The sequence below is a fragment of the Protopterus annectens genome, chromosome 4.part0 (genome assembly GCF_019279795.1).
Source record: "Protopterus annectens isolate FY-2018-M chromosome 4.part0, PAN1.0, whole genome shotgun sequence".
In the NCBI taxonomy this organism is placed as follows: domain Eukaryota; kingdom Metazoa; phylum Chordata; order Ceratodontiformes; family Protopteridae; genus Protopterus; species Protopterus annectens.
The window spans coordinates 1,094,398,419-1,094,686,776 of record NC_056733.1 but is presented as its reverse complement, the minus strand read 5'-3'; the positions used below and the strand labels follow the sequence as shown (position 1 = coordinate 1,094,686,776).

General features: G+C 37.6%; 2 protein-coding genes across 3 annotated transcripts; both read right to left on the bottom strand.

Annotated features, from left to right (window-relative positions):
• Window positions 1-100,115: 100,115 nt before the first annotated feature.
• Window positions 100,116-242,406, bottom strand: LOC122799768 (protocadherin beta-15-like). 2 transcript variants are annotated; one of them, XM_044069062.1, is made up of 2 exons: window positions 239,926-242,406; window positions 100,116-101,595 (listed from the first exon to the last, which is right to left on the bottom strand). In XM_044069062.1, exons 1-2 carry the CDS (start codon window positions 242,296-242,298, stop codon window positions 101,563-101,565), a joined length of 2,406 nt encoding a protein of 801 aa, XP_043924997.1. In that variant the 5' UTR covers window positions 242,299-242,406; the 3' UTR covers window positions 100,116-101,562. The 2 variants fall into 2 exon arrangements, with proteins under 2 accessions (XP_043924997.1, XP_043924996.1); XM_044069061.1 differs by lacking the exon at window positions 239,926-242,406 and adding an exon at window positions 157,037-159,555.
• LOC122800102 (protocadherin beta-15-like) lies at window positions 178,691-213,952 on the bottom strand. The gene is made up of 3 exons (XM_044069625.1): window positions 213,628-213,952; window positions 181,751-184,053; window positions 178,691-178,801 (listed from the first exon to the last, which is right to left on the bottom strand). Exons 1-3 carry the CDS (start codon window positions 213,950-213,952, stop codon window positions 178,691-178,693), a joined length of 2,739 nt encoding a protein of 912 aa, XP_043925560.1.
• Window positions 242,407-288,358: the final 45,952 nt, after the last annotated feature.

Sequence of the window (288,358 nt, the reverse complement as noted above, 5' to 3'; positions counted from 1 at the left end):
GGGGGGTGTGGGGGGCACAGCCTTCCCATATTGGGGTGCAGGGGGGCTTGCCCCCCTGTAAAACATGTTTTAGTGTTTTGTTTTGTTTTTTGGGTAGCCCGGGGAACTAGACTTCAGCGAAAGTGCACGTTTGTTTAAGTGGACTTTCGCTGAAGTATAGGGTCTACTGCTCTATTTCAAAGAAGTGTATTTTCAATGTAGAGCAGTAGACCCATATATACATACATATATATATGCCACTATAGAATCACTGAAAACACACCAAGCTACTCCACTAGTGGACTTCATCAGAATAACTAAAAATCTCTAATGAGCCTATATATGTAATATCCATCATATGTAATGAAATACACACATAGTTTTCTGTTAATTGTTTTTAAACCCATCAATAAATTATAAAAAATGATAATTATAAAAGCATAAACAATATGAAAGTCACAGTCTAGTAGCAGATAACTTTAAAATAGATATAATTGTAAGACTTTCATTCAGACCAGGTGGAACATTGGTGTTCAACTCCAGCTGCCACATCAGTTCTATTTTCTACAATGTTTCCTCCCAAAGGCCACCTTTAGGATTTATCCTGACTGCCTCCAATACACTAAACTTAGATTTTCTAAAATTCAAGCATACATCAGAATGTTTGCTCAAAGTATTATTTCCTAGTACTTTTCTATATATCCAAGACATGTTCATAATTCCTCTTCCTTAAACAGAGTTCTGTCTTACCAATGTAACAAGCTGAACAATTTTCAGAAATAATTGATTTGTGTAATATATATATATATATATATATATATATATATATATATATATATATATATCAATATATATTTTTTACACTCATTACACCTTGTCTATCAACCATGTCTGAAATTACTCAGTGTAATAATCTGAAGGCAGAGATTAAGAAAAGAGAAAGAATCTAACATCAGAACAAAGAGATTTTTATCCTTTTTTGTATGATATCTATTATACTGAAAGGTAGCATTAATGAAGAAATATAATTTCTAAGCCAAATGTTAATTTACCAATGATGTCATTTTAAGTCTTTAATTCACTATTAGGCATGCCCACCACATGTAAATGCCAGTCCCCTATATAACAAATATACCAATAAATCCAATTAAAGAAAGTGATTCCATACCCATTGGGACCTTAAATATCCAATGGAAAATTATTCATTGTGTTGTTCAGTTACATAAAATAATTTGATAATCTTTTTAATATGAATTCGTTATTCTAATAATTTGTCAGTATCTAAAATTAAATATATTTTCATATACTACATCTGTGCCATTTTGTAAAGATGACTACCATTAATAGCCCTCAAAGGATATCTAACCCTTTCTAATGTTTTTCCAGTGTTTTGTTTTGTGAATATTCTTAGGTTGCAAAAAACACAGAAGACAGAAAATGTGTAGCTATAGTTACAATATTTAGATGTTAAGAACATGAGTATTTATTTATTTTGTTCGTTTATTTAGATTAACTCTGCCTGACTGAAGAGATTATTATTTTTATGGCTTTATGCCTAATCTTCCATTCATCTGTGATTGTTAGCAGTGTGACTAAGAGGTACTTTTACCATTGAGACACTGAAGAGTTCATAGAAATGAGTATTTGCATAAACTTTTTTAATTCTGAAGAATCCCCTGATTTAAATTTTGTATTTAATGATGACCATGTGGTAAAGCTAGATGTAAATTATCAGTATAATCAGACAATGCTGACAACACCTGGCCTAACTGCATATTCCACTCTGCATAATTTATCCATGTCTGTGCAAAACTTGACATTTCTTGGTAAAAAAATATATATATATATATATATATATATATATATATATATATATATATACATACATACATATATATATATATATATATATATATATATATATATATATATATATATATATATATATATATATATATATATATATATATATATATATATATATATATACATATATATATATATATATATATATATATATATATATATATATATATATACATATATAGATTCACTTTAGAAGCTTGAAATACTGAAATCTCAATTTCAGTATCTCGAGCCCAAGAAGTGGAATCCACAAAACAACGAAAACTAAAAACCACAAAATTCAAAACCTCGAATACTAGTTTTGAATTTTGCAGTTTTACTATATATACACACACACACACACACACACATACACACACACACACACACACACACACACACACACACACACACACACACACACACACACCATCCACCACACAAACACACACAATCACTCTGCTACATGAAAGCAGGGGGCAAGCCCCCCTGCAACCCCCATGTGCGAGACTGCACCCCCCCACACCCCCTACTTAAATATTCTCACTCCAAAGTTGCACTACATACAAACACACACAAAACACCACCACACAAGCTACTTTCTCTTTGCATGCACACATCACAGCAACAAAACACACTGACACACACCACAGCCCCTACTCAAACCCCTTAACACACACTTACCTGAATACATAACCATAGCAGAACTTTAGAAGCATGAAATTCAAAACTTTGGTATTTGAGGATTTGAATTTGGCGCTTCTAAACTTTCGCTATTATGTGGATTCGGCTTCCTGGGCTTAAAATTCGAGATTTCAGTATTTTGAGCTTCTGAACAGAACCTATATACATATATATATATATATATATATATATATATGTATAGATATATATATAGATATATATATAGATATATATATATATATATATATATATATATATATATATATATATAAAAGAACACTTCACAATGCCAAAATCAAATTCCATATGACCGTGACCATATGATCGAACTTTCAGAATCCCGACATTGTGAACGGAGATCTGCATACAGCATGGATTGGGAGATTTCTGTTTTCCTTGTGGTGGTGCGATCTTGAAGTTGGAATATTTAATTAGCAGGGGGGTGTGGGAGCTTGCCCCCTGCAGAAACATTTACATTTTTTTTTGGATTTGTTTCAAATTTTGATATTCTGAAACATCGGTCATATGGTCTTGATTATTTGAAATTTAATCTTTTGGAATTTTGAGATTTTGAAATGAATATATATATATATATATATATATATATATATATATATATATATATATATATGTTCATAGGTTCATACTAGGCTATCTGCCCTAGGGCATTTATAAGCCTAGCCAGAGTGTGTTTGTCTTTCGCCACCCATTTTAAATTAATTTTGCTATGCCCTTTTTCGAGGTTAATATACTGTGCCTCTGTCTAACAGTGACACAGAAGTGATACCCGGGGTAAACCTACGATCTCCCATCCACTCATCAAGATTCCTCTTGAAGAGAGTCAATGAGGGACTCTGCCTAACCTGGACTGGGATTTTATTCCAGAGTGAAGGGAGCCTCTGGGTTATGAATCTGTCCCTCCAGCATGTCCTATTTATTTCAGTGCTGAGGTTCAAGTCTCCCGAGCACGTAGCTCAATGGGATTTGGATTTTCTGAGGTGCAGCATGTCCATTAATTCCGGGTTGGACATGGCTTTATACGTCAGGCACAGATCTCCTCTGAGCAGGCGGTATGCCACTGAGTAGAGCTGGAGTTTTTTTAACCGGGCAGCATATGGCATCTGTTTGAGCCCTATGATCCTCTTGGTGAGGTACTTTTGGGGTCTTTCCAGTTGCTGCAGGTGTCTGGTAAGGTACATCCCGAAAGAGGCATTGTACTCAATTATGGGCCATGTTTTATATATATATATATATATATATATATATATATATATATATATATATATAGAGATGTATATGGAAATCCGCATTCCTTATTGATACTAGAACATGTACTGTGGCACCCTTGGATTCCCTGGTCTCCACAATTTTCATAAAACAATATACTACAAATAAGAAGAGGGAATAATGCACTTTAATAAAGAAAATCCAATAAGGGTATAACTTAAATGGGAAAAAAATCTTCCCAGCAAATAGGAGTCTTACCATAAACTATTTATCTACCATAAATTATTTATCTGTTTGTTTCATTGTTTTGAATGAGGTTTGAATTTGTTCTTGAAAAGTGTCTTGCAATATGCACAGGAAATTCCAAACCAGAGATTTTAATACCTGAACTAATTACACTTACTGATCTAAGAATTGATTTTCAGGGAAAGAGGCTATGCCTTGCATTTTTGGAGGTGTTATCCTGACACCCTCTCAGTTTTTAATTTAACTAAAAAAAAAAGCTGGATTAAAGAGAGTTGCTGAATCCACCTTTAACATTACCCATATATACAACAAGATTTATGGAGATGTCTTTCATGCTTGAGGAAATAATCTTCTTTTTCTGTTCTACAACATATAGTATACAATTTAAAGCTAATCAAAAAGTTTGGCAGCAAGTGGGCAGCCCTGTTACACCCTTTTGTTTGAATATAATTTGTGAAACAATCCCCTTTGTAGATTGAAAATATTGGGTATGAGAAATAAATAAATAAATTTAGCAGTGTATCTGGCAATTCCAAATTCTCTAGTATGCTCTACAAGTAATTTTAGTTTACAACTGCAAATGCTTTATTAGTGTCTGTTGAGCAAAAAGCAGGTTCTTTAAAAGTTTATATGTGAATCAAAATGAAGACGCCAGCACCAAGGATGAGCTGAAAAGAGTTTATTGGAACTGAAAACTAGACCGGTTTCAGCACATAGCTTTCATCAGTAGTACAACTGATGAAAGCTATGTGCTGAAACCGGTCTAGTTTTCAGTTCCAATAAACTCTTCTCAGCTCATCCTTGGTGCTGGCGTCTTCATTTTGATTCACACTAATTTGGTTGCCTTACATCAGCCGTACTTGCTAGCTCCTTTCTGTTTACCCTCTTTAAAAGTTTATGTCTTAATGTGTAAAATAAGAGTTTGTAATCTGTGATTTTGATGTACATTTTCCTGCTAGAAATAAATCAAAGTGGATTAGGATATATTGTTTTATTAAATGGAGTTTTATTATCGCATTGATCATAAGTTCTGTAATCAGTATTTAGTATAGTAATCAGAGAGTAGTTATCATACTTGTGAAATCCATTCCTGTTCTGGGTATCACAACCACTTTTGCAAATGAAAACTCTAGCTGTTGAGGATCTGTCATTATGAAGCAATTAAGAGCAAGAAATATGAAGGTAGTTGTTAGCAAAATATTTTATGGAATTCTGTTACATGTGCATCAGAGCCAGAGGCCTTCCCTCTAGGTAAAAAAAAAATAATATCCTAAATATCTTCAGTAGAAACACTAAATGGGATAAAATTAAAGCCATATCTAGTAATCTTGCTAATGAATTAAACATGTTCATATACATTCCCAAGGATTTGTGCAAAATATTCAGAGAAAGCTGCAACTATCTCAAATAAAAATTATATGGCTTAGCAGAATTCTGACTTTTTCCTAGTAATAATGCCTTCTGTAAATATTTTTCAACAAGAATATGTTCAACCAAATTCATGGTGATTATTTTTTCTGCTACTGCTAATTGGATCAGCAAAGTTGTAAGGTGTAGAGATCTCTGTTTTGCCCATCTATGAGTTAATGGTATAGCCTAGAACAGTGCACAGGTCTTGAAAGTTTTTTTTTTCTTGAAAAAACTACTGGAACACAATTCTTTCCAAAACATCCATATTTTTTCACTTATTGCTTTTTAAAGCTCCTAGTACATTTTATTGGAATTCTGTGGTAAAAGGGGCGTCAGTACTAATTCAGTCTAAATCAAAATCTATGATCATCTGACAGTGTTCTGGGAGGTATTTTAAAAGAGAAACAAAAACTAATGTCATTTGGATATTTTTTTATACAGCTGTTTACATTTCAGCTTTGCTGATAGAGTCTTACATCCTGCTTATCATTTTCCTATTTAAAGTTGCATTCCATTATCTTTCTGTTTATTACATTTGCTTCTGTGGATACATTTGATACCGTTTTCCCCTTGTTCTTGTGTCTGCTACATTGTTACATTCCTCCTAGCCCCAATTGATGCATTAAGTACTGCTTGCCCTCCTCCTCCCTACTGTTTGTACATTATTTACAAATTTTCCCTGCACCATTCTAAAAGCTGAAGTTTCTAAAATTCTAAGCTTCCTGGGGCCATTGACTTGTAGCTCAGAGTCATAGGACTAAGTGAACTGTGATTTGCTACAGCTTCTGAAATTGCAGAGTTCCACTATTACCTTCATTTGATTAGACCACTGTCCAGTGCGTCTGCTATAACCTGCACAGAGCTGCACCTACAGCAATCTGAGAATCATGGAAAGCCCTGAACATTGAGAAATGAAGTCTTCATGAAAGGGTGAAAAATAACTTGAACCTGCACTCAGTGCACTGTTGATATTGGATTCGCTCTACACTACATGAACAGAGCCAAACTGTCACTATACTCTGTATCCTGTAGACTGCTAAAAGATGACTTGTGTCTGGCATACCAAACTTCCTCTTACCCAATAATAATGGCTCTACTGCATGGCAACAAATCAAATGGCATCAGAATTACTCAGTCCAGGGATCGAAACCTCTTCTGCAACATCAACAGAATGGTTCGGAGGAAGAGGTATACTCCCAATCCATGTAAACTAAAACTTAACCTGTCCATATTCAAGTACATATTGGATCTATGGAAGGTTAATGGAAACCTTACCACAGGACTGCTTTCTGTACTTCTAAAGGAGAGAAGCAGCTTGTAATTGTATTATCCCACATATGGGTCCCCTCAAATTGTATTTGGAATGATCTCAGTTATTCTTACTAGAAATAATGTATAATTATTACCCATGGGAGGGGAAAAGTCAACCTAAAACTAAATGGGATAGATTAATTCAAGCACCAGTAAAGAAATTGGCTAGGTTTAAAATGGCCTGCATGAGCAGCAAAGCTAGTACTTACCTATGAACCTAATAGTATCAGTGTTAACTAGACCTTGCAATAATTTGTGACCTGTACTCCTCAATAGTATTTCAATACTCATGATTTAAATTAAGTCAAAATGCAGTCATGCATACATCATACTGGTAAAAATTGAATCAGAAATGATTGGAGCAGATTACAAGAAATGTGTATCTGTGAATTGTTTTAAGTAAAGGAAAGGTCTATATTTTGTTTTGTACTAACCATTATACAAATTAAATTGTTTATAAGAACAACTACTACTATTATAGATTACTCAGTGGATAAAAAATTACCAGTCCAATGGGAAATTAAAAACTCAAAAGTTGAGTTATTATACTGAATACTTTTGAAAGCCTGAATAAATTGCTGAATGAGGAAAAAGGAATGTATTAGTAGCTAGAATAAAGTTGCTGGACTCACCAGAAGTCTTGGTTACACAATTTCGGCTAGGAAAAAGTTAGGGGATGTTTTCAGTTCCATGTTGTCTTTAAAAAAACTTTTTTGTAATCCTTAGTTATCTACAGGATAGCTTGCTTCTGTGTTATCTTCTTTATTGTTTTATTTTCCAGGTGAGTGAATAGAAGAATGTGGCTAGTAACTAAGTTTGGCCTCATAAGCCTTTAGTGTTGTTCATATGTGTTTACTAGGCTAACAACCACTGAGGGCCTTTTGAAGCCTAGCCATGCATCCCAAATCTCTAACATGTTGTTGTACCCTTAGTAAATGTAAGCAGACACATGGGAGATGAAACATATGCAAGCAGGGGACCTGGGAGATGAACCATTTACAAGCAGCCTCTGTCAGTAAGAGACACAGGTGCTGAACCAGGGATGATTTTTTCTGTTCTCCATCCAATTGTCTAAGTTCTATTTGAATTGAGTTAGCGAGGAACTATGCTAAACATAGATGGTGAGCCTGTTTCAGAGAAGTAGTCACCTCTGGGCTACGTATGTCTCTTCAGCAGGTACTATTTATATCACAAACAAGATTTAAGTCTTTAGAATGGGTAATTTTGGTGCTGTTTGCTTTGTGGATATGCAGGAAATCCATCAGGATAGGGTCTGACAATGTCTTGTACGCCAGGCATGGATCCCCCTCTACAGCCTGTAGGAGACAAAATACAGGGATAGGGATTTGAGGTGGTCTCCATAGGATATGTTATTTATACCCTGTATTCTTTTAGTGAGGAACCTCTGTGGATGTTCCAATTGTTAGATGTGCCTGGTTAGGTACATACCAAAGGAGGAACTGTACTCAGTGTTAGGTCTGATGAATGCCAAATACAGTGGAACAATAACCTCCTTGGACCTAGATGCCATGATTTTGTTTATAAGCCACATGATATAGAATGATTTCCTCAGTACTGTAGACTCATGATGGTCAAATGCTAGATTATTGTTGACATGGCCCCCCAAGTCCCTGACTTCTGGGTTGACTCATAGTGGTATGTTGTCAATATGATAGTTACCAGGGATATCTGACTTCCTGAAGGATACTATTATGCATTGACATTTAGTTTTTGCCCGTGGCTCTGACACAAGATATGTATGTGTCAGTCCTTTGTTGCTGTGGGATTCTATAACTGCTCCTAATTTGCAATTGTCTGCAAATGTGATCAGCTAGGGGCCCTTCAAATTAGCCTTGACATCAGAGAAGTGGATGGCAAAAAGGACTGGTCTCAGCACCAATCCCTGAGGGACTCCACTGGCGACCAGCCTCCTTGTACAGGTGAAATCCCCAATTCTAACTTCATGGGTGCTGTCTGTTGGACAGGTGCCTATCCACTGAGTGACTTAAGAGTTTATACCTAACCATTTTTGAGTTTATCAACAATGCCAGTTGGGGTATTTTGTCAAATGACAAAACCTGGAATCCACCAAAACCATGACAAAAACACTCCAATTTTCGCAGGAGGCAAGAAGGACTACAGGAAACTAAAAAAGATGTATAATCCAAAGCTGTTTATTCCAATACTAAGTGCTTTCATCTGAATTGTAAGCAGACTTCTTCAGAGCAGAGACAGAATAAACAGCTTTAGTTTATACATCTTTTTGGTTCCCTGTGGTCCTTTTTGCCTCCTGTGAAAATTGGAGTGTACTTTGTCAAATGCCTTGGCCAGGTAAAGGTAGGAAGTGTGACCCATTTTCTCTTGCCCATTGCTTTGGTGACCTTTTCCAAGAAGTCCACCAGGTTGAATAGACAGGACCTGCCCTTGACCAAACCAGACTGGGTTGGCTCCAGTGTCTGGAGGTTTCTGATGTCATTATTTATCATTTCCAAGATAATTCTTTCCATGGATTTTCATACAAGAGTAGTTAGATGTATGGGTCTATAGTTTCCAGAGTTTGTATATGCCCACATTTTTGCAGAGGTATGATGGTTGTTGTACACCATTTGTAAGACACAAAGCCACTTTGGAGACTACTGTTAAATAAAGATCCTAGAAGGCCTGATAAATCCTGTTTCTTGCTATTTAGAAGGCAGCCTGGGATATTGTTGGAGCCCATTGGTACAGTTTTCTTGGTCTTAGAGAGAGCATTGAGGACCTGTTCCCTAGTGATAGTAGGGGGGGACTTGTATTTTTCATAGTATTTCCTGAGGGGAGGATGGAGGGATAAAGTTAGAGCTTAATTTGTCTTCCAATAGGTTTTCTATATCTTCTGACTCAGTATACATGGCTACATCAACAATGAGATTTGCACATAATTGTGTATTGCCTTTGAGGTTGCAGACATAGCCAAACGATGCCTTGCCTTTGTTCTTGGCATGATTTACCTCAAATGTGGCTTTGACTTTGGTAGACTTTATTTGTCCTGTGAGTTGTTTGTTTAGTTTGGTGACATAGCTTTTATCCTGCTGGGTGCAAAACCTCCTAATTTGTGTCATGATTTTATTCCTTTTCTTAAACATCCTATTGATTTTGTGATTCCAACAAGGTGGTTGTTTACTGAGATAGTTCTGCATAGATTCCTAATGAGCACAGCTGCCTCTGTGCAGCAATTAACATGTTCATATAGGGTTTCTGTGGGGTGACCACAGTGGTGCAGTGGTTAGCATTTCCACCTCACAGCAAGAGGTTCTCTGGTTTGATCCTTGGCTGGGGTGCCTTCTGTGCGGAGTTTGCATGTCCTCCCTGTGGTCATGTGGGTTTCTTCCGGGTGCTCTGGTTTCCTCCCATGACCCAAAGACATGCTGTAGGTGGATTGGACACTCTAAAATGGTCCTAGGCATGACTGCATGCATGTGGGTGCCTTCTGTGGAAGGTTGGGTGCCAGGCTGGCAACTTGACACCATAAAACTCCACTACCAATCATGAGTGGACAGATGATCCACTTTGGCAACCCCTTAGTGGGAAAAGCCAAAATAAGAAGAAGAATATAGGGTTTCTGGGAACAGTTCTATGTAGGCAGCAGTTCTCTCAGGTTTTGGGGGGGGGGGCTTGAAATTTTCCCACATCATCTCTTAGTAGTAGGAAGTTAGCCTTAGCATAGTTCCTGAACATTCCTGAGTTAGCTAGGGGTCCCTGTTTTTATTTTTACTTCAAAGGAAACCATTCTGTAGTCTGACCTTACCAGAGAGGATATTACACTAGTAGATGTGCAGCACTCTTCCATATTAGGGAAGCCCAGATCCCGTATGTTTCAACCCTGGTCAGTGTACTGACAATCTGGTCCAGAGAGTATGTTGACTACAAAATCTAGGACTCTCTTTGCCTTCATTGGTGTTGTATATGATTCCCAGTTAATACTGGGGCAATTAAAGTCACCCATGGTATTTGGTTAGATGGTGAGTTTTTCCAATAAGCTTACATACTTGTTATTGTCTTTCTGGGTCATAGAGGGAGACCTATAGCTCACAAGGAAGGGTATGAAATTTTGCATATGGTGATTTGAATGTGAAGAAGCCCAAGTACATTATCCTGTTTGACCAGCCTTAAAGTATATTTACTTTTTATGTAAATTGAGAAACCTCCACCTTTAGTCTCTATCTGCATAGTAGCTGATCTAAATGTATGGAAGGCATTATAGCCTTGCACTACCAGGGTGCTCTCCTCAGTTTAAACCCCATGTCAGGGACTGCATAGCTGTCAGCATTCTCTGTGGTGTGGAGAGCTTGTAAGGAGTGGTATATTAGGTTTAAATTCCATGTTACAAAATACTCTTGCGCTCTTCTTTATTACCTTCAATAGCTGATTAGTACACTTATAGAATAACAGTTGTACCAGACTTTATATGAATTAAACAAGAGTTGCTAGCTTGATTTAAGGTTTGCAATACTCCTAATGAGAGAATTGTTGACCTGTACAGCCTGTTTAGAGAATGAACATTTTCAACAGGGTGTTCTTGTTCAGGTAATGTCACTAAAACAGAAGTCCACTACTTTACAACTGTATATTAAGCTGCTGTGAAGCTCTGACAGTAAAAGTTCAAATTGGCCACCAGTTTTTTTTTACATTCACTAAACACCATTTTACTGTTTAGTATGTGCATAATTAGAAAGTAAAGTAAACAAGTAAAAAAGAAAAATTTTGTGTGTGTGTGTGTGTGTGTGTGTGTGTGTGTGTGTGTGTGTGTGTGTGTGTGTGTGTGTATACGAGTGCACTTGCAAATATGACAGTGAAAGAGAGAAAGACACTGCTGACTGCAACAGGCAGTCTATCAGCATGTTAAACAATAACATGTAGGAAACTCTTAATTTCAGGCATTATTGACTGACTTTAACTTTCAGTGGAAATCAACATGCAGAGAAACATTATGGGGCAAAATCAAGGAGAGTTAAGGGAGGATCTGCAATGCCTTGCCTCTTATGATTTTCTTAATTCATTTGCACATAAGGATAAATCTGATGATGCAGTCACTCAACAAATTGGCTGTAATTGGTGTCTGTGTGTTTCTGTATATCTATGAGTATCTGCCTGTATGTGTTTCTGAATGTGAGTTTTTTCATGTGTATGTCTGTGAGTCTGTCAGTATGTCAGTGGTTCAGTATGGGTATGTGTGAGTTTATGTGTGTGAGGGGTGTAGACATTAAATTCTTGCATAACTTATATTTTGGATGAAAAATGCTTGCTCCAACAACAATTACGTATACTACAGCGAATTTGAAACATTAAGTGCAGGAACTGTTTTGCATCCAAATAAAAAAAAAATACAGTGATTAAAAAATGCAAAACATTTTAACATACAGACCATTATCTAAGTACAGTAATGCCATCCAGTGTGTCTGTTATTGTGTAAAGAATGCTCATCCTGGAGTATAGATGCCCTCCTCATGCAGCAACTTGCCTAGGAGAACCCTTGGGTTTGTGTTATTTACAGAGAAACACACACAATGTTGGGCATTATTTCTTGCCTAACTGTTATAGCTATAACTTAGATTTTGTAAAACGGTAGTCACTTGGTGATGTCAACCTTTAAACTGGTATTTTAAGTGTTTTGCCTTGTTACAGTTTTTGCACTTCTCCCATATTCATGACAATCACCCACACTATACAGTCACCATCTTGTAGTCCTTTATGAGACATAATGTTGTAATTAAATTAAAATGAGTAAAATCAGGGGCTTCACAAATTAATAAAAATCATGATGGCAAGAATTATTAAAATGTGTTTTGTCACTTCCATGCTCTATTAAATGGGGTTTGCACTCTGGTCTATATTTTGTATAGTATTAGAATATTATAAAACAAATTTGCATTACACATTCAAATGTACTGCAAGGAAATAGACAATAATTCATTTCTTTAAAACAGTAGTTTATACAATATATATAAACATGTTAGGGTTTTTTATCTTTAATCTGTTGTTTAATTTGAAATAAAATAAACAGATAGATTATTGAAAATGGTGACTGTGATGTTACTTTTATAATAAATATTAATTATGCAATTAAAAGCTTTTGTGGAACAAGCATATGGAGCCATGACAAAACTAAAAAGTAAATCTTTACACATAGCATAGTTTTAAAATTCCATTGTGAAAAAACATATTACAAAATAATTGAGAAACAGTGATATGCTACAACTTAAAGAAAAGAGGTGAAAACTGGCTAATATTTCTTTAAAGGAAAGAAATTTCAACTTGTCTACTTAACAGTAAAATGATTATTTAAGGTGACCCTATGTTGTAAGCATTTTTTGTTTGTAAAATAGTATCCTTAGCGTTAATAAAGTTAGACCATACAGGTAATTTACTGGCAGTTCAGTTTTTTAGAGCTTGCTTTTCTGCCTCAAATGGCCTAGAGTGGTGTTGAACTTCATGATACCTAACCAGCAAGATTAATGTTCTTTTGAAGATTAATCTGTGCCAAACCCTTAACAACAAAATTATTTTTAGAAAATGCAACTGATTAATCATAAAGGAAAGAATATAGTGATAACTAAAGTTACAGTGTATGGGCCATATGCATATTATTAGTCAGTAAATTATATCTACATATACTTCACTACTGAAAATAAAAAATGCAAAAATAAACTATCTAATGGTAAACTAGAAAGTGATTGTTGTGGTCTAGAACTTCAGCAGCACTCATATAAAACTAAAAAATAAGGCTGTATATAAAATTCTAAATATACTACGCATCAATACAAACAGTTGACCAATCAACATTCAAAATAAAGTTATTGTTCAGATATCTAGTATTAAATTGTCTGATTTGTTCATCGACCACCCTGAGGAAAATTGTTTCAACTGTTTCTTTACTTCTTCCCTCCAAATTTACTTGTAAGAAAGTATAAGCTTCTATTTCACTAGCATTTATTTGATATTTGTCTACTACATGTTTAGATACTGATTGTTTGTATTTTTTCTATTTAATGTCATTGATATAGTTTTGTAATTTAGCCTTAAATTGTCTGTTTGTTTGTCCTCAATAACATAGTCATCTTAAACCTTTAATCACATAAACAGTACTTCTGGATTACATGTACATTCTCTACATATTCATACATCCTCCTAGTGTTATATGGCATTTTCATCATCACAATTGTACAAAACATTACATGAACTACAAGGCATTAATGTTCTTACCAACAGAAACTTATTTTGTTTGACATAACTATGCACTACCATACCCATTAAATTATTAATCCTTTTATATGAAATAGTCAGTTTTAATCCATTATATTAAATTGTCGGTCATCAAATAAATGATTTTTTTAAATTAAAGTAACTCCTACATCAGAAAATACACTGCATTCTGAGACAAATCAGCAATTTAGCCCTTCCTCTTCAAACAACAAACCCTGATGCCTATTACATGCTATCCTTAACCTTAAAATTCTCCAAATGGTAATGTAGCCAAAATACTACTTGGATGGCAATTTGTTCTAAACAGAAACATTTTTGTAGGTACCTCAATTTTGTAAAGATTACTACCTTACTGTTCTTGCTAAAAAAAAAGTTCAAGATGTGAAAAGTGCATTTTATCTCTAATTATATCACTTAAAAGTAATACAATGCTAAACTGATTTATTTTCAAAAGAGATAGCACATTTATTAAATTCTTAGTGGTGGCTTTGTAAGTAAACAGTAAACAATCAGTATGTTGGTTATATTGTGCTATTCTTTTCTCTTATAAAATAAATAAATAAACATGCAAATCCATATTTCTGCCTTCAAATAATCCCATATACAAATTTGCATATTCTGTCATTAAATTGTTTCTGTGATGCAGTGTGTAATGTTCTTGATACAAGTATGTCATAGTAAAAACACTAATCTTTTTTTTCAGAAAAGGTAATATAAATGCATTGACTAGATGTGATTTAGAGCTACTGAATATCATGGAAATGTAGTTTTTTTTTTTATTCTTTGGCATGCAGTAGAAAATTTAATAATTCTGTAAATTGCCTATGGACACTATTCATACAAATTGTGGTACAGTGAAATAGGACTGTTATCTAGCAAATCTGTATACCAAGGCCATACCAATTCAGAATAAGCATTTCACAATGCAGTCCTGTCCCATTATATAAACATAGTAGTCCATACATGGAGTATGTTTATAAATCACCCTCATTCTGATTGCATGCCATTCAAGGAGCTTGTGCCATTAAAGTATCAGTTGGTTCTAGTAGACTAACATATGGGGTGGCATCTATGCACCTACCAATGTTATATTCTGGAGTGTGGTGATGTCCTTCTTTCATAATATATAGCATTTTGTGTTGTACAAGATAATAACATGGTTAAACATACTCTTCCACATGGCCATGCTGGCAATGCAGTTATGTATGGTGCAGGTGAATCTGCTTCTACACACTACCTTGTCCTCCCTCTACACATAGATGCTGGCAAGCTCCTACCAAGAAGAGATCACACAGTAACAGATCTCCTCATTGCCATAATATGGCATCCCTGGTCCATCTTCATGCCTGATGACAGTGATTTCTTTTTGAGTCACACGTAGGTATGACAGCAAACCATAGCATGGTGGTTTATGGTTTACCTGTGGTACAATATACCTTATGAAGGAGCTACACAGAGCTAATTGTAAAAGAGACTGTATTGTAAAAAGATATGTTAGATTTTGTGCTCGGTAGTGCTGCAATACTACACAATGCTGCATGACTGCCCAAGTAAAGGAGTACAAAATACATATTTTGTTACTAGGTACCCCTGTGTGCCATTCAGTAAATCAGAAAGGCTATTGTATGCCACCAAGGACTACAGTGATTCATGGTTAGGAATCAAGGTAGTCCCTAGTACTGTAGAAAATACAGTCTTTCTGTTTAGTGACATACTATTTTTATAAAGCCTAATGTGTGACACGCATCCATCTTGTGATAGAATGGGTTTCTGTCATAAATTAGTTTGCCTTGTGCCCCCACTGAGTGCTAAATACTTATCACTTGTCTGATGACCCTGACGTTGTTAAAGTAGATAGCACAAAATAATTTTCGGAATGAATGAATGACTGAATGAAGACTTCATTTAGTTTATGGTGGTGAATGTGTGAGACATGAAAAGAGAGGGTAGTGGATTAGGTCAACAACAAGAAAGCCACTTAAGAATGTAGATAGGCACTGTGGGAAACGAGCATGGACCAGATGTGCCAGTAAGTGCCAGTCAATTAGCTAGGCACTTGAGTATAGTTCAGCAGTGAAGACTGGAGAAAAAATTCTACAGAAACTTAGCCAAGTGTTTTCCATGTTATGAGTCAGTAGATAATCTAGTAACATTATGTAATTATATGATAACACTGCAGAGTAAATGGTATATGTTGCAAAACTTGACTGACAATGAAAAAGCATTTTGTAGGACAGCAGGCCCATTCTAGAGTCCACAAATGAGAATTAAAATGCTTTCCACTAGGTTTGAAATCTAAAAAAAGAACCAGGAAAGTTTATAGTCATAGCATCTATCTGCTATGTAAAGGACATCAGTTAATAGCAATGTACTGGAAAACCATGAATCAGTGGAATATGCATCAAATAACTCTGCACTGGGCGTGATTAAGAAAGCAATACATTTATTTTGGGGGAATGGATACTGAGTCTGTCTTCATGATTTCACCAGTTATGACAGAGAATTGGCCAGTCCTCCATTTTATCAAACTACAAGGGTACTACATTAATAATGTAATGTCTGTTAGGTAGGTCTATGCTTATTTAATGAAGCTTAACACTGCTGCTGAAAAGATTTGGACATCAGATATAGATGGGGTAGGAGTCTGTATTACTTAGATGCTTTCCTGTTCTTAGTTGAAATCTGTTAAGTGCACAAAGGAATGGCAGCATTTCATGACCTGTGCGGTAAACTGGAATCCTATTACTCAGGGATAAAATAGCTCATCCAGTTTAAGTCCTGTATTTCCCAGGATTCACCTTAAATATCAGAAGTGAATGCTTTCATTTCCAGTATCAAAATGCAACAAGTTAGCTGAATTAATAAGCAAGGTGTAGGAGGGGAGTCAGGGTAAGAGAGGTTCAGAAACTGCCACCACATTTAGCCTTTATATGCAGAATAATTTATCCTTTTAGATATTTAATGAGGTCTGTGGTAGTGCTTTGGTGTGACAGCAAGGGAAGAAGTATCACTGGGCATGGAAGATTGAATTAGTAAAATAAGATTTAAAGGCTTAGCAGATGTGTTTTACAGCAGTGTGATGGAGTATGTTTATAAGTATGTCTATGTATGTCAATAGTAATTCATCCAGTTGTGTACACATGCAACTCAACAGCTCTGGTTCTATAGGGAAGAGAGCTAAGTAAATCACAAGTGAATATCTTGTCTAGCAACAAAAGAGTAGTGGTCATTTTTACAAGAGGCAAATTAACAGGAACTAGGGCAATTCAGATGATTATGCAGTTGACCTTGCTAGATGTAAAGTAAAGGGTGCATGCACCTCATATTTCAGTTGAGATTGCTGAGTTGCATTCCTGTTTCTACACTACAATTGTTGCTATTTTTTCATCGGAGTTCAGTTCCAAGAAAGACGGATAGTATTCAGGACTGGTGACAAAAAGCTGATCAAATGATTTAACAGTCTCAGTCTTCTATCTCATGGAGGATATATACATCAGCAGGTATGCAACTTCAGCAATTTCTCTGGAAAGCAAGGATTGTTAAGACACATCACAGTAAGGATGCAACTTTACTTGTTCAATTTAACAGTATGAAGCAGGCATCAAGATATGTACGATTGCAAAACAGCTGCTTGAGATTGTATAGAATTCCCAGTGTTACAGAGGAATAGGACATGAGAGGAGTATTGCTGGGTCACAGAACTCAGAATTACAAACAATATGAGTAATTAGATGTGGTCAACATGGATAATTAAATAAGACATACTAAAAGTCATTTTATCTGGCCTTAAAAATATTGCTTGGCATGGAGCAGACTGTAGCACTGATTCTAATTTGTCAAGTTACCTTCAGTGCCAGCATTTGAAGTAAGAAGCATACAATTGCTAGACACTATGCTAGTCTTATGACCAGCAAGAAGGAAAACTGAGTAGCTGGTGCTGGGTAGATATATATTAATATTACCCCCACGGAAATCGTATATTGTATCCAATAATAACTCTGGAAAGGTGGAGGCAAAGGTTGTTATGTTGACAAAACCAGTTTTTAGTTATCTTGATAGAAAAGTAGTTAAAAGTAATTCACTTGACAGGTTAAATAAAGCTTTGTAGGTAAGATTTCCCTGGATGCAAGTCTAAAATTTGAGATGCTATTGATCATCAATAACATGCCTGGAAACTAAAGTGCATTTTTCAAGTAAAACAGCAGAAATCAAAACTCACTGTAACAGTTAATTTTTTTTTTTTTTTTTTTTTTTTTTGTTTTTGCAGAGGGTCATAGCCTATCTGTATTTCACCAACATACATGCACCACACCCTACCTCAAAGCAGGATGGATTTCTCAGAGGTGTTGCAGTCTCGGTCTTACTGTATAAGCCTAAGTAGTCTCACTTCAATGTTTGTGCTTCTGAGCATAAAACTCAAGTGAATCAATATGTTGCCTTCATCCCCATTTCTCTTATAGTAACTTTGGAGAGTTACAGATTTGTGGGTTATAGGAAGCTTGCTAGCATGTATATCTCTCTCTCTATCTGTATATATGTGTGTGTGTGTATGTATATATATATATATATATATATATATATATATATATATATATATATATATATATGGGTCCCCTTTGGTAGATTGAACTTTTATAAGTTCAAACTTCATATGGTCTAGACCATATGTTCGAACTTGTAAAAGTTTGATCGGACTGAATGGAGATTTCCGTACAGTGCAGAATGGGAATATTTCCCTTTTTTTGCAATGTAGTGCAATCTTGAAGTTGGTATATTTAAGTAGGGGGTGCAGGTGGTGCAGGTGGGCATAGCCCCCCTGCTACAGACATTTAGTTTTGTTTTTTTTTTTCTTTTTACTTCAGTGTTCGAACTTTTACAAGTTCGAACATATGGTCTCGGCCATATGTGGTTTGAATTTGTAAATTTGATCTACTGAAGTAGATCAATATATATATATATATATATATATATATATATATATATATATATATATATATAGGGAAGGGAGATAATTAACTCCACAAGTGAATATATATATATATATATATATATATATATATATATATATATATATATATATATATATAAGAGAGAGAGAGCGATGTGTGTGTGTATATATGATTTTGTTTCTATCAACACAATTTTTTCTTTTTTCCACTTTATTTGAAATGATGTTGAATAACAATACTAGCTAATTATACTATAATATTTTTGTAGATAGATTTTTAAGGTTCTCGTACATAGACCTGAAGATGTCTAGAGTGACAAAAGCGGTCTTTGTTAATAATGGTTATGAAAATAGAATATGGTTTGCACAATGGATTTTTTGCATGCAAAATTTATATGTATATATTTATATATATTTTTAGATTGCCAAATGGTCTAAGGTTTATATATTTCTAACCATGCAGTATACTGTCTTGGATAAAGTCAAGACTTAATAATCTGGTTAACAAGAGGTACCACAGCATTATTAATTTTATTTAAAGTATATAAGGATTATATTATTATGACAGCTACTAAGTAGGGCAGGACCAGCTCAAATATTACACTGAAGGGGGGAAGGGATGTGGATTTGTTAAAATGTATACCAATACACTGTGTTTGACAGCACAATAAGCCACTCCAGTATCTGATAAAAAGTATATATATATATATATATATATATATATATATATAGTTGCAAAGTTTGTGATAAAATTATTATTCTATTTTTGTTTTACTTCGATCACTTGTCTGTGTGCTTAATAAAGGATTTTTGACTTGAAACACACTGTCTATCCTGCTTGGATTACTTTTGAATACTTAGTAATTCTGTATAATATTTCAAATTATATATTTTATTATTTTTTTACTTAGGATGAGTTTAAGTTCACTACTTCTAATACCATTGTCTGATCTTATTAATATAGAGTGATTAACTAGATATGTATGAAATGAAAATCTTCCACATAGAGAAGTTTCTTATACTGTTTTCTTTTGGACTCACTATACCTGTTTGGTGGGTTGTTTGAGACTTTGGGGATACCATGGAGATTACTTGTTTTTTGGTTGGCACTTTCGTTTCTGAGACCAATGTTTTTCTTCCATCAAAGGATTCCAGATTTTGTGTGGAATTCCAGCATTTTAAAACATGGATAATGACACACTAAGAGATTTACTAACTGTGCCTATCTGGAATGATACAGAAGCAGATCAGATACAAACGGATACAGAAAATGGACAGGGAAGACACAGACAAAAAGTATGAATTCAGAGACTTCTAAACTAGAAACACAACTGAAACACATGCAGGGTCACTACAGGGAACACATTTATTTACAACAAAGAATAGATAAGAAGAGACCATCCAGGGGACATAGATTGAACAAAAGACCAATGTGAAAAAGTATGGATGATTCACTTTCTAAGGAATGGGAAGGTATTTTAGAGGATGCCAGCTACAAACTTATTTGTTTGCTGTTAAGGAACAATATTAGTGTGCAGAAAGTTATAAAGACTGATATCACATTTTTAAACACAACATTGGAATATGAGAATCACAATGACCTAGATGCTAAATTTGAGCTACTTAAAGAAATAGTGAAAGGATATGAGCAATCCATTAAAGAAAGAAAGATTAATCAAATGAAATGAGATCAACAGGACAACGATGATCCTGGTAGACTTACTAGGAGGTACCATAATAATAATAATAATAATAATAATAATAATAATAATAATAATAATAATAATAATAATAAAGCAAGAGAACCAGAGAGCCAACAACAGGCAAGGTTTTAAATATAACATGGGATACAGGGGAAAAAATAACTGTGTCAGTAGACCTCAACGGGATTTTCACAGAGGAGATCCTCACACAAAACCAGACAGGGGCACAATGCAGGACCACCAGAAGGCTGCCCCTCCCAACATCTCATTCCCTACCATCCCAATCTCCTCTGGCTATCAGCACTCTGCAGATGCCTTTGATGATCAAGAAGAAGGGGAGGAAAGTGAGGGCAGTGCCAAGGATCAAATAGTGGAAGTTGAAAAAGGATAACTGCAAAGTGGAGCTCAGGGAAGAGTTAAGACAGGCACTGGGTAGCAGTGAAGAGCTACCAGATAGCTGGCCAGTTACAGCAGAGGTGGCAAGGGTGACAGCTAAAAAGGTGCTTGGTGTGGCATCTGGAAAAAGGAAGGAGGACAAGGAGACCTGGTGGTGGAATGTGGAAGCACAAGAGAGTATACAGAGGAAGAGGTTGGAGAAGACGTGGTGTTATCAGTGAGATGAAAGTAGACAGGACTAGAAGGAGATGAGGCTTATGGTGATGAGAGAGGTGGTGAAGGCTAAGGATAAAGTGTATGATGAGTTGTATGAAAGGTTGGATACTAAGGAAGGAGAGAAAGACCTGTACTGATTGGCTAGACAAAGGGACTGACTTAGGAAAGATGTGCAGCAGGTTAGGGTGATAAAGGATAAGGAGGGAAATGTACTCACAAGTGAGGAGAGTGTGTTGAGCAGATAGAACGAGTACTTTGAGAGGCTGATGAATGAAGAAAATGAGAGACAGAGAAGGTTGGATGATATGGGGATAGTGAATCAGGAAGTGCAACAGATTAGTAAGGAGGAAGTAAGGACAGCTATGAAGAGGATGAAGAATGGAAAGGCTGTTGGTCCAGATGTCATACCTGGGGAATCATGGAGGTGCTTAGGAGAGATGGCAGTGGTGTTTTTAACCAGATTGTTTAACAGAATCTTGGAAAATGAGAAGATGTCTGAGGAGTGGAGAAGTGTATTGGTACTGATTTTTAAGAATAATGGTGATGTGCAGAGCTGTAGTAACTACAGAGGGATAAAATTGATCAACTACAGCATGAAGTTATGGGACAGAGTAGTGGAAGCTAGGTTAAGAAGGGAGGTGAAAATTAATGAGCAGCAGTATGGTTTCATGCCAGGAAAGAGCACTACAGATGCAATGTTTGCTCTGAGGGTGTTGATGGAGAAGTATAGAGAGGGTCAGAAGGAGTTACATTGTGTCTTTGTTTACATAGAGAAAGCATATGACAGGGTGCCTAAGGAGAAGCTGTGGTATTGTATGAGGAAGTCAGAGGTGGTAGAGAAGTATGTAAGAGTGGTACAGTATATTCACAAGGGCAATGTAACAGTGATGAGGTCTGCAGTAGGAGTGATGGATGCCTTCAAGGTGGAGGTGGGATTACATCAAGGATCAGTTCTGAGCCCTTCTTATTTGCAATGGTGATGAACAGGTTGACAGACGAGATCAGGCAGGAGTCCCAGTGGACTATGATGTTTGCAGATGGCATTGTGATTTGTAGTGAGAGTAAGGAACAGTTAGAGGAGACCCTGGAAAGGTGGAGATATGCTCTAAAGAGGAGAGGAATGAAGATCAGTAGGACTAAGACAGAATATATGTGTCTGAATGAGAGGAAGGACAGAGGAATGGTGAGGATGAAGGGAGTAGAGTTGGGGAAGGTGGATGAGTTTAAATATTTGGAATCAACAGTTCAGAGTAATGGTGAGTGTGGAAGAAAGGTGTAGAAGAGAGTGCAGGTAGGGTTGAGTAGGTGGAGAAGAGTGTCTTGAGTGATTTGTGACAGACAGGTACCAGTAAGAGTGAAAGGGAATGTCTACAAGATGGTAGTGAGACCAGCTATGTTATATGGGTTTGAGATGTGGCACTGATGAAAAGACAGGAGTAAGAGATGGAGGTGGCAGAGTTAAAAATGTTAAGATTTGCATTGGATTTGATGAGGATGGACAGAATTAGAAATAAGTATATTAGAGGGTTAGCTCAGGTTGTATGGTTTGAAGACAAAGCCAGAGGCATCTGATGTGAGGAGGGATGCTGGGTGTATTGGGTAAAGATTCTAAGGATGGAGCTGCCAGGTAGAGGAAAAGAGGAAGGCCTAAGATAATGTTTATGGATTTGGTGAATGAGAAGCCATGCAGATGGTTTGTGTGACAGAGTAAGATGCAGAGGATAGGAAGAAATGGAAACAGATGATCCATTGTGATGACCCCTAATGGGAGCTTCCAAAAGAAAGAAATCAGGCTAACACTTCATGTAAAGATGTTAATACTTTTAGCCAGAAGTTAAGTACTACATCTGGACCTGGATTTTTCCAGCTAGGAGCTTTTTTTAATTTTATTTCAATGTGCTTGGCTCTTACTTCATCCCATTTCATATAATGTACATTTAAACTTCTTAATGTTTCTGTTACTACCTCTATACATTCAGTATCTTAAAAATGTGCTATTTCATCTTTTTTGTGGTGTTTCTCTTTCTTTTGCTTTGTTTTCCAATTATCTATAAAACTTTTTGGGGGGTCATCAGTGAATTGCTTATTTTGTAGCCTGACAAGTCTGATATGTAAGGTTGTGGAGTGCATCATCGTGGACCTAACTAACAACGATACAAGGAATCTCCAAATTTTGAGCCCATGCAATTTGGTTTTGTGAAAGTTAGAACATGCCGGCTCAACCTGGTTGACTTCTTTGAGTCAGTCACCAGAGCTGTGGGTGAGGGCAAGGCAGTTCATACAGCCTACCACAATCTATCCAAGGCCTTTGATACCATTCCCCACCCAGGTATTATTGATAAACTCACCAAACCAGGCATCAACCCCTATATCACTAGGTGGATTACAAATTGGCTCACAGATAGAAGCCACAGTGTGAAAGTAGCATACTCCAAGTCAGACTGCCAACCAGTCATGAGTGGCATCCCACAGGGATTGGTTCTGGATCCTGTCCTGTTTGGCATCTACTCCTCAGAAGTCCAGAACAACATGGAGGGACTCTGGCTGAAAAAGTTTGCAGACAACTGCAAGTAGGGAGCCATTATTAACTCCCCAAGTGATGTGGACATCCTACAGAAAGGCCTCACTGAGACCAATGACTGATATCAAAACCATGGCCTTAAGGTTAATGCCAAAAAATGCATCACCACCCCCTTTGGGAAAAACTCAGTTCCCACTAATTACCACACTGAAGGCATTATAAGAGATCTGGGGACACAGGCTGACAGCAGCCTTTCCTTTGACCACCACATTGCTACTCTGGTCAGAAAGTCCTTCTATGTGGCACATCTCATTACCAAGGGTTTTGCATCCAGGAAGAAAGAGGTCCTCATCTCTCTCTCTCTACTCTTCCCTCATTAGACCAGTCATAGTGTATAATGCCCCATTTGGCATGTACCTCACTAGACACATGCAATAGCTGGAAAGGCCACAAAAGTACCTCATGAAGAGGATACTAGGCCTTAAACACATGTCGTACAGAGACAGAATCAAAAAAATCCAGCTATTCTGTCTCATGTCATCTACTAAGAGGCGATCTCTGCTTGACTTACAAAGCCATGTCTGACCCAGCTCTGTTAGAAACGCTACATCTAAAGAAATCCCAATCCATCCACACCACACACTCCAGAGACCTCAACCTCATTATCACAATCAACAGAACATGCTGGAGGGACAGGTTCATAACCCAGAGATTGCCCATGCTCTGGAATAGACCTGCCATAAATGTCAATAAGACCACCTCACTGGCCCTCTTCAAGAGAAATCTTGATGAGTGGATGGGAAATAGAAAGTTCATCCCAGGGATCACTCCGGTGGCTCTACTTGATAGAGGCACTGGCAACGAACATCGGGCAGGACAATGCCAAGGCACTTTTATGGGCTAGGCTTGTAAAGGCTCCAGGGCCATTAGCCTAGTACACACCTATGAACCTATGTACTTTTCTTTTATATTTATCTGCATATCTTCTAAGTTTTTCTGCCTGTGCTGATATCTTTAGTTTATTATTTGCAACAGTGTATGATAGATCCTGGTCTGTTCTGATACTTGGTGTTGTCTATCTTTCTAAGTTTTCTTTCTGTGTTTCTCTAACAATGACACTTTTTGTCTTAAATGCTTTATAGTTTTTCTATTTGATAGTTTCATTGGATTTCTTCCCTTATTGCTCTGTGTTTTTGTGTTAAGACTTTATCTGTTATTAATTGAGCTGCACAGTAATATATCCTACAGTAGAGTGTTGATTATCTGATCTAATTGGGACCTAGGGTACTTTGGATAATCAAACTGTTCAAATAACCAAACAAACATTGAACAGGATAAAAAAATTCAAAAATCTTGCTTTTTCTGCATGCAAGGAGTACATCCAGTGGACAATAAAGAATATTTTTCACACACAAGCAGACTACAAGCTCAAAAAACACACAAGTGAATACATGTAATGTTTACATATTTAGACTTTATGATTTTTCCTATCTGAAAACTTTTGGAAGGCTGCGTTCGGATAAATGACGTTTCAGATAATTGATGTTCGGATAGTTAACTCTCTACCTAATTTACTTCTGTTATATCACATGAATTTCTGTTGACAGTCTTGATGGCTGTGTTCATTATTTTACCAGACTTCTAACATTTTGGGTTTTATTGACTTTCTGTAATCTGTTTCTTTCATTGATCTATCCATCTCTATTAAATTGAGCAACTCTTCCCTTAGATAATTTTATTCTAAACTAAGGGCAAATTCCTTGCTCTCCATTTCCTACAGGAATTCTACAGAAAGTTCCAGGACATTTTCCTGTGACATATTCTCTTCAGTTGCATCCTGCATCATCCATCACTCTTTCATATGGGAATTCACTGGCCTATTGCTCCACAACACAGCATCAGAGTTGCCACTCTTTCCTGCTGCTTCCCTTGCTGTGCAACTTTAAACTTTTGTACTAGTTTTCTACTGATGGTTCCAGAGTATCTTGATTTGAGAAGCAATCAGATGTGTTTTACCTATTTCTCCTTAATCTGGGAACTTGTTGTTTCATCATGCCATGACATTACCAGAGTTGGATTTTCTACACTAAATTCTTTACTTTGCAGGTAATCCATAACTTCAGTTTCTACTTCTTCAACTTTTTCTTTACTATTCCTCTTTTCTACTTTCCATCTTTAATTTTTTTTTTTATGTTTTGTATTGTGGAAGTTTCTACATGTGCATGCCTTTGCCTGTATTTCTCTTCAAATATCTTTGGTGCTGCTTTTTTGTATCAATTAATTTTGCTTTCTCCTTTGCATGAATATTGTACTATATTACATCTCTTTTTCTTTCCCATGTCCATATTTCTTCTTTGAATGTTCCCTGCTCTGCCTGTTTCTCTTTACGTTTGGGACTCATTGTTTGGTGAAGTACAACTCCTGTTTTTCAATAGTTCAGAAGATTTCTGATATTATTTTGAGTGCAGCTGCAATCAATTATAACATTCTTAGGATGGAATTCATAAAAAACAGCATTGCACAGATAAGCCTAATTGTACATCTGTTATAATGTAATTCATGGTCATGCATGCTCCACATGCCACTGGATATAATAATAACTAATATAAATGTCTGTGAATCACTCGACTATGCACTTTAAACAACAACTTGACTGAGCATAGTACTATCCAACACAAGTAGAATTCAAAATGTATGCAAAAATTTTGGCTAGACATTTACAGACAATTCTACCACATTACAGCCACACAAATCACCAGAGTTTTTTATTAATCAAAGAATAGGAATTCCAGTTACCATTGGCAGCCTTAGATGAGTACCTTCAATCTGTACACTCTGCACATGCTATTGCATTTTCATCCTCATCTACTATTTTGACCTCATGGTTTGCAGATGACTTTGTGGTCTGACTCTCTTCTCATCCCATTCAAGCTTACTGGTTATATTTAATTCTTTTTTAGGATTTTCAAATATATTAGGCTTAAAGCTGAATGTCTCCAAAACTAGACTTTTCCCATTAACATAGCAGGCTTGGGCAGAGTTCAGGGGATGGAAAGAGATGCCTTGTACAATTGCCACTAGAGTAGAGTATCTAGGTATCTGGCTGGATATAAACATTTCAAGGATAATTTTAGTTGGAATGTTTTAATGGAATTCTCACCTGATATGTTGGTGAATGCAATAGTTGACAGACCTGCTTCTCTATATATGTAGGTCTGTATCTTTGTATATTTGCAATTCAACACTAATCTCAGATTTTTAAAATATGCTTGAAGTGAAAGGGAGAAAATGTTTCTTTGCCATTTATGTTGCATCAATGTTCATTGTTTGTATTTCCTGAACTATAACTTGTCAGCCCCTTTGAAAGTTATTTTCAACTGCAAGGTTTGATTTTTTTGATATTTTTCACTCCCTGCAGCTTGCCGTCAACTTGACTCAAGACTTCTGATCCTCTGCTTCATCTATATTTAGAAAACCAAGAGCCCATAATACACAGTTTAATTCCCCATTACATACAATTATCTCTGCCTATGACTGTAAGACAGAGCCTTTGGCTAGCTGTATAAATTTTTAAACTGAATGTTTTAAAAACAATAAATAAATATTAAATTATTACTCACACTTTTAGAGTAAATGACCAATATTGAATGTAATAAAGAGATGATAACTTTTACTGGGGGCATCCCATATTTATTGCAGTGATACCCGCAGTTATTGCCATGAACTGGTTTATGGACTCTGTTGAGGAAGATATGAATTTATGTAGTATTGATTTAAGATTAAAAGAACCGTTTATGAAGTGTATAGTGGACTTTATTTTTACTTTGAAGGTAAATATCAACAAATCAAATGTGTAGCTATGGGAGCTGCTGTCATTGAAGTTTATGCCAATATTTTTTATGGTAATTGGAGAAGCAAAAATTATTTGATTCTATCTACAAAAGCACATTAGAGTATATTACAGACTTGTGGAGGATGTCTTTATATTTTGGATAGGTAGCAGTGAATTATTGTTGGAATTTTTTGAATAGAATTTACAGTTTACTACAACATTTCTGAGGTTTACTTATAAAAGGATATAACTACTAGTAGATTGTGTTCTAATATTTTAAGGAAGCAGACTTTTTCAAATGCATATTTGTGCTTTACAAGTAATCATTCTGGCTGGCTTATTTAAATATGTATTTCTAGAAATGCAGTGAATAATTCTGTGTAAAATCTATGCCCCTTTCCTGCATTAGTGAAATCTGAAAAAATGCATGGCACATATGACTGCATCTTCAGAATGTATGAAAATAATTGTGGCTTGAAATTCAAAGTACATTGATAATTGTAGACCATGATGCTGCTAAGTGTTGAACATCATATAAATTAGCATTGTTTTTGTGATATTTCTTGATAATTAGAAGACATGAACAGTTCCTTAATTGTAGCATATGTATGTTCAATATGTTTATCTTATTGCTTGCTTACTTCCTACAGAGCAATCGTTTATGATAATATAGAACATATGTAACTATTTCAGGTTTATTAAAAAATAAAACAAAGTAACACAAAAATACAATAAACAAATAAACAACAAGGAGCATCAAACATGCAGTATACAAAAGAGAAAAATCTGTGAAAATTGCAAAAAGAAATAGAAGCATAACCAGCTACTATTAAAAAAATAAGGCAACTAAGTATATAAAGCATTATAATGAATGCCCCATCCCTTTAGCCCAAACCACTTTTTAATATTTATATGGAGATCAGCTAAAACAAACTGACGGTGAAACAAATAGAATGAACAGGATGATGATATATAGAAAGTCAGTTCTGAATGTCCATTAACCCATTAACATTGCAGAATATACTTCAACAAATATACTAAAATTTATTTTATGTTATTTTCACATGTTTATATCGGTATCACTCATGAAGAAGTAGCCAGAAAGGATAAAACTCTAACTATGGCCAATAAGACCTGGGTTCAGTCAGCTGCACTGACAGAGCAGCAGAGGGATTTGGGTGTTGTTTTCCATAGTGGGAGCACAGTGTGGGTGTCTCCTGTAACAGTCCCTGGTGACGGCTGCAGACATCAAAACTGGGAGGCATAGTTCAAAGGGAGAAAGGTGTGAACATGGTTGATCTGATTTGTAGGCAAGGTGAAATGCCATATATTACCATTGCATACATATCCTTGGATGTGAAAACTGGAGCAGTGAGGGAGGGAGAATCTGGGTAGGTCAAAAGTATAACCCCCCAGCAGATGTTGATGGCCATACCCCCTGGACACCTTTAAGCTCCACATTGCCCATTGCCCTATCAGGGTAAGTCATGGGTTCAGAATTGGCTGTTAGACACAGCAATTGATGTAGGGCACTGAGTAGGAAGCCATAGGATGAAACATAGTTAAGAAAAAGCTCCCAAAAATAGTAGGTTTCTATGAGTATTTTAGTGTGTCTGTATAAGCCAGTTTCTCCACTTCTGCAGTTTACATTAATTTTACTATGGCTTTTGACACCATCAAACGTAAATATTAGTGAAATGTGTCAGCATTATTGTGTGTTGGGACAAGGTTATGTGTGCATGGTAGTAGGATTGCCTGCAATTTGAGGGACTCAACTGACTATAGGAATTTTCCTACCATACAATGTAAGATTTTTTTTTGAGTGGGGTAGTCTATTATTTGGCTGCTCATTACTGTCAGCTGAGCAGCACATTAGCAGGGGAGGAGATCACTGTACTGTGAAGTACAGCACAGTTGCATTGTATGTGGCTTTTTTCCATTAAGGTTACCCCATTGTGATTTACCAGTACTCTTTACAGTTGTCCCTAAATGAATATTGTGCAATTGGAAGGAGGTGTTTACATGTGTACTACACGCATGGAGTACAATACTAACAAAATAGAGCTACAGCACACTCCCATTGTATTTACACATTTGTGAATCACTCAGGGTATGAGTATGCAGATATGCCACATACCAGCCCAGCTCTACTGAGCATCAATAATTATGAATAGGGTCCATTTAAAACAATGTGGTGCAGAAAAAAGTTGAACAAATACTAACAAATTAAAAGGGGTGTTTTGGAGACTAAGGGAACTACAAGTACAGCAATCTTATCATCCATATGGTATACAGAACATTTAACATAATGAATAATAACAGCTTACACAAGTGTAGGTTATGTTGTGATGTTACGTTATGTTATTTATTTAATTTATTTCACTTCTCCCTTATGTCTTTTCTTTGCAGTTTTCTTCATTTACTCTATTTCAAAAAGAAAATAATAGAAACATATATAGCTTCATACACTAACAAGATGCTTGTATTTTCCTGCCAAACTTATTGCTGCCTTTATCCAAACACAAAATGTTTGACTTATATATATATATATATATATATATATATATATATATATATATATATATACCAGTGTAGAATATATCTGATCTTCTGTTATACAAGTATGATGAATAGAATAAGTCAAAATTAAGAAACTTTATTTATGATCACATTGAGTTTGAAGAGGACCTTGTTCACATATGGAATTTGAACTTCACCTATAACATTATCCATAATAAACAATGACTTTGATTCTTTAAAATCAATTTTGTACGTTGTAAGCTCTTTAATATTAGTAAAGAAGTAGAAATGTTATTTTATAGAAGTACCAGCAGGATAGATTCTTAGTATAGGTCAACTGCATATGCAATAATTTCTAAATACTGATCATTGACCAAAATAAGAACAATCTGAGAATCTATACCAATTAGTCTAAGAAGACAATTGATAGCAAGAAGAAAAAGGAATAGGAAATAAGGAGCATCCTGATGACACCAACATATTTGTATCAATATGTCTGAAGATAAGCCATTTGTTGAAATAAAACATTTGGTTTAAAAAAAAAAAAAAACAATTTACAACACTCATTAAATGAAGTAAAAAGGTGGAAGCCTTACTGTTGTCAATACTTGAAATAAAAATATACTTATTTATAGAATCAAAGGCAATCTCTGCATGCAATGAAACAAAAACTGAGAAGGAATTGTCTAAATGTTTATTATTCCTGAAAACATCTGATTGGCAAGAGACATTTTCTTCCACAGTATAAAACCAAATTGATTAATACCTGTATAACTATGAACCCATAGCAATAATGTTTTATTTGATAATTTGGGCATGATTTTATAATCAGCATTTAATAGTGTAATAGGCTGGCAATTTAAAGGTTGGGGCAGACTTTTTTCTGTTGTTTTTTTCTTTTTTTGCACTGAAAATACAGTTACCAGATAATAACAATGTAGCTAGTGTCTACAATTGTAATTTGCATTAATTACAACATTCAAGACAAATTTCATCTGGAAATTGAATTGTCTGTGAGATGATTATAGCTGTGTATTGTCCACATGAGGATCATAGGATAGTTAAGTGGAGCGAAGGATGTTAGAAGTTGCAATGAGAATTTATATTAAGCAAAAGAGGGTTCCTATCAGCAGATTGAAGACGCATGTTTTCAAATGCATATTGGTCAAACTGACAAAACCGAAACTGCAAAATATCGAAGCGGCATGTAAGCGAATTCTTTCCCTGGGAAAGAATTCACTTGGCCGCTTCAGTACTTTGCCATTTTTGGCACTGTAGTGTGGTCTCAGAGTTGGTATATTTAAGTAGGGGGGTGTGGGGGGCACAGCCCCCCATGTTGGGGGGTGTGGGGGTGAAGCCCCCCATTTAATCTCATGTTTTCATGTGCTTACTTTAATTTTTTGTTGGAACAAATCGCTGTTCTGACAGTTCTGTTTTGTAAGCTTTCGCTTATATGGGGTCGATTAATCACCGTTCGCTTACCTAAGCATTCGGTGATCTAATATAGACCCGAAAAAGATTATATGCATGAGAAATGAAAGTTAGCACAATAGAATCTGCTATACGAGAGGCTTTAAGTGTTTCACAATTAAAGAAAGAGAGAGTTATGGCGTAGGTTAGTTGATATAGCTGGATGAGAGGCAATGACATTTGGCTAATGACAGGAGGTGGACCTTTAGTCTAGTGTTATATTTTAGGTAATATGAGGTGCTGTTTATTTGTGGGGGAATACTTTCATGGAATTTTGGACCTGTTATGGAGAAGCAGCAATCTGTAAAAAGGAGTTTCATTTTGGGGGGGGGGGTTAGTGTAAGAGAGAGTATGGTGGTGATTTCTTTGCCTGTAAGAGAAAGGCTGTTTTATTAGTTTAGCTGCTACAGGGGAGAAGGTCTGGTTGACTATGAGTTTAAATAGTTGAGATCCTAGGAGAAGGTCACCCTATTATTGGACATAAGATCATTTTGCTTTCTTTAGTGTTTTACAGTGGTGTTCAATTTTTAGGGAACTGTGTAATAAATCTATAAATTGTATTGGTTATTATTTATATATGTGTTTGGCATTTGTTTTTAATGCTGATGCTATGGGGAGGCCATATTTAGAACAGAATGCATTTTCCTATGACTGTTCTAGAGGTTTTAGTAATACGGGGAGATGTAATTAGCTCCAAACAGGAGAGAGTTAATATTTTCCTTTTGTAATCAAGGTGGAAGTAGAAGTTAAAAGAGGGGGAAAGACAAATGTCAAGATATTTAAAACAGAAAATTGTCTATGGGAATGGTGTTGTGGTCACAGAGATACAAAGTGTCTTTTTAGTTTCTATATGATGCCAAAATTCATATTTCATAATCAGAAATTTAAATATAAATAACTGTAGTACTGACAGGAGGTATTACAAATAGTCTGTGTATCAGATCAGAAAGCCAAAGATGCTTTAAAATCTTGAGTATAATAATTATTAAGACTAGTTCTGGTTATGTCTTTAAAGAAGTAGCCATGAGATGCAGCTCACAGATGCCTTTATCAATTTGGCTTAAATAGTTCATCCTTACCAATGTCTTTACAAGTTTCTTCCCAGAAATGTAATTATCTAGAAAGTAATGGTATATAATCATTACAATTAATCACCACTAATTAGTACAGAATACTTGACCTGGAATAATGTCTGTTTTTAATATGTTTTCCTTTCAATTTTAATTGAAAAGGTACTCCTGTAACATAGGCCTTAAAGTTGCTCAAATGTATGTAAATATTTTTTCTGTAGTGTAATTCAACTTACTCTAAATAAAACAAAATATCAAGCCATAGCATGCTACAGGCCTCTATAATGACCCCCTTAAAACATATAAATTTCTTACATATATAAAAAGAACTTTAAATGCACAAAAGCTTCATGAGCCTGGGAGAATTTAACTATGTGTCAATAAACTGGGAGAGCTATACTTCAAATGTTGACTACAACTAATTGCACACTTAACTTGACAACTGTATAATTCTCTTAGGCTCTACCAAAACTAAGCAAAATGAGAAAGTTTACTTTTAAGAAGTATGTTTATGGAAAGATGTTATAACACTAAATGGTTGGAATAATAGAGGATATAAAAATTAAGAGAAAGATAAAATATAGACCTATATTATCAAATAATTATGGTGAAAAAATGAAGCTAGCATTAACAGGTCATATAGAAGTAATTCTGTGGTTGTTGAGTATAGTTTAGATAGTTTCAACATAAAAGTATAACACAAATAATTGGAATAAAATAAAAAATAACCAAGAATTAGTAAGAATTTAGGTACAGAATCAAAGTTCACCTACAAAAGTAGTGATGATATAAAACATTTGTTACAAAGAGGAAATGAGAATGATTTATATCAGTTGAAGGAAAAAATGCACATATAAATATGATAGTGTTGTTTGCAGGTATATATATGAAGGTACTTGTACTACTGTGGCATTGTATTATAAGACTATAGGTTCCTCTGCTATTTCAACTGCTGCTCATATGGTTTAGCATTTATAGCATTATACAGCACTTGTGATATATATTATATAGATAAAATTATAAAACCATTTAATAAAACAATTAATAAACATTCATATGATATTAAAAAAGACAATGTCAACACACTTTACGGGCATAGTTCAGTATATATGAATAAAAAAAATGTTTGATGTAGTAGATAACATCAGAATGGGCATCAGAGGAGGGGACTATGAAACATTAGCAGATGAAAAAAATGAAATGATAATTAAAAACAAATACAACTGTTTTTCTTGGTATCGACAACAATATTTCTTTAAGAGGGAAATTGAAGTTAATGCATGAAAATGTTAAAAGAATTTGGTTAATAATGAGAATATTGAAACGATACAAGGTTTAGTATTTGTTGTTTATGACTCTGTTTTAATACATACAGTTATTAAATTGTATGATTTTTAATGAACATGTTTTACCTTGAAAGGAATTGCTTTGATCAAAAGACTTTTAAGGTTATATAAACATCAAGAAACAGAAATATTGTTGCATTCTGAAGAAGTCCATGAGGATGAAAGTGCTAAATACAAGATTTGTATGAAGTTCTTTTGAGTATTAAGTGGTTTAAGTTGTCTTGCTAGACATTATTTTCCAAAGTTATTTTTGGTGTTGCAAAGGTAGCAGCAAATTTGGTGGTCAAAATACATAAATAAACATTACAATAAAAGAAAAATCTAATTGGGCCATATGGGAAAACTAATGACCCACAAGTCATGGTTAACATCAAAAGGTAATCCAAGGTACTGAAAAACACCTTTATGAAAATAAAGGAGTTCTGTGAACTTAGACTGGCAGTGGAAGCTAAGGATAATTAGAAATCCTTATTCCCTTACATCAGGAAGTTACAAAATAATGCTCAACATTGCTTTGAATGTATTGATAAAGGCACTACAATGCAGTGAATATCACAAATATATTAGCAAACAAATTTGGTGTAAAATTTACACTAGAGGCACCTTTACAAAGCCACATACCCTAAATGATATCAAACCCCATGTCATCACAAAAGAAGACTTGTTAAAAGTCCTCCCCAGAACAAAACTGCTCCGCTATGGGACACAATAGCATATTAGGCGTCTTGCTAAACAGTACTAAATATGTGGTGGTTAACTTGCTCCTACAGCTATTTAACTTGAGCATATCCACTGTCTTTGTCTCTGAGGTTTGAAGCACAGTAATTTTGATGCCACTCTACAAGGGCAGCACCTCTATGCACCCTGAAAATTGCAGCCCCATCAGCCTGGCAAGCCTCATCTGTAAGCCCATGAAAGAGTTCATAACAGACTTAATAAACTATGTTATAAATGTTTTTATATGATTTCACCTGCAACACTTTGGCTTTGATAAAGATAGATCCTATCCAATGAATACAGTATTTTTTATGAGTGGGTAACACAAATACTGCACAGTAGTCATGCCATTCATATAGCATACTTAAAACCGCACTAAGGCATGTAATACCATACCATATGCCAACATTATAAATAGCTAAATGCGCTCTAAATTGATCACTATATCATTTTGTGGATTGCTAAATGGCTGATGGATAGAAAATACACAGTAAGGGTGGCAGGCATGTCTTCAGAGAACACAAAAAAAACTTCTGGGGTACCACTGGGATCTGTGTTGGGACCCTGCTATTCTGAATATACTTCTCTGACATCCAAATCAAATTTGGGGAATTCTGGTTATCCAAGTTTACAGATGATTGTAAACAGGCTGTTATACTTAAATCCCCTTCTGATATGCAGAAGCAATAAAGTGAACTTATACATGTAACTATCTGGTGCTCTGAAAATAGGCTAAAAGTAAATGTTAAAATGTAGTATTAGTGCATTTGACAAACAAACACTCCATCTAGTGTACAGTACAGAAAAAACATCACTCCAAAATGAATTTGTTGAGGGAGACCTTGGAACATGGGTAGAGAACTCAGTCTCTCTTCTTTAATCATTTTTACAACAGTGGTCAGGAAATCCTTCTATCTGGCCCAGTTGATAAAGGGTATATCCACTAGATCCAAAGAAGTACTTACCCCTCTATATTCTATACTGATCAGTCCCATAATTGAATAAAATTCTCCCTTTGGGATATATCTTGCTAAGTATATAAAGCAACTGGAGAGACCTGAAGGGTTCTTGACAAAAAAGATCATATGCCTAAAGGACATCAGCTATTAAAGGAGAGGATGGTGACCTTATCCCTGTATTCAGTGTCCTATTTACTCATTGGGGGGGGGGGGTTGATCTGTGCCTTGTCTTCTGGGTCAGTATGTATCCAGCAGTTGGAGACATCAAATTTCTCCAGAATTCATCGGAGACCTCTAATTTCTCCAGAAATCAAACAGTCTAGTGATCATTTGAGACACAGATTTGAACCTGCTTCAGCAAATAAATCATAATGGAAAGAGAGATTTGTAACATGATGACTACCCTTTCTCTGGAACAAATGTCCTCTCCAGTTCAAGCAAATGTAACACATAATCGTCCTTTAAGATATTTCATAAATTCATTTAAGACAGCTCATAAATTCACCCCCAGTACAACTGGCCTATCATAACTTGAAAATTGAGGTAAAATCTAAGGTTGGGTATTGGAAAGGCATACATGGTGACAATGCCCAGTTGCATTGTACATTTTTTATGATTGTATGACTTTATAATTCTTAATGCAAAATACACCTCTTTCAGTTTTAATTCCCTTGAATATTTTAAGGATATTTTTTGTCAGAAGAGTAAATTCCCCAGGTAGGATATTGGCAAACAAAAAAGAACTTCACCAAAAGGGCTATATGATCAGAAAGTGATATAGGCAAAATAATAATGTCTTTGAGATTCCTGGAAAAATAAACAAGAAGAAAATTAAAACCCGGTCTGGCAAGTTTCTTAAATCTCAAATCCATATAAGTGTGCCCTTGTAGTATGGGATACATATGCCAAAAGGCAATAAAAGCATAATTAGTCCAAAATATCTTCAAAGCTTTACAATTATATCATTTGACAATTAATCATTATAAGTGACACAGAGTAAGGACCATTTAACTTACTGCTTATTCATGATATTGGTTTCTTATCCACTTGTACATATTATTTATTACTTTCATTCACTTTTCACAATTTAGTTTTATAACTGTATGCCTTTTACAAGGAAAAAGATGGGGCAGAGGGAGGAAAATAAGGGAGAAAAAGAAACTGAAAGAAAGGGGAAGATGGGTGAATGGATAGAAGAAAGGAGTGGAGTGATTCTTTGCTTTTCACTATATAATAGTTCATCATAGATTTTATATTTTAATATTCAGTTTACCTTTCATAGGTTCATAGGTTCATAGGTAGGTACTAGGCTATAGGCCTTGGGGCCTATACAAGCCCAGTCAAAAAGGTACCCTGGCTTTTGCCACCCAAGAAAATTATTTTTCTGTGCCCCTGTCAAGCAGAGCCACAGAGGTGATCCATGGGGTGAATTTCCTATTTCCCATCCAGTCAAGATTTTGCTTGAAGAGTGATAATGAGGAGCTTTGTTAGATGTATATAGGTGGTTTATTCCAGAGTATGGGAAGTCCCTGGGACAGGAATCTATCCCTCCGGCATGTTCTGTTTATTGTGGTGACAAGGTTTAGGTCCCTAGAGCGTGTAGCTTGGAGGGATTGGGATTTCTTTAAGGGAGCATGTCCAACACCTCTGGGTTTGACATAGCTTTGTATGTTAGGCAGAGATCACCTCTGAGTAGACGATATGCGACAGAGTAAAGCTGGAGTTTTTTGAGACGGTCGGTGTAGGGCATCTGTTTGAGGCCAGTAATCCTCTTTGTGAGATATTTCTGTGGCCTTTCCAGTTGTTGTAGATGTCTTGTGAGGTACATACCAAAAGGGGCGTTGTACTCTACAATGGGTCTAATGAGTGATGAGTAGAGGGAAACAATGACCTCTTTTTTTCTGGATGAGAAACTTTTTGTGATGAGGTGTGCCACATAGAAGGATTTCCTGAGTACTGTGGCAATGTGATTATCAAAGGAGAGACTACTGTCCACCTGTGTCCCAAGGTCTCTTATCACAATTTTGATGTTAAGTATACTACCACCTATGTTGTAGTTCATGGGTACAGAGTTTTTACCAAAGGGGATGACAATGCACTTTTTGGCATTGAGCTTGAGGCCATGGCTTTGACACCAGGCATCTGTCTCAGTGAGGCCCTTTTGTAGGATGTCCACATCGTTAGTTTCAATTATGGCTCCTAGTTTGCAGTCATCTGTGAACTTTGTTAGCCAAAGACCTTCTGTGTTAGCCTGTACTTCAGAGAAGTAGATACCAAACAGGAGAGGACCCAGGAATGAATCCTTTGGTACACCACTTGTCACTGGTCTTAAGTCAGATTTGGAGTCTGCTGCTTTCACAGTGTGGGTTCTGTCAGTGAGCCAGTTGGCAACCCATCTTGTGACATAGGGATTTATACCTAGTTTAGTGAGTTTATCTATTATTCCAGAGTAGGGGATGGTATCAAAAGCCTTGGCAAGATCTAGATAGGCTGTGTGAACCACCTTACCCTTGTCTATGGCTTTGGTGACTGCTTCAAAGAAGTCTATCAGGTTTAGGAGACATGATCTACCTTTTACAAACCTGAACTGGGTGGTGTCCAGAGTTTGGAGATTACCAGTGTCTTTGTTTATAAGTTCCATGATGATACATTCCATGGCCTTGCAGACCAGGCTCGTCAGGCTAATGGGGCGATATTTCCTGGGGTCCGTGGTGGCTCCCCCCTTGTGGAGTGGGATAACCATTGCTGTATGCCATTCAGCAGGCAAAAAGCCTGAGGTGAGGCTATGATTGAACATGGTACTTAGGTGGGGTGCCAGTTCATTCTGTAGTTCATGTATAATGCAGAATGGGATGTTGTCTAGTCCCATGGATGCTGTGTTCTTGGCTTTGGAGAGTGTGGTTTTTAGCTGTGCAGCCGTAATTACAGGAACTTTGCATTCTTCCGGTATAGAGATGGGCTCTTTAATGGGTGAGAGGGAGATAATGTTAGCACTGAACCTATCTGCCAGGATGTTGGCAATATTAGTTGGGTCTGTATATTTAATTCCATTATGCTGTAACTCAGAGCAGATCTGAGTGTTACCATTGAGATTCTTGGCATAGCTATAGAATGCTTTACGGTTGTCTTGAGAATCAGTGGCAATTTTGTTTTTGTAACTAGCTTTGGAGGATTTTATCAGGATCGCAGCTTCTTACTGCGGCTGACCAGGGAGCTCCTCCACTCATGGGATTTTACTCTCTTTTGCAACAGTTTCTTCCTTCTGTTGTACAGTTTGTTTATGGCAGGGGACCACCAGATTGGCTTCCTTTCTTTGGAGGATAGCATCTTGGTTCTGTTTGGGATAGCACAATCCATGCACTCATGTAAGTGCTTATAAAGTGCAATTGTGTAGGATTCAATAATCGTAACTGTATTGTCCATCTACATGGGTGTCATGAAGTTCACCACTTCTGTCTTAAGAAGCATGAAGCTGGCTTTGGAGAAATTTTTTACCATGGTTTCCTTAATGGGGGGGGGGGACCGGATGTAGATATCTAGGGTAATTAGCTTATGGTTGGGTCGGACCAATGAGGCATTGACTTCAGGTGTAGAGCACCAGTCACTCATGTTGGTAATGACTAGATCTAGGATATTGTTGCCCCTGGTTGGGATGTGAATAAGTTGATCCAGGGCATTGGAGTTTATGAATTCTAGAAAGCGTTGAGTGAAGGAGTTGGTACATGAGTAGTTTTCCCAGTTAATGGTAGGGTAGTTGAAATCGCCCATTATTAGGGTGTTTGGTTGAACCCTAATATTTTCCAGTACATAAAGAAAAGAGGAGTGGGAATCTTGAGGCATGGTGGGTGATCTGTAGCGAGCTACAATTTGGATTGCAGTCTTACCCAGAGTTAGTTGCACTTGGATAACCTCGGCTGCATTATGCTGAGCAACTAGCCTGGAGGTGTGGATAGCCTTAATGAATATGGACACACCTCCACCGTTGGTGTTCCTGTCCAGGTTACATGGCCGAAAAGTGTGGTATGAGTTATAGCCTGGTAGTGCAGGGGTGCTCTCTGCAGCCTCGAACCAGGTCTCAGTCACTGCACAGATATCGATGTTCTCCACTTTAAGGAGTGCCTTGAGTGAGTGCATTTTGAGATTTAGACTTCTAGCATTGAGTAGCATCACCCTCAGTTTTTGCTTGCCTGTTCCTGTTATGGTGGTGAATTTGTCATTTGAACCTTGCCTAAAAAAAGGCAGTATAGGGCGGCAAGACCCGTAGCCAGTATCTGGAATCCCAGGGGTGACAGGTGCAGGCCATCTCTGGCAAAGCATCGTGGTCTGTCGACCATGTCATCCCAGGCAGACAGATACTGGATCCCTTTAGAATGGCACCAGAAGCTTAGCCAATTGTTGAAGTCAATCATTTTGTCCTTGTACTGCGGCATCATTCTAACTGCGGTGGTGGTGCTGCAGTAGCGTTATCGCCTCATAGCAAGACATTGTCCCATTCGATTCTCAGCTAGAGCATCTTCTGTGTGGAGGCATACGTGAATGGGGCGTGCCTTCATTGAAGGTTGTGCATCAGGGCTGGTAACCCGGTACATAAAAATCCACTACCAATCATTAGCGGAGTGCCGCTGTGGCGACCCCTAACCGGGAAAAAGCTGAAAGACACAAACAAACTGCGGCATCATTCTGGGTGATGGCAGAATGCTACTCAGCATATAATTGCTGGAGCCTTCCTGTGTCCTGACAGAGTGCTCTTCAAACTATCTGGAGATATACAGAGCTGAGTATATTTTTCTGGCACTTCAGAGTTGTGTACTGGTAATTGTTGTTTGACTAATTTTATATCATTGCTGGCTGACTTCAGAGTTGTGCTCTGTTATTTTTGCTTCACTGTATAGTTTTTCAGATCTCTGCTGAAGGCGTTGGTTTTCCCCATAGCCACCTTCCCTATTCCTGTGTTGTTGTTTAAATTTGGAGGCTTTTGCAGTTGCCCGCCACCACTGTAGATATGATCTGGGTCAATCCCCCCCAGTCCCATCTCTTTACCTCATTCTACCTAATAGACTCCTTCTGCACTTGTGTTTAGTCATTTTGAATTGAATTGCATTTTTTAAACAGTTTGGTCTAACATTGCTACATACTCAAGTGTGCTAGCTTGCACTGCATTTGAATTGTTTTTACTGCTGTTTTAGCTACTTTTCTGTATGTGTATATATATATATATATATATATATATATATATATACATAAAAATACCTTTCCTGTAACTAGTGTAGTCCAGATTCAGATTTACTGTATCCAGGACTGTATGTAAGTTTCTGAGCCCCCCCAAGCTTTCTGTGTTGGAGGGAAGCCTTCTAGCTTATCAGTGGGAGTGGTAAGCACTAGGTAACCTATCTACTACATAAGGAGTGGTTCTGGCCCAGAAATTGTAGTTATTGGCCATTTGGGCAGTTTTTCCATCTCTCTTTCTCTCAACTTTCTGATTTAAAAGCCTGCATTTGCACTTGTTTCCCCCCTTTTCTGTTACTAGTTTAGTCCAGATACAGATTCTTAGTTTTAGCACTTGAATTTGCTTATTCGTGATCAGCACTTGTTCAGAACTTGTAAGCACTAAATAACCTACTAATTACTACAGCACTCAAACTTCCTCATTACCTAGAGGAAAACAGTTTTGGTACTTACTTTCCTCATACTTGTTGTGGAGTGACCCGAGTGCATGGTTATGTGGCGGATCCTGGAAACCAACAGGCAGCTGACAGTAACCTTCTCCTTGTTTAGCCTGGTGAGTGGGTCATCAGTGTGCCTGACTATAGAGTCACCTATGACTAGTGTGTTGGGTACGTTGTTTTGCTTTGAATTGTCATCTGCCGTGTGTCTGACATGCATAACGTCAAAAGTACGGCTGCAAAAAACGACAATGCCGATTCACCATGTGTTTGAATGGCAAATAACTGAATGCTTTTTTGCCATTCAAACACATGGATCAAATGTCAGAAATGGCTTTCCAAGCAAACTATTTTCAACATTTGATCCTTCAAAGTTCTCCATATTTCGGTAATACGGGTCGCACAACAGGACAATCGCACATACTATGTGCGACAAAATGAAGATAAACCTAATATTCATATTCTTGGATATTATCAGTTCATATATATATATATATATATATATATATATAGTCTTATCAGAAATTAATGTCTCCTTTAAATACATTATGTACTGCAGAGCTCAAATAGATAGTTTTTTCTTGCTATTTTTTAGCTTATAGATTGTCAGGTAGTGTTTGATAGTCTGATAGTTTTTTTGTTTATCAATTTTGATAATTCCATGTTTGTCACAAGTATTTACTATTTATAACATTTTTATTTTTTGTATTTCTTTTCTTTTTTTATTTGGCCTGAACTATTAATCTTTATGTTCCACAATTATAAGAGGCATTCTGTTACTTACCATGTTATATTTCTTTCATTCTTTAAGTGTAGAAAAGTAACAAACATATCTAATTTAACATATAGATGGATTTATCATTGTTATTGTTAAATGTTAATGGCTTAAATAATCCAAGAAAAAGATCAAACTTGATACAAAATCTGAACACAAATAAGACTCAAGTGTTTTTTATTTAAGAAACACATAACAAACAAATGGAAAATGGTCTCTGGTATCCATGTAATTATATTGTTCTAGCATAATCTTCTTTATAAAACCAAGAGAACAAGAGTCATGATACCTTGGAAGAAAAATACAGATTTCCCACAAATTATCCATAAATATGAAGATCAGAATGGTCTTCTCACCTTTATAGTTTTAAAGTTTAATAAGATACTATAGACCTTAGTAAATCACTACCAATTCCCAGGTAAGGGAAACGTCTTGCCAAGAAACATCTAGACTTTATTATTAATAATGTTAAAGGCACTGTAATTATAAGTAGGGATTTTAATTGCATACTACAGGATTCTGATACAAGCAATAAGAGAAAAACATGTGCATAATTTATCAAAAAGAGTTAAAATACAATCAAAAACAAATAACATTTTAGAAGTTAGACATGGAGGGAAAAAGAGCATACACAGATATTGGGGACATTCTTGAGGCTTGTAGATTTCACTATACATCACAAAATCAAAATTCTAGGTCTGATGTTAAAACTCCAATATTAAACCTTAATACTCTTATTATTAAGAAAACCCCATCAAAATTAAAAGCTGACTTACACAAAAAAAATTCCTATAAAGAAATAGATAAAATTAAAAATATATATAACAAAGCCCCAGGTATAGATGGAATAATAAAAGACATTTATAAATTTTTCTTCCCTCTATCATATCATTTTTCATAAAACTCTTATTGAGGTTCAATCTCAAGTGAACATTCCACTCTTTTGGAAATATTCATTAATTTCTCCCAATTTAAAAGAAAATAAAACCCCACAATGTTGTTCTTCTTGTAGACCTATCTCACTTTTAAATAACAATGATATGATTTTCATGTCTGTCATTACTGATAAAATAAAAGAACCTGTAGCTCAAATATCTAATTCTGATCAAGCAGGTTTTATATATCAAAACACATGATAATATTATATGTAAACTAGCTCTAGTTGATTTTTTTTAAATAGAAGAAATGAAGACATTTTAGTAATTAGTCTAGATATTGAAAAATCTGTCGATTCTTTGAATTGGAATTATTTATTTAAAATTCTAGTACTATTTGATTTTCCTAAAAGTGTCATTTCTCTTTTTAAAAAATATTTATAAAGTAATATTGCTTATGTTAAAATTGACCCCTTTACTTCAGAATATTTATCTGATTAAAGGCACTAAGCAAGGTTGTCCATTCTCTCCATTTCTATTTGCCTTATCAATTGAAGTTTTTGCTACTTAAATTCTAGCAAATCCAAATATTATTGACATAGATATTTTAATCATTATTCCTCTAAAATTTTGTTGTTTGCAGATTACGTTTTATTAACACTTTCAAATTCAAGATCAACTCTTTCTGAACAGAAAATGCAATAAATTATTTAAATCTATTTCTGGACTTTACTTAAATCAATCTAAATCTAAATGTATAGTTTTAAATAAAATGAAAACAGCTCTGATACAAAAAAGTAATATTATTGGCAATCAAGTCTCCTCACTTGAATATTTAGGTATTATTTTACTAATGGTTATAGATGAAATAATAACCGACTATTATGATAACATCATAAATACAGTAAATAAACTTACTTCTAAATGGAACAAAATTATTTCATTTCAAAACAGACTTCAGTTAATAAAGATTATTTTACCTAAAATATTATATATAATACAAGCAAGATCTGTCCTTCCAGATTAACATCACATTAGTGAAATAGACAAATAACTATTAAAAATGTTTCGGTTCCCTAACAGAATCTAGAATAGCATTACTTCATCACATTAGACCATGGGATCATGGAGGAGTCAGTTTTCTAGATATAGATACTTAAAATAAAGCAAGCATCATTTAAAAAATATATATATATATATATATATATACGGTGGTGGTGCTGCGGTAGCATTGTCGCCTTACAGTAAAACGTGTCCTGTTTGATTCTCAGCTAGGGCGTCTTCTGTGTGGAGACATGTGTGAATGGGCGTGCCTTCATTAAACATTGTGCATCAGGGCTGGCAACTCAGCACGTAAAAAAAAATCTACTGCCATTCATTAGCGGACTGGAGTTCCAATATGGCGACCCCTAACCGGGAAAAGATGAAAGACACAACAACATGTATATATATATATATATATATATATATATATATATATATATATATTAAATTTGGTTGATTCCAATTATAATTCTAACTGGAAAATTTTACATTTAACTCTACATAAAAATAATAATTATATATTAGGTAATAATTCAACTAATCTACATAATTTCTTTTGGCATTATATTTGTAATTTCATACAGCAAAATACCTCTCCTCCTTCAAATTCAAGATATTTAAGTTTTATACTAAAGATGTTTACAAGCCCAATAGGTGTTAAAATTTGGTTCAAATCTATCATTTCGTTAAGCATCACTAGAAGCTTTTTTAATGTCACATAGCCCTATATTTACTACTTGGGAAACTAAGAATTTTGTTTGTTGGCAACATTGTTTTAAAGAACTGAAAATCAAAGATACTCAACAAGTTATTACAGAATTTGATTTGAAACCCCATGATTTGTTATTCTTACAAAGTGTGAAAAAACATACACCGGAATTATGTCTATTTCTCACTCACTCATACTTTAAAGAAAATCACAGATTAATACTTTTTAATGAAATTATATATAACAAATCAAAAACTGATAATTTATGGAATTCAAAATAAATTTAAATCTTGAAGTTTGAAACCATATTACATTGAGTCATGCCTCCTACTTTAGTTCTCAGAATAAATTACAGATATTATCCTATTTTAAACATACCTCTTGGTCTCACTATTGTCACATATTTACATGGAAATTTTTACATACACCCTTCTTTAACTACAAATAAAATGGCCATATTTAATGAAAATAATAAAATATACTGTTGGAGATGTTTGCAAGAAATGTAATCCTGATTGGCTACATTTTTTTCTTTGACTATCCCTCCTTGAGCTTGTTTTGGTGTAACATAGATGATTTTTTGAAAGTTTTATTTTTGACACATTTTTATTATCCAAGTTAATCTTATTTAATAAAAATTATGATGTGATTTGAAAAACAATAATCTTTTTTTTTTCTCCTGTGGACAATTCTTGCAGTAGTAAGAAAGTGTATTACTAACAAATGGAGAACAACCACATTACCATTTTTGAAGACTTTCTGTCCTTCTTAAAAGAAACAGCCCTCAGTGAGACTAAAGTAAAAGAAAAAGGATTCATCCAAAGCAGTTTACTAATAATCCTGGAATAAAAGTGATATCTCTTATTCACTTATATCAACAGAAACTTGCCTTTGCTGTTTAAAGAAGTAAAGTAAAGGAAGAAAATAAAAAAAGACTGAAAAGAAGAATTTTTTGGAGCTTTAATATTTTCATTTGCTGAACTCAGGTCTTTGTATATATTGTGAGTAGTTTGAATTTGTTTTTCATTTGTAATTTTATTATTTTTTCATTATCATTATACTGCTGTTATAATTTAATACTTATTTTGTTCTTGGGGGAAAAAAAACAATTACGTTTTTTTACTTAAAAAAATCTTGACAATTATAAGATCTGGTTTGTAAAAAAGTATTCAAATTTCAAGCCAAAATAATATTACTACTTTTAGATATGACAAACCTTTAGATAAGTCATCTAAATTAGTATTATAATCTACAAATGAGACATAGAGTCTATTGCTATGATAATATTTTGGAACTGGAGATTTATCAAAAATATTATTTACTGTAATCAAAATATGTATCTAACATGTTATATTTAAAAGAGGTTTTATGTATCAGTACTATTTTGGCTTTATTATTTGAAAAATTTGGCATTACTTTTTTGACAAACTTCACAGAAGACAAAGCAGTGTATTTGAAGAAAAGATAAGTGTACCGCCTGAAGGTATGTTATTGTTCTGTCAACTGACAAATATTTAATCACTTCAACCAAAACTTATGTATACACACATACATACACACACACACACACACACACACACACACACACACACACACACACACACACACACACACACACACACACACACACACACACACACACACACACACACACACACACACACACACACACACACATACATATATATATATATATATAGAGAGAGAGAGAGAGGTATGAATATATAGATAAATATTGACCAAAATATTCTTAGGCAGCAGAAAGAGTCCACCCCTCAAATAAATAAATAAATAAATAAATAAATAAAATAACTGTCATCAAAGTCTTTGTAATGTCACATGTCTGGAGCTTTCCTGCCCCATCGGAGATTCATGATAAAAAATTAATAGTGGAAAATTCTATTTGTTCTCTAGCAGACCAAAAGTAAGAGCTGGATCCTCACAGTGAACTGGAGACTTCTTTCCTGTTTGCATTTTAAAACAATAAAGTAGCCAAAAAATGCAGAATTAATAGCCTGCAAGAATACTTTTCCCCCAATTAGAGGAGTTTTAATGATTTGTCTGTTTGCAAATCCTAAAACTAAATTTTATCAGCAAACCACAGTAAATTCATAAAATAATGCATAAGGACATAGCTCTACTGATGCTGTTTATACACCCCATACCTCTTTCTCATCAGCAGGAATGTTCTCTAATCCTTCATGTTTCCCACATTAATATAGTTCTTCAGGGTACTGTTTGTACTTGGCTTTGTAATTCACAAATTCTGAATGCTCTACATTATTAGATGTTTGTTCAGTGTGCTATATGATGCAATTGCTTTGTAAATCTTGATGTTATTACATCTGAGTTGTGGTTGAAAAGGGTCCCAGGACTAGTCAACCTACCTGGCTAACAAAGTCTTAAATCAAAATGAAGAAAATGCCCAGCATAGAGCATTTTAAGCCAGGAGTCTGCAATTAGTATTATAATACTCCATGAAGATCAGATTTTTAGCTAAGTGGCAAAGATGTTTGTCTGAAAGAATAAATGTAATGAACTACAAAGTTAAGCAACAAGAAACAGAAAGTTAGTGAAAATGTATTGCATTAATGTAATGAAGCCATGGAAACAAATAGAAAATTCTGTGATTAACTTGTAAGCTGCAATTTACATAAGAAAGACCAGGGAATCTATTTGAAGTACAATTAGATAAATCCTTAATAGAAGCACAAATGCAGGAAATATGAGAATTTTCATTAAGAAATAAAGGAATGTTGCTAGCTATGTCTAGAACTCAACAGATTTAATATAACATAGAGACAACTCCTGGAGATGAATATAACAGAGACAACTCTTGGAGTGATAATTAGACTGAAACTTTACAGAGTACAAAAGTCACAGAAGCAATTAGTAAGCACAATTCAAAAGATGATCAAACTATGAGTGATATAGTTATTGAAGAGTGAATGAAACAGCCCAAACTCTCGAGTTTCTAAGATGATGGGTACATCAGTTACTGTAATAACTTTGGGAAACTGAATAACATTTCAAAGTTTGATATCTTTCTCATGTATAGAACTGTAGAGCTGAAAAATTATCTAGGAAAAAGGCTAGAGTTTACAAATGGGGTATTTGCAACACTACTCGTCTTCTCTACTAAACAAAAACACATTTTTTGTAAACTCTGAAGGTTTGTTTCATTACAAGGTGTTCCCAAAAGGTCTCCAAGGAGCTCCCACTACCTATTAACAATGTATAGATAAAAAAAATTAGAGAAATAGGAATCTCACTTATCAAAATGCAGATGGTGTTAAACTTTGTACAACAAACAGGCTTGACTGAATGCTAAGAAGGTAAAGTTAGCCATGGTGGTAGCCAAACATCTGGAATAACTTGTAAGAAAGTAGTAATAAAAACTGCAATGAGAAAATACAGACCATAAAATATGCCCTATGCTCAACACTAAAGGACAGATGAAGGCTTTTACTGGACTTGCTGGATATTACAGAAAATTTGTATTTGGGTTTTACAACTATTACCTGCCCTTTGACAGATTATATAGAAGGGAAAGCTTGTACTAAGATTCAGTGATCACATTAAGCAGTTAAAGCATTTAAGGAACTGAAAATAATAATATGTTTTGAACCAGTGTCAATTACCCTGATTTTACTAAGGAATTTGCCCTGTATATAGATGTATCAGAGATAGGTTTATGAGCAGAACTGTCACAAAATAATCAAGGTGTAGAGCACTTTATGTGCTACATCAGTTGAAAGGTAAGCAATGCTGAAATTAAGTATTCAGCCATAGAGAGGGAGTCTTTGACTGTGAAGATGGCCTTTCATTCATTAAATTGTCACCTATTAGGCAAACTCTTCAACCTGGTGTCTGATTATACCCCATTACAATGGCTTAACAAACAACATGGCAACATAAAAATTATTTTATTGGGTACTACCCCGCTATCTCCTCCAGTGCACTTTTGTTTGTAGACCCAGGCTGGCCACTAGGAATGTTGACGGTTGTCTATGTCTTATATCCATTAGTACAAGTTCAAAACTGTTAGTTTTGTGCTGGCAAGGAAGATGTACATTTTTGTGGAGAATGAGACTAAAATATCTTTTGGCTTTTCCCGCTTAGGGATCACCACAGCGGATCACTGGTCTGCTAATGATTGGCAGTGATTTTTATGGTGCCGAGTTGCCAGTTCAATGCCCAACCTTCATGGAAGGCACACACACAAGCACCTACCTGCATGTATTTAAAGTTTACACAGCTGCAGGGAGGACATGCAGACTCCACATAAAAGGAACCTTAGCCGAGAATCAAACCAAAGAACCTCTTGCTGTGAGGTGACAATGCTAACCACTGTATCACCATGGCTGCTTTGTGGAGAATTAGACTAATAGTATAAAAGTGTGCCTTATATTTGTAAAGTTGTCCCAGAAATCTGTTTAGGAAACTATTTGCAATAGTGAGGCTAAAGATTGCCAGTTAAGCTTGTACAAAAAGACAGAGCCTAGAAGGCTAAAGACATGAAATTTTCTACTTTTGTTGGATGTTCATCCTGGGGTAGTGCAGGGGATCTGCCCAAGGATTCATGGTTCCTGAGATTGGGCAGCTTATGATGGATGTAGGCTGATGCAAATTCAAATGAATATTTTGTCTGTGGAGCTGATATGAAGAACTGTTAATGCCTGCAACTGTGACTTTTGATTTGCACGGAATCTGTTGCTAGAAGGTCTAAGTTGAAATGAGTTTATGTCATGAAGTTACCAGTGTGGACTGTGAGCCTTACTTCCAAGGTATAGTAAGTAATGCAAGTAGTTTGTGAGCAGACAGAGAAAAGCCAAGTTGATCACATTTTTTTCAAATAAACTTCTGTTTTTAGTAGTGCCTCAAGTGTTTTTTTTAAGACTAACACATTATTTAAATAACAGTTATATCTATGGATATTTTATGTTGTAAATCAAAGCAATGCATGTTGAAGTAATGAATAAAACTGGACTTAACTGAAATGGACAAAATAGTTATTTCTACAAGTAGAATATTTGGGAAGGCCAAACCCCTTAGTCCCTTAACCTTGAATTATCTTCTGTTCCTCCTCTCTCTCCCTTTCCACTTTAAAAAACACTTTATTCAGCTGCTTATATATTTCTGTATTTTTGTTTCCTCCTACTACTTTATTACTTCATCTTGCTTTTTCCTGCTACTTGCGGCTTGTTCTCTGAAGTATTCAATTGCATCTTTTCTTTTGCATTTATTACTGCTTGTTTATAGCCTGTCTAACTTGTAAGTGCTATTCTAAGCCTCTTAGTATTGGTTTAAGCACTTGGGCTTTAGGCCTACCCCTTAGCTCTCCCTGGCCTTTCTCCCTCAGATTCTGAAAAATATGGATGGACAATTTCCTACAGTTTCTACTGCCAGTCTGGTTGATATGGGCATCCTGAGACAGTGTAGCAACTGCCTCATGTACATGGACAACCATCTACTACTACCACCTAGGAAGACAATTTGTGAGAGATGCAATTACATTAGGAACCTAGAGTCCATGCTCTCTCCCTCTCAAGCCAGAATATCTGGTGCTGAGAAGGTTGTCAACACAATCACAACACCTCAAACACCACCCACACCTACACAACATACACCCACATGTGTGGAGGTCCTCAACATAAACATACACAAACAAAGGAGACCTTCAAGGAAAAAAACACATGCCATCTCCACTGCCCTCCACACCACATACCATGCATAGTCCACACACCTGTGTCACTAAGGCTTAACCATAAACCCAACATATTAATCATAGGAGAATCCATTGTGAGACACACAGATGTGCCTCTCACCAGGCTGGATAAGGAGAAAGTCATGGTTAGTTGTCTGTTAGGGGGCCAGAATCTGCCATATCACCTATACACTCAAGTCTCTCAATAACAGGTACTGTTATGACTCTGTCATAGTCCATGTTGGTGTGAGTGACTTGAGACATACCTCCCTGGACTATATGAAGAGTGACATGATTGAGCTTGCTGATTATGTGTCCCAGGCAGGTATGTCCCCAGCCTTAAGCAGCATTCTGTCACCCAGACTGATGCCTCAATACAAACAAAAAATGTTTGATTTTAACAATTGGCTTAGTTTCTGGTGTCATTCCAGGGAGATCCAGTACCTGACAGCCTGGGAAGATATGATCGACAGACCACAATGTTTTGCCAGAGGTGGCCTGCATCGGTCTCACCTGGGCTTCAGGCTTCTGGCAAAGGCTTTTGCCTCCCCCAGAGTGCCTTTTTTAGGAAAAGTGATGAGGTTAAAACTACAAACATAAAAATTTCAACAAAACACAAATTAAAGGTCATGCTGCTAAATGCTAGGAGTCTAAACATGAAACTGCATTCATTGTAAGCATTCTTAACCCCTGGAAAGTGCTCACATTTGTGCAGTCACAGAAACCTGGCTCCCCAGCCTCACCTGGTTATTTATCCTATCGTACATTCAGACCCCAAACTGTGGGCAGCAAGCCAAAAGAGGTGAAGTTTCAATGACCAAAGGAGACACTCCAGGTGCAGTTAACAATTGATAAGACCCCTACTGAAATCATAGCTAGCTACCGGCACCCAAATCTGACTCAAGAAGCCCAGTCAACCTATCTGGACCTGTTTGATGCTATCAAGATTCAATCCTTTACCCTGATCCTGGGTTACTTTATCTACCCAAGCATAGATTGGAAGAACTACTCATGTCAGAACACAAATGCCCGGAGATTCCTCGATTTTGTCAATGCAAATGCCTTGGAACAGCTAGTTGATACCCCTACAAGAGGTGATAATATCTTGGACTTGGTATTAACCAACATGAGTAACCACTGCAGCATACTTACAGTAACATCCTTCCTGGTAAGAGCCAACCATGAAGAGGTCACTTTCAAAGTCTCCATATCCCCAACCCCCATCTAACTAGGGTCAGAGATAAAAACTTTTCCAAAGCTAATTACAGCCTCCTGAGGGATGGTAAAAATAGCTTCACAGCCCTCCCCATAGGAACTGGCACCAATATCCAAAACTACACCAAAGCACTATATGAGTATATATATATATATATATATATATATATATATATATATATATAGAGAGAGAGAGAGAAAGAGAGAGAGAGAGAGAGAGAGAGAGAGAGAGAAAGATACATATAGATACATGGAATCAGGAATACTCAACAGGACTAAAACATCCTCTACAAGGAAGAGTAAACATGTCTGGAGGACATCTGCAATAAATAAACTCTATAACAAAAGGAAAAAATTGCAGTCCAAGAAGGAGCAGCTGCTAATTGGAAGCAATGTCTCCTTAGCCTGAACAAGCAAATAAGAGCATTAGTGAAATCCTCCAAAGCAAACTTCGAGTTCACATTGGCCACATCTACTAGAGACAATGATAAGGCCTACTTCACATATGTTCTCAATCTCAAAGGAAGCTCTCAGATCTGTTCAGAACTGGTGGTCAAGAACACCACATATGCAAACGCCATAGATATAGCAAACTTGCTGGCTGACAAATTCAGTGAAAACTTCACCCCTCTGTCCCCCCATCAGTAAATCAAGTCATCTCTAGTACCTGCCCTCTCAAATTTGCTGGCTGACAGATTCAGTGAAAACTTCACCCCTCTGTCCCCCCCCATCAGTAAATCAAGTCATCTCTAGTACCTGCCCTCTTCCCCTTATATCTAGGGAACAGGTCATCACTGCTCTTTCAAAAACAAAAAACAGTCTCCATGGGACCCGATAACATCCCAGGCTGCATCCTACATGAACTCAGGCAGGAACTTGCAGCACCCTATATTACTATAATAGGCACCCTATTCAACAAAAGCCTGAGTACCAACTTCATCCCAGCTGAGTGGAGGACAGCCACTGTCATCCCATTGCACAAAGGTGGAAAAGCATGCACTGATCTGGGAAATTATAGCCCCATCAGCCTAACTAGTCTGATCTGATTAGCAAGGCCATGGAACAGATTATCATGAACCTCATTAACAAGGACATTGGCAACCTCCAAACACTCGATCCCACACAGTTTAGCTTCGTCAAGGGGAGGTCATGTCTTTTAAATCTGGTTGACTTTGAGACAGTCACCAAAGCCATGGACGAGGAGAAGATGGCGCATACTGCCTACCTTGACCTGGGCAAAGCCTTCAACACTATTCCTGACTTGGGCATAATAGATAAACCTTCTCAAGTAGGCATCAATCCATATGTTACCAGATGGGTAGCAAACTGGCTCACTGATAGAACCCACCTAGTTAAAATAGGGGAAGCCACCTCAAACAGTAGACCTGTAATAAGTGGCGTACCCCAGGGTCTGGTCTTGGGGCCTCTGTTATTTGAGATATAATTTTCTGAGGTGCAGGCCAAACCCTGGGGGCTATGGCTGACCAAGTTTGCAGATGACTGCAAGTTGGGTGCTGTCATCAATTCCCCTAGTGATGTGGACATCCACCAAGAGGGTCTCACCCAGACAAATGACTGGTGCCAGAAACATGATCTCAAGATGAATACCAAAAAATGCATCATCATCCTCTATGAGGATAGAATGACATCCCCACAAATTATCATATAAATAACAATGTCCTAAGCACACAATCAGTCATGAGGGATTTGCTCACCCAGGTTGATAGCAACCTGAGTTTTGACCACCATGTTGCTTCCATTGTATGGAAACCCTTCTACATGGCCCACTTCATAAGTAAAGGTATCTCATCCAGGGACAAGGAGGTCATAACATCCCTCTATTCTTCCCTTATAAGGCCTATTATTGAGTACAATGCCCCTTTTGGCATGTATCTTGCAAAGCACATGCAGCAGCTGGAGAGACCACAGAGGTTCCTCACCAGGAAAATCCAGGGCCTCAAACATGTACCATACACAGATAGGCTAAAAGCCCTATCCCTGTACTCAGTTTCATACAGATTCCTCAGAGGTAATCTATGTCTGGCACACAAGGCAAACTTGGACTCCACCTTGATGGGACTGCTGCATATCTGCAAGTTAAGCTGCACTCAAGTAAACCGCATGCTTGGCCTCAACTGGGTCTGTGACATCAACAGGACTTGCTGGCGGGACAGATTTGTGTCCCAGATACTCCCCCATCTTTGGAATAGACTCCCTCTCCATGTCAAGCAGAGTACCTCTTTACTCCTTTTTAAGCGCAACCTGGATAACTGGATGGGAAACAGAAAATACAACCCTGGGATTCCACCCGTGTCCCTGCTGGACAGAGGAATTGGAAGCTGACTTGTCAGAACATGGGCTAAGCTCTTGGCTAGGCTTATAAGGGCCATTGCCAATAGCCTAGTAACTTCTTATGATCCTATGAGTTGCTCAAGAAGGTTAATACTGACTGTGCTGGCTAATGAGTGACTCTTTAAACATTTAACTACCATAATAATGTCTCCTCAAATTATTCTATACAATTGTGTACAATTTTAATTTATTTACTCTTTCAGCATATGCCATAATACAGCAACCAGCAATTCATTTAGTATAAAATTTGTATGGGCAACAGGCTGCTGTTAACTGTTAAAGTGTTCACCTTCCTGTTCATTTCATTTATTTTATTGGTATATCACTGTTTGGAATATCGTATTAAAGTTTCTGCACCCTCAGTATTGGAGTTTGCTCTGGATTTTTTGTATATATTCTGTAACTGATTGTGCTGGATGATGCACATGCCACCTTCTCAACCAACTGTGAGTATGGCCCCAAGGGTTCTGGGAGGGATCACTGAATTGGCTATTGCTCACTTCATTAGTAGTAGTAGAATTCTCAATTAATTATCCACCCAAAGTCTGTTTAGATGATATAATATCGAAACATGCTGCAATCTCCCTGAGCAAGGAGAAAACATTTCCCTTATTGAAGTCTGCAATATCCCACTGTAGTTTCTTACATTTCATTGTCTGCAATCTTGATTCATAATTCGCCACATTATCGTAAAGTTCATCCAGATTAAGCTTGTAGGTTTCAGCTGTAAATCACCAACGCAGCAACAACGTAATAAATCACTGAATGACTGGTGTGGAATGGCAAACACAGTAACTCCTCGGCTTGGACAGTGCACAAAGTTTATTGCAAACAACACAATGTGACTAAACACTCCAGGTTAAGTGCTTTCATCTGGCAAAAGCAGACTTCTTCAGAACAATAGTAGTTGATACTGCACTCATTAAATAAACTTTTAGGCGCCAAAAGGACATTTCTCATAAGATGATTTAAAGGTATATTCATACAAGACTTACATATAAAACGTACATAAGCAGTCCTGTCCCTATTATTACAATAAAATTCTCATATCAATAAAACAGTAATACAATAATAAAATTTATGAATATAAATATAAATATAAATATATAAATATATAAGTTAATGATACATTCAATAGTCATGTAATTAAATTGTACACATATAATTGCTATTGTCAAAGCCAATAATCTAACAATAATAATTAATAAAAAATGTGATCATAACAATTCCACAAATAACTTAAAACCATAAAAATATGCAATAGTACTGTACCATAAAAGCTATGCTAAATGTAAGAAAGGTTTTATACTGATAGAATCGTTAATGCCAGGAAGTCTCATGGCATCAGAAATTATCTGCCACTTACTCTCCTTCATGGCCAAAAAGGCTTTAACACTCCCCCCATATGCTGTAATACTAACCTGATCAATAATCGCAAATTTAAAATGATGCGTGTCTCCCCTTTTAAATATATGCCTATATAGGGCATTCTTTTTATCTTTATTTTTAATGCTGTAAAGATGTTCATAAATGCGTTGTCTCAGCTGTCTCTCGGTCTTACCGATATAAAACGCTGAACATACTTGGCAAATTGCCAGATAGACGATGAATTTAGTGTTACAATTCCCTGCCCTACATCGTATATATGTTTTGTTGAAATTATCCAATTTCACACCCACTGTTTCATTAATGGTGTAACATTGATTGCATGCTCCACATTTACTTGTACCACATGTCCCCCCATTCTTACCACATATATTGGATTCTAAAATCCTTTTAAGATTATATCCTGTTTTGTAAACAAATTTGGGATGAGAACCCAGAACCTGAGCCAAATCATCGTCCATGGTGATCAAGTTCCAATGTTGTCTTACTATATTTTCTATATACTGGACTACTGGGGAGTACATTAGCACACAAACCCTATGGCCAAAACCCTCTATTGATTTATTTCCCGATGGTAGAGCTTCATGTGTTGAATGGCCTAATAAAGGTAAATACTTTTTACCCCACTCCTTGCTGACATATCTAACAACATCATTTAATAAGGGAACCGGATATCCTCTTACATTAAACATTGACTTAATTAAATCTAGTTCTTTAACCAAGATTTCTTTAGTCGAGGACATTCGGGCAGCTCGGATACACTGCCCCTTGAATACATTTTTAAATACATGTTTAGGATGGTTACTACTAAATTCTAAGTAGTCGTTGGAAAATTTCTTCTTTCTATGTATACTAGAAATAAACCCTCCATCACCATGACTGACATATGTATCCAAGTAAGCTGTACCACTTTTGTTGATGTTATATGTAAACTTTAAAAAATCTGTTGTATTGTTTATATAGTCAAAAAAGGACTGAATCAATTCTTCAGGACCTTTCCATAACACAAAAAGATCATCCAAGAACCTCGAGTAAAATACAATATATTGAAAAAATTCACTATTGAATAGGAATTGGGTTTCCCATTCGAGCATGACAAGATTGGCGAATATGGGAGCACAAGAAGCTCCCATAGCAACGCCTCTGGTCTGTCTAAAATATTCATTTTCAAAGTGAATGTAATTATAATCTAACACTAAACCCATCATATCAACAATAAGACTAATTTTGTCCCAATCCAAGTTTGAGTATTTCATTAGGCTGTTGCAAAAATAATCAAGTCCAATTTCCTTGGGTATACAAGAAAAAAGATCAATAACATCAATAGTAATGTAAATAAGGTTCTTGTTCCATAATTGTGGTGTCAAATGTCTAAGAAACATCCAAGAATCCTTAATAAGATGAGGGATGTTATTATAAATAGGCTTCACCCACTTATCAATAGCTACACCCAAGGGAAAAGTTTTTGACCTACTTCCCGATATAATGGGTCTAAAAGGAGGACATTCCAAATTTTTATGAACCTTAGGTATTCCTATGATAGTGGCTAAAATAGGATATTTAACCTTCAAAAACTGATAAACCTCATCAGTAATTCTATGATCAATTAGGTATTCTTCCACAGCTAAATCTATTTGTCTGTGTCCAATGTTTACTTCATTAAGGGAGATGGCCTTGTAATTCCCTGATTGATATAAGATGTTATATATTTCCTTAATATAATCCATTTTATTATATAATACAATTCCTCCCCCTTTATCGGGTTTCATAATCCTCACTTCATTATTATTTACTAATGTTTGTAGACATATACGTTCTCCTTCGGTTAAATTATCCTTCATACTAGACATAACATTCTTGTCACTCTTATATACTTTGTAAAAGCTGTAGATATCCTGACATACCATTTTCTCATAACTTGTTACAACTGCATGACTGCAGGGTATATATGTACTTTTCTTTTTTAGAACAGCTTGTTCGCTGCCATTACATACAACTTCATTGTTTTTGAACTGTAAAGCTAAATTCAGTCTCCGACAATATAATTTAAATTCAGTAATGACATCCACTAGATTAAATCTCACCGTTGGGATAAATTTCATTCCTTTAGCAAATAAACTATAAAATTCATCAGATATATCAAGATTAGTATAGTTAAACACCTTGAACCCTTTGTATGTAGTCATTATATTTGTATTTGTATTATTGTCCTGGTCAACTCCATTGTGTGTTATGGCATCTAAATTCACATCAGTTACTTGCTTAAGTACAAAATGTTCTTGTTCAAGACATAATTCCATCATATCTATCCCATGATGTTCATCGTGCATACAGCTGCAGTAATCACAGATGGGTTTTCTGCCGTCAGGCGGGCCCTCGGTCGGCCGAATTCCAAAGTCTAGGTCCGGCGTCGGTTGTTGTCGCTTTCTTTCCTGACGTCAGTGCGACAGGGGTATATAAGACACAGCCGACGCCATTTTCTTCAGTCTTTTTTGCTGCGCGGTGCCCGAAGCAGAAGCAGTTCGCAAGTGCCGGTCGGCCAGCTCCTGAAATTACGAAAATTTGGAAACCGAAGTCTTCTTTAAAGCTAAGTACCCGTTGAAACTTTTCTTGCCTCAGACCGATGTCAGACAAAGTTAACAATTGTATTTCTTGTGGGAAGCAAATACCGCATAAGGATTTCCATTCCCTCTGCATACCTTGTTTAGGCCCAGACCACGGCGTCTCGGCTGTCGCTGGCGCTACTTTCAATAAACGCACTATTAAGCGTCGGGCGGAGTTCGCCCAGCACTTTTTTGGTAAAGCTTTTAATTATAAAATGTCATCGGAGACTCCGACTACCGTTTTGTCCAAAAAACGCAAGGACAAAGACCGACACGCGAGGTCCGCGGTCTCCACTGACACCACGCCAAAACCGGCTACACGTGGTCTGGTTCTCAGCGAGGTGCCTACGCAGCCCCTGACTACCGACAACACTTCTTTGGCGGTGTCTTCTGTAACCGAGACCGCAGGTGCCTTGGCCCATACCCAGACTACAACCACCGAAGCCACTGTGAGTGTTAAGCCTCCTAATGTGGACAGATCCACTTCCACACATGGTGTCTTTAGACCCTCATCTTCCTTTTCCATAAAGGCCTTTACTAAGTCCAAATCAGCCATGCATCCCAAGAGGCCTGGTGCACAGGGCCCATCTCCAGGCCCCATGCCTAAACAGCAGATGCTAAAAATGACTGAGGATTTAATTACTCTTATCTGGGGTTTCCAACCCCCTCCAGACAAGAGACCCAGAGTGGAGGAAGATTCTCCCTCTTCTGACCAGGGCTCCATTATTTCAGAACATTCTGATGAAGAGGAACACTCGTACTCCCCTTTTGAAGATTCTGATGCAGAGCAGTCCATTCCTTCTGTATCTCCCCCAGAGGATTTTTCTTTTGGGGAAACCTTGCATACCTTGAGGGAACACTTCCATTGGGAAGGCCAAGATTTTTCTGATTCCAAGAAAAGACTTAGGGAATTTCTTTTGCTACCTCAGCACAGACCTCTGGCGATACCTCCTGTCTTGGACATACTTGATGATGTTTACTCGAGGCTTGCCTTAATCCGGATTGCCTGCCTCCTGCCCCAGTCAAGCCTGATAGGTACTACAGAGTTCCTAACTCTCACCAATTTCTTTACAAAAGCCATAATGCTGACCCTGAAACCATTTCTCAAGGCCCCAAGGGAATGAAGGCCTCTACTGCTAAGAATCCACTACCTTCCGAAAGAGAGTCTAGATCCTTAGAAAGGTGGGAAAAAAAGGTTTATACCTCGCCACCCTAGCCATGAGGGCCTTAAATTGTCAGTTCCATATGCTTAAATATCAGCAGTTTCTGTTATCACAATTAAGAAATAAAATGTCACAACCTGAACAACCAGATTTGAAGGAGTTGCAGGATATGATGCATAGTGCAGAACAAGTGGGTAAGCACACCTTACAATGTGGCTATGATGCCCTAGAGGCCTCAAGTAGAGCTGCTGTTACAGGATCAGTCATTCGTAGACATGCCTGGCTTAGGGAACAAATCTTGCCTGATCATGTTAAAGCTAAACTACTAGATGCTCCTTTACAAAAGGATGTACTATTTGGTACTAATGCTGAGGACATACTACGGAAAATGGAAGAAAAAGCAAAATCTATGCAAACTGTCAAAGCTTTTCTACAGGTTCAACCACCACATTTTAGCAGAAATTGGCCTTCAAAAAACTGGTCCTTTCCAGCCACGGACAAGCCCCAAAGAGGCAGATACAGGTGCACAAGGGGCAGAGGACAATCTCAAGGATCATATAGAGGCAGACAATGGCAAACTCCTGCACCAAGAGGTGGCGAAGACAGTGCACAACAATACAGGAAACAAACCCAATGACTTCCCCTTTTCATGCCAAGCAAGTCTCAGCTGGCAGCACCCTTGGGAGGAAAGCTGGCATTATTTACAAGAAATTGGCATATTATCACAACAGACAAATGGATCCTGGACATTATAAACAGAGGCTACAGATTTCATTTTCACACTCTTCCAAAATGAGAGGCATACCGAACCTGCCACACAATCAAAGGGCAGAGGCTCAAATACAAATTTCAAAGCTCATGGACATGAAAGCTATTCAAGAGGTACCTACTCACGAACAAGGTCAAGGTTTTTATTCCAGACTATTTCTGGTACCAAGGAAAGGAACCGACTGGAGACCCATTTTGGACTTATCCATCCTAAACACATTTCTACTCGTACCAAAATTCAAGATGCTCACATTACAGCAGCTTCTTCCCATGCTGGGCAAGGAGTTTTGGCTGGTAACACTGGACCTCAAGGAGGCATACCTGCATGTCCCAATCAGACAAAGCTGCAGAAGATACCTCAGATTTCTTGCAGGTTCAATCCACTATCAATTCTCTGCATTGCCCTTTGGCTTATCTACTGCCCAGAGTATTCACGAAATTCCTGGCATCAGTAATTGCCTACTGCAGACTTCAAGGAATACAAATTTACCCTTATTTGGACGACTGCCTGATCCAAGCGGACAGCAAACACATACTTCTGGAACATCTGGCTTATGTAACACGGTTATTGAATTCTCTGGGATACACAGTCAACAAAGAGAAATCCAGGCTAACACCATCTCAGAAAATAACTTTCCTGGGTGCCAACTTGGACACAAACACCCAGATGGCCTATCTTACGCCAGAAAAACAGGGGCAACTAACTCAGTACTTCAAAATACTAGCAAATTGTACCAGGCTCACTGCAAGGAAAATCCTGCAGGCTCTGGGCTTCATGGCATCTTGCATTCTTTTAATCCCATGTGCAAAGTTGCATATGAGGAAACTCCAATGGTACCTAAAAAACCTATGGTCTCAACACAGCCGCAGTTTGGAAACAATAATACCAATAATCCCATGTTTGCAAAAGGAATTTCTATGGTGGGCCTAAGCATGCCAAACAAACACAGGTCTACCATTCTGCAAGCCTCAAGCAAATCAAGTCATCACAACAGACGCCTCAGACTACGCCTGGGGGGCACACATGACAGACAGGTGCATTCAGGGCAAATGGTCCCAAAAGGAAAAGCACCTTCACATCAATCAAAAAGAAATGCTAGCAGTGATAAATGCAATTACAGCTTTCAAGGACCTCCTGCATCCAGGGCAATTATTGATAAGAACAGACAACACCACAGTAATGTGGTACATAAACAAACAAGGAGGAACACATTCATACCCCCTGTGCAGGCTAGCCATGTCACTTTGGAACTTGGCTCTGGAATGGCAAATCGAACTTCAAGCACAGTACCTGCCAGGATTGGAAAACACGCTGGCAGACAATCTAAGCAGAAATATGACAGACCCACACGAATGGAAGTTGCATCCTCAAGTGTTTACAAAGATAATCCAAGCGTGGGGAAGGCCAGACATAGATCTCTTCGCCTCCCACAGGAATCATCAATTGACAAAGTTCTGCTCAAGGACCTTCCATCCAAAGGCCTGAGAGTGGACGCCCTTTCTTTCAGTTGGGCAGCATGGACAGTTTACGCCTTCCCACCTTTGCCTCTTCTGACCAAGGTGCTCTTGAAAGCAAAAGCAGACAGACCGAAGATGATACTGATTGCTCCAGACTGGCCAAGACAACACTGGTACCCACTCCTGAGGAGCCTAACACATACCCCTCCCTGGACCCTACCTCTAATGCCTCTTCTACTGACTCAGCACAGCTATAAAAAAACTCTTCACAGTCAGCTGAAAACACTCAATCTGGCTGCATGGAAAATTCCTTAACACCACAACAGACCCTACTCTCCAAAGAGGTGCAGGATGTCATTTTGGAGGCCAGAAGGCCATCTACTAGAAAGGCTTACTCCGCAAAATGGAAACGGTTTTGCACTTGGAATGAGAAAAAAGGCCAGGATCCTAGAAAACTGAATTTGCCTCAGATATTACAGTATCTAGCTGAGCTGTTGAACAGTGGGCTTTCATTTTCCTCCATCAAAATTCATGCCTCAGCCATTTCTGCAGAATACAACACTGATCCACCCTTATTCTCTCACCCACTCTTAAGACAGTTCCTCAGAGGGGCTAAGAATATAAGACCTCCAAGGAAACAACCAATACCAGCCTGGGATCTTAATTACATTCTAGAAAAATTAACATTACCTCCCTTTGAACCAGCTGCCTCAACAGATTTGCAATATTTGTCCTGGAAAACAGCTTTCCTTCTGGCCATTACCTCAGCTCGTAGGGTTTCGGAACTGCAAGCCCTCATGGCTGTGCAGCCCTTTCTCATCTTCCATCAGGACAGGGTTTCCCTACGAACCAACCCGTCATTTATGCCTAAGGTAGTATCCAGGGTAGCTTTAAATCAGGCCATACACTTACCTACCTTTTACCCCAATCCTCAAAACAAAGGGGAAAGGCTGCTACATTCCTTAGACATCCATAGGCAGCTACGTTACTATTTGGACAGAACAAAGCCTTTCAGGAAATCAGAACAACTTTTTGTGTCCTATGCTGTAGGAACTCAAGGGAAGCCAATTTCCAAACAGACAATTTAAAAATGGCCCCATGCCTAAAAAGCAGATGCTAAAAATGACTGAGGATTTAATTACTCTTATCAGGGGTTTCCAACCCCCTCCAGACAAGAGACCCAGAGTGGAGGAAGATTCTCCCTCTTCTGACCAGGGCTCCATTATTTCAGAACATTCTGATGAAGAGGAACACTCGTACTCCCCTTTTGAAGATTCTGATGCAGAGCAGTCCATTCCTTCTGTATCTCCCCCAGAGGATTTTTCTTTTGGGGAAACCTTGCATACCTTGAGGGAACACTTCCATTGGGAAGGCCAAGATTTTTCTGATTCCAAGAAAAGACTTAGGGAATTTCTTTTGCTACCTCAGCACAGACCTCTGGCGATACCTCCTGTCTTGGACATACTTGATGATGTTTACTCGGAGGCTTGCCTTAATCCGGATTCCCTGCCTCCTGCCCCAGTCAAGCCTGATAGGTACTACAGAGTTCCTAACTCTCACCAATTTCTTTACAAAAGCCATAATGCTGACCCTGAAACCATTTCTCAAGGCCCCAAGGGAATGAAGGCCTCTACTGCTAAGAATCCACTACCTTCCGAAAGAGAGTCTAGATCCTTAGAAAGGTGGGAAAAAAAGGTTTATACCTCGGCCACCCTAGCCATGAGGGCCTTAAATTGTCAGTTCCATATGCTTAAATATCAGCAGTTTCTGTTATCACAATTAAGAAATAAAATGTCACAACCTGAACAACCAGATTTGAAGGAGTTGCAGGATATGATGCATAGTGCAGAACAAGTGGGTAAGCACACCTTACAATGTGGCTATGATGCCCTAGAGGCCTCAAGTAGAGCTGCTGTTACAGGATCAGTCATTCGTAGACATGCCTGGCTTAGGGAACAAATCTTGCCTGATCATGTTAAAGCTAAACTACTAGATGCTCCTTTACAAAAGGATGTACTATTTGGTACTAATGCTGAGGACATACTACGGAAAATGGAAGAAAAAGCAAAATCTATGCAAACTGTCAAAGCTTTTCTACAGGTTCAACCACCACATTTTAGCAGAAATTGGCCTTCAAAAAACTGGTCCTTTCCAGCCACGGACAAGCCCCAAAGAGGCAGATACAGGTGCACAAGGGGCAGAGGACAATCTCAAGGATCATATAGAGGCAGACAATGGCAAACTCCTGCACCAAGAGGTGGCGAAGACAGTGCACAACAATACAGGAAACAAACACAATGACTTCCCCCTTTTCATGCCAAGCAAGTCTCAGCTGGCAGCACCCTTGGGAGGAAAGCTGGCATTATTTACAAGAAATTGGCATATTATCACAACAGACAAATGGATCCTGGACATTATAAACAGAGGCTACAGATTTCATTTTCACACTCTTCCAAAAATGAGAGGCATACCGAACCTGCCACACAATCAAAGGGCAGAGGCTCAAATACAAATTTCAAAGCTCATGGACATGAAAGCTATTCAAGAGGTACCTACTCACGAACAAGGTCAAGGTTTTTATTCCAGACTATTTCTGGTACCAAGGAAAGGAACCGACTGGAGACCCATTTTGGACTTATCCATCCTAAACACATTTCTACTCGTACCAAAATTCAAGATGCTCACATTACAGCAGCTTCTTCCCATGCTGGGCAAGGAGTTTTGGCTGGTAACACTGGACCTCAAGGAGGCATACCTGCATGTCCCAATCAGACAAAGCTGCAGAAGATACCTCAGATTTCTTGCAGGTTCAATCCACTATCAATTCTCTGCATTGCCCTTTGGCTTATCTACTGCGCCCAGAGTATTCACGAAATTCCTGGCATCAGTAATTGCCTACTGCAGACTTCAAGGAATACAAATTTACCCTTATTTGGACGACTGCCTGATCCAAGCGGACAGCAAACACATACTTCTGGAACATCTGGCTTATGTAACACGGTTATTGAATTCTCTGGGATACACAGTCAACAAAGAGAAATCCAGGCTAACACCATCTCAGAAAATAACTTTCCTGGGTGCCAACTTGGACACAAACACCCAGATGGCCTATCTTACGCCAGAAAAACAGGGGCAACTAACTCAGTACTTCAAAATACTAGCAAATTGTACCAGGCTCACTGCAAGGAAAATCCTGCAGGCTCTGGGCATCATGGCATCTTGCATTCTTTTAATCCCATGTGCAAAGTTGCATATGAGGAAACTCCAATGGTACCTAAAAAACCTATGGTCTCAACACAGCCGCAGTTTGGAAACAATAATACCAATAATCCCATGTTTGCAAAAGGAATTTCTATGGTGGGCCTAAGCATGCCAAACAAACACAGGTCTACTATTCTGCAAGCCTCAAGCAAATCAAGTCATCACAACAGACGCCTCAGACTACGCCTGGGGGGCACACATGACAGACAGGTGCATTCAGGGCAAATGGTCCCAAAAGGAAAAGCACCTTCACATTAATCAAAAGAAATGCTAGCAGTGATAAATGCAATTACAGCTTTCAAGGACCTCCTGCATCCAGGGCAATTATTGATAAGAACAGACAACACCACAGTAATGTGGTACATAAACAAACAAGGAGGAACACATTCATACCCCCTGTGCAGGCTAGCCATGTCACTTTGGAACTTGGCTCTGGAATGGCAAATCGAACTTCAAGCACAGTACCTGCCAGGATTGGAAAACACGCTGGCAGACAATCTAAGCAGAAATATGACAGACCCACACGAATGGAAGTTGCATCCTCAAGTGTTTACAAAGATAATCCAAGCGTGGGGAAGGCCAGACATAGATCTCTTCGCCTCCCACAGGAATCATCAATTGACAAAGTTCTGCTCAAGGACCTTCCATCCAAAGGCCTGGAGAGTGGACGCCCTTTCTTTCAGTTGGGCAGCATGGACAGTTTACGCCTTCCCACCTTTGCCTCTTCTGACCAAGGTGCTCTTGAAAGCAAAAGCAGACAGACCGAAGATGATACTGATTGCTCCAGACTGGCCAAGACAACACTGGTACCCACTCCTGAGGAGCCTAACACATACCCCTCCCTGGACCCTACCTCTAATGCCTCTTCTACTGACTCAGCACAGCTATAAAAAAACTCTTCACAGTCAGCTGAAAACACTCAATCTGGCTGCATGGAAAATTCCTTAACACCACAACAGACCCTACTCTCCAAAGAGGTGCAGGATGTCATTTTGGAGGCCAGAAGGCCATCTACTAGAAAGGCTTACTCCGCAAAATGGAAACGGTTTTGCACTTGGAATGAGAAAAAAGGCCAGGATCCTAGAAAACTGAATTTGCCTCAGATATTACAGTATCTAGCTGAGCTGTTGAACAGTGGGCTTTCATTTTCCTCCATCAAAATTCATGCCTCAGCCATTTCTGCAGAATACAACACTGATCCACCCTTATTCTCTCACCCACTCTTAAGACAGTTCCTCAGAGGGGCTAAGAATATAAGACCTCCAAGGAAACAACCAATACCAGCCTGGGATCTTAATTACATTCTAGAAAAATTAACATTACCTCCCTTTGAACCAGCTGCCTCAACAGATTTGCAATATTTGTCCTGGAAAACAGCTTTCCTTCTGGCCATTACCTCAGCTCGTAGGGTTTCGGAACTGCAAGCCCTCATGGCTGTGCAGCCCTTTCTCATCTTCCATCAGGACAGGGTTTCCCTACGAACCAACCCGTCATTTATGCCTAAGGTAGTATCCAGGGTAGCTTTAAATCAGGCCATACACTTACCTACCTTTTACCCCAATCCTCAAAACAAAGGGGAAAGGCTGCTACATTCCTTAGACATCCATAGGCAGCTACGTTACTATTTGGACAGAACAAAGCCTTTCAGGAAATCAGAACAACTTTTTGTGTCCTATGCTGTAGGAACTCAAGGGAAGCCAATTTCCAAACAGACAATTTAAAAATGGATAGGCCACTGCATACGGTTTTGTTACTCCTTTCATAGCAAATCTGTTCCTACAGGCATCAGATCCCACTCCACAAGGGCCACAGCTACCTCTACAGCCTTCCTCAGAGGAGTCCCTACCAAAGATATTTTGGAGGCAGCCACTTGGAGTTCTGTGCATACCTTCACAAAACATTACCACCTGCCTTTATACTCCAAAACTAGAGCAGGCTTTGCCACTGCTGTGTTGCAGGGCATTCTGGCTCCTCCCACTTCCACCTAGTGCCTACCACCCTGTGCGTAGCTTTGGAATTCTACCCATCTGTGATTACTGCAGCTGTATGCACGATGAACATAGTACAGTTTTGTACCTACCATAAATGTAGATGTTCGAGTGCTAATACAGCTGCAGTACAGGTTTCCCTCCCTCCTTCCCCTCTTGGTAAAGGCCTAGTGGCTAACATCTCCTCATACAACCTGATTGGGTTATCCTTCTATGGTGTATTTGCTTGCAACTACTGATTTTTGATTATATTGCATTGCATGCTTATATATATATATATATATATATATATATATATATATATATATATATATATAATTTATGTATTGCCTTCCTTCTGGGGGCACCTGACATCTGGGGCAAGAAAGACTGAAGAAAATGGCATTGGCTGTGTCTTATATACCCCTGTTGCACTGACATCAGGAAAGAAAGCGACAACAACCGACGCCGGACCTAGACTTTGGAATTCGGCCGACCGAGGACCCGCCTGATGGCAGAAAACCCATCTGTGATTACTGCAGCTGTATTAGCACTCGAACATCTACATTTATGGTAGGTACAAAACTGTACTTTCTTCTCTGTAGGACCTAGATTTACTTATCTCTTTTTCATGTTGCTGGGTGTGAATGCTTTTTTTTGAGGGGGGAAATACCTGCCACCTCGAAAATTTGATTTCCTATCTGTCTGTCTATCTTCGTACCTGTGATGTCCATCACTTTGACCTTCCCTATAACTTTTTGGCCAAATGTACGCTCTATTATTGGTATATTGATCCAAGTCATGAGCTATTTTCCTACTTTTTCTTTGATAGATATTAGTGGCTTTCTGCTGAGCTACAACAAACTGTTTATCATACAATTCATTCCATTCAGGGAACAATTCATTGGTAAGTATTTCATGATTCAGTTCATCAACTTCCTGTACCAATCGTGAAAGTTTTTCATCATTTTTCTTAATTAACACTTTCATATAACAGTAGCCAAAACTATCAAACATTTGATTGAACTCGCTCATCGTATCAAAATCCAAATCAATCCCCATGGGTATCTTAAAAAATCTTATACCCTTGGGTACAATTTTCATAGACAAGCATTTGGAAAAATATGCATTTTCAATTTTTATATTTTTAATGGACAATAACTTTTTGCCAAGCAAATATATCATATCCTTAATAGAGGATTCAACAGCTTTAAAATGTTGTCCATTTGTATAAGCTACACCAACATCATGTTTAATAAAATCGTAGTCATCTTTCAAAAAACGTTCTAAAAAATCATTTACTTCACCACATTTAGATTTGTCCAACACATGAAATCTACTTTGATTAATAACATTCTGTTTGTTACCCATATTAGTTTTGTTGCCTTTAAAAATATCAGGACTCGAAATATTAATAATATGATCAGTACCTCTTGCATTGTCCATATGTACCCTAGCAATGCCAGAGTAGGTTTTTAGAGTCATTGGATTGAATTGTCCATTAAAAATATAAAAATTGAAAATGCATATTTTTCCAAATGCTTGTCTATGAAAATTGTACCCAAGGGTATAAGATTTTTTAAGATACCCATGGGGGTTGATTTGGATTTTGATACAAATAGCGAGTTCAATCAAATGTTTGATAGTTTTGGCTACTGTTATATGAAAGTGTTAATTAAGAAAAATGATGAAAAACTTTCATGATTGGTACAGGAAGTTGATGAACTGAATCATGAAATACTTACCAATGAATTGTTCCCTAAATGGAATGAATTGTATGATAAACAGTTTGTTGTAGCTCAGCAGAAAGCCACTAATATCTATCAAAGAAAAAGTAGGAAAATAGCTTGTGACTTGGATCAATATACCAATAATGGAGCGTACATTTTGCAAAAAACTTTTAGGGAAGGTCAAAGTGATGGACATCACAGGTACGAAGATAGACAGACAGATAGGAAATCAAATTTTCGAGGTGGCAGGTATTTCCCCCCTCAGAAAAATGCATTCACACCCAGCAACATGAAAAAGAGATAAGTAAATCTAGGTCCTACACAGAAGAACATGGGATAGATATGATGGAATTTTGTCTTGAACAAGAAAATGTTGTACTTAAGCAAGTAACCGATGTGAATTTAGATGCCATAACACACAATGGAGTTGACCAGGACAATAATACAAATATAAATATAATGACTACATACAAAGGGTTCAAGGTGTTTAACTATATTAATCTTGATATATCTGATGAATTTTATAGTTTATTTGCTAAAGGAATGAAATTTATCCCGACGGTGAGATTTAATCTAGTGGATGTCATTACTGAATTTAAATTATATTGTCGGAGACTGAATTTAGCTTTACAGTTCAAAAACAATGAAGTTGTATGTAATGGCAGCGAACAAGCTGTTCTAAAAAAGAAAAGTACATATATACCCTGCAGTCATGCAGTTGTAGCAAGTTATGAGAAAATGGTATGTCAGGATATCTACAGCTTTTACAAAGTATATAAGAGTGACAAGAATGTTATGTCTAGTATGAAGGATAATTTAACCGAAGGAGAACGTATATGTCTACAAACATTAGTAAATAATAATGAAGTGAGGGTTATGAAACCCGATAAAGGGGGAGGAATTGTATTATATAATAAAATGGATTATATTAAGGAAATATATAACATCTTATATCAATCAGGGAATTACGAGGCCATCTCCCTTAATGAAGTAAACATTGGACACAGACGAATAGATTTAGCTGTGGAAGAATACTTAATTGATCATAGAATTACTGATGAGGTTTATCAGTTTTTGAAGGTTGAATATCCTATTTTAGCCACTATCATAGGAATACCTAAGGTTCATAAAAATTTGGAATGTCCTCCTTTTAGACCCATTATATCGGGAAGTAGGTCAAAAACTTTTCCCTTGGGTGTAGCTATTGATAAGTGGGTGAAGCCTATTTATAATAACATCCCTCATCTTATTAAGGATTCTTGGATGTTTCTTAGACATTTGACACCACAATTATGGAACAAGAACCTTATTTACATTACTATTGATGTTATTGATCTTTTTCTTATATACCCAAGGAAATTGGACTTGATTATTTTTGCAACAGCCTAAGGAAATACTCAAACTTGGTTTGGGACAAAATTAGTCTTATTGTTGATATGATGGGTTTAGTGTTAGATTATAATTACATTCACTTGAAAATGAATATTTTAGACAGACCAGAGGCATTGCTATGGGAGCTTCTTGTGCTCCCATATTCACCAATCTTGTCATGCTCGAATGGGAAACCCAATTCCTATTTAATAGTGAATTTTTTCAATATATTGTATTTTACTCGAGGTTCTTGGATGATCCTTTTGTGTTATGGAAAGGCCCTGAAGAATTGATTCAGTCCTTTTTTGACTATATAAACAATACAACAGATTTTTTAAAGTTTACATATAACATCAACAAAAGTGGTACAGCTTACTTGGATACATATGTCAGTCATGGTGATGGAGGGTTTATTTCTAGTATACATAGAAAGGAGACATTTTCCAATGACTACTTAGATTTTAGTAGTAACCATCCTAAACATGTATTTAAAAATGTATTCAAGGGGCAGTGTATCCGAGCTGCCCGAATATCCTCGACTAAAGAAATCTTGGTTAAAGAACTAGATTTAATTAAGTCAATGTTTAATGTAAGAGGATATCCGGTTCCCTTATTAAATGATGTTGTTAGATATGTCAGCAAGGAGTGGGGTAAAAAGTATTTACCTTTATTAGGCCATTCAACACATGAAGCTCTACCATCGGGAAATAAATCAATAGAGGGTTTTGGCCATAGGGTTTGTGTGCTAATGTACTCCCCAGTAGTCCAGTATATAGAAAATATAGTAAGACAACATTGGAACTTGATCACCATGGACGATGATTTGGCTCAGGTTCTGGGTTCTCATCCCAAATTTGTTTACAAAACAGGATATAATCTTAAAAGGATTTTAGAATCCAATATATGTGGTAAGAATGGGAGGACATGTGGTACAAGTAAATGTGGAGCATGCAATCAATGTTACACCATTAATGAAACAGTGGGTGTGAAATTGGATAATTTCAACAAAACATATATACGATGTAGGGCAGGGAATTGTAACACTAAATTCGTCGTCTATCTGGCAATTTGCCAAGTATGTTCAGCATTTTATATCGGTAAGACCGAGAGACAGCTGAGACGACGCATTTATGAACATCTTTACAGCATTAAAAATAAAGATAAAAAGAATGCCCTATATAGGCATATATTTAAAAGGGGAGACACGCATCATTTTAAATTTGCGATTATTTATCAGATTAGTATTACAGCATATGGGGGGAATGTTAAAGCCTTTTTGGCCATGAAGGAGAGTAAGTGGCAGATAATTTCTGATGCCACGAGACTTCCTGGCATTAACGATTCTATCAGTATAAAACCTTTCTTACATTTAGCATAGTTTTTATGGTACAGTACTATTGCATATTTTTATGGTTTTAAGTTATTTGTGGAATTGTTATGATCACATTTTTTATTAATTATTATTGTTAGATTATTGGCTTTGACAATAGCAATTATATGTGTACAATTTAATTACATGACTATTGAATGTATCATTAACTTATATATTTATATATTTATATTTATATTCATAAATTTTATTATTGTATTACTGTTTTATTGATATGAGAATTTTATTGTAATAATAGGGACAGGACTGCTTATGTACGTTTTATATGTAAGTCTTGTATGAATATACCTTTAAATCATCTTATGAGAAATGTCCTTTTGGCGCCTAAAAGTTTATTTAATGAGTGCAGTATCAACTACTATTGTTCTGAAGAAGTCTGCTTTTGCCAGATGAAAGCACTTAACCTGGAGTGTTTAGTCGCATTGTGTTGTTTGCAATAAACTTTGTGCACTGTCCAAGCCGAGGAGTTATTGTGTTTGCCATTCCACACCAGTCATTCAGTGATTTATTTCAGCTGTAAATCTCTTGGCAACACAATTTTGTAGACTCTTGATTTCATTTAATAATGCTGATTCAGTAGGTGTAAAGAAATCAATTAAGAGTTTCATATAGTCAAAGCCTAGCTGTATATTCAAGGATTGCCAGCGGTTAAGCAAGTCCAATAGTATATCTCCATATGCTGGCATTTTCAAAACATAGAGCCCATAATGTAAAGCTGCCTAAAAATGTAACCTTTGCCATTGCAGTCACTTATATTTATAAAGTTTATTCTCTAAATCTTTGAGATACATCTGAAATGTTTTCATTGCAGCAGGGTCTAGTCCATGTTCAACAGGCATCACATTCCCAGGGGAGAAATGTAATAGCATCATAATTCAATATTTCCATATATATTTGCATAGCATGTAATTCATGCTTTCATTATTTTTAACATAATAACATACTTTCTTAAATTTTAGCATCTAACAAAATAAACATTGTTTTTGTTCTGTTTCATTCACCTTCCCATCATTCTCCACAAACAAAACCTTATTCTTCTTATTGCTTCATGAAAAGCAGATGTTTTTCTCTTGGTATCTCTGTTATACTTATGCTCCCACATAATAACACATCCATGTTTATTTCCTGAAAACAGTCATTATGTATATTCACCTTAAAATTGTTGAATGAGAACAAGACACACCAAGAAGAAAATCATAGACTAGAAACTGCAAAAAAATAGCTGCAACAGACTGTCCAGATAGTATCCTTCACTTCAAAAGTTCTTTTATGGTTCAATATATGAATCACAAATTGTCACGTTGTAAAAGTGTTTCAATAGTTTAATAAAAAATTCAGCCAGATAAAAAATGTTCCAAATTAAGCGCTTTTTGTCTTCCAAGTTACAAAGACTTCTTCAGATAGTTTGAACATTTTTACTACCCCATTTAAATATCCTCCTACTGAATCACATGGTACAATCTACCCAATGTGCTTACTGTTAAAATGTCATTAATTGTCAAATAATTAAGCAACAATATTAAACAAAGTAAATAAAATGAGTCAACATATCTACGTGAAAGGTAATGTGTACGTAAAATGAAAAACATTTTTTCATACATTTTAATTCAATGCTTGAAAACCTTGTTGCTATATGTTAATTTTAGTTGCCCTTGTTTCACGTAGTTCAGGCTATACTTGTGTTACATATACCTGTTTAAGTTCTTTAGTCTTAAAATACATAAAATGGAATAAATTTTGTTTATTCCTGGATAATGGCAGGCATTTGTACAAAGTTGCCACAACAGTTCTAACCTCTCTAGTAAGAGGCTGTCAGGTCCACCTCTTCCATCTGATCTTATCTGGTCTATAGCTCAGAACTTAAATATGTGCTCTGGATGTTCTACTATGTGCCTTGCAAGTGCATTCTCTGACTTCTTATGGTGTATACTGTACAAATGTTCGTATACTCTTTCTTTCAAAGTCCTGATAGTTTTCCCTATATAAAATACATGGCATTGTTGGCATTTTGCCAGGTATACGATCATCTTGGACTGACAATTAAATTTCCCTTTAGTATAATATTTTCTATTTCTAATGTGAAAAATTTGTCCGGTTTCCATATGTTTGCAGAAGTTGCACATTTTGCACCTGGTCATCCCTGGATTTCTAATTATACTACAGGGCTGATTTTCCAAAATGCTTTTAACATTTCTTCCCTTCCTGAATATAATCGGGGGGGTGGGGGGGGGGTTGGAAGCTTCTTACTAACAAATGGGTCATTTTCTAAAATCTCCCAATTCTTATATAAAATATCTCTCAAATCTCATGCACGACACTGTATGATGTCACAAAGCTATAGCTTGTAAAATTATATCCTCCAATGGTGTTTCCACTCTCTGTGGTTCCATTGACAGTGCAATTAGTTCCTTGTTCGAACCATAAAATGGGTTTTTATATCTCCCTATTTCTCTTGTTACTAATTTCATCAATTAGTTGTCCTATTAAATCATGGAGGTAAACATTTCTTCAAGCTTTTCACATTCAATCTGAAAGTCAGATTCAAGGCTAATCATTCTAGCAACTCTTACTAGCTGCCCCTTCACCACAGATCTTTTTTGGTGATACGGGTGGCAGCTAGTGAAATGTAAGAAACTGTTAGAATATGTTTCCTTTCTGAATATAGTGCTAACATAACTATTATTAATGCTGTCTTTTCTTAGCTCAATGTCCAAGTAAGAAATCTTATTCTCCCCATAACATGATGTAAAACTCAAAAATTCTGTAGTGTTGTTAAAGTAGTTTAATAAGTCAATTTTTCAACTTACTGGAAACCCACTCAATCTCTTCTTGATGTGGGATAAAAGTATATAACTCTTTTACATCAATTGTCATAAAATTAAAGTCGCCTCTAAATTCCAATTGGCTTATTTCCTTCAAAAATGACCATGAGTCCTTACAAATTTGGTTCTCATGTTTTATGTATTTCTTCAAAATAGAGTCCACTACATTAGTGCAACCATATGTAATACTATTACGTGCATCTACCAGTGGCCTCATGGGGGGGTCCTCTATATTTTTGTGGACCTTTGGTATACCAAATAGTAAAGGAATTTGTGGTGCTGCCATGGTCATATAGTTATACATGTCTAAGTCAATTTTCTCTTCTATAAACAAGCCGTTTATGTAAGCTTTTATTCTGGTGTAAGCTATGTTGAGTTCATTTCTTGATACATTTACCTATGTCCCACTATCCAACAAAGACTTTATTCTTTGTTTATAGTTATCTTTGTGCATAATGACTAACCCCCCCCTCCCTTATCTGGTTTCATGAATCTAAGTGGTAACTTTTGTATATCACAAATTGCCTGCCATTCCTGTTTAGTAACATTCCTTTCACTTCTTACCATCTTTTTACTTTCTATGCTATGCCTGAAATCAGTCTCACACATCTTTTTGAACAGGGCAACGCCATTATGCAATGGCAGATTGTAAGTGCTAGTTACATAAAATTTGTTCTCGTTATGTTTGTTTAGGCCCATAATCACTGCTAGGTTCACTTTACGTATGAACAACTTAAGATCTATAAGCATTTGTGCTAAATGCACTTGATCAGCAATAACAAATGTTTGGCCTTTAGCAAGTAATTCAATCACGTCAAGTCCCATTTCAGTCTCTGTGTAATTGAAAACTTTAAAGTCTTTCTGTGTATTTGTCAAAATTTTACAATACCTTTTATTAGTGATGTGTACTATTTCTATCGCCTCCGTTTCTTGTTGCTGGAGAGTTGTTGTCCCCCCCCCCCCCCGAGGGTTGTGGTTCTGAGTCTGGTGGTGAAAATTTTCACTGTTGTCATAGTTTTGGTTTTGATAATTATTGTGAGTACATTGACCTCCAGTGCTAGGATTATTTTTCTGTGTAATCCTATCACTCCTTCGAACCTCATTGTTATTATTAATACTCATATCATCTATTCCATTTGTAGATTGTGCTCTAGCTCCTACTTCCTGGAACTCAAAATCTTCTCCTTCTCCTGATGTCATGCCCATTGGTTTCCACACTTGTGATTGGGTGGGTTTTGGATACGCTGTCCTATTCCTGTATGCTGTTTTATCTTGTTGCATTTTCTTTATTTTAGTAGTCCGTAATTTCTCTATTAATTGGTTGATACTGTTGAATGTTCTATTATAATCAAATTTGTAAAGGTCAAAATCTGTGTCATTTTTAATGTCTTGATCTATTTTTTGTACGTCTATAGATAAAATCTCTAAATTAGCTTGATAATGTTTAGCCATTAATTCTAGGAGCTCTATACCATGTTTTTCAAAAAGGATTAATAAGTCCTTATGAAATGCCGACCCTTCTTCGAGTCCCGTCGGGTATTGCCACACTCTTAGACCTTTCGGTACAACTTTTTCCTTGATACACTCTTGGAAATAGGACACTTCTAATTGTAGCTTTTTATATTTGACTAGTGTATGGTCAAGAATTTTTAAGTTAGTTGCAATAGATGCTTTACCTCCAGCCAAGTTCTCCTGTTGTATTAGCTGTCCGACGTTACTTAATGTCATTGGCTCATGCAGCCAAGCTGAAATGTTAGGAGTCCCAATGAGCCCCAAGGTATTATGTATTCCAAAAGTGTTCTCAGTTTGAGTCCTGATACAATTAATGTTTCTATTAGGGTCCGGTAACAAACGCTCCGAATTGAAGTTTGTAGGGGTAGCGTCAATCCTGTTGTAATTGCTTAAATTAACTCTCAGTTGATTTATAGAATTGACGCTAGTTCTGTTAGGCTGGCTGTTAGTTGTTGGTCCTCCCATTGTGTCCAGTCTGTTGGACAGGTCTTCTATTCATTGGGAAAGCAGGTTGATTAAGACCGTCAAGTTGCCAGGATCGTTGCCTTCAGTCTCTGGCAACTGGGTACTATCAATATTGTCTGCAGCCATTAACACATTGAATGAGAACAAGACACACCAAGAAGTAAATCACAGACTAGAAACTGCAAGAAAATAGCTGCAACAGACTGTCCAGATAGTATCCTTTACTTCAAAAGTTCTGTTACGGTTCAATATATGAATCACAAATCATCATGTTGTAAAAATTTTTCAATAGTTTAATAAAAAATTCAGCCAGATAAAAAAATGTTCCAAATTAAACGCTTTTCGTCTTCCAAGTTACTAAGACTTTTTCAGACAGTTTGAACATTTTTACTACCCCATTTAAATATCCTCCTACTGAATCACATAGTACATTTTACCTAATGTGCTTACTGTTAAAATTTCATTAATTGTCAAATAATTAAGCAACAATATTATACAAAGTAAACAAAATAAAATGAGTCAACATATCTACATGAAAGGTAAAAATTAAAAACAGAGAGTGGAAACACCATTGGAGGATATAATTTTACAAGCTATAGCTTTGTGACATCATATAGTGTCAGTGCACGAGATTTGAGAGACATTTTATATAAGAATTGGGAGATTTTAGAAAATGACCCATTTGTTAGTAAGAAGCTTCCAACCCCCCACCCCCCCCCCCCGCAGATTATATTCAGGAAGGGAAGATATGTTAAAAGCATTTTGGAAAATCAGCCCTCTAGTGTAATTAGAAATCCAGGGATGACCAAGTGCAAAATGTGCAACTTCTGCAAACAACAAACAAATGGAAAATGGAAAAAATGTTCACATTAGAAATAGAAAATATTATACTAAAGGGAAATTTAATTGTCAGTCCAAGATGATCATGTATATGGCAAAATGCCAACAATGCCATGTATTTTATATAGGGAAAACTATCAGGACTTTGAAAGAAAGAGTATACAAACATTTGTATAGTATTAGCCATAGGAAGTCAAAATGCGCTTACAAGGCACATAGTAGAACATCCAGAGCACATATTTAATTTCCGAGCTATAGACCAGATAAGATCAGATGGAAGAGGTGGACCTGGCAGCCTCTTACTAGAGAGGTTAGAACTGTTGTGGCAACTTTGTACAAATGCCTGCTATTATCCAGGAATAAACAAAATTTATTCCATTTTATGTATTTTAAGACTAAAGAACTTAAACAGGTGTACTTAACACAAGTATAGCCTGAAGTAAGTGAAACAAGGGCAACTAAAATTAATGTATAGCAACAAGGTTTTCAAGCAAGAAATGTATAAAAAAATATTTTTCATTTTACGTACACATTACCTTTCATATAGATATGTTGACTCATTTTATTTAGTTTACTTTGTATAATATCATTGCTTAATTATTTGACAATTAATGACATTTTAACAGTAAGCACATTGGGTAGAATGTACCATGTGATTCAGTAGGAGGATATGTAAATGGGGTAGTAAAAATGTTCAAACTATCTGAAGAAGTCTTTGTAACTTGGAAGACGAAAAGCGCTTAATTTGGAACATTTTTTATCTGGCTGAATTTTTTATTAAACTATTGAAACACTTTTACAATGTGACAATTTGTGATTTATATATTGAATCGTAACAGAACTTTTGAAGTGAAGGATACTATCTGGACAGTCTGTTGCAGCTATTTTCTTGCAGTTTCTCACCTTAAAATGTTTCCCAAAAACATTTTCATCCTCATAAACTATAGTAAAACATGCCCCATTGTTTCCTCTTTATTTCAAAGTCTTTCATTTGCTGCTTATATCTCATTGGTCCCTTTACAAGCAATTTGCCCAACATTAACCTCCACAGAAAATCACTTATTTCTTTCACGTCTTGAAACTTTTTCTGTCTGTATTCTATAAACATTTTTCTTTACCTAATATTCCCATGGTTGAACATAATAAGATGTCTCCAATACTTTTCATCCATTGAACCCCTATATTTAGTCTTCATAGCATCATTTTACTTAAGTATGTATCCATTTCATTACTTACAGGATTTTGCCCTATTTGAATACTTAACTGATGTGTATCTTACTTATTCCACAAATTTTCTCCTAATATATCTCTTTTCCCTTGATTCAGCTTCATCAGCATGCAAAACAGATTTAAAGATGCCAAAATAAAATACTGGCTTGATTTACCCCAACCCAGCATCCAACTTTCCCCTTATAATTCACTGGGTCCAGATTTGATCCCCATATAATCCCAAATATTGTCTTGAGTAACTCTATTTCTGTTCAGGCTGAAAAAGATTTACTCTTCCACATAACTCAACTCCCCAATTATGTGTGTATTAACCATGTATACCTTTTATAAAGGACATGTTAAAGGCTTTACTCATCACAGTATTACTCCTAACTTCCTTTAACCCCTCTTCTCACTGCTTCATTATCACTTTCAGATCCCCAAACATTATACCTAATACATTTATCTCCTATCTAGTGAAACATATCCCCCATATGTTGTCATGCTCAATTGACAAAGCCCAATGGATCTGAATAAGTTTTGTCATTTAGTATGAGTTGTTAGAATTACTTATTTTAAACACATTTTCTTTTTCTTAGCTTTTTTCTAGGCTACAATATGTGAAATAATTAAGCTGTTACAATATCTATTTATTTCTTCTGGAAAATCTTCTATCATGGGCATTGTGTTTTTGTAAAGTAATTTCAGTGTTTAGAAGGGAAAAACAGATTCACAAACAAGAACTGCACTACAGCCAAGAGGCAATTTGATGGCTGACTATGACACAGAAGAGTCAGGAATGTGATTCATGGTCCACTTTGCTAATCTGATCTCTATATTATATTATACCACTCCACTAAGAGAATTTTCAAAGCAAAAGTGGTAGACTTTTTTTCATGGATGAACCAGCACAAATGGGAAGTGGAAGTTTCATTAAATGTGTAGCAATGTCAACTCATGGCATTTACCAAATATTATAATAATGAAATAAAAGGTGGTGTGAGATATGGGAACATACATAATCCTGCTATTTATGTGGGGAATTTGCACACTTGATTAATGACTATCCAAAAAGTATTCCTGTCAATGTGGAGAGAAATAACATTCAATTAAGCAATGCAAAGTTTTTTTTTTTTTGGTCATAAACGTAAATCTGGGGTGTAGACCAGTTGTGACTGGCCCTTGTCTGAGGATTTTGGAAGAAAAAACAAAAAGGTAAAAAAGTTTAAAAATGGCCTATTGCTAAAATAAAAGGTGAGTGAAAGTAATAACAATATAAACCAATACTATAAGTAATTTCTTTAATGATAAACTATAGTTCTATGATTGGAGGAAATTGTTTTCAGCCAGCTGAATCTGAAGTATTCAGTGTAAAGTTTGGAATAAAGAAAAGTGGTACTAGATCAATGGAGTAAAATTTAGGATAGTATCAGGGATAGCAATAATTTTTTGGAAGACCTTATGGTTAAGTTATGAAAAGAAAGCTCACCTAGTTACCTTGGTGGCTGTTGAGAAGATAAATTATATACCAAGTGTGTACATGTCTCTAGTAAAGAAAAAGACTTAATTTACTGAGTTTGTTTTCTTCATAATATGGAGTACATGACTGAATCCAGTTAAAATAGGGACTCTATACAACTGAAAATATGAAGGGGGTTGAGAATAAATCTTACTGTGTTTTGGCTTTATTGCATTTACTTTGTTTTACTATGGAAGGACACATATGAACTCTATAACAGGTTGATATTAAAGTATTAACTGTTTTTGGAACATAGTGAAAGTTATACAAAGAAGAACATGCTTATGGAAGGGATAAAAATACTGGAATTATATAAGGTTCCTATCAAAAAACCGAACTTGAAGAATGCCGAATTATGGAAGGACGAACTTGGTAGTGCGAAAGTTGAAAATGTCGAAGCCATGGAAACCCGAATTCTTTCCCAGGGAAAGAATTTGGTTGGCCGTTTTTGTGGCTTTGACATTTTCAGACCGGGTCAAAGTAAGTGTATGAACGGATAGTGATGGACTTTAGGGTTAGGGCGCATGTCAGGTAAGTGTGCGATAGTGACGGACGTTAGGTTTAGGGTGTGGGTCAGGTAAGTGTGCAATAGTGACAGACTTTAGGGTTAGGGCCACGGGTCAGGTAAGTGTGCGGTAGTGATGGACTTTAGGGTTATGGCTTGGTTAAGGATAGTGCATAGATAGTGGTGTATGTTAGGTTTAGTGTAGGTTTTGAAGGTGTTTGGTGTGATTGTTGTGTGTGTTTTTTGGAACAGCAAATTTTTTCCTGGGGACAAAATTTGCTGTTTTGAAGTTTCGATGTTATCTGAATTCGATCTTCCAAGTTCGAACTTATGGTGTCCGACATTTTGGAAGTTCGATTTTGTGATATAGACACATAAAATACATATATGGAAATTAAATATAGGTAAAACACCTAAAAAAAGAAGGGTATGGTATAAGACAGTATTACAAGAATATCTCGTGGTTGATCCTTGATAGGGTGTATCTGTAAGTAGAAGAAAGCTGTTAAACATTGTTTACGTTTAAATAGATTTAGACCCATTATAGTGGAGAAAGATATTTCTGTTGTATCTGACATTGAATAAATTGTCAGTTAATACATTATTAAGTTTAAATAGATTTAGACCCATTATAGTGTAGAAAGATGTTTCTGTTGTATCTGACATTGAATAAATTGTCAGTTAATACATTAATGAAGCATAAATATGCAAATAAAAGGGAATGAAACATATGCTTTATAGGGGAGACAGTTGTCGATCAATAAAAACATAAAGTAGTCTTCCATTGGGGACAATTACTGATAGCATAAGTCAAGCCAAGACATCAAGTTTGTATGCCCTAACACATGATGAATTTTTGTCCCCATATGTGCGCAGTGGGTCTACTTCTGTAGACTGAATTTACAGTTCACCAAAACTCAAAAGAATGAGTCCACACTGCCAAAACAACATTTCCACGAAACTACAAACTGCCGAACCTGGGAACACCGAACAAGGCAGTATGCTACCAGTTCTGGATCTTACCTTTCCACAATGTAATATGATCTCAGAGTTGCTATATTAAATCTGAAGGGGGTGCGGAGCCCTGCAAAAACATCAAGAATGGTAAATATTTAAGTGTATATGTTACAATCACATTCTCTTACTGTTTTTTCAGTGTTTTGAGTTTTGGTAAAGTGGTTTTTCAGATAAGTGACTTTTCGGCAGTTTGATCTCAGCTAAATCAGGTTTGGTGAACTGTAAATTCAGTCTACAGAAGTAGACCCATGTGCAGCACACTCCATTCCATATGTATCTTACACAGTTCAACAGCAGAAGCATAACACACAGCCTTTACATCTGTGCTCCTGTAAAAAAGACGCCCCCTTCTATAGATATCATCTGCACCATCTTAATCTTTGGGTTCATAGCTATAAAGCTATTCCCCATATACAGTAATAGCTCCTGGTCCTAGAGACAACTTGTGTTTCTACATTTATAGATACAGCACATGGCAATAGTTTTACCTCATGTGAATGTACCCCTTTCTGAATTCTAAATGAGACATATATGTCAGTAGGTTCCCTACTTATCTGTACCTGTTGAAGTACAGCCATGAAAACTACCTGATTTAAAATCACAGTCTGCTATCTTGACAGAAAATGGGCACTCCGTATATGTTGTTGCAACTATACAGTTGATGGACCAAGCAAATCTTCAGTCTTCCTTCCTGAATACCTTTCATGTTGTTTGCATATCAGAGACCGCATATTACTGTACAGTTCACTCCTAAGATAAAAAGCCCTTCCCCAAAACCTTATACCAGGCCTGTGCAATACAGCCCATGGATGTGATGCATTTTCATTTGGATTCCCCTCTCTGACTGCATAATTAATGACTTAGTGTTAACATGGCTTTGTTTAATAAAATACCACCTCTGGTGGCTCATACACCACTTATCATTTTCCACAAAAGATCTGGAGTCACTATTTATCTGAAAAATAGATTAGAAACTTACCTAGCAACCTACTTTTGTGATGGGAATTTTCCTTAAAAAACATTCAGCAGTACTTACAGCTGAAAAACAAGAAAAGACTTGTTATAGATCTGAGAGTCAATTTCTTTTCCTTTGAAAAATTATTGGTGTTTCATGACTGGTCCTGAGTATGACCCTGAGCTGGTAATGGACAGGAAAAAGAAGTTATGTACTTAGAATAACATTCCATCTGTGTTGTCCATTTTCATTTATCCTTGACATATGGGGTTCAGTTCTGATATTGGAACTGACTGGGCTATTACTGCAGCTCACTTGGGCAAAAAACTCGTGAGCTTCACCTCTACCCACAGTCCTTCTCCCCCATTTACCTCAGATTGAGTTTGCAGATTAGATATAAAAGTCATAGATAAGAAAGCCTCAGTGGAAGCCATATCTGCTATGCCTTAATGATCACAATAAATTATATGTATACTATGCATTCCACCAAAGAGTCTTCAAAGGCCAGGGGATGGAGGGAGGGGAATCAAGGATAAATGAAAATGGACAACACAGATGGAATGTTATGGTAAGTATGTAACTTATCTGATGTTAATTTTCATTTTATTCTTGACATATGGGGGGTAGAGTCCCCAGCTGCCTTAGACCTATGGAGGACTTATGGAAGGGCATTCCTGAGCACCACTGAACCAAAGGATGCTCTTCCCCAGAGACCAAATCTAACTTATAATGAGTAATAAAGATATGGGGAGAAGCTCAAGTTGCTGCTGCACATATCTCATCCACTGAAGTTCTGTACTGGAAAACTGCTGAAGTGGCTACAGCTCTTGTAGAATGTGCCTTAACAGTCCTAGGGAAATCAATTTTCTTCCTGCCATAGATAAAGGAAATGCAATCCTTGAGCCATCTGGCTAAGGTCAGCTTGCTGACTGGTTTACCAAACCTTGCACTTGAAAAGGAGACAAATACTTGGTCAGATTTTCTTGTGTCTTTTGTCCTATGAAGATAAAAGCATAATTGCCTGTGAACATCTAACAAATGTAAACAGTAGTCACCTTTGTTTGAAAAGCTGGGAAAGAATACTGGTAAATTAATAGTCTGATTGGTATTAGACTCTGACACCACTTTAAGTAGGAAGGTGGGATTTGTCCATAAAGAAACTCTATCTTTGTGAAAAATCAGATAAGATGGTCTACATGATAAGGCTTAAATTTCTGGAATCCATCTAGCAGAGGTTATTCCCACCAAAAATAATGTTTTCCATGACAGATACTTTGGATTACAGTCAGCAGATGGTTTGAAGGGAGAATGTGCAATGGTTTGCAACACTAGGTTTAGATCCCAAGATGGAGTAGGATCTTTGAAAGAAATGGAAATTCAAAATTGCTGCTAGTTGCATTCTGATGGTTGATGGGGATGCTCCTGCATTGAAAAGAGAGGTTAAGAAATCTAAAATATTATCAAGAGATGCAGAAAAGGAGTCAATATACTTTTTATGAGGCCAAATGGTAAATCTCTTCCATTTAGTAGTATATAGTTTATGGGTGGAAGGCTTATGAGAAGCTAGGAAAATTTGATGTACCGGGGAAGAAAGGCTGACTCTCCTGACATTTAATGGAACTGGAGGAACCATGCTGTCAGCTTGAGGTTCAGAATGCTTGGATGAACTAATGCCTCTGGATGGGACAGAAAGTCTGGAGCTGGGTCCAGACTCCAAAGTTATTGAATCCGATAAGGCCAAAAAAAGGGGAACCATATCTGGCGAGGCCAATAGGATGCAATGAGGATTACTTTGCTCTTCAGCCTGAGTGCTTTCTGTATGAATTTTCAAATTAGAGGTATTGGGAAAAGACAAATAGGAGTCCAGGGGGCCAAGTGTGGAGAAAAGTGTCTCTTGGTGACTTCCCCAGAGGGAGAATCAGGGCAAAGTAGTTGCTGGACTTGTTGCTTAGGGGAGAGGCAAACAGGTGGCAGCACGGCTGGCCCCATTGGCAGAAAATCCTTTCTGTCACTATTGGATTTTGAGACCAATTGTGAGGCTGGAGAATACATCTGCTCAGTTTGTCTGCTGTCATTTTTGGAACTCCCTGTAATGTGCATTCCTATCAGAAAGCAGTTGGAAGAGATTGCCCATTGCCACACTGAGTGTTTCTTGACAAAGGGAGTAAGATTTGGTTCTTCCCTGTTTGTTGGTGTACCAAACTACTGACATATTGCCTTTTTGAATAGCAATTGTTCCCACTGGAAGAGCAGTTTGAAAGGCTTGCAGTCCTAAAAGCATCACTCTTGGTTCCAGAACACTGATATGCAAGTTGGCCTCTAAGGGGGACCAAGTGCCTTGGACAGTCTTGTCCAGAAAATGCTCCCACCCCATCTGGGAGGTGTCCATCATTACTATGACCTTGGGTTCTGGAAGGACGAAGGAGCAGCCCAGGAGAATTTCTTTGGAATGAATCCACCAAGCTATGTCCTTTCTGCAATGATTGGTGATCAGAATCTGGTCCAACATGGGTTGGTATAGCATAGATCATTGAGATACCAGCAGCCATTGTAGAATTCTCATGTGATATTTTGCTAGGGGAACTAGAGTTATTGTCACTGCAATAGAACCTAGATCCTGTAAAATTAGATGAGTGGGTACCTTGTTGCTGTGGATTATTTTCTGAACCTGTGTTATGTTTTTCTGAAGTCTCATGGGAGGAAGGGATGCTACGGTTGTTGTATTTATTACTGCCCCTCTAAACTCTGAGTTGGACTCAAGTTGAGATTTTTCATGATTTACAGTTATTCCTAAGTATGCACAGGTCTTGAGAACATAACCCCTTGCTTCTATTAATTGATGCCTGGTCAAAGTGGTAATGAGCCATTCATCCAAATACAGAAACACCCAGAATCCCTGCAGTCTCAAGTGAGCTACTACTACTGCCACACATTTGGTGAACACCATGGGGGCTGTGGTGAGACCAAAGGGTAGTGCCCTGAATTGATAATGACTGGCTCACAGCCAGAAGTGGAGGAACTTTCTGGAGCTCTTTTCCATTTCTATGTGGTAATACACATCTTGAAGTTCTATTCAACACATCCAGTCATCTTTTTCCAAAAATGGAAGAATGGACTGTACCATGACCAGAATTTTGTCTGTTGAACTGTTTTGTTCAACACACTGAGATCCAAAAACTGGTCTCCAGTAACCTGTCTATTTTGACACTAAAATGAGTCGGGTAAATTCTGGATCCTCTTTTCTCTAGCAGTTTTTGTATTTCTAGAACTGCTGTTTCCTTCTGATTGGATGGAACATAGGGGCTTTTTTCACATACTGGGGGATGAAGGGAAAAGGGTATTGTAAAACCTCTGAAAGTAATCTCTGGCAGCCAAGAATCTGTTGTTATATTTAGCCAGGTGTTTTAGTACAAGGATAAGCATTCCCTGACTGCCTCCACCAGGAAGACAAGTGGGCCTCCTTTCAGGAATGCTGAAAGGTCTTACCTCTGAAGGAATTCCTGAAGCCCTGGTTCTGCAGACCACCTCTGCCACTTGGGTGGCATCTTCCACTGTAGTTCCCCCTCAGCCTCTGGGAGAACTAACTCCATGTGTGTCATGAAAAGGCCCTTGGTACTTTTTGAACCACATATTTCCATTGCTCCTCTGATTTCTGGAAAAGGATCTTTGGGGGGGGGGTGTACACCCAAACTGTCCTTCTCACACCCAGATAATGTCTCTCTAACTTTTGGGCCGAACAGAGATGATCCATCAAAGGGTGCATTGATGAATGAAGACTTAAATGGCTCTGCAAAGTCACAGATGCCTCTAAGCATGAGTACTTATGGCTGGACCTGTTCTGGTGGTCCCTTCAGCTGCATGCACGATGAGACTCATGGGCAAGTTTGACACAGATGTCAGGGTAGCCAACTGGGAGGCAACTGTTTCTTGGACCCCCTCAGTAACAGCTCTTGCCAGGATATCTGACAACTCCTTGATCAGATCCCTTTGATCTCTGGTACAATGTGTCAGGAAATTCAAAGACCTTAAGGGAAAGGTCAATGAAACATAACCCACTTTCCAACACCCGAGACTCTCTGTTGGGTAAATAGATGAACTCTCCTCAGTGAGTTCCTTTTTCATGGCAGTGACTATGACCATGCATCTACTGCTAAGCCTTTAGCCTAGAATTATTTATCCTCAGAGGCAGATAAAATTTTGTCTGGTCTCTTGGGGATGGGTTCAATGGTGTCTGGTGCCTTCCATGCCCTTTGAGAGATCAACTGAATGATCTCATCAGCAGGTGGATTCACCCAAGAGGTAGATGGGCAAGTACCGAAAGCCTGCAGGTAAATTGATTTTTCCAAGGAAGGATTTTGGGACTTCAAGTCACCCCCCTGTTTCAAAATTTCTAAGATGTCTCCAAAGGAGACAACATTAGGGGGTGACCTTGGAGACCCCTCCCCTTCATCAAAAACAGTGTCTTCCATGACCAGTTTCTGTGAGGAATCTAAGTGCTTCCTCTTGCACTTTTTCTGAGGAAGATAACAGCTGTGTCTGAGATTCCTGAGGTTTTGGCCAGTGGCCAGTGGAGACACAGGTTGAATAATGGAGTGTGAGGAAAATATCTGCTCTGAGGAGGAAGGGGACAACTGACTGACTGCAATATAGAAGGCCCTCTCAATTGCCTTAAAGGTTGCCCCCCCAAAGGGGGAAGGGAACCTGGAACCAAGATAGATGCCTTGGAACTGTGGTCAATCCCCAACAGCCAGTGAGACAGAAGCCGGAACTGAACTGAACCATGCCACTGCTCCAAGGTGCAGGTATGGCTCCAAAAAATTAGAGTGAGCTCCTGCCCCTCAGAGCTGACAGGGCAGATATGGCCCTGGGAGGTCTCCAGATCTGAAAAAAAAATGAAGAACTCAAGGCAATAACTAGTTCCAAAGCAAGAGAGATCTCCAGAACTGATACAATCAGTGCTGGATGACTCGGAATTGAAAACTCTGATACTTCAGAGGAGTAGTTAAAGGGGTGAAAGAAGATTCAGCTCCTGAGCCCATAGGAGTCTTAGCCAAAGGAAGTCCTGTTAATCCTCTCACCCAAAAAACTTTATTCACCAGTGTCTCCACATCGACTTCTGTAAGATTTTTGGTGGAACAGAGAGACATCAGAGAGGATGATTTCAGCCTTTGCAGGAAAACTTCAGGTAATTCACTCACAAAAGGGTCAATAGATGGGGAGTAAGTTCTTCTATGTAAAACATCTTTCTGCACTGTATCGATACTCTGCTCTGATGTAATTAGAATTGAGAGAGAGCCAGGAAGCAATATTTCTTGTACCGAAGACAGCATTTGCTGGTGCTCTGAAGACGTCTGCATCAAGGCTTTTGAATCAGAAGTAGTGGTCAGTGCTGGCGATTTTCCCAATACCAAAGGCTTAGATCCAGAATCCATTGGATCCAAAGAACTTTTATTAACAAGGATCTAGGTTTTTTATGTGTTAGTGCTGAAGAAGAAGGTGGCACAGATGAACTTCCCTTTTTGCTCTTCTCCACAGAGGACGAGGAAGAAGGTGAAGAAACATCAGTTTTACTCTTGTTATGAGCAGATATGGCCTCTCCAAAGGTGAAAGGAATCAAACCCTTCAGGATTCATTTATTTTTTCTTTCAACCAGGGCACTATGCCTAAAGCCATGGCAAATACAATCTTCCTGTAAGTGTACAGGATCCAAACAATAAATGCACAACAGGTACAAATCTGAGATATGGATATTATGGATGCACTTCTGGCATTTCTTAAAGCCAGAAGGACCTTTAGTTTACTCAGCCATAACAAAAAAGGCTGGGAAAGGCATGCACCACACTCACACCAAAAGGGAGAAGAGAGAACACACACTCAAACAAGAAAAACTGGACAAGAGAACTGTTTTTTTTTTTTTTTGAGGAAAGAAGAGAAAATGAAAGAGTGAAAGAAACTATCAATGATGATAGTAAAAGGGTACACAGAAGTGTATGGAAAGGGGAGAACAATTAAAACTTGGAGGGTAGAGGATTAGCAAAAAGGAAGATAGAGTTATTACAAGATAATAACAGAAAAAAATGAAGAAATTTGAGAAAAAAATTATCAAAAAATGTACTTGGCTTGAAAGCTATGGTGAATACGTCTGTTTGGAAAAACAGCAAATGAGATCTTGGGTAATTGAGAGAGAAGAATTGTGGGTAGAGGTGAAGCTCATGAGTTTTTGGCCTGTGCGATCTGTAGTAATGGCTGAGTCAGCTCAGATATTGGAACCAAACCCCATATGTCAAGGATAAAATGATAATTGACATCAGATATAATCTTAGAGAAAATCCAGGAAGGGAAGGTTCATGAATTACACATGGACTAAATTATATGTTTTCACTGTTTGGCCTGTAAGTGTTTTGTTCTCCTCACTAAAGAAACTCAAAATTCTGCTTGAATATAAAGTATCTACAAAGATGAGTAGGGAGCTGCTTCCAGATTGACTTTGTAAACAGATACAGTTATATGTTAGAAAGCTGGATACCCACTAAAGAAGATCCTGTTTTCTGTTTAATTTTCCACTGCAGCTGTTTTTTTTTTATTTATATGCATTCAAAAAGCCATGCCTATCTGTGATATTCTTATGTATGTTTATCACAGGGTGGCCTAATGGTTAAGGTGTTTGCCTTATAAACACAAGGTGCAGGGTTTGAGTCTCACAAGGGATAATTGGCTAAGCTTAAAATGGCTCACAAGGGCAGCTAGCTTAGTACTAACCTATGAAATGGCTCACATACTCCTGTTATATTTGCTCATGTTTCTGATATATGCCATTAACCCAAATATAGTAAACTGCAATGAATTGTCTCACATTCACACGTCTAACAAGTGTCTCTCTATGCTGCACACTATCATTGTCACAGTTTAGTTTGATGAGTGGAGTCAAAGTGTGTTATAAAGCTCACTGCATAAATATTATGAAAATCCATTTCTCATTAGAGTACACTAAGCACTTCTTAACAGGTGTATGATTCTATTTACCAACAGCATACTTCATTTTGCTTTAAGTATGTCAGTGGTGACCATATTTTAATCCTGCTATTATACCCTTAACTCTGAGGACTCTACATAGACTCAGGTGATTAACATTGCTTTTATCTAAAAATGTCATTTGGCAATCAGACTGGGCACTATGATATAGAGTGACTCAATTTGTAGTCCTATTATTTTGAAGTGAATATTTAATGCTTCATTTTGATAAGTGACTGGCCACATAATCCAACCTTAATAGGTATTGTCTAAAATTAAAATAGTTTTCTTTCATTGCTCTTACCACAGCTTCTGGAAATGTTTTGGATTATCAATAGTCAACTGTTTGTCATAACTGCAGTAATTAGTATTTCAGGTAGAGTGCAGATGATTTACATATTACATTACTGCATACGTTTCCAAATATTACTTAATATATTGTCATAATAGGGTGCATGAAAACTAATTGAGGGTCAGTATGAAATGTATTGTGAGCTGTGGTGGGAGAAATAGATCTATCTCACTGTGAGAGACAGAGAGAGTTGAAATAATGTAGCAAACTGTGTGTGTGTGTGTGTGTGTGTGTGTGTGTGTGTGTGTGTGTGTGTGTGTGTGTGTGTCTGTGTGGGTCAGATACAAAGAATCTGCATTATTCTCATGCTACTGGGTTTCTATTAATATTACAATACTAGACTTAGTTAAAAATCATATTATATTTTGCTAGTTATGCATTGTGAAAATCTAGTATGTTAGTACATCATAGTTCATTAGCTAAGCGACAAAGATGCATTGTGTCACAAATTAGTGAGACATGCTCAACAGCACTCCCAGTTTACACAACTTAAATGCTAGGAGCTGGACAAATTTAGCACTTGTTTGTCTAGTTTTATGAAAATGTACCATAGTTCATATTTTATATAATATTGTAGTAGAATAACAAATCAGAAGTAGTGGTTGAGTGTTATGTAATAAGCAATGGTTGAAGACATCACATGATAAAAAGCGTCTGCATACTCTTAGCTATGAATTATGAAATAGTGTTAATACAGCCTATATTTCCATTTAATAGTAAGTTTAGTTTTACTGACGGAGTGTGATTAAACTATAAGGGAGTCACAAATCCACAAAAGTGGACATATATGTTGCTTATGTAACTCAGCATGATAACAAGTAACATTTGCATATTTCAATTAAAATATGAGAAGGCATTCAAAGGTAAGACCAAAAAGTTCATATGTCTGTCAGTGACACTTGTCCTTTAACACCTCTGTAGATACTACAAATTAATCACATGCTATAAGATGAACAATATTATTATTTTTATATTTCTGTAAATATTTAAAAAGGCAGTTCAATTGGAAGCACATAGTATATTATTAAGGCTCACATTCTGATGAACAAAGTACTGTGGATAGTACAAATCTACCTTACATGGTCACTGAAATACTGTAAGCTATGTTCCAATGTTTAAAAAAAACATGCCTTGGATTTTCTTATAGTATGAATTATAAAATTCATTTTTAAAAGACTCATGCATAGGACCAATCTTTAAAAGCATTGTGATAAATAATTATGCTGTTGATGTTTTTCTGAGTAGAGCCTATGATTGCAGAGGTACTATAATATGTTTAAAATGTAAAACATGATTTTGTTAGAAAAATCTCCAAATTCACCAAAAAAAAAAAAAAAAATAGAGGGATGACACAACAATACAAATACATCAATAGTGGCTGTGAAACCAAATAATTAAACAACCGTGCAGTATTTGTACGTATACAGATATTTAATTTAACATAATGTTGCTCAGTTTGCTGGTCCAAACACAATGCTGGGTGAAAATGGGAAGAAAACAACAAGGGCCGTTTGGTTTTACATAATCAATCTCAATCATTGGTTATAAGGAATATGAAGAAGATGAATTTGTAGTATGACTTTAAAATTAGATTTTGTCTGGAAAGACATTTTAGATTCACTAGTAAATGTTTGACTGACACAGGGTTATAACTTTAACAAATGCAACTGTTGAGATAGGCAATTAAACAGAAATGTAAGGTTAGTCTGCATTTATTGTGATGTATTGCTTACTATAATTTTGCTTCATCTGTTGCTTCAAGCTTTGCTGTATGAGGAGGGTAAGGGTAATACAACATTGGGTAAACTGTACAACAAAAGGTAATACAACATGGCCTAATTAACTTTACAACATTCTCCATCAGTGTCTGTAAAGAAAGAGAAGGTCCCACAAAAAAACAATCAGTAAAAACTAAAGGAAAACTCCAGCCAAGCTAGAACTTCCACTGTGACCTCTCAAACCTCCTGTATTAGAGGCACATGGGATACATGCAAATGACCCTTATCACATGTTTTAAATATATGGTGATTCTAAATGCTCATGATTTATTACTTTTAAGTTGTTTCCATGGATAATTTCAGGCCAATAAAGCCAAATCCTACTAGCCATGGATATTCCTAGTTCAGTCTTGTTATGACCTTAGTACAGCACAAACAGAGGTTTTGACTAACCATAAGAAACACAGGGCTGTTATACCCAGCTGATGTCCATTACCATTAGGATGACTGCAAAATATCCCACCTAACAAACTAAAACAGAGTGAGAAGGTCACACAGAAAAATCAGTCAGTAAAAACTAAATGAAAACTCCAGCCAAGCTAGAACTTCCACTGTGTGACCTTTCAAACCTCCTGTATCAGAGGCACATGGGATATATGCAAATGACTCTTATAAACATCAGGTGTTTCAGCTATATGGCAATTCTGAATGCCCATGACTTAGTACTTTTAAGTCGTTTCAATGGACAATTTCAAGCCAATAAAGCCAAACCCCACTAGCTGTGGATATGCATATTTTGGCCTTGTTATGACCTCATCAGCACAGCACAAGCAGAGTGTTTGACTATGCATAAGAAACACAGGGCTGTTATACTCGGCTGATGTCCATTACCATGAGTCATAAGGCCGAAATATGCATATCCACAGCTAGTGGGTTTTGGCTTTATTACTACGGTAAGCACTTTCTGAATAGTGCAGATATCCGAGGGGATTTTGACAATTACACCCAGTATACAGTCTGCAAATCTGAGCTCCTGGTTATCATTTCTTAAACTGGATAAGGGGATGCCAAATAGGAAGGACCCTGTACTTGTGGAGGGTCACAGCATTGTGCCACGATTCAGGAACATAGCTTGTAACTAGGTTAAATAGTTTAAGGAAAGTTTATAAAGGATAATTGCTCTATTGTAGAAAAAGAAAACCAGAAGCTCAATATCATGTGGGATCTCCTGCAGATAACTAGACAAATAAGAAGCATATGCAGCTAGTCTCATACAGCTCAGTGTTGACATCTGCAACAAATGGGAATGTAACTAGAATAATTAAGGCTAATAAAAGGAGTTATATAAATCCTCTGTAGGTCATTTTTAGTAACAGCATAATATAGCTAAGCAGCATTGGATGAAGCAGTATAACTGATGAATCTCTGTTTCTTCTTACTGAAAAGTCAATCAGTAGTAGCATCATGTATCTAAGTAACATTAAAATCAACAGTATGATTGAAGAATATGTTCCTTTTTGCTGAAATGAAAAAACATGGTTATAAAAAGTGAATTATTCACACATACATTGATTAAATTTTTATTTTAATTGTTAATGCAAAATACATTTCAAATGCAAACACTGTCTCAAAAAATCACCAGTGCATATTAAGACTGCTAAATAACATTGATTACACCTAGAAATTTACTAAATATGATGATTACTTGTATAAAATGCTAAAGGCATTCTTAGAATTCTTAATCATGTACATTAAACAGTACATTTGAAACCAAATATATATATAGATATTGAGCACAGTTTGTCAGCTAATCTCAAGACATTTAATATGTATGCATCAATTCAGTGGAAAGTAGTATATACATCTCTAAAAATAAATCTTACTGTTGAAGTAGCAGACATGTGAAATCATTCAGCACATTTGCTCACCAACAGTTGCACATGATATAAATAAAATATGTTAACATGAGTTTGAGAAACAATACTACCAATATAAGCAAACAATGATTCTAATTCTTATATAAAGAACATAATATAGAAGCCTTAATCAAAAAAGTGTGTGATTCTGGGAACTAGCATCTATGGTTTCATTTTTTTTTTAAATTACAGCATTGTAAGAGATGAAAAATGACTCATGACAAATACACAGTTTTGAAACTGTGATAATATTAGGAGAAAATGTACAGTGCATCACATAATTTCATTGTAAGCACTGAGTAAATATCTTGTAGCAAAAGCATTATTTTCTAATGGCCCTTACACGTGAAATATATGTGAAGAAAATTTTAAGAGTAATTGTCAAGAAAGAAAAAATGATGCAAATATTTTCAGGCTGAAGATTTGGATGCCTAGAACATATCAAACTGGTCATTAGTATGCCATGACTGTTTACAGTAAAACAAAATTATAATAACATTTTTATAAATTGATGCATTTTCAGTCGTTCTTAGTAGGAAAAGTATATACAGGCAAAACAACTATGCATTTTAGCTGCAGATCTGATGAACTCTTGAAAAGGCACACATTGTTTAAATATTCACATCCCATTGCATATTTTTGATTTTGCTACATCCCTAAACAACAGAAAACACAGAATTAATACAATAACATACTAAATTTTTAAATCCTAGTAAGTAACGAAGAGACAGAGAATACACTGCATTAGCTGTGTTTTGTCTTGAATCAGGAAAAAAATGTTGCAGCCTCACAGATATTTACTACAAAATATATACTATTGTCATTAAGGAAATACAAACTCATAAGCACTGCCTGTCTCACTTTCACATAAAGTCAAAGTTAATTTACGCACAACTGTATTGTATGCAAATTTAGACATTATTCACATCTACTTAAGCTGTATTTCTTGTGTGTTATCTTAGGACTACTCATTCAGTAAAAGTCCTTTATAGTATTAAAATGTAAGTTTCATTTTGCAAGAAGCTTGTCATAACAAATTTATAAAAAGGCCAAAAATGATCTTGAAACTCTGAAAACAATATGCTACAGTAGTTAAATATTCAAAACACAATAAAAATTATCAAAATAAATGTATGATATTAATTGCAATTTATTACTGAAGGCTGACATTGGATGTAAACACAGCTTTCATCATGCTCACTTGGTTCATTTGCCTTCATTAATATTTGTATCTGATCATGTCTGTTGCAGCAAATGCCTTGAGTTCTTGATATATATATATATATATATATATATATATATATATATATTCCCAGAATATGGTGAACATCTATACAGTTTACTAATAATAACAGGAAAATTTTCAGTGATAGGAAGCAAACTGGTTTACTGGATTATTTGACTGAACATGTAACCTACAGTCCAAATTCACTTTTATGCAATAGATCAGTGTGTTTTTATAGAAATTACTTTCAAGCAACCTACAGGCCATCAAGTCATTACACTAAGTGTTTTTCAGTACGCCACAATAGATCTCACTGTTCTGCTTCTTTTCTACTTTCTCCAGGGACAATTCATATGTAATAATTAATGAATAGTATTGATGCTTACTGTGTAGTTATATAAACTAGTGTCATTACTAGGAGTGGCATAATGGTTAAGATCTGTACCTCACATATACAAGGTACAGGGTTTAAATTTGATCTTAGGTTTGTAACAGTCTGCAGACTGATTGCCCAGTATTTACCTATAAGCCTATGGAATACAACAAAAACAGCTATAATTATACACCCCCTTAGAGAATAAAATCTAGATGACAAAATGACTAGGCTGCACTGGGGAACACAGTGAAAAAAAAACTGTTTAAGTATTGAATCCATTCACTTCTCAGAATCTTATATAGGAGTCTCATAAGTTGATGAATGCATCCATTTGCAAATTAATTAGTCTTAAGAAAAGCAAAATATACAGTCCATAATGAGACACAAGTGCAAACTTCATCATATTATCAATAGTACAACTATTCATTCATTCATCTATTACATTCTGATGCTTAAGTACTGACCCAGCTTCCTTCAGAGCAAAAGTTCCTCACTGCAAAATATTACTGACATTTTGATAAGTGTTTTGGCAAACTGAGTTCTGAAAAAGAATCTCTCTTTCTCCGTTTTCTTCCCTCTTTCTCTCTCCAGCTGTCATATCTATTCAAAGCTATGAATCTATAACACTGTGATGGGCAGCAAGTTGAATACAAACAGTCCTTAAATTACATTGTTTTTGAAAAACTAAGAAATTGTTAGATACAGGGACTCTGTTGCCATTCCTATCATAGTCAGCTGGCTTTATCAACTTGCCTGTCACTCCAATGATACTCTGAACTGCTGTTTGAAATATCATGAGAAACATAGCTTCCTAGATAAGGAGTCCCCCCTCTATAAGCAGCAGTCTATATGCTGTTCCAATTAAAGATGCATTTTATGGATTTAGTGTGAGGACTTTTCCTTGGCAAAGCTCAAAATATAATGGGGAATAAGAAATTGCTTAATGTAATTTGAGATTCCATGCACATGTTCACTTCGGCTGAATAGCACTGATTTTTTTTAAAGAAACTGTAAAGTTCAAGACCACTTTGTCAGTATTGCCCTTTTTCAGTCATATGGTAATGATTAATACAAGTAGTGGAATAATAGGCGTGCAGCCCACACACACATTGGAGGAACAAGAGGTCTTGCTGCCTGCAAAAACTTTGAAGTAGAACAGTGATTGTTAACATTTGTGGTCCTCATTATGTTTTGCTGTTTTATTTTCATAATCCTAGGCCTTGCAATTATGGATATTGAAATTAAAATAGCAGCCTTGTTATTTAAATACTGACAGCAGATAAATACAAGTGCCACTTGTCATTTTTGACCAAGAACTGCTAGCCTGGTAAAATGAATTAAAATAGGTAAACTGCTTTGAAACTGTATTTTTCTTACCATGATATAAACACTTTAGCAGATATTTTTGTACTGCAAGAAATTCACCTGTCCAGTAAGGATTATAGACTGTCATCAACATCCACAGACAGACACTCAGCATGCATACTTGTGTGTATAAAGTATCTGCCTCCATTTACTGCATAATAAGAAAAAACTCCTTTCATTCTCTCATAATTGTCATAGAAGTCAATACCGGAATTCTCTAACTATGCTTCTAACAGTTGCATGAGGGCAAATAGTTCTGTCAAAGGCTTGTCTTTTTTACGTTCCTGGTTGTGGTTTTCATAAATGGAATGTCAATTAGAAGTCTGGAGGGTATCTAGTAATGGAATGCCTTAGTTGCAACTTTGTTATTCACATATGACAATGTTCTAAAGAGGCCAATGTGCAGCGCTGCTGAACATGAAGGGGATAGAATTTAAATCATCACCTCTGATCAGAGGTCAGGTTTTGTAACAGAAAGCACTGATTGTTGTCTGTGGGTGATGTGCTATCAGTGACTACAAGGGATGATTTAACTTCACAAAATAAAGTACAGGGGATTAGGAGACTGACTAATGGAGGAAGGACAGTACTGGTAGTAATCCAGGCATTCCCTTGGACTTTGGTGGCAGAGGCAAAGTTGAGGTGGCAATGATCTTAATTTAGAAATCACCATTATACCCAATCCTTACTTGTCAGGATGTTGGGTAAGGAACTGAAGGAACAAAATCAAATGCACCTGCAAGTAAAACAATGTTTCTCTGCAGGACCACTGTTTCCACTCTCTCTGATAAAGAGAGAAGCTAGGTAATCCTGGAAGGATCTCAGTTATGTTGCTAATCCTTTGGGTTAAGAGTTAGCTTGTTCTGACAAATGATGGTGATGGGCATCTCTAATTGAAGGTCTGCCAGACATAGCCCGCTCAGAATGAGCACCACTGTAGACCCATGAAATGTTGAAGCACACCTGTGAATGCCTTGGATACATGCAAGATGAGATGTGAATTGTTCACTGTGGAACAGAAATCTGGTGTCTTATTGATCTTGAAGGTCCCCATCAGGATAAATGGGTTAGAAGACTGGCAGACTCCACCTTCAGTACTTAGAAAATATAAGATGTCACTTAATCATCATATTAAAAGTAGCATATATTTAAAGAAACTATTTTGGCATGCATTCATATAGGTTTGTAAATACAGAGGATAACACCTTTATGTTTTCTTAATGCTTCTTTTATAATTTCTTAAAACTGCATGCACAGAAACCACTATAAACAAAATCATCAAACAAAAATCAACAAAGTGCATGTGCTAAGGTAACATGTGGTCTGTGTTTTTAATTTGTTTGCAAACATTAACTGAATGTATCTTAAAAACTAATTATTTGCTATGTTACATAATATATATCAGCAGTTCTCTTTGCTTGTATTGATGCTGCTTTGACATTTTATATAGGGAGAGAGAGTGAGAGAAACAGAAGCTGGGAGAGAGGTCCAACTGGAAATATGCAGGCTGAGGCTGAAAAGAAATGAAGAGAAACACAGTGAGAGAAGCTGGAGTTTGAGTTTTAACAGAGCAGAGAAAGACCTGAATGCAACCTCTGAAAAGTGAGGTCATGGACTATAGTGTTTTAATTAAGAATAATTAGTGAGTTTGTGAAGTACTGTCTTAGTATGCCATGCTGAAGCACTTTGCTAAAGATTTATCTGCAGTGAGGTTATGAAACAATATGTTAAAGGTCTTGCTTTATGGGCTGTTATGCTGCTTTGTTTATATGGAAGTGATTAACATGTTTTATGTGCATCCCCCACTTCTATGTCCCACTGTAGATAAATCCATTAAACCTGAACTTAAATCCAGGTTTGTCTTATTTGGAACACTGAAAAATTGGAGAGACCTGGACATCTTCCTAAAATGGGAATCCAGAGTTTTCTGAGGAGAAGAGAATGTGTCTGAGAGTACCTGTATGTTGTGTAAATTATTCTGTCTCATGCTGAAACAGAAGGGAATCAGTGGACTTTTTCCTGAGAGTGTGACTGTGACTGTTAGTCCTTAGTTGATGGGGCTTCTTAGACTTTGAAATAAAGTGTACTATGAATTAAACAAACAACAGGACTATGTTTTATTTCACTAAGTTTGTTTGTGCTGTGTGAAAGCTGCTGTTAAAATTACAGTTAACTTTCTTAGAAAAATTTTTGAGTATTGCTTTTGTATTTTGCTTCCTTAAATAAAAGTGTATGTTTGATGGAACTGTGGGCAATGTATTTTACATAAACACACACACCAGCCATTTTCAGTACTGATCCATGTCAGGGTCATAGTGGCTGCAGCCTATCCAGGCAAAATGGACAAGAACCAGCTCCAGATGACATGTCAATTCATTCTACTACAGTACATGCCAACTCTTGTAACCATGCTTGTATGTGTTGTAATGTAGCACGGCCCATCAACTAGCGTGTCTTTGCAATGTAGCACAAAAAATGCAGACCCAACAGTCAGCTGTAGCGGCATAGAGGAATAAAGTCTGAACTATGACCCGTATGATGTGAGAAACTAGCAGCTTAATTGTCCAATAGCCTGAGAGGGGTGGACTGAGTGGCCACAGCCCATTCTAGAGAGTGGAAAGTGTCTCTGTTTCACCATTTGAATGATAACTAGTAGAGGCAGTTGGTCTTGCATCTGTGCAACATGAGCCTATAACCATGCAATTATATCACAGCTGAGTTATTCTGTGACAGCATACTCCCTGTGGTAAGCATCATGTAGCAAGATCTCCAATAACTATTGTGAGTGAGGGGTTCTCATCTAGGAAAGAGTAGGCCACTCCACAGACTCAGAAAGCTGGCCCACACCCTATCACCTGCTGCTCATCAGTGGGGCATGAATGGTTCAATTGATCTATCTGGGCAGAAACAAATGGGCTGATGGGCTCTCTCCTAACCTGGGAATGCCTGTCCCACAGAATGTACAAGTTATTGCCAAACCCCACTCTGATGGATCTCCTGCATATCCGCAAAACCAACAGCAGAAGAATTACCCATTCTAAAGACTTAGACCTTGCCTGTGATATAAATAGGACCTGCTGAACAGACTGGTAGAGATCCCAGAGACTACCCCTTCTCTGAAACAGGCTCCCAACCCATGTGAAGCAGAGTTCCTTCCTAACCCAATTCAAGTGCAACTTGGATGACTGGATGGGGAAAAGGAAATTCATCCCTCGATTGTCATTTATGTTTCTAATGGACACAGGCAGCCTGAAAATGGTTTAACTCCCAGTCCCCTCATTGTAAAATATTCATCTCTCAAGTCCCTGCTTACACTTATTAAGGGTGCCAGAACTTGTAAGAAATTTGGGATGCATGGCTAGGCATAAAAAGGCCCTTGTGGTCAATAGCCTAAACAAAGGTGGAAACAAACAGATGACTGAAATAAACTGTAAAACCAACACCTGTTGTAGTCATCATAGAAACAACTAAAGTCAGCAATTCCAAACCAAAAATATATTTGTTAAGTTGAGCGCTTTTGTTCCTACTATTTTTGGAACTTCATCACAGCTAAAATCATTCTGTAAATTGAATTGCTGTTTTTGGTTGTTTCTACAAGCACTACAACAGGTGTTGGGTTTACATCCTAATAAACACCTATGAACAGACTGATTAATTGCACATTGAGGAGTAATCAAGCCAGTTCTGTGGAGGGTGAAAAAAATGGAGAGACAGCAAAAAGCATACAAATAGATGGAGAATAAGTGAAGCTTGCAAATAATGTACTCTAGACCATAATTAAGCACAGTGCAGCAGCAGAACTACTTACTATCTATGTTACTGCACCAAATGCATGTGTACACATGCGCACACACACACACACACACATTTATATATATATATATATATATATATATATATATATATATATATATACACATATACACACACACACACACACACACACAGATATATACATACACATGCACAGCATATATTTTTTGGTGGGAAAAATGGATACATATATGGAATGCCTCCAAAATGTTGACTATCACATTATTGACTGCAAACAGTTTATAAAATGTGGGTAAACACTCCTTTCCTTGTCAATCCATGTTAAATGGTGAGAACATGTATTAGTGGGGTAGGAAGTGTCCCTTTTTTTAAATACTCTTACACCATCTCAGAGTTTGATGTGGCCTTTGATGCTTACTGATCTTAGAATGGATTTCATTGAACGTTCTATTGATCGGTTAACATATAATCATTCACTGCATTTATTATACATCTTTTGAAGACTACACATTGGCAGATATTTTGACTAAGGTACATGGCTCTTCAAGCATAGTTACAATTGGTTTTGTTTCCCTATTAAATATATACAGAAATATGAATTCCCAAGTCAGTGGACAACTTGGTTTTATAATGAGTAAGTACTGGTGATTTTCTTGCAGTTGTGCATGTCCAAAAATTAGAAATGTTTTGCAGTTTTATGATGTGTAGTGTATTCTTTTGCTAAGAATACATTCATACATATTCTAAAAAATAATGTATCATCTAGGACTACTCATAACATACAAATGCTTGTAATATGCATATTATATCTTTTATAGGAATATATGATTATTAATGGGACTATACTACTGCATTACACATTTTGTATGAAAATTTTAGACTTTAACAACATTAGGAATCCACAGAAGTATTTCACATTTTTGAACAATCTTTGTTTTAGTAGCTGTGCATGATTTGTGGCAGCTCTGTCCACTTCCAGTGTCAATATAACCATTTGGAAATCTCTTGAAGGAAGACAAGCAGTAGCCATCTTAACACAGTTTTAAAGCTTTCTGAGTGAGGTACATTTTTGCTCCAGTTTGTAATAAATGTATACAGTAAATTGCCACAAGATAGGTGCTTTCAGTATGGTATGTCATTTTGTACTCAGTGATGTCTGGTTGATAGCCATTTCAAACTGTACAAATCAATTAACCATTACAATACCAGTCAATTCTTGGGAGGTTTCATCTACAAAGTACAGAGAACTGCATATGAAAACACACAAATATAAAAACAATGTTCCATCTTTGAGTAATAAACACAAAAAATCCCCACAAAAATTTACCAAAACAAAATACCTAATTGGCAGGCATAATTGCTTACATTCAAACAACAAGATTAAGCATTCAAGGAAATTAAAAAAAAAAAAAGAATCACACCCATTGTGTCTTACCTATACAAAAGTTTAGAATGCAAGCCATCTATGAATGGAAAGTATTTAATATAAACACATTTTTAGTTGGTGAATAGCTGTTATCATACTTGATGTAAGGAAGTGGTCAAATGTCACATTACTTTTGATTTATATGATGGCATACACAAGAGTTCATTACTGTCATTCAGAACATAATTAGACAGAAGGCAGTTTGAAGCTATGAATAAGTAGTTTTTTGCAGATGTACTGAGGTGGTTTGGCAAACTTTCAAGATGACGATGTACGTCACAGTCAGAAACAAACCGATACTAAATAACAGCAGAGGAATCACATCATCAGCTCAATACCAGCAAACACAGACTGATGTGTCTTGTAGTCTCTTTCTCTTCTGATATTCTTTTGTCACACTACAGGAAAGTCATTCATTGCTTTCATTCATATGTAGCCATCTTCCTTGTACATTCCCAGTTTTACAGAGTTGATTTATTTCACAGATGTTCTGCATTCATCCAGGACCAAGGCTGAAAGAGAAGCACTGCAGTTTTAGCATAGGTAAAACACAAGCAGAAAACAAACTCACAACAGGCAAAACATAGTCAAACTGAAAACAATTTTTATTCTGTTCAGTTAATTGTAAATTCTACTTGTATAATTATATTAGTATAAACTCCAATAAGCATATGGAATCTTCAAGCAAGCATAAAATGTGACACTTCACATAATGGCATTACAAAAGTTGTTAGGCAATGCTTTACAGATTTTTCCCTGTGCTGCATCATCTGCATTTTATAACCCTTTAAAGTCTCATTTGTACCTGGAAAAATTGTTTTACAGCTTTGCATTAAGTGTAAATATGTTATCTGACCTTCAGAGATAGTTACTTGAGTTTAATCATGACATTTAGTTCATGTTACCCAGTCAAGTGTATGACCCCCTTTTCAGATTGCATACGGCATAACTTATAAATTTAACAACATCTAGTCTTGCAATTACTTACTGGTCCTGTCCCAAAAGATGCAAATATAACATATGAAATTCAGACATCTGGGATAATCAGGAAGCTCTAATACTTAAATAGCACAAGCAGAGAATATTACCATTAAAGATTTAAATGAACAATGTCACCAACTTTACTATATTATGTAATAATTTCTGAAGTAGTTATCTAAAGAATTACTGATAATACTTTCAACATGATTTAGTAAAACATTTGAATGTTATACAGCATGTCTACATGAGATGAAACTATATATTTCAATGCACTGCTTGAGAAAATGTTATAAAATGAAACCAAAATATTTTTACCACACTGTCTTAACACCAATGCATTTGTTCTCATGATTTAATGGTGAATGTGACCACAGACAATGACAGGAATACTCCAGGGATAGACCTGACTACCAACAGACACAATTTGAACAAATAGTGCAAACAAATGTCAACAACACAATAGCTGATTGCAAATGGAATAGTTTTATGAATTTTTTTACTGAAGGAGTCTTTATATGGTAATATGTTTAAGCAATAACCCACAGCTGGGTTGTGGGGAATGCTGTATTTACCCACGGTTGGTGTGGTTTGTTCATGAGGGCAAAGCCCGAGTGACCAAACAAAGCCAACCATGGGTAAATCCATCATTGCCCACACCCAGCCATGGGTTATTACTATCATTTCACCTATGTCACCTAAACATCAGGAGTATTAACAAGGTCCATAATCTTCATGCCTTCTAGACACCTACTCACCTGATGTGCTATGTCTTACAGAAACCTGGCTAAAACCAGGAACTAAAAATGAGGAGGCTATCCCACCAGGGTACAACATACTTAGACTAGACTGAAACACCAGGAAAGGTGGAGTAGCAGTTCTGTTTAAAAACACAATAGATGTCACACTAGCCCCACAACAACCCCCCTTGTTCAATAATGCAGAAGCCCTAGTTAGCAAACGACAGCTTAACAAAAGTAAATCTATATTCATTGCCTGCATTTATATACCCCCAGGCAACAATGCAAATACCCTAGAAGACTTCCTCCAATGGCTTTTCAACTCATACCCCCAAGAAACTATGGTGTTAGGAGACATTAATATTAACTGGAACAATTGTTCCTCTGAATGTCCCACCACTCATATAAACCTTCATGGCTATACCCAACTTGTATCCTCACCCACCAGAATAAACAAATCCAACTACAAAGGCAGTATCCTGGACTGGATTCTTATCAACAATCACCCAGACCTGTATAACATGGGTACCCTCCAAGATGATATAAGTGACCACCTACTCACGTACATTGTAAGCATAAAGTAGATAACCACCACCAAGGTCTATATAAATCTATCAGAAACAAAAAGAACTTTAACTCCACTGACTTTCAGAATGAACTCAGAGCATGCAATTGGGCCATACTTAAAGAACTTCCACTAGATGATGCTGTAGACTATTTTAATTCTAAATTCCTCTCCATTCTAGATTCCCATGCTCCTATCCATACCCTCAGAGCCAAAACTAAGACCGCCCCCTGGGTCTCTAAAGTAACTAAAACCAAAATCATAGCAAGAAATAAACCATAGGACAATTGATGCACCTCCAAAGACCCACTTGACCATATTAAATTCCGACAACTAGGGAATGATACCAAGAAAGCCACATAGTTAGACAAAAAAAACTTCTATCAACACCTTCAGCAAAAACACTAGAACAAACCTCAAAAATTTTGGGCGGGCATAAACAAACTGTTCCATCCTGGCCAAACCTCCACCCCCACCGACTCAACTTGTGACCTTAAAACTCTGGAGGAAACTGCTAACATCATTAACAATTTTTTTACCAAAACCATCCAATCACTAGCTAGCCCAACTACCTCCCACCAGCTCCTTTCAAAAATCCTCCACAACCACTACCCCACTCCCTTTTGCCTTCCAACCTGTATCTACATCAACCATCCGATCTCTAATTAACAAATGGAAGCCCACTACCCTGGCAGCTGATCTCCTCCCACCAGAATATTTACAAAAAGGGGCAGATGCCATTGCATACCCTGTCTTGATCATAATACACTGCACCTTGACTGAAGCCACTATCCCCTCTCTCTGGAAGGTTTCCCATGTCATTCTCCTTCATAAAGGAGGGAATTCTTTAGACCTCTCAAACTTCCGACCAATAGCCATACTATCACCACTAGCCAAAATTATGGAAAAGTGCATCCACAACCAATTAATGCACTATCTTACCCAAAATAAAGTACTGGCCAACTCTCAGCATGGTTTTAGGCCACACCACAGCACCACATCTGCCCTCCTATCCTTCTCTAACTCTATCAACATCAACCGAAACAATAACAAACTTACCTCAGCTCTCTTCCTAGATCTCTCTAAGGCTTTTGATATGGTCAATCACCAACTGCTTCTCCATACCCTGAAGGAACTGTCACTGAATAGTAGCTTTATTAAACGGTTCCAATCTTACCTGTCTGTTAGACAACAAGCAGTTTTATGGCAGAATACCGTATCCACGCATCTACCCATTACTCTAGGAGTCCCCCAAGGCTCCATACCCACTACTCTTCTCAGTCTTTGTCAATGACCTGCCCACCATCACTCCCAAGGCCACCTGCATCCAATACGTGGACGACTCTACTTTAATATGTACCACCTCCTCAACTGAGCTTATGGCCCTAACCCAGAATACTTTCAATGTTGTAGAAAAATGGTTTGCAAGCCATCAGATCCTATTAAACCCCAACAAAACTAAGTTGCTCATCTTTTCCCCCACCTGCAAATCCTCCTCACCATTCTTTACTATAAGTTCCAACAATGGCACTATTATATCCCCAGATACTCACACAAAACTCCTGGGCATCACAGTTGATAACACCCTAAAATATGATATCCATGTCAATCAAACCATCAAATCTGTCAACAAAAAACTGAGCTCCCTATACAGGATCAAACCCTTCCTCACTCCTTTTGCAAGAACCACTATCGCTCGGTCCCACCTACTGTCTACCCTCCTCTATGCCTCCTGCCTCTTCACTAACCTGAACCAAGCCACCCTTACCAAACTTGCTAGTTGTTACAACCATATTGCTAGATTTGCTACAGGTGCTACCTCTAGGACCCAACATTATATCAACCTAACTCAGTTAGGATGACTGGAGTGGCCCAGTCTTCTCAGATACAACCAACTTATAATAATCCACAAAATACTATATCAACCCGAAAAAACACCAGCACTAAATAAGATCATCAAACCATGCAACATCCTTAGGTCACTACACTCTGCTGACAAACTGCTGGTACAAACAAGAGCATAAAGTAGGCAAAACCTGGAATATGCTACCTGCTGAACTTACCAATCCTCCTTAACTCAGTTCAAAAAAAGCCTCAAACTACACTTCCAACAGCATTGGCAGTGTCCCTGCTTAAACCCCCGACTAATCACCACCCGCTGTTCCTGCAAAATCTCCATAAGCATTTCAATCATATACTCTAATAAGTGTATGAATTCTTGAAGGGACTTAGCCCATAACTGTGTGTATTACTGTCTGAAATTGAAGCCGCATGATTTTGATGTTGTCTATGTTTTATCTATGTTTGTAACCCTAGTAAAATCTGCATATCATACTTATCTCTAAATGTTTCTATTGTTCCCAATGTTATTTGTACTCTGCTTTCTGGAGCTTTTCTCCCCGGGCCTCTGCTGAAAATGGACATATATCCAGTCTGACTTTCACGGTAGACAAATGTAAAATAAATAAATATTATACAATGACATTATTTAAGAAAATTTCTTTGTATAATGCCTCTGTGCTGTCCTACTGCATTTTTCCAGTATCCTGGAGCTTTTTTTGATGCACTGTGCATGCATATAGGACTTGTGTTACCATGCTTATAATTATCTCTGCTGTGCAAAGGTAGCAACGGAGAAAGGAAGATCTCCATTGCTTTTTTTTTTCTTTCTTTAATTTATTGAGAATAAAAGAAAGAAACCAGGGGACATTTTATGTTTGGGACAGCCAGGACAATCATGTAAGTTTCTTTAGTTTTGCAGAACATACCTGATTATCCTCTTATTTTTGTCTGCACCATCTCCCTCATTTGTTTCAGGTCTTCCGTTTTCTTTTTTGGTTTAAGAAAAAGAAAAGTAAAAAAATTATGAGATATACTAATGGACAGAATTGTGGGTGACCAGACCTTTTCCTGTTGGTATATTCTCAGATTTACAACAGGCATGCTGGTTGAGCTGGCCAATCAGCATGCCTGTTTTTGAATATTAATGGGCAGTCATTGTATAATTAATATTTTTGTTCCTCCACTACCACTTTTTCTCCTTGGTACTCTCTTCCATATTTTATCACTTCTTGGCCTTTCAGCTAAGATCAACTATTATAATGTATCATGCTCACCTCATACACAAAAAAAAGGAGTGAATGTTTTATCATATTCATCCTTTGCTCTGTACTGCTTTTCTTCCCTGAATAACACAATATGGTTCTATGTTCAGAATCTACCATTATCATACACTCGGGTTGAGAAGGCTGTTATTTCCCTTTTTTCCTAACATTATTTTTCTCCCTCATATACTTGCTATCCTTTTCCTCCTCCTATCACTGTTTTTTACTTTCCCCTCACAACCTTAGCATATGCCAACTAGTATGAATGGTAAATGAGTAGATCTTTAAATGGCATGTTCTTTCACATGTAAATTACTCCTTAGGCATCTTTATTCTCTTAGCTGGGAAAGTCTTCCACATATTGATGGCAAGACCTCTTCCCTCCCTTGGCCAGGATAAGTTGCAATAAAACACAATACTGAGCTTCATTTCCTGAGTTATCATTCTGACATGCATTATTAGCTATCATAGATGTTGTTACATATGGCAAGGTAAATGTGTGGTTGACTATTTATCACTTTTGTATTATTTTCCTTTGTAATGCACTTTAACTGCATATAATCTTATTATAGCATATCAAGTCAGCCTTGGATGGGGTGTAACTGGTTTGTGTTTCCAATTTGGTGAGCACAGAGTTTAGTAATGCTTTTAAGAGTTTCTTTAATGTGTATTTTTCTGATTGAATACATTCAAGAATACAAATGTGTTTAATTGGTCCTTTAAAGCAAATTAATCTCTTACATACACAGACCACTGCCACCTTGATTTTGCTTCCAGAATCCTTGTTTAGACTTAGCAGAACACATGAAATGCATTAAAATGGGCTTAAAAAGACTGCTTTCCTCTTTCTGTATTAATTAGAAGAAAGGAAGTAAAATTAATCTTCCAAGAAATACTTTATATAAAAAAGCCATTTTTAAGTATTCAGTAGATAACATTTTGGTCATGAAGGAAACCTCTGAGACATTTCAGCTAACAATAGTCAATCTATACATTTATACAGCCTCAAACATTCCTGAATATTACCTTTTAAATGCCAAAAATGAATATGTACAAGAACCCCTCGCCAGCTACTTTAAGGCCCTTAACAAAGCGTGTCCGATTTTACTGAGTAATATTAATATTAATATAAATGGTAATTTGACCATGAGCAAGGCTAATAGGAGTGGCCCACACAGTGTCACCAAATAAATGTGCAAATACTATCAAACCTTAAATATCTCTACAAAGATCAGCCACAATGAAAGGTTTTAAATATATTTAATAATAAATAATAGAAAAACAAACAAGACAACCCTACATATATATTCACGGTGACAGAGTTCAAATTACAGGAAATATTTAAAACAACATGAAAGACAGTCTAAAACAAATAAAGAAAATAATATATAAGCTAAACTTCATTATATTCCTGACTTGGTAAGCTAAGCTTCACTATATTCCTGACTTGGTATTTGTCAGTGAATAAAAAAATGTACATCTCTCCCGTCTGACAGCTAGAGAATAAATTTCCCCTCCTTAAGACTATCACCAGGAAATAAGGTTTGATGTAAACAATTTGCATTGTCAGATTTTTACACAGGCTGCAATCCACTTAAATGGTAAGGCATTATCTGCCATCCCCAGCTTGTAAGCTATACATAAGGATAGATTCCTCAGGACTGTGCCCTATCTTGTATACAACCTTCAGAACTTGGGTCCATATCACATTGTAGAATGCACTAAATGCTGAACACCTCTTTGTTGAACCTTATTTGTCAAATCTTCATCAGTCGAATGACTGTTTCAGCAAAACTTTTTCCCTACTGTAAGTAACAAGTTGGCCAACATATTGACCACAACAAAAACAGCATTATTTAAAACCCACCCTATGGGGGGCTGTGCCCCCACAATACCCTAACTAAATATACCAACTCTGAGATTGCCCTACAGTGGGGAAAATGGTAAAGTCCTAGCACAACAGGTAGCATACTCACCTTTGGTGCAGAAGGCTATGGGTTCTACTCCCGCACTGTGAAAATAGATTCCTGACACTGCAGTGCAGTATAAGGAGGGGGTGTTGCTGCACTGTTTGTGATCTTTGGGTTGAGAGAGTGGCCTAATGGTTAAGGTGTTTGCCTTACAAACACAAGGTGCATGGTTTGAGTCTCACAAGGGATAATTGGCTAGGCTTTCAATGGCTCGCAAGGGCAGTTAGCCAAGTACTAAACTATGAACCTGATAATGGCCCACTCGTTACTTACCATGGGGAAAAGTTCACTAAAATGACTGTTCAACAGATAGAAGACTTTGACAAAAATTGTTTGAGGTGTTCGACATTTAGTGCATTTGACAATATGACATAGACCCACAGAACTCTACTATGTAAGCCTTTAGTGCACATTACTGCAGTATTGCAGATTTTCATGTCTGTCTTAGAGATGATACCTACATTTCTAAAGCATATTCTGGTCCTTGAAGAGAACTACTATCTACAAAGGGAGATCCTCAATATGATCCTTTAGGACATCCTAAAAGACTACACAGTAAGCTTAATTGTTATGTACCCACTGGTATCAGGGGAAACACAACCCATGCGATGTTACATTTTGCTTTCAGCTTTGAATGAACAAAAATTGCAACTTGTTTCATTAAACGTTTCTTCAGGGTGTGTGCATACAACTAAACAGCCAAGTCTGAAAGTCTCCCTACAAGTGACATCATAAGCTCATAAGAAATCCAGCTGTTTAAATGAGTTCACACTCAGATTTATACTATATAAGTTAGAATACAAATGTAAAATTAGTCAGTTGCATCTGCAAATATCCTCATACTGAATGCTGTAAATAAAGAACACAAATGTAAAATTAGTCAGTTGCATTTGCAAATATCCTCATACTGAATGCTGTAGAGTGAAGGGCAACTAGACCATGGACTGACAACTGCATAATCATGAGAAACAATCATAAGCCTGCAGTGACACATGGTGTACCAAGGATGCCTACTGCAAACCAGCTAGGTATCACTGACAATGCAAATGTTGTGTAAAACTGCATCAAAACAAGGGATTCAGTGAGTTTTGTTGCTTTGTGACTATACAGTGCAGTACCTTGAAAAGATAAATCACAAATGGGGTGGGATTGATGAGCAGTTGTTCTTGCACTAGATACTTGAGCATCTAATGAAGTGCATGCACACACTTGCATAAACACACTTGCACACATACAAGCATGGGTCCCAACATGGTGCACTGTTGTAGCCCATATGTAGTAATATGTCTTTCTGGAACAAATATGGTAAATTAAATTCATTTTCGTTTGTGCAAACCCTGTTTACTCAAGCATCTTTCACTAAAAAGGTTTTACACAATTTTGATATTTTTTACAAGAAACCCAACTGGACAAGCTTGTTTTCATTGAAAGGGCACTAACCTAGAACCATGAATGAAATAGAGGGCAAGCCCCCTAAATTCTTCATATAATGAATGTGCTTTGTCCTCTATGCCCCTTTAAATTGGGTAACAAACACCCATAGTCAAACCAGCTTAATAAACCACAATGCCTGATCAGGATTCACTTAAATCTGAACTGAATGCAAATGATAAATGGGGAGCACAACATAGACTCTAAAGTGCTGGCATGCAGAGTTTAGAAGCACCAGCTTAAAACCTATGTTCCATTGTTAGCCTTGTTGCCCATTCTTGCACACCATCATTGGTTTGCATCTTATTATCAAAACCGATAAGGGACCAAAAACACTGTCTTGCCAACTTTCCATCCTATGACTGGACTGGTGACCTAAAAGCACACAATGCACACAAATAGCAATTAGTAAAATGCATTTTGAAATATCAGTAGATCATATTTAAAAGGTAAGAACTATGCATAGTATATTATTGCTCTTTGTCATTACATGATATACTGTAGAGGAATGAGGGAAGAGAGGGTGTTGACTGGGTTTGAAAATGTCACATGACACAAAATATGTAATACAGTACCCTTTCCTAACCTCAATAATAGAACGATAACTATTATGTCTTTCTGAATTGCTTGGCTGAGTGCTATGGCATCAGCAGAGGCAGATGCGAGTTACAGTACATCTGCAGCATGAATAGTTCTGGCTATGCTGCTGCACATCATCCCATGTTCGTAGCATCACTGATCCACCCTGCAACATTGTGTACAGGTGTATGCTGCAGGATAGCTCCCCTGCTCATGGTCATATTGACAGGGGGTGCCCAGTCTCCTTACATTACAGTGGTTTTGCAGGATATGTGAATGTTTATCATCACATCTAGTATAGCAAGGCTTTCAGTTGTGCTGTCTGGATTCCATCTAATACACTCACTAGAAATATGGTACTATACTTACAATTGTATATCTTAAACCAGATACTCAAGTGCCTTGTAGCTCAGGTAGGCAGATGTTCATGCTCGAATTTGAATATGAGTTTAGGTAATCAGCTGTGAAGAGGATTTCAAGCTTAGGGATTGGGAAAGGGGAAGTTTAGGGAGTGGGAGTGGAGTTTCAGATTTAAGGAGCCGGAAGGAATGTTTTAAGTAGTGATCAAAGAATTTATGTTTGGGGAGTAATCAGAGTTTTAGATTTACTGAGCTATCAGAGACTTTAGGGTTAGAGAGGAGGAGTGGAAGTTTAGGGTAAAGAAGTGAGACAAACTTTGAACTAGGTGGGAGTTTTAGTGTTAGAGTTTAGGTTAGAGTAGGATGACACAATTGTATTGTCATGTTTGGGGAGGGCTACGTACAAGTGGAAGATCGGACAGGTGAGAGTAGAGCGAGAGATGTGACATACTAGCACACAAGCACCTGTATTAGACCCTCTCTATGTTATACAAAACCATATGTCATCTGCTAATCTATTCTAGTTATTAAGTACAATGTATTGGCCTCTCATCTGTAGTTTTTCCTGCAGACTACTGACACACACACACACACACACTGCATAACATATCTGTTAATCCAACCTTGTTTTTTAAGCCCAGAAATATCCCTATAAAACTAATGCAAGATTTCAATATAATTTTATTCTTCATACCATTGCCCAACACATAATACATCTTCATCTTCAAATACAGAAAACAGTCACATAGTTACAGATAACTAATTAGAACTAAATATACATACTGATTAGAACTAAATATACATACTAAACTGAAAAGTTTGCATTCTGACAACTAATTAATATTTATCTTTACATTTTAAAATGACACAATAAATACATTCAGACTAATATTAAGTTCAACTAAATAACTGTTCTAAACAGATACATTTGGCATTCGTATACATTTCAAATGTACCAGTATGTAATTTCTCCAAAATCAAGATGCGTCAGTGTTTACATAAGAATATACATACTTATGCATTCTCTAGCCATTATTCATAAATTATATTTATTTTTAGATAGGTTATCATTTTCTCCAAAATCAAGATGTGTCAGTGTTTACATAAGAATATACATACGTATGCATTCTCCAGCCATTATTCAATAATTATATTTATTTTTAGATAGGCTATAATTTAATTCTGACAGGGAGAGATTTTATTATTGTTGATGGTGGTGTTTTTGTAACTATCCTATAATGTTCTGAAATACTTAAATCATTCCCTAATTTATAAGTATTTCAGTTTTTATAAATAAATGTTGCAACCTGATTTTGTTTTTATTTTTCCTTTATTTCTTCTTTGTTAATCAGGTTAGTCCCACTAGGCTAGTGGCCTCTTTTCAGGGGAGAACGAAGGTGGTATTTCTACTACCAGTGGAAATTTGGCCATGGAATCAGGGAACTTCCCCTACTATTTTTGATATGTAAGTGGGATCTTTTAAATCCACTTGAGATGCCAACAGCTAAGGTAGATGGCACCTCAGTTTAATGTTTCATCCAAAGGATGACATACTCAGGAGTGCTGCGACCCACCTAGTGGTCCCCCCTAGACCTTACAGGTCAAGTTGGAAGCCCGTTACAATAAAATCTCCAAAATTTGCCAGAAACTCATCACATCACATCACTGTCTCTCTCTCTCTCCCCTCCCTGAAATGGCTTGAACTTCCTAACTACCTCAAACTTCTTAGACTTAGTACTGCTCACAAGCTCATATTCAAACCTTCTAGTTGTCCTTCTCTGTCCACCTCTTTAACCCTCTACATTCCCAACCACTCTCTAAGATCAGAAAATCACAATCTTCTAAACATATATAAGCCCTGTTGACCCCCTGGCCACATACCAATATCCTGCTCCCTTGCTAAACTCTGGAATTCTCTCCCTACCACCCTTTGAAATACTCAGAGCCACTCAAACTTGTCCAATCTCACCTCTTTTTAAAGTGGGAATGTTCCTGCACCCCTACCACATAAACTCTTTAACACCATCTCCCATGCACTATATACCTCAACCTTCTATCAATGTGCTCTCTTACCCTTTGCCTTTACTTTCTATTCTACCCTATATCTCAAACTTCCCCACAACCCACTCCCTTTCTTCACTTTATACCACCTTTTTACCTTTCCTACCTGACCTTCTTCTCTCTGTCCTTTCCTCATATTTCTAACTTCCAAAATAAACTTGTTTTTTTTATCTGTACATAAATGTTTTACTTGCATGTTTTTTTATCTGAAATGCCTGTACTTTTAATATGTTTAGACTACATGAATCTCACTTTTGTAACTCATTACCTAGGATTAGAAATGTTATGTCTTTTTTAACAAATTGTATATATCTCAGTATTTTTCACTGTTCTACTACTTTATTTACTTTTGTATAACTATTGTAAAATTATGTACATCCTGTGGAGCTTTTCTCCCCGGGTATCTACTGAAAACAGACTCTTCCAAGCCCAGTGGATTACCCCAGTCATCAAACTGTAATAAATAAATAACAGTGCTACACTACAGTGTCAGCAATCCAATCTCTTGGAGATGGAATGCAAACCACAGCCTTCTGGTGTTCCAGCACCAAAGGAAGTGTGCTGCCTGTTATGCCACAGAAATGAAGTTGTGTTAACAGGTCATCACTGTGGCTCTTATATTTATTTCAGATAAATTCTCTATAATATTAGGCTTCAGAGCCCTAGTTTTGTGCATACATTTTAGTCAGCAGAAACATAGGTGGTCAAATAAACCAGATGTAGCCAGATAATGTAGATCTTTTCAAACAACTTTTGATAAGATACTGCCTGAAAATATAATCCTTCATTTACAAGTATGCATAAATGACAATGTCAACATGAAAACTGGAAAGCATCCTGCAATAAACTATTTTATTTTAATGTCTCCTAAAAGACTTGGATTATATACTAAGCTCTGTCGTTTGCCTTGTCCCTTAAAAAATAAAATTGACTGGACCTCATTCCTCCTGTGTCACTGTTTCTTACAGAGATGTTTTCCTGAAATGCCAGTGTTTCATTAACATCCTGACTTCTTTACTTGCTCTAGAAAGTCTGTTTTCATATAGCATAATACAAAACCAAGCAAAGCTGTTTTGAAAGTGCATTTGTATCTTGTTCTGATTTAAGAAAAAGTAGAAGGGAACCACAAATTTTCTTCCAAGGAAACATAATGCTTGAGGGAAAATTCATGCTATTAGATTCAGAATATAAAATATTGGGCATCAGTGAGAACACTGAGGCATCAGTTTTGTGCTTGTCTGCAGGCTGATCTGTTTCAGACACCGACTGCCTTTTGAAAGACATTATTGAAATTTTCCAACTATCTGTGATATTTACAGGAGAACTGAGCATGACTTATCTCCAACTGACTCTTCTAGTAAAATATCCCCATGGAAATTATTGCCAGTTAAAAAGACAATTTGTGTGTAAAGAAACAGACTTGGGTAGACTAATATATAATCCACAGTAACACTACACATATCGTATACATTGCTGTGCCTGTACACTATAAAATACAAACAATCTGAAAGCATACCTACCTTATTTAAGATCTTTACATCATTCCTACCTGCTTTTTGAATCATGTCAATCCATTTTTCTCTGTGGAGGTGTTTAGTAACTCTCAGGCTACGTGATGTGGCTTTAATACAAATTTCTACGCAGAATGTGATCTCAAGGATTGATTTAGAAGCAAGATACCTAAAATATTAATATACAGTCTGGTCCTTCATGAGGAATGCAAACCACAAAAGGACACCCTGCATATGGTCCTTAGAGACAGCCTGAAGTATAACACAAGTTGATGGGTATCTAAGTATGACTGCAAATTCTTTTTAATAAGAACTTTTGCTCTTACCACTATTGGAACAGTCTGGGTATCCTTCCACATTGCCTTCATTTCTGCCTACAAATCCTGGTCTTTTCGGACTTTGTCTCTCTATATGTAAGACACTGTAGTCACTGGGTATAGCAATTTCAATTGATTGCTATTTTTGTTTCATGGACTACTATATCTGGTTTTCTCGCTTCTATTTTTTGAATTGCTGGTAATGGGTGATCCCGTGTGATATAAACCCAATTGTAGATTGACTGGAAAATTTGCAGTCCAGGAAATAATTAAGAAAGTTTAAAAAGGAAGCCAACAATATGACATAAATAAAACTAGAAAAGCTCAAAAACAGCATAGGCATGGAAGAGGTCTCCATTACCAGAATAAGCTGGGCAACTTAGAGAAATAAGGAAATGCTAGATGATGTTTATAGTATTGCCAAAAAACACTTTCCCGAAGAATTAATGACTTGAAAGTACCTGCTTTGCACCTTTGAAAAACACAGCAATAACTAAAGTTGTGAGAATGTTAAACTGCTGAGTACGCCATACCTAAAGCAGTTACAAATATGAATAATAGCCATGAATACATTTACATTAACTACGATCACAGTGGGTAGTCTGCTGTCATGATGCTCATAATCATAGGCCTTACTAAAAGTTGTACCATATGGTTTATTTGCATGTAATCACTGGGTTTAAAGATGTCAAAGTGATGTGTGTGATAAATAAATACATTTAAGACATCTGACTTTTATTTTTGCATTTTCCCATTGCCTATGGTATTAGTAACAGAGTTTCCTTATAAATACAGATGCAATGATTCTGACTTGTTAAGCTCTAAATAAATACATAAATCCACATAAACACATAGGATTACTACAGTAAAGGATACTGATATAAACACACAAGCTTATACAGTAATTATTGCATTTATGTAATCTACATTTTAGGAGACTAGAGCCTGCTCGAAGATATAAGTTTATCCCAGTGCGTCAAACAGTGTTGAGCATTTCGGTAAATACATACTGCACATTTTTCTTCCCCATACTGATGGCTAGTATCTTTGGTGACTGCCTAGTAACCTACACTTTATGTCGGCCTGGATGAGATAACTGAAAGGGTTTTAAAAGGAATACTTTGGAAGGACACCAGGAGTATAAATAATATTATGTATATTGTAACGGCAGAAGACACCGGAATTCAATCTGATTTGTTATTATATGGAATGTGACATTTTAAAGTTTATTTTTAATACTGAACAATATATGTTGGCTAAATTATATTACTCACCTGCTGCTCTGTGACAAGCAAGTGTGGACGGTCACGATTTCCCATTACAACAAAATGTTCTTCATTGGTTGACTTGCAGACTTGCTTTCCTCGGTTGTCTGACTCTGTTGAAGGATCATCAAATAAAAATCCCCCAGAAGATCTCCCAGGATTATAAGATCCTAAAGTGCCTGCAAGAAAAGGCACAGCACGAGAAACATCCACGTCCAAGTCCACTGCCCTACGATTCTCGATATTAGTAGATCTGATGAATTTAACAACTAAAATGACTATTACTGAGGCCAAAAACAACACAGAAATAAAAGACAACGAAATTATTAAGTAAACCCTTAACTTTGTATCAGACTCTTCTTGAATTTCCAAGTCTGTCTGCTTCAAATAGGCATCGGAAAAACGCTCTGCTATTAATACGTTCAATGTCGCTGTTGAAGACAGTGGTGGCTGGCCATTGTCATGTATCACAACCAGCAATGTGTGCTTACTAAGGTCTTTGTTCTGGATAGGTCTGGTTGTCCTTATTTCACCTGACTGCAGTTTTATTTCAAAAAGGCTTGGGTCCGTTGCCTTAAGAAGCCGGAAGGAGAGCCAAGCATTCTGACCGACATCAGCATCGATAGCTATTACTTTAGTAACAACGTACCCAACTTCTGCAGTAACAGGTACCATCTCAGCAGAAAAAGCACTGACATTTAGCAAAGGGTGCAAAACAACAGGATAGTTATCATTTTCATCTGAAACGAATATATTAACCGTAGTGGCAGCAGAAAGAGGGGGAGTTCCAGCATCTTGGGCAATTACGAGAAAATCAATATGGCTGACCTGTTCATAATCCAATGACCTAACTGCATATATAGCACCAGTTTCAGAATTAATCGAGATAAAATGAGACAAGGTGGAGTTCTGGATTTGTGTTGCAATAACAGAATAATGAATGCGAGCATTGTTTTCACAGTCAATGTCAAATGCATTTACAGAACCTATCAGTGAACCAGGGTTGTTGTTCTCTGCAATATAGAACTTGTACGATGAACTCTTAAAAACTGGTGGGTTGTCGTTTATATCAGAAAGACTCAGATGTACAATAGCAGTGGAAGATAATGGAGGGGAACCAGAATCTACTGCACTAATTGTGATGTTGTACTCGGGTATTTCTTCGCGGTCAAGGAACCTGTCCGTCACCAGCTTGTAAAAATTCTTCACAGATGGAAGTAACTTAAAAGGCTGTGTGTCATCAGTGAAACACAGAACCTTTCCATTTTCTCCAGAATCTTGATCTCGGACACTTAGGAGGGCAATTGCAGTTTGAGGTGGAGAATTTTCTGGTATAGGACTAGTGAAAGAAGTTATCACTACTTCGGGAGCGTTATCATTCGCATCAGTGATTTCCACTACTACTTTGCAATGCCCAGTTAATCCACCCCCATCTTTAGCTTGTACTTCGATCTCATAAATGTTCTCGTTTTCAAAATCAAGGGATTCTGAGACTATTATTTCTCCGGTTCTTTCATTCATGTTAAATATCCTACTAATTCTGTCTGAAACGTGACCAAAGGAATAAAATAATTCGCTGTTTGTTCCTTCGTCTAAATCGGTGGCCTCAGCCCTAACAACCACTGAACCTTTGGCGCTGTTTTCCAAAAGTTTCACTCTGTACACAGCTTGATTGAAATTTGGCCGATTGTCATTGTTATCCAAGATCGCAACCTTTACATTAGTTGATCCTGTTTTCCGAGGATTGCCCCCATCCAAGGCAATTAGTTGCACAGTAAATGAATGCGCTTTTTCATAGTCCAGCTGCTTAACTAGCAAAAGCTCAACTCGCTTCAAGGTACCACTTCCATTATAAACATGCAGACTAAAGTGTTCATTTGGGCTTAGCTGATAGCTTTGAATAGCATAACTACCCACATCTAAATCTTGGGCATTCTCTAAAGGAAACGGGGTACCTGGAAGTGTCGTTTCAGGTATTTCCAAATAATACTCCGTTTTGGGGAACCTTGGCGGGTTGTCATTTATATCCAAAATTTCCACCTCCGCCCCATATATCTGTAAAGGATCTTCAATTACAAGCTGGAAGTTCAAAACGCAGGGTACATTCTGCTTACATATGCTTTCTCTATCAATGTGTTCATTTATTAGCAGCGTGCCGTTTTCTGTATTTATTCGAAAGTATTGTGCGTCTCCATCGCAAACAATGCGCCCTCTGCGGTTCGATATAATTTTAGGATCTAATCTTAAATCCTGAGCCATATTGGAAACAACGAAACCCTTTTCTCCTTCTTCATAAACAGTGTATCGAACCGCTAATGCAGTTGTACTGTATAATACGAGAAACATTAGGCGCCCAAGTATACACACTGATGATAAAAGTCTGTACGAGTCAGTGAAATCCATTGTAGAAAACCGCGCCCTCCCCTTGAAATTAACACTGTTTTTATAGAATATCCTCTTTTTAATTCACTAGACAAAAAGCAGCTGTTATCCTCCACATAAGCGCAACTTTGTTCAACTACATTTATAGACTAGGTTTTCTGTGGATGAGTGCTGCAGTCTGTATTGGGGGTGCGCTAGAATAGCTTTGATTAACTTAAAAATACCCACACTTGCACCTTCATTAATATGTGAGCAAACAGCGCCATCATGCGTCAAAAATCTCAACTGCATTAAATCTTCTAGGGATGCCTTGGCGCTATTACGTCATTTTCGCAATCAACGATTAAAAAAATCGGATTTGAAAGAGGTGGAAACTACATACTGTACTTAGATGAACTACCAAACACATTGTTTAATGAACCGAGATTATCCAGATATATTTGCATTTATGGAACTAACAACATAACTGTCGTAATGTAGAAAAGCTCACGGACACATAATAAGGCAAAATCACCAATATCCGGCGTCTTTAGCAAGAAGTACAACATAAAATAGAAAATTTCCTGTTGAATTTTCGGGCGATTGTTTCTCTTTTCAGTTCCAGTTTTGATGCGATTCACATGTAAAAGCTAATAGATATTAGCTTTCGCGAATCGCGATTTCTCCGATAAACGTCTGTTGCAGCCAGTATGCTGCCACCAATATGAGCTTCACAGAGAACACCATCAGCTGGATTTAAGTTTTTACACTTTTAGCACAAGTAAAACACCAAAAAACTATGCTAGTTAATAAAACAAAATAGCTATACCTAAAATCCAACCTAATCACATAATATATGTAATCTTAAGTAATTGCCAGACTACTTGAAACAGCAATTCAGATCAATGTTCAGTTAACTTCCAATGGACGGCGCAGTGGTGCAGCGGTAGCGTTCTCCGGTTCGATTCTCAGCTGGGGTGTCTTCTGTGTGGAGTCTGCATGTCCTCCCTGCGTTAATGTGGGTTTCCTCCGGGTGCTCTGGTTTCCTCCCACATTACAAAGACATGCATCTGGAGCATTTCTTCCCGGGCCTCTGCTGAAAATTGGCTTTGTTCCAAGTCGGACTTTCCCAGTTAACAAAAAAAAAAAAGTGTCTTTCCCATCACCTCCTATCATCCCAAATCCTGCTCTGGTGACCAGCCAATCCTATCAACCCAATATGTAAGAACATAAACAGGAGGTATCATCAGGTGCAGAGAAGTTAATCTGCTATGTATAGTGTGCCTGTATCACCCAGAGCTGTTAAAATGACAGAAAGGCAGCAGTTGTCAGGCAGGGCATGGGAGTGGATGAAAGGGCTACAGAATCTTTAAAATGTGAAAAATTCAGTAAAGAACACACCCTCCCTTCATTTTTGTAATTATAGGAAGGTGTGTTAGTGTAGCCAGGTTAGGATATTGTTGACACACATATGGTCACAGTAAGAGTCAGGAGGGAATGGCCTGTCTTATCCCAAAGTGTTTCTTAGTCATGTTGGGTGGAAAAGTAAGTTTAGAAGGCTACAATTTGGGGCTGCCTAGGGGACAGGGTGTGGATTATTCAGAGTCATTCCCCATCAGATGGGCAGTCTTTGGCCACCTTTATCATAAATGGGACCTTAAAGAAGGGGTGGAGTATTGCACTGTTATGTTCAGGTTTAAGTGGCTAGGTTTAATCCTACAGGTTGGCTTTAAAGTAACAGGTAGTTTTTAGTGTTGACTAGCTTGGCAGTTCAGTGAAACTGTTTACACTTGATTAGTCTGTTGAATGGCCTGATTAGTGTTCCTATCAAATCTTGTTCTTGGAGCACATCTGATAATTCAGTTAATTGGCATTCTGGTGTTTTAAGTGGAAGACTGATTTATCTGGTTACAGAAAAACTATGATCATTTTTCTTTCACTGTGAGTCTGGGGTATCTTTATTTATTGATTTAAGCATGTTTATTCGCATTCTAAGACAATAACATTAAAAAGTACCATGCAGTGGGACTAGTTTGGCTTTGATGTATGCAGTAGTTAAAGCCATATCATTTACTTAGCAAGATGACCATTTAAGTGACTACAGGTAAAATGACATTTGTGTCCACACTCAATTGACAAAACTCCCAGGCATAGCTCTCAACCTTCCATCTCCAAAATGAGGAACACTAGCCTTAACAATATAGAGCAAATGGGCAAAATGTAGAACACATATTAATGGCTTACTAACAGCTTCAATTAAGAAGCTCATAGGATGGTGAAAAATATGCTGGTTTTACTTATAAAGAAGATATTTTAATGAATTCATATGATTCATTTTGATTTACCATGGATTTCACTTAAAAAAAATTCCAACACAATGTGTGACACAGTCGTTCAATGTGGAACTTCGAGGAACTTTGAGGAACATGAACTTTTTAAGACCCCAAATGAGGTACATTCCCCGTAATGAGGTACACTTGAGAGGAATGCTCCCAGGTTCATTAGGGAGAGCTGACTTTTTTGAGGCATAAACACACAGCCAGTGTATTCAGTAGGCATGATGCAAAACATCCTTTGATCTGTGAGCCAGAATCTACTACTGGAGGGATAGACTAGACGTATAGAAACTGTGGGGAAAGAGTCTTCTGAAAACAATAAAGGGTGTGTCATTAGAATCAGTTAAAGACTCATGCTAATTTGAAATCTAGGATGACTTTTCATTCATTGTTGCTGCTGTTCCAAGCTTTTGTACCCAGACAATCCTCATATCCTGCTCTGTTTGTCCCAGTATTAGCATTCAGGTGCCCCATTATCAAGACCAACTCATTCTGTCCCTGAAACTTTAGTAGAATTACTGCAGATTATATGATAGATAGATAGATAGATAGATAGATAGATAGATAGACAGACAGATATCGGTCCAACATCACAAGTATAAATATGGCTTGGGCTCACAGAAGACTTCGCAGTGCGAGTTTGAGTACATCATGGTTCATCTCTGAGCCCACTCCTGTCCATTCTCATAACTGACTACATATGCAACATCACAAGTATAAATATGGCTTGGGCTCACAGAAGACTTCGCAGTGCGAGTTTCAGTACATCATGGTTCATCTCTGAGCCCACTCCTGTCCATTCTGATAACTGACTACATATGCAATTAGTTTCAGGGGATAGGTCAACAATGATGCTGTATGTACTTAATGTGGTACTATAAGCAGACTCTGAACAGTAATTTCAGGAAATGATAGGAAAATTGAATGAAAACTGACGACACACAGAATGAAACTGACAAGACAATGATCATGGAGAAAAATGGGATAAATCAGAAGAAGCTAAAGATTGAGACAGAATGGGTCATTTGAACAGGTTAATTTATAGTACCTGGGAGATGAGATTATGGAGAAGGAAAGTCTGAATGAGAATGTCAAAGACAAAATCAGAAATCAAGAGGCCAAATGACACAAAATGTTAGGAGTACTGTGTGACAGATGAATGGCAAAGAAGCTGAATAGTAACTTGTACAACAGTGGTGTGACCAGAGCTTCTGCATGACACAGAAACTGGTCAGTGAAGGCATAGCAGTTGAGGAAGCTTGAAGTGATTTAGATTAAATGGCTGAGAATAGGTAGATTAAGAATTCTGGACATCAGAGTGTAAGCCCAACTGCAGCAAGGTCAAGAAGGACAGATTATGTGCAGAAAATGAGATGATGATTTTGTGAAGCAGATTTGGGAGAGACTGGTCATGAGATGGTAGCTTGTGTGGGAGAAAACCTGTGACATTTGGATATGACTGTTGAAAAAGGGAGGACAGTGACTGTGAACTAAGAGAGGTGGTGACAGCTGATGTGTCACCTGGACCCCATGGAAAAGTGGGAAGGAAGGAGCCGATGAGGATAATCTGCTAGAATAACACTGGAAAAGCAAATGAACATTTTACTCAAGAGCATATTAAGAAACATAAAATAATGAGATTGACATAAAAAAGAACACGGTTTGTGTGACATAATATTTGTGGTGTCACTGACTGCCCTACAGTTGTGCAACCACTTGGATAGTGTACATAACTGAGTGGGTTATACGCAAAAATGTATTTCTGGTATTTGCTGATAACATTGGTTAGGTAAGTGGATTCCATTATGACTAATTGAGTTATATCAGGATGAGGTTATAATGGAATAGAAACTATTTGTCACCTTGAATGGACACAAAACAAAATTAAAAGTGTATTTTAAAGGGCAATCCCCCTGTATCCCTCATTTGGGGGCAGGCTCATTACCATTTCCTAATCTTATATATGCCAACTACACATTAGTAGAAACTCAAAGGGAGAAACCACCCAAAAGAAAGGAATCACCTCAAATACCCACTTAGAAATTGCACTAGAATTAATTATTGAGTGCAATGATTGTGGAGTTCCTTTTCACTTATTAGAACTTGACCAGATGGTACTCCATCCAGGCTCAGTTTGATAAACTGTGTGGAAGGCAGATTAGCAGGTTTGTATATTTTTAAACAGATGGGCTATTTTGAGATATGTGCTTTTTACATGCTGGAGATTTTGATGTCTCATTTGACATTCATTGTGTCAATGAATTGGGCTTTGCTTAAATGACATGAATTCATTAAAACTGCAGTTTAGTTGTTGAAACAATGGTAGAACCTGTCAGTATGGCAATGTCAGACAAAGCCTTTCGTTTGCAGTTTTCTGTTTTTGTTAAACATTTGTTGAATGAAGCAGATAGCAGTTTTAAAAGCAAGTTCTCGAAATGGAAATGAATGAATTCTAGAATCTAAACGTAAACTTGACTACGTATAACAACATAATACAGACTTCAGCTATTGTAGTTGGTATATCTACAAGTCGACAAGGTTACATTCCGCAAGCATCAATGCAGGTGATTGTTTCTCATAGGAAATCAGTGTTGGTGCTGTTTCTGTGTACATCAGCAGCAATTCCTTTGTTTTGGGAGACTCCCCTTCTCTGTGTTTCTGCATATGTTTGGAGGCGAGGGTGGTTATGTCCGTTACATAGGTTGTGCAGTGAGTGGTACCCTGCAAAAATACTTACAATGTACCTTGTCACCAATCTGTTGTTTTGGGCATTTGTGTATGGTGACTTGGGTAATTGGGATGTTGCATTTCTAATTTCATTTGTGGAACCATTGTTTTCTACTAGTGTGTGTGTGTGTGTGTGTGTGTGTGTGTGTGTGTGTGTGTGTGTGTGTGTGTGTGTGTGTGTGTGAGACCTGTCAAGACACTCAAACATCATGTGACAATTCTAAGACTAAATGTAATTATTAACACACTGAAAGAAATTATATACAGAAAAGCAAATGCTACTGTAAAATACATTTCAAAAATTAATTATAAACATTGTATGCAGTTTGCAGATAAAAATATTCAACAAAAATCACCCCTGCCCTCTTCCAAACTCTTGAGCACTACTAAACAGTCTCTCTAGAGAGGAATATACTGTCTATTACATCCACTGATGTCAGAAAAGTACTTCAGAACTGATATCTATAAATACCCAGGCAGCTAGGACTGCAGAGATCCAGATCCATTACAGGATAACTTTTAGAAAGGTGTGCACAACAATAGGGAAAACATGAGTAACAAACTATGTAGATATTGATCTGGGATTAATTTTGAGAAGCTATAAGGGAAAGTGCACTATGGTGTAAAGCGGAAACATTAGCTGGTGGGATTTGGGTATATATAAGAAAATTATTTTCAGGAAGATGTCATCCCTACTTATGAACAACTGTTAAATAATTTAGACTACTATGTGCAATCCCGGAGACTCATGGAACAACTTGGACAGGATAAAGGCATTTAAGAGGAAGGTAACAAAATGATGCACACTTTTGACCAGAAACCATTTAAGACAGCTTATAATAGCTGCATATGTACAGGGAATTGTTTTTTTCCTTTCAAAGCAGATGCTTATGCACATTTTGGGCCAGATCATAAATCTTGAAATCTCCATGCAGGGCTTTGCGTGAAACAGAGAGGCACACAAATCCCTGTCAGATTCATAAACCACACTAATGGCATACATTAGGATCATAGTGCTGCTTAATGCTAGGAGTTTAAACAAGAAACTGCACTCTCTGGAAGCATTCCTCACTTTGGAAGATGTTGACGTCTCCGTACAGTCACCAAAACATGGTTCAAAGGGTCAGAAAGCACCCCAGCCATGCAGGGCTACAATGCCTTCCATACATTCAGACCACAAACTGAGCATGAAAGAACCAAAGGAGGAGGTGTATCCATCTTCATTAAGGATAAGTACACCTCAAGACTGGTCAAGCAATATGTCTCTCTTGAGCTCCCCAATGTCCAATTAACTATAGGAAAAGCCCCATACCACATTCTAGCTAGCTATAGGTCCCCCACCATGAAAGAAGAAAAGCATAACACATACCTAGACTTACTGGAGCCACTTTTTATACAAGCCAACACCCTACTCATGGGCAATTTTAATTATCCTACCACTCTGAGGGAAACATACATGACTACAAACATGCTGGCTCAGAGGTTCTTGGACTTTGTCAATGCAAATGCTCTGGAACAGCTAGTCAGCAAACTCACAACAGGCTCAAGTGTCCTGAACATATTACTCACTAACATGGAAGAACATTGCTCCCCCCCCCCCGTGTGATGTCATCCCTGGTAAGACCGAACCAAAAATCAGTCTCATTCGAAGTAATTATAAGACTAGATACCTATCAAGCTCAAAAATGTTTAACAATTTTTCAGAGACAAATTACCTCCTACTAAGTGATGGTGTAAGAGGTTTCAAATCCCCCCTTGAACACAGATAACATGGACTCCTTTGCAAAGGTGTACACCAATGCCCTGTATAACCACTTAAGCAGTTGTATAGAATCGGTTGTACCCGACCAGATTAAAAACAGATTTTGCCGAAAAAACAAACCACCCTGGTGGACACCTACTATAAATAGGCTATACAACAACAGAAACTAATGTCCAAGAACAAGTGGGGACTGGCTCGGCAGAGGAAGAAATCCCTCTATAGCTGAAAGTAACAAATCAGAGATATTGTCAAGTCCTCCAAAGATAATCATGAAGCAAAAATTTATTCCCTAGCTATGGATAATCACAAAGCATTCTTTAACTACATCCAAAATATAAAAGTGAATACCCAACTATGCACTGAACTGGTTGTGGATGGCACCACCCATACTCAACTGGAGGTAACAGCCAATCTGCTAGCTGACAGATTTGGAGCAAACTTCACCCCCCTCTCCCCTCCAGTTATCCCTCAAAGTATATCTGCCACCATTCATAAGTTTCATAGTTTCATAGTAGTGTACTAGGCTATCTGCCCGAGGGCATTTATAAGCCTAGCCAACAGTGATGTGGCTTACGCCACCCCATACTATATAGTTGCGCCTCTCTAGTAGTGACACATGTAGGACCCCATTATTTAGTAAACTATACCTCTGTCTAGTAGTGACACTGAGGTGACTCCCGGGGTAAACTTGCGATCTCCAATCCATGCATCGAGATTTTTCTTGAACAGTGCCAATGAAGGGCTCTGTCTCACATGAACTGGGATTTTGTTCCAGAGTATGGGTAACCTCTGTGTTATGAATCTATCCCTCCAGCATGTCCTATTCATATTTGTGCAGAGGTTGAAATCTTTAGCTCATGTGGTTCTGGTGGATTTGGATTTTTTGAGATGGAGCATGTCCATCAATTTCTGGTTGGACATGGCCCTATATGTTAGGCACAAATCACCTCTGAGCAGGCGGTATGCTACTGAATAGAGCTGGAGTTTCTTTAATCTAGCTGGATAAGGCACATGTTTGAGACCTATGATCCTCTTGGTGAGGTACTTCTGGGGTCTTTCCAGTTGTTGCATGTGCCGGGTGAGATACATCCCAAATGGAGCATTATATTCAATCATGGGCCTGACAAGGGAGGAATATAGAGGTACAATGACCTCCTTTGATCTGGATTATCTCAAGAGAGCAGGTCATCTTGGCACTCCCCAAGGCCAAAAACACAGCATTAATGGGACAAGATAACATCACAGGTTACCTTTTAAACAACGTTAAACATGACCTAGCAGATCCACTTGGATCTCTGTTTAACTGCAGCCTGCAAACTGGCTATGTTCAGGTGGAATGGAGGAAAGCAACAGTAATCCCTCTGCACAAAGGGGGACCATCAAACAACTCTGGGAATTAGAGGCCCATAAGATTGACTAGACTTATCTGTAAGTCCATAGAAAGAATCATTATGGATCTTATTAACAAGGACATAGGTACTCTCCAAACTCTAGACCTAACCCAGTTCAGATTCATAATAGAACATGCCTGTTAAACATGGTTGACTTTTTCCAGAAAGTCACCAAGGCCTTGGACAAGGAAAAGACAGTGCATGCTGCCTTTCTTGACCAGGCCAAGGCATTTGACACAATCTCCCACTCAGGTATTATAGATAAACTCTTCCAATTGGGAATTAACCACTACATTACCAGATGGGTTGGCAAATGGCTCATCAACAGGACACATACTGACTAAGTGGGTGACTTTAGCTCCAGCAAAAGACCAGTGATGTACCACAGGGCTCTGTGCTGGGCTCCTTATTGTTTGGAATTTATTTCTCAGAAGTCCAGACAAAGTTGGACAACCTGTGGCTGATCAAGTTTGCTGATGATTGTAAACTGAGAGCAAACACTGAGTCCCCCAATAATATTAATATACTGGAGACAAGAGTAACGTAGACAGATGACTGGTGACAAAGCCACGGATTAAAGCTAAATGCAAAAAATGCATTATTATTCCCTTTGTGAAAGCTAACATCCCTGCTAATTACATTATAGACAGCACCACCCTAAGTGTAGACCCAGTGGTATGTGATCTGGGTACTCAGGTTGATAACAATCTGAACTTTGACCACCATGTTTCCACAGTAGTAAGGAAATCCTTCTATTTGACATCTTATAAGTAAAGGCATCGCATCTATATTTAAGGATGTTATAATTCCATTATACTCAGCCCTCACCAGACCAGTAATTGAGTACAATGCTTCCTTTTGTAAGTACCTCACCAGACACCTGCAAAAACTGGAGATATCACACAGGTTTCTCACCAAGAAATTACAGGGTTCACAAAACAAGTCTTACATGGAAAGATTTTAAGTCCTGTCATATTCTGTCTCCTTCAGGTTGATAAGGGGTGACCTGTGCTGGGCTTACTTGGCAGTCTCTGACCAAGTCCTGATGGAAATGCTACTCATTTGTAAATCAAACTGCATGAGGGTCACTCACTCCAGGGATCTTAACCTAGCCTCTGACATGAACAGGTCATGCTGGAGAGAGAGTGATACAAAGTCCTACACTTTGTATCTCTGTTGTCTATTATATCTGTCCTGTATTATGTTTCCTGGAGCTTTTCTCCCCGGGCCTCCCACTGAAAATGGGTCCTTTGGGCCCAGTGGACTTCCCCGGTAATCAAACTGGAAATAAATAAATAATAAATAACAACATCTCCCAGAGACTGCCACTTTTCTGGAACAAGCTTCCAATTCACATGAAACAGAGCCCCTCCCTGACCCTCTTGGATGGGTGACTGCAAATTTACTTCTGGGGTGGCACCCATGTGTCTCCCCATGGTGGCACCCATGTGTCTCTCAGGCCAAGATTGTGCTAAACAGTCAAGAGGAAAAGGTTAACACCTGCATTACACCTCAAGCAACTCATAGCCCTGCAAAACCCACACCATCAACACCCACACATAGCAACACTAAACCCACATATGCGGAGGCCCTTAACATTAACTTGCCCAAGCAACAAGGACCTCCAAAGCTGAAACGCAAACAAACACCAGTCACAACCAAAGTGACACATAGCTCACAACACCAGTGTGCCACCCAACAACAGCCCCTAAGGCAAGACAATGTACCCAACACTTTAGTCATAGGTGACTCTATAGTCAGGCACACTGATGTCCCACTCACCAGGCTGAACAAGGAGAAAATTACAGTCAGCTTCCTGTCGGGTGCCAGGAACCACCAGATAACGCATGCACTCAAGTCACTCCACAACAAGTACAAATACGACTCTGTCATTGTCCATGCTGGAGTGAATGACTTGAGACGTACCTCCCTGGACTACATGAAAAGAGACATGGAAGAGCTGTTGGATCATGTGACCCAGGCAGGTATGACCCTAACCCTGAGTAGCATCTTGCCTTCGGCCAGAATTATACCACAGTATAAGGACAAAATGACTGACTTCAACAATTGGCTAAGCTTCTGGTGTCATTCAAAGGGGATCCAGTATTTGTCTGCCTGGGAAGACATGATCGACAAACCACGATGCTTTGCCAGAGATGGTCTGCACCTGTCACCCCTGGGATTCAGGTTACTGGCTAAAGCTCTTGTCACCCCTATAGTGCCTTTTTTAGGCAAGGTTCAAAGGACAAAACCACCACCGTAACAGATACAAGCATGCAAAATCTGAAGGTAATGCTACTTAATGCTAGAAGTCTAAACCTCAAAATGCAGTCTCTCGAGGCACTCCTAAAAATGGAGAACATCGATATCTATGCAGTAACTGAGACCTGGTTCAAGGCTCCAGAGAGCACCCCTGCAATACCAGGCTACAATTCTTACCACACTTTTCGGCCACAAAACCAAGACCAAAACACTAAAGGTGGAGGAGTGTCCATATTCACCAAGGATATTCACACCTCCAGGCTAGTTTGCCCAACACAATGAATCTGAAATTCTCCAGGTGCAACTAACACTAGGTAAGACCGCAATCCAAATTGTAGCTTGCTACAGATCCCCCACCATGCCCCAAGATTCTCACTACACCTTTTTAAACATACTGGAAAATATTAAGATACAACCAAACACCCTAATACTGGATGATTTCAACTACCCTGCCATTAACTGAGAAAACTACTCGGGTACCAACTCCTTTTCCCAACGGTTCTTGGAATTCATAAATTCCAATGCCCTGGATCAAGTTATCCATTGTCCCACCAGGGGCTCCAATATCCTAGACCTGGTCATTACCAACATGGGAGATAGATGCTCCACACCAGTGGTCACCCCCTCATTGGTCAGGTCTGACCATAAGCAAATCACCCTTGACATCCACATCCCACCCCCACCCCCACCCCCCAGTAAGGAAATCTCCTTAAAAAACTTCTCCAAAGCCAACTTCATGCTACTTAAGTCAGAAGTGACAAACTTCATGACACCCACGCAGACGGGATCTGGAAGTTCGATTGCAGAATCCTACACCAAGGCACTGTACGAGCACATCCACTTGTGCATGAATCGTGCCATCCCAAATAGAACCAAGATGCTCTTCTCCAAAAAAAAGGAAGCCAATCTGGTGGTGGATCCCTCCATTGCCATCATATAGAATGACCCAAGCACCATCTGCATATTGAATGACTGTGATTCATTCATTTACCACAGTGATTCATACTGATGGTTTATGTATGAATGCATGTTACTGTGTAAGGCAGTAGAGTATTGTACAGCATGCCTCAGCAAGTGGCTACTGTAGTTATTTGGTAAGCAAGCTCTATAGTACGCAGCTGCCTTTACACAGCAGTACTGTGTAGTACTGCCAGACTACATAGAAATATCTCTAATCCTTTGTGCAATTCAAGAAAACAAGCCAGTGAGCCTGTGTCCCTGGGAAGAATGTGATTTAGTTCTTTGAATCATGGTATGGTGATGGTCTTAAAGACAGTGCCCAGAAGTTATTTGCACCTCTGCATGATATCTTTGTGAAGTCCAGGAACCATTTCTCCAATGATTTGCACCGCCAATATCGATTCCTATGCAGTTCACAAGGTAAGGCAAAAAGACCTACCAGAAAAAGTAAATCGAATTCTGAAACCATGTACACGTACGCGTGTGTGTGTGTGTGTGTGTGTGTGTGTGTGTGTGTGTATATATATATATATATATATATATATATATATATATATATATATACATATACACACACATATATATATATATATATATATATATATATATATATATATATATATATATATATATATACACACTTGTGCAGGCACCTATGTGACTGACAAATGGAATCATCATACATGCAACTAAACCATCAGCAAGAAACATTCAGAAAGTAACAGACATTTCACACCAATAATGTCAAGATGGGACTTTAGATAACAAACCCATATTGCCTGCAATAAAATATGGGTCAGAACAAAGCTGTTGCTAAGTAAACAGAATATACACCAGTATAAGATCCAATTAACCCATCAAAGGATCAGGATACTATTTTTTTAACCATACTTATTTAACCATGGTTCACTGACTAGAGTAATTTCTAACTTCAAAGAACAGTGTCACTGATCATCAGCAACCAGATATATGCCATTTCGTTGCTGGGGTATACATGATGACAAATTATGCAACTATGGATTTGATAACAGTACTGCTCTGATTTCAAAGACAGCAAAACAGAAATTAGACATAGAGATGAAAATGACTGCTACTAATTAAATGCTACATTTAAACAGTGCAGTCAGTAGTGTAGAGCAACTTGACACAGCTCTGCTGCATTTAAACAGTGCAGTTAGTACTGTAGGGCAGCTTGACACAGTGCAGTCAGTACTGTAGAGCAGCTCGACACAGCTCTGCTGCATTTAAGCAGTGCAGTAAGTAGTATAGGGCAGCTCAACACAGCTCTGCTGCATTTAAACAGTGCAGTGAGTAGTGTAGAGCAACTTGACACAACCCTGCTGCATTTAAACAGTGCATTCAGTAGTGTAGGGCAGCTCGACACAGCTCTCATCTGCCCCATTATTAGTACTGCAGGTGGCACCTGTAATATGGGTAATAGAGTTAGTGCAATTTTAGAGAAAATGTTTCAAATGTCTGGAAGGTATAGTTACTGAAAGGGATAGCATATGGGTGGTTCTTCTTATGTGATCTACACAAAGATTTGTATCAAGGGCTTAGGAATTTAGACCTTGAGTCTACACATGATACTCATCGTCATCATAAACCCTTTTCCCATTTTCTACATTGGGATGGGGTGCCATGTTAACTGTTGCCATCTCTCTTGATTTAATGCCATACTCCTTCCTTCTTTGACATTCATGCCTGACTTTTGCAGATATTCTCTCACACAATGTATACGCCTCTTTGCTGGATGCCCTCATTTCCTCTTAACTTCTTCCTGTCTGTCCCAAATCTATTGCACCAGATTGTCTTCTGCTTTTCTGCACATGGGCCCAAACCACTATAATCTGTTCTCTTTGATCTTTTCTGTAATTGGAGCTACTTTGGCTTCTGGTCTTAGGTCCTCAACTCTTCATCTGTCCCACAATGTGCATCTACCACCAATCTCAGGCATTTAATTTCTACCATCTCTAGTTTTCTTATCTGCTCTGCCTTTACTGGCCCGATTTCTCTACCATACAGTAGTACTGTTTGCACCACTGTTTTGTATACCTTACTTTTCAGCATTTTGGCATTCTTCTGTCATATGCTACACCTGACACTCTATGCCAGTTGGCCACAGCACCTCTAATTCTAGCTTTGACCTCTTCATTCAGACTTCCCTTCTCCACAACCACCCCTCCCATATACTTAAAGCTATTAACCTGTTCCGCTATCTTCCCTTCTATCTCAATTTTCAGCTTCTTCTGATTTCCCCAATTTGCTGCCATTACTATTGTCTTATCTGTACTTAGTTTCATTCCATGTGCCTTCAGTTTTGCATTCCACTCCCCTAGCAACTTTTTGATCTGTCCCGTCTGACTTGTTTACTAATATAATCCATAACCAGTATGAATAGCAGTAGGCTTAGAGCTGAATGCTAGTGCACACCCACTCCCACTGGCAGCCCCTCTGTGAAACCAAACACTGTTTGTACTTGAGTCATGGGGTCCTTATACATAGCCTGCACTATTTCTACCAATGTTTCTGGGACTTCAATTCACCATTCATGGGACCTCATCATATGCTTTCTCCAAGTCTAGGAATGCCCAGTTGGGCTCTTTCCTCATCTCTAATTTCATCTCAACTATTTGTCTCACTGCAAACATCTGGTCAGTTGTGCTGCATCCTGATCTGAGTCCAAACTGTTAATCTCCCCTCTTACTTTCTACTGCTCTACTTATCTGTTTATCAATCACCCTGTGACATCTCCACTCTGGGCCAGTAATCAAGGAGCCTGGATCCTCACCACTGACACTGGAGATGGCTGTTCACTTGCAACAAAAGTTAGATACACACAGTATTTCCAGATACAGCTCTCTACATCAAGCACAATTACCCTTAAGAGCACACAGGGAATGCACACCGTCCAGGGGCTAGATTTCCCTCTCCCTCTCTCTCTTTCTCTCTCCAGACCCCCAATAAGACTCCCCACTGGCACAGCTGTACAGTTGAGTCCTTAGCCAAGTGTCCAAGCCAAGTCACCCACCACTCTCTCTGTGAAACCACTGCTCTGTGTCCCTGCTCCAAGCAGCGGACACACACACTCTTTGAGATTTGATTTTTGCACACACACACCTGGGAAAGGCTGGCACAGATTTACTAGCTATGCCCCTTTCTTCCCAGACTATAAGGTAGTTACTGCCACCAGATACTCCAAAGCCAGCTACTCTAAGACTTTTACAAGGGTACCCAATTATACCGAGTGAAAATAATATTAATACAAATGGTAATGTTGTCCAAAGAGCACGGCTTTCAGTAGTGGTCACACTGTCACCAAATAAATATAAGCACTCTCAAAGGTTAAAATATTCTCTAAAGTACCAGCTATGAATGAAAAGTTTAAATATATTTAATAATAAATAATAAAATAACATGAAAATACTAAATATATATTTACAATAAATCACAGGAAACATTAAAATAACACAAATGAATAGATTCGCATAGATATAGAAAAACAGTACTTAACTAATCTCACAAAATTTTCCTGACTGATCTCAAGAATTACTATTCCCTGGTTGCTTATAAAGCAAGGCAAGATGAAGTAGGTGAGTGGTCTTCATTCTTTGTCAGGTTCCAAAAACAGACTGCACTGAGACTTCCAGTCATCTGAACCCTGGTTCCCAGACCACCCCCACCACCAGATACTGAACCAGAATCTAGCACACGTGTATCACCACACACACAGACAAAGCCTTACTAAGAAGTGTTATAGCATCTGGAAGCTATAAAACCATTTCAGCACTTCCACCCTTCAGGGCAGTAACCAGTCTACTGCCAGGGACAACACAGCAGGACCCCTAGTACTGGTTTTCACAGACATTTTGTCTCTGGCTACAATCAGAACTGCATGCCACAATTCCATGGCCCAAATCAGGTAATTTAATTTTCAACATATTTTTCAAAATTAGCTGAACTAAGATTAACCTCTTCCCTTCCAGAATTCTCTGTAAAAACATATACATTTAGCCAGTTATAATAATATTGTCTGACATACATGTATATCTCTTTTCTGTCCAGCAGGGCCTACTGTTGATGCTTTTTTAATGCAAGCCAACATTACAGATACATTTTCAACACAAGTACCTGTACAAATTAGTTTGATATATAAATGACTTAAAATTCTTTACAAAACTCCAGCTAGCTATGCTAGCATATGTTACACATCCACTGCCCTACTTCTCCTGGTATAGATGGCAATACCTGAAATCATCACACACCCTCTCCAGAACTTTCATGCAATTTGACAGGACTTTGATACCTCTGCACTACCCACAGTTATGGATGTCCCATTTTGTATTACACACCGGCATGAGTATGCTTATTCTCCAGCCATCTGGGATATGCCTTTCTCTCCAAACTGCTATGAGTACCATCAGGAGCCATTTCTCCCCTATCTCAGCCAGCATCTGTATCATATCTGCTGTGACGTCATTTGAGCTTGCTACTTTCCCTGGTTTCATTTTCCTTTGTGCTATTCTTATTTCTTCTAGGGTGAGTTCCTCTTTTTCTCTCATCGTAGGCTGTATCTAGGGCAATACAGCTTCTGTGAGGTTTTCTTCATTCAGAAGCTGCTGGAAGTAGTCCTTCCATCTGATCTGCCTTTGATGGTCTTTGGACTGGTGAGCAGGTTGTTTCTGGCATCCCTTATGAAAGATGTCTGACTATCTTCTTTATTTTTCTGTCTTTGCCTTGCAACCTGATATAATTTCTTTGTGCCACATAATCAGTCACTTTCCAGAACCTGGTACAATGCTTCAGATGCCCCTTTCTTTGGTACTACAATTGCTTCTTTGTTAGCCAACCAATATTCTTTCCTAGCCTGGTCCATCTTTTCTATCTCCTACTTTTTCCTGCTCCCCTTCTTTCTTTTGGTGACTTCCTGGACTTCTGCATTCCACCATCAGCTTTCCCTATATACATTATTTCCATACCTGGCTCAGCCACATATCTGGTCTGTGATCCTCACACATGCTGTTTTGAAGCACTGCCATTCTTCAACTCCACCTATTTTCTCCTCTTCTTTGAGTGCTAGAGCCCTGAGTTATTCCAAGAACTGTTGTACGTTCTCTTTAGTCAACTTTCAGGTCTTCAGCCTGGTCTCTGTTGACCTTAGAGCATTTTCTGACCATTGCTTGCAGCTGCTTGTGGCAACCAATGGTTTATGCAGGTGGCACAGTGGTGTAGTGGTTAGCATTGTTACCTCATAGCAAGAGACTCTCTGGTTAGATTCTCAGCTGGGGTGCCTTCTGTGTGGGGTTTGTGTCTCCTCCATGCATTCATGTGAGTTTCCACTGGGTGCTCCGGTTTCCTGCCACATTCCAAAGACATGCAATAGGTGGACTGGACACTCTACATTTGCCCTAGGTGTAAGTGTGTAAGTGCAAGAGTGTGTGATGTACCCTCTGAGGAGGGTTGGGCTTTTGGCTAGCATCTTGAGCCAGTAAAACCCATAGCTGCTACAGAAACAAAGAGCACTAAAAGGTGCTCATTCCCTGATGTACCACACGGTGCATACATGGGGAAAAAGAGAGTGTAGTTTATGCTGTGGGCTGACTGTTTCACTGGGAATGACTTTGCAATAATTGATTCTACCCCACTGCCTTTTCCTTGCTAGGAAGAAGTCTACATGAGTTGCATGTTGGCCTCTCTTGGATGTGATCTTGTGACTCTCTCTCTACTTGAACCATGTGCTGGCTACCATCAAGCCATGTGCCAGACAGAAGTCTAGAATGGCCCATCCTTCTTTATTCCTGCTGCTGCACCCAGGTGGACCCAGGCAACCCAGGAAGTCTTGATATCCTGTTCTGTCTATCCCAATATGGGTATTCAAGTCACCCATTTTCAAAACCAATTTATGTTCTGCTGCAACTGCTGTATGAATGCATTTTTTTCTCACTATCAGTACCCTGCTGTAGAGCATAGAGTGAAATTATGAATTCTGTTCTATCATTACACTGCAAAGAGTCTATCACTAATTTTGATGACATCACTCACTGCCTTTGGAAGCCTCTCTCTCACCACAATTCTCAAACCATTTCTAGCTTGTTCTCCACCTGAGCAGTAGACTCTGAATCCCAACCCAAGTGGCTTTACTGCACTGCCCTTCCATCTGGTTTCTTGGATACATAGGATGTCCAGCCTCCTCTATATCATCATGTCATCCACTTCCAAGCTCCATTCTGTCAATGAACTCACCCATTCTTAGTTCATGTTTAGCAGGTTGATTGGCTTTACATCCAGCTTTCACTCAACACAGCTATTCCCGTATGGGCAACTGGACACCAGCCAGCGAGTAGCTTATTGATTCAGGCCTGCTGGGCTTTTATGGGCAGCATACATTGGCCAATGAGACACATGCACCCCTTCCACCATTAGCATGGTTTCTTGGCATAGGGCAGAGTAGGCTGGGTCCTCAACCCACTTATCACTGGCAAATACCCATGCCCATTTAGTGACATTGGTCAACATGACTGAATCACTGAGAGCCATATTTTACACTTTCGAGTGGATAGCCATGCCACAGTGCACAGTCTGTGATCCATGTTCTCCTATGTTGAGGATACTCAGCATCACAGTAGGTGCCCAAAGCAGTTAATCTATACAACTCTTGCCCCTGTAGAGCACCATACAGATTCTGTGCTGCTGCCCACAGCTCAATTCATTGGAAAGTTTGAGATGAAAACACTTAGCATGTTTTTTAGAGGTGGGAGAAACCCCACAAAGACACAAGGAGAACATGCAAAGTCCAAACAGGCATTGGCCAGAGATCAGGATTGAATGCTGTACCATGTGCATGGGAGGAGAAGACCTTAACCATTATGCCAACCAATTGCTGCAAATAATCATATTCTGTATGGTGGAATGTAAGCCATACAAACTAGCACACTTATAATGTCCTTGCTCATAATGGTCAGAATTTTCTTGTATAATCAAGAAAGTTTTCAACACGCATGTTAATCCTGTCTGAAGCTACTCAATATATTCAGTGAAAGCAAGTTCAACACAGCACTGATAAACAATCTTTTTATGCAGTGTAATGTGAAATCTATACCACATTACTGAAATAATAATGCCAATGGCATGTTAAATTTAAAAAAATATATATATATATGGGATCCGTACAGATCACTGAACGGCAACATAACCAAAACAGATTCTGCCGGGCATACTTGCGCGAAAGTGCTTTTCACTGAAAGGCACTTTCACGTTAGTATGCCTGTTGAGGAGAACGCACTACAGTGGGGATAAGGGAAAATTCCCCTTTTCCCCACTGTAGTGCGACCTCGGAGTGAGAATATTTAAGTAAGGAGGGTGTGGGGGGTGCAGGGGGGCTTGCCCCACTGCAAAAACGTAAAAGTAATGTTTTATTGTTTTGTTTTTAAACACACTTTAACGAAAGCGCTTTTTTGGTGAAAGTGCTTTCATTAAAGTGTGTTCGGTGATTGTGGATTCGGACTATTGAACTTTCGTTCAATAGTCCTAGATCCATATATATATATATATATATATATATATATATATATATATATATATATAGGATCACTACATAATCTCAAACTTTTGAAATAATGAATTTCAAAAGCTCGAGACTATATAGCTGAAACCTGGAATACTGCAAGACCAAAAGCGCGAAATTCAAATTCAAAATCCCAATGTTCGGAGATATTGAATTAGCACTTCTGGTGTTGCAGTTCAGGTATGTGTGTGTGTGTAAGTGTGTTTGTGAGGGGCTTTAGTGTGTGTCAGTGTGTGTTGTGACTGTGATGTGTGTGTATGTATGTATGTATGTATGTATGTGTGTGTGTGTGTGTGTGTGTGTGTGTGTGTGTGTGTATATGAGGGACTGTAACATGTGTGGGTGTGAGTTTGCCTTGTGTGTCTGTTTGTGTGATCTCTGAGTTAGAATATTAAAGTAGAGGGGGTGTGAGGGGTGCAGGGGGACTTTCCCCCCTGCTTATCTGTAGTGTAGGATAATATGTTTGATTGTGGGGGGGATGCTGTGTGTATGTGTATGTGTGTATGTGTTATACGTTCAGGATTTTCAATTTTGCGCTTGTGTATTTTCGGTATATAGGGGTTTTGGCTATATAGTCTTGAGCTTTTGAAATTCAGTATTTCAAAAGTTCGAGATTATGTTGTGATTCCATAGACAGATTTTAATATATATAGATATATATATATATATATATATATATATATATATATATATATATATATATATACACTATCGCATACTGCCACATTCATCAGAGCAAATGTACATCTGGAAACAGAAAATGGGATGAGGCAAAAAGTAAAATTGACCATATGAGGTTGACATTGAGCTGCCATCAAATATTCCTATTTCCATTTTCAGAACGTTGCCCCTTTTACCACCTATATATTACCTTCTAAGACCATAGGATCGCAATAATTATATGGCAAGTAAGTCATAAGACCATTTGTATCTCATCAATATCCATTCTCATGATGTACCCCCTCATTTCTAGGAGGGTAAAGCAAGTCAGACCGGGGTGAATCTAATTGTATTCATGCCGTAGTTTTCTCTTACTTCGACTACTACAATACCCTGTGACTATGTTACTAACCTCAGAAACTGATAATCTGCAGACAGCGTAGTTATCTACAATCCTACTACTTGCAGAGTTTTTCTGATATCTACATGGCAAGCCCATTTAACACATGCACTGCCTGCTTGTTAGGACATATCATACTTGGCTGTTCATAACCTGGCTTCCACCTTGGGAGCTTTGGTGTGGTACTGGCAGTTTTTTTGTCCTATTATCAGCCATCATAAAGATTTATTAGTAGTTCCAAAGGCATGCCTGGATTCTCTTATTTCTAGTCTTTAAACACCTTTTGTGAAGGGAATCCAAAAGTAAAAGAGGGATTCATTAAAGCACTTTTCTCTTTAATGTAAAAGCACAAATTCTGATTCAAGTATATTTTCTGAGTGGTCCTTGCAGTAGCAGTTGTCAAATGAACTCCAAGAAAATCATATCCACATTTGATAATATGAATGCCATTTTTTCCAACGTTTGAGTTTTTTGTGATTTTGTTTTTATTGTAACATCAATAATACTCACAGATAAATCATTTTAAAATTTCAACAAATTAGTCTGGTAGTTAACAGCTATAACAGCCATGTTTTCAAAGGTTTACTCTTTTACTGGCAAACATGGCTAAGCGTAACTGGAAAGCAGGTTAGGATCAAAATGGCCCCTGGAGATTGTTAGCCTAGTAAACACATATGAACTTATAAACCTGTGTTAAAGACTCATCACCAGCTTCTCTTTAGGAGACGGTGTAGTTCTACCCTGTGCAATGTTGGTGCCAACTGGATAGAAGTGGATGGTATGCAGTGTAAATGTCTGGGATATATGCTTAGTTTTGCTAAACCACATCAACATGTAACCTTCATAGTGCATTTGTACATGTATGCAAGCACACAAAAGCCTTCATATCCAATAGTATACATACCAACCGCATCAACTATGAGGGGTGGGAGTAGGAACAGAAAATACAAAATCTAGTATGGCTGCATAGATGCTGACAGTGCTAAGACAATGTCAGACTTTGTTAATGGAAGTGAATGTAACATCTATAGTAGGGCTAGAGTGTTGACATTTACAAATACAGGAAAAATATATATATTGTATATATATATATATATATATATATATATATATATATATATATATATTATATATTATATATATATGGGATCTGTACAGATGCTCGACTGATTCTTTCACCGAATCCCAATTTGGTGAGCATACTTGCACAAAAGTGCTATTCACCGAAGCAGCACTTTCGCTTAAGTATGCTTGTTGTTCCAGTCGTACTACGGTGCGGTAAGGGAAAATTCCCTTTTCCCCACTGTAGTGCGACCTTGGAGTGAGAATATTAAAGTAGGGGGGTGTGGGGGCTTGCCCCCCTGCATTTAAGTAGATTTTGTGTTTTTTTTTTACATACTGTAACGAAAGCGCCTTCATTAAAGTGTGCTTGGAGGTAATGGATTCGGGCTTTTGAACTTTCATTCAAAAGTTCTAGATCTATATATATATATATATATATATATATATATATATATATATATATATATATATCATCATCATCATCATTCCCTTTTTCCCATTTACATGGGGTTGGGGTATCGTATTAACTGTCGCCATCTCTCTCGATTCAGTGCCACTCTCCTGCCTTCTTCAACACTCATGCCTGACTGCCGCAGATCTTCTTTCACACAATCCATCCACCTCTTTGCTGGACGTCCTTGCTTCCTCTTACCTTCTTCCTGTCTGTCCCAAATCTCCCTCATCAGATTGTCTTCTGCTTTTCTACACATGTGCCCATACCATCGTAATCTGTTTTCTTTGATCTTTTCTGCAATTGGAGCTACTTTGGCTTCTGCTCTTATGTCCTCATTTCTTCGCCTGTCCCGCAGTGTGCATCCTACCACCTTTCTCAGGCACTTCATTTCCATCACCTCTAGCTTCTTCAACTGTTCTGCCTTTACTGCCCAGGTTTCTGTACCATACAGTAGTACTGGTCGCACCACTGTCTTGTACACCTTACTTTTCAGCTTCTTTGGCATTCTTCTGTCATATACTACACCTGATACTCTATGCCAGTTGGCTGCAGCCCCTCTGATTCTAGCTTTGACCTCTTCATGCAGACTACCCTTCTCCTCAACCACCCCTCCCAGATACTTGAAGCTGTTTACCTGTTCCACTATCTTCCCATCTATCTCTATTCTCAGCTTCTTCTGATTTTCCCAATCTGCTGCCATTACCACTGTCTTATCTGTGCTTAGTTTCATCCCATGTGCCTTCAGATTTGCATTCCATTCTCCTATCCTTTGCTGAAGTTCTAGATCAGAGTCTGCCTGTACTGCCACATCGTCTGCATACAGCAGCTTTGTTGCTCTGACTCCTCCAACCTGTTTGCTGATGTAGTCCATTACCAGTATGAACAGCAGTGGGCTCAGAGTTGAACCCTGGTGTACACCCACTCCCACTGGGAACCCCTCAGTGAGGCCAAACACTGTTCGTACTTGAGTCACTGGGTCCTTGTACATAGCCTGTACTAATTCTACCAATATTTCTGGGACTTCAAACCACCGCAGTACTGCCCAGATCAGCTTTCTTGGGACCTTGTCATATGCTTTCTCCAAGTCTAGGAAAGCCCAGTTTGACTCTCTCCTCTTCTCTAGTTTCTTCTCAAGTATCTGTCTCAATGCAAACATCGGGTCAATTGTGCTGCATCCTGATCTGAATCCGAACTGTTCATCTCCCATCTTACATTCTACTATTCTGTGTATCCGTTTATCAATCACCCTCTCCAGAACTTTCATGCAATGTGGTAGGAGTTTGATGCCTCTGTACTGTCCACAGTTGTGGATGTCCCCTTTGTTCTTGTACACTGGCACAGTATGCTTATTCTCCAGTCATCTGGAATATGCCTTTCTCTCCACACTGCAATTAGTACCCTCAGGAGCCATTTCTCCCCTAGCTCACCCAGCATCTTTATCATATCTGATGTGACCTCATCTGAGCCTGCTGCTTTCCCTGACTTCATTTTCCTTAGTGCTGCTCTTACTTCTTCTAAGCTGGGCTCCTCTTCTACTCTCATTGTAGGCTGTTTCTGGGGCAGTACCGCTTCTGTGGGATTTTCTTCATTCAGAAGCTGCTGGAAATACTCCTTCCATCTGCCTTTGATGTCCTGTGGGCTGGTAAGCAGGTTGTTGCTGGAATCCCTTATGAAGGGTGTCTGACTATCTTCTTTATCTTTCTGTCTTTGCCTTGCAATCTGGTACAGTTTCTTTGTGCCCCTTACTGAGTCACTTTCCAGAAGCTGATAGAGTTCCTCTGATGCCCTATTCTTTGCTATTGCAACTTCTTTCTTAGTTTCTTTGTTAGCCAACCAATAGTCCTTCCTAGCTTGGTCAGTCTTTTCAATATCCCACTACTTCCTGCACTCCTTCTTTCTTTTGATTACTTCCTGCACTTCTGCATTCCACCACCAGCTTTCCTTATGTACCTTATTTCCATACCTAGCTCGGCCACATATCTTTTCTGTAGTCCTAACACATGCTGTTTTTAGGCATATATATATGGGTCTACTTCACATGGTCGACAATTCATTTGATCGACATTTATTTGGTCGACAATTCATTTGATCGACAAGCAGTGTAATGTGGGGGGCTGTGCCTCCCACACCCCCCCTAACTTTATATATCAACTCCAGGGTCGCACAACATTGGCGAAGGGGGCAAATCTGCCTGTCAATCAAATGAATTGTCGACCAAATAAAAGTCGATCAAATTAATTGTTGACCATCTCAGGTAGACCCATATATATATATATATATATATATATATATATATATATATATACGCACACACACACACACACACACACACACACACACACACACACACACACACACACACACACACAATCTATATATATATATATATATATATATATATATATATAGATAGATATAGATACAAACACACACTCACAAACATATACCCCCCCACACATACCCACTCACAAATATACTAAGAGAAATGCAACAAATTGTCAGAGGTATGAGCCACAGCATAGTTTATGACAGAAAAATAATCTAAGCAAAAGAGTGGATAATGTATTGATAATAATACAAAGAAAATCTGATTTTAATTGCTTCTATTTATTATTAGTGGATTGAAAAAAAAAATTAACACATAACTGCAGAAATGATGTTATGGATTCTTGGCTCCACTTAACAACAATAGCATTCAGAAATCCAGATTATGCTTACTCATTTGCAATCAAAAGAACACCATCTTCAAGTCTGCATATCCCAATTTTACAAAGGTTATAGAAAAAGGAGGTTTTGTTTGCCATTTAAGAATTGTGAATAATGCTGAGCCACCCCCAAAGGAAGTATTGTATTTCTGTGTGCCTTATTTTAAGATTTCTTTATGTCAAAGATAATTAACTGCAAAATGTTAGGCTTAAAATATGTCCTTATGGACAGAAGAATGTGGAAATACTTTTCAATGTGAATAATTTCCTGAAAGAGGTTAAAAGAATGCAAATTACAAAAAGAAAAAATACTGATATACAAAGGATTGTGCACCTGTTACAGGGGCAGTTCAGGCAAACTTCACTCCAGATATTTAGGACTAAGAGTTATTAGCAATACACATCACCTTTCAAAACAGAACGCATGTCTTATCCTTAACTTCTTATGGGTTATCAGATCAAAATAAGACAAGATCCACAGAACACACCTATCGAAGGAATCATGGATTACTCTCTCTTAAACTTTTCCGATGTTTGTGAATTTCTTCCAGACTTTAAATATAAAACAGAGACTGTTTCTCAATTTAGGAAACTGTAAAATGGTTATCAGTATTAACAGATCAAATCCTGGAGGAGAAAGTGTTGAAGCAGGGTATTTTTCCCATATTAGGAAATTGTAAAATTATCAGTATTAACAGATCAAATCCTGGAGGAGAAAGTGTTGAAGCAGAATATTTTTCCCATATTAGGAAATTGTAAAATGGTTATCAGTATTAACAGATCAAATCCTGGAGAAGAAAGTGTTGAAGCAGAGTATTTTTCCCATATTAAGAAATTGTAAAATGGCTATCAGTATTAACAGATCAAATCCTCAAATCCTGGAGGATAACAAAGTGTTGAAACAGGGTATTTTTCCTATATAAGGGAGAGATTTCATAATGGAGTATGTATATTGCATCTTTGTAAGAGTCACTGGTAAATCACTTAGGGAAACAACCCCGTTGCTTTCATATACTTAGACACCTGTGAAGTTTCTGTTAATAAAATAACTATAAGCCTTTATTGTAATGAAACAATATTGTTTTCAAAATGAGATGGTATAAAATACCAGTCACATATATGGAAATAACTGTTAGATATCACAAAACAGTTGAATGCAACATGTCTGTTAACTGATGATAGAGCATTATTGCTTTTTTCATTACTCCTCCGGTATATTAATACTAGAAGAGTTTATCTATATAGCTAAAAATCTGGTAACAACTAGATCTATGGCCATAATACTATGCTACAAGTGTCAATGAGACTTTTTTATCTTTATGTATTCTACTCCACACAATTATCAGTATTCTACTCCACACAATTATCATTATTTATTTTATTATTCTTTTATTAGATGTATAAACACACAAGGCACAACAGACTTTTTGCTATCATGGCTGGGAGCACTAGAAGGTTAACTACTAGGCTAAGTTACTTCTTCAGTTTCATGAAGTGTTCAAGATGAAACTAAGAGAGACAGATCCAGTACAACAGGATTGTACTTATAAGCATCTGATTTCCTGAAACTTTGGTACCATATGGCCTAAATGTTGTTTTTCTCACCTGCATTCTTAATTCTTATAGAAAATTTCAGTTTCTTTGACTGTAACTGGCAAAATATAACTTAGTGACTAACATAGATAACTAAGTGTGAATGTATGCAATTTGAATTGAATATTATAGTGAGCAACCTGTGATAACCTAACAAGTAAATGCACACTAACAAATTATGATCATATGGAATTTGTAAAAAGAATGTTAAAATGTCCAAGATCTATACATTATACTAGAACAAAAACCCTTTGGAAGCATAGCTGTATCTGCTGCTAAATATTTGACAAACCAAAAAGACAACTTAGTGTAAACTTTTAAGTGATTTTTGATCTTTTAATGTTTAGAACTTCATCAGAAAATAAGACAACCTCAAACTAACAGTTTAAATCTAAAACAGGAAATTACATCACACTTCATCAGTCCAATAAGAAAATTAACCATAATTCTCCTAAAAACACAGCATTTACCTTAATACAATGATTCCAAGGGTGCTGCAAAATACTAAAAGTGCATGAATAAATAAAAACACGTCAGAAACAATATATGAAATGTGTAATAAAGGAAAAGAAATGCATCACAATCTTATATTTAGTAAAGTTTAACAGTGATGCTTTCATTAAGACCCAGCTCATGATATGCTTTCAAAAGTACTTCCACTTCAGTTGTTTATATTCAAAATAGTTGTTGAAGCTGTCAGCTAACAGCGACTGGTCAACTTTTTCTACTACTAAAAATACAAACTTGCAAAAGTCAGAACAGCACATGCTGTGTTTGGCCAAGGCGTTAGTAAAGTCCCTATTTTTGATAGCCATCATGTGTTCTCTTACTCTTTTGGAAAGTCTTCTGACAATTTTGCCAATATAATAATGGTCACAGCTGCAACAGGAGGCCAAATAAATAATCTTCTCACTGTTACAGTCAAATCTACTTTTTGGAATTAAAGTGTAATCTAAATGTTTAAAAAGGGATTGTTTGTAGTACTTACAAATCTACATTTCTTGCAGTTATGTGAAGGAAATATAACAAAGGGGTGACCCACAGATAAATTTCTAAATGAATTGGTTTGTTCTAACATTTGCTTAAAGTTACTACATTTTTGTAAATAAACTGTGATTTCTGACTAACAATTTTGACCAAGTCAGGATTACCCAAAATCACTTTCCAATTGTCATTTATATTTTTTTCTGATGTTAGAATCATCCAAACTCATAGAAATTGGAAATGCAAAATTCTGGTTAAGGTTGGAACCAGCATAAGTATCACTTCTAGGGACAAAGCCACTAAGAAGAATGGGAGGGGACTTGGTCATCCTTGTTGCTATAATATTTTAAGAGATCAGTTTTAATTTGGCCTCAGGATAACCCCACAGTTTGAACATCTCTATAAGAGAATTTACATCACTGTGGAACTTGGCATCATCACTGATCAGTCTGCTGAGTCTAATAACGTGCCCCCGAAATATATTGAATTTCATAAACTGGGAGTGGTAACTGCTGAAATGTATTTATTATGATTTATTTATTTAACATTTGTTAACCGGGAAAGTCCGACTTGGAACGAAGCCAATTTTCAGCGGAGGCCCAGGTAGAAATGCTCCAGATGCATGTCTTTGAATGTGAAATGCAAATAAATGCTAGCAAAAGTGTCCTTTCTATATAGCTCACTTTCAAACCTGTGATTTTCTGCATCCAAGGTAACTTGAATGTCCAAAACATTAACAGATTTACCTTTACCACTTAGCACAAAATTAAACCAGTTGATACTACCATTAACTTCTTGCAAAAAATGAGTCAAACAGATCATTACTTCCTGTTCAAACAAAAAAAAATAATCTATATATCTTCTATACAGTGACGCATATTTACAAAGAGGCAGGTTAACCAAGAAACACATTTCCCACCAACGCATGACCATGTTGGCAAAAGCTGGGGTAACTTTGGCCCCCATTGCAACCTCGGCTACTTGCTGGAAAATGCCTTCTTTGAAATAGAAATAATTGTTATTTTGAACAATATTAAGCAAACAAATTCTCAACACCATTCAAATCAAAATAATTGCTGAAGAATAGTCAAGCAAAATCAACTCCATTTTCCTGATCAATTGCTATTTAAAACAAGGTAACATCAATAGTTCCAACAATTTGCTCATTACCTTGAAACTCATACTTCTTCAGATAGTCAAGGAACAACCACGAGTCCTTTAAATAAAAAGGATTTTGTGCAATATAGGATTCAGTATGCTGTCCAAATAAAATGCAATCATAGCAGTTTTGCTGTTAGGAGGTAAAACAATAGGTCTGAAAGGAGGTTTCTCTATTTTTTTTTAATTTTGGGTATACCAGATATCCTCTCAAGTTGTAGTTGTCCTACAGGCAGAAATTCAAACAACTTTAAACTGATGTAGTAGCCCTGATGCAACAAATCTAACAAGAGATGATCAACTAACTTAAAACTACTTCTAACAGTTAAAAATTATAAGAAAGTTTCTAAAGATGTTGTTAGAAGTAGTTTTGTATAACAACCACAACTCGATAGGATATTCAGGATTCCTGGGCAGGAACAGATGGGCCATGGAGTCATACTTCTGTTGGAAAGACCTAGCTCCCACTTGGGAGACTGGTTGAGGGGGGCATTAAGCTCAATTCTGTGGGGGGACATAAAAAAGAAATCATAGCTGAATTAAGATAGATGTAAGATGAACACATTATTTTACCTCCTGAATTGTGTATAATGCACTTCAGTGGGAGGTAAAACAATGGAAATATTTTAACGCAGACTGCAACTCTTGAGAATGGATGCACAATAAAAAACACTTTATTTTTCAGCATTTAGTTGTACTGCTATTGCTTTTCTTACTCAAACAAGAGGAAGGGCATGTCCAGGCTGCAGAGATGCAAGGGAGAAAGTGATATCTAAAACTCACTGGGGAATAAGAAAATGTTAATAATATTTACTCAATACCTGTAAAGCATAACATTGATCAAAAGGTGCTGAGTGAGATTCTTATGAAAGGAAAACAATAACAGGTCATTTTAATTTTCAACGGGAAGCAGGTTCCACGCAGTGAGGGAAGTTTTTGAAAAGGCTCTTTATGACGTAGACAAACACATGATATATTTAATTGAACTACAAATACACTTAGGGCTTAATATATATAAAATGGCTCCTGCTTTTGTTTGGTTTGTATGTCTGTCTGTTTGCATATTAGCATGCACCAAGTACATATATGCAAATACATGTCTTACTGTGCAGGAGATGATGAGCAAGAATCATGTACAGAAATGTGTGCTTCTGTATGATGCTATACGCAATCAGGCAAGGTCTTTCAGCCATTCCTGTAGGGTTTACCTTTTTACTGCAATCATAACTTAATCAGGGGTCTGGTGCTTTCTTCTCCCTGTAGCCGTTTTAAAGTGTTTCTTGTTGATATCAGTACTCCATAATTAGAATTATTTTCTTTGATTCTGTTTGCTGTACTTTGCAAGTAAAAAAATAAGTCTAACAAGTAACATTTGCTGTTGTATAGTCAGTACAGATAATTTTGAAATTTTCACACTACAGTTTGTGACAGCTTATGTTAGAAATGAAGAAAACATTTTTTTTATTAAAAATCAGAGGTAGAGTTATATAATGCATTGTGAGATATATTTAACAACCCAAATGATGAATAAGGAATATACATTAATATTAACTTAAGGAAAACTCGGGCATCATCATCTTTCCATGAACTCTGAAAACAGGCAACACAAAGTAACAAGGACTCTAAAATTTGCTTTTTTCTGTTCTAAAGTTGCATAATTTTGATAAACATACAACCCATAAGGAATGTACCTCATATAAGCGTAAGAATAATAGATACCCATGATTAGAACTTTCTCAATAAAACAGATGAACAACAAGACCAAACTCCTGAACTGACCCATGGACTTATCACACATTTTAGAATTTTTTAATTTAGCCTTTGGCTGATGATGTCTTCCAATAAAAAAAATGAGTATGCTTATAGAAAAGGAGCTACATATAATACATATCCAAGGACAACGTTTATTAATCCTTTCAGATTCCTAGAATGAGAAACTCCTGAACTGACCCATGGACTTATCAGACATTTTAGAATTTTTTAATTTAGCCTTTAGCTGATGATGTCTTACAATAAAAAATGAGTATGCTTATAGAAAAGGAGCTACATATAATACATATCCAAGGACAATGTTTATTAATCCTTTCAGATTCCGAGAATGAGAATTTTGTTATAGGCCAACTTATCATAAAGATTAAAAGCAGATGTTAATCACTTTAACAAGCTTTAGGATCTATCTAAATGTTTTAAAATACAGAAAATGTTATATTGATCAAAACAATTATACTTAAAGAAATCTGCTTCACAATTTTATATTCTTATAAAATAAAATATTTTACTTAACAGACTTGAAAAGTTTTTCAGAGATACAGCTAAAGCTTCTACAATGAATGTTGTCTTCATTATTCCATGCCCACTTTATCAAATTCATAGACACAGGGAAGATAGAGCCTATTCTGGCAATTAGTAGCCTCAAGTAGAGAAATTAATTCTGGATGAGATGGCTAGCCCATTGCAGGATGCACGCATGTGCATAAACATTCACACAAACACAAGTTATACTGTCAATATAACATCCGGCATCTGATGCTTTCTCTGTTCAACTCTTTTAAAACACTTCCTTTTACTATCAGTACTGCGCACTCATACACTGCAAATACATACACACACACACACACACACACACACACACACACACACACACACACACACACACACACACACACACACACAAACACCCTACTGGCAATTTGATTATGTCTGTGTCCAATATGGCTGACAAGAGTGTTTTTATTTATTAAATATTTATTGTACTAATAATTACTGATAACCTTATAATGAACTGCTAGCAGAAATTAGTTTGGAACAGTGACACTGCAACTCTCTCCATATATTTCAGCATCTATAAAAATGCATTCAAAGTTAGATAAATTAAATGAATCTTGGAATAAACTGGATGAACTGTATTATGATGCCACAATGAATCAAATTTCAAATTGTGCTGTACTGGTGTTTAATTTTGGTTCGTCTGTATTTTTTCTAACACAAAGAATGGTTTCATAATGCCCTGTGATCAGTGAGGCAAATAAAACTAAAACATTTTCTTTTCTACGCTATGTGACAGTGTTTCAGTTTACATTTGTGCTTCACTCAATAATAGTTCTTGCCAAACGCAAGGAGGTGGTGCTAGTTTTCTTGGAGGCCTCTTATGCAAAACCATTTTTAAAAACCTTTTGATATGAGACCACATTGAAAGAGGTAGATCCATGGGCAGACATACTGAAATGGATGATTAATGAACCTTGACAGAGAAATAAGAAAAAAAACACAAGACAGTAACTCACATACATATTGTAAAAACTGAGAACAACTAGCCCTGAGTAGGTACCGATTATGTTGCTGGCACAGTAAAAAAACTTTCCCCATTTACTCTTATATGATTGGCAAGCTTCCTTGTCTCCATTAGTAACCGCTGCAAGTCCTCAGTAAATATTTACCTAAAAGGAATCAAGACCCTCACATTCAAGAAGTCATTTGAAGTTGATTGATATTGAGATGTATCAAATACCCCTGCTATCTGAATAGATCCAGTCTGTGAGGAAGCTTGTGGTAATTGCCTCTGGCCATTTCCAAAAGAAAAGAGAACCACAGTTGCCTGGGATAGAAAGGAATCACCACAATGATCTTGGGGAATTCCTTCTGAATATTTTAAAGTACCCTGAATATTAGTGGAAAAGGTGGAAAAGCATACAGGAACATTCCTGCCTAAGGAAAAGAAAAGGCATCTGTCTTTCGGGACTACTTGCATGGAGTCCTGGAACAGAATCCTGCCAGCTGATTGTTCAGAAAGGAGGCAAAGAGGTCTACTTCAGGAACACAGATGGGAGGCACAGAGGTCAACTTCAGGAACACAGATGGATCAAATCTTGGAAGACCCCATGATCTAGTTTGAATTAGTGAGGGTCTGCCCTGATACTGCTCAGCTTGTCTGCCAGATGATTCCACTCTGATGGAATATATGACACCTGTGGAGTAAGACTGCACTGTGAAGCTATTTTCCAAGCTAACATGGCTAGTTGGCAAAGGGGGTATGACCTGGCTCACCCTTGCTTTTTAATGTACCATATGACTGGTACTGTTTGTAACCACTTGAACAGGTCCCAGGACCAAAAATGATTTAGAGAGTCCAGCACCCTGATCAGAGCAAACATCTACTTGTTATTTATTGGCTTGCATCTGTCCTTAGCATCCCACACCCCCTGCACTTTTATCTTTTCTAAAACTGTTACCCAAGCAAACTCTGAGGTGTCTGTGGTGACTGCTTTGGAGCAGAGAGAGATAAGTAGATACCTACATCTAAAGTTATCTGTTGCCTCTACCACATGATTTCTCTTCTGACAAACACCAGTATTGGGATTTGAAAAGATAAAGTGTGTTGGTGCTGGAACCAAAGCAATTTCCAATATCAGTGTATCTTTCTCATGTGGAGTCTAGTATCATGAGAATCATAGATGCAATTACACCTAAAATCCTGAGGTATTCCCTCACAATGACAGAAGTCTAAACAGAATACCTTAGAAATATATCTAGATACAGATATATATTTTTTTCCTCTGGAAGAAAGATTCTTTGAACAGAAATGTGTAGTTGACATCCCAAGAACAAACTCCTGTGTGAATGAGTGAAGAAACTTTTGAATGTTCCTTGGAGTTCTAACTTGTGTAAGAGACCTCTCACCCAAGATTGTCAGAGACAGAGAGAGTGAGAGTGAGACATTATTGACACTTTGGCAAAGACTCTTCAGAGATAAGTCTTCTAAATATAGATAAAATGTGGATACCCTGTAGCCTGCAATGAACTTTAACTGGAGTTAGGCACCTTGTGAACACTCTAAGAACAGTGGATAGTCCTTAGGGTAAGGCAGAAAACTGATAATGTGATCCAAACACACAAAACCATAAGAAACTCCTGACATCTGAATGAATATGGATGTGATGATATGCATCTTTTAATTATAGCGTTACCAAGAAATTTGAAAGAGGAAGAATAGTTAAGAGGTTCTGAAATTATATCATTTTAAATTTGGGGACTATCACAAACAGTATTAGGAAAGAAAGATCCAGAAATGGTTTCCAAGCCTTTTCTTTCTTTCTTTGGCACTATGAACATCCTTAAATAAAAAAACTTGGTTTTATCACTCTTTGGAACACCATGTGATGAAAAACTAACAAGATACTCTGATCTGGAGCAGGAGAAATGATCCCCTAGAAAGAAGTAATTTCCTCCCACTGCCATATGTAACCTTGATAAATGATTTTCAGAAGCCATTTGTCTGAAACTATCTGTTGCCAAAGAGAAAAATTGAGATTTGGGCTTTCTGGAAGAAAAAAGGGGCTGGGGGTTACAAAATATAGTCATTCAGACTTGTTGGACTGTCCTTTGTTTTTGGAGGTTTGAAACTTCTTTCTGGAACCCCTTTTACCATTTCTTCTTAAACATCTGTTTACCTGCATTTTGTTGACTGTTTATTCTGCTTTTTTCCAAAATTGGATGAGCAGAAAATCTCTAGAAAAAAATGGAAAATGATTGTTGAAAAATCTTAGAGATTCCTTGGATCAGTTTGCCCCTTTCATCACACTTGCTGATCACCACTGCAGCAGAGGGACCAAACATGAAATCTCTATCTAAGGGTGAATTTAAAATCTGATTTTAAACATCATCTCGGAGGTTCTGAGAATGCAACCATGCAAGCCATAGCCCCGGAAAAAGCAACAGAGTCACACACACACACACACTGTAAAGAGTAGTGACCTATATTATACAAGAAACTACTTAAAGCAGAGTTTTTCTCACAGGAAGAAACCACTGACAAAATATTCCTCATATTTTCACAATTAGTCACAGCAACCTTTAAAATATGATACTGACAATTCAAAATTCTGAAAATCAAAGTTTCAGAAGTTTACACTTTTTCTCATACGGATCAATAATTTCCCCATCCTTATCAGAAAGAGTAGGATTGGCATTGTCTAGGTGTTTAGCAGCAGTGGGATCAACTAGGGCTATAGCTGCTGGGTCAGGTTTGGGAATAGTGTATAACATTTTAAAAGACTGAGGAGATTTATACATTCTATCTACCCTTTTAGGGACATATTGCTGATGATCAGGAAAATCACAGGCAATAATACACACATCCCCTAAAACAGACAGAATAGGGTAAATGAATGTAGGTTATGAAAACTCCTTTTGTAACAAATCATAGTTTTTTGAGGGACTAAGAAACCTGAGTGTTCTCCTGCTGAAAACATTGGCACATTCTAGCAAGTGTCTCAAAGAAAGAGAGCTCCGTACAGGAAGAATCAGAAACTGAGCTCTCATCTGACTTGGAATCAGAATTCTGAGGGGGAAAATGCATCTGTCCCCTCCTCTTCCTGTTCAGATTTAGAATCTTGAATCTCTTCAAAAAGAGGTATTACTCTTTTTTCAGGATCAATAGCCTAAATGAATCCCTGAGCCAGTCCCAGTAAACCACGTCTATCCAAGGAGATCTGAGAAGGTTTACATACACGCTTGGTTTCTTTTTCACAGGACAAATGGGGCCAACCATGTTACTAATGGCAGCAGCTTCTCCATTAACTGGTACAACATTTTGACACAACAGGAAAAACTGTGTGTTCCTTCTTCCAGGACTGACAACAGTGGCTCTTCCTTACCCACAGAAGGGACCCCAACAGCCAAAAAGGATATGGTTAACCAACAATTCATAGTGGCTGTAGGTGCTACACCAGCGGAATCCAGGGTAAAAGATGAATGGTCTGAGGTACAAGAAATGGCCACAGCAGAGTAACCCAGCTGCAGCAAATTGCTAGCCTGCTGAGAAGGCAAAGGCTGCTTGTTTTTTTTTTTTTTTTTCTTTTTGTGGCTGAAAGAATGACAAACCATAGAACTGCTGGTCTGTTCTGTGGTCAATCTGAAAATGGTGTCTCTTTCATTGTGAAGACAAGCAGCAAATGCCAGTAAAACTACCAGTCTGCAAGCGTTACTTTTTGACAATAAAAAAAACAGTAAAAATCACTTTAAAACACTTCACCAGCCCCACAAAAGTAAAATGCATTTTCTCCACAACAAAAAAAATATTTTAGTTAATTTAACTACTTTTAAACTGACAAGAGAAATGAGTGTTCCCTTTAAAAGTACATTCCAGTCTTGTGATAGTCCATTAAAATGCAACACTCCTAGCTTTAAAATAATTTTCTCAAAGAGGAAAATGCTAAAATAGCAACATCAATAAGAAAATGTAAGTTTTTTTTCCCCAAAGGGAACTTATCTGCAAGCTAAGGAAAGCACAAGCCAATTGTCGATCTTCAGAAGCCTCAGAGCGGCATACTCTTGGGTAGGGTAGAATTCTGAAGCACTTTGTACCCAAACTTGCCTTTTAGTCAGCCCAGCTTTGGATACTTGACAGCTTGGGTTTGTGGAAGGTATCCTGAAGCTTTGGCAGATGGATGTCTGTTATATCCTTAGCATGATACAACCCAAAAAGCTATGGCTACTGCAGCAGTCATCAATAAGAAAAACATTGAATTATATCATTAAATTCTATGCATCTGTATTTCCAGAAAAGTCGTGCCCCAAACCTAAGCAAAGTGGTTCACAAACAAGACTGGAAATTCTAGCACAATGATCAAAGAGTTAGCAGCGGGATAGATTGCAGTGGGCATGTGGCAATGTTCTGCAGCTATCAACACAGTAAGTAAAGTGGTATGATTTAGCTTACAACATTTCCACAGCTTAGCATCCACTGTGTGTGAGGTAGCTTGCTAGCATATAAAATAAATTATGTTTATTACAGGAAAATTGTTAAATTGACTCTGAATAGAACCAAGCAGTATACAGAATGGAAAAGTGTACAGAACAGCAATCCAAGATGTTGAGGAAGATGGTGATCTGCATTAATAAAAGACTACATAGAATCAGATATAGTAAACACTCAGGATATAAGCATTAAAATGTGCAGAATCTGGCATGGGAAGTAAAACAAAATGCAAAGTGGATTGGCGGAGGAAGCTGAATATAAAAAGAACTGAGAAAATTAATAAAATGTTGAGTATGTCATGTCATCGAATGTAATTTTGGTGAATGCAAAAAGAGTTGGTGCTGTTTGCTGCAATTACTTTTACTGACAGTGGAGTTTGCTTTTTTTTCACTGTTGTGTGATCTTGGAATTGGTATATATAAGTCTGGGGGTTGTTCCCCCACATGAGTGCTTGGGGGGCCTGCCCCCCTGCAAAAACAAAATCATTGAGGTCTGAGGTTGTTTCAGTGAATGATTTTTGTTTTTTTTTTCCATTTGTAAAAAATTGCCTTTGATTACTTCACGTGAATCCATAAAATGTACTGTATGACAACTATTTAAGTGCATGATGTTCAGATACAAAATAGGTACCAACAGATTGTCTGTAATGACATTGGGAGGAATAAAGGGGGCATGTGCTGAGAGGAATCAAAGAGTAATTTAAGACAGAGGGATGAAGAAACTATACATGACACTATACTGCTTAGGAAGAATAGTCTTCACAAGAAAGCAGTTTTTATAAAGTAAAATGTTTCAGAAGGACATCAGTTAGGGCAGGTGTAATTAATATAAGTAAAACTATGGTAAACATGATGAGTGCAACAAGGATAATTATAAAATTGGATGCTAGACATGCTGAAGTTGATGAAGATGAAAACAGGTGTAGCTTGCCTCCAAATTTCTAGAAACAACTCACTAAAATCTATATTTTTCTGTACTAAATAGTCCATGAATCATATTAAGAACAGCACTGACCCAGGCAGTTATAGGCCCATCAGCCTAATTAGCCTGATCTGCAAGGCCATGGAAGGCATTATCATGGACCTTATAATCAAGGACATTGGCAGCCTCCAAACACTTGATCCCACACAGTTTGGTTTTGCCAAAGAGAGATCATGCCTGTTAAACCTGGTTGCTTTCTTTGAAACAGTCACCAAAGCTATGGATGAGGGAAAGACAGTGCACACTGCCTACCTTGACCTAGCCAAAGCCTTTGGCTCTATTCCCCACTCTGGCATAATAGATAAACTCTCCCAGCTAGGCATCAACCCATATGTTACCAGATGGGTAAGCTAACTGGCTCACTGATAGAACCCACTCAGTCAAAATATGGGAAGCCACCTCTAGTAATAGACCTGTAACAAGCGGTGAACCCCAAGGATTGGTCTTGGGGCCTCTACTGTTTTGGATATACTTTTCTGAGGTGCAAGCCAAAACCAGTGGCCCATGGCTGACCAAGTCTGCAGATGACTGCAAACTGGGCACTGTCATAAATTCCTCTAGTGATGCGAATATCCTTCAAAAGGGCCTTACCCAAACTAATGAATGGTGCCAGAACCATGACCTCAAACTGAATGCCAAGAAATGCAACATTATCCCTTTGGTGAAAATGGTGTCCCCACTAGTTATCACATTAATAACAACATACTAAGCATGCAGTCAGTTGTGAGGGACTTGGGCACCCAGGTTTATAGCAACCTGACTTTTGACCACCGCATTACCTCTGTTGTACGGAAGGCTTTCTACATGGATCACCTCATAAGTAAGGGTATTTCATCTAGGAACAAGGAGGTCATTACATCCCTGTACTCAGACCCATTATTGAGTACAATACCTCCTTCGGCATGCACCTTGCCAAGCACATGCAGCAGTTGGAGAGATCACAGAGGTTCCTGACCAGGAAAATCCAGGGTCTCAAACACCTGTCCTATACAGATAGGCTAAATGCCCTTTCCCTCTACTCAGTCTTGTGCAGACTGCTCAGAGGTGACCTGTGATTGTCATACAAGGCCGTCTCAGACACAGCCTTGATGGAGTTTGCTGCATATCCATAAGTCAAGCTCCACTCGCACAACCTGCACGCAAAATCTCAACTTGATCTGTGACATTAATAGAACTTGTTGTCTGGATAGATTTGTGCCCCATTGACTCCCCCATCTGTGGAATAGACTTCTCTCCATGTCAAGCAGAGTACCTCACTAGCTCTCTTTAACAGGAACCTGAATGACTGGATGGAAAACAGAAAATATGCCCCTGGGATCCCACCTGTGTTCCTGCTGGACAGGGAAAACAGGTGCTGACTTTGTGGGAACATGGGTGACATTCTTGGCTAGGCTTATAAGGGCATCCAGGCCAACAACTTAATACCGTCCTATGGAGCTATGAACATGGAGATGCATACCTAGCTGTGTGTGTGTGTGTGTGTGTGTGTGTCTAAGCCTGTATCTATCTAGTTTTATATATATTACACACACACACACATATAGATCCTGCTGTAGATATTGTGTTGCTGCTGCACACAAAATAACACCACCCACAAATAGCAAACAGAAAAGAAAAAACAAACAAATAAACAAAAAAAAAAACCGCACAAGCATAAAATATCCTTGCAAAACACCAAAAAGGGAAAAAAATGTATGTGAACACCCTGGATGAAATATTAAGAAAGGGGGGAATCTTTCTTCATATTAACACACACGTGTGTGTGTGTGTGTGTGTGTGTGTGTGTGTGTGTGTGTGTATATATATATATACATATATATATATATATATATATATATATATATATATATATACAGGAAATTCGTTGTATTGGACATCTAACATGTCTCTGCAGTGAACCAGAACAGGAAACTTCACATTTCGATATTAACATAGAGAAAATATGGATGTTACCTACCTGTTGTTCTGTGTTGATGCCAATAAGCAAGTGGGAAAAATCATGACTTCCCCTTCCAGCTAAATTATCTTCCTTGTTTGTCTTGCAGATCTGTACTTCATGGTTGTTTGAATCCGTTGTTAAATTGGTGCCAGACAAATATCCCCTATGAATTGTTCCCGTGTTTTGTTTTTCTAAGAAACCTGTAGGAAACTGAATAGCACGAGAAGCACCCACATTCATATCAACTGTTTGGCATTTCCTATTTTTAATTCTGTGGCATTTAACAACCACTAGGATTATTATTAAGACCAAAAACAACAAAGAAATAACAGACACTGAAATTATTAAGTAAGTAAGTAAACTGGGGTCAGCTTCCTCTTGTTTTTGCAAATCTGTATGTTTCAAATAGGCATCGGAAAAACGTTCTGCTATTAGTAAATTCAGAGTAACTGTTGAAGTCAATGGTGGCTGACCGTTGTCCTTTATACCAACTACCAGCTTGTGCTTATTAATGTCCTTACTTTGGATGCGTCGGGTTGTTCTAATTTCTCCGGACTGCAATGCTACTTCAAAAAGACTTGGATCCGTGGCTTTTAAAAGGTGAAAAGAAAGCCATGCATTTTGTCCAGAATCAGCATCGACAGCCACAACTTTAGTAATAAGATGGCCCTCTTCTGCAGTGAGAGGTACCATTTCAGCAGAAGAGCTAGCATTCAGCAAAGGGTGCAAAACCATGGGAGTATTGTCATTTTTATCTAAAACTAGTACCTTTATAATAGCACTATTATTAAGTGCAGGAAATCCACTATCTTGAGCATTAACAGCAAACTCAATCTGAGTGACCTGCTCATAATCCAATGATCTCATTGCATAAATGCCACCGCTATCAGAATTAATGGAGATAAAATGTGACAGCGGCAAATTCTGGATCTGCTTTTCAATTACGGAATAATGAATGCGAGCATTATTTTCAGAGTCCATGTCAAATGCATTTACTACCCCTATCAATGCACCTGGGTTGTTGTTCTCTGAAATACAGAATGCGTTGGACTGTTGCTTAAATATTGGTGGATTGTCATTAATGTCAGATATTTTCAGATGTATGGTAGTTGTTGCAGATAATGGAGGGGAACCAGAATCTTCTGCAGTAATAGTAATATTGTATTCAGATGTGTCTTCACGGTCAAGCAGTGCATCTGTCACCAGTTCGTAAAAGTTCTTCACGGATGGAAGCAATTTGAAAGGTTGGGGATCTGCAATAAAACAGCGAACCTTCCCATTTTCTCCTGAATCTTGATCCCGGACACTCAGGAGTGCTATTACAGTCTGAAGCGGAGAGTTCTCGGGTATGGGGCTAGTAAATGAGGTTGCAATGACTTCAGGTGCATTGTCGTTCACGTCAATGGTTTCTACTATTACTTCGCAATGCGCCGTCAGGCCACCTCCATCTTTAGCTTGCACCTCCAGCTGATAATTCTTTTCTTTTTCATAATCCAGGGATTTAGAAACCGTTATTTCTCCAGTTCTTTCATGTATGCTAAATAGCTTACTGACTTTGTCTGAAACATGACCAAAGTAATACAAGATTTCGCCGTTTGTCCCCACGTCTACATCAGTAGCTGTTACTTTAACAGCAATTGAACCTTGCGCGTTATTTTCTAAAAGTTTCACTTTGTAGGTGCTCTGACTGAACACTGGTTCGTTATCGTTTGCATCCAATACAACAATCCGTATACGAGCTGACCCTGTTTTCTGGGGCTTGCCCCCATCCGTGGCAATGAGCTGCACGTTGAATGTGTGCGTTTTTTCATAGTCTAGTTGTTTCACAAGCACAAGTTCAACCCGCTTCCTACTGTCACTTGCATTGTAGACGTTCAGGCGAAAGTACTCACTTGGGCTTATATGATAATTCTGAATGGCATAAATGCCCACATCTAAATCTTGCGCATTCTCAAGGGGGAACCGAGTACCCTGAACAGTCATTTCATTTATCTCCAGAAGATATTCTGTTTTGGGAAACCTCGGGGGATTGTCATTTAAGTCTAAAATTTCTGTCTCGGCACCATATACTCGTAACGGATCTTCCAAAATAAGTTGAAAGTACAACAGGCAAGGCTGAGACTGCCCACATATTCTTTCTCTATCAATTCGTTCATTTACTAACAGCGATCCATCGTGGGTATTTATTTGAAAATACTGTGTCTCTCCTTCAAAAACAACACGCCCCCTTCGGCTCGATAATATTTTAGGATCTAATCCCAAATCGTTTGCCATGTTGGAAACGACAAACCCCTTTTCAAGATCTTCATAAACAGAATAACGCAGTGTCGATGCAGTTGTGCGGTAAAATAAAATATACAGAAGGCAGCCGAGTATTTGCGTTAACAACCATCCCATTCTGGAAGGCACCTCTCCAGGTAAATCGGTACCTTTGTGATAAACCTTCTCGTTTGTAACACGAACAAATAGCGTTACTGTTCTGATGTGGCAATGGTAAGTCTGGCCCACACAAACTCTGGCACACCTTTACTGCTTGCAGTCCTGGCTAGTTGTGTCTGGCAGCGTTTGTGGCATGGGGCGCCCGAATAATCCTTTTGAAGAACTTCCACACATCGTCCCACGTATTGCGTTCACTACCTTAGTCAACAGCGACACGATGTGTTGCAAATCTCAACTGCACCAAACATTTTTTTTTTACTTTTTGGAAATCCTTCTTCACAAAAGACAACAAAATATTTTCTCCAGACAACAATTTTCTGAAGTCATTATTTCAAGTGATAAGACTTCTCGGTCACCGACATCTCACGGGTCCAATGTTTATTTTCAAAGTATGTTAATAACTGAATTCTTTCATTCCATTCTTCTTTCTTAAATTACCCACCTTATCCCCCTTCAGAGCGGTACAGTTGCAAACCAGACAGCGTTGTCACCTCACAGCAAGGCGCTCACCGGTTTGATTCTCGGCCGGGGTGCCTTCTATGTGGCGTCTGCATGTCCTCTCTTTGTGGGTTTCTTCTGAGTGCTCCGGTTTCCTCCCACATTCCAGAGACTTGCAATAGGTAGTCTGAACACTAAATTGGCATAGTTGTAAGTGTGTGGGAGTGTGGTGTGCCTGAACTACTGTGGTAGGGCTAGCCACCCGGCACTGTACAATTTGGCTCTAGATGATTGTCACGTCACCGTTGAAGTGACACCCCGACCCCATGTACAAAAATAAGAAGGTGGGTGGATGGTTCCATTTTAGAGTTGCAGGATATATGTTTCTAAAATATACCTCATTACAATGAACGTTTCTCATTCAGAGCCTTAAAACGTCCATGTTCCCCGCAGGTGAAATGTTCCGACACCATTCAGTGGTATTCATTTTTTTTCAGCTGTTATCTATGGGTAAATAATACTGGATCATATAAAACATTCTTTTCATGAATTAAGAATAAAGTAGCATATTTTAACAATGTTGAGAGTTTCTTAGATGAAATTGTAAATAACTTGCCAGTAAATGCTCGACATTTTTATCATTTGTTCCACATTATGAGAGACAGTTTTCCACATTCTAGAAATGGATGGTTGAGAGCTATTGGGGAAGAGAAAAAGTCGGCAGGGCTTCAAGTCTTCCATAGAAGTAGACAGTATTTAATATTATTGGAGTATGCAGATAATCTAAGCCATATCATTTTTAGTACGAAATATCACAAATAAATTGATTCTACTGAACTTTAAGGGGACTGTTTTAATGTCCACAGTGCAGGGAAACCACCCACACCCCCTACAAATATATATCTTTGACTGAATCAAATCAGCAGATCAGCCATCCACTGCCCCTTTTTCCCATTTTTGCTCACGGGATTGGGATGAACTTAAACAGTGACAATCATCTAGGACCAAGGTTCACACCACTGTGTGTCTCAGTTGTGTTATTATTAAAATAGTGTGATAGCTCCACTGGACTTGTATCATACCTCTGATCAACCATTATTTGCAAGTTGTATTTTTCATTAATACTATTTCTAGGCAAGCTTCAGGGAATACAATACTGCTAGCTGCAAGCAAAGTTAAATAAAATGTGTTGGGGAGCTCTTAAAGCCATCCAATATTAGGGACTCCTACAGCCAACCAGGTATCAGATCCCAAAGGCAAGATATCTTAGCAAACAAAAGTCCAAATCCCAAAGGGCTCACATTTAACTGCATGAGCTTTCTGCAGCCCCTGGGAGGACAAACCCATGTATTAAGTCAATCAGTGCCAGGGCAAAATATTCTGAAAGTGGGAATGACTCAAGTCAGGTACTTCAAGTACTGGGTACAAGAACGTTAAACATAAGCCACTGTTTAATAAGTAGGGAGAGCAGATTCTACAAAATTGGTGTTATATACTGGCATCTTCAACATGATACCTCTCAACTGTCCCTAATTTTCAGGGACGTCCCTGATTTTGACTCAAATTTTTGCTCTGTCCCTCTGAATCCCTCCTAAAACTACTGACTTTGGGCAGAAAGCTGGTGAATTACACTTAATGAATAATGACAATAATTAAGAGTTATACACTTCTTTTACTTCAGAAAAGGTGCATTAATTCATATGCTCTGATTCTCTCAATGTTTCAACTTAATAGCACTAATATTTTAAAAGTGTCCCTGATTGTCCCTGATTTTTTCTTGACTTTTCCCTGATTCTGTTCAAATTTGTCCCTGATTGGTTGAGAGGTCTGAAGGAATTGCAGCTTGCTTCCACACTATATAATGCTTAGTGACAAAATCTGCAAAGAGGAGTCCCAATGTATTGCTACTGCCACCATTTTGGAGGTGCTGAATTTGAAACAATTATGGACTACCCACATATGGAAGCTTTCCAAATCTTTAACCAGATATTTAACAGCATAGACACAGTTCTTGAGGGAATGAGGGGTATTGTTGTGTGTTACCAGTGTGATAATACTTTAATCCTCTTCAATGTATAACATCTCCCAAAGGTAGCACGGATTTAGCAAATAGAAGAGGAGGACCAAGTGAGGAACTTTGCAGCACACCACAATCAATAAATAGGAATTAGAGGGATTCACCTCAGATATCACTCTTTGAGTATGTCTAAATAAGTAGGCAACAAATCAATTCAGAAAAGTGCTGAAAATACCATAATAATGCTCGAAACAGTCAAGTAAGGTAGAATAGTCCAACAGTATCAAATATTAATGACATATCAAAGGACCAAAATCACAAAATAAAATCATTTAAGACTCTAGTAAGAACCAACTCAGTTCTATGTCTCATTGCACCATACTACAAAATGCTAGATTCTCAGCCTACTTACAGTCCTAATATTACTACAGGAAATGAAATGTTACCTGTAAGTTAAGATAACATTGCTAGCTGCTCGTCCAACTTGTCTAACTGTAATGAATTTTATGAATTGTGTCTCTTATTTAAGAATGTGTTATGTACTGTCTTACCTGTTGCTCTCATAATTACTGTGTGTGTACAATATGCTGTCATTTAATTTCACAATGTTAGTCTGCCTGTAATGAACGTCACATATAATGCCTTAAAATGTTAAAAATGTATGTAATTGGAGCTTTTCTCCCTGGGCCTCTGCTAAAAATGGACCTGTATCAATGTAAAGTAAATAAAATAAATGTCTAAATTGACAGTCAGACTGGAAAGAATTTTGGGTGTTATTATCTCTAAAGAGAGAGAAACTCCACTTAAAGCTACATTAGTTTCCCTGAAGCTATTCTAATGAAGGGGAAGCTAAAATACTGAATTATTACTGTTCAACTTGAGTGACTCCATCAAGCCTTTTTGAGAACAGGAGTAAGCAAGGCCTCCTTCAAATGGAAAAGAAAACATTTTCCTTATGAGAGTTGATAACAATCTGGTACAAAACTTGACTCAATGTCTCTGAGTAGCCAAGACTAGGCTGGTTGGGCAAACATTCAGTGTGCAAGCAGCAGTGCACATGGTGCAGAAACAGACACAAAATCATTGTCATCATGAATAACAAACTCAGACCATACAACACGCAGGGTTGACTCCAATGGAAAATTAACACCACCTTGACTAACAATTTGTGAAACTAAGTGCCCTATATGGCCAAGTGTGGTAGCATAATGCATGGTAGCCAATACACATTCTTTAGATAAGGCTTTCCAGGTGGAGAGACAGTCTGCACTGCACAGCCTTCTCATCACACAGAAAAGTAAGGCCAGTCAGTATGAGGTTGCAGAACTCTCCCAGGACCAATACTTAAATTCTTGTAAGAGTCCTACGCTTAATAAACTGCAGAATGTGAATTCCTAAGCAAACATATTCTTGAGTAGGTGAGAACAATGCCAGTTATGCTCCAACCTTCATTTTGACTTCCTCAGTTCTTCAAGCTCAAGGTCAATGCATGGCTGATGATGGACCTGGTAGACAGGACATACATAGCTTTGGTCCATAATGTCTAGTGCAGATGGAAGAGCTTGATTATAAACTTCATTAAGACCATCTAGACAACAAGTACTGCAATACTGGAAATGGGCAATCAAAACTGGAGTAAAAAGCTCAGGGGAGACTGAACCAATTGTCCTGCACATAGCCAACATCTAGTAGTTTGGCCCAGGGTTGCTCAATTAAGAAATGAATGGCCACGTAGTGGGACAGTGTAATAGGTTTCACCTCTATGTTACCATTTATAACATCAAGCTGAAAGACCAAGTCCAGGATTTGGGTGGCAGAGATATCAACCTGAGCATATCCGAATCCTTCATAATGCAAATGAATTATTTTACAAAAGAGAGATACATACATACATTAACCCTACCTAGCTACTCATAAAGGAGGGTGGGGAATGAAGAGGTGAACCCCACTACAAATGACATGAATGGAAAATTCAGTACGCAGATAAAGTTGTAAGGGCAGGTAACCTGAGGATTGTAAGCTATGCTATTTGTTTCAGGTATAGTATAATAACACTCTGAAATTTTAGGACAGTATAGTGTAAATAAATGTAAAGAACAAAATTGCACTATATTTGTTTTATTACAGGATTGCCAATACAGTATCACATCACGGCAAAGTAAATAAATATGTAGTAAATAAACTGCAGCAGAAATGCTGCTGATGTAATACATTATAACACTAAGGGAGCTTTGATTTTTTGTTGAGTAGAAACTGGGGCATGTGCATGTTTGTGTGTATGTCTGTATGTGTGTTTGTGTGTTTGGGGGGGTGCACCTATTTGTGTACATTAGCAAACACATCCATGTATATGTACACTACTCGCTACACTGCTGTCGTTGTGAGTACTCACTTGCAAATATGAAAATGAACTCTGGAAAAAATGGTCTAAAGTGCTGAATTAATACACACATGCACACACACACACCCTTAGGCCACTTCATGCTGATGGACACATTTGGTATCTGAATGTGAAGTTGTTTCCCCTTTTTGGAAAGAAATTTATAATTTCATTCAAGATCTATGGCCAGATAATAATATTTAGTAATACTTAGTAATATTTATGATCAGACAGTAATATGTCTAAATCTTTAGTTCTATTTAATGCTCTGATTTCTGAGATAATTTCAAAAACCAAAGTGCCTCTTCCTTTTGCCTATTCTTGCTACAACCAGAAAATTAATTACTAAAAATTGAAAAAGTAAAGTTATCCCCTCTAGTGCTGAATTTATTAGTATGGCAAAATTTGTTTGCAGCAGTGAATTTCATACTATAAAGATGAAAACTTCTAATATTACACATTCATATAAATCTTGGCTTAAACTTAAAGACATGCTTGAAAAATATTAATTGTTGTTGACATGTATAATGATGTATTCATCAGCTGTGGAACTATGTAAATAGTTTTGTTTTATAACTGAAAAACAAAATCCACTTCATTGAGCGTGTCCCACTTTCTGAGAAGTGGCACAATCATGGAGGATGTTCACATAAATAAGGAGGCGTGCTGGACGATGAGCGGTGTTACATTCTTCCTACAAAACTTCAGAATGTGCTATTAGAATGACAACAAAACCTTGATAGTTAAGTGTTTGATTACTTCCAATTATTTCATAAGTTCAGTTATTTATAGTCCATGTAGGTTGCTATTCTGAAACGCAAACAAATAAAAAGGATTATTTATATTTAACTTGCTTTAAGTAATTAAAGCTTGGTACAGATTGCAGTGTCACCCACAAACAAGTGGTGAACTACTCAGCATACCTCAAGTGGGAGGCTGTTTTATTTGTGTCATAGAAGGTGAAAAGTAATTAAAAAATGAAAGATCGGTGAGAACATACCCCTGTTGTCTTACTACTTCTGGCTTACAAATAGGAAGTAAGTATTTGTAGGTATAAACCTGGCTTTGTTAACTAGAAGTGGTCACTCATTATGTAAACTAAAGGAATCAAACAAGTGTAACTAAAATTCAGATTAGTTATAACTAAAACATAAGTATAGTGCATCATCTCAGAACAAATACCCTGACAGAGCCTAACTTCTAAGAGGTAAGGTTAAACTGATTTACTTCCTGTTTTTTTTTTCCTGTGGTCTCTGATACACTCTGATAATCAATCCACACCACTTTGCTCAGATAAAATATGTCACTATAACAAACTTGATCTACATAATATACTACATTGCATTTCTCTCCTGAAGTGTTATTTTATTATTTAATTCCTAACCCATGGTAACACTGTGCAAAAGCCCTACATGGACTGGGGCATGTGCATGTTTGTGTGTATGTCTGTATGTGTGTTTGTGTGTTTGGAGGGTGCACCTATTTGTGTACATTAGCAATCACACTCATGTATATGTACACTACTCGCTACACTGCTGTCGTTGTGAGTACTCACTTGCAAATATGAAAATGAACTCTGGAAAAAATGGTCTAAAGTGCTGAATTAATACACACACACACACACACACACACACACCTTTAGGCCGCCATTGTCTCTATCGACACACCTTTGAAGAATTCTACTCACAGCCACAGCAAAATGGAATGCAGTGTCCACTAAATCCACAGGAGCATGCAGAGATGCTATTAAGTATAGCTTTCTTTACCACAATGAATGCTGGACTCTAGTCTGAATGCAAACAACCCTGAAAAAGAGGTTATATGTGAGTTAAAAGCAGTCACAACAATAAAAATAGAAAAGAACTTGGAAAGAGTAATATTAGATGCCCTAAATGCAAAAAAGGCAAGTGACAAATCAGCAAGCAAATCCAGAAGATTATTGAGATGAGTATGAAAAAGCATTAATTAATCACTCTTTAAAGATAAGTAATACCACCCTATCTACAGTATGTAAGTAACTCTGTGGAACTTGTCTTTATGTGAATGCACAGAAGAAGCAATTCACAGAAGTACAACATAAATGCTGTAGAATCTTCCCTTGAAAGTATACTAATGAATACTAGAATACAGAATACTAGAACACCATAATGAAGAAAGGCAGTAGAGGGAAATGTGGCGGAAACTATGAACTGCTGCAAATCTACAGAGTCCCAATAGAGCCTTTCAAAAAAAAAGGAAGACGTGGGGGTGGATAAAAGAGAAATATTTGAATGTGAGAAAAGACACATCTTCAAGAAGCAAAGTGAATGACTAAAGTGAGTACTCATAAAGAACTGATGACTAAGACAACCTTTTCTAGCAACATACAGTGTCAGAAATGGCTTTCATAAACACATTGACAAACATAAGGCAATACTTATGAGAGGGTGGAACCTTTTTTTTACTCGCAGTAGGTGGAATGATATGTGATTAATATTGATTCACCATAATGCTGATCTTGTAAAACTACCTTTTGAGCCGTACTTGTAAAAAAATGGCTATATAGAAATGGAGACACTTAGGTGGAGAATTCATAGAGATTACTGAAAAGTGTACACCTTGTACATTGCAGTAACCCTTCTAATTTCAAAGACAGCACTTACACGGTGCTCTAACACAAAGAAGTGCAGCACTGCATAGGGATGTTTCCATGACTGCACTGTATAGTAATGACACAGTCCAGGGAAGAGCCATATGTTAACTAACCATGTTTTCTCTCTCTCTCTCTCTCTCTCTCTCTCTCAGAATCACCTCCAGGAAGGCATCTTTGTATTTGTTTTATTTTTAAACATGAAATATCTTTACTGACATGGTCATTCATACATTTATATAAATAAAAACAAACTATACTGATAAATTTTCAAATGCAACTATTCCACATCCCTTATAAAGTTTTGTACAGTCATTGTCAATCAAACATTACATAGCTCATTCAATTCCTGCCTTCCCTTAAACCTCATTCCTCCTCCAAAACATTATTTTGTATGTATTGCTCCCACAATTCCTATTTTTCTATGTAATTTGCTCCTACCTTTTCCTAAAGACCCACTTCCAGATATTTATCTATGTTACTATATTCACTACTTCAAGTATGGTTGGTTTAGACTCTGATTTCCATTTTCTAGTAATTGCTTTTTTGGCAGCCTCCATAATTAAACTCAGTAAGGCCTTACTATCTCTAAGCAATTCCAATTCTGTTATCACAGCTCAAAAATCATTTCCTTAGTTACACCAATCTGTTTTGTACAGTCATTGTCAGTCAAACATTACATAGCTCATTCAATTCCTGCCTTCCCTTAAACCTCATTCCTCCTCCAAAACATTATTTTGTATGTATTACTCCCACAATTCCTATTTTTCTATGTAATTTGCTCCTACCTTTTCCTAAAGACCCACTTCCAGATCTTTATCTCTGTTACTATATTCACTACTTCTAGTATGGTTGGTTTAGACTCCATTTCCATTTTCTAGTAATTGCTTTTTTTGGCAGCCTCCATAATTAAACTCAGTATGGCCTTACTAGCTCTAGGCAATTCCAATCCTGTTATCACAGCTCAAAAATAATTTCCTTAGTTACACCAATCTACTCATCCAGTATTTCTGATAGAGTAGTCTGAAGGAAGGTTTTTAAAATCTGCTACTCATTACACTCCCCAAAAAATATGTTCCTAATTATCTTTTTCTTTCCCATTACACATCCTACATCTGCAATCTACCTTAGGAAAAATGCTTTGAAGTTTGTTTGGGGTATAAAAATACATATGCAAAAACTTTCAAGCAAAGATCCCAAATCCAATCTAGACTTTGTTGCATATTTGAGAGACATACATATATATCCTACCATTATTTCTTTGTGAATTGCTTATCCATTCTCTCTTCCCAAGCCTTTCTAACCTCATCTGATTGATTCCTATAGTTATCACACAATATTTTATATGCCCTACTAAATATCCCTTTTTTAATGGTAGCTTTTGTTATAGATTCTACTAAAAACTTTACAAGTGCTGTTTTTTCACTTAAAATCCACCTAATACCTTCCTCTTTACATATACTTTGATATCAATCCTTGATAGATAAGACCATCCCTAGTCTTCAGTCCAGCTAAATCCTTGGCCTTTTCCCATTCTATTACCTTTCCCTCATTAAACATTTGCTCCCAAAACATTGGTTCCTTGGACAGTTTTCTCCAGTAAATTCCAGCCCTTTCTTGCATATTCTATGTACCCCTAATAACAGTCCTCCCTATCTGCAGAATCTCCTTTCTACATTCTTGTGTTTGCTTATTAAGAAGGCATTTATGTGTTTAGCAATTCATGAAATCACTCACATGTACCGATCAGCATAGATGGCCCTAACATGTTGCAGTAGTGAACACAGCCGAAAGGCATGTAAACAAGTACGGGGACTGGGGTAGGGGAACCACTAGACACCAGGATCTGGCTTGCAACCTGGGAGGGCAGACAACTCAGGGACAGGTATAGGGACTGCTGTGTGTGTGTGTGTGTGTGTGTGTGTGTGTGTGTGTGTGTGTGTGTGTGTGTGTGTGTGTGTGTGTGTGTATCTGTGTGTGGGAGAATGACTGGGGGATCTGCCTGCATAATGCAGCTGCAGCAGCTGCAACAATGTTTTTTTTTTTGAATCAGATGTGTTAGTTACATTTATATTCCCTGGACTATTGTCCATGAATGCAAATTCATTTTGTTTCTTATTTTAAAATAGTCCTTATGTTAACTGTATGACAAAGTATTTTAGGTCTATATTAGATAATCAAACTTTCAAAAGTTCAACTGTCATATGATTGGCACCATATGATCGAACTTTTAAAAGTTCGAAAATCTAATTAAAAAAAATAAACTACACAAATAACCTACCTGAAGGTTTTAAGCAGGGGGCAAGCCCTCCTGCACCCCCCACACCCCCGCTCTTTAAATATACCAACTCCAAGATAGCACTACAGTGCAGAAAAGTGAAGAAAAGGGAAAGCTTCCCATTCCATGCTGTACGGAGATCTCCATTACAATGTTTGAACTTTCAAAAATTCGATCATATGACAGTCGAATTTTTGAAAGTTCGATCATCTAATATAGACCCAAGTATTTCAAGAATTATCCATGGTGCAGCGGTAGCATTGTTGCCTTACAGCAAGAGGTTTTCCCGTTCGATTCTCGGCTTAAGTTGGGAGTGCTTTCTGTGTGGAGTCTGCATGTCCTCCCCGTGGTCAAGTTGGTGTTCGAAAGACATGCGTTGAATGGGCGTGCCTTTGTTGAAGGTTGGGCGTCAGGCTGGCAACTTGACACCATGAAAACCAACTGCCAATCATTAGCGGACTGGAGTTCCGCTGTGGCAACCCCTAACCGGGAAAAGCCGAAAGACAAACAACAATCCTCAAGATATGTGCAGAATACAAGACAATAACACTCTTTATAATTTTGGATGATGATATTAAACATGCAAATTAGAAACTACTTTATAGAAATATGTACTCTTTGAAGGCTTTGCCGAGGCGCTAAGTCATATTAAACCTTTGTACTTTTGCTGGCTGTTGTTTTGTGGACTGACATTTCATTTCTTTGTAGTTGCTGTTAATAGAAATATGACTTGCTACAAGAATGATTATCCAACCCATAATGTTTGATAGAGATGGAAACTCCTTGCCAGATGGCAGTTTCACAAATGTTATTGCAGGTACTGTTTTACATGTGTTATGCAGATACATAATTTAAAATTGCATATGTAGCAGCTGCTAATTGGCCATAAAAAAAAGATTTACAGTGGCTTTTACAGTGAATACAATTTTACAGCAATTTTAAAGGGACTATTTGCCGAAAGACATCCCATCCCACCTCTTCTTTGGCAAATTAAATAAACACTTGAACTCTCTTCTTTGTGACAAATACAATTTGAATATTTGCCAGATATGAGTGCATGTGCATTCCAAAGTATTCAGCTTAACTTTTTTGCAGTTAGAAATATGGAGCCCAATTCCTCCAGTTTTGTGCCCATCCCTTACTCTACACATCTACTTGAATTTTTTTCTACATCAGGCTTTAATCTCCTTTATTATATATCATCCACACATAGACTTGTCACTAATGTTTTACAATTGTGTCTTATTAACTTAAAGTTATTTTGTCTCTACTGATCTTTTATCAGTCCTCTTCATGATATCCTTATATCCATCTCCTCATTGGTAGAAACATCAGTAACATTTACAACACTTATAAGCTGTCAATTATCTCTGCAGTGCTAATTAAATACCAAACAGATGTCTAAGAAATCTAAAAATCCCTAATGGTGGATTAAGTGTAGATAATTTGAAGCTTGTTACATCTGACTTGTATTTCAGTGGCTTGCTACTAGTACAGAAACAAACTGGTTTACAAATCTTGAGATGAGTTATTCAGATGTAATCAGTTGGGTAATGCCCTCTCTTCTTCTTCTTTCGGCTTTTCCCGGTTAGGGGTTGCCACAGTGAATCACCTGTCTGCTCATGATTGGCAGTGGAGTTTTACAGTGTTGAGTTGCCAGCGTGGCACCCAACCTTCCACAGAAGGCACACACACGCACTCACACCTAAGGCCAATTTAGAGTGTCCAATCCACCTACTGCATGTCTTTGGGATGCGGGAGGAAACCGGAGCACCCGGAGGAAATCCACGCGACCACAGGGAGGACATGCAGACTCCACACAGAAGGCACCCCAGCCGAGGATCAAACCAGAGAACCTCTTGCTGTGAGGTGACAATGCTAACCACTTCACCACTGTGGCCACCCTAATGCCCTCTCTAAATCACTATATTTGAGTTTGACAGATCAATATAAATACAAGTCCTGTTTTATCTAACCACAGCAGTCATATTATTCACTTATTCTGTTGGCTCTTCCTGCTTCTTAATGATACTGGCTGTATCACAAAAGTAAAATGTCAGTAGCTATTCTGCTTAAAAACAGGGCATCCTGGGCAAATCAGAACAATCAGGAGCCTTGAAACACACCAGAACATTTCCTTTCTCTTATAATGACAACAGTCTCAGTTTTATATCAGTCCATGTTATACTACTCCCTGTGTAAATTTTCAAAACATACTTATCAAAAAGAGTAGGGTAAGTTCTCCATACCCTGGCCAAATTTTCTCTAGTCAATATGAATACCACCTCAGTTCTCCCATGAAAAGAAGCCATTGGCCTAGTGGTGCTAACCCGGTCAACTAACTATAAATAAAAATAAATAAAACGCTGACTTTCAACATCTGGGATGTATGATGAATGTTGTTTTATAACCATAGATTACCTTAGCATTTCTTCTGTAGTGAAGCTAGGTATGAGTTTTAGTTAAGAGCTGTTTCAAGATGTTGTTAAATTTCTTATGAATTATTACAATTTTTCTCGTCTATTGAGGTATCATGTTTTTAGTTACTGAGTATTTTTCTAGGCAGCTTGTCTTGTATGCATCAATTCACTAAAATGTTCTTGTTTGTTTCAATGTCAGTTACTGTCTACCATTCATAGATTTACTTTAGGTTTTCTCATTACATAATAAAGTTCTTTTTTGATCTTGGGGAGACCTGATATATAACAGAATATCATTTCCATGTCAACTCACATTAATTATTATTAATATATCACAAAAAAGTGCTTCAATAAGTATTCTGAAAAGATCAAGGGTGCTGGTTTCTGATTACCTAATACAGTTTTTCAAACAATTTCCTAAAATTACATGCAAGTAATGTAAAGCACTTTATTTAAAACTGTACCAAACACATCAGTTGAGCTGAATGAAAATGGCTCAGTGAATCATTCAAAGACATAATTTAACCTACCAGATAATCTTTTATGGATACTGTGATGCCCCTGCACTGGCCCAGTAATCAAGGAGCCTCAATCCTCACCACTAACACTATTGAGGGACGTGCACATTGGGAGGATGACAAGTACGCACACAGTAAAGTACAATTACACTTAAGAGCACACAGAGATCACAGTCAGTCTGGGGCTGGTTTCTCCCTCTATCTCCAGATCCCCAATAAGACTCCCCACTGGCACAGCTATATGGTCCAGATCTCAGCCGAGTGGTCAAGCCAAAACCTCCAGCACCCTCTCTGTCCAACCAGTGCTTCGTGCCCCTGCCAAATAGCTGACACACACACACACACTTCGAGATATGATTTATATACAAACACACAGATACTCCTGGGGAAGGCAGGCACAAGTTCACTAGCTATGCCCCCTTCTTCCCACACTATAAGGTAGAAATCACTGCCACCAACCACTACTTATCAGCTACTATAAGGCCCTTACCAAAGGTCGACTAATTCTACTGTTTAATGTTACTATTATCCAAATGGCAAGTGTGACCAGAACTTTTAAGGCTATTCAAGTGTGGTCTGTACAGTATCACGAAATACATATGCTAGTAGTCTAAGAGCTTAAATATTTCTAACAAACCAGCCACAATTAAAATGGCTAAATACATTTATTAATAAATAATAAAAGCACAAGACAATACTTAATAAATCAGCACAGTGACAACAGAGTTCAGAATCACAGGAAATACTTTAAAACAACATTGCGGGATAGTCTCACATAAGTACAGAAAACATCTAAACCAATATTGCTATATTCCTATCTATCTCTAAGAGAAATACTATGATTTAAGTCTTACTTACAGAGCAACACACAGGCAGAAGTGCCGGGAGAATGTTTCTAAGTCCAGAGACAAATACAAAATGCACTGACTCACTGTCTGAGATAGTTCTTAAATTACTATTAAACATTTCTGCTGTGTTATCGCAGATTACATCATTCTTGTCACTTCTGCCCTTAGTTCCCAGGCTAACAGGAACCAACAGAATTTAACATATCTCTGTCAAAAATACTTCTCTCTCAGATGTACAGCTACTAGGAAGTCACAGAGCAATGCAAAAACACTTTACATTTGAAACCTAGTAATTCTCTCTGTCTCAAGACAATAGAAAGAAACTCTAGCTGTAGACATTCTGTCTCCTACCTGAAACTGAGAGACACCACAGTCATAAACAATTTCAACTTATTTTCTTAGAGTTTTGCAAGTTAACTCTGTATGTTCCAGCTTCTTACTATCAAAACATACATTTGTATAGGCAAATAGTTCATATACTGTTCTTTTCCAATAGGGTACACTGTGGTTACATTCTTGAAGCTCAACATATAACATACAGTTTAACATAGCATATAGTTTTTTTTTTACATTTGTAAGACAAGTATACAAACCATATTACTATTCACAAATAACATAGAATTATTTACAAAATTCCAGCTAGCTGGGCTGGCAGCTTCGCAGATACTGACAATGCCATTGTATCAGTAACAGTAAAAGAGATCAGTCTGAGAAACATAACTTGAATTGTAATGACTCATTTTGGCTTCACTGTCAACTATGAAAAACACAAACATACAAACCACAGAAGAAAAGCAGTGTGTAAACTGCTTTAATAGCTGTCTGACATTATAATATCACATCTTAACTAGTAAAGTAACATTAAACTGATACTTTCATCTATAACTGTTTTGCCTCAGTAATGGAAGCTACAGTATTACTCATATCACCATCAGTTTGTGTGGACTACAGTACACTTCTTTTTCACCTTCAGAAATATAACTCACCAACATTACTGTGAGTTATAGTTGCAATAATTCTGCCATTATCCTTGAGGGATGTGAACCTGAGTACTGTTTTCTGCACCTTCCTCTAGAAATTATAGTTGTTTGAGGTACTAACAAAGGGTATATATTTAGGAGGACAGATTATTGGAACAGTTTAACAACTGTGTTTCTACTGACCAATGTTAGCCATCATTTGTGGTGTTCTTTTCTAGTAGCTGACAATGCTACTGCACGAATGTAATGCACCTCTCATGCTTCAGCTCCTCTAGTCTCAGTTGATCTGTTCCTCATGTAGTAGCAGTAATATCACATGCCACATCAAGTTCTTTTTCTGATAAACTCACAGTTAAACTGCATTACACACCTGAAATATACTATATAGAGAGCATGTAGAATGCAGAGATTTATCCTTACAGAAATCTAAATCTAAAAGAATGATGGTCGAAGATTAAATGTACTGCCTCAAGAGTCACTCACTGGAAGATTTAATGTAACAAGTACCTCATACATATATACTATTTTACTTTTGGAAGGTCTGTTATATTACTATAACCACTGGGAAGGTTTACAAACAGTAATATATGAGTAATCAGAAACCAGACACAGCTAAGATAGGATCTAATTCGGAATCTCTATTCTACAACATGTCATTCTTCAAGAGTCGGCTACTAGCTAGCAGTGATTTTAGGAAGTCTTTAAAATGTCCCTAAAATATCATTTCATTATGAAGATGTCTTTTTATCTTAGAAAAGCCTACTAGAAGTATAACTTTATTCTTTATGCATTTTACTTTTTCGAGTGTTTACATTTTCATCTCATTTTTTATCATTATTCCTCTGCCAGACTATTTCTGTTCTTGATTTAGATTTTACTTGTGTGGATTTTGTTTGGAGTCAAGCATTCATATAAACTAACTTAAAATGTTGTTTGAATGTGTGGATAATGTTCTAACTACAATTTCATATATAGTGAGTACTAAGACATTCTGTTGCTTTTTTCACCAGTCTCCTGATGACCTCTTGAGTTCCTCCTCTCCACAACATATATCACATGTATTCCTCTGGGTGACAGCAGGTTGGTCCATATGTTTACCCGGAGCTTGAGATGAGAAGGTCAGGAAAACAGTGTTATCATTCTCAAAATGGGGAAAACATTTGTTTTTACTTCACACCCATCATTTCCATGCATGTCAATGGATGGTGGCAATGGGTCTTTTTGAATTTTATACATACCATCATACGACATTTATACAACCAGTTGTACACCCTCAAAACAATTCCTCTTAGGATTCCCAACCTCCACTGGGGAATCTGACACAGTGTATGCAACAATTCACTTTTCTCCTTTCCCCACTGAGGACAGCCTTGAATAACTGCATCATCATTCCTCTCCTACCCTGCACTAACTTCAATTGGTGTCAAATCCATCAATCAAATGTAGGTCACCTGGGACTTAGTCAGGAATTTCTCTATTTACATCAATGGAGCTTGCAGTGAGTCATTTATTCAGCAATGTGTCAGCTATGCAAGTAAAATGTGCATTAACCATATATATTAGTTTTTGCTTTTACCTGTTGTTAATTTGTATAAAATCCTCTATCTTAATGGGAAAAATATAAACAATTCCATAAAGAAAACTTTATGTATATTCTCCTGTAAGGTGCAACAGATATGCAAGATATAAATAATGTTAAAATGGCTGCAGAGGACAGGGACACTTGTTCTACTGAGCAGTTGTACCAAACTGTGAAGTGTGAAATATACAAGAATCTCTGACTTTTGTATGTGGGGGTAGGAATTCAGATAAAACACACACACACACACACACACACACACACACACACACACACACACACACACAACAACAATTTGAAGAGGCAGACTGCAGTAAGGCCACCCTGACCAAGCACAACTACTACAATTTAGTTTGCAGAATTCCTTCTGAATCTGGAACAGCGACGATAAGGCATATAAACATTTTCATTTTAGCCAGGTTCTGTGCAAGCATTTACAATCATTAGTACTTTAAAAGATAGTGCTAATAAAATTTGATTTATTACTTGAGTAGTAAACGTATATAATATGTAATATTTAAATCATGTATTGCATGTTGGATCTAAGGTGTTCTTGAAGTGTTTTTAGTACTGTTTAAATTGATGTCATTAATTGATTAATTATTTAGTAGGTGACTGATGTGACTGGTCGAGTTTTTTATTTTTAAAGTGTGATGTAATTTCCTGTAAACTAACTCTGTCATTTGCAAAGATAGGATGAAAATTCCAAGTTTGTGTTCCATAAAGATCTGTGATTAAGCTGGTGTTATGTTTAGTGCCGTCTCTTATATTGTTTATTTTAGTCTTGTGTTGAATTTTTGTGGCCCTTCTCAAATATTTATTATTTTACTGCAGAGGTGGTTAACATGAGCCTCTCTTTTATTGTCAGTAAATCACACTGGGACCATATTGTTTACAATAAGGTGAATGTTGCCCATGTGCAGAACTGTTAGAAAAATCCTACAGAGACAAATCTGCAGCTCTCACCTCCTTCATTTACATGGATGATGCATTTTTGGGTAACCTAACCACCAGATTCTTTATAAAAATTAAATAAACAGATCCTAGTGCACTGCCTATTAATGTCTGAGAGGGTGCAGTAGAAGAGACAGTCAACATGTTGCCATTCCTGCTATGAGACCTTTGCTCTTGCAATTTTCTCTCAAGGATAGGCTTTGGTTTCCCCATAATTCTGAAGAAGATAAAGTGTGTAAAAGAAAACATAAGTAAATGTAAGAATAAATGTCCTAATATGTGAATAAATACTGTGTTGAAAGAATGCAAATTCTAGTACTGTTGTGTTGACAGAGTCTAAAATTGAACCTAAAAATATGACTGGCATTGTGTTGAAAGAGTAAAACTGTGCCTAAAACTATTCACTGGAATTGTCTAGTACTGGACTTTTTTACATTTACAGCAATCTATCAAAACATGAATATTTGCCTTACTGCAATGAGTTGAGTGATGGTTTGAACTATGACTAAATAATCATAAAAACTGGGGTGTTCGGCTTTATTGTAATCTTGGGTATACTACCACTGGTACTTTTGTAACTATTCTTGGATCTGCTGTTTGTGCAAAGGGACACCTGAAAATAAGAAATTAATCTGGAAATGTGAAGTATAATACATTATCTTCAGTAAAGACAGATTGGGATGTGTAAAGAAATGTTTTCAGTATGAAAAACACTTGTACAGAATCATTAAGGAAACAGATCATTTGGATAATTATGGAAATACACTTGTTAGAATTAACTTCCTTAAACATGATAGGACATTCACTCACCCTCCCTTTGTTATCCAGTCCTCCCCCTTTCTTTTTTTCTATTTTGATAACACAAAGAGCAATGAAATTAACCCATGCTCTTAATGGTGAAGAGGGGGTAAATGAGGAAATGCCTGTGGCATGGGAATCAGAATAGATTTATGGAGGAAAATGGAATTAGTTTTTAGTACCCCTTTGTTTTTGGTACTTTTCTTCAGTCCAGATGATTGAGTAATCAACAAATGTTTCCCCATAACATAATATGAAGGATATCTCTTGGAGTTCTATCCTTAAGCAAGGCTTCTCTTTGTAAATGAAGTAGCTAATAAAATCATGCAGACATACACTATAGTATAACCTTTATCACTGGCACAATTCTGTTACACAACAATCTATCTTATCTGCAAATGATATTAAAGTCAAGTTTGTATTAAGTCAGAGAGTCAGGTAAATCAGGCAAAGTGTTGTGTACATGTTCCTGAACAGAGGACTGCTATTACAGATCATGTGCACTAGGTACTTATAAAAAAACATAAAAGCTAATTTGGAAGAGGTGAGCTTTTCTTTAAAACTGAACGTATAAGTCACCTTGAATTATTAATCCAGAGGAAGAGTGGCAGCTGCAGTTCCCCTGTTTGAACCTGTGTACAAAAAGAGAAGTAGCTGCAGGTTCACTGTTTTAATTCTGGTTCAGATATTGCTTATTTTGCTTTCTACAATTTAATTACTTTTAGGGTGCAAAAAGTGTCTGAGCTACTGCTCTGAGTGACAAGTGCAGCAGAAATCAACTTGATGGACATAAATCAGCCAAGCTGAACTCTCTGACTGCAGTTTTCATGCCAAATCACTCCCAGTGCAGTTTCTAATTGTGCACCAACAGTGACTCCTTTTCTTTTTGAAGATCTCTCTTCTTCATGTCTGTGTGACTTTGGAGTTGGTTTATAGAAGTCTGGAGAGTGTGGGTGGCCTCCTCACATGGAGGGTGCAGGCAATGTGCCCCCTGCAAAAAAAAAAAACTAACTAACATTTAATTTTTTCATGGAGATGACTTGTTGAGCAGGTGTGCTCAGTGAGTTTGTTGCTTGGTGATTTATAGCATGAGGACTCATAGTGGAAGCACAAAAGCAATTTTAAAATTACACAAGAAGGGGAGGTTCAGCCAAAGATAGTGATCTCTGTGATTTCAGTAGCTTACAATACCTCTTGCTTTACAGTTCAGATTTGTGTAAAACTCCATTCACACAATTCCCTAATTTGATTAAAAAAATCACCAATGGAAGCACCCTTGGGTGGGAGACCTTTGAAGAGATTTTTGCTGGAGTGGGTCTTATTGACTACCTTGGAAACAGACTCAAGTACTGACAAACTTTCAAAAGAAGACCTCAGATTGTTAGTGCACAGTGTTATAAGGTCTGGGGGGTCAGTGCCTGTACAGCCTCCTGAATGACCTTCAAATAATCCTGATAATCCAACATTGAAGTCCAGTATTTTTCAGACAGCATGCTGGAGATGGCCTAGACAGTAAAATAATGAAGAGTACTCAGTAAATGTTTCATACGCTGAATACATCTGGGAACATACATTAGCCATTGTCAGTAGCTTCCCATTTATCAAAGAAAATATGATCAGACACAGAAGCAGAAATCACTCATAAAGAGACCATTACCTTTAAGGCTTGTTCTAGAACTTCAGCAATTAGCTTTTCACACAAAGGTACAATAAAATACAGCAAATAAATACAGAACTACAGAATACTTGTGTACAAATTATAAACATATGTAATAAAAAAAACAATTTCTAAAAGCCAAGAATACCAAATCAATCCACCTAAAATTTTTTAGCCTCATTTGGCTCCTATAGCAATGCTATGAGAACCTACTGCTATCTACATAGTTTACTAGGCAAGTAGGGAATTCAACTAAACATTCAGGATGTTCTTCCATATTACATATATTGCACACTCACACAAGCACACTCAGACACATACACGCACACACACACATGCACACACAGAGCTTTCAATGAAATTAGGGACAAATCCAAAATAATCAGGGACAATTGAGGAAACTTTAAAAATATCACTGTTATTAACTTGCAACATTGACAGAATAAAAGGATGTGAACTAATATACATTTTTTAAATTAAAAGACATCTTTATGTCTACTTACTGTCATTATTTATGAACTGCAATTCACCACCTTGTCTTCAAAAGACACCTAGTTTAAGAGGGATGAACAGGGACAGAGCTAAAATTTGAGTCAAAATCAGGGTCAATTGAGAGGTATGTATACACCTACAGGCCAAACAGTCACCAGTCCACCTCCTGCTTAGCCTTTGAACATGGAGGAAATCTCCATCCCTAAAGAAAATATTTATGAACAAAGAAAAAAATCATGTAGACCCCATAAAAAGGCACCCATCTAAAAACTGAACTACTGATATAGTATAGACGGCTATAGTTGAACCCACAACACAAACTAAATAAGAAATGAAGAAACAAGGTTGACCTAGACCTGCAAAGTAATGCGATTTGCATACTTGTAAGGAATGGCTACATGCATGAGGAATGTAGTTAATTATAAAAGTATGATCTGAAATTGTGTATGACTTTTGTTCAAAGGAATCCAAAGAAGTTCAGCTAGGTGATAGGTTTGAGTATGTCAGAAGTTGTGCTTGTAGAAGATAGAAGATAGTAACATAATTTACTGTATTTGGAATATTACAAAAGGGAAATACATTGATGTAATGGAGTGTATAGAAATGAAACTAGAGTATATCTAGCTTAAAAAATTTACATTTTTAAGACAGTTACAATTGGTAAAATGAGATGGTAGTGTGGATAGGACAGAATGTGAACAATTTTAATAGCTGATTTATTTAGAAACATTCTTTAGGTATTCCCAGAGAGATTTTTATTTCAAAATAAACTGTGATTGTATGTGGTTTAGCCAGTGATTCTACATTGTTAGTGAATGTTACTATAACAAACTTGCTTTTGAAGTGATCCAAAAGATTGAAGATTATTAGCATAATTAAATATCAAGAGGAAATTAATTTGGAAAACATGTCTACAACATATAAACTGTCTTTTGCATAATAATGTACTACACTATCACAGTGGCACAGAGAAACAGCCTCAATTTGTGATGTTCTTAACATGAGCTTGATTAGTAAATAGGATGCCAGAACACTAGCCTGTGTGGCTGGTGTGGAGGAATGATGATTTTAACATCACTTGCCAGCACTACCTCTCTCAGAAAGCGTGAGCATCTTCCTACTTCATTAATAGCTCCTAGTGAAGACTGCAACCTGTAGCCCAAGCAGTTAAATGAAAGGAAAGATCATCTGCAGTGGGTGATGCACACATGGAAACTGGCATGAATGAAATATATTGATTCCACTGCAAGCCACAGACACAAGGGGGTTAAAAGGTAGGCAGAGGGGAAAAACACTCTGTATCATCAGAATGGTGTAGCATCAGTAAACGCCTGGCTTCTTGGAGTGATAAAGACTAATAGAAAACAGCTGGGGGTGAACAAATGCAGGTAGCAAAAATTATATCAAAAAGTCAGATATACTACTAAGCCACATAATCAAGTAGGGCTAACAGACAATTAATTATATATTTTAATAATATTGTTAAAGTTGCATACTAATGGAATTGGTGGGTTTCTGAATCCTCCTGGTCAAATTTGGAGAATATTCTGTGAAGTAGCTCCTATTTCAAAGTCATGCATAGAAAATCCATTTCTAAACATGCATTGTAATTTGAGTATTAGCTCTCACCACTTACCAGTAGTTATTTAGTTTAGGAGATATTTTCACTCATTACAACCATAGTAATTACAGCCATAGTAATGTTATGTCTAGTCTTCTGATAGTCTCTTGCAGACCATTCTATCTCATACTACAGTCTTAGTGTGTCTTCAGTGTTAAAAGATGCTATCTTAAAGCCAGTAGTTTTCTGTCTCAGCCATATTAAGGAGCTGACAACTCTTGCAGTGCATGAAGGGCATGCTTTTATGACTGTTTCCACATGGGTCTTTAATGAAAAAGGTCAGTAGTATAAACTGGTTAGCCAGTTTATAAATGCAATGCATAGACGAAATTCTAACAAATTTTAAAAACACACCACATGCATTTAGCGACGGAAAAGTGGAGACGTTCTTCTATAAATCAATTTATACTGTATTGCAAATTGCGCATCAAGCCCTAAGATTCAGATTTTGCACAAAGCTGGGCAGCATAACTAGTTTTATGCTTTATTGAAAACGAGGCGCCAAACTTTAGGATTATGAATCTGTACACAGCAGCATAGCACACTGTCCATAAGATCGACTTTAAGATTCACCTTTCTGATTCACAGTAAAATGCATATGTTCCCTTAAATACAAGTAATGAAGTCCTGCACTCCAAAAACGAAACAACAAATTAGAGAAAGCAAGTTATAAATTCTACTCACCTCTTGTTTACTACTAATATCAACAAGTACATGGGATAAGTGATTTTCTTCCCTTGTTACAGAACCATGTTGATTAATAATTCTAGACCTCTGTCGTTCAGGATTTTGTATTTCTGTGGTTGAACAAACTTCATGAAAATGATTGCGTGGCAGAGATTCCTTACCCCCGCAGTCTAAATAGCCAGAAGTAGTAAATTTCAATCCAGAGGAAACACAGTGCCTTCTACTGTAAACTCTGTATGCCTTTAAAGATAACAGCACTAATAAGCCAGCTAGAAACAAAGATGAAATTACACACAAGGAAATAATTAAGTAAACTGTTAACCTTTGATCATAGTCCTCCAAGTTTTCCACGTCAGCATTTTCCAAATAAGCACCTGAGAAGTGTTCAGCTACTAATATATTTAGTGAAGCAGTTGAGGATAACTGCGGTTGTCCATTGTCTTTAACAACTACAATCAGTCTGTGTGTGTTACCATCTTTGGCTGTAGTTTGCCTTGCTGTTCTTATCTCTCCAGTATGAACCCCCACCGTGAAAAGACTAGGATCGGTTGCCTTGAGTAGTTGAAAGGACAGCCATGCGTTCTGGCCAGAATCAGCATCAACAGCTACTACTTTAGTAACAACATGACCTGCATCTGCGGCAACTGGTACTATTTCAGTGGCTAAGTGACTATTATTTGGCAAAGGATGAAGGATAGTAGGTGCATTGTCATTTTCATCTAAAATATGAATAGTTACAGGAACAGTGGCGTTAAGTGGAGGAGATCCGGAATCTTGTGCCTTAATAAGAAATTGGAAGTGAGTAATTTTCTCGTAGTCAAATGACCGAGTTGCGTAGATGTCACCAGTATCCCAATTAACCGAGATTAAACTAGAAAGCGATAATCCAAGAGCCTGATTTCCAACAGCCTTATAAACAATTTGGGCATTGTGGTTAGAGTCACTGTCAAAGGCTTTCACTGAGTCAATGAAAGAACCGGGATTATTATTCTCTTTTGTGTATATAATGTAGGATGTTTGAGTAAATATGGGTGGATTGTCATTTACATCTGAAACCTGCAAATGAATGACTGTTGTACAAGATAATGGAGGTGACCCACCATCCACTGCTACTATAGTGATGTTGTAGTCAGAGTTTTCTTCCCGGTCAAGTTGTTCAACTGATATCAATTCATAAAAATTTTTCAAAGATGGAATTAATTTGAAAGGCTGTTGGTCTATAACGGAACAATGCACTTTCCCATTTTCTCCATCATCCCGGTCTCTGACGCTCAGAAGAGCTATCACTGTTGGAGGAGATGAGTTTTCTGGAAGAGGACTCGTAATAGAGGACACAACGATTTCAGGAGCATTGTCATTCATGTCAATTATCTCAAACACAACTTTACAGTGAGCTGTTAATCCACCACCATCTTCTGCTTGTACTTCCATCTCATGAACTTTATTATCTTCATAGTCTAGCATTTCTGCAACTTTTATCTCCCCAGTTTGCTCATTTAATTTAAATTTTTTGGTGTTCGCATTAGAGATACGACTAAACGAGTACTCAATTTCACCATATAATCCTTCATCCAAATCAGTGGCTGTAACTTTAAGAGCCACAAAGTCCTTTGCGGTATTTTCTGCAAGTCTAATTCTGTAAACTGTCTGATTAAATACAGGATAATTATCATTCGCATCTAAAACAGTAATGTGCACTTCTGTTGTCCCAGTTCTCTGAGGATTACCACCATCTCTGGCGATCAGATGTAAAATTATTGTATCTATCTTTTCATAATCCAGCTGCTTCACTAACACAAGTTCAGCATATTTATTACCATCGATTCCAGTTTGGGTATTCATCTGAAAGTACTCAGACTGGGTCACCTGATAGTCCTGGACTGCATTGATCCCCACGTCTAAATCTTGTGCCTTTTCTAGGGAGTATCTGGTTCCCAGTGCAGTAAATTCATTTATTTCCAATACATACATCTTTTTCCGAAATCGTGGTGCATTGTCATTTAAATCCAGAATTTCGACTTCACCCTCATAAAGATGCAAGGGATTTTCAATAATAACCTGGAAGTACAATCTACACGGACTACTCTGACCACATACTTCATCCCGGTCTATGTTTTCCTTTCCTAACAACATTCCATTGTTAAGGTTTATTTCAAAGTACTGGGTTCCACCCTCGGAAACGGTGCGTGCTCTGCGGGTTTTAAGTGTTTGAGGGTCCAGTCCGATGTCATTCCCGATATCCGAAATAACGTAACCATTTCCTTGTTCTTCGTAAACAGAATATTTTAGCTTTAGTGCATCTGTCGTGCAAATAATAAAGATGTGCAGTAAATATACACATTGCCTTGTCGAGAGCTTGTATCTGTGAAAAACGCACATTCTTGAGGCAAGAGAAGTCACAGCGCTCAGTTAGCAGATCTTTAGACACAGATGATGTTATCTTACTGAATGAAGTTGGTAATTCTGAATGCAGGCAGAGCCCTTAAAATCACAAAGGGTTGGAGCACACGTCTGTGTCAGCAGAAACCAGCAAAGCTGGATGTTAACTATTTGCCTTGCATTTTCAGCGTACATGGACCGACAGTGACACCTAGTGTTGTAAACGATAAATGCCTTGGATTGCAAAACCAAGTTTTATTTCATTTTCCTCCTAAGGCTCTCTTAAAACTTCATTTTTAATAACGACATTCTAACTGTAGAAATTATGCAGAAGTGTATCAAGTATAAAAATTGGTGTCGTTATAGCAATTTATATATTGCTAAAAGAGGACTAGCTATTTTTTGGAAACTACATCCACACTTCAATGCAGTAGTGATACCTTCCAAAAATGTAACTAACGCTTCTCTCAACCCCCAACTCCCAAAACACACACACGCCTCACATATTATCTACGTCAGGAGAACTACTTTAGTTCGTACTGTAATTTTAAAAATACAGATATGATTTTTTTTACTGAGACCTGTTTAGCAATGACAAAAAAGTAAATAAACAGCAGCAATAATATGCATTAATACGTCATATTAAAGAAAACTAGGTATACTATTTCTGTTAAAAGACAATTGAAGCTCCTTCCAGTTCGATCTTCAAAATGGGAAGAAAGGTGATCTACATACTATACCTCTTAGCTGATATAATCTGCATATTTATTTAGGTGGGGTTACGCTGAGCACCTAGGACCTACTACTTCATTACCATTTTTAATCACACTCCACGTGCTTCCCCATCTGCTGGAAGAGAGTTCGGGTGCTATTAGAGGATGTTTTATTACACAATTTGGTCGAAAAATTAGATGATCGAGAGTAGGGCAAGATCACTACAAAACATACCCCTCAAACTCTTAGCCTAACAAATCTGGGCGAAGTCAAAATAATATGGGGGAGGAGGGCTCAAAAATAGGGAGAGAATTGAAATATCGCTGTTATAAACTTAGAAAGTTGAAAACAATAAAATGTTTTGCTTTAGCATGCATTTTGTGAAGAATAAGAAGGCCGAAACTCAAATGTTTGTCATTATTTAGTGACTTCCATCTTCAATGATTTTCCTGAAAACTGCGCATTTTATGAGGAACAAAGCAAAAATATCAGGCAAAAATTGGAACATTCTGTGAAAATCTTCACAGTAGAGATGCATGCCACGCAATTAGGGTTGCAGAAAAAGCAATTTACCGGCATTGTGTTATCTCAGAACTGGAATATATTTAGTAGCATTGGGGATGTGGAGGCAAGACCCATGCAAAAAGGTTGTTTTCTTAACTCATGCACAGGTGATCTTTCAGAGCATGCCTGTTGAATCGTCAGTGTTTATTTTTTGTACATTTTTGTCAACTTTGCAAGTGTTTCGATTGATTTTAGTATACTGTCTGTCTAGATACGTATTTTGTTGTTGTGACTTTCGGCTTTTCCCGGTTAGGGGTCGCCATAGCGGAACTCCGGTCCGCTAATGATTGGCAGTTGATTTTTACGCACCGAGTTGCCAGCCGTGACGCACAACCTTCAACGCATGTCTTCACGCAGAAGACGCTCTAACTGAGAGTTGAACCGGACAGCGTCGTCTTAATAAAACTCGTTTTACTTTCTCGTTTATGTCTATGGGAACATAGACTGGCTGGTAAGCTAAGATCTTTTTTTACTATGATTCAATATTTATTTTAATACCGCAGTCAAGTACAAAACCTATAGTTCTGCTATTGCTGCAACCAAATGGGCAATCTTCTGATGCCCTCTAACACTAGTAATGAACAAGACTCTAAGCTATTAAAGTTCCTTCCGCTGAGGTGTAGCTACCAAGCTCCTTTCTGAAATCAAAAGGTCTGTAATTATGATCCTCAGAATAGTGGGACTACAACTGCAAATAGAGGAACTAGTAAGTCCAACATGTATGGGGTAGCTTGATCTCTGAGTTAGTCTATACAAACAGTAAGTATATGAGGTCTACAGCTCCCCTTCACCTAGTATTTTAATGATATAACAGTGAATTTCACAGTTTGCTGTTATTCTGATTAAATGTCATTTATGCACTTTGTTAACCTTTACTTTTTTCCTTCACTCAAGCAGATATTATTGCCTAGAGTGTCTCTTTTACTTGAATTTATGGTTTGCTATTGTCAGACACCGCAGTTTTACAATGTAATTAAGGTCACACATTTGAGGTCTTACTATCTTACAGGCATTAAAACTCCTGTGAAACTTAACAGTTTGCATTTCAACAGTAATGCTGCCAGCTCCTTGACAAAATTTTTTTTTAGTTTATCATAACCCATGTATTCTGTTGCCTTCTACATATAAACATCTCCATTTAACTGGGAAGAGAATATTTTGCCCATTTTATTTTTGTTCTCATTCTCTTGTGTAGCATAGCATTCAAAAGTACCCAAGTATGACTATATGAGCTTGCTTGGTCAAGTTTAGAGTGGTGTAGTTCTGGGATTCCTTAATTTACCAACAGTAAGTTTCACTCCTGTAATCTCAATAAAATTGGCTTGTAGCCATCTTTAAGGTTTCAGTTAATTTCTCAATTTTTTACATTGATTCTGTAAACATTTTAACAGAATACAGAAAAAGTTCTGAATTTGGGAACTGCCATGGACTGACATCTCATTTCAAGTTTAACAACGTTGTAAAATAGCTGCACAGACTTAACTTCTCAGAAAAGGGAAAAAAGATTTTTACAAGTCTCTTAACATTTCTTAGTTTTAGTTGTACTGCAGCGAAAAACACGTTTTTTAAATACAATAATAAATATTCTTTTTGTTGTAGATTTTAGTACTCATCTCTATTACACATTATTAGCAAAAGCAGCAAAACACTCGTTTGCAGCATGACATTTGGATACAGCTACTTATCATATAATACCACTGTTTCTGCAAAATGACAACACTAGATCTGGTTTTGATGACACTAGACCCAGAAATTACTGAAAGCATAGCTTTTTTTTCCTCAGATCACAAGTTACTCTGTCTCTCTCAATATATCTGTGTGTGCAGGTAGATAGACACAGTTAGACTGCAGTTGGTAGATGAAGGGGTTTATCCAAACCTTTTGTCAGTTTTGAGGTAAGAGAATGCTTCAGATGTGTGCTGTGTTAAATGCATTTGTGACTGTGTTTTTTGTGAATGTGTATGAGTATTTGGCTTGGTTGTAGTTTTTGTGTGTGTGTGTGTGTGTGTGTGTGTGTGTGTGTGTGTGTGTGTGTGTGTGTGTGAGAGAGAGAGAGAGAGAGAGACAGAGACATGAAGAGAGAGAGAGTGAGAGAGATGGGGTTATAGGGGAGCTAACTCATGTGAAGAATTTTTTTTGCTGCTTTGCTTTATTTTTTATTTATGGTGCTTTGGGGAAGTGACAGTTCACTAATGAATGACATTCCTCCGGATTCTCAAAAGCTTGCATGGAGTGCAAGATCAGTGCAGGAGCTCAAGCAGGCAATATGTCTGCCGTGCGATCCAGGAACAGCCTGCAGGGGCGTGCATGAGCACTCCTGCACTAATCCTGCACGGACTAAGCCCTTGTATGTAAATCACCCCATTTGCAGGAGAAATTCTTGCAAATTAGGTGATATTGCAATCTAGAAAGCTTGCGACCATCCGTGCAGGACTAGTGAAATCTGCAGAAATGTACTCGGTTAGTAACAGAGTACATTTCTGCAAAATCCAAAATGAAGCTATGACAGCTCCAAATAAAGGCTGCATATCATTGCGGAAGCATGCCAATGGCCAAGTATAAGGCCACTGGCATTGCAAACAATATAAAAAATAAAAAAATCAACTTTTATTTTTTTTTAGCTGATCTCGGCTGTTTAAGCATAGGGCAGTGGCATGGAAATGGGATTGGGGGGATAATAAAATAAACATAAAATAAGCATTCTAACTAAAATCAGTATTCTGCCATGCAAGTCAATGGCAGCATAAGACAACCTGGCCAGTGAGTAGTGGTTGCTAAGGGGCAGGGGGCTCAGTGTGAGACATGTAACTATGCATTAGCAGGCAATCCTATGCAAATGAGGGGAAGGATAGTGAATCCCAGTTTTCCCCAGCATGCGAGTCGGGTCCCAACAGTGTAAGAGTATGAATAGCTGGGTACAAGCCTAGGAGGTAGGTGACATCATGAGGGGTGTGTCAGGTATTCTGTAAGTGGATTGGAGACCTGTGGCTCAGGTTTGCTCCTTGTCTAAACCTGCCTAGCACGCTTTACAAAGTGTAAGTGGGTGTACGCACCACACACTGGGTTTTACAGGAAGAAAAAAGAAGTTAAACCAGGAAATAGCAGCATTGTGCACATTTGTGTACTCTCTTTGCGTGGCACACACATGGGCTTAAACAGGGAGGCAATGGGAAGGGAAGACAGCAGTAGGAAGGTATTCAAGGAGAACTAGCATAGCTGGCAGGTGAAATGTATCAGAATCAGCCAATTAAACAGGCAGCAGACTAGCCCAGCCCAGAACACTACTATAAACTAAGCAAATACCCTCCCTCTGGTTTTTCCCACACTCTACACCACCAGTGTATACAAGCAGGAAAATTTTAACAAACAAACCTACAAAATGAGAAGGGCTGCAGCAGGCATCATAGAACATGTGCAGAGGCTGAGGGTGGTGAGGATGTGAATGCCGCCGAACAAACCACAGTGAGGAGATGGAGAAGAGTGTACAAATCCAGGGTAACCTACCAGGGTCTACATGAGCTGGAGATAGTGGAGCGCTATAGGGTGGACAGAGACCTCCTACAGCAAATTGTTGAGCTGTGCCAGCCACACCTGGCACACCAAACTGAACGTGGGGAGCTCATCCCAGTGGATACCAAGGTATGTGTAGGCCTAGGTATACTAGCCACAGATACCTCCCAAAGCACAACTGGGGATATCATGGGGATCTCACAGGCATCAGCATCCAGAGTATTCCACCAGTTCCTGGATGCCATGTCAGCACATGCCAGTGAGCACGTATATTTCCTCAACACCCATGAGGTGTTGACCAGCAATATGCATCTCTTCCACCAAATAGCAGAATACCCTGGGGTATTGGGTGCTATAGACTGCACGCACATATGCATCAAAGCACCACCCAGTGAGCAGGGTAGAGCCTACATCAACTGCAGGGGCATCCCCTCAATCAACTGCCAGGTCGTATGTGATGCCCAGGGCATTATAATGAATGTGTGTGCTGGCTGCCCTGGAAGCTATGACGATTCCCACATATGGCATCTGACGCAGCTGTACCAAAGATTTGCCAATGGGGACATCCCCTATGGTCACCTAGTGGGGGATGCTGGGTACACACTGGAGCCGTGGCTGATGACACCCATCAGAAATGCACACACACCTGAACAACAACTCCATAATGAGGCACACGCACAGGCCAGACATATAATAGAGCATGTGTTTGGGATGCTCAGGTCATGGTTCCGGTGTCTGGACACATCCGATGGAGCCTTGCAGTATTCACCAGCTACATGTACCCAAATTGTTATGGTATGTGCTATGCTACACAATATGATCCTGTGGAAACAGCTGCAGCAGGAACAGCATGGGGCAGGGCCACACAGCCCCCCACCAATGCCAAGGCCTGTACAGGCACAGAGTTACCTGGAGGAGGAACAACCTGAGCCTGCCCCAGTAGGCAGAAGGAGATGTGCCCAGTATGCCCTGGCCTTGGCAAAGAAGCAACACATAGCACATGCACTGACACAGTAGGGACCCAGGGAATGACACCTCTCTCTGACTCCCACATACAGTAAAAGGGATGCCAAACATGACACTACCTGTGCTTAACCATGTATAGAGCATGTACTATGTGCATCTGACATAGGCAGCCCTCCAGCACCATCCGCAAGTCTGGCACACCCTCATGGTAAGTCAACCAACCAATTGCCAAATGGAGTAGAATGTGTTGTTACCTGTAGCTATAGTATGGATGCGAGCATGCAAGGGAATTGGGTGGCTGAATGCTATGGCAGCAGACAGTAGACATCCATAGTGGCACCATGACATCTTTAACACATACTGGAGTCACCACAGTAGCCAGTACTACACGGGGTGACAAAACCCACTGCAGGAAATGTGCTGAGCGACATGTGTGTCCATATGACCCAAACATGCCAGTCAGGACGATTCACATACCCAACAAGAGTCTCAGCCAGCAGGACAGATGTAGTCAAACCCAAACATTGCCTGTGCCATGGCCCCAGAATGATGGCTATGGTTAACCTCCCCCCAGGCCTACACAGACAGACCACAGCAGGGCAGGCAGTGGGATGTTAGTTCTGAAGGGTAGGAAGTCAGACAATAATATGTAGGGCAACCAAAGCCACGATCTGTAGTACAATGGTATGCCTCTAGTCAGCATGATAGTTAGCAATACAGAATGAAATGGAGTACCTGACATACCAGTACATTCATATCAAATGTGTAAAAGTGTCTTACATAGTAATGTAATAACAGTCAGGTGTGCCCCCCAAACCCTGTGTAGAAATAGTCAGGTGTGCCCCCTCATCCTACATAGTAATGTAATCACAGTCAGGTATGCCCCCCCACTCCTGTATAGAAATGTAGAAACAGTCAGGTGTGCCCCCCCCCCGCTATGCAGAAATGTAGTAACAGTCAAAGCCAAATGATCGATGGATACCCTGCAGAGACAGCAAGCTACCTGCTGGTGTACAACACAAAGGTCAGCACTGCAGCACAAACTACCTGGACACAATCCACACATTCATTACAAATGGCCATACTCAGCATGCTCACACACTTATGAAGGCAGTGTCAGGCAACAGCATACTGAAAGGTCATACTGGGCATGCTCACACACTTAGAGAAATGAGGCAATGTTAGTCAACAACATAGAGAAATGAAGGCAATGTCAGTCAACAACATACTGAAAGGTCATACTGGGCATGCTCACATGCTTAAACACATGAAGGTCATGACTGCAAACACCAGTGGACCAGATATATCTGGCAGTTGCAGTTGTTAGTGCAGACACTTGTCAGTATGCACCACTCATGCCTTGCACACACAGTGGATAGGAATACAGACACATATGTCAGGACAACACATATAATAAGCCAAAGGTAGATGGACATAGATGTGTGGAAGAGGGTGACTGTGACAAGGAGCCATCCACGCCTGTCCCACCCAGCACACAGTCAAAGGGCCTCAAACACATAGGTGCAGATGTCACTCACTGCAGATACTAACCAACAGTATCTGTCAGCATTACAGACTATGTGGTACACGTGTCAGCTGTGCAACATGACTGTACAAGGAAGTAGTCATCTACCAGCTGTATACATGTACCTGTGACATATGACCCCATGTGTGCCCGCATGTGGAACCCCTAGATGAATGGGTTATGGCCCATGCACACCGCCCTCCTCATAGTCCTACTATGACAACCTGTGGGAAAGTTGTAGCCCAGTGATCTATGTGGTGCATCCCATAACTTTGTACTGCTGTAGTGTGATAAACTAGTTAGGTAGGAGTTCTAACCCCAGACTTGGCAACTGTGTGTGTGTGAGTGTGTGTTTGTGTGCATGTCTGAGTGTGTAGAGAGCAATGCTTTTTATGGTACTCACACTCCTTATAATTCATATACTCAACTTTGGCAAGGATGCTGATGTCACCCACCTAGAAATACATCTCTGGGAAGGTTGTAGCCCAGTAATCTCTGTAGCGCATCCTGTAACTGCATACTGCTCTAGTGTAATGTAGAACTGTGGTAGAGTTCCATCCTCACCCATGGCAGTTCTGGATGTTTTGTGTGCATTTCAATGTCTGTGTATGGAGCAATACATTATAGGCTAGTCACACTCAGTACATTTCAAATAGCCTACTTTGGCAATCCTGCTGATGTCATTCATTGTGGAATACACCTTTGGGGAAGGTGTTCTCTATTAATCCACGTGGTGCGTCCTATAACAGCTCCATGCTGTAGTGTGATATAGACTTCTGTTAGGGGTTCTATACCCACACATGTAAGTTGTGGATGTTTTGTGTGTGTTTCAATGTCTATGTATGGAGCTATGGATTTTAGGCTAGTCACACTCAGTGCATCTCAAATGGCCTACTTTGGAAATCCTGCTGATGTCATTCATTGTAAAATACACCTTTGGGGAAGGAGTTCCCTAGTAGTCCCTGTGGTGCATCCTATCACAGCTTCATGCTGTAGTGTGAGATAGACCTCTGTTAGGTGTTCTATACCCACACATGTTGGTTGTGGATGTTTTGTGTGTGTCTCACTGTCTATGTAGGGAGCAATGCATTTTAGGCTACTCACACTCACTACAAATTGAATGTCCTACTTTGGCAATCCTGCTGATGTCATCCAATGTGATATACACCTTTGGGGAAGGAGTACTCCAGTAATCTCTGTGGCGCATACTATAACTGCATAGTGTAATAACCTAGCTAGGTAGGAGTTCTACTCCCAGACATGACAGGTGTGTGTGTGTTTGTAACATGTATCCTGTGCGGAGGTGGTTGTGTGTGTGACACCTGTGGCCAATGTGGAGCGGGTTGTGCATATTTCTTACATGGTGGCCCTACTAAATATCACAATGTCCACCATACGGGGATAACAGATGTGAAATAGCTGAGAGGCTGGGGTGCAAAGCCATACCCATACATGTGACATCAAGGCCAGGCAATCACAGTTAGCAACCCCAGTATTACCCAGAGCACACTCTCAACCCATGTCTCATACACACACATATGCCTAGGTAACAGCCAATATGTGGGTAGTACACTGCATATTGACCACTGATAGTAACTATGGGGTGATAGCTGTGGGCTACAGAGGGCATAGCACCCTGTCCATCTGTCCAATATGCACGTATATGCAGACAGTGCACCTTCTCAATGTTCCCCAATGGACACCTAAAACACCTGTAGTGCCATCACATGTAACCCACAAAGGACATACCATGCCTGACAACATGCCCTGTATTAACAGATCCCACTGACACCAGGGAATCCCGTTAGCATGCTATCAATTTAGGTGCAGGGCAAACCTGCTGTCCATTACCAGTTCCCACCACAGGTGGGCAAGACTGGCACATCTGATGATAATCTGTGTTCACAATGTGGACCAGACACCCCAGGTACAGTTCCACATGTCACTGTGCATGCATGTTGGAGGTGTGCACATCTCAGACACCATCCATGTCATGGACTAAGGAACACATACATGGCAAGTGATGCACAGTATTGGCCACACACAATAGTCACCCAGGTGACTGGATGGGGGATACAATACCCACCTGTGTGGGCAAATGCAGACACTACAGCCCTAAGCCACAATGCAGACCATCGTCATGTGGCCTGATGCCAAGGTATACCCATTGCCTAGCCTTGTACAGCCATCTGGCACAGTCAACCACCACACAACCGTGCAGACATGCACCCATGCATGTCAGTACTGGCACCCTGTGTGTCTGTGTGTGTGTTGTATGGTGCGTATGTTCACATCCACACTCCCTACTATCCCCATGGGCATACTGAAGCATGCTGTCTGATGTCAGACACCTCCCCATACCCTTTGCCCATACAACCCCCATATGACCCATGTGGTGCATATGACACCTGCACAGTGATGTGTTGTGGCAATCCCACTACTAATGAGTTGTAATCCTGGCCCTGCCAAGTGTGTCAATGTGTGTGCATCCCTGGGAGAGTGTGGCTGTGTTGATGCTGGCACCTGTTCATGTGGACAGGCACATGTACGTCCCCTACCGTATAGCTACTGTATCCCTGTTGCAGATGTCAGTCACCATCCCATATATGTTCTGAGGGCTCCACAACAGGTAATCCATGTGGTGCATCCAATAACTGCATAGAACTGTGATAGCACTACATAGTCTTCAGGGGTTTGATACCCTGTGCTGGTAGGTGTGTGACACAAACATACTGTGGTTTTACTCTCCCACTACTCCCTGGCTTGTCTTTGCCTCTGTCTGCCTCTCCCACCCCCTCTCTGGTGGATGTGGAGACCTACACCTGCTTTGCTTGGCAGCAGCATGTGTATTTTAAGTGATGCTCATGATCAGCTGATGGCCTCTGCATGAATTGCAGCCCTCCCCTAGCTGATTGTATGTGGAACAGCTGTGGTAACATTCCCATAGCCAATTGCATGGAAACACACTACAATATCTAGGAACATCATGTTGGTGTTGGCCCTTTTCATTTACTGTGAGCAGGAACTAGATCTGTTGTTTGGCAAACAGCATCTCAGATGGATTGGGGATTTACCTCTAACAACATACACTGTGGAAACAGGGCAACACACAGGAGGATATGCCTGAGCTGACTACAGACTGTAAGTGCTGCTATACTGCATTTGGATTACTGTTGGTTTAACAGTGTGTGTGTGTGTGGATATGACTGTCCTACATGTCTCAATATCTGCCATGTCAGTTCCATGTTTATGAGGCATCCCCATCTGCAGGGTCATCTGCAGACAGGGCAGTGTGTTGTGCCTTTATTTTCATGTGTTACCAATGGAGCATCTATCTGTGGACTGCAGAAGGTAGTTTGAGGATTGCAGTCTGTAGATGGTGAAAGCCGTGACAGTTACTGGCTTCTTATCTCTCATAGGACATATGCTGCAACAAACCCTGTTACAACAGTAAATGTATGAGGTTATCACAGGAACATGTCATTATTGGCCCTGTGTATGTGCTTCCAGCCACAACTCTGTCAATCTGTGTATGTATGTCGTGCATGAAGAGGTGCATATGTGCTGTATACCATAATTAGTGTCATCATATCTGATAACAAGCAAGTGAGATATCAGACTGCTACACATGTTATATACAGTAGAGGTTATATTGAATGACATAACCAGGACATTCTGTGGATGTTTGTACAGTACTGAGGTCTGTGTACTTATGGTGAATGTTGACAGTGTGTGTATTGTTAAAATGTACTTTAGCCTGTGTACAGACTGTGGTAGATGTCATTGTTCTAGGTCCCATCCTATCTGATGTTACATGCTGCTCCACTGTATAGTACCGTATTGGCATACATGTTTGTAGGGCCATACACAAACATGTCCCATACCACAGACAGCCATCAGACCAAACTGTGTAGCAGCCCAGTATATGTAGTGTCAGTCTGTGAGTGGCACATATGAGGATGGTGTCGAACAGATAGCCCATATACTGTAATATTATGCTAGCTTAACATATGTGGCTATATTCATATTGGTTGTGGTTATGCACTTTCACACAGGTGTATCTTACCCTGTGCTGTGACATGCCTGTAGAGCCTGCTATATATACAGTTACATGTACATTCCCCCATAGGAGATGTAGGCCAGTGTTGAGCCAGTCTGCCTATAGCCTGCACAGTGCATTGTTACATGCCTAGCAGCTTAGTGTACTTACCCAATGAGATGTAATGTACAGATACTTGCCAGATGTGCTGCTGCCGGGCCTCTCAACAGTCATGTATGTCAGACAGAGCAGTGGGATGCTGTACATATGTATGTCAATATCTAGTGGGTAGTATGTGGCCATGGCACCCTTGTACCAGTGGTTATTATGTGTCAGGCCAGATAGGGGTGTGTGAATGCATAACCTATGGTGGCAAATGTATTCCAGTCGTTATGTGTTATACCCATCTACATGGCTGTCTCTATCCATATTGTCAGGCATGGTACACATGTTTAACACTAAGGTGTTATGTGTATACCTCTGGACTGTACAGAGTGTGTCAGAATGTCCACATATATTGGCCAATATCTCTCCTGCAGTCCACAGGGGCATTATGTTCTAGCAGTGGTACTGTACTATGATGTCCTTAGGATGTCTGTCAGTAGTCAATGGCACACATTATAAGCAGATGTGACCTCCAACACACACCATGTCTGCGAAGACAATCCCAATGACAGTAGCAATAGTCTACTAATATACCTGCTATACATACCTGACATCCCCTTGCACTATGACTTTGGGACTATAGAGGCTGGGGTAGGGCTACACTCCATGTCCAGGACATATGGTGGGAATATATGTACATATTATTATCCAGATAGCCATATATATATGATTACACATGTGTAGTACTTCCAATCACCACTGTCATGGCAACCACCTACTCTAAACCCCTACATCATGTGGGTGTGGTTCCTATACACTGCCTGTGTGATGGACATCCTTCCTGTGTGTGGGCATCAGTGTTACAGACAGCAGGTAGTAATACCTATTACAGAAGAACCGGCACACTCAGGGCAGCTACATATTTGTAAGAGGTTCCAGAACTACAGAGTGTGAGTAGAGTTGTGTTATGCTTTGTATAGTACTGGTGTTACAGGGTGTGTGTGTGTGTACATACTACTTAACCTTGGAATGCAGTCTGTCTGCATAGCTCTCAACTGTGGGCCTATCCTCTTGGTGGCCAGAGGTGTGCCTATCATGTGTTGTCTGTCCACCACACAGGTCCTGTGTCAGATATTTCACTGGCAGTGTGTGTGTGTTGAGTGCTATCAGTACATGGCTACATCCATTTCTGTTTCTAACCTCAATTCCTTGACTAAGGGTATGCTGCAGACTATCCTGTAACATCCGCAACTTGCTTAGTGTATGGCAACAGTTTTCCACATTTGTGCCTGTGTTCCAGCCTCTGTCCTCCACCTACATACCAAGCTTTGCACATATGACATGCTGTCAGGGGGGTTGTTCAGTAGTGGGCTGTGAGTATATCACACTGCCATTGCTGCCATCAGTCCACTGCTGTTGTATCTCCCACACATACGGTGGGGCTGGGGCCATATATGTGTGGGCGTCACCTACAATACATGTGTGCTCTTATGCACTCCAGAGGCCAGTGTATGTAACAGTGGTATATGGCCCTGTATTATTGAGTCTGGGGGGAAAGCAGCATAAATGACCTAGGCTATTAAAAATGTGGGGATATCAGGGGTGAGCTGCCTTAAGGTATCTGGATGTACAGTACTGTATACTTCACCTATATTTACATTACTTACATAAATTGGGTTAATGCAAGCCTACCGCCTCCTGCCATACAGACTGTTTTGTTTATCAGTGTGCATGTGATCATGTCAGTTATGCCTTGTTATGTAACAGTTACAACCCATTTGGTCACATGACATCTTTACCACCAAGTGATTTTGTACAGAGTGTAGATAGAGGCTGCTGAAATAAACACTTGCATTACATACTGTTGATTGTTTGGTATCCTGTGGCCCAGTCTATCCTCACTATTGTACAATTTGAAGGGCTTGGCCTGGACAGCAACAGTTGTGAGTTGTGAATCTTTCCACACTACTGTATTAGTATAACTGTTTCACAGTTGCACTACTCAGTTTATATGAATGTCAGTGCCTGAACAGCTATATGACATGGCATATAGAACTTTAATAGTACACAATTAAAGGTATTCTATTTCTGCAAACCTGTGTGTGGTGTTTTCCCTATGACCTCTCTGTGGGTATATGTTGCAGGCAATAATTGTCATTTGTATGGGTGGCTCATACAGTGTCCAGCTGTTCAGGTGTTAACTGTAGGCATAATGGCTGTTCCATATTGTGTGCACCTTCTACATATGTATCTTACTGTACATATATCTGCGTGTGTATGTGTAATCACATGTATATCTATATATGTGTGTGTGTGTGTGTGTGTGTGTGTGTGTGTGTGTGTGTGTATATATATATATATATATATATATATATATATATATGTATCTGCATATCTGTGTCTATGTATCTGTATCCTGGGGATGTTGATGGCTTCCACATTTTACATTTCCTATGGGAGGCAGACTGTACTGCATGATATGTTACCAATACCAGCCTGGCATCATACAGGTGGGACGTAGCACTGTTAACATCTTGAGCCCATGTCGTGTCAGGTCCTGGTTATGGGATCTGCAACACTTGGTAGTGTATTGCAGGGAAGACTTGTTTGGCTGTGGGGGGATGCCTATTCGTACAAGATGTATAGTGTGTGGGGCCTCTAAATCCCATTAATGGTGCATGTGGACATATGTGTGTTTGTTAATCTGCCATTGCTATCTACAGATGTATGGCCATATATACCAATATAGACATATATATCTGCTTACATATATATATATATATATATATATATATATATATATATATATATATATATATATAACTATGTCCGTATATACCTACATAGATATATATCTGCGTACTCATATGTAACTTGCTGTGTATATGTAGACATATAAGTGTAGGCACATATATGTGTCAATGTAGGCATTTGCATGTATATATGTTTATATATATTAATATATATGTATATAGTTTTAGAAAGATATATATATATATATATATATATATATATATATATATATATATATATATATATATACATGGTTCCCCTTTATAATCTCGAAATACTGAAAGCTCGAATTTCAGTATCTCGAAACTATAAAGTCGAACAGCCCACAATCCCGAAACACACAAACACGAAAAACTAAAATCCAGAACATTCACAAACCATACACCACACAACACGCACACCATTCAACCCACAACACATAAACTACACAATCCTACTCTACATCTATGGGGGGCAAGCACACCTGCACACCCCCTCTACTTATATATACCAACTCCGAGATCACACTAACAGTTGAACAATGCATCACTCACACGCAGACATTCCACACTCCCTCGCACACACTCACACACACATCACACATACACAAACACAACCTCCCTACCTAACCCACATGCACAACTTACAATAAAATTCACATACACTCACTTACCTTCACTTCTGTAAACCATCCCTGCCAAACACTTCCCGTCCCATTCCTACACTACATAAGTGCAGATTTGAGCTATTCAAATTCGTGCTTATGCACTTTCGAGTTTTTACAGTTTTGCCTTTATGGTCCCGAGATACTGAAATTCAAGCTTTCAATATTTCGGGATTGTAAAGGGGAACTATCTACATATATAGATATGTTGTATCTGTTTAGATATTAATATATTTACACACACATACATTTAGATGTTGGTATACATTCTCTGTACTGTTGAATGACTGGACTGGATAATAAGTTTCTGAAAATATCAGATTTATTTGTATCTGGCATGGCGTAGTGGTAAACCACTTTGTCCATGGTATGCAGGGTCCTGGGTTTGAGCCTTGCAGGAGCTGTTTATTTTGTTGCTGGGCAGAATACGGCCCGTTGGATACAGAGTGATTAAAAGACTTTTAAGCAGTTGTAAGCGGGTTTGCACGGGGGTTAGTACTGCCTACACAGGTTAAGCAATATAGAAGCTAACTGAGTGTAAGACACTGTAACTGGAAGTTAGCAGTGCTTAGCTCCGCGCCAACCTGGGCAAACCCGCTTAAACTACTTTAAAGTGCCTTAATCACTTTGTATCCAACAGCCCGTGTTCTGCCCAGCAACAAAATAAACAACCTCTGTGAGGCTTGAACAAAGCATAGACAATGTGATTTAAACTAAGATAAAACTAAATAGATAAATGCCTCTCTCTCTCCATGCATACATCTATACATATATGTCAATATATATATATATATATATATATATATATATATATATATATATATATATCTATATATATATATATGTATGTATAGATATATACAGCTATATATCTATAGATATAATAGAGAACATAAAGACAGATGAACACAGGCACCATTAATGGGGGTGAGGGGGCTCAAGCAACATATGTCTTACACGTATTGATATCCCCCAACCCAGCAAAACAGGTCTGCCCTGCAATATAATACCAACTGTTGCAAATGCCATAACCAGGACCTGGCATTACATGGCTTCAAGATATTAACAATAAGCCATCCCACCTGTATTATGTCAGGCTGGTATTGATAATATATCATGCAGTACAGTCTGGCTACCATAGTGAATGTACAATGTGGAAACAATAAACAGTCCTATGATACATATACACAGACACATGTATGCAGATACTTATATATGTGTATATACATATATATATATATATATATATATATATATATATATATATATATATATATAGATAGATATGTAACTACACACACACACAGAGGTATGTCTAGGAAGATACATAATCAGAGGGTGCACACCATACTGAATAGCCAGTATCCCTACAGTTGCAACCTCATCTGGTGGACAGTGTATGTCACCCATACCACAGACAATTGTTGCCTGACACATATACTCACAGAGAAGTCAAAGGATGTAACACAACACACAGGTTCATATACATAGGAAAGGTTCAGTTGTGTACTATTATAGTTGTATATGCCATGTCATATAGCTGATTATGCTTTGACACACACACAAATGGAATAATGCAACATTCAAACAGATCATTTATTACAGTAATCTGAAAACATCGCATCTGTTAGTGTCCCTGCCAAGGCCTTCAAGTAGTACAACAGGAAAGACAGACTTGGCCACACAATAACAAGCAATCAACAGTATGTAATGCAGATGTATAGCCCAGCAGCCTCTAAATACACTATGCATGCAATCCCTAGGGGGAAAAGACCAGGGTTGACACTATGGGTGGTATCTGTCACATAACAATGCATAACTGAAATCATCACAATCACACTGATGGCAGTAAGAAGTAGGCCAGCAATGTTCACAAGGTGAAATGTATGGTAATGTACATCTGCATACCTTAAGGCAGCTTACTACTGGTAGTCCTCACATGTTGTAACACCCTAGGATACTTATGGTGCATACCCCCCATATACTGGCTTACACGGGCATAGCACAATGTTACATACACTGACCTCTAGCCTGCACAGGTGTACACATGTGTTGTGCAAATGAAGCCCACATATATATGGTGCATATGGTCTGTACACCATTATTTATTAACACCATACCTGATAACAAGCCAATCAGATAACACACTGCTGGACATGTGTGTAGTAGGGGCTGTTTCTGAGGACATTACTTGGACATTCTGTGTTTTTATGTACAGTACTGTGGTCTGTATATGTAGGGCAGGGGTCTGCAGCCTTCACTATCCAAAGAGCCATTCCTGACCCCTCACCCACCAAACTAAATTTATCGGGAGGCACAACAGCTATCTGACTCCTACAATGAAGATAGCAGAGCAAATATGGTTTCATATATAGTTATACTAAATATAATATAACTAAAGTGTATAAGAACAATACCTATCATATGTCCATAATTGTATTCCTGCATTGGGATTGCTTGATCTGTGTGTGTGTGTGTGTGTGTGTGTGTGTGTGTGTGTGTGTGTGTGTGTGTGTGTGTGTGTGTGTGTGTGTGTGTTGTGTGGTTGTGTGGTAGAGTGTCCATTAATCCTCAGAGGTACAAGGAGCCACTACAGCAGGGTTGAAGAGACACATGTGGTTCCAGAGCCGCAGGTAGCAGACCCCTGATTTAGGATGATTGACAACTGTATGTGTATTGCGCTTACGAACCATGGGCTCTGTACAGACTATGGTAGACACCATTGTTCTCTTTCCTTTTCTATCTGATGATACATGCTGCTCCAGTGTTAAGCTTGTGTATCATATGTGTCTGTGGCTGCGTTGACATTGGACATTGGATGTGGGTATGCATTTTATTACAGGCGTCTGCTACACTGTGCTGTGACCTGCATGTCGAGCCCGCTATAATCACAGGTACATGTGTATTCCCCCATGCAATATGCATTCTAGTGTTGTGGCAGTCTGCCTGTGGTTTGCCCAGTGTTTTGTGACATGCCTAGCAGCCTACTGTAATTTCCCAGTGTGCTGTTATGTCCAGTTACTTGCAAGACATGCAGCCAGGCCAGCATAACGGTTGTGAATTTCTGACAAAGCAGTGGTATGCTGTACAGATGTATGTCACTATCTACTGGGTAGTATGTGGCCATGTGTACTCAGCACCACCAGGTACTATGTGTCAGGACAGACTGGCGTGTGTGCATGCATACACTGTGTGGGCATATGTACTCCAGTATTGTCATGATATACCCAAGTACATGGCTAGTAACATCCACATTGGGAGGTGTGGTCCACATGTCTCTCATGAAGACATGTGTGCACTTTTGGACTGACCACAGAGTGCCAGACTGTCCACATATATTGGTCATACCCCTGCTGTAGTCCACAGGATCATTACTGTGCTAGCAGTGGTACTGTACTATGATGCCCTCAGGATGTCTGTCCATAGCCAGTGGTGCACATGTTTACAGCAGATGTGACCTCCCACACCCAACATGTCTGTTAAGACACCCCTATGACAGTAGCAACAGTCTACAAGTATACCTGCAATACATCCATGACATCCCCTTGCACTAAGGGGTTGTGACTATTGTTGCTGAGGTAGGACTCCACTCCATGTTCTGGACATATGGTAAACATATATCCACATATCTATATAGATATATACACATATACATATCCACATACATATCCACATACACATATGGAGATATATATATATATACACATATGAACACTGACACATATACATATACACAGTAATGACTCCAACAAGTGGCTAAGCTTCTGATGTCATTCAAAGGGGATCCAGTATCTGTCTGGGAGGACATGACTGACAAACCACGATGCTTTGCCAGAGATGGTCTGCACCTGTTGCTCCTGGGATTCAGGTTACTGGCTACAGCTCTTGGCACCCCCATATTGCCTTATCTAGGCAAGGTTCATAGGACAAAACCACCACCATAACAGATACAAGCATGCAAAACAGAAGGTAAAGCTACTCAATGCTAGACGTCTAAACCTAAAAAGGCACTCTTGAGGCACACCTACAAATGGGGAACATCGATATCTGTGCAGTACATGGGACCTGGTTCATCACTCCAGAGAGCACACCTGTAATACTAGGCTATGTGGCACACCTCATCTCTGAGGGCTTTTCATCCAGAAGAAAGGGGGTAATTGTCCCACTGTACTCATCCCTCATTACATATATCTCCTAGATGTATGTAAGTATGTATATATATATGTATATATATATATATATATATATATATATATATATATATATATCTTGTGTTATCTCCCTCCTATCTTCCCTCATTAGGCCAGTCATCGAGTACAATTCCCCATTTGGCATGTACCTCACTAGACACCTGCAACAACTGGAGAGGCCACAAAAGTACCTCACAAAGAGGATCCTAGGCCTTAAACACTTGTCCTGTATGGACAGACTAAAAAAACTCCAACTATTCTCTTTCTCATATCGCCTACTTAGATGCAATCTCTGCTTGACTTACAAAGCCACGTCTGACACAGCTCTGTTAGAAATACTACATCTAAATAAATCCCAATCCCTCCACACCGCACACTCCAGAGACCTCAATCTCATTACCACAATCAACAGAAAATACTGAAGGGACAGGCTCATAACCTAGTGACTGCCCGTGCTATGGAATAGACTTACCATATATGTCAAACAGAGCACCTCACTGCCCCTCTTCGAGAGAAATCTTGATGAGTGGATGGGAAATAGAAAATTCACCCCGGGGATCACTCCAGTGGCTCTACTCGACAGAGGCACTGGGAACTAAGGTCAGGTGGCATGATGCCAGGGTAATTCTATGGGCTAGGCTTGTAAAGGCTCCAGGGCCATTAGCCTAGTACACACCTATGAACCTAGGAACCTATATATGTATATATACCTAAATATATTTGTCAATGTATACATGTGTGTGCATATCTGCACCTTCGTAATGTGTACTCCTTCCACATTGTACCTTCCCTACAGTAGAATGACATTTCTGCTTGATATGTTACAGATTTTGCTCTGACAGTTTATAGGTGAATTGGCTTACTGTTAAAAGCATTGTAGCTGTGTTGTGGAGGGTCCTGGATTCAGGAACTGCATGTGCTGGATATTGGATTGCACAGCATATCTGTTAGGGCTGTGGAGGGGGGCAACATAGCAGTAATTACCAGGTATCCATCATTTGTGCCCCCACCCCCATTAACAGTGCATATGGTCTGTTATGTTGTAGTGAGTTGTTCAGAATGTTGTTCCCATGTGGACATGCTATACACATTTCTATCTGTATATATATATATATATATATATATATATATATATATATATATATATATATATATACATATGAACATATTTATCTATCTGTATACAATTGATGTTATATGATTATTTGTGAGTCATACATATATATATACATATGTCTGTCTGTCTACATTTACAGATATATATTTGTCCATATGTCCATGCATGTTTGGCTCATAATTTTGTCCTGTACCTCATTCTCTTGGCAATTGACATGGATGATCTCAGGACTGAAGTCAGTAACTACTGATGACACCTTTGTGTTTCAGACTTCAACTCCTTCAAAATATGTGTTTTTATACATATAACTGTTTACCTAGCAACATTATAAGTGTATGAGAACAATATTTGACATATATCAGGGTGGGAGGATGGCATAATGGTTAAGGTGTTTACCTTGCAGACACAAGAGGCAGGGCTTGCCTCTCACATGGGGTAATTGGCTAGGCTTAAAAGAGCCCACAAGGGCAGTTAGCCTAGTATGAACCTATGAACCTATCACTATTTGTACCCACATTTTGGCACACTTTGTCTGGAATTATTGCATTAAGAGGTTGTGAGATATGATATTACTACAGTTCCTGTACTGTTGAATGATTGTGCTGGATGATATGTTTGTGATAACATCAGATTAATGTATATCTGTCATGGCTTAGTGGTAAGTCACTTTTTGTCTATGGTTTGTAGGGTCCTGGGTTTGAGCATTACAGAGGCTGTTTATTTTCTTGCTGGGCAGAACATGGGTCGTTTGATACAGAGTGATTAAGGCACTTTAAAGCAGTTGTAAGGGGGTTTACGTGGAGCTAAGCACTGCTAACTTCCGGTTACAGTTTCTTACACTCAGCTTCTGAATTGCTTAACCTGTGTAGGCAGTGCTTACCCCTGCACTAACAGGCTTAAACCCGCTTACTGCTGCTTAAAACTGCTTAATCCCACTTAACCCCGCTATAAATTCTTTAAAAGAAAAGAAAAGAGGGTTGACAGGAAAGTGGTGAAAAAGGGGCAGAAAGAGGGAATGACAGTAGGGAAAAATAGCTAGGGATGTGCAGGAAGGGTGTAGGGAAGGTCCATAGCTGCCTATTGCTTCTACAGCTACAGCTGTGCATATACACTGAATTTGGAGGTAGATTTGGACACTCAAACCCCTGGGAGAGGGGTGAGGACAACAAAAATTAATTGTGATGCCAATTAGAACAGATTCCATGTTTCCAGTGGACATGTGTGCAAAATGGACAGCTATGTATGGGGCGAGATTTTTTTGTGGGAACAGATTGCCCTTTTTTTTCAGGTGGGAGTGGGATGTTGGGGAGGGGTAGTAGGTATATTTGGGTAGGTAGATTGGGTAGGTTAACAGACAAGACACACAAAACACATACAGGGGCGGTATATGACACATGTGGGGCGTAAACACCTTGATGGGGAGGAGTGTTGGTATATCAGAAGCCCACAAGCCCCTAGTGGTAATAGTGGGACTGAGGTCCCCACCCATGGGCAGTCACCACTGCACCTTCACAGCCCCAAAGTGGCTGAGCTGGGGGCTGAGCCACAGAGCCAGGTTGACTCTCTAATTTTGACATGTGGCCCTCAAGCTGACGTAGAAGATCACCGACCTGGTCGTTGATCGCTCTACACACCACACCCCTCGACCTGGAGATGGGTGACAGGTGCCTGTCCGCACCCACTCCTGGTGGGGCGAGCTCCATCCCCTGAGGTGTTTCCACCCGAAGGTGGTGCAGGACCAATGGACAGGGAGGTGTGGGGTTGGGCCCCAGACATGCTGGTGCCCGGCGCTTCGGGCCAGCCAAGGTGGGATAGGTGGGTCTGCTGGAACCGCCCTTCCCAAGCGTGCTATAGTGTTTAGATTTCAACATCATATATGGGTTAGTAATAGTCAACACATTCCAAGGTTAGGTATAACAGCATGCATAGATATTCCCATTAACCCAGACACCAGATATGGAACAGTTGCATAGCAAACAGAAAACATGCATATATGGGACCACAATGGTTATAAGAACAGCATGCAGTTACGTTGATGGCACCATGCCAACAATGTTGGAATAATTCAATATGGCACATGGATGTGAACCATTAGAATATTTATCAAATGAGTGGCCATTATCAGAGTCAGTACGTACCAGATGTGGTGGGTATGTTGATTATTGTTGGAAATAAGGTGGGGGGGGAGAGAAAGATGTCAATTAACAAGTAGTATATTCCTGTACTCGACATTACTTTGCTAGTCAGTGCTGTTATCTGTACTTTACAAGTCTTACTACACTACCCTATAGACCTATATTGGACACTGATATGGCTGTCAACATCATTACACATGAACCGGTTTTACCTGCAGTATACACCTCTTACCTGTTATACCTGTGGAGGGAATGTTTGCTAACACTCACTAACTGTTTGCACACATACGGACGGATTCCAGGTTGATGTTTTGCACTATGCTACCAAGTCTTTCTGCACAGACTCTGGCCATTTGTTGACCACATGCTGGTATGCCTGGACATATCTAGAATATTGCCCTCTTCCACCTTTAGTGACCTGGCACACACATATACATGCTTTCCTACACAGTTATATTATGTAGCACAGTGTGGGTGACAGTGACCAGTGATACTTTATTATTCAGAGAAACTGCATCACTCACAATCCTCTACAATACCAGGGTGGACGGTACCAATACAGGTTATATTGATCTGTATTTCACAGCACAGTGTTCATATCCAATGTACCTGTGAGAGCAATGTTTGTTAGCACTACCTGACTGTTGCCACACAAGGTCCAGATTACATATTAGTATTATGCACATACATCTCACTCTGTTACTGTACACACTCTGACCACAGCTTAACAGGTTGGTGTGTAAATGGGACATACATGGCTCCTTAGTCACATAAGGTATTGGGGAGTTGCTAGTGTGCCAGGTTTGTTATCATAGATGTGTGTCAATCAGTTGTATTTCCTGTTTGCTGCCTATACATCTGGGATCATCCGACTGATTTCCCAGGGGAACAGGTTGATAGGCATTACATATGGACCACTTTAATAGACAGTCTGGATATATCTGTACAGTCGTGGTGTATAATTCTGTATGCAGACTACTACTACTGGTAGGATTCAAACCGTGGCTGTGTGTGTTAATAAAACAACAGTTCACATCACAGTTGCATGTGCTATTCATGTTTTGTTGCCTGTATTTCCCCTGTTTACTGTCTATGTGTCTCTCAGGTGTACTACATGGGCTCTGGGGATTACACATGTCATCTACAGGCATTCCTACACATTCACATTATGGTGCATGGTGTGGGTAACAGTACTTAATACTACAGTACTATTACATGATTGCAAATCTACATTACCATATGATACCAGAATATGCACATACAGTCCAGCAGTGTTTTGTCAGGGTATTACACTTTTATTGCTTACTAATAATATGAGACTCTTCCTGCCATATTCTCTAGTGTATGCAGTAATTGCCCTGAACAATACAGGTTTTATACTAGCAATTACTTCACTACTACTTTTATTTCCTATGACAGTAAAAGCATAAGTATTACTGAACTGCCTCGCACTGCAACCGTGCCAGGTGGCAGATGTGGGCTTCCTGGTTCACGGCCCACTCCACTGCTGCTGTGGGGGACATAAGAGGAATATTTAGCCATACCTGTCCATGATATACCTGAGCTGGCAATTATTAAACTGGTAGTGGACTGATACACATGGCTGGGACATCCCCTGATGCTCTAGCCTCTTGCAGCCACTCCTTCAAGAGGCCCCCCTTCTGCCGCTTCAGGTCGGCATAGTGGTGCCTGACCTGCTCACCAGTTCGGGGTATGCCAGTGGTACTGGTGAGGTCACGAGCGAGATGGTCCCAGGTCTCCGCCTTATATTGGGAGCCCTAGTACCCGCCCTGCAGCAGTCTCTGTGCATGGTCTTTAACTAGGAGTCCAGCCATGACCATGGGCTCCTGGATACACCAGTGCTGTGCCCGGAAGCGCACTCCTTCTCCCCTTACTGCCATACTGCCTGCAAGGGGAAGCTACAACCAGTTATGAGCTGTATTCCTGCCTCTTGGGTTTAAGTAGGGCCGATTTCCCACACTTTTCCATGACTGTCTGGTTTTGAAAAGGCTAAGCTATAGGCAAACCTGCTTACCTAAGGCTGGCATTGTTTAAAGGGGTATACCACTGTGCACAAAGAGTTAGCTGGTGTATACATTGCTCACACCTCCTAAGCTGGCCTGTGAAATGCTTGGTATTGCCTACAGTAGACATTCATTGTAATGCCTTTTTGGCACTGTGTTATTATTCATTACACCTTATATGTATGCCTAGCATCCCTAATGTATGTGTACATACACTCTGTGGGGTCCTTGTGTTTTATTGTGGACTTTGACACTCTATTACAAGTACACCTCATTTCTGGGCTTACTGCTGTACTCCAGTTCACATATTTGTGTTATGTATTCGGCTATGGCACATATGAGTGTATACTGATGCCTTTCACAGGTTTAGTTTAGTTATACTATGGTGACGACATGTTTACTACTACCTCATTCGTCTGTACTTCTGTGATGGCTTGGTGGATAGCTACTGGGACTATGATGTATAGGGTCCTGGGCTCGAGACCAGCATGGTTGGTTATTTTGTTGCTGGGCAGAACAAGGCCCATTGGATACAGAGTGATTAAGGCACTTTAAAGCAGTTGTAAGCAGGTTTGCGTGGGTTTGCGCAGTGGTAAGCACTGCTTATTTCAGGTTATAGTTTCTTACACTCAGTTAGCTTCTACATTGCTTAATCTGTATAGGCAGTGCTTACCCCTGTGCAAACGCACGTAAACACGCTTACTAGTGCTTACATATGCTTACTACTGCTTATCTATGCTTGCACTTGCTTACTACTGCCTTATTCATTATGACACTGACTCTTCAAATGTGCATTTCATGCAGTACTCCAGTTCATAAATATGTTATTTAGTGGATTTTGCAATAAAAATATTGATTATACCAAGCCTTGCCATGTAAAATAGACTGTGCTGTAGTGGGACTCGAACCCGGAGTGCCTGCTCATTAGGCGAATGCTCTGCCCACTACACTATTGCTGTGCTGCATCATTTGCATATACCTTCCTTGTTATCCTCTTCAGCCTTTTAAGCTGCTTTAACCATAGCTAAGCAATAGGCACACCCCGTGCACCTACGGTTAGCTGTACTTGGATTTTTTTTAAAAAATAAAGGGGTTACTTCTTTTGATTTTTATGTCCTGTTGCTGTTGTATACATGGGGGACTGTTGGTGGGGATATGCGGACACCTATGAGCAGTCTTGCTCATTTATTTACACTTTCTGATGTTCTACATTGCAGGGGTGTGTTTATTCTGAGAGCTCTGCTCTCAGACATGCCCCTGCACCCGTACACGCTCCGTGTAAGCCTAGGAGCTTGATCAGCGCTCCTTCATTATTATGCATGGTGTGGTGCCATCCTGCTCCTACATGGGTGCTTCCGTGCAGGACTAACTTAGTCCTGCATGGAAGATTAGTGAATCTGGGGGATTGTCTATCTATATACATACATGTTTTATATATGTATGCTTCTCTCGCTCTCTCTCTGTATATGTATGCGTGTGTGTGTGTGTGTATATATATATATATATATATATATAAAATGGCCCATAAGGGCAGTCAGCCAAGTACTAATCTATGAACCTATGAGTGCAGTACCCACATTTATTTATCAATGCTGACAGTGCATTTGTGGCATACCTTAAAACTTTTTTTACTCCAGAATTTTTGGTAAAGCCAAAAATATGGTGGGACAAATGTCCAAAATCAAGGAAAATTTTAAACACTACTGTAATTCAGTTAAAAAAAATAATAGAATAACAGGTTTTGCATTAATGTACATTTTCTGAGCACTGTGATGTATACAACCCTTAAGTTTGGCATTACTGACTGACTTTAAATTGCAGTAATTTAAAAGAAAATAAAAAAAATATGATGTACAGGGCAAACATATGAGACAAATCAGGGACATTCTGAAAAAAAAACACAGTGACAGTTGAAAAGTAAGATTTGTAGTCATGGCTGAAGTGTTGAATTATTCAGTATTAGCTAGTTTATTCTAGTGAGTTGCTTTTTACATTTGTAGCAAGCAGCTTGCTACAGTTTTAGAGTTGAAGAGCTTTTATTTGTTTTCTTACCTGTGAATGTGTCAGAGGGCATGGTTATCAGGTGCAGATAATGCAGATGCGCAGTACCAGTATTTGTTTATGAAACACAAATACTGCATTTGCAGTCACAGCTGAAGCACTGAAGTGTTCAGTCTGTGGTAGTTTGACTGAAGCAACATGCTTGGTAGATTTTAGGCAAGCGGCTTGCTACAGTAGAATATAAGATCTTTTTGTCTTTTCTTCAAAGTGAAAATTAAGATTTTTGTTTCTGCTTCTCAAGTTGAGGTTGAGAGAGCTAGCTATGATTCTGCTGTGCCTCCATGTATTCCATACAAATGTGGACACAAACACACACACACACACACACACACACACACACACACACACACACACACACACACACACACACACACACACACACACATATCTGTACAGCCTAGGTATTAATGTATTAAACACATATGCTTGCTGCTTTACCTTGCTCCTGACACACATTTTAAACATTTATCTGATGGTGCTACCTCATGAATTACAGCAATTAAATATTTATTTTTATTGCTAAAGTGTTAGCTGTTGTGTTACTATTTGGAGTAGAAGTGTAAAATATTTATTCATAGCTGATAAACTTGAGTTCCCATAAATGTCATGCGAAATCCATGACTACAGCATCATCTTTTAACTATGTTAAGACTCAAGATTGAACACTATTTGAAAGACTATGAAAGCAGATCCCCCTAAAATGCAAATAGAAGGGCCCGTAGGTGGTATGTGAGCCATACCCAAATTCAGTGGAGGGAGCTCACACATAATACTGTTGGAAGATCAACATTAGTCTGGTAAGCAATATTTTCTGTCTTAGGCACTTGACTATCCTGCTCCTTTAGATTTTAAACATAAGCATATGTGATGGATCCAGAATGTCAGTATCAGGTGGAATAAAATGAAAGAAAAATATTCATCACAATAGAATGGATGACATACCTATTGTGAATATGCTTAAACACAAGGAACTGGGTCATATCATTGATATTCAAATAAAATTTGAACACTCTCAGATGTTTGATTGGGTATCTAGCATAGCCAAATTTGTGTTAGGCTGTATCTCAATATCCCCAAATCTGAACTCATACCAATAAATAAATAAATAAATAAACAAACAAACAAATAAATAAATTATCACATCACAGCTAGTTGTACAAAATACTGTATGTCCCCTTCTGATCACAAGAGTTATCTTAATACCTCAGCTGAACTCTTCATTATTCCAAATGAGATACTTCAACTACCTATTAACAAACTGCCTGACTTTCACTGCCACTGCTCAGCATGACCAGCAGTTCCTTCACATTATAAAAGAAGTGCTGGGAGTGGTGGCGACATACTGCTTACGGTTTTTAACCCAGGGATAGAAGGTACAGGGCTTGATTCTGACCTCTGGCTATACTATTCTTGTAACAGTCGGCAGACTGATAGCCACATATTTGCCTATGAACATATGAACCTATAAATGCTAACTCCTTTTTACTGATAGTTAACAATACTAGGGGCCCAAATACCTTTGATCTTGGCCCCTTCTTCAATACCTTCTTGTGTATACTCTTCCCTCAGTAAATTGGACATCAAATCAGTGACTTTTTCCTTTAAAACTGTCAGTACTTTCTCTCCAGCTATGTTTTTATACTTCTTAAAAACAAACCTTCTTCAATTACTTAATTCTACTGTAGTCCTCCATTGACAAGCCAACTACCTATGACTCTGATTTCCACTTCCCTTTAAAATAGTTGCATTGAAAAGGCAAGCACTGTCTGCAGCAAATATGCTAGTGCTTCTACCTGCTGTTACCAGCTATCTACCCAGCCAGGAGCCATTTTCCTACCTCACGTATTTAACAATTTAAGTGTTTTACATTTTCTGTATCTCTAGCAGCAATAAAAGCTTTACAAATCACACCGTCAGCATTAAAATTATCTTCACCTAAACAACAGACACAAAGACTGTTTGTCCAGAGGTGGTATATTGTAACCACATTTACATTTCTTAAATGCTTTACTCTCCATTTTAAGCTAAACACCTCAGATTTTCAAAATTCCAACAACAGTAACAGCATACTGTAAAACCAAGCCAATAACAACAAACAGTACCCTTACAAACAAGACAGTGCTGAGCAACTGGATGGGTAAGGTGATAAAAATTAAGTACACACAAAAGTCCTGGGAACATATACCAGGCAGAAACTTGCTGTACCAAATAATTCTTTGAAAAATGTTCTCCTTGAGCAAGTCTTGTAGAATAAAAACACAGCTTTATTACGAAAATGCAGTAGGTAAGCGCTTTCATGGGACTACCTCCCACTTCATCAGACCATTACAATAGCAGTACTATCCATTTATTTATAAGGCAAGTTAAATTGGTAATATCAATTAAATAGTAATTGCCCATTCATTTTAAAGAGATATCCATCTCTACTTGAATCACTTGCATCGTATCTGTTCAAACATTACTAATATAAAAACACATATACAAGTATATAAAAAATATATAAAATACATACATACAAATAATAAAATGAATCCTTTAACTGTTTCTCATGTCATACTTAAATTTCATCCTAAATATGCACCATTCTGTTATAAACTTCATAACTTTGATTTAACATACATGGTTAATACTACTGATAACATAATTCCTATTCATACTGGGTCTTATTAACGTAGAGACCTGTTCTTTAGTATAGGCTTTAATGGTATCCTGTCATTTAGTCCCTTACCTCTATTGCCTCTTAACTTGACTATCCACCTTACTTCTGATGTTTCTGTTTTGTTGATTATATCTCCCCCTCTATCATTTTCACTAACCACTTCAATGGCCATAAATCTAAAATTATGTGTGGAATCCATTTTCAACACATGTTTGGCCAAAGCATTAGTTTTATCCAAGTTCCTGATGCTTATTAAATCCTCTCTTATACTTGTTTTAAATTCCCTATTTGTCTTACCTATATAGTAAGATGAACACATGTTACAGATAGCTAAATATACTATATTTTGAGTACTGCAAGTGGCCGTAACTTTAAATGTAAACTCTATTCCTGTATCAAGGTGTTCAAATTTATTACTATGATCTATCCATTTACATTGGTTACACTTACCACATGGTATTGTTCCTACATGTTCTTCTTTTTCTTTTGCTTTCTTCTCTTTACTAGCATAACAAAGGTGCCATTTTAGTGACTTCTTATTTCTATAGCAAAATACTGGTTCTTCTCCAACCAACTCTCTTATATGCGGGTCACTTGTAAGTACGGGCCAGTGTTTCCTAACAATATCTTTCATAATCCTAACATCAGACGTATAATCCGTGGCTATTTTAACTTTATCTGAGTGGGATATATCTATTTTTCTCATCATCCGACTCTCTCCTTGTATAAAATAAGGTTTGCCTTTTGTGGGCCTCAAAGTCTCAAATTCTGTCATTACTTCTTGTATTTCATTATGACTATAACCTCTTTTAAAGAATTTCCCACTCAAATCTTCTATCTCATTTTCAAATATTGTCTCTTCTGCTGTTAATCTTGAAATTCTTAATGCTTGCTATATATATATATATATATATATATATATATATATATATATATATATATGTATTCTTGTAGCACTCCTTTCTATATACTTGGGTTGAGAAACTCCCTTGTGGGTCCCTGTTCACCATTACATCAAGGAAGGATTATGAAAGATATTGTGAGGAAATAATAGCATTTACTAAGCATCAGGAACTTAGATAAAACTAATGCTTTGGCCAAACATGTTGAAAATGGATTCTACACATAATTTCAGATTTATGGCCATTGAAGTGGTTAGTGAAAATTATAGAGGGGGAGATATAATCAACAAAACAGAAATTTCAGAAGTAAGGTGGATAGTCAGGTTAAGAGGCAATAGAGGTAAGGGACTAACTGATAGGATACCATTAAAGCCTATACTAAAGAACAGGTCTCTATGTTAATGAGACCCAGTAAGAATAGGAATTATGTTATCAGTAGTATTAACCATGTATGTTAAAGTCATGAAGTTTATAACAGAATGGTGCATATTTAGGATGAAATTGAAGTATGACATGGGAAACAGTTAAAGGATTCATTTTATTATTTTTATGTATGTATTTTATATATTTTTTTATATACTTGTATATGTGTTTTTATATTAGTAATGTTTGAATAGAAACAATGCAAGTGATTCAAGCAGAGATGAATATCTCTTTAAAATGAATGGGTAATTACTATTTAATTGGTATTACCAATTTAACTTGCCTTATAAATAAGTGTATAGTACTGCTATTGTAATGGTCTGATGAAGTGGGAGGTAGTCCCATGAAAGCGCTTACCTACTGCATTTTCGTAATAAAGCTGTGTTTTTATTCTACAAGACTTGCTCAAGGAGAACATTTTTCAAAGAATTATTTGGTACAGCAAGTTTCTGCCTGGTATATGTTCCCAGGACTTTTGTGTGTACTTGATTGTTTGAGGACTTTTTTTTGGGTTAACATTTTTCCAGTTTGTTTCTTGGTTCTTGTAAGGTGATAAAAATGTTAAGATGCCTAGGGAGGGACAGTACAATAAACTAAAAGTGTCCAAAAATGTGAAACACAAGGTTTGCTCTTACCAGAAATATAATTAGGAACATAGAAACATTTTTAACACTACAGGCGATCATGAGGACCATAAATACCTAACCATATACACATTTAAGAAGACACTTTCTGCCTCCCTTTTCAAGTACTGTGTTAGCATTTAATAGTACCTAACAACCAAATCAAGCAGGGTTGTAGAAGGCAATCCTGGAGTAAATGTCTTATCCAGTCATGATGACTAGCCTTAAATGTAGTCAAAACAGTACTTTGACATGTATTGTTAACTTATTCCATAGGCTGGGAATACATGGAGTTAGGATCTTATCTCTGCAGTGCTAATTGTTTATTTGGTGAGGTAGATATAGGTCCCTAGTGCAGATGTTTGTAGAGCTACTAGTTTTGCAAGGAAATAGAAGGTCAAATAGGATTCAGTCTTCCATGGTTCATAAAGCAAGACACAGGTCAAAAGTCAAAAGACAAGTCACAAATCAGACACTTGCCTTCTGAGTATAAGGAGATTTGTTATAATCTTTTGAGATGGGTCTATATCATAACATCGAAGTTGCAAAACTTTGAATGCTATGATATTGAACCCAAAACCGTGAAGACTGACAACAGCAAAGCTGTGGAACATCAAATTCTTTCCCAGGGAAAGAATTCAGTGGGCCATTTCTGCAGCTTTGCTATTTACTCCACTGTGGTGCAATCTCGGAGTTGGTATATTTAAGTAGGGGGGGTGTGGTACACAGCCCCACCACATTAGAAATGGTGTGTAGTGTTTGTGTGTTCCATGTTTTGTGCTAGAACAGCAATTTTTTCTCCCAGGGGAAAAAATCGCTGTTATCAGCTTTCAGAGTTTTATGATTTCGGGGTTTGCAGTTCGATGTTATGGTGTTCGCTTTTATTGTGTTTTGATCATGTGATACAAACCCTTTTGAGATAGCTGAAAGAATGAAGACTTTGATTTTCTTTGTAAGGTATCTTTATGGCATTTCCAGTTGAGCAATATACTTCAATTTATTCATACCAACTTAGGCACTGTGTTCAGTGAGAAGTCTGAGAAAATTCAGGTTAATAAAACGAAGGAACCAAATGCAAACTCAGAAATCTAAAACAATTATAACAGGATAAAACAAAAACCAGGTGGCTGAAAGCCCAATAAAAACAACTTTAATAGAAGCAGTAACTAAAAACTTTTACAAAAAGATAAGCGCTTTTGTTCACATCACATACTAAATGCTGGACTTCATGACATCCATATCACATTCTTGTGACCATAGATTTCAAAGATTTATATACTGTAATCCCCTAGAACTTGGGGGTTCAATGGGTTACAGAACTTATGGTTGAAAAGGGGGTTGCTTAGGAAGATATTAATTTGTATGAGGATCTTTTAGGAATAGTCTTTAATAATAATTGTATATATTTTGAGGGTAGGTATTTTTTGCAAAAAAGTGGAGTAGTAATGGGGTCTCCTTGCGTAGCACCTTTCGCCAACCTCATCATGGCATATTGGGAACACCAATATATAATGAAAAGTGAATTTAGCACCAATTTGAGGATGTATTTGTTATACCTGGATGATATATTTATCATTTGGGAGGGAATTGAAAATAGGCTTCTCACCTTTATGTCTTATATTAATTAAACAACTAGTTTTTTTGAAGTTTAGTAACACTTTTAGTGCAGAGAGGTTATCTTATTTGGATGTTTTATTGGAAAAGGACAAGGTTAAACAAAGATATATTTTCAGGAAGGCCACCCATTCAAATACATTTCTCTACTTCTCCAGCTCGCATTCTTACCATCAAAAAAGGTCTTTTGTTAAAGGCCAGTTAGTTAGGGCAGCAAGAGTTGTGTCCTTAGATGAAAAATTTAGGAAGGAATGTGAGAATTTGATTTGTATGTTTGAGAGAAGGGAGTACCCACTGGGTCTTTTACAAGAACTTTATTTTGAAGTTACTAATAAAAAATGGGAAATGGGAAATGGGAAATTCACCCCGGGGATCACTTCTGTGGCTCTGCTCAACAGGGGCACAGGAAAATAATTTTCTTGGGTGGCGAAAGCCAGGGTACATTTTTTGGCTTGGCTTATATGGGCCCTAGGGCCAATAGCCTAGTACCTAACTATGAACCTATGAAAAGAAGAATGGAATTTTTTATCCCATACTAGGGGTCTATATTATATTATCGACCACTTAGTTTGTTGAACTCCTAAACGTCGACAGCTAAGGGTCGAAAACTTAAAATGTCAAATGGCCAGTTAAGCGAATTCTTTCATCGGGAAAGAATTCTCTTGGCCATTATTGGGAATTTGCCTTTTCCCCAATGTAGAGTGATCTCAGAGTTAGTATATTTAATTAGGGGGTGTGTGGGGGGCACAGCCCCCACATCGGGGTGTGGGGGGTGAAGAACCCACTTTGCTATGGCTTGGAAGTTTGTGTTATTTTGGCATGGTCAAGTGAATTATTTCCTAGTGAAAGAATTTGCTTAACTGGCAGTTCGACATTGTAAGTTTTTGACCCTTAGCTGTCAACATTTAGGTGTTCAACAAGTTAAGCATAGTGGGGTTAAAGTGATTAAACCTGATAAAGGTGGGGGCCTGGTCATAATGAATGAAATACATTATAAGTCATGCATGCAGGAAATGTTGGATACTGATAATTATGAAACAGTTTCCATTAATGAGATCAATACAGCGTATAGGTATATTAGGATGTATTTAAATGACCTGTTCATAGAAGCAATAATTTCTTCTGATATTTTGAATTATCTAACAATATTAGCCCCCCCAAATCCCAGTCATTTTGGTATCCCAAAAATTCATAAAGACCTTAACAACTCCCCTTTTTGGCTTATAGTTAATGGCCGGAATAGTGTAATGTACCCCATGGCTAAATATGTGGACCACATTCTGAAAAGGTATGTAAGTACTGAGACCCAAATTTGTAAGGATTCCTGGACCTTTTTGGAAAAAATTAATGGCCTGAGGTATAATGAGTCCTATAACTTTGCCCCAATAGATGTAAAAGAAAGACCTTTATACCGTAATACCACAGAAACTTGGTACTGAGTGGGCAACAGAGGTGTTACATGATAAAGGGATCAACCATGATAAGTGCTGACTGGTCCAGAAATTTTTGGACATTATCCTTAAGAATAATTTTTTCATGTTCAATGATTCCCTTTATATTCAAAGGAAAGGGGTAGCCATAGGGTCACCATGTGGGGCTAGCTTCGCAAATTTGGTCATGTGTTTTTGGGAGAGGAAATTTGTTCTGGAACATAGGTTATATTCAAACTTTTTAGTTTATTACACTCAATACCTGGACGATATATTTCTAATGTTTAAGGGAGGTGCTGATATTTTTAATGAATTTCTGGTATACATTAATACTACAACTGATTTTTTAAGATTTATTAGTAATTTTCATATGGAGAAAACTGCATATCTGAATGTATACTTACAGAAGGACAGGGTCAGACAGAAGTATGTGGCCACCATTCACAGAAAGGAGACATATTCAAATTCTTTCCTTCACTTTACCAGCTCACACCCTATGCATCAGAAAAAAATCTGTGGTGAAAGGCCAGCTATTCAGGGCAGCCAGAATGGTTTCAAACTTGGTTGATTTTTAGGAAGAATGTAATTTTTTACACACACTATTTATGAACCGAGCGAGGTTACCCACATTATTTTCTGGATAAATTGATTCATGAGGTTACCTCTAAAAAGGAACGCTGGACACTTTAGAGCTATTTTGAATGGGTCTGAATCAGATGGGGGCCTGTACTTGAATAATTATAGTGGTAGCCCCTCTTTGCGTGCATTCATGGAAGATAGGACTGACCAAGTTAACCATAGCCCTGACTTTTCTCTTTCATTTATCACCACTTTTAGTACTGATGTGTATTATATTAAGAACATTTTGGAGAGAAATTGGAATTTTATTAACGCGGATGAGAATGTGCGGAAAAGATTGGCCCCCCCACCCCCAATATTGTATTTAGGAGGGGGAGCAATTTGAAGTACCTCTTAAGTAACAATATACTACAAACCCCAAGGACTAAGTGTATGTTTAAATGTGAAGCCTGCAATTTTTTCAGATTCATAGATATTGGTTCTTTGTGCCAAGTTAATAATACAAATATTGTTTGCAAGGGAAGGTATAACTGCAATTCTAAAGGATGTGTGTACTTAGCTAAGTGTAATTCCTGCTTAGGTTTCTATATAGGTAAGATGGATAAGAAACTTAAGGAGCGCATATATGAACATCAATATGCTATTAGGAACAGGAAAGCTGAGAATACCTTAGCTAAACATATACTCAATAACTCTGGCCATTCATTCTCCTTTAGGATTATTGACCAGATCTTTTTTCATATTAGGGGAGGACCATTTTCTTTATGGCTAGAGCAGCAAGAATTATATTGGCAGCTCAGACTATACTCCTTTAAATACCCAGGGTTAAATGATACATGCTCAGTAGCTTGCATTCTAAAACTAAGAAATTTGATGACATAGTATTTTTATCTTTAGAATGTTATTTTTACCTTTAGAATATACACTTTGTATAAACTAACATAGTTTAGGGACATACAGTTTCTTGGTAATTTCAGAGTTTATACTATATCTGTATTTAAACATTTTTATAAGCTGTGTTTTAATTATATGTTGTTTGATTGTTTTCTAAGTCCCACTGGACCTTTTTAAACATCTGACCGTCATGTGCTTTTTTTGCTATTTAAATGTGGTGTATTAGTTTTGTTGAACAGTCTGAAGAAGTGGGTGTATGTGTGCCCACGAAAGCGCTTACTATTACAATAAATTCTTGTTTGTACCTTCTAGCCTTGGCTACTTTTTGTTTTTATAGTAGTTCTACAGTTTGTTTGTATGTACAAGGCAATAGCAATGAGTTTTAGAAGCTAGAAGCAAGGAAACAGAGTGACATCATGCGACCTTTCAACCCAAGCACAGATTCAAAACACGGAAATAAAGCTGGAAATGAAAAATGGAAGGGAAAAGAAGTGCATCTAAAATGTATTCCAGGTTTAAAAACTTCTAAAGCTATGGAAATGTTATAAAAATGCATTTTAAAGAATCTAGAGAGTTAATTTTGTGGCTATCTGTTTAGTTAGAGGGAAAAAAATAAAGCTAAGGTATGACTACTATATAACAAATAACGCATGACGATGAGAAGTAAAGGTGTTGACAGATCGAATGCTATTGAATGAAGATGAAATAGGAATGTGGATTAAATAAATAGTCAGCATGTGAAGTGGACATTAACATTAGTTGCAAACAGGGCTTTATTATTGCTGTATTCATAACAAAGCAGACATTTCTTCAATAAGGTCAAGTCTAAGCACAAGATAAAATGTATTACATTCAATAGTAGTTGCACTGTTAGATGTAATGAAATGATTCAGTTTGTTAATAAGGTTACACATGCAGATGTGATAAATGAGTCTAATATAATAATAGTTAGTACTAATATCATAGTTTTAAACTGCTTAAGCATTATCAACAGAACAATGTTTTTCTCTCTCTCTCTTCCTATCACTCATGAGTGTTAATCTTGTATAAAGCAACAGATTTATAAATATTATAGTTTCATGATTATAAATACAAAAAGAAACAAGCATAAGTAATAAAAAAGTTTCATGTCAAGATTGATGTTATATGGTGAAGATCATCTCACATTGTTAAAGTGCAATGTGATTTATTTATATGCACTGTCACAAATGAGTTTATGTAGTGCAAGTCTTAAATTCATGTTCGATCAAGTTACTTTAAAAGTATGTTATTGTTTGCACATTATATGATTAAAGCAGAAGCTAATTGTGGTGTAACTGATCTGTGAAAGGGGGGAAAATAGGTGGTTTGGTTAAACCATTAACCAAACCCGAACATTATGTTCCATGTTTGTATGTATATATAGTTATTGGTTTTAGAAGTCATTAGCACAATTTTTTGATTCATCCATGATAAATAATTTCAAGAGATACTTTAAGCAATTACATATGAGATGTATTATAGATGTTCTAAACATAATCCAATTGTATGATGCTTTATAAGTGCTTATCATTAAATGTGAATGGTTTAAATAATAACATCAAAAGACCTGATTTGCTAAAGCTTTTCAGAATGCATAAAGCACAGATAATTTTCTTGCAAGAAACCCATTTATTGAAGAAATATTTACTGAATTTCTCCTTTAAGGGTTATACAGTACTTGTTGATTCTTGTTATAAGTCCAAAAGAAGAGGCAACCTTATATTATGGAATAACACTTACACAACACCTAAAATATTAAGCACATTTTCAGACAAAGATGGAATGTTAAGTCTAGTGGTGCTGGAAATAAATAAGAAATGCTACACATTGGTAAATTCTTATTGGATATCTAGGTTAGGAACTAAATATGTAAATAAATAGCTAGATATCATTACATTACATGCAAAGGGAGAAATTATATTGGCTGGAGATTTCAATTAATTATTAACAGATAAAGACAATTCTAAAATTAATGACACAAGCTAAGAAACTAAATAATTTCATTGCGCCAATGAACTTCAGAGACATATATAATTTAAGACTACAAAATTCACTTAACTATACACACTATTCATTCAGATTTGGCACACATACAAATATTGATAAGATTTTTGTTTCAAATAGCATTTATTCAAAAATAAGTGATTTTGTGATAATGTCATGTCCACTTTCTGACCATAATGCCATTTTTTTTAGTTTGGCTGTGAAGAATGATGATCTGATAATTTTACAAAAAAAACAGTATATATAACAAAACTAAAAGGCTTTAAATAATAGATTTTAAAAGAAATCAATACATTTGTAGAAATCAACAATAATGGAGAGGTATCAGACATCATACTGTAGGACATATTAAAAGTTTACCTATATGGTAGAGTTAAAGCTTGGTACTTTCAAAAAATAAAGGAATGGGATAAAGAACTTTCAGAACTACAAACCAAAATAGACAAGTTAAAACTAAAATTGAAATCAAATGATAAAGCAGTACATATGGAAATTTCAAACTTAAACCAGAAATACTTAGAAATACTAAATCATAAAATTGCTATAAACTTAGAAAAATTAAAATTACATTCCTATTCAGTAAACCCTAGACATTTACATAAATTGGCTGTCAGATCCAAGCAAATCACTAAACAAAATCATATCAATGAAATCAAATATAGAAGTAATAGCTCAGTTAAAAGAACAACTGATCTAAGTGGTACATTAGAAGCATTTAAAATGCATTATAGTTCAATTAATGACATATACTCACCTCTAGAGACAGATAATATAGTAGATACATTTCTTCAGGAGAATATAAATACTAAATTATCAAATCAACAAAACAATATGTTAAATAAACAAATGACATTAACAGAAATAAAAGAGCAAATTAAAAACCTGAAGGACAATAAAGCCCCAGGACAAGATGGGATAATCCCAGAAATATATAAGATTCTTCCAGATTACATAATAAAGATCTTATTAAATGCCTTTTCAATGGTTAAACAAGAGTTAACAATTCCTCCTCCTTCTTGGAAGTACTCCATAATTTCTCCTATTTTGAAACAAGGCAAAGATCCTAAATTATGTGCATCCTACAGACCTATTTCATTATTAAACATTGATTATAAACTTTTTATGTCCATCTTGGCTAAGAGGCTAAAGCATATACTACCTAATTTAATACATTATGACCAAACAAGGTTTATCTTACATAGGAAAGTACATGATAATATTATTAAATTATTATCTTTAATAGATATTGCGAACACTGCGGTGGTGGTGCTGCAGTAGCGTTGTCGCCTCATAGCAAGACGTTGTCCCGTTCGATTCTCAGCTAGAGTGTCTTCTGTGTGGAGGCATACGTGAATGGTGCGTGCCTTTGTTGAAGGTTGTGCGTCAGGGCTGGTAACCCGGTATGTAAAAATCCACTACCAATCATTAGCGGACCGGAGTTCCGCTGTGGCGACCCCTAACTGGGAAAAGCCGAAAGAAACAAATATCTTTAATAGATATTGCGAACAAAAACAAAAAGCGATTAACTGGTATAAGTTTAGATACAGACAAGGTGTTTGATTCCATTAGTTGGTCATATTTGGAAAAATTTTTTAATGGGCATAATTTCCCTTCAGATTTTACTAACTTAATACTGAAAATATACAATGAATCAAAAGCATGTGTTAAAATTGGTTAATGCTTATCACCTCTAGTAAGAATTCAGAAAGGAACTAGACAAGGATGCCTGATGTCCCCATTACTATTTGCCCTATCAGTTGAACCTTTTGCTTCATTCATTAGAAATGACACAAACATAAAAGGATTTTACTTAAATGAGCAATACTGTCCAAAAATTCAGCTATTTGCAGATTATATTTTATTAATCTCCAGTGATATAGATACTTCTATAAAATATATTATAAATGCTAAGAATCAATTTGGGAAATGTCAGGACTAAAATTTAACCAAAATAAAACCAGAACATTATTAATCAATAAGAAAATAAACAGAACGCTACTAAAGTATAATACATTTAATTGGGAAAATGATACAATAGTCTATTTAGGGATTAGTATAAAGAACACATGGAAAGAGAGTATTAAATTAAATTATACCAATCTATTAGCTACAATCAGTGATTTAAATAAGAAATGGAACAGAATGTTTTTTTACTATGGAAGACAGACTTACTTTATTAAAAAATGGTTATTTTACCTAAAATCTTATTTTACACACAAATACTGATTTTACTCCCACCTAAAAAAATCTTTAAACAAAGATTCTTTACTACTTACATTTCTTTGGTTTCCACAAAAATCAAGAATAGCATACAAATGGCATGTAAGAGCTTGGAATAGTAATGGAATTGGATTTCCTAATATAGAATTATAAATCTGTTATTAGCAACATAATTTTATATTGGAGTATGTTTATATATATCTCTAGTTGGAAAAAACTACATGAGATACATATAATTACCACTAGAAATGAATCCAAATTTAATGAATCAGTGGGAATCAGCAAAATATACTGGATACTCCGTGAGTATAGTCTATATAATAAGAGAATAAAGTCACTTCTCATATGGTATAAATCCAAAATTTTACATATTCAAAAACATAATAGATAGCAATTATAACTTAAAACTAACACCCTTTCTTATATTTCCCATAGCATACACTCCAGATTGTTTGGATTCCTTTAATATTAATAGAATGTTGAACTTTACAGAAAATGACTTAAAATTCTGGCACCAATTTATAGATAAAAAGAATATTCAATCAATGAACTTCCTTCTAGCCAGATTTAATGTTTGCCAAGATAATTGGCTATGTCTTCAATCATTATGGCAATTTACTGAAGGTAAAGTGAGAGTATTAATAAACCTAGAAACTGATGTTATACCAAGGTTGTTACAGCTATTTATTTTATGCAATTTGGTGAACATTGAACAGAAACTGAGCATATCACCTATCTACAAAATCTTACAAGATGAACTGCTTAAATTTGACCCAGGTTTTTGGAATTAGTCAACGAAAATTAATGGAGAACCTTTATCAAATAAAAATAAGAAACAGTTACTAAAATTAATTAATAACACCCCATCATTACTATACTGGAAATTATATACCTGGAAATTTATCCATAAAAGTTTTTATAACCCACACAAAATTAAACTCATAACTAAAAGTAAAGACAGTAAATGCTGGAGATGTGGTGAAATTCCTGATGCCAACTGGGTTCATATGTTCATCGAATGTAAAACTCTCATACTTTATTGGAGTGATTTTAGACATTTTGTAAAAGCTTTATGGTCAGATAACTGTCAAATCACTAGTTATTTGATATTATTTAATGTACCTACCCCAAGTGTGATTCCTAAACATCAATTACATCTACTCTGGTCAATTTTAGTGATTGCTAGAAAGATTATTACATTGAATTGGAAACAAAAGCAAGGTCTTATGTTTGCAGAGTTTATTACATTAGCAAAATCTGTATGTAAAAAGGAAATGCAAACCATTTGTTACAGAACATCTAATGTAACACAAAAGAATAACGTGGTAAAAACTGCAAAATTTATTAGATATATATTGATAAGTAGTCATAGATAAAGCAAATGTTTGTCATGGATGATTGTATATAGTGTAAATAGTTATTTATTCAGTATCTATTGTATGTTTGAAATAATTTGATTGTTCATGTTTAATAGAAAAGCAAACTAAAAATGTTTTGGAAAAAAAAAATGAATTGAATTTTATTGACCATGTTGTGTTATTATTTAAAAATGAAATCATATCACAATATATAAATGAAGGCGAATGTATAAAAACCTAACCTGCTACTTTCATATAATACAACAGAATGGCAAACAGAATAATCCATATCATGGGCTCAGCATCTTACATTGGTACATTTTATACATCCTGGATTGCATGATGGATTATTTATCAAGAAAAATATAAAAAATGGTTTAAGAAGCATAAAATATGTTCTACAAAAGAATAAATTAATATATACAATCATTCAGAATATGTATACCGATTCATTACAAACTCTTCTGCATTATATGATTATGAAAGATTATTGTATGCTCTAAAATTTTAAAAGAATATAAACAACGGGTCCTACTTGAAAAAGACTTGCTCTCAGCATATGTAATGTAGTCTAATATAAGACTGCCCTGATTCCAAAAGACTCGCTATCAATCTAAATATAATTGTAAGGCCTATCTATAAAGAAGGTTTACAGTGTAGGCCAGAGTCTAACAGACTTGCTACTGGTGTTAAGTAACTTATTCCAGTGACTATACCATGGTATATTCCAGTGTATATATAGCATGGTATGTCACTTACCCCAGGAACAAGTCTTTTGCAATTTGGTCTCCACTGTAAGCCTGCTTTATAGATAGACCTTACACAAGAATAAGTCAAGTACACCAAGATCAAGTCTTTTCTAATTAGGGCAGGCTTACATTACAGTAAGTCAAACAAGTCTTGGAATCTAGGCAGGCTTAGGACTATGTTATTTACACTGAGAACAAGTCTTTTGGAATCTGGAACATTGTTATGTAAATAAAGGTATATAGTGGAAGGTACAAAATAAAAAGTTTCACATTTCTTCAGCAGAGCTATTACAAATAAAAATAATATGTTTTTTAGCATTAAAATGAAGGTAATTCAATTACATCTTAGAATGAAATAAGGTTCACAACAGAATCCTTTTTAGAGCCTATGTATGCATCTTTTTAAATGGAACATAAACAGTGGTCTGTAATTCTCTTTTCTAATGTAGATAATTTATATTTATCTAAAACCATTACATTGGAAGAATTGCAATGTATATTAAGCAAGGTGTGTAACAAATCACTGCATGGCCTAGATGGTCCAACTTATATGTTTTTGCAAATAAATGGATAATACAAAATAACATTTTAATATACTACATGAATAGTTGGCTGGTGGTTATTTAGGTGAGGAAATTTATGAGGGTGTCATTTGATTTATTCGTAAGACATGGAAGATAGATAATTTTACAAATTAGATGCATAAACACTGAATGATATTGATTATAGGATTTTCTTTATACAATTACAGAGTATCAATGAAGCATAAATTACATAGCAGTACTGTTGGAATTAAAGGGAAAATTATACAAGTAACATTGTTACTATAAAGACAAGTTCTTCACATTTTAGAAGAAATGTAAACAACAAATTTATTATTATCATGTAATATTTAAAAAGCATATGATAACCTTGCACAATATAGAGTATACTAAAGAGTTTTAAAGTATACTTGCAATACTTTTTTGTAATATTATTTACCATATTTATAACTATTTGTGGATACGATTACCTGTAAACAGATGGCTTAGAAAGAAAATCCATAGCCAAACATGGTTAAAACAAGCCTGTCCTTTAACTAGTTTATTGTATAGTATATTCATGTCTTACACAATGGATGATTTTAACACACAGTATACTTTAGTGCAGATGAAAATTGTTCCTGGTTATCACCATTATGGCAATCTTATGCTGATAATTTATGTATCAAAGTTAAATTACAAAGTTGGTTACAATTTTTTTTTTGAAACAGTGATCATCACTTGAATAACATTGATTTGTGCTTTAATTTAGATAAGTGTAAAGGATATTGTTGAGTAACAAGATTTATGACTATTACTTTTTATTGACATGAGATTATAGTTCAAGATGTTACTTTTGGGAATACATCCTGAATTCATGATCAAAGGGAAAACATTTCATCTACTCAGTCTATTCCAAAAAAGAAAGTTTTTAAATTGTTACTTAAAAAATATATATATTCTACATTCTTTTATACTTGGACAATTGAATTATATGGAAGGAACTTTGTATCACACAGAAGTAGTGTCACATTTACATATTTATTTACGATCTTGTTTCCTTGTTCTCTCCAGCTATCTCTCTGAAGAATATTCTAATTGCTTTACATGGCCTTTGGCTTCCTGTTGTAGCACAACCCATACATTTTAACAATCTATGTATAATTGTTTTATTTCCAAACATAAGACAAGTAATGACTTTATAACTTTGGTTACAAAATCCATATTTTTTATCATTCATAGAAAAAGCAGCAATGAGGAAACCACACAGACCACCACACTGTTGATCATATAACGAATACACAAACTGGCAAAAAAAACAAAAACTTTAATAAAAACATATGAAATAAAAAAAAAATAATAATTCCAAGTAAAAAATGGATGCGCACCCTCAGAAAACTGCCCTTCATCAGATCCTACCAACCAAAACTCTTCTCCAGCATATATAAAAGATAAACAATCACAGTTAAAACACAGGCCTACAGCCCTTTAAAGTTGGCTTTATTGTAACAATCACATTCCAACCAGGGTATTTGTCTGCTTAAAGATCAGCTATCTAATCAGATTCTGCTATTTCAGTCCTATTTACCATATCCTACTCTCTTATTTTAACATTGAATCTGCAGCACCATAAACATGAAGTTATGCCCTTCATAATTCATTCCATGTTGGGCTAATGCATTATGCTGCAAAAACAGCCTCATATCACTCATATGTTGGAGAATGCGATCTTTAAGCAATCTGTTAGTTTTACCCACATAAAAACATGGGTATTTCATAAATCTCGCAAGATATATCACATTCCTAGTGTAGCAGTTCGCATACAAGGGGGGACGATATACATTATGTGTGATTGGATGCTCAAAGCCATTCTCAGCACTGATTAGTCCACAAGCTTTACACCACCCACATGGAAATGTACCAATCTTATTAGATGTAGCCTCTCATCTTATTAGTTGTTCATCTTTACACAACACCCATTTTAAATTCATATTAGTCTTAAAGCCAAGGGATGGTACATCCCCTACTATTTATTTTATCTTCATATCAATTAAGAGAATTTTCCAATTACTCATCCAGTGTCACAAACAATAATTCATCATGAGCTACTTGATTGGACATAGATGATTTTAAGCATTGTAAAAACTGTGCAGAGTCTTTCAGAACTGCCAGTGCTTTCTCTAATAAAGGCTTATGTTTTTTTTCTCTATTCATATAGATAGTGTCTATATTAACCAGCCTCTACCTGATACTATTGGTCTAAAAGGTGGCTCTATGGTGCACTTATGTATTTTAGGAAGTCTTTTGCTAACTGGTATCACTGGAAAATCAACCTGAAAAAAAATTATATAAACTCTCATCAATCCTACGTTGCATAAGTAGATCAATAAGATCATCTTTCAAGTTCTTAATTATGGATTCAGTCTGTCTCTTATCAATCTTTGGTAAGTAGAACTTTCAGACAGCATCAGCCTCATCTTATTCACATGTACATCATGATCTAACACAGCTATAGCACCACCTTTATCGTCTGGTCTTATAACAATCTCATTATTCTCCATCAGTTCTTTTAGTGCTACCCTTTCATTCTCAGTAAAATTATAGAAATTTGTCTGATGCTTAGACTCAATATAATTGGCAATGTCCATCTCACATGTTTCAATGAATGTATCCCACAACAGGATGTGGGGCAGGTAAGTAAGTACTCGGTTTCCTATAACTGAGTACACCATTATTATCTCCTCCTGTTTACATTCAACCTCCTTAAGCTGTTCCTCTTCAGGTGCAAAAAAACTATAGAAGCAACTGGATGTATTAAAAACTAGTTTAAACCTGCTACTTTATAAGATGGGAAGTTGCAACAGATTAAGATGAAAAAGTTACAAAGAGACTGTATTGACTTTAATGTTGGGAATATTTTTGTATGGCTAAAAGACGAAACTAGACAGACAGAGAAAGCTAATAAGAATATGGAAGAGGTGGAAATACCTGTGAATGATGGTGGCACAATGAGGAACAGAAGTGAATGTCCCTAGTGGTACTCATAGCATGTTGAACAAGGCTGTGAAATCTTCAACTGTGTTACCTTCTAGAACAGCTAACAACTTACAGCGGTCTGGTGGAAACAAGAACACGATAAGTCATTATATGATGGGGGCAGACTAAAGAACTGTGGCTAAAATCCTCATTTTTTTCATTGCTGGCAATACCTATGAAGACCAAGAACATAGAGAAATGCACCCGCTTAGTGAGCAGAGGGAGAAAATGATGGAAAGTGTCACTATGATTAACAATGGATTAGAAGATTGCTTGGTATACAATCTCTTGAAATATCAACTAAATGCTATACATTATAAGGTTCTTAATAAAGGTCTGAGTTTTATACCAGCTACTTCCTCTAAGTTACATAACATTGTTATTGAGTTGAGATTATTTGGATAGACGGTGACACTCAGAAATAGTTTTGGCAATGGAAATAATAGTGGTGTACCCAGTTATAGGAAACTGAGTACTTACTTACCTGCCCCATATCCTGTTGTGGATACTTTCATCAAAACATGTGAGAGGGACATTGACAATTATATTGAGTCTAAGCATCAGACAAATTTCTATAATTTTACTGAGAATGAAAGGGTAGCACTAAAAGAGCTGATGGAGAATAATGAGATTGTTATAAGACCAGACGATAAAGGTGGTGCTATAGTTGTGTTAGATCATGATGTATATGTGAATAAGATGAGGCTGATGCTGTCTGAAAGTTCTACTTACGAAAGACTGATAAGAGACAGACTGAATCCATAATTAAGAACTTGAAAGATGATCTTATTGATCTATTTATGCAATGTAGGATTAATGACAGGTTATATAATATTCAGGTTGATTTTCCAATGATACCAGTTATCAAAGGACTTCCTAAAATATATAAGTGCACCATAGATCCACCTTTCAGACCAATAGTATCAGGTAGAGGCTGGTTAACAGAGCCACTATCTATATGGATAGAGAAAAAACTTAAGCCTTTATTAGAGAAAGCACTAGCAGTTCTGAAAGATTCTGCACAGTTTTTACAATGCTTAAAATCATCTATGTCCAATCAAGTAACTCATGATGAATTATTGTTTGTGACACTGGATGTGAACAATCTGTTCACTGTCACCCCCAATGAATATGGGCTTACAGCTATCAGGGAATTTACCAGCAGATATGAGCAGTATGAGCCTACCTTTATAGACTTGATTTGTACCTTAATATGACTGATATTGGAGAACAATATCTTTATGCTCATTGATGAATATTATTAGCAACGCCCCTTGTGCAAATACATACTCAAGTCTGAGTTTGGCTTGTTGGGAGGAACTGACAATATATGGTGAAAATATATGGAAAAAAATATATACAATTCTACAGCAGATTCATTGAGGATGTGTTTCTGCTGTGAAGGGGTGCAATGGATGAGTTACATATATTTCTATAGTACTTGGAGAGCAGTACCACATTTTTGAGGTTTATGGTTCATGCATCAGACAATGAGATTGATTTTATGGATGTAAAGTTGCTGAAATCAGATGATGTCATATTAAACATCTCCATACATAGGAAGTCCTGTTGGAAGAATGGACTATTAGCTCGAGATAGCATGCACCCACCCCACATATTTAGAAATATAGCCAAAGGTCAGATCATGAGAGCATCAAGATTGTGTACTGAGGATGGTGCTCTCATGAAAGAGGTGGAGAACCTAACTACTCAGTTACGCTTCCATGGTTATAAGGAATGGGATATATGTACTGCATTGGTTCATTTTAATGACCTGAGGAGAACTTGAGGGAGGCCATGGTATGGCCAGGATGGTTTTGATGAAGGACGAGAAAGTGTGGATTTCAGACTGATGTCACAATCAAAATGAAGTAAGATGGTATTGAAATACAGTAGTGACATCGGTGGGGTCTGTGACATTATAAAGAGTAACTGGAAAATCTGCTTAACTGATATGAATATAAAAGAAATGGTAGGGGGTGTACCATCCTTTGGTTTTAAGACTAATATGAATTTAAAATGGCTGTTGTGTAAAGATGAACTACTAATAAGATGAGCGGCTATATCTAATAAGATCAGTACATTTCCGTGTGGGTGGTGTAAAGCTTGTGGGCTAATTAGTGCTGAGAATGGCTTTGAGCATCCAATGACACATAAAGTATATCATCCTACTTGTATGCCAACTGCTCCACCAGGAATGTGATGTATCTTGTGAGATGTAGGAAATGCCAATGTTTTTATGTGGGCAAAACTAACAGATTGCTTAAAGATTGCATTCTCCAACATATGAGTGATATGAGGCTGCGTTTGCAGCATAATGGATTAGCCCACCATGGAATGAATTATGAAGGGCATACATTCATAATTAGGGTGCTGTAGATTCAAAGTGAAAACTCTCAGGGGGGGATATGGTAAATAGGACTGAAATAGCAGAATCTCATTGGCTAGCTGATCTTCAAGTGGACAAATGCTTTGGTTTGAATGTGATTGTTCTGATAAAGCTGACTTTAAAGGGGTGTATGCCTATGTTTTAACCGTGATTGTTTGACTGTCTTTTATGTATGTTGCAGAAGAGTTTTGATTGGTAGGATCTGATGAAGGGTAGTTTCCTGAAAGTGTGCATCTGTTTTTTACTTGGAATTATTTGATTTTATTATTTTATGTATTTTTATTAATGTTTATGTTTTTTTCTGCGAGTTTGTGTATTCGTTATATGATCAACGGTGTGGTGGTCTGCATGGTTATCTTCGTTGCTGCTCTTTCCTTGTACTATGTAGGACCTTTGGTTTTCTCTGTCTTGGTTTTTGTTTGGATTCATAGAAAAGGTCAGAATTTTATGAATAATTTCACAACACAGAGATGCACAGATATTGTTCATTAAATCATATAATTTTAGTTTGCTGGCTGCTGGTTTTATAAGACTTAAGGGCAGCTCACATTACTGTAACATTCTGATTCAGAAAATAGTGGCATATTTATATATAAAACTGATAAGGTTAAACACAATATCAGAAAATGATACCTTTTCCTTTTCAGATAGAAGATTTTAGGTACCATTTTTCAAAATGAGGTGGACTCATTAATGGCTAAGAAACTGAGCACCTAAAAGTTAACTACTTGAGAAAAACAAAGATAAGATCATCAATAGATATGAACATTCAATTGTAGATCAATAAAGAAAATACTGCATTGAGTTTTAGTAATTTCAGGTATGTGTCTTTTTGGAAGAGACTCCTTGGCTTTACTGTTGTATAGAGAAGGCTCATTTCACTGTAATATAGTATTTTTATTTATTTATTATTTATTTAACATTTGTTTACTGGGGATGTCCGACTAGACTAGCAGCCCATTTTCAGCAGAGGGCCAGGAAGAAAAGCTCTAAGTACAAGTTAACAATTACAATGTTATTTAACAAAGTACACAAGAACATCATATAGAATGTGGAGATTACAATACTTAGAAAACAGTGCTATGGGTACAAATGGGTCATTTTAGAGGAAGGCCGTGGAGGTAAAGCTCCAAAAGCAAGTTAACAAGCATATGTTATTTAAAAAGGCAACTAGAATTTATAGAGTATGCAGAGTACAATATTCAGTGAGATATATGAATAGAAGAGTAGGCACTATAGTTAGAAAGTAGATAGGAAAGAAGCAGGATGGGTAGAAAGTGGGAGAGATTAAGAGAGGAAATTAGTTGGAGGAGAAATGTGATAGAGGAGAGGAAGAAGAAATAAATATTAGTAGTGCTACAGTCAACCTGGGGATGTGCAAGAGCAGAGACAATTGTCATTTAAGTATATCTGGAGTAACTGTTTGAACCTGGAAAGGTTTCTGGTATTAAGAATGTGTTGAGGGGTGGAATTCCAGGTTTGGCAATATGTTTTGAGTAAAGAGAATCACAAAAATTGTTATTAGATTTAGAGACTTTTAGCAAGAGTTTGTCAGAAGATATACGAATTCTGTTATTGGAGTGGGTTTATACATGACTTTGGAGAGTTGGGCATTTAGCAGGTTGGTATATGATGGTATGAATAGTTGTAACTTGATAGAGGGATAAGAGATTGGGTAGTTCTGGCCATTTTAGTTGGCAAAGAGCAGCACAGTGATGGGATCTGTGTGGTAAGCTTGTAGAAAATTTGGCGATTTTGTGGTAGCAGGCGTCTAGTCTAGTTAGGTCAAATTTTTTAAGGTTTGTGAAGATAGAAGAGGCATCCAGTAGGGCAGACAGAATGTGGGTGCTGGCAATTAATTGTCTACTGGTGTTGGTGAGGTATGATTGGACTCTATAGAGTGAGTCTAGTTTTATGTGGGCCTTTTTGATAAAAAGTGATACATGATTATGAAATCTCAAACTGGTATTGATGGTGACAGCAAGAAGTTTGATATGAGGGGCAGGTTTGATTTTGTTGTTGTTCAATGAAAAGATGCTAAAAGAGAGTCAATGAACATGTTATTGGAGAAGAGAATTAATTTGTTTTTATTTGGATGTAGAATAAGTGGATAGCTAGAGAATTATATGTATAAGAGAGATTTTTGGGTAATTCCTTCGAGTTGTGGAAGGGAGGTTGTAGCACAGATGAGAGTGGAGTCATCTGCATATTGAATGATAGTGACAAGGTGTTAGTGGTGGAGAGTTTGTTTGTTAAGATAGTAAAGAGCTGTGGACCTAAAATGAACCTTGTGGGACGCCAACTGCAACAGGTAGTAGGAAGGAGAGATCCTTTTGCTAATTCACAGCTTGTTGGCAGTCAAAAAGGTAGTTGTGAAACCAGGAGAAGGTTGTTTGCAAAAGGTTAAGGGTTGAAAGCTCATTGAGGAGCTTTTGGTGGGATACTGTGTCAAATACTTTGGACATATCTAGGAAAATGGTAGAAACACACTGCATATTTTTTTAATTGGTTTACTGTGTTGGTGAAATCTCTGAGAGCAGTTGTGGTTCTGTGTCTAGGTTGGAGGCCATATTGGCAATTGGTTAGCAGGTTGTTAGATAATAGATTGTCCAATAGTTGTGAGTATTTACATTTTTCCAGAATTTTAGATGGGGTGATAGAACAGCTATCGGTCTATAGTTAGACAGTTGTGTTGAGGTACTACCTTTGTTTAGTGGGATTATGTAGGAAATTTTCCAGAGCTTGGGAACAAATTGCTCTGTGATTGGTTGGTTGATCAAGAGAGAGACATAGTAAGAGATGACATTGGCTGCTAACTTGAGATATTCATTAGGTAGCTGATTGACAGATAGGGATGTGGGCTTCAATTTGTTTAGCATTTTATTTACGGTGCTTGATTGGATAGGTTTTAGAGGGAAAGAAGTGATGATAGGTTCTCTTTCTGTTGGAATGAATAGTGGAACATTATTATTTCTCACTAGGGATAGCATGGAGTTGGTAAATATAGAGTTAAACTGAGTAGCTGAACTTTTTTTTAGTATTTGTGGTAGTGGGGGTTGGAGTTGAGGAATACCCAGGTTGTAGGAGTTGTTTAATTGCACCCCAAATTTTTGGGGAATTATTTTGTTTATGTTGGATTCTAGTATCGTAAATATTTTTGTCAATCTTGATCAGTTATTTAGATTTGTTTCTTAACTGGCGATAGCTGTCAAAGAGGCTTGGTTTTTCTTGACCTGATATTGGGACCAGAATTTGTCTCTCTATTTCAGTAGCTGTTTGGTTTCTTTAGTTAGCCATAGAGTACAATTATATTGAACTCAGATCTTTTTAAGGGGAGCTAGACTGTTTAGAATATCAAAGAATTTGTTGTTACAATACTGAATGCCAGAATCTAGACGAATATGTTTTAGCGGGGACCAGTCGCAATGCTGTAGGAGTGATTTAAAGGTATTGGTGAAACATTTTTTTGTTGCACACTTGTTTGTATTTGACATTTTTAGGGGGAGCTGAGATGATGACAAAGTAGAAGGTGGGTAGGTGGTCACTTAGTCTGTCTGAGATCATCATGAGAGATAGACTAATGAGGGTTTATTAGATAAGGTCCAGTCAAAAATTGACAGTGTGTTGCTATGCTTATCTATCCTTGTTGGCAAGTGTATTATTTGGGTGAATCCATACAGGTTTAAGAGGGGTTATCAGAAGTACAAGTGTGCCAATCAGTATTGCAATCCCCCCTTATTATGGTTTCCTGGTTAAATGTGGAGGATGGCCAAGAAAGAAGGTTCTCAATTATGGATGGGTATACTATGAGATAACAGATATAAAATTATTTATCATTCAGTAGATCAGTGCATATACAACTGCTAAATAAATGCATATATACATAATGCTGTCCACTAAAATTCTGCAGCAAATACTCTGGATATACATTGAAAAGGAAAACACCACAACTAGTCCAGGCATATAGTGGGATCCATTTACAATTATGGCTGAATGTAAGACAAATTTCATTACTGGTCATGTACTAGTGTTTAAAGTAATACTCGGATATCGTAGCAAACTACATTAGGTATAAGAAGTTTAAAATACAATTTTTATCAAAGTGATATGCTCAGACAGCATATACCTGAATTACTTAAGGAAATGTAATAGTGAAACATAATGGGACATAGCTAGGAAATGCTAAGCCTCTGTTTGCTGCGTCATACAACTGTCATCTGTCTTGTGAAGTACAGAAGTACAGGATGGGATAATTATAGATACAAGTGAATTTCTTGTTTTAGCTAAAAGGTAGTCATATCTTAAAATGATTTCTATTAAAAGTAAGATTCTTAAAGAAAATGTAGGATTAGACTGAGTTTCTGCTAAACATATGAGTACCCGGTATGTTCCCCACGTCATAAGATGCACAACATAGATTTCTTTCAAAATGTATTTCATGGGGTGTGTTTTTGGGTGAATGTTCTTTGCTGTCATCTAGTATTCTCACTAGTTGCTTGCATAGGCCATCCCATTTGCAGCCGGTCAATAAATGGTCTAATATTTGTACATAAAAATTAGTTTGCATAGAAAATTATTTTGATCTGGCATACAAAACTGCAATTTCATCACAATAATCCAGCTGCTGCTATGTCCAGCCTCACTGTTTTCATTATAGCATAGTACTCCAACTTGAAGCATGTATCAGATTAATTGTGCATATATTTAAAAAAAAATACACACTTAGAAATTATAGTTATGTGAATGTGCTCACACATGTATTTCTGTTAAATTTTCTTTCACCCTTCCTAAAATGCATAAGTTAAAGTTCAGAATAACTAACACATTATAAGTACAAAATAGTTTACAAAACATTTTTAGATAGTTGTATTTATTTTATAGCTTCATGGGTAAGTATTAAGCTAGTTGCCCTTGTGGGCTATTTTAAGCCTAGCCAGTTTTCTTTTTTGTGCTCGAATTAACCTTTCACATTTGCTTAGAGATTATCCTTACCCATCCCATGGTCAATAAATATATATTACCCCTAATGAAAATAACTGTGATCAAACCATAAGTAATTTGTGGGGACACATGCATGGGCTAGAGCATGTAGGAGCTGTCTATATCCATTAATAGTACAGGGGGCAGTCCTGGGGTGAGTTTTCCGTTTCCAATCTGTAGATCCAAGTTGTGCTTGAATACGGACAGGGATGAACTTTGTGTATTTGGATAGAGTCCGTTCCAGAGTAGTGGTATCCTCTGTGAGATATACCTATCCCTCCAAACTATTCTGCTGATGTTGCAGAAGAGGTTTAGATCCCTAGACTGAGCATTTCTGATGACATTTGACTTATTCATGTGCAGTAAATACATCAGTAACGGGTTGGAGGATCCCTTGTTTGTCAGACACAGGTCACCTCTTAGCAGTTTGTAGGATACTAAGTATATTGACAGGGCTTTGAGTCAGTCCATGTAGGTCATATAGTTTAGGTCTTGCATCCTTTTAGTAAGGTATCTCTGTGGGCATTCTAGTTGTTGCATGTGTCTGGACAGATACATGCCAATGGGGGCGTTATACTCAATGACAGGCATAATGAGGGCTGAGCAAAGGGGGGCAATGACATTCCTGGATCTAAACACAATCTCTTTGTTTATAAGCTGTGCAGCAAAGAAAAACTTTCTTAAAACAATGGACTCATATTGGTTAGACTTGTTTGTTTCTGTCTGAAGCTGGTAGTAGCCTTGGATCACATAAGACAGAAAAGAAAAATTTATATCTGACTGTACCTAAAAAACTAATTTTGCATCACTTGCTAAAATTAATATTATATTGAACCTATAATCTGAAAAACTGTAGTTAAAAATGATTTCATCATTTCTGTCCAAAATAGAGATCTTTTTTTTAACCATACTGTATATATGTTTTACTGACTTTTCTTGCTTTAATATAAAATATTTTTGTGTTATTTCACTGTAATATATAATAGTTTGTTTCTGTTTAGTTAAGCTTTATTGAGCATTTAAGTAGAGTTCAGGGAGACTCTATTCTGCTGTGAATAGTACCACCATATTAAGTAAATTACAATTGCTGGAAAGCATGTGATAGGTGGACAATGACATCCCTAAATCGAGACACAATCCCTTTGTTTATAAGATGCATAATATAGAAGACCTTTCGTACAACAATGGACATATATCGGTCAGACTTGTTTGTTTCTGTCTGAAGCAATGACCTTAATTCATACAAGAGAGAAAAAAAGCCATATGTCTGAAGCAATGGCCTTAATTCATGCAAGAGAGAAAAGAAAGCCTTATGTCTGAGCATACCTAATTTAAAAAAAATCATTTTGCATCTCTTGCTAAAATGAATATTATATTGAACCTATATTATGAAAAACGGTAGGTAAAAATGGCTTGATCGTTTCTGTCCAAAACAAAGATCTTTTTTTCTTATTTAAACATATATATATTTTATTGACTTCTTCTGTTGCTTTACTATAAAATATTTTTGTTTTACTTCACTGTAAAATATGTTATTTTTTTCTGTTTCAGGTAAGCTTTATTAAAAGTTTAATTAGAGTTCATGGAGACTCTATTCTTCTCTGAGTAATACCACCATATTAAGTGGTCAACAACTGTTGCAAAAGCCATTATGAAGTATGTCTTTTTTTTTATATTATGCACATGAAACTTATTTACCTAAGGTCTCTACCAAATATAACAGTAGATAAGATTGGCAACCACTTTGCAAAATGTGAGAAAAGTAACACAAAATCCCTTTGTACTCATCTGACCATTGCAAAGTGGAGTTTATTTATCTGCAAATTATTTAAAACTTTACTGTAGGTCAGTCATCAAGGCATTCCAATACTGATTTGACATACAGCTGTATATCACAAGCTGCTCTATAACCATTGTTTTATATTCACTTTTCTAATGCACAGTGAAGTGCAGGATGTGCAGAAAAGATTGTTTTACACACAAAGTAAGTGCAGTCAGTTGCGTAGAAGTATGCTACATCTAAGTTTTACATTTAACCCTAATTACCACCAATAACTTACATGTTGTATGATATGTAAGTCAGCCACAGCCTAATATTGATTCACACAAGCAGACATGAAGAAGATCTGAACTGTTTTCACCTACTAGACTGCAAAACAATGGGGGGGTTGGAAGTGAGCAGGCAGACCTCTTAACACTCCCTGTTTTGGAGGAACATTCCTATTTTCAGACCTGATTTACTTCTGCATAGAATACCTGTAGTTGTGGAGGTATGTCCATGCTTGCAGAATTTACCTCCTTCACACAGTTTTCTGAATCTCCTTCATCACATGTTATTTTTGAAGCTGTCTCTCTCTCTCACACACACACACACACACACACACACACACACACACACACACACACACACACACACACAATAGGACCAACATACAAGTAGCAACAATAATTTGAAGAAAGAGGATCCACTTCTTACATATCCCTTTATCTTAAAAAAAGTAAATGATGATGTGTGGTAGAATTTTTAATGCAGTTCATTAGTCTACATATTTTGCACTGTATGGGGGCGCGCGCACACACACACACACACACACACACCATTCAATCAGTAAACAAAATGCACATGTGCACAGGTCTTATGACATCTTTCTTAAGATTGCACACTCTTAAAATTTCCAGGACATGTCTTTTCAGAAGGTGTTAAGCAAATGTCGTCCTAAAACCAATAATCCGTACAGCTATTGCCTACAGTACAAGATCAATAAACTATCACCAGAAGCTACAATCATTCTAAAAGTGGAGCCATTAAATAAGACAATGGTACAATAAACCGAGCAAAGGGTTACTAAGATCAGATCACACAGCAATACGTTTTATTAGAATTTGAAGAAAATATTCCTGGTTACTAATAATGAACAATATTCCCTTTCAACACAACAGGTAACATGAACATATGCCATGTTAAAACACAAAAACAGTTATAACTGATAAGAAATAATACTTACCTCTGCTTTGCAATTAATATCAACAAGTATATGGGATGACTGATTTTCATCCACTACTATGGAAGCATGTTGATTAGCAGGCATAGACATCAGTGGCCCAGTATTTTGCGGGTCTGTGGTTGAACGATCTTTAGTAAAATAACTTCTCGGTAGGGATTCTTTACCTTTCCAGTCTGAATATCCTGCAGGGAGTGTCAGCCCAGAGGCAACAAAATGTTTGCCACCTCTGTAAGGTCGGCATACCTTTATTGACAGGATTGTTACCAAAGACGCGATAAATAAGAAAGAAATGACAGCCAATGAAATAATTAAGTAGACTGTTAATTTTTGATCATTTTCTTCCAAGTTTTCCACATTAGCGTTTTCCAAATTGGAATCTGAGAGATGTTCTGCTACTAAGATATTCAATGAAGTGGATGAAGATAACTGGGGCTGACCATTGTCCTTAACAATTACTACTAATCTATGTCTACCAGCATCTTTGGCTGTAGTTTGCCTCGCTGTTCTTATCTCTCCAGTATGAAACCCAACCACGAAAAGACTAGGATCGGTTGCCTTGAGTAGCTGAAAGGACAGCCATGCGTTCTGGCCAGAATCAGCATCAACTGCTACTACTTTAGTAGCAACATGACCCGCTTCTGCCTCCAGTGGTACTATTTCAGAGGATAGGTCACTACTGTTGGGTAGAGGATGTAATATGTTGGGGGCATTGTCGTTTTGATCTACAATAAATACATTTACTTCAGCACTTGCGTTAAGCGAAGGAGATCCAGTGTCTTGAGCCCTTAGAGAAAACTTGAAATGATCGATCTTCTCATAGTCAAATGACCGCACTGCATAAATGTCACCAGTATCTGAATTAATTGAGAGCAGGCTAGACGTTGGTAAACCAAGAACCTGACTTTCAACAACCGAGTAAACAATTCGGGCATTCTGGTCTGAGTCCCTGTCAAATGCATTCACTGATCCAATAAGAGACCCGGCATTATTATTCTCTTTTGTGTATATTGCATAGGATGCCTGGTTAAATACAGGTGGATTGTCGTTGATATCAGATACCTGCAGATGAATGACTATTGTGGAAGATAATGGAGGTGACCCACCATCCACTGCCACTATACTAATATTGTATTCAGAGCTTTCTTCCCGGTCAAGCTGCTTGCTTGTCATCAGCTGGTAAAAATTTTTCAAAGATGGGATTAATTTAAAAGGTTGGTGGTCTTTAAGGAAGCAACGCACTTTTCCATTGTCTCCATCATCACGGTCTCTGATGCTCAAAAGTGCTATTACTGTTTGAGGTGACGAATTTTCTGGTATGGGACTCGTAACGGAGGATACAATGATTTCGGGGGCGTTGTCATTCATGTCAACTGTCTCAATAAAAACTTTACATTGAGCTGTTAATCCACCCCCGTCTTTGGCTTGCACTTCCATTGCATGGACTTTACTTTCTTCATAATCGAGTGTTTTAATGACTGTTATTTCCCCGGTTCTGTCGTTTATTTTAAAGATGTTGCTATCTGTAACGGAAATACGGCTAAATGAGTACACAATTTCACCATATAATCCTTTATCGAAATCTGTGGCTGTGACTTTAAGAGCCACAAAATCTTTTGCACTGTTTTCCAAAAGTCTAACTCTGTAAACTGTCTGATTAAATACAGGATAATTATCATTCGCATCTAAAACATTAATGTGCACTTCTGTTGTCCCGGTTCTCTGAGGATTACCACCATCTGTGGCAGTCAGATATAACATTATTTTATTTATTTTTTCATAATCCAGCTGCTTCACTAACACAAGTTCAGCATATTTATTACCATCGATTCCAGTTTGGGTATTCAACTGAAAGTACTCAGACTGGGTCATCTGATAGTCCTGGACTGCATTAATACCCACGTCTAAATCCTCCGCATTCTCTAAAACGAATCGGGCTCCTAGAGCAGTAGATTCCGATATTTCTAAAAAATACTCCTTTTTCTGGAATTTTGGTGGATTATCATTTAAATCTAGAATTTCAACTTCAGCACCGTAAAGCTGCAAAGGACGCTCCATAATAACCTGGAAAGATAAAGTACACGGACTAGTCTGCCCACATAGCTCATCTCTGTCAATGTTTTCCTTTACTAACAGCATACCGGTATTTATATTTATTTGGAAATATTCAATTCCGCCATCGAAAACAAGACGTGCCCTTCGATCTGATAGAGTTTGAGGGTCCACACTGAGGTCATTGCCAATGTTTGAAACAACGTAACCCTTCTTCTGCTCCTCACTGACAGAATATTGTAGCTTCACCGCATTTGTGAAGCAAAGAATAAAGATGAATGCCAAGCCCACACATTGCCCTTCTGAGTATCTGTGTGCATGCATCCTTGAGCCAATTCCCGGTCAGAAGCAAACCATTAAGTTCTTATTTGGAGAAAGACAAACGGCTGTGTTACTTCACTTAGATCGGTGATTCAAAATAGTCTTATCGACAGCTGTGTGTCTCAAATTTTTCAGCGTCTGTTTCTCTTACGTGAAAAAAAAACAGTCAGTAAATATGAAAATATCTGTGCGCAGATTTCGGCTCTTCTACTATCCAACAGCGACACTTACTGTTTTAAATGGTAAACACATTAAAGAGTCAAACACTTTTTACGCAATGTTTTAATCCGCAATTTGTTACGTCTAAGTCAATTTACACGTGTATCTCCTAGTAACAGATTCTCAAACTATATTTTCAGTAATATAATATACGTGTACAACGTGTCAGTAAGTACCCTGAGAGTATAATTAGCTAGGGTGGTCCCGGCAAGAAAAAATGGCTAGAAAGAAATTGCCTAAGTCCACCATTATACTTACATCGGACAGTTTCGGGAATTCTCCATAAAATTCACTTAGTACTTTCCCTATTATTTTTTTGTCTTTATGTGATGTTACTACTAATCAACATCTGCCTTACTTCAGTAAAGTTCCCTTTACACTGATAGGACACAGATCTCAGACTTTAACTTGTACTGCTGGAGTTTCTTTTTTACTTTTTAATACCCACTTTTTCCACCTTCCTTTTGCATACAGAGTTACCACACAAAGCCTTCTTAGAAAAAAATATTTCAGTCGTATATTGGCCCAAAGGTGCTGTTTCCTGTAATGCCATCAAGCCAAGGGTGTAGCAGGGCATGCTCTTTGTACTCTGCTGAGTGCATTTTTTTCTGAGCATCATATAACATTTTTTAAGGTAATAGTATATCTACAACTATCTAAAGGAAGCCTTTAACAACAGGTGCAATATTTAAAAATAACAGTTTCAATAGTTTTTAGGGGGAACAGCTGAACATTTTACTTACATGTATAAAGTGGTTGGGGCAGCATTTTTAGAGATGTGTCCTTTTTGAACTTATAGGTGTCCAAGTAGTGAGTACAAAATGGAATTTTCTTGGTACACCCCTGTTCCATCTGTTATGTCACCCTCATGAGACCAACCCAATCATTTCACCCACCTCCTTAGTGAGGGACTGAGTTGGCTAAAGTCAGCTATACAGGCAACCACAGCAGTGTTTGCACCCACAATTGCATAGTGAGTATGGCAGTAAACCCACCCCATTGACTGATGTGTTATACCCTCCCCATATAGGTCCATAGGTTCATAGGTAGGTACTAGGCTATTGGCCCTAGGGCCTATAAAAGCCTAGCCAAAGGTACCCTGGCTTTCGCCACCCAAGAAAATTATTTTCCTGTGCCACTGTCGAGCAGAGCCACAGAAGTGATCCCTGGGGTGAATTTCCTATCCCCCATCCAATCATCAAGATTTTTCTTGAACAGTGCTAATGAGGAGCTTTGTTTGATATACATAGGTAGTTTGTTCCACAGTATGGGAAGTCTCTGGGACAGGACTCTATCCCTCCAGCATGTTCTGTTTATTGTGGTGACGAGGTTTAGGTCCCTAGAGCGTGTAGCTTGTAGGGATTGGGATTTTTTTAAGTGGAGCATGTCTAAAAGCTCTGGGTTTGACATAGCTTTGTGTGTTAGGCAGAGATCGCCTCTGAGTAGGTGATATGCAATGGAGTAAAGCTGCAGTTTTTTGAGACGGTCTGCATAGGGCATCTCTTTGAGGCCGGTAATCCTCTTTGTGAGGTATTTCTGTGGCCTTTCCAGTTGTTGTAGATGTCTTGTGAGGTACATACCAAAAGGGGCATTGTACTCTATAATGGGTCTAATGAGTGACGAGTAGAGGGGAACAATGACTTCTTTTTTCCTGGATGAGAAACCTTTTGTGATGAGGTGTGCCACACAGAAGGATTTCCTGACTACTGTGGCGATGTGATTATCAAAGGAGAGACTACTGTCCACCTGTGTCCCAAGGTCTGTTATCACACTTTCAGTGTTAAGTAGACTACCACCTATGTGATAGTTCAGGGGTACTGAGTTTTTACCAAAAGGAATGAAAATGCACTTTTTGGCATTGAGCTTGAGGCCATGGTTTTGACACCAGGCATCTGTCTCAGCAAGGCCCTTTTGTAGGATGTCCATATCTTTTGGAGTTTTGATTATGGCTCCTAGTTTGCAGTCATCTGTGAACTTCATTAGCCAAAGACCTTCTGTGTTGGCCTGTACTTCAGAGAAGTAGATACCAAACAGGAGAGGACCCAGGACTGAACCCTGTGGTACTCCACTTGTCACTGGTCTGAAGCTGGATTTGGAGTCTGCTACTTTCACAGCGTGGGTTCTGTCAGTGAGCCAGTTGGCAACCCATCTTGTGACATAGGGATGTATACCTAGTTTAGTGAGTTTATCTATAATTCCAGAGTGGGGGATGGTGTCAAAAGCCTTGGTGAGATCTAGATAGGCTGTGTGAACCACCTTACCCTCATCTACGGCTTTGGTGACTGCTTCAAAGAAGTCTATCAGGTTTAGGAGACATGATCTGCTTTTACAAACCCGAACTGGGTGGGGTCCTGAGTTTGGAGATTACCAATATCATTGTTTATAAGTTCCATGATGATACACTCCATAGCCTTGCAGACCAGGCTCGTTAGGCTAATGGGGCAGTAGTTTCTGGGGTCTGTGGTGGCTCCCCCTTTGTGGAGTGGGATAACTGTCGCTGTGCGCCATTCAGTGGGCACATAGCCTGAGGTGAGGCTATGATTGAACATGGTACTTAGGTGGGGTGCCAGTTTGTTCTGTAGTTCATGTAGAACACAGCCTGGGATGTCGTCAGGTCCCATGGATGCTGTATTCTTGGCTTTGGATAGTGTGTTTTTTACCTGTGCAGCCATGATTACAGGAACTTTGCATTCTTCTGGTATAGATATGGGCCCTTTAGGGGATGACAGAGGGGTAAAGTTAGCAGTGAACCTATTTGCCAGGATGTTGGCAATATCCGTTGGTTCTGTATATTTAGTGCCATTGTGCTGTAACTCAGAGCAGATCTGAGTGTTGCCATTGAGATTCTTGACATAGCTATAGAATGCTTTGTGGTTGTCTTTAGAGTCAGTGGCAATTTTGTTTTCATAACTAGTTTTGGAGGATTTTATGAGGGATCTCAGCTTCTTACTGAAGCTGACCAGGGAGTTTCTCCAATCATGGGATTTTACTCTTTTTTGCAACAGTTTCTTTCTTCTGTTTTAGAGTTTGTTTATGGCAGGGGACCACCAGATTGGCTTCCTTTTTTTGGAGGATAGCATCTTGGTTCTGTTAGGGATTGCACAATCCATGCACTCATGTAAGTGCTTATAAAGTGCATTTGTGTAGGATTCAGCAGTCATACCTCTATTGTCCATCAGCATGGGTGTCGTGAAGTTTGCCACTTCTGTCTTAAGAAGCGTGAAGTTGGCTTTGGAGAAATTTTTTACTGTGGTTTCCCTAATTGGGGATGGGGGAGGGATGTGGATGTCTAGGGTGATTAGCTTATGGTCTGATCTGACCAACGAGAAATTGACCTCTGGTGTGGAGCACCGGTTGCCCATGTTGGTAATAACCAGGTCTAGGATATTGCTGCCCCTGGTGGGGGTGTGGATAAGTTGATCCATGGCATTGGAATTTATGAATTCCAGAAAACGTTGAGCACAAGAGTTGGTACATGAGTAGTTTTCCCAGTTAATGGTAGGGTAGTTGAAATCGCCCATTATTAAGGTGTTAGGTTGTACCCTAATATTTTCCAGTGTATTAAGAAATGAGGAGTGGGAATCCTGGGGCATGGTGGGGGATCTGTAGCAAGCTACAATTTGGATTGCGGTCTTGCCCAGAGTTAGTTGCACTTGGATAATCTCAGATGCATTATGCTGAGCAACTAGCCCAGTGGTGTGGATATCCTTAATGAATATGGACACGCCTCCACCTTTAGTGTTTCGGTCCAGGTTAGGTGGCCGAAAGGTGTGGTATGAATTATAGCCTGGTAATGCAGGGGTACTCTCTGGAGCCTTGAACCAGGTCTCTGTCACTGCACAGATGTCGATGTTCTCCATTTTAAGGAGTGCCTCGAGAGAGTGCATTTTGAGGTTTAGACTTCTAGCATTGAGTAGCAATACCCTCAGATTCTTCTTGCCTGTACCTGTTAGGGTGGTGAATTTGTCATTTGAACCTTGCCTAAAAAAGGCACTATAGGGGTGGCTAGAGCCTTAGCCAGTATCCGGCATCCCAGGGGTGACAGGTGCAGGCCATCTCTGGCAAAGCATTGTGGCTTGTCGATTATGTCATCCCAGGCAGACAGATACTGGATCCCCTTAGAATGACACCAAAAGATTAGCCAATTGTTGAAGTCAATCATTTTGTCCTTGTACTGTGGTATCATTCTGGGTGATGGCAGGATGCTACTCAGGGCTAGGGTCATACCTGCCTGGGCTACAAGATCGGACAGCTCCTCCATGTCCCTTTTCATGTAGTCCAAGGAGGTACGTCTCAGGTCATTCACACCAACATGGACAATGACAGAGTCATATCTGTACTTGTTGTGGATATGTGTGAGCACACCTACACAAATGTCCATGAGGGTACTGTCACCAATTTAAGATTGCCCAACCTATGTCCCCCAGTCCTGCAGCCTCTGGTAACATGCAATCTTTCACTTGTGTAGGAAGAGGATGGCCTGACCGGAACCACACAGGTGAGTGTCCCAGCAAACAAATATAAGTAAATAAATAAATAAATCTTAATTGCCACAGGATGAGTGAGCTGGAATATATTCACGCTCATCCTCACGTGTCCGGCTCTTCTTGCTGCTGAAACACTGTGCATCTTCAGATAATCTGGGTTACAGTCAGGGTTTTATCTGTTTACACCACAAAACCAGGCTTATTTGGGGTGTATGTTTGGTTTGTTTGGTCCTGCACTTAATGAGACTCTAACCCCCCCCCCCTCCTTCAAAGAAAGAGAACAGGCTAGTGGCTGCTTCCATTTCTATCCCTTCTAAATCTTCATGGCTCATTGCTTATTAATCAAACTGAGGATCTTTGACCCTCTACCTTTTGTCTGACTTTCAAATATTATGATTGTCATGACACAGCACTGCACGTTTTGTTCCCAGACATAGTCTTGTTCTACTTATATTAATGTTTCTTAATAAAGCTAGAATTTATTGTTGTTAAGTGTTACTGGGTCAATGTCAATTCAAGGTGACTCTATAAAAATCAGTTTTGAACTGCATTCTGTATTCAATCATATGACTAATCAGAGGCAGGCGACATCCATCTCTGTTGTTATTATGCTAGTCCATCATACTGTCTTCCTGTATAATACTGCCCTTCAACCTTGGCAAGTTGATGTCTTTTTTTGTTAATTTTTTTTGTTCTCACAACAAAAGGTGCCACTTCTCTGGAAAATCTCCTGCATTATACCAATACACAAAGGGGGCACCTCCACTGATCTAACAAACTATCACCCTATAGCTATACTTTCCCCACTGGCTAAAATACTGGAAAAATATATCTACACCCAGATCCTAACACATCTCCTCTCCAACAAGCTTCTTGCCGAAACTCAGCATGGATTCCGCTCCAACCATAGCACTACCACTGCACTCATCCATTTTAGTAACCGAGTAAATATGCAACGCAACAATGGCCAACTAGTGTCTGCAGTTTTCTTTGATTTATCAAAGGCAATTGATACATTCTCCCACACAAAACTTCTAACATCACTCTTAGAATTAAAACTAACTCCCTCCACTCTATTATGGTTTCAAGACTATATCTCCCAATGCCAACAAGCTGTTCAATGGAAAAACTCCCCTTTCCCCCACTTCCTGTAAAACTAGGAGTACCCCAAGGATCAATCCTAGGACCCCTACTTTTCACTATATTTATAAATAATCTTCACAAAGCCACCCCTCTAGCAAACCTGGTTCAATACGCTGATGACTCCATCTTAATCTGCTCTGCCCCCACCCTCGAACAACTTCACATCAAGGGAACAAACAAAAAGGCAACATGGTATACCAGACCTTCCAACTTTATTGTTAGCACTTTCAGGCGTAACAATGTACGACCTTCTTCAGACAAAAAACATCACATCAAGACCCAAGAAGCCTTTACATTCATCAAAACCTGGCTAACAAACCCAGCTAATACTAAATCCTAAAAAGACCCAACTTATGCTCTTCCATCCTTACAAAGCAGCAGTACCTACTCCCCTGTTCTCTATTTCTGCTTCAGATAATACCCCCATCTCTCCCACTACTCAAACCAAATTACTAGGGGTCATTATTGATAATAATATGAAATTTGACAAACAGATAGCGCATACAATAACCTAAGTCAAAAAACTAGGTACTCTTTACAGATGTAAAACTTCGTAAACAGCAACAGTAAAGTTACTCTAGATCATACCCATCTTCTCTCTACCTTACTGTATACTTCTCCTGTCCTAATTGATCTAAACAAGAGCAATTTAAACAAGCAATCAGTATGCTACAACAAAATAGCAAAATTTGCCACAAACTTATCCTACCGCACCCACCACTGTCAAGCACTAAAACAGCTTTCCTGGCTGGAACTGCCTAACACCTTAGCTCTAAACCAACTTCTTCTAGCTCGCCAAATACTGTACCAACCTGACAAAACTCCAGCCTTACAAGACATGATTACCCTCTACTCCAATAACTGAGAACTTAGATCCACTAACAAGGCACTAATCACAATCTCCAACAGCCATTATAGCTCTGGTGACTCCCTGCATTCTAGCAACATTGCAAAGACTTGGAACTCACTACCATTACAAATCAGGGTACAACCTAAGAAAACCGTCTTCAAAAAATAGCTTATTTCCCATGTAAACAATTCCTGGACATGCAACTGCCTAGCACCTGGCTGACATATTCTAATACCTTTCCCCTACCCACTATACAACCTCTTCTTTAAAACTCCCACAGGTGCAATATATTTATTATCACACATTACTTACCAAACCACTGCTGCCTACTCCCCACTGTCCTATCTATGCCCACTAACTCTCCCCTAGACTAAGTTGAAAAGCTTTCCCTTAAAATATCAATGAACCTCATATGAACTTGTCTATATTCTCCTCCTTTGACAAACTGGCTAGTATTTTTAGTTTTATTTCTTCTCTTATCTTCATTACATCTTCATGATTATCTCTACTAAACATACTGTATGAACAACAACCATATGTTACTACCTGCTATAGTTTTAATTGTATGTCTAAACCACTATGTTTATGTAAATATGTAATGCAATCATATGTTATCTGTTATATTTTATAACTGTATGTGTAAACCACAATGCTCATGTAAATATCTTATGTACGGTATGTTAGCAATCGTTTCTGGAGCTTTTCTCCCCGGGCCTCCGCTGAAAACAGACAGCTTTGTCCAGTCAGACCTCCCTGGTAAACAAATGTAAAATAAATAAATAATACAATTTTTCTGGTGATATTTCCTTAACACAAGTCCAAGATATGAAAGCCAAAATCCTGTTATCTTCCAAGAATACTTAGGTTTTACCTTCTCTGGTACCAATTTGTTTTTCAGATACACAGCATTATTTGCCAACACCATAAATCAAATGTTTCATTTTTTCTTCCTGTTATGTTTCTTTGCTGTCCATCTTTTGCATCTATATGATATTGCTAGAAATACCACAGCCTGAACAAGTTGAATCTTTGTATGCTTTTATTTTTTTTTTCTATAACTTCAACTCTATTTCACATAAGCAAGGAAAAATGCAAGAAGAAACAATAAAAGAATAAGCAACACAATTTTATAAATGATAAAGATGGTCTGGCATCTAGAAAACAAGCTAAGAGCTACACAAAGCACAAAAAAACCCTAAAGCATCTATACTTATACTGTATATGTAACCCCTAGCAAACACAAGCCCCATTAATGCAGTTACTCATCAACCTTCCATCCAAAAATATACACACGTGCTAAATAAGAGTATTAGCAATACATAGTAACCGATTATTTTCTAAATCCTCAGAGTTGTAACAGACTTTAACTTATGTTATAACATACTTTTGAGATAAATGAAGAGCTAAATTTAAAGCAAAAAATATATATATATATAAGATTACTCTTCATATGCAGATATACATCTCTACAATGGAAGATTTTTATCTAACTCCTTTATCTTACTTATTCATGGCTGTTCTGCTAAGACTGATTTGTTGTCAGATTTATTGACTGTTTATTATACTCAAGCAGATTGAAGCTGTTTACTAATAGATTTTCCCTCCTCTCAGATAAAAAATACTGTTTTTTTTTTCTGCTGTCAAATAAAAATATGATTTCACCAGAAACTCCTAAGATATTTGCCTTCTTCTTGAGACTATGTTGTTCAATCTTGATATGTCTATAGGTTCATAGGTAAGTACTAGGCTAGCTGCCCTTACAGGCTATTGTAAACCTCACCAATTTCCCTTCAAATATGAAAATCAAACTCTCTGCCTTCTGCTTGTGAGGTAAACACTTTAACCATTACATCACCTCCCAAACCTTTTCAGCCAGTAATCTTTATATTTCATATTATAGTCACTTTCAACCAGTAACGAGGTTTCATCAGTATAGCAAAGGCTGCTGACAATTTTGTTTCAAAGCTTTTCACCTCAGTTTACTTCCTGCATTCTTGCTTAGCTGATCATTTGATTTGTATATAAACCAAATAGATACCAAGAAAGAATGCAGCCTTGACATACACCTTTACCAGTTTTAAACTATTCTGGTTCTTGCTGTTCTGTTCATTCTGTTGCTTCTTGATTGATGTACAGAATGTGACAACTATGATGTGTTCTGATGTAGCAAGCTTCTCAGTGTTGCCCAGAGGTTTCCATAATTTACCGAGTCAAAGACCTTATTATAACAAATGAAAGACATGGAGCTCATCATCAACCCTCTTTCCCCCATTTTCTACATAGGGTTATGGTGCCGCATTAACCGTTGATACCTCTCTCAGTTCAATGCCACTTTCATTCCTTCTTCGACAGTCATGCCTGACTGTCACAGGTCTTCTCTAATGCAATCTGTCTATTTGCTGGATGTCTTTCTTTCCTCTTATCTTCTTCCTGTTTCCCCCAAATCTACTTCACCAAATCATTTCATAATTTTCTCCAAGTGTGCCTGAACTGCTGTAATCTGTTCTCTTTGGAGCTACTTTGGCTTCTGCTGTGATGTCATAATTTTTCAACTGTCCCACAGTATGAATCCTCCCTCCCATTTCAGGCACTTCATTTTCATCATCTCTAGCTTCCAAACTGCACAGGTTTCTGTACTATATAGAATTGTTGGTCATACCACTATTTTGTACACCGTACTTCTCAGCTTCTTTGGCATTATTCTGTCACAGACTACACTGCACTTTATACCCATTGTCTGAAGGCCTTCTAAGTATGGCTCTGACCTCCTTATTCAGACCTTCCTTCTCCTCAACCACTCCTCCCAGATACTTGAAATTGTTAACCTGTTCCACTGTTTCCCTTCTGTTTCAGTTTTTAGCCTCTTCTAATTTTCCCCATTTGCTGCCATGATGGCTGTCTTTTCTGTACTTGTTTTTATTCCATGTACTTTCAGTTTTACATTCCATACTGCTGTCATTTACTTATGTCCCTGTTCAGAGACTACTTTTAATGTCACATCACCTGCATAGCAGCTTTGTTTTTTTTTTGTTCCCTCCAACAGGTTTACTAATGTAGTCTCAGAGTTGAACCCTGACACACACCCAACTCCCATCAGGAACTCCTCTGTGAGTCTGAACACAGTTCATGCTTGTGTCATTGAGTTCTTCAATGTCTTCAATATCTTTCACACATCTGCCATGACTTCATCGAAGCCTGCTACTTTCCCTAATTCATTTTTATTAGTGCTGTTTTATAACAGTAGATAACATTTTGATATTCCTTTAACTTCTCAAGGATCCACTTCACATAACTGGTGATATCTCATTTCTCACTGCTTCCTAAATCCTGCTTGTGCTTTTGACAACTTCTGTTTTGAGTATGTTTATCTTCTGTGAATAATCTTGAGAAGAATATGCATATAACTGTACATAACTATTCTTTTCTTAATACTGTTTACCTTGCATAAATATACTCCATCATATTTGCTTTATGTTTAATCACATCTGTAAGTTGTGTGCACCATTTATGTTCTTGTATTTGTGTACTGATATCTGAATTATTGTTTATGTTCTTGGTATAATACTTCTGCATTGATGTCTTTTCACCCGTGTTACAGTTGAAAATGACCATAAGCAGTCGTATCACCTTTCTTCAAGAATGGCATAAGTACAGATGTTTTCCACTTGGTTTACCACAATGCTAATTTCTAAATTTTCTAGCAGAGATGTCTAAGTGCTGTAACAGTTGCAAGTAGAAATGCCATCAATAACTAGTGATTTGTTCTGTTAAAACTTTCAGTACTGCTTCTGCTTGTTTCATCACCATTGGTTCCTCCTCATAAGGTACTGCCTGAAATGATTCGTTATCTATTTGATTTTCACAATATGACTTTGTGCAGTCTTTCCATGTTTCTCTAATTTTCTCAGCATCATTTTAGATCTTTGACTATCTTTTAACATTCCAGTTTGAGACTGGGATGGTCTCTTTAAGTCCCATAGTTTTGGAAAGCAATTCTTGTTTTTCTTTTTGTATTCTCTGCTTCTATCTTCTTCTTGTCTGTTATACTTTTCTTTGTCTTCTCTAGCAGCACGATGTAAATTTTGGCTAAGTTAAGCAACTACTTCTCTTTCTTCTCTGACTTTAGCTTCTCTAAGTTTCTGATTAATATTCAAGGTCTCATCAGTTAGCCATTTTAACCAGCTTTGCTTTTTGTCTTTTGTATAATGTCCTTTGATTATAATTCATGAAGACAGAAACTATGTTTTTATTTTTTAGTAATATTAATGTAAAAGAAATATCTGGAGCATTAACCGATTGATATGGTGTTGCTATTTCCTATAAATTATTTTGTTACAGATAATGAAATTTGATGACGTTTTAGCTACTGTATGTATAAAGAAGCTGCTCAGTGGCTATGGGGACTAAGGGTAGACTATCACTATACGACAACCCGTATATTTACAGCAGACTACCCTTTGGGTGGACAGCAGTGCAATTACATGTTTTCTGTATTGCAGAATGAAATATCTGATTGATAAATGATATTTACGAATAACTACAGAAACCATTCAGTACAAACTTATAGATATTTTTCTTCTTTTTCCTTGCCTATATGAGAAATAATCATTTGAAAAAATGTACTGTTTCACACTGAGAAGTCATTTTCTGAAACTGGTCCAACAGTTTGGAATTGCATTCTGACCTAGATTCACTATTCTCCCAATGTGCATTTCATTAGAAACATACTTCATCCATGTGTAGCTGCCATAGCCCAATGTCAATGTTTTGTGGCAAGACCACTATTGCCCCTCCCACATACCACCTCTTCCTATTTCCAGACTCCATTCCAAATCCATAAAAGTTTCTATGTCAATCTTTACTTTTTTGTTTAGTAAATTTATGAATACAGACATTGTTAGAGTGCAGAAGTTATTTTGTATTGGAATTCATTATATTTTACAGTGCTAAATTACTCTTCACTTTAGAGTTTTGTGACCAGCTTGCTCTACATGGATAATACATACATGCATACGTACATACATAAATAAATAAATAAACGAATAAATAAACATATAGATGAATAAAACAGACTACAGCTCACATTTGCTCATCGAAGAAATATTAACACCACTATGGCATAGATGGGACAAATCTAACATAACTCAGGCACATGATTATTACCTTATAAAATATTTTTTTATATAATGTAGAAAACATTCAAAGCTTAAAGATATAAATGGTTGTTTCATAATAACATTTGTATGCAGTACTGGATATGTATAATGCCTTAGAAAGTATAAATTTGCATCAATTTTAAGATAGCAGCTGAAATAGTCATGTAATATGTAAGATTTCTGGAAAATGCAAAAACATAAAGTCACGTGACAGGCCAGCTGATACAGTCCATGTGAGTATGTGGCTGCAAAAGGTTTTGCCACAATAAATATATAGAGTGCCAACTCCACCACTGCAGTAGCAACTTCCACAAACTTTTTTTCTGAAATTTCTCTTTGGATGATGTCTATAAAGCATTTGTTTTGCCCTCTTTCAATACCTTCACAAGAAAATCTAAGCTGGATGTTACATCCAGATTCAGGTCTTCATTTGGGACCACTCTAATCTGGGGGACATTCCAATACGGATACTCAGTTGTCCACAAAGGAAAATTTGCTTTGGACAATATCCTGATATTATGCAGGATGGACAACCTCTCATCATATGTGAATCATACATAATGTCAAGATATTTGTATTTTACTAAATATGTGAAATTTACAATAGTTCTTTCAATGATGAGCATATATTTTATCAGATGTATGAAAATTAATAAGGCTACTGTGTAATGTAGAGATAAAACTGTTTTTAAGTGCTGCTTTTTATCAAAAGCTGCATTAGGTGTGCTCTGCTTCAGCTTGGTATAAAACAATGAAAAAAAGAAACAATATATATATATATATATATATATATATATATATATATATACTTTTAATAAAACAAGAGCACAAGGGTTTCACAGCCACTGTGTCTACTCTTTCCTATTTGGACTACTGTTTAGCTCAGGAAAATCAATAACTTGTAGAGAAAACTCAACAGCAGTTCTTGTGCTTTGCTCATTAATTTGGATGATGGACTTGATGAACTCTAATCAAACTGGAAGCAGTAAACCATTTTTTGCAGGAAAGAAAATGCAGACTACATTCCCAGAGTTAATAAACTCACATTTTAATAATTTGCTTGAGTGTCATCTGTAACTACTAAATATTTTCAGCACTTACTGGCAGGCTACATTATTCTCCAGAAAATGGCAGGAGAATGATGACTTAAATGCATTTAAAGTTAGTCTGCTGACAACTATCTGTTCAAAGTATTTCATTCTTTGATGGTCAAGTAATTATTTGCTTTGATGTTTAATTGTCTGTTTCTATTATTTTCCTGATTTTATATTAATTGATGTGTTCTGAATTATACGATTATAATATCTTGCAGCTGGCTTTTTTATTGTTAATTTTTAAGTGTAAACTCACAGCACTGATGTGACTGTTGCCATCCAGCACTGCTGAAGAGAGACTGTTTGGCTATGGCCTGCAAGAATTTAATCTTTTAGTTGGATCATTGGAAACTTTGGTGACAGTATGGTATGGCTAGTCTCAGGGTGCATCATAAAAGCTGGAAAGGGGTGTTGGCAGAGCAGATTTATCAAACACCCCTCATGTGTGTGTGTGTGTGTGTGTGTGTGTGTGTGTGTGTGTGTGTGTGTGTGTGTGTGTGTGTGTGTGTGTGTGTGTGTGTGTGTGTGTGTGTGCGTGCACGTGTAAGAAAATGAGTTTGGGTAAGCTTGTACTGGAAAGTACTATGTTCAGACTGAAGTAGGTGAAATTCTGGGGAGCCAGTGACAGTGTAAATACTTTTTCAGTGTAACATTTTCTAGTCAAAACTCATGGGAGCAATGCTTATTTGCCTTATGCTCTTAAGCCCGGTCACTCTTCATATAATATTTAATGATTATTGCTTCATATTGTGAGATCACATCACCTCATCACATAAAAATCGGTGCCAGTGGTGCAGAACTTAAGGTATTTACCCTTGTACTTTACAAATTCATGACAGCAGTGCAGGATTCAAACCCCATAGTACCTGTCTGTCACAATTACCATAATGACAAACTATGTAACAGGTCCATCATCCATAACATCCATAACATGCAGAATATGTAACATACCCATCTTTCATATCATAATCTTCCCTTCATCTCCTACCAGTGCCACTGGTCTATAGATCACTTTCTATCTCTCATTTCATTTATCTTATGCTCCTCGATTAATTGCACAGAATATATGGAAGGGCATGGCATCTGCAATGCATGATGGAAAAGGAGAAAAGATTCAATCAGCCTGGGAAAGTTTTATCTGCTGGACTGCCATGAAAATTGCAGAAATAGTCCTGTTGTAATGGAGGACAGTCCTCCTCTTGTCAGACATCATCTCACAATGGAGTCATACATTTGGATGAAGGCCACATCTCTCAGTATCATAGAACAAAAGAAAGATCCAGGGTACTTAGAGACAGAAATTACCAGATGGTATTTGTTGTTGATGCAGAGACCCTAGCTACTCCTAATAACATGTTTAGTTTTCTAAATGCCTTAAGGGAATTAAACTATGGATTTTCTGAATTACCCAATCACTTGTGTATAATTATCTAATACTATCATTTCAAACACTTTCTTGTCAATCTACAGATTAGTCCGACATCTCTGCTCAGATCTAGAAAATCTCAGTAATCATTTTATCTTCCATTCATACCTACTATGATCTATATTTTAAATCATTCAGCTTCCATTATGATATAACAATGTTATCTGTTCAAAAATGAATACATGTCCACTATTAGTTTAACTCTAGCTTCTTTTGTTCAATTGTTTTAGCATTCTAGAATCACTCTGTCCATATATAATTCAAAATCTTTTCTTCAACTGTATTAGAATTCTAGAATCACTCTACAGTCTACAGTCAGATGACTGTTCTCTAGTATTATTATATACATAACTCTTGAATTCTCTAAAAAATAACTCTAACTACTTGTCTTCTGTACAATACATAGTTTAGTTCAGTATACACAGTAAGTGCTCATTTATTATCTTAATGCTATACATATTTCTACTTTCCTGATTTTATATGCTCTGTATCTTTTGTTGTCTGGTTTTGCTGTTTCTAGTGGCCTAACCATCATCCTATCTGATTTTAGTCTAGGTTCCTTTTTACCTGGTGTACTTTTTTACTTTAAGCTCATAAAGATTTGTCTTTTAATCTTTGTTGTCTATTTTACTGACATTTAACCAAATAATTTTAAAAACACAACTGAAGTTTTTTTTGGCCTCAGCAACCTCACTTCACCTATGGTAGTAAAGTATCAGTCTGTCAATTTCAAACTGGTTCTACTTCCTAAAACCTCCTTTGTAATAATAATTTCAGTCAAATGCTACCATAAAGCTAATAAATTCTTTTAATTCAGATTTATTGCCCTTCACTTTCTTTTCTTAAACTTTCCCCTTACAGTCCAGACTTTCTTGTTGTCTTGTACTCTTGAAAGTCACCCTTTCACTGTTATACTGTCATTACTACAATCAGACAGCTGCCTTTTATTTATGCTACCGATACTGTTTTTTGAAAATGATTCTGTTTAAAAGTAGTACTGTTTGAGCTAGTTTGCACTAATGATCCAATGTTCTTCTTGTCATCATCACTGATGTTCTGTGTCTGGCCTGTTGCACAAACCAGAAGGAAGAATACAATCTGTTGGGGCCTCCACTTGCCAGAATGACTTCTGTGGTTTGTGCAAATTGAGCAATGTTACCAGACAGTGTATATAATGTGTATATTTTTCCACTTGTAATCATTAGTACATATTTGACCATCATACTTGATCCCTATTTGAGTTTTATTCCCATTCCTAGTTAACTGCATTCTAGGCTCATCTTGACTCTGCATGGATTCATTTTAGCTCATTGTACCTCACTTAAATGAAACAAAACCAGATGAAGCCAACAAAAAATGAGCAAAATAAATGATTTTTTAGGTGCTTCAGTTCCTCTCTTTGCAAAATAGAGGCTTAACCCATCATGATCACTTATATAAAACTAAATAGAAGTCTCACACTAAGTTCTGTGAAATTAGTTTTTGATGTGGTTTTGATCTGATGCGATAAATAGATTTCTGCAATATTTCTCCTGTTGTCATTACTGAGCTATAGTCTGTGGCTCTTCAGGATAACCATGTGTGTAGCTTGAATACTGCAGTGTCACTACTGTGACATTCATTAACTAAACAATAGGTCTGTACATCAGAATAACCCATATGTTTGTTCTTACAACCTTTCAAATAAAACAAGCTGCCACAAAGTGATGGGAAAAACAGAAAACATCCGTTCAAAGCACTATTCAGTCAACATCTAGGCAGCAAATAGATTTATATTAATAATAAAGTTATGGTGTTACAGTCTCATATTAAGTTACCAATGCCCCATCAGATGCTTTCCTGAATAAAACTGAATACTACCTACTTTATACAGTATACCTTTGCAGACTGTCTACATTTTTGTCTCAAATTTTTAGTCTGTTCCTTATAAAATTTGTGGTTTACTGGTAAATCACTGAGGACTGAGGTCCATAAATAATGAGAGATGTTTGAGTTTTAAACTCAATATCCTTCATAAAATGTATGCTACTTCAAAACACTTTACTTATAGCAACTTTCTAAGTTTAAAAGAGCAATATTAAAAACATGGCACTGATTTTGGGTCTCTGTCTCTCTATTATTTTTATCTTTGTCCAGATTTCAACGAACATCTAGACATCAAATACATTTGTATTAATAATAAAATGATGGTCTTACAGCCTCATATTAGGCTACCAGTGCTACACTAGATGCTGTCCTGAATAAACTGAATGATACCTATTCTTAATAAAGTCTACTAAAGAACATAGTTATAGGTGTTTTTTTCCTTACCTGATATTTGTGAGACAAGTGAGTGTTGGGGACAAGGTCCTCCCCTCCACACAAAAGCAATATTTTATTGATGTCTCCAAATGTTCAGTGAGTGTGCATTCAGGAAAAATGACTCTGACAGTATCTATGCAGGAAGCTGGCTTTGAATTTTCATAGTGGATCTGATGCAAAGACATATTTAAATATGGCAATATCTACTCCAGTCCATGTCCAGCCTTTAACAATCTAATTGTATCTTACCCAAAAGATGCAAGTTGGAACAATCATTATGTATTCAAAATCACCCAAATAAATACTCAAAGTTTTTATAACAAGATTACTCTTATCTACAGTTGGTTTAATTCTAAAAACCTGACACCTGAGGCACTTCTGAGTTTTGGATGTGCCCTCACCAAAAACACACTAAAATATTTCACAAGGCTATGGGAAGATGGGTGTGAGTGACCTGTGTCAGCTTGCTTATCCTGAGCAGTGGAGGTACCCTGACTAGCTGCATTTGCAGTTTAAGAGCCTGGTGAGCTCCTTTCTGCAAGCAGTATTCCACTTTTTGGGAGGTTACTCATTATTGTAAGGAGGCTAGACTTCCCAAAGGCAGTGACTGTGGGCTTGCAAGGCTGTCTTACTCAACTACCTCTTTCTGATCCCAGGTGCTCTTTTAAGATCTATAAAAATCAATAAAGTAAAAAAATTCTAACCATAGGATACCTATACATCCAACCATCTTTCATGAAACCATTAAAGATGACTCCTATACTTGGTTTACAACAAATACAAAAAAAATAGGTAGTTTTTGGTGAATTTAACATTAACTGGATCTGGTCTCTGATCCATACTCTCATCCAGCTGTCCAATTTTAGAATTTCTGAACTTTTCATCATGCTACTAGACTCAGAAAAGTATATACAAATGCAGAGTATCCTTAATTGTGTGATTGCATATTTGTGACCTCTGCTAGTAATAAGTAATAATATAATGAATGTTGGAGTACTGGTTGACATAGTTAATGACTACATCCTGGCTATATACATGGATTATCATTAAGAGATATAAAATTGCATCCAACATATAATTTGCATTAAAAATAAACATACAGTGATTGGGAAGGTGAAAAAGTATTTGAAAAAAAATTACCTTTAGTCTTTTTTTAATAGTCTTCTAACAGCATTCTTTGTTGTGTATGACATTATAACTCAAATGAGAAATGTGAAATCCACAGCAAGACTCTAGTGGACAAGAACAGAGAGCAGTATTTCATTGCAGAATGAGCTATGCCTTTTCAAGGAGTTTGTCCTTTCTGTGTGGTTGTATGACCTTACACTTATACAAAATTAAATATATTTTAGTTTTTTTTATACATAGATATCTGTATTTATCTAAGTTTCATTGTTGTGTTTGCATATTTATTAGGTTTCAATGTTACTGGATTTCAGCTACAGTTGTGGCCTCCATTGCTTTAAGATGAAATAATACTAGTCTTTGCCCGCTGAAGTCACTTAAATTAGAAAAAAAGAAGCATAATTCTTTTAACACTCTTCCTTTTATTTTTTTATAGCACCTTTATTGAGTTATCACTTAAGACATAATCAAACATACATTTATACAAAAGAAAACAAAGTGTATTAACATATTCCCAGTTGAAAACATTATACACCATATATATTCTTTTGTATAATCATCAATCCAACATTGCATAAATTGATCAGCTCCTACCTTCCCTTAAACCTCACTTTTACAAAGCATTATTCTGAATTTATTCTTGCCACAAGTTCCATTTTTCCAATATACTTTGCTCCTACCCTTTTCTAAATATCCCACTTCAAGTTCTTTTATCTCTGTTACAGTCTTCAATACTTTAAACACAGTTGTCTTACACTTTGATTTCTATTTTCTACTAAGTCCTTTTTTGGCAGCCACTACAATTAAACTTAACAAGCCCTTGCTATGTCCAAGCAATTCAGATCCTGTGTCCCAGCTCAAAACAATAAAAATAATTTCCTTAGTTACACCAATTTGATCACCCAGTATTTCTGACATAGTACTCTGTAGGGAATTTTTAAAGACAGTCAACTAGTTACACTCCCAGAATATATGCTTCCAGTTACCTCTTTCTTCTCCTTCACAATTCCATCATTTTGCATAGCACTCTACCTTTTATTGATGCAAATCAATGAACTGGCCTTTCCTCTGCACAAAGTCTCTCAGTGCAGCAGCTGACTTCTTCAACAATACGTTTTATTCATTCTTAGCTTTTTGCACCCCCCCCAAAAAAAAAAAAGTTACAAGCATGTTAACATCTTACTGCTTCCATAGATTATACATGTGACCAAATATAGTGGCAGTTAGAAGACAAGCTATGCTAACAGAAAAACTTAGAACTTCCAAATGTTAATTTTATTTAGGGGCTTGGTAAAAAACATTGCTTTATAAAAAAAATTAAAAAATCTCCTTGTAAACACATATCAACCCAAGTCAGAAGAATCCTAAGCAATTTTCTAATTCAATATCCTGCTTGTTTCTCCAGATAAAGCTATAGCTTTCTACTCATTGCCTCAGTTCTCACCATGTAATGTTTTCAGTCAAGTCTGCTACTTCTTCAATAATTATAATTTCTTGTGCTTCTATTGATTTCTCTGTTACTTCTCCTCACTTACTGCAAGGATGTAGACCACATTAGGCAGTTCAGAGACAGAAAACAAAATACTGAGCAGTCATTATCATCAGTCTTATAAAGAAAGATTAGAAGGGATTGATATGCACAATCTTAAAGAAAGAAAACAGAAGAATTCTTAATGAGAATCCATAAAGTCCAAAACTGTATCTATAGTTAAAAAAATACATGTTCATTATAATTAAGAAAATTCAAACTAAAGGTTTGAGGCAGACTGTTTGGATGACAAACAAATTACATATTATTATACTTTTTAATTGTAAAACATGGCCAGAGTAACATTTTTGGAGATGCTATATGTGAAAGCAGTTAAGAAATTTAAGAATGCATGGGGCAGGCATAAAACAATTCTTATAAGGTGCAGGAAAACATAAACAGATAGATAAGTAATATCAGCAGTTCTACACGCATTAATTAATCAAACCATATATAGTCAGTCCTGAAGCTTTAGGTTTCTCCTTTACAAATCAGAAGGCAAGCAATCTGCCATTGTCAATTACCAGAAATGATACCAATGACTCTTTTGAGTTATACTTCACATATTGTGACTTTTCATTCTTGCATAGTACCCCAAACAGTCATCCCTCATTCATATAACCAATGAATTAAACACGCTGCCTAGAATGCCATATATGCATGTTAATGAAAATAAAATCATAACATTTAATAAAGAGATAAAGTCACAAAGAAAAAGGGCAATATTTCTCCATTCAATATCTAAGTATGATTCTTACATGTACCATATACCCCACCAAGCACTATTACACATAGGCTGGAAATTGCTTATTGTGTGTTTTTCTGTGTTCAGCAGAAGGAGCAAGCAAATGCATGGATTGTCTGCCTTGTTAGTTCTTCACCATTATCATCATAAATTACCTCTTTCCTATTCTCTACATGAGGTTGTGGTGTTGCATCAACTGTCACCATCTCTCTCACTTCAATCCTACCTTCCTTGACGGTCATGTCTGACTGTTACAGTCTTCTTTCACACAATCCATCTATTTTTCTGCAGGATGTCCTCATCTCCTCTTGCATTCTTCATGTCTGTCTCAAATCTTCTTCACCAGATCATTTTCTGCTTTCCTGGACATTTGTTCAAACCACCATAAACTGTTCTCTTTGACCTTCTCTGTGATTGAAGATATTATTGCTTCTGTTCTGATGTCATTATTTCTTTATCTGTTCTGCAGTTCATATCCTACCTCCTATTTCAGGCACTTCACCTCCATCACCTCTGTTTTCCTCAACTGTTCTGTCTTCACTGCCCTTGTTTCTGTACCATACAGTAGTGCTGGTTGTACCACTGTTTTGTACACTTTACATTTCACTTTTTACTTTTGGTCCATCGTATCCCTGCAGGTTGAATAATACCTAAGCCAATTATTCAGGCCAATTATTTTGCTTGTATTGTGGTATCCTTGGAGATGGTAGAATGTTTCTCAATGCTAAGCTCATACATGTCAGGGATCAGATTAATTTAGTTGAAAAGAAGCACTGACTAAATTTTCATTGACAACCTAAAATGTCAGTGTCACACAACACTGTCACTGTAATTAAGTAAAAGAAAAAAAAAATAATTTATGACATTTAGGCCATGTTGTATTAGAGATACCCGAGCACAATTTTAAGAGAACAGACAAATAGAAAACAAAAATCACACCAGCATGATGGTCTCCATGATGGCCATTTTGGGGTTTGAGAAATTAAAATCTAATGTTAAACATTTAGAACAAATTCATATACATCAGTAGTATATAAAATAACATCAGGCAACCCAGAATATGTCAAAGAAGGTAATAGAAAATACATGAAAGAATGAAAGAAATGTAGACTCACAGTTTTAATAGTTTTTCAGCTGTATAACACCACATATTCAATATAGACATTTTTCAATTATTTTGGTATCTGTTTTTTTCTGTCTGAGGCAACACTTACACTAACAATTACTACTGTATGACTGAGGGGTTTAACAAGCTGCGGATCTAATACAGCCGACCAAGATGATATACCAGACCAAGTCCTAGGGGACGGGTAAGAGATGACAGAGTTATTAATTATAGACTTATCTATCTACTCTAGCAAGAGGGATATGATCAGTCACTGCAGATTGAACCACCTTTTAAAATTTATAATACTTTAATGATAACCAACAACCCAAACACTGTTTGACTTGAAACAAATAAAAAAAAACACTGAACCAGAAGCTACAATCAACCTTTCCTCATATTTATTGGAATTCTGAACACTTTCATTCCTTCACAGACTGGAACTTCTGATGAAGTTTTTTTTTTATTTTATAATACTTAAATGTTAAGGACTGCGTAGTTTCAAAAAAATTCACTAACCTCAATATTCATGTTGTTTACATACTGTACACTATGGCTACCAACATAAATTATTTCATTGTAGTTACACCAGAATATTGTTCCTAAAAATTTTATAATCTTTGGTGAGGCTTAATCCTCAAACTATTTAAAATCTGATCAAGATGCTGCAAAAAACTGAGAATAGTAAGAGAACACACACTATTCTGAAATCATGCCTGTGATCAGAGCATGTAACTAAGGTAATGCATAAGCATATGTTAGCCAGCAGAACCACACATGCTATTCTGAAAGAGTGCAGCAATGCTCTGTACTTTCAAAACTCTAAAGTAAAAAGTGACAAGGAACACAAGTAAGTATTATAGTGCATATGGTACACACAGGAAAATGCATTTATGTTTCATGCGGGTGAATGAATTGAAGGCTGAAGAAGTTTTTCTCTGCTACAGTGGAAGATAGAGTTTAATAACAAGCAGACTGGAGCCAGCTGAGGTACATGTTAACCATTTTTTTAATCTAGAAGGGATTGATAGGTATGACCAACTAGATCTGTGCAATGCATCAGATAATTACTCCCACTCCCCTTGAAAGCAAAGTATGCTTCCCTAAATATACTGGCACTGCTGTCCATGCAGGACTATGGATGACACACCAGAAGTGCTCAGACTATAGCCTCTCATATCCTAAATGCATTCCTGACTATGTCAATTGAGGCTAGAAAATATGCAAACATTGATATCAAACAGCCAACATATACTTATGGTAGGAGTCTAAGATACAAAGTGCCTCACAGGAGTACTTCAACCCATCAACTGCACCCATATTTCTATTAGAAGCATCATGCAGAGAAAAATAATTTGTTAACTAGATAAGCCCACTAGATATACATATATGTTGCAATCCTGTGAGCAATGTCTAGTTAAGTCATTTGGTTATAATTGACAGTAGGCAATAGTGGCTGTGGGAATCAATCCCAGGACTGCTGTAGGGTCTTTGTCTAACAGCACTTAGTCTTAAACCTCTGGTCCTCTGAACTAAGCTGCCAGACAATGTGAGGCAAGACACAAGAAACAAGGACAGGCATTCCCTTAACTGTCATTTTTGAGTGACATAAAGATCATATCATAACCCAGATAACAGATCTTCAGCTAAGAAGATGACATGATGGATATATATGGTGTACGTTTCACTTACACAAATGACTTTCTGAAGGTCATCTCCCAACTGATACCTAATGAGTGAGTATTTAATGAGGGTGAAGTTTAATCATTTAAACAAAACAATGAAGTGAAAACAGTTGTCTAAGTTTAGAGACAGTGTGTCATAACATAATTCTACTGTCTCAATAATTAAATTGATAGTGTTTTACTTCTGCACCCTTACTTGTTAACACAGATATGATTTCCCATACGGCAGCACAAGGGTTACACAGTGATGCATGCAAGCAGATATGGATGGTGACAGAGTTCATATCTGATTTGATTAAAGCCTTGACTCCAGTGTATGCATATAGCTATGGATACCATCTAATTGACATCCAAGAAAACAATACACCCTAACTTAGGAATGTGGTCCATTCCTGTCACAGTATTAAAAGACTAAGTAACTCTGAGAAATCAAACAAAGACAATATAATAGTGAATCTTGGTGGCCTACCAGTTTGGGTAAAGCAGCTCTGGCACTACAGCCCTAGGAACCAGAAAGAAACATCATTAGAACAAAAAAAAAAAACATAATATTAAAGGAGCTACTTGGGTGGAACACCATTTCTGTGTTAGAAAATGATGGGCTTATTATGTCCAAGTGCAAGTTACACAAAAATATCTGAAAACTATGTACTACAACATGGCAGTTATACACACAGCACAAAGACGAATATGATTTGTGCATCTGTGGTATTACAGTGACATAACACATACAAGGTACTTGGTCATTTCATATCCTGACTACCAGACACATCAGATATTATCAGCATTAAGCCAGATTACAAGTGTCTCAATCACTGTTTTATTTATTTTATTTCATTTATTTGACATTTGTATACCAGGATAGTCTGAACCCATGGTGGTGGTGCTGCGGTAGCGTTGTCTCCTCACAGTAAGACGCTGTCCGGTTCGATTCTCAGCTAGAGCGTCTACTGTGTGGAAACATGCGTGAATGGGCGTACCTTTGTTGAAGGTTGTGCATCAGGGCTGGTAACTCGGCACGTAAAAATCAACTACCAATCATTAGCGGACCAGAGTTCCGCTGTGGCAACCCCTAACCGGGAAAAGCCAAAAGAAACAACAACATACCAGGATAGACTGACTGGAGTCCAAGAAGACCACTTCCAGCAGAGGCCCGGGGAGAAAAGTTCCAAAAAGAGATTATTAACATAAGTCTTAGACAATGTATAATAATAAAAGATACATGAACTAGTTAATGTCAAAATAAAGAGTGTTGGTTGATTAACATAACGGTAGGAATTAGTAAAACAACAGACATTATTTGATGGAGAGAAAACAGTAAGATAATACAAATTATTGATAACATGAGGAGTAGTATGTAAGATATAATAAGGAAACATTCAGAGTAAAAGGAAGAAAGAAAAAGGTAGTTGAGAAAAGGAAGTTAATGTACAATGGAGAAAAAAAACAGTAAGATAATACAGATTATTGATAACAAGAGAGGAATAGTACATTGGGAGTAGAACGGAGAAAGAGAAGGTAGTTAAAAAAGAAGTTAATGTAAAAGGACATAATATTAAGTGGGAGTAAAGGAGAAACAGATCCATGATTTGCTTAGAAATTCTTTTAAGGCATATTTAAATGAAGGAAAGCTGTTGCTTGCTCTAATATCTGTGGGATTATTGTTCCAGGCCTTGGCAATCGAGTAAGAGTAAATGGATTTACCTGTATTTTTTTTAGGCTTGTACACTGATAGAAGTTCTTTGTCTTTGATTTTAGAGGTCTAGTGGGAAGATAGCTAGAAAGAATAGAAGTTAGAGCAGGGCAGGCAGTAGGGTTATAGATAATGTTGTGGGCAGTTGAAAGTTGTAAGAAGTTAAGGTGATGTGGTAGCGCGAGTCATTGTAGTACTTGAAGTGAAGTGCACTGCTGAGTAGAGTAGGTAGAGTTTGTGGTGAAGTTTGCTATTTTGTTATAAAAGACTTCAAGTTTTGAAAAGTGGGAAGTTTGGAGATTAGTAAGGATATTAGCACCATACAAGAGGGAAGGTAATAAGTAGGTCTTTGCAAGTATGATTTTAGTACACTGATTAAGAAAGCATGAATGCCTGTAAAACGTTAGCTATATAGATAACAAACAATGTGGTGTATTGCATAAAGGAGGATGGTACAGAATATTTGTATTATTTCCAACATTAACAAACCTCATAATTTTCTATCCAAGTTCCTAAACGGAGTTGATGTGATAATTCATGACCATCAAGAATACCAGCATGACTCTTACTAAGAAAATGAAGTGGACAGCTGCCAACCGCTGTCCAACTCTTATTAGTAACAAGGGTTGGACTCAGTGTATGCGAGTGGTGGTTGATGCACATGATCCAGGTCCAGATTTTGAGTTGAAGTCATGTGTGATTAGGATTCCTAAGAGATCCACGGGACCACACACACATGATATGGCACTACTAAAATTATTCTTTAGAAGACCTGGCTGTGTGTTACCCCTGTGATTAACAAAACATACCAAAATCAAACTTACCAAAGGCATTCTGCGACTGAAGCTTATCTTCTACAGCACATGCAACAGTTAATAACAAGCACTGATGTGATACAGTGACCTGACAAATGTCTTCCATGGTCATCATTAGTTCACAATGGTGACATTCTACACTATTTCTGAATGGCCTGAACCAGCTCTGCATGATGCCTTTCAACACCATGATCTATAATGGCAAAGATACAGGACACAGCATGCAAACTACCAGTGTTGTCCCCATAGTAATGTAGATCTGCCTAGATAGGCACCCACTGGGCTGCACCATCATGCAAATATGGAAATACAAATCATATTTACCATCAAACATGTGTTCCCATATACATCTGTGTCCAAAGGCTGATTACCCATCCCAGTAGGTTTATGTTACGAGGAGTCATTAACAGAGGCAATGATGTTTTTTTTTTCTTAGTGGATGTGGTAGACAAAAAAAGCAAGTAAAAAAGTAAATAATATACCAGATTAATAAGAGGGACCATCAGCCTCTGGTTATCACCAGATATAATCCTTGTGGGGTTCTGATGGCTTCATGTTATTTGACCAACAACATTTTCATTGAGTGCTGTACAACTGAATGAAAAGGAGTGATACAGATTTTCATGTGCACCTTTCTTTTTCTCCATTGTTATGTGGCCTCAGAGTAGGGATATTTCAGTTTATGTGGGTGTCGGAGTATCTCTGCCCACTCGGTAGGGATTGCAATGGGAGTTTGCTTTCCTGCAAAAAACTTTCTTCCATGGTTTGACAAAACTTGTTTTGCTCCTTTTCTGTCAATTGTTAAGTACTCAATGGAGGTGCTGTTGATCAATCAACATGTATTTGGCCATGACTGACCAATGACATCAGAAATATTTGTGTGCAAGTGAGAAGAAAGAGGTAATGGTTCCATAGTGACATGTCTAGCAACCTTAATGTCTCTGGACCACCAATGTTTACTGTCAGGCATGTTTGCGGCATATTTGTAGAGTGCAGTTACAATCCTCCCAACAAATATAAACCTGCAGACAATATTCTTCAATACCTGACCACTCTGTTGCCTAGCTATGCCTCATCCTAGGACAGTCAGTCCATGCAGCCATAGTGCATTACTGAAATTCCATATGCTTTACACATTATGCAGGCCAAGGATCATGGATCCTTAATGTTGTATGCCAGTAATATAAGCCACAGAGTAAAAAGGGCTAATGGGATGAAAATGCAAGTAGATTTTCTGCAACTCATAATGAGACTAGCACAGTACACATCTTTCATGAATTGTGGCCCACATCAATGTATAGCAAGGAAACAGTATCTATTACACCTGAAAATTCAAACCATCCTGGGGTTCCAGAGATATGGCAAAACAGATATAAACTATTAGCTGCATTTGAATGTCTGAGTACAAGTGTCTGCACATGTATGTAGAATTTTGTGTGTGTGTGTGTGTGTGTGTGTGTGTGTGTGTGTGTGTGTGTGTGTGGGTGTGTGTGTGTGGGTGTGTGTGTGTGCACTACTGCACACATGCACTCCTGTGTGCATGTGTGCACTTGAACAAGCATGCATGCTTGTGTGTGCGTGCGACCTCATGTGTGTGCATGTATCTGTAGGTCATATCCAGAGTCTGACTGTACATTACAGCACTGCAAGTGACAATTCCTCCACAAAGAACACATGGTCATAGGTTCATAGGTGTTTTCCAGTCTAATGACCACAATGGCCTTTTTAACCCTAGCCATGCATTCCAAATCTCTGACAAGTTCTGATGTTCTTGATATAAAGATTGGGCGATGAAACATTTGCAAGCAGGAGCCTGGGAGATGGACCATTTACAGGTTGCCTGTGTCCATCAAAGTCATAGGCGCTAAACCAGGGATGAATTTCCTGCTCCCCATCCAATTGATAAAGTTGCATTTGAATTGGGTTAGGGAGGAACTCTGCTTCACATGGATGGGGAACCTGTTCCATAGATGGTGTAGTCTCTGAGATACATACCTGCCTGTCCAACAGGTCCTATTTATATAACAAGCAAGGTTTAAGTCTTTAGAATGGGTAATTCTGATTCAGTCTGCATTTTGGATATGCAGGAGGTCTATCAGAATGGGGTGTGACAATGCCCTGTATACCATACATAGATCTCCCCTCAAAAGCCTGTAGGAAAAATAATACAGGGATAGGGCCTTCAGGCAGTCTGCATTGGACATTTTACTTAAGCCCTGGATTCCTTTAGTGAGGAACCTCTGTGGACATTCCAATTGTTGTATATTCCTGGTTAGGTAGATACCAAAGTGGGCACTGTACTAAATGATAGGTTTGATGATTGCCGAATACAGTGGAATAATGACTTCCTTGGACTTAGATACCATACCTTTGTTTATAAATTGCACAACATAGAATGATTTCATCACTATTGTAGACACATGATGGTTAAAGGCTAGATTATTATGTGTGTGTCCCTAAGTCCCTGACTACTGGGACAACTCTAAGGGTGTGTTGTTTTTAAGATAGTTACCAGGGATGGATGACTTCCCAAAGGATGCTACTATGCATTTCTTGTCCATGGCTCTGGCATCAGTTGTTTGTCTGTGTCAGCCCCTCCTGGAGAACATTTGTGTCAGTGTGGGATTCAAAGACAGCTCCTAATATGCGATCATCTGCAAATTTAGTCAGCCAGAGACCACTGACATTTGGCCTTGAGATCAGAGAAGTAAATGCCAAAAAGGAGCGATCCAAGGACTGATCCCTGAGGGACTCCACTTGTGACTGGCCTCTTTGTAGAGGTGGACTCCCCAATTCTAACTTCCTGGATCCTGTCTGTGAGCCAATTGGCTATCCACTGGGTGACATATGAGTTTGTACCTAACCTCTTGAGTTTGGCAACAATGTCTGAAATGGGTATTGTGTCAAATGCCTTGGCCAGGTCAAGGTAGGCAGTGTGAACTATTTTTCCCTCATCCATTGCTTTGGTTACCTTCTCAAACAAGTCCACCAGGTTGAGAATGCATGCTCTTCCCTTGATAAAACCAAACTGGGTTGGGACCAATGTCTGGAAGTTTATTATATCTCTACTGATCAGCGCCATAATAGTTTTTCATGGCTTTACATATAAGACTAGTGAGACTTATGGGTCTGTAGTTTGCAGGGTCTGTAGATGGCCTACCTTTGTGCACAGGAATGACTATTGCTGTTCTCCATTCATGAGGCATGATGTCTGTTTGGTGCCTACAGTTAAACAGAAATTCCAGAGGCCTGATAGGTCATGTCTTACGCTATTTAGAAGGCATCCTGAGATATTGTCTGGGCCCACTGATGTAGTGTTCTTGGTCTTAAAGAAAGCATTAAGGACCTGTTCCCTAATGACAGTAGGGGGAGTTATATTTGATGGTATTACCTGAGGAAAGATTGAGGGGAAGAAAGGGGTAAAGTTGGAGCTGAATTTATGAGCCAGTAGGTTTGCTATATCTTCTGGCTCAGTATAGGTGGCTTTATTTACAATGAGCTCTCCACACAATTGTGTATTGCCTTTGAGGTTGCGGATATAGCTAAAGAATGATTTGTGGTTGTCCTTGGCCTGGGAGGCCAAACTTACCTCACATTTGGCTTTGGTAGACTTTATTTGTCCTGTGAGCTGTTTGTTTAGTTTGATGAGAGTGCTTTTATCCTGCTGGGTGCTGTACCCTCTCAGTATTGCTATAGTTGTCTTCCTCCTGTTATAAAACCTACTGATTTTGTGATTCCACCAGGGTGGCTTGATTTTAGAGTTAGTTCTGTACTTCTTCCTGATGGATACAGCTGCCTCTATGCAGCTATTAACATACTTGCACAGGGTTTCTGTTAACAGTTCTGCATAGGCAGCAGGCTTCTCAGGGTTTATGGGGGCTTGAAATGTTGCCATGGTTGTCACTTAATAGTAGGAGGTTAGCCTTAGAGTAGTTCCTGAATATTCCAGGTTTAGCTAGGGGTCCAGGTTTTATTTTTACTTCAAAGGAGACCATTTTGTGGTCTGATCTTACCAGGGAAGACATTATAGTATGGGGTGAGCAGCACTCTCCCATATTAGTGAGGACCAGATCCAGTAAGTTTTCACCTCTGGTTGGTGTATTGACTATCTGGTCCAGGGAGTTTGTGTTTAAAAATCCATGAATCACCGTACCTGTACATTTGGTGTCATATAGGATTCCCAGTTAATAGTGGGGTAATTAAAGTTATCCATGAATATGGTATTGGGTTGGATGGTTAGTGTTTCTAATAGGATCATAGGAAGTTACTAGGCTATTGTCCCTGAGGCCCTTATAAGCCTAGCCAAGAATACAGCCCATGTTTAGACAAGTCAGCACCCAAAGCCCCTGTCCAGCTGGGACACAGGTGGAATCCCAGGGGTGTATTTTCTTTTTCCCATCCAGTTATCCAGGTTGCACTTGAAAAAGGATAATGAACTACTCTGCTTGACGTGAAGAGGGAGTCTATTCCACAGATGGGGGAGTCTCTGGGACACAAATCTCTCCCACCAACCAGCTCTATTGATGTCACAGACCAGGTTGAGGTCAAGTGGCACTTGACTTGTGAATATGCAGTATTCCCATCAAGGTGGAGTCTGAGATTGCATTGTATGCCAGACAGAGGTAATCTCTGAGGATTCTGTATGAAACTGAGTAGAGGGACAGGGCTTTTAGCCTATCTGTGTACAGTAGATGTTTGAGACCCTGGATTCTTCTGGTGATGAACCTCTGTGGTCTCTCCAGCTGCTGCACGTGTTTTGTGAGGTACATGCCAAGGGGGGGCATTGTACTCAATAACTGATCTTATAAGGGAAGAATACACGGATGTTCTGACCTCCTTGTCCCCAGATGAGATATCCTTACTTATGAGGTGCACCATATAGAAAGCTTTCCTTACAACAGAAGGAACATGGTGGTCAAAAGTCAGGGTGCTATCAACTTGGGTACCAAATCCCTCATGACTGACTATGTGTTTAGGGCGTTGTTATTAATGTGATATGTGGGGATGTCACTCTCCCCAAAGGGGATGATGATGCATTTTTTTTGGCATTCAGCTTGAAGCCATGTTTCTGGCACCAGTTATTTGGATGAGACCCTGTTGGAGGACATCCACATCAATTGGAGAATTGAATACCATGCCCAGCTTGCAGTCATCTGCAAACTTGGTCATCCATAGCCCACTGGTTTTGGCCTGCACCTCAGAGAAGTATATCCTGAATAACAGAGGCCCCAAGACCGATCCCTGGGGTGAGCCGCTCATTACAGGTATGCTGCTTGAGGTGGCTTCCTGTATTTTGATTAGGTGGGTTCTATCAGTGAGCCAGTTTACTACACATCTGATAACATATGGATTGATACCTAGTTGAGAGAGTTTGTCTACTATGCCTGAATGGGGAATAGTGTTGAAGGTCTTGGCCAAGTCAAGGTAGGTGGTGTGCACTGTCTTCCCCTCGTCCATAGCTTTGGTGACTGTCTCAAAGAAGTTGACAAGATTTAACAGACTTGACCTTCCCTTGACAAAGCCAAACAGTGTGGGGTCAAGTGTCTGGAGGTTGCCGATGTCCCTGTTAATGAGGTCCATGATAATCCATTCCATGGCCTTGCAGATCAGGATAGTTAAGCCGATGGGTTTATAATTTCCCAGATCGGTGGACACTCCATCCTTGTGTAAATGGATGACAGTGGCTGTCCTCCACTCAGCTGGGACAAAACCGGTACTCAGCCTTTGGTTGAATAGGGTGCCTAATGGTGCTGCAAGTTCATGCCTGAGTTCATGTAGGATGCAGCCTGGGATATTATTGGGTCCCATGGAGGCTGTATTTTTTGCCTTTGAGAGGGCAGCGATGTTCCTTAGAGATAAGGGGAGGAGGGCAGGTACTGGGGATATCCTGATTTCCTGATGGGAGGAACAGAGGGGTGAAGCTTTCACTGAATCTGTCAGCCAGTAGTTGACTATATCTACAGCATTTGTGTATGTGGTGTCTTTGACCCCCAGTTCTGAACACATCTGGATGCCTCCTTTGAGATTGCGGACATATGTGAAGAAGGCCTTATGATTGCCTCTAGTAGATGTGGCCAATTTGGACTCAAAGTTGGCTTTAGAGGATTTCACTAGTGCTCATATTTGCTTGTTCAGACTAAGGAGAGATTGCTTCCAACTGGGCACTTGCTCCTTCCTGGTTCTGTACAGCATTTTTTTCCTTTTGTTATCTAGTTTATTTATTTCAGATGTCCACCAGACAGGTTTACTCTTCCTTGTGGAGCATGATTTTGTCTTGGGTTTCCTGGATCATAGAGGGAGACCTATAGCTTACAAGCAAGTGGTACTGGATTTTGCCTATGGTGATTTGAACATGGAGCATGGAGCAGCTCAAGTGCATTGTCATGTTTGACCAGCCTTGAAGTATATTTATTTTTTTATGTAAATAGAGACACCTCCACCTTTAGTCCCTACCTGTGAAGTAGCTGGTCTAAATATGTGGAAGGCATTATAACCTTGCACTGCTGGTGTGTTATCTGCGGCTTTAAACCATGTCTCAATGACCACACAGACATTAGCATTCTCTAGGGTGAAGATAGCTTCTAAGGTGTGGAGTTTTTTGTTTAGACTCCTGGCATTGATCAGGTGTACTTGAGGCACACAATGCCTATTTGTTGCCAATGTGGGCTATGTATTATGCACCTCCTAAAAGCAGTAGATGTCCATCACCTGCCTGTATATCTTGCAATTGTCAGTTCAGTGAAGGTGTGTGTGCCATACCACTAGGTGGAAGTCCTGCTGTGGACAAAAATAGGCATATCTAGTCTGCTTGCTACACTGCTGTTTCTTCCACCCAAATCTCCAAAGCCCCACTACAGTGTCATGGCAAAGACTACAGCTGCTTTGCTCCATGGATTTGGAATATCATATGCCTGAGTGTTCTGTGCTCTTGTGAGTATATGAGTGCACACGGTGCTTCAGTTTGTTTTTCACTGCTAAGTGCTATATGCCAGTCTTACACAGATGGTTTTATACCTGTAATAATGCACAGTTCACACTTACTGTTTACCTTGCAGACAAAAATATGCACATATCCATGGTGCTTTTCTTATAAAAGGTGGACAGCCTACTCAAAGCATGTACCCTGAAGTTATACAGATATATGTCCAGACAGATATTGTACTATTCATCTTATTGGTATACAGTGCACATGCTGTGCACCCTGACGATGTACTAGGAGACTTCCAGACACCATTGGTTCTATTCGCACTATGGGAGAGCAGCATGTATCATGATGCACAGAGACCTACAGAGGGATTCAAACCTTTTCTCTCGTACTGGGCAAACAGACTGCTCTTGTTGTGCACCCTATATATTCCCAGTTAGGTCACACATTTGACTAGTCTGCCTGGGATGTAAGCCAACTCTCACCTCTCGATCCTAGCTTACTGGCTTGTGGCACAGCTACCCTGTTTACTGCTGCACCACAGATGTAAATGAATGATGCACAGTGCTTTTGCTTGCTGAGCTACTCGCTTCAGCATATGGTATATGAGGGAAGTGCTGGACTTTCAGTTCTGTTTAGAACTCCACATTTGACAATCCAGTTGCAAAGGTGTCCTCTGCTTTGCACTGCCCCAACAATGTAGTGCAGGGATCTTGTACAGACATGGAGATATGAAAACAAAACAAACATCTATTACAACAAAACTATTTGTTTAAAATCATTAAAATGGCTCAGCCTCCAAAGAAATTTCAGGTAGTAATGAGCTAGGGAAGGGCCACAAAAGTCTGCCTTCATAAGACAAGTAACAAAAGCTGATACTAGACTGCAAAGAAAATATACAAAGTAGTGTAGAGAAGTTGCAAAAATGTCAGGCTGAAGGAGGGACATAATGTAAACAATGGCAGCTTGCTTCATAAAGTGAAGGTATGAGCATAAACAGATCCAAACAAGGGCATCATTGAGATCTGTATTATAATTATTCTGTAGATATTTGATTTAGGGCACTATAACAACTGAAGTCAGGTCCTCCCTGCAGCCTGTTCTGGAAACAATACCATTGTTCACAATCTTATGACTGAGGTATACAGTCTGAACTTTCATACTGAAACTTTCTTCTTTGAATTACTGGCTTATATTTACCATTAAAGTTAAGTGGATTGTGAAAATGCAGTAACAGTTTGATTTTGACAACAGTTATTTATTTATCTTTAGATCTCCTTTGGATGAGCTCTTAAACTGAGACCCACTCTGTATGTGTTGGTGGTAGCTCAGGCAGATGTAAAAGATCCCTGACCAAATTTCCCCTGATAAGAGGCTACTAGCCTACTGGAACTAACATTGCCAAAGATGGATAAATAACTAACTAAACAAATAAGTGTGTGTGTATGCGTGTGTGTGTGTGTGTGTGTGTGTGTGTGTGTGTGTGTGTGTGTGTGTGTGTGTGTGTGTGTGTTTGCACATGTGCACATGTGCATGTCTGCATGTCTGGCAAGGGAAAGGGTAGTTGACACTAGATTTAAAGGAAGCAGACTCTTTGAAGGCCTAAACTAAGGCTCAGAGTCTAGAACTTAAAACACTGAAACACATACATCAGATACAAATATATCTTTATGTATAAACACAGGAGAAGAAGGAAGGAAAGAGCTGGGTACAGGAGTAGAGCATCACAGGGTTGCTTGCTGGGACAGGTCCTGTGTCAAATATGAGCGTATCTGTGTTAGATATTACATTAAAGTTGGAAAGACTGCTTACATATTTGGCAATTTCAGCAATACTAGGAGTATGACAACTCTAAAAAAGGCAAATTCTGTGAGTCTCAAACCTTTGAAGGGGTTTTGCTGAAAGCCTACACAAAACAAAACTAATTTTACCCTTTGTGTATTGTTATGTCACCATTCAGTTAGTATAAATAAGCTATGCAGTGTGGAAGCTTCCCTCCAAGCGAGAAATAAAAGGAGCGTGTTCCCTGTAAAACAATACTTGTTCTGGGTTCACTGAATGTGGTTTTCAACAAATCTGTTTTGCTGGTTTTGGACTTGCTGAAATTATGTTCAACATGTTGACACAAAACCATAAAAATGGTGAGAGGTTCATGTCCTGCAGGATTAGATGAAGACAGTTGGGACTTACTAAAAAAATGCACATTTTTTGCACTTTTGTGGAGGAATTGTAGGAAATACCATATTATTATATCACTGGGTTTTGAAAAAGTACATTATTAAAATGATTAGATGAGTGATCATCATCCCTTTAATGAACTCAGAAAATTATTACTGGGTCTCGGGTCATTACCAAATTAATATATTTTCAAGGAACCGATGTTAAGAAATTCATCTCAAGAGTGGAGTGAATAAAGTCTGTGAGGTGAATCTGACATCCGTTTTGAGAAAATACAATAACATAGTTATAATCAGAGAGATCTCATAAACCTATCATTGCGCAAGTATCTACTTAGGAGAGACATACCTCCCAACCTTGGACTATCAAAAACTACTCCTACTCTCCTCCCAACAACTCTCATTATATCTAAAAAAACAACATACCCCACCACACACCCCAATCTTCCAAAAGATTAATTCTCTAAAACATATTAATCTCAATGTTCAAAGCATCTGTAATAATATAACTAAATTTCAAGCTTGGGTTGCTACCAGCAACCAGGATGCTGTAGTATTAACATAAACTTGACTGAAACCACATACTGCAAATGAAACAATACTCCCCCAAGGATATAACAGCCTAGGGCTAGACTGAAAAAAAAACACAAAAACAAAAAGGAAGAGGCCTGGCCAGTGTAATTAAAAATAATCTAATAATATGCCTCTACTCTCAAGGCATTCTCACTACCCTCTTGTAGACCTTTCCTTTCACTCTTACTAATACTCGTCTGTCACAAATCACTCCTGACACTCTTCTCCATCCACTCCATCCTGCCTGTACTCTCATCTTCACCTCTCTTCCACATTCACCATTACTCTGAATTGTTGATCCCAAGTATTTAAACTCATCCACCTTCGCCACCTCTACTCCCTGCATCCTCACCATTCCTCTATCCTCCCTCTCATTCACACACATATATTCTGTCTTAGTCCTGCTGACTTTCACTCCTCTTCTCTCTAGAGCATATCTCCACCTCTCCAGGGTCTCCTCTACCTGTTCCCTGCTCTCACTACAGATCACAATGTCATCTGCAAACATCATAGTCCACGGGGACTCCTGTCTGATCTCGTCTGTCAACCTCTCCATCGCCATTACAAATGAGAAAGGGCTCAGAGCTGAACCTTGATGTAATCCCACCTCCACCTTAAATGCATCTATCACTCCCAGCTATGTTATATGGGTTGGAGACAGTGGCATTGACAAAAAGGCAGGAGTCAGAGCTTGACGTGGCAGAGTTGAAGATGTTAAGATTTGCACTGGGTGTGACGAGGATGGACAGGATTAGGAATAAGTATATTAGAGGGTCAGCCCAGGTTGGAAGGTTTGGAGTAAAAAAGCCAGAGAGGCAAGATTACGTTGGTTTGGACATGTGCTGAGGAGGGATGCAGAGTATTTTGGGAAAAAGATGCTAAGGATGAAGCTGCTAGGTAACAGGAAAAGAGAAAGGCCTAAGATAAGGTTTATGGATGTGGTGAGAGAGGACATGCAGGTGAATGGTGTGACAGAGCAAGATGCTGAGGACAGGAAGACATGGAAACAGTTGATCTGCTGTGGCGACCCCTGACGGGAGCAGCCGAAAGAAGAAGTAGACTCTCAAGGCATTCTATTTCAACATAGCTGAGATTCTTTTTCTTTTTTTTTTTTTTAAACAAGAAACATCTTTGTTAAATTATCACATATGACATAGGCAATCATGCATTTATAGAAATGAATAATTAAAATAAAGAAGCATTGCCCAGACATATCCACAACAGTTTATTATCAAATAAACTGTTGTGGATATGTCTGGCCATTTCTTCTTCATTTTTATTATTGGTTGGATTGGCCTCTATTATTTTTATTATGGCTTATATAAATGAACACAAACCATATTGACATAATTTTAGTTGCAAACATTATACATCACAAACCATATTGGCATAGTTTTAGTTGCAAACATTATACATCATTTATAATCTAGCCAGTCATTGTCAGTCAAACATTACATAGCTCATTCAAATCCTGCCTTCTTTTAAACCTCATCCCTCCTCTGCATGTATTGTTCCCACAATTCACATTTTTTCTATATAATTTGCTCCTAACCTTTTCTAAAGATCCAAATTCCAGTTGTTTTGTCTCTGATACTATATTCATTACTTCTAGTACAGTTGGTTTAGACTTTTTATTTCCATTTTCTAGTAATTGTATTTTTGGTAGCCACCATAATTAGACTCAGCAAGGCCTTACTATACCCAGACAATTATGATCATATAACATAACTCAAACAATCATTTCCTTAGTCACATTTCTTCAGCTTTAATCCACACAAACCATATGCATAATAACACTATACATACCATCACATAATAACACAGACAGCAGTCCTTTCCTACTTGAAAACATGTTGAACTGAGCATCTCTAAAGATAGAACACGAAATAATCACAGAAGCAGATAGTAATATTAACTAGGAATACTATATCAGCAATCTAAATAAACTCAGTATGAACCTATATGCTTTTAAACAACATATACAGCACCCAAACAGACTTCATAAATCAATTAATAAAGCCACTACCCTAGACTGGATATCAACTACAAATCTAGAAGATTCAGAATAATCAGGCGTACTACCAGACTCACTAAGTGACCTCCATTCTACCATTAGATCCCACAGTATTACTTTGTCCACAACTTAACCAAGTTTAATCCAGATGTTTTCAGGGCTACCCTAAACCAAAGCAACAGGCAAATCTACAAATGGCTTCTCTATAATCAATAGGCCTAGGAATGAATGGCATGTCCCTACCATTTGTAAATGGATCAATATTCTCCCACTACACAAGGGTGGCTCAGTAATAAAACTGAATAACTAAATTCCAATCCCTATGTTCCCCCATCTCCCTAAAATCTTAGAAAGATGCATACATAAATAACTACTAAAATATCTTCTAGACAATAAACTACAACCTTAATGAGACAGTACAAACAGACACTGTCTTTACAACAAAAAGTGTCAATCTTTGTGGCTAAAATACAAGACTCACTTGTAAAGTCTCCCTAACCCAATGCAATATCACTAATATGGAACAATTTACCTGTAAAACGCATCATAACCAAATCCAAATCAAATGTTCTCAAAGCCCTTCTCTCTCAACCACATGAAAAGCACAATCTAAGCCTTCATACCCTTCATAATTTCAGTGTCAACTATGTGGCTTCCAGTTCATGAATTGGTACATACTCATGAAAATGTATTCCTATTGTCTCACAGATTTTTTGCTAAAAATGTACTTGTATATGTGTGTTTATGAAAATGGAATCTGCATATCAGATTTATAAAAATTGTAACTGTATATTTCACAGAATATGACACTCTGCACTCCCTCATAAGTAGCAATAATGCATGTAATTGTCTTACCTATGTTTGTTTATTACATTTAAGATACTGAGTTGTAAAACTAAAAATTATCTGCATACTTACAAACAGAGCCTTTCTCCCCATACCTTTGTTGAAAAGGGGTCTGTTATAGTCCAGCCAGATCATTCTGGCCAACAAATGTAATTAATTAATTAATTTTTGTAGTGTATGGTGCTATTCCTGTTCCATGCACTACCACTTACAGAGAGGGAAAGAAAGAAAAAGGTGTAGGAAACCTAAATGTTTGGCAGCTTTGAAAGCTGTAAGATAAATGAAAAATGAAAAACAAGAAACAGACGGTCTCGCCACGAATCCTAATGAATCCACAAAGAAGCAGGTTGCAACAAAGCAAAGCTGTAAGATAATTATTGCTCTCAGATATATAAGTGCAGTAGGTTTGCCACCTTTTTAAGAACCCATTTTTATAGAAATGTAATATTTTGCAGGACAAATAATACCCATAATAAGCACAAAGGACTGGACTTCACTTTTTTGCAAAAACAAAATGCTTACTAATGTAGAATTTGAGTTATATCAGTTGTTTCATATAATATTAATGTATTTTCAGATGCAAAATAATCATTGTGCGCAATTATTCAAGGAAGCTTAAGTATTTTTTGTTCTTCTGACTTTTGTCATTTTTCATATTTTTGCAGGATGCAGCTGCCAAAATAAGGGCTGTCTTGTGCAAAATGGAACGGGTGGTAGCCCTAGTTTGTAGTAAAAGGACCTTTATTCTGCTCCAGTGAAAAAGATGGAGAGAGAAAAAAAAGGAAACAAGAAAAGAAGCATTAGAATAATTAAGCGTTCTACAGTTCTGAGAGTTGTAACACACATAACACTGCCTCACAGACAAAAAGAAGAAGAAAAAGAAGAAGCAAGTTTTATCTGTGAACCTTTAACAGCTTTAACATAGCTCACACTGCCACTTACAAAAAAAGTGTAGCAGTCTGAGGTGTTCTAAAGTTTTTAAAGTGTCTCTTAACACTGTAATGTGGAGGTCATTGTTTATGATCCAGTGAGGACTACAGCTTAACAATGCTGAAAGTTAAGTTTATTAAGCACCCTTAGAAAATGGGCTTACTGTACATCAGTACCCTGTTCTCCAGCAGGGTATTAATGTACAAGTAATGCCCGGTGAAAAACGAGTCCGCCGCTTCATGGCGGTTTATCAAACCGCTGTGGAGCTCAGACTGAGGAAAACAAAATGGCCGTCATTGTTTTACACTCACTATGCAGCACTTCTGCTGTTTAGTGAGTGTAAAATGTCAAAAAATAAAACAAAAACGGTGTGTGTGTGTGTGTGTGTGTGTGTGTGTGTGTGTGTGTGTGTGTGTGTGTGTGTGTGTTAGAGAGAGAGAAAGAGAGTGTGTATACATGCGTGTCAGTGAGAGAGCAAACGAGCTGTTACTTTATACTCGCTAAGCAGCACTTGTGCTGTTTAATGAGCGTAAAATAAAAAAAGAAAAAAGAAATAAATAAAGCATGTGTGAGGGACTGTATGCATGCATGAGTGTAAGACAGCGAGAGAGAGCACTCGATCGAGTGTGTATGTGTTTCTGTCTGCATGTATGAGTGAATGCGTGCATGACAGCAGAGAGACGGCGTGTGTGTGTGTGTGTGTGTGTGTGTGAGAGAGGGAGAGAAACAGATCTAGAGAGTGAGAGGGAAAGCGAGAGTGATGTGTGAGTGAATGACTGTATGTAAGCAAACGAGACTCTGTGTGAGAGAGATCGAGAGAGAGAGAGAGAGAGAGAGAGACTGAGTGTGTGTATGAAAGCAGTTGAATTCTGTGAGATATTGAGAAATTGGGTGACACTGATCTTATGTGAGTGAATGTGTCCATGAAAGTGTGTGTGTGTGTGTGTGTGTGTGTGTGTGTGTGTGTGTGTGTGTGTGTGAGAGAGAGAGAGAGCAAAAGAGTGAAGAGAGAATGATCTCAGCCAGCCCTTAGAGAATGGGATCTCTGTAAAATTGTTGTGTTTTACTTATTTATGTATTTTTTAATTACTGTTTTATTTTTTTAATATATTTTGGATGTAAAATGCTTTCTCCAATACCATTAGCATATACTTCAGCAAGTATGAAACATTAGGCGAAGGAACTATTTTACATCAAAAATATATTAAAAAAATGAAATAGAACTTAAAATAATGCATATGTAAGTAAAACACAACAATTTTACAGAGACCCCATTCTCTAAGTGCAATAATGCCCTCCTGGGTGTGTGTTAATGTATAATTAATGCCCTGCTAGGGGTGTAGAGGCCCGATCTGCATTAATTGCACATTAACACATACCCTGGAGGGCATTATTGCTTGCTTATTATGCTAGAAAAGTGTTTAACAAAGTTGCCTTTCTTCCAAATTTGAAGTGTAATTGTAGCACTCCATGCACTACAATGAAATAATATGAAAAGGCAATGATAAAGATCAAAAGAGTACAGGGATTCATAGCTTGAGGAGAAAATTTTCAAAGAAGGTGAATTTTTTTGGTTTCTTTGTAAAGACCACTGTAGCATCACATCTGCAGTACCGTATCAAATTCAGTAGACTACAAAGAAAGAAATATTTGGCTGGTAGTTGGTATGTGATACAGAACTGCTAAAATAGTAAGGGGAATGCTGTAAAAAGTGTGAAAGGAGACATTCTGGGATGTATACACAAGGAAACAGGAGAAAAGGAGAGTGATGTGATAATATTGCCTGTCAGGGCCAAGAGGAAATATATGAAGTTAAAAAGGAAAGAGCACCAAACCACTGCTGGACTAACTGCAAACCACCTTTTTAATAAATATACAGCATAAGTGCTTTCTTCTCACAATAAAACACTTTTACAGATAATACAAAAGTTAAAAAGTACCTCTTAAATATACTTAATTAAAATCACATGTTCACAAGCCCCTACTAAAGCTTATTATTAAAGTGACATACATTAAAAAGCTATGTCACACTTAACAGTTTAACTTTTAGATGTATTGCCGCAATAAACTCTAAAGCCTCATAAAAGAATACATTTCCATAAAAAACAAACAAGATAATAAATGTGTTACTTTTTACCTCAATAATCTACAAAGTGCTTTAAGTTTTAAGAGGCAAGCAATTGAAATATGTTTATTCAGTCCTGGTCAATTACATGCATTCAAATACAATTGCCAATATAACTCTCTTTTTTTCTAATAACAGTGGCCGCAGTCCTCCCTTAGTAGTTTTAGCAACTTTCTCAATAATAGTAAACTTAAAATCATGCCCAGGGTGAAGCTGAATAAGCTTAAATAAGACATTAGTGGCCTTTTCCTTCCTAATCTCATATACATGTTCATAGATGTGTCCCTGTAACTTTCGTTCAGTTCTACCTATATAGAAACCCAAACATGATTGACATATTGCAATATAAACAATACCTGTAGTTTCACAATTATATTTCTCCCGTAAATAGTATTTTTGCCCCTGAATTATAAAATGCTCACCAATTTTAATATATTTACAGTAACTGCAGTTGCCAAACTTGCAGGATTTCTATGAGTTGTTGCAATATTTTCTTTCTCAAAGATATTTTTAAAACTAGTGCCTTTTCTATATACTACTACAGGTTTCTTCCCTAACTTCTCATTGGCCATCACATCATCCCTCATGATAACCTAGTTTTTATAAAAGAATCCTTTTTAACGTTCCACTGTCTATACTGAAAGTAGTAATAAAAGAATTACAAAACTCTTGATGGCTCCTATCCTCCTTACTTATATTATCTTCTAGTACACCTTCCATATCCCTCCTTGTTCTATTTAATATGGGAACAAGCTCAACCTGCATATACCAAAAAATAAAAATAAAAAATAAAAACTAAGGAGTTTTATAGAGCCAAAACTCTTTCACCAACTCAACTAAAACTACACTTACCACTACTTACCTCCTCCGTCACTACTTTACAGCACTCCCTTCCTTACTAACCTCCAGTCAGCACAATAATCAAAACTTGAACAACTTAATAATAAAATGGAATAATTGGACCAAATAGCCCATTCAGAACCCACACCCCTATAGCACTAAAAAGTGTAAACTGGTTAGAACTACCTCATCAACCAACATGTACATAGCTTCTTACCTCCTATAAAAATATCAACCATCCATCTGCCTGTCCAGCATTAAATTCCATTCTACACAATTATGATCTCACTTGGTCATTCAATTCTGGTGACCAAAAACTCATCTCTGTCCACAAACCTATTAGATTTGATGGGCATGGTGTGTACTATTACCATATTGCTAAGGCCTGGAAGTCTGTACCTGTATCCATCAGATCAATACCCTCCAGTTCTTTAAAACCATTCTGAATGACTTCCCAGCCAAGATTTGTCTTTGTTTTTGTTTAAACCTAGGATAAGCTATATCCTTAAATATGAACATGTACCTGTTCATACCTTATACCTCCTTATTCTCTCTTCTTCACTCACTTCCTTACTTAAGTCAATTTCTCTCCTCAGACACTCTATCTAAATATGCCATAACCCTGTTTTTCTCCTATTTCATATTGCAATGTGTATTATACTAACTTACCAAGATTTCTCTGAACTGGATAAAATTTATCTAAGTATTAAATCCAAATATTGAATCATTGTCACATATGTTGTATCTGTTCTTAACCAATGTTTTCAAGTTATATCTAATTTTAATTGTTTAAAATTTAGATTTTTCCCTATTTTATTGTATTAGTTTTGAAGATTGTAAAATTATTGTTCTTAAAATGTTTTTATAATATTCTGGAGCTTTCTTCTTGGGTCTCCACTGAAAATGGGCACCTACCCAGTCTGACTTTCCCAGTAATCATATGTCAATAAATAAATAGGTTTATAAGACACTGAATAAAAGAAGAGAGCTTCCAAACTCTATTTATAGTTCAAGAACTTTAGGCCTGTGATCCTAGGTTGAATCATGTTAATTGTTTGATGTGTTTAGTGAGCTACATCCCAAAAGGGGTACTGTAGTTGATAACTAGCCTGATCAATGTGGAGCATAAAGAAGGAGTAACCTCCATAGACCTTGATAATATAACTGTGGAAAATAGCCAGGATACATAAAAAAAATCCACACAATCATTGTTACATAATGATGAAAAGAGAGGGCACTATCAACCTATGTGCCATGGTCCCTGACTACATTTTTCTGTAGTGTTGTGTCATTTATGCAACATGATGAGCCGAGGAGTTGTCTACCAAACATAGTAATACTACACTTTCTGTTATTTAGTTTAAGCCCATTTTAGTACAGTTTACTAGGAAGATGGGGCATTCTAGAGGGATTGGGTATCATAGTCATCTGCAAACATTGTTAGCCAGAGGTCTTAGCTCTCTGCTTCGAGATATACAAAGTAAATAAGAAAAAGGAGAGGTCCCAATACAAAGCTCTGAAGAAAACCAATGATCACTTTTCTGTTTTCTGATCAGGCACCTGCAATTTACACTGTGTATGTTTTCTCATTCAACTAGTTTGCTACCCATCTTACCACATATGGGTTGATTTTTAAAGCATTTATCTTTTGCAAGATTCCATACAGTGAATGGTGTCAAAGGACTTGGTAAGGTAAAGATATTCTGAGAATATCTAAACAATCCTGTCTTGATTTGTGATTTGTTGTGGAGTTGACCGGTAATAGAAGTTTTATTTATTTTTACTGTTAAAAGGAAGTGCGAATGCGAGCTATAGTGAGCAAAGACGTAAAGAAATTACAACTTCTGTCTGGCTGGTAGAACTTGCATGGTCAGAACAACTTTATTGTATTTTATTATTTAGTTGGATATTGCTGGTATAATTTTTGTCATAGAAGTTGATTTAGGTTCCTTTGAATTCTTTGCGGCTGACTTTGTGTAATATTTTTCCTTTGCAATATTGTATTCATTTAAAGCTGAATATGCATTCCTTAAATGAGTATGCAATTAATGATTTGCTAATGCACAAGTATCTTGTACAGTGTAATAAATGCTATGCATATCTAAAGGTAACAGCTGATAACACTGGTGATCTCTGTTCCTCGTGTCAAAAGTTGGATGATTTGCTTACCATTGTTAGAAGCAAATCTTGACTTGATGATGATTGCACATGTGCAATTGGCATGGCTTGGAGAACTGTTGTATCATATATTAATGACTGGACTGATGAACTAAATAATGTTAGGCATAGAACAAATAGAACAGATTTATAAAATGATGCATCTATTTTATGCAAAGAACATTCAACTCCTATGAAACATGATGATGCCCCTGAGAACTATGGAATTGTGGATGCATAAACTCAGCAATCTGAGGATTCAGTTTGTTTAGAAGGAAAAAAAAGAAAGAAGAGAAGTTCACAACAAAAAAAAAAACAAGGAAAAAAAAGAAACAGACTGATGACTGTAAAGGAAAGAGAATACGTAGTAAAAAGGATTCTGCTTTGTTATGTAGCACACTGGTGACAGGGAATGAAGATATCTGTCTGTCAGAAAACCCTCAGTCTACAGAAAAAGGCATCACCTTTCCAATGGGAAAGGTAGAAAAAAGAGGCAAGGGGCAGGTGAAAAGGAAGAAATCAAAACTGAATGTGGAAGGACTGAAGAACATTACTGTAAGAAAAAAGAAGAGAAAGACAGATGTTGGCTACATGACTCAAGCTGTGGATTTACAATACCAGCTGGATAAGATTTTAATATGCAATGAAAACAGTGGAATTAATAAGACTAATAGTGATGAAGATCTATCCTTCGTAACAATTGATAGAGCAGAAATGAATGAATTAGAAGCTGAAGATTCTTTAGAGATAGTCAGCAAAGATATTCTTGCAATTGGAGATTTAGTTATTAAAGAAACTGATACTTATATTTGCAGAGATGATAATGAACATTGAGTAGTGTTATGCTTGCCAGGATCAAAAGTAGAAGTTCTGCAACAAGCCTTGGAACGCCTTAATGTAAGGAAGTATGGATCTGTTTTTATTCATGTTGGTACAAATGATGTCATCAACAAAGATTCTCTGACTGTTAGTTGGGAACTGACAGCCCTCCTAGATAGTACAGCTTGTACTGCTGTTAGGATATATTTTTCACAAATCACCTAAAGAAAGGATAGTCAGGTCAGAGTGAATGAAAATATTTTTTTGGATAAACACCTACATGGAAAAAATGTCCTGTTTTAAAAAAATGGAAATGTGTAGAGCATCCAGGCTTCTTTTGGGCACACGTGTTCAGATAGGATGGTGTGCATTTGTCTAGATCAGGGAAGATAATTTTTGCAGCAGATATTTTGCAATATTTGAAAAACACTAGCCAGGATTTTTGCCAGGTCAAAAATGTAACAATTCACAGATAGCAACATTTGATGCATCTCTGATTGTTGTTAATGCTAGGAGCATTAATAATAACGTTTTTTTATTAGAAAATTAGCTACGGTCCCACAAGACTGATGTTGTTATTGTTTGCACATGGTTAAAAAACAATGACTGGAAACCAATTCGGACAGGGTATAAATGTTTTTAATGTAACAGACATTCTAACAAAAAATCAGGTGGAGGTGTTATGATAAGGATTAAAGATAGCTGTGAGACCTGTGATTATTACATGTTCAATGATAACACCAAAACTATAGACTATGTAACTGTGACAGTAAAGATAACCCCGGAATATATAACAATTGTTGGAGTGTATAGACCACCAAATTCAAGTGCAGATGATCTAGAGGAATTCATACATTTTTTACATGAAACACAAGAGGGAAGAATAATATTAGCTGAGGACTTAAATATACCAGAAACAGACTTGAGTAATATTGATTCAACATTAGTAAAGAAATTATTCACAGAGTATATTCAGGAACAACAAATGCTTCAGAATGTAAAAAAACCTACCCGGGGATGGAATATACTAGATATTGTTTGTATTCCCAAAGAAATTACTATAACTTCAAGTCAAGTTTTACCACCATTGATGCACAATGATCATGGGGTTATTAAGGTTAATTTGTTGCTAGATAATTCTTCCAAACTGAAATCTAAGCCAATGCACAGAAGGTTAATTACAGATTATAGGGAAGCAAAACAGTTACTATATAAAACTAACTGGAGTGAGGTGTTCAGTGGAAAAACTGCAGATGGAATGTGGAAAGTTTTGAAAGAGAAATTGT

Coding starts and splice junctions, on each gene's coding strand:
- LOC122799768 (XM_044069061.1), bottom strand. CDS start 159,415: ATGGGATGGTTGTTAACGCAAATACTCGGCTGCCTTCTGTATATTTTA. Junction 101,596..157,036: donor GCATCAACACAGAACAACAG/GTAGGTAACATC, acceptor CTTCTCTTTCAG/CCTTGGTCCTGGATGAATGC.
- LOC122800102 (XM_044069625.1), bottom strand. CDS start 213,952: ATGACAGAATTTGAGACTTTGAGGCCCACAAAAGGCAAACCTTATTTT. Junction 184,054..213,627: donor TGTAGGAACAATACCATGTG/GTAAGTGTAACC, acceptor TTTGCACGACAG/ATGCACTAAAGCTAAAATAT. Junction 178,802..181,750: donor ATATTAGTAGTAAACAAGAG/GTGAGTAGAATT, acceptor TTTACTGTCTAG/GCCATCTCCAGCATGCTGTC.